Raw genomic sequence first — 288,358 nt, 5'->3', positions numbered from 1 at the left:
GGGTTACTGCTGTGTTATTTATATCGTCCTAAAAAGTCAACAGTTGCTTATAAAATACACACCACTATCTAGAGTCCATCATGTACTGTGTTTGGGCCATTTAGTGCTCCATGCTTCATGTTCAGACTTCTAACAAGCTTCAGTTGAATCATATTAAAGTTTGGAAGGCGTGCTTTCCAAACATTCTTACTTGGTGAGCAAAATTGTTCAAATCGCAGCATTTAAACTTTTGTACATAAACTTCTTACATAACCTCGGTGTTTTACCGTCGCATACCCAGATATTTTCCAACAGTTGATACCATATTTCTTACATTGTAGACATAGATAATGAAATCTCAGTTTCAGTTTGGCTAAACTAAAAATAATCAAGTTGTTTAAATAGCTCTCACACTGAACAGCTCAGGGAGGGGATTTCTGATAAACACATGTACACACACACACATGGATTTCACACAGACACTTTGCACATTTATTTCTGTATCTTCATGCCATTGTTGTGATTTACTCTGGGTAACAACATAGCGGAGGATCCCTCGCTGTGATTGAGATGTCACATTCAACACGTGGCCTAAAAGGAACACGGTTTGGTTTCCTCACCGGTCTAATCCCTACATCAGCTTATTTAAAATCTCCAGAATATTATCACAGTTACATCCATGAAACTGAAGCCCTAATTAATTTGTTTCATCTCGAAAATTCTGAGCAGGAACGCTGATTTCCTGTTGGGAGGGTGAACATGTGCTGGGTCTTGAATGACGTGAGGTGGATTCATTACTCGACACATTACTGATCTGTAGGTCATTGCTGATGCTGAAAATAGTCTATTGCATCGTTTGAATTAAAGCTTTAAAATAGCCGGTAGGTGCAAAATCCTGACTCAAAGTATCATGAGAGGTTTAGTTTCAGTCCCGACACTTCCTTCAGCCATATTTACTTCCATTAAACATCATGCGACCAGAAAAGCAGCCTGCTGTGCTATTTTTAGTTTCCGTTCTTGTTAAGAGCCAGCGACCAGGCAAGGCTTACAACACTCCAACATTAGTATTTATCAGCTATAACGTGATATTGTTCAGAATATATTGTCACGTTTCTGCCAAAGCTGGCACCCTTTTCCTTGCCAAGATTGCATCAGTGGTTAGAAAATGGGAAAACTGGCTTTTCTTTACCTGGTAGGGTTTGGCGATATGCAGGAGAGGTACTCTGGGGTTCAGGTTAGAGTGCAGAAAGATGCTTTCAGTTGCGCTCCTAACAGAGAATTTCCATGAGCTCTGAAGAAGTCAATCAAACCTGCTGCACATTGTCCAGCAAGTCCACAAATCCACAAATCCTGTTTGACGTAGTTTAAGACATTCTTAAAGATCCACAGTAATGCTTTGATAATGTTGGAAATGATGTCCTGGTCCAACTGGGAGTGGACGCAAAGGAAAAAATATGGGAAAGGAATTAATAAGTCACATTATAAATGTAAATAAAGAGTTACATCATCAACAAAGAGTTATATCATCATCAAAAAGTCAGTATGAGAGATGATCTGACACAAACTCAAAGCTATGTGAACAAACAGGATCAGAACAGACTGAGAAAGGATTACAAGACCTTAGAAGGCACACAGCACAGAAAATATAAACACAATCTTCTAATAAAAGGTGTGGACAGCCAGCACAGGAAATGTCTTTTACCCAATAACAACAGCATTTCTGCTGAATGCTGAGGTGATTTGAGTCCTCCTTTAGGGTCAAATACCAAACTTATGTCCAATTTTATGCACACTTGTAAATCAGGCCCGTAATTGGTGTAGTTAAAATGTTGGTGATAACGTCACACGGAGCTCAGAGAGGTGGTGAAGGTGAAAAGACCCTATCGATGGGACTGATAGGAACAGTTCACTCCAGTTGACCCACGCAAATCCAGCCATGAATCAAAACAAAACCACATCCCGCCATTCCACGATGTTAAAGATCATGGTTTCTGGGTTATGATAAAGGGCACAAAGCGCAGATGCAATCCCCACTTCAGGCCTGTGCAGCCACATCAGGGACAGAAGGAGAGACAGACAAATCTTTATTAAAACCATGTGGAGACTTCCACCAACAAGATCTCCAGATCCAGGTGTACTCAGAAGCTCTTCTGTCTGCGTTGTGTACTGTAAACACAGCACACAACCTTGCTGTTGTCAGCTGTTGCATTATGCAAACCGTAGCTGATGTGATCACGTAGCAGAAAGCTCAACCACAGCTTTGACTAAACGAATGAGAGTGACTGAGCCTGCTGTGGCCGCTGCAGCCCAGACACACAGACAGGCCGCGTGCACCTTCATCTCGCCGCTCCTCGGCGCTTCCTATTTGCTAATACCAGGACCCTCACCCCCCTACAGGCCACGGTGAGTCAATCAGCCCCAGGGTTGCGGTGATTGATGACTTTTACCAGGGCCAGGCTGCAACCACAGACACACACAAACACACATTACTCACCCCAAAGATAAGCAAATGGTCTGCAAGCTGCCAATGGCTTTAAGTGCTCCACAAACACAGGTAACACTGGCCTCGTTTCAAGAGTCCGTTGCTTCACCACAAGCCGACCACCTCGACGGAAAATGAAAAGAAAGGTAGACACAGGCCGTAAGTCCTCTCCTGATCCGGCATCGCGAGGTCAGATCACAGAATCCGGATCGCTTCAAACGAATAACAAGACTCAGGTATAAAAATTCTGATTTCTTTCACAAAAAAAAAAATTGACCTAAGTGGATCTATTAAAGACTTGTGCAGGAGTAGGGCCTACGTATGAGCGATGCACTGGAATACAGAACCACTGTTTTGGCAACAGTCGGGGGATGCGGGCGTGATTAGCATATGACAGCGAGAAACCGGTTTGGTTCGACAGACAGAAAAACAAATCCCTGATGATGCAATGCGCCTGACAAGTTCTGTCACAAGACTGAGGCTGTGGCGAGGATAACAAGGCCGGGCAGACCGGGGAGACGCTCCAGAAACACAGAGAGCCCAGAATCGGCTAAAAGTATATTTCAGAATGGTTTTTGGAGAATTGTGTGTGTTTTTTTTTACCTCCCAGAATAGAAACTTCCTATTTCGACCAACCATTTACACAATGCATCCAAGCTTCCATTCAACATTTTGTGGCGGACAAGCTCTTGTTTGAAAGATGGTGAGGATATTTTTGGATGTCCTGACTCTGCGTCTACGTTCAGATTCACTCAGACACACACAACCTGTCAAACAAAAAGAACTCATCCATCGAGACTGAAGGGATGCCAACGTCTGGCGTGTTGGAAAAACTCGTCAAACTGATACAATATAGCCTAACGCCAATTTGCTGGATCCTCTGAACTGCATGGTAGGCCATTTTCTAAAAACTCCGTCTGTAGTTGGCTTGAAAAGTTGCCTCAACAAATATTTATATAAGTTTAGACCATAGATGGAAACCAGTTTTTCTGACAGTTATACAGGCGTGACATGCTTTTGAAAATTAAAATACTTGTAAATAACTGGTCTGGTTATTTGGTCGACCAAATAGCAGAGCATATGTGAAGTCAGAGGAACGGTTGGATGTCATATGTCTTCCGATGTTAAATATACAGATATCTTGTGTTAGTATATAGTCTCAGAAATAACTATCGTGCTCTATATTTTTGAAGCTGAGGAATGTTTTTATTCCATATAGTAGAAAATATATATTGAGTACTGATGTCAAGCTTTGTACATGAGAACAGTGTCGTACTGGCCTGAACTGTTCTCAGCAAAGAAACTCTACAGTGATCCCGACAGACGGTGGCCAGATGTTTAGCATGTTAGTAACTGTTCGTATTGAGCTGAGCAGTTAGCCCTAATCCACCGACCTCAGCTGTGTGATGTCCGTCTTATGTAGAAAAAAGTGGATTATTTGGACTATGGAAAACATTTGTGTCTGTTGTCGTGAGCTCAGATCCACTACTGGGACGATCTCCTCATTGAAGGAGTGCTTCAGTATTCGAGCACTGCTGAAAAAAAAAAAATTGTAAAGCTGATTCATTTCTAGAAATATCTTCTTTTATTTAGAATATTATATTATAATAACACAGAACTGCAAACAGTAGGTACAGATGTTTGTCCTTGTGCTGAAATACCCAATTAAATCATTTAGTGTTTTCTGCTGTAGTGGATTCTTTCACCAGGTAATCATGACTGAGACCATAATGACTATAATTAGGGAGCTAACTAGCGGTTCCTGTTATGTAACTCATCCTTTTTCTGTTTCGGTCGTCGGATGAAAAGAAGTTTTCAATACAACACCAGCCGTCCAACGTCGGCCCGTGTCAGGATGGCGTTCAGCACCCAGGATGCATCCCGTCTCCATCTTTATCTCCGTCCTCTTGGTGCAGCAGGCACATGAAAGACACGTCCCTCAGCAGGCCCCGCCTCCCCCACCCCTCCACCCCCTCTCCCCTCCATCCATCACAATCAACGCCAGCTCTCGGCCCAATTAGGCCCCCGGAACACTCAGGGCCACGGCTTGATTGTTAACGCTGTGAAAACACAGAGAGCGGGCCGGGGCTGGGGGGATGCGGGGCGATGACGGGATGCTGAGAGCTCGGGGGGGAACTTCGGGCGGGGGGGGTTGGGGGGTCAGATAGCTGGCGGCCCCATTTCCTCTCTAATGGCCTCCAAACGAGGGAATATGAGGGAATGTTGCCCTGTAAAGCAGGTGACCCGGGGAGAAGGTGGGGGCCGCCACACCCACCTCTGAACCACCCTCACACACACACACACACACACACACACACACACACACACACACAGACACACATCTGCACACAACCCATTAAGAGAGAGAAATGAATGGTCATGCAAGAGCGTGATTATACATGCAAGGCGTGTAGAAAGCACACTCAGGGGAAAGCCATAAACACAAATTATGAGCGAAAGTATTCCAAGGAGAGCTTGTTCTTGAACATAATCACGTATGTAAGACACACACCAAAGCTTATAGTGTAATTTCCAAGCTATCCCATAACTCCCCCACAACACTAATCACGGAGTTGTCTTAATTCCTGCACTGAAAAACCCATTAAGTGCCGTCGGTTTCTCATCTCCAGTGAAACTCAGAGTTTACAGCAGAAAAGAAACACCTGGGTTGAGTTACAGCATTGTGAGGAGCTCCTTGAGGTCGTGGTCACTTCTAGATAGTTTCCATGATGGATTTGGAGTCGGGTCTGGATGTCGCTCTGGACTTCCCAGAACTGAATTGTCCTGCATGTTTCTCAACCAGCGTGCCAGTGCTAAGTTTAACAGCTGACAGGCTGTGGCCTAATATATTGTAGACTTGTGTAAAAGTGATGGATATATTGCAATTACTGGCTAGAACTCCAATAACAACCTGCTAATTGAAAGCAGCAATGCGTGGCATGGTGGTCAGGAAGTTTCACAAATACCTAATGCGATTGGATTCTCGAGTTCGTTTTAACCAGTGTTTCTCAACGTCTGCCCTGAAACATCACAGTGAAGCCAGTACTGGGACGAACACATGTTGGGTATCGCTGCTTTGAAACGCTTGTGAGCCATTTCTTGTTGTGTGACGGCACACTGAAAGAAACAGCCACCATGAAGGAAAACCGACGATACCAAAGTTGTGTTTGGATTTACTAGTCAAAGTCTTATTATGTCTGATTTAATCAGTGATCAATTTGAGGCCAAATCGTGATGGCCCTTGTCTTTACGGTTGCTTGCATTCCAGTTTCCACCCTCCACTGTTGGTGCCCAAAGCCTTCCTTTCAAATGTTCCATTCCTTTGACTATATTAAAGGATTTACACTTGCGTTCTTATCTTGTGTTATTCTACTCTTCTTAAATTTCTTGGACACCAGTTGTATTCATTCTGTCTCCTCAGCCTAAAGTGAGTCATTGATTATGAGCGATCGTTATATTTTCTCTGCACAGAAACTTTCACTCGGTGGAGAATCGATCTTACCTGAGTCGCAGTATTTCGTATTGCCAAATAACATTATATTGTAATTTACACTTAAAAAGCAGCATCTCTTCGGTCACGGTCTCGATATAAAGTGCGTCAACATTTCCTGTTGAACCAAGATCAGCTTTGTGCGAGAGGCGGCCAGCATCAATCAATACAGGCTTTGCAAACAGTCATTTTTGGTTGAAGACTAACCGAAACCATTAGTTTAGAAAGTATCAGCTCATGAGAAGTTCTTGTTCATCTGGTCTGCGAACACATGAGCTCTGTGTCACTCGTCTTTGTGCGTTTTTCTGCAGCGTTTGGAGGATTCTGATGAAATGTGTTGTATGAGCTGTGACACACTGCTCTCTGGTTAGCTCATTGACTGAGTCAAGGTCTGTTTTGAATGTTTTTCTTTTTTTCTTTTTTTTTTCCAGTGTCCTTGCTGTATGTGCCAAGCTCTAAGCAAAACCTGCTGTTCTTACCATTTCTGGTAATATAATCTCACTTCATTTGGGTTAATAAGTGAAACCAACTGGGCTTTGCCTTTTTTCTGTTTGTGTGCATGTGGGTGGGTGGGAGCTGGCATGTATGCATACAGTATAGTTAAAAGAGGAAAAAAAAAAACTTTTACATACATCCCAGATTTTGTGTGTGAGCTTTGTTTACACATGCGGTTTGGAATATCTTAAAATAATCTTATCGGCCTGGATGTCAGGAGGATATCAGGTGTCTCATGGTGGTCTGAAAGCACTTTTTGGTAGAAACATTGACCTGGATGTGTGTTTTTTATCCCAGCATGTGCGTGAGTGCAGATGTATCCGCGGTTATTAAGCAAAAAATGTCAACCAGATGTTCTATTTTGAGCAGAGCGATGGAAGTGCAGCTTGCGAGGCCGGCGTCCGTCCCACGGCCGGAAGTTTGGTGGCAATGGTCTCTGCTGGTGTGTGTGTGTGTGTGTGTGTGTGTAACCTAAGCCCACTTCTCGCTGTCATCTCCCCTTCATCTCGCCTCTCTTTCTTTCTGGAGATGTTTCTTTTTAAAGGGAGGGGGAGCTCGGAGGTGATGGGATGGGGTGGGGGTGAGTCGGGGGCTTTTTGTTGAGAGAGGGGCAACGTGACGGATGAGAGGACCTGTTTGGTGGGATGGAGGATGGACGTGCGGGTGTAGATCACACCCCCCCCTTATCCTCTACACAAAGCGGTGTAACCAGGCCCCCTGTCCTGCCCGCATCCGTGGACAGCCGTGTCTGACGGGGGCTGACAACAACTGAAAAGCTTTTGGAATCGGGGTATTTTTCCATATCTTCACGCTTTTTTCATGCACAAGGCAGAAACCAGTGTGTGTGTGTGTGTGTGTGTGTGTGTGTGTGTGTGTGTGTGTGTGTGTGTGTGTGTGTGAGAGAGAGAGAGAGAGAGAGAGAGAGAGAGAGAGAGAGAGAGAGAGACAGCTTGTGATTCCCTGAAGCTCTGGAAGAGGACGCTGCTCACAGTGTGTGATTGAGCTCACCGTAGCAGAGCGTACCGTCCAACCACATGCACAGGTCGATTTGGCTGCCTGCCATGCTTTTATGGGGAAACCCCTACACACACACACACACACACACACAGGATGTACTGCGCTGCCCGCAAAGAGGAAGACTGACATGTCACGCTCAGGGGTTAAAGGGGGATAATGATTTGCTATTAGACCCAGAGAAGGGAGCACAAACAGAGTTCCCTGGGAGAGTCTTCTGGGGTTTTTTCCACTACGTGTCTGTGTGTGTGTGTGTGTGTGTGTGTGTGTGTGTGTGTGTGTCTTTGTGAATTCCTTCACATTCCTGGGGATCAGTGTGAGGAAGCTCGGTGTCCTGCCAGCTGTGAGGAGATTTAATGCATCTGCCATTCTCAGTTGCAGCATCTTTTGCACAGAAGCTTTAACATTTTCCGGGAGTCACAGATTTAACCATGTAAAAAAAACTGTTATCGAAATTTTTTTGATGAATATTTTATAACTTCTGTCCCCTCTGCTTCTATGCTGCTCAAAAACATTAATAATTTTAAAAACATAATGGAATTTAAGTATTAAATCTATACATTGTCATTTTGATACTGATATTCAAACACATTTTTATACAGATATAATATTGGTTATGCAGAGTCTTGTCTATGGCAAGACTGCTTTTACTTAATTGAATTTTTTTTTTGCCCTGTTTTACAAAAATGAAAGTAAGCCAAAACAGTTTTTATTATATGTACCGAATGAACTCAATGTAAAATTTACAGTGCAAAACCTTTTAATATGAATGAAAATGAGAATGAAAAAGTTTTGGAGTTGTGGAGTTTGCATGTTCTTCCCATGCACGTGCGGGTACAGAAGATGGATTGATGACTTATGCAGGTGAAACGGCGGCTGGATGAGTGATCAGATGTCCTTCAAATGGTTATAAAGAATCGACTCTTGATCTTCAGTGGTGACCAGAATGCGTATCTCTTGTAAAATCCCAGTGAATTCCTATGAAATAGACAAGACAGCTTCTTACATAGTGCCCGATGGAAGAGTGTGTTTCCTAAAATGTAACTCAAACTGAGGAGGTTCACCAGAAGATAAGACCCCAGACTGGTCAAGCTGCAGACTCCAGCACTCTGCAGGGTGAGAATAGCAGTTTAAGAGTCTGATTCTTCTTTCACTCAGCTTGTGTACTCCCACCAAAGAGAAAAAATGTGTGTGTACGTATTCCACCTCTGTTCAAAACTGTCAACAACCACTTCATGATGAAGAAAGATGGAGGATAGGAAGGACAGAAAAGTGTGAATCTGTTGGTCCCGAGCAAGTAAACAAGTGAGTGTTTCAGTAATTACTGGTTGGGATTGGAGTAATTGAAGTGCAGCGATTTGTGGGAGCGTTTAGGACGATAAAACCTTCAGCAGGCTGATTTCCTCTGGAGGAGAGGGGCTGCAGGAGCGCTCCGACAGGGGAAATCCACCTTATAAAATATGTGCGTGCGTCCCGACATGCTCGCGCTGTTAAATCCAGATGTGCTAGCATGACCAGACCCAGAGTCCTTAAAGGAAGGCGCTGCTCTGGACGGGAACGCGTGTCAAATAAAGAAACTGTTGTTATGAATCATGACAAGTCATAAGGAGAACGCTGGAAGGCTTTTTCCAAGCTGCACCACTTCTTCTGAATGAAAGTTCCATTGTTCAGCTATTATAATGGAATCGATGTAAATGAGGCTCCGCTTCCCGGGAGACGCTTTGGTTTCGGGTTCGGTTTGACCTCCCGGGCTAAACGCTGCTCTCCTCACGGCTGCACAGTTATTGTTGGGACGAGACCGTTTTGGAAGCTTCCGCACCATTCAAAGAAAATTCTGTGAAATCCTGTGCGTGCATGAAAAAAACCTCACAAACGTCCCAGAACAGCTTGGAAACTGCAGCCTGACTGTCTCAATGCGTTTTTCTTAAATGAACGGTTTCAAACAACAAAGTCCGAGCCGGCGGCCCGGCCGCTCTCCGGAACATCTCCATTAATTGTGGGTGTAGACAGAGACTGGAACGTCTCACTCCACAGCACCGGGAGAGGAAGCCGACCTCTGACCTTTGACCTTGGCCGCATGGGTTCAGCTCGTGCAGCCTGGAAGGTCAGCGGTGGGGCGCTTGGCCGGTTCGACTGTTCTCTAAATTAAATCTCATCTGTCCAGACTCAGCGCTGGCGTCATATTTCCCCGCCTGCAACCCCGTAATGACTCAAGTGTGGCGTTTGAAATGCAAAATATAAGATTATCTTCAGCGCAGGAATGTAAAACCTTCCCTTTGTCCTTAATCTGCGTTGCGTGTATCTGCACAGTCTGCACAAGTGAAGCATGTTTTCAGCAGACGTGGCACACATCGTCGAAATTACCGAATAGCTGGAAACAATCAAACGGCGCCTACCGACTTATTCATGTTTCTTTTCGAACGCATGCATGAAAACGGGCTCCTGCCAAGGAAAGCAACTACGAGCATGCAGCAACATGTCGTTAATAAATCATTAACGGGCCGCTTTTGTCCTCCTGAACTTTAGCAAATTGCATAATTTAATAGGAAACCATGCATTAGTGAGGGAAAATTTCATTTGGATCAATGGAAGGTATTGATGCCTGGAACAAAGTTTGCGAGGGAAGCTGGGGGGGGGCATCATGGGCGGGGTGGGTGGGGGTTAGGAGAGGAGTCATCATAGTGTGGAGGCCTTTTGTCTGGGGAAGCAGTGCAGAGATGCGGCGGTCTGGTCTGGTTGTGGGATCTGGAGGTCGGCCAGAGGCTTGAGCAAAGTGTGCAGAAGTGGCCAGTCGGTCCCAGACAGACACAAAGAGAGCGTTCTGTGGGCCGGCGGTCTGCGGCGGTCCCGGACCGGGGACATCAGAGGGCCAGCGGGTGGTTGACACACTGACATGAGGACCGAGAACATCTGCAGACAGAAAGAAACGGGATTCATGTTTGCGCTTCTTAACACATTGAAATGATGTTGAAAAACTGTGTTTTAGCTTCGCTGAACTTCTGGCCTGACGCAGTTTGCACCCAGACGCCACCTATCTGGACAGAAGAGAACACGCATACATATGAAATAGTGTTAATACTGTAAGAGTGTCAATGGCAGTGAATCAGTGGCGCGATGTCTTCTACAAACAGTCCCCCTTTGAATTTTTTTATGTTAGAATCTTAAAAGTAAATGGTAAAATCATGGAAACTTTCATTTACAGTACAGCTTCTCATAATTCATAAGTCTGATAAATAACTGTGCAGTCCAGATTTTACATAAAATAAATAAATAACTTCAGCACAGAGGTTTCACCCAGCGAACAGGGAGGAAAACTTTAGCAGTATTCAATTTGTACTATATTTGGTGAACACCACTTTAACCCTTTAGTTTGAAATGCAGCGAGTACATCTGAGTGTTCGTCCATGAGGCAAGAATATAAGGCAAAATAACCGAAGAAATGTTAGAAGAAACATTCAGTCAATGCACTACTTTCTTAACTTGGCTTTGTTCAGTAAATCCTTTTCATTAATAGACATTGTTACCTCCGCCAAGGAGGTTATGTAATCACATTGGTTGGTTGGTTTGTTGGTTTGTTGGTTGGTTGGTTGGTTTGTTTGCAACATTACGGAAAAACTTATGGACGGATTGCAATGAAACTTTGTGGAAAGGTGGGTCTTGGGCTAACTTAGAATCCATTAAATTTTGGTGATGATCGGGATCACTGTCTGGATCCAGGAATTCTTTAAAGGAATTTTTTATCATTGAGAGATAGGGCAGTCTTTCACATAGTTGGGCATAACTCAACAATAAATGACAATGGGGCTTAGCAAAAAATTACAGTGTTAGTTCTTCAGTGACTCTAAGAGATATCAGCTGCTGATCCAGATCACAGAAGTATTCCGGATACCAGGATCCAGAACAGACAAAAATAGGGGGATTCCGTATAGTGTCAGTTACTGTGAGGAAACACATTGAGATATGAACATGCAACAAACAGCTTTCTCCCAGACACTGTTTGTGTTGGGGAGACATAAAATGTTTTTTAGTATATATGGTGTTCTTATGGTTGTTGATGACTGATTTGAGCTGTGGCGGAGGTCTGCGCTCTCTGAGGGCCAAATTCTAGTTTCATATTAGATGGAATGATTGCGTGACTAAATGCGTATAAACTGTTTTGTCCACAGTGTTGTGAACCTTGGGTCGATCTGGATCACACAGTGATGCATTCTGGAGGAAACCTCTTAATCCTCACCTCTTCAATCCAGCGACACATTCCTGTTGTTCTGTCCCGGGTTCAGCAGCCCGGCCACTTAATGAAGCTTCATTAGCTTGATTAAAGCCTAATTAGGAACTGGAGGTTAGAGGAGAGCAATCCCTGTAAAGATGACCTTTGACCTCTGAGCTTTAGCCTCTTCTCCTTAGATCAGCACGACCTGGGAAGAGTCTCTTAAAGCCAGACGGCTGTGTGTGTGTGTGTGTGTGTGTGTGTGTGTGTGTGTGTGTGTGTGTGTGTTATTCTCCATCTACTTCAACATGTGCAGAAAAACTGCTCTCTTCTGTTTTTCTTCTTTCCTTCAGGCAGTTTTTTTTAATAATTTTTCATTGTTTTAATGGAAAGAGAAATGGATGGTACCTAAATCTCACTGCCACATGACTTTGAGACTCCTGGAGGATCTTATGTTGATATCAAGGCCCTGTTTACACGAAAATGTTTTCAGTGAAACGCATCATTTGGCATTTAGCAATCCAATATGGGATTCTTAACCCTGTTTTTCAGAGCGCAACACTCACTTGGACGATGCTTTAGTTTTATTTTTTAATCTAACAGTTCTCCCTCTCATAAGAGAACGTTTAAAGGATCATTCTCTGAAAGAGGTTCCACATGTTAACAACGCAACACAGAACAATCAGTGTTCAATGTTCAAAATCACAATTATAAAAGCTGCTTTAAAGGCAAACACCTTTTAGATGATTAACTTAAATGATTTCTGTAGGAAAACTGTACATTTTCAGCAGGAAACAGTGAAAGGTGAACGGGGGCCTGAGTCAGCTGTGCTGTATGAAAGCAATCAACTGAGAAACTCTCTGTGAGTATACTCTGCCGCGGACGAGTTACTGTATGGATCACAGCATCAAAAGAAAACAAGTGGAGTTACAAAGAATTCATCATGAATGATGATGAGAGAACTGACAGAACTGGAGCAGAAATATGATGCAAAAGCTCCTGATAGTGAGCACAATAGACGCTCCAGTCAGTGAATGTAAAGGACTCCAACACACACAAACCAGGCTCGTGCATACCAGCTGGCAAACTTCACTTCTTGTGGGTTTTGTTTCTTTTTTTTTCTTGTCTCCCTCCAAAGTCTCCAGATTAAGTACGTCTGTGCTCTTTGTAGAAGAGCCATAGAAAGAGCAGATTAATTATTCCTCTATTTGTTAAGGTTTTGGGTTGCCTTGCAGTTTCATCATGAGAGCTGTATTTATATCAGGGTTTTGTCTTTCCAGCTGTTTTTCCACTGGCACTACTGTTTACCAATGAAGTCCAAATCCCCGAGGAGGCTGAACGTCGAGACGCCAAGTATCAGCTTACTTATGTGGCATTATACAACATACAAATAAAAACCATGCATGTGCACGCGGCCTCAGCCCGTCTCTGTGTTTTTAAATATCCATATGGAGTTTCCATCCAATTAATTTCGACATGTTTGTGACAATTAGCTCACAAGACAAGACGTCTTCTGATCTGCAAGAGATAAGAACCGAAACGTCACACTGAAGAAATGATGACCAACTAGTAATGATGTGCCAACACACACTAATCATACGTGTGAGATCTGTTGCTAAAATGATGCATTTACACAATGTTTCAAGTGAAAGTCCATCGTTTTTGGGTGTTGTTGTTAAAGTATGACATACGTTTTCATGTTGTCATGGAAACGGAGCCCAAGATTCAGTCCAACAGTAACAGTAACAGTAAGATTTGTCTTGTAGGAACACCTAATGAGACGATAAAATGTGGGAAATTTTCAGTCACACAATCTCAGCTCCATCTCGCCTGGGGAGTCTAGAAACACCCACAATGATAATAACACTGAGTTATTTATCTGTTTATTTGTGAACATGTTGAAAATATCCCCGGTCTTCATTCCAACTGTTTGATCGCATCACCTGAAGTCTTCCTCTTACATCACGTTCAGCCAGGCTTCACATGAGACGCTTTCTGTGTACGTGTGTGTGTGTGTCTGTGTGTGTGTGTGTGTGTGTGTGTGTGTGTGTCTGTGTGTGTGTATAGTGAAGATGGGGGCTGCTACGGTGATGCAGAGAGAAGGAGGTGAAGGAATGGGGTCATGAGATAAACAACCCTCAAATACACATTCATACACATTGGTACACACACTCACACACACACACACACACACACACACACACACACACACACACACACACACGGGCTCTCGTGGGCCTGACATAAACGAGTCAGAAGACCCCGGGTCAGAGGTGGTGGCCCCGGCTCATAGGGAACACATGGAAGGGATAAAGAGGCTCTGGATTCCATAAAGCATGAGGAGGGACGGACTTATTTATGGCCGCACGGAAAACATCACAACCCAAACTCCCTCCGCTCTCCTCACATCTCCTGCTCGGCCCTCCGTCTGCTGACAGCACCGCTTACAGAGCCAGGATGATGGAGAGGGCAACAGAAATCAGCGTTTAAAGCTTCTTCTCCAAACAACTGCTGCAAAGATGAGCACTCAGTGTTGCTCTGAAGAGAATGAAAATTAAAAAAAAAAACAACAACAACAGTGTCAGCCACAAACTGAACAGGGAAAAGCAGAAGCGAGCTGAAACAGCGGTGCATTGAGACGAGGCGGTGGTTTGGATTTGGACCACGGAACCTAATGACACGCCGTTTGCTTGCAGGAAGGCACATGGCCGCCTCGCTGTTTGGTTCGCATTAAGCCGCAGTGTATACGCGCCGCTGGCCTCCAGCACAACGCCGTCCGTTTCGCTCTCCGAGATCGTCACACATCTGTGTCTATTTGATATTTTCGACCTGAATCTCCTTCCTGCACCCACTTCTCTCTGCAGTCAGAATTCCTTCTGTGTACAGTGAACGGTCCATCATGTCCAGCTTTACATGCATTTCTACAGAGTTCCCTGTTTTTAAACAAAAAAGAAAGAAATATTCACCAAAATATGGGATTCAGGTTCTAAGAATTCTTTCAGATAATGAAACTCCAACTCAGTGGTCACCAACCAAGCCAAACACAGGCAGACACTCCGATTAACATACCAAAGCAGGAGCCGGACAGGTAAAGTCACCAGGCAGTTTTCAGGTCTGCTTTAGCTTTATTGACAAATGTTGTCATAAGCACAAACTGAATGAAGTCTCGTCGAGACACCACACAGATTTGGGTTTGGTTACACTTTGTGATGCCGTCCTGCTCCATCCTGAGCCGTACCAGTACATAATGCACAGTGGAAACACGGCTGTGAGCAGTTCTGAAAGGTCTCAGAGCCGCTGCTCTGCACCCGGGGGCCCATGAGCCACATGTGGCCCCATTCCCACTGTTCAATCAATGTCTGAAAAGGACATTTATTTCAGAGATTGTTAGAAGAACCACATTCAAACTAACAGACTTTTAATATTCATTTACATATTGAGTGTGATTTTTTTGTTCTATTTATTACTCTTCAATTTCGTTGTTTTGTTAGAATACCATTAAAAACACTTGGAGGATCCTGATGCTGTCCAGCTAAGGCTAACATGAAGAGTTGTGGAGACAGCAGGAGTTTGTCCTCTTTTGCTTGAAGTTAAAAGGGTTTAAAGAGGTGATGGGAACAAATACAGAAGAGATAAAACATTTAAAAAAGATATACAGAGGAGAATAAAGGCCTGACAGTGACCATCTGTCCTCTTCTGGCCCTTCTCTTTTACTGTTGCTCAGTCACATACAAACACGCACAGACTTCTATTCAGTCTTTACTGTGTCCCTTTTGTTTGTGTGTGTGTGTGTGTGTGTGTGTGTGTGTGTGTGTGTGTGTGTGTGTGTGCGTGTGCATGAGAACGTGTGTTGTCGTCAAGGTGGATGCTGATGGAGAACAATGTGATGGCTCTGGCTTCCTTCCTGTCTTACTTTATCAACAGGCAGGAATCCCCCCCCAACACACACACACACACACACACACACACACACACACACACACACACACACAACCCCCTGTTGCACTCCCGAGACAGTATAAAATGATGTAGCTGTCGCACACTGAAGCGTTTCCTCATTTCCTCCTCGTCTCCTCCGTCCGCCGCTCTGTCCTCCCTCCATTTCCTTATCGGCGTGTTTTCATTCTCCAGGGGGAAACGGGAGACCTCTGCAATACGGGAAGCTGCATGCTGTTCGTGAGCCCCCCCCCCCCCCCCCCCCCCCCCCATCCACCCACGTCTTACTCATCCCTTGTTTATCCACGCTCGCCCGCCCTCTCCCATTTCAAAGCGCCCTGAGGTGGGCTGGGACGGGGGAGCAGGGAGGAAGGCCTCGCCGGGGTTACCATAATAACTTGGCTGGCCTTCCAACTCACGAGCTCCACTGCCTGTTTTACCCAGAGCCTCGCTGCGTGTGTGTGTGTGTGTGTGTGTGTGTGCGTACATGATCCTGACCCTGGTTCGTCCCAGTATTACAAAACACAGTCTGATACTTGAAAGAGGATGAGATTGTTGCCCTAGCACCCTCTGGAGATGCCCAGGGTGAAAAGTTGAACCTTTCAGGATGTTGTCTTTGCAGAGGACAAGCAGGACCAACTGGGAGAGAGAAAGTTTTAAATATTGTTTCTGCCTGTGTGATATGCTTCCTCGATTTTCTTTCCTTCGGGGAGTCCTGCTTAAGAAGTTGGAGGAGAAGTTAACACACATTTAACTTGAGCTGAACTTACTACCTGTGCGCAGTCGTTCCTCGTAATCCGTGGCCCTTTATGGTACAAGTGAGACGTACTCACAGCAACCACAGAAAACCTGTAAGAATTTCCTGACAGTGTCAGAAATTCCATTACGCCTGTTTCACGAGGCTGTACAGCGGCCACTTCCTGCTACAACCAATAGAAACGCTGCCGAACGATGCGGCGATCGACATCTGATTGCGGATGAAACATGAACGAAAAGGTTTGCTGGATGGTGTGGCTCCATGAAGTTTTCCCCAAATTATATGTGAAGAGACATTTAACCTATATCTGCTATTTCTAACCACCAGAGTAATTCCCAAAGAGACATGTTGTCCTTTTCCATCGGAAATCCATGAAGAGAAACTTTTGCCTGGTGAACTGTTCATTTTAATGCTAAAGTCACTCATGAGTCGTTTCTGAAAGGACAGTGTCATCAGCAAACAAAAAACAAACCTTTAAATCCACATTTGTTGTTGCTGTTGTTGTTGTATCTCTCTGTGACTTAAAGCTTTGCAAGCACCTTCCCTTGCTCCTCAGCCTGGTCTGTTTTTATATTGCTCTTTCAATTCAAAAAGAGGAACAATAACAGCTGCCAAACCGCTGTGGTCTGTTATCAAGAATATAAAGAGGATTTCTGTTGAAAGGTGAACTCTGCATCCTCCCCCACATCATCAGCACTTGCTTTTATTCTTCCTTTCTACTAACAGTGTACAGCTGAGTCATTCATTGTCTGGATTGTTCGCCTCAAGATAACTTGCTAACCACCACATAATGGACATGTGGACATATGTCTTCGGGACTGGCGAGTGGGGATGGGACTCTAACCACAGATTCTGCTCTATCCACTGAGGCACTCCGGGGCTCAGGATAGATGGATGGGAGGCTGCGCGTCTGTCAGTCACTCATTTAGTAAGTCAGTCAGTTAATGGCGCCTTGTTTTAGGACAAAGACGTGTTCTGAAGACAAAGACATTCTTTCTGTCGGACCCTTTCTTCACTTTCTCTCATTGCAATCTGTTGATTGATAGCAGAAAAAAAAATGATTTGGTTAAAGTTTAAGCTGTCGCGCTGCAACTGCTTCCATCGAGGGCGACACAAATGCACACACTCACATGTACACACAGGCACATAGTGTGCTAATCTCTTTAGCATCTCCATGGAGACTTTAGTGTGAGGGCTCTGTGGGGGTTTAGCAGTGCCCTGTCCTCAAACCACTGAGGCTGGGCCTGTGGGGGAAAGCCAGGCACTGGGCCATGAAAGCACACCACTGTGATAGTGAGTGTGTGCGTTTATACGTGCCTGCCTGCGTGCCCTTTTGCATTTTTATGAAGTTAATCCCAGCTCGGCCAAGCGGGTCTGGCTGTGCATAAATAATCACTTTAGAAGAAGTTCAAACAGCATCAGTATGCATGACCCTCCATCTCCCTGACACTAGCAACCAGGACAACGGGCCTCTGGGCCGCCGTCATCCTCCGGACCCACACATGCTCGCTGGCTGCCACGCCGCTGGTGCTCGTCCTCGTGAGGACAAGAGGGATGACAAAGGAATATGAATGGAAAGATGAGGCAAGGTGGTGAAAGCAGCAGAAACCGAGAGATGCATAACTTGATGAGAAGTAGAAGAGAAAAATATGACAGTTTATTAAAGAGAGAGTAATAAAAGAGGAGTGGGTATTCTGAAAGGAAGGGACAAAGAAAAAAAAAAAAAAGGAGATTTGAGGCACCGCTCTTACTATTGGTCTCCGGTTCGCTCCAGTGATCTAAGCTGGACTCCCCAGCTTGGTCCCAATTGGCCCTCCATGAGTCAAATTAGCTCCAATACCAGGAGCTTAGTTGGGCTTGAAGAAACAGCTGGCTCCATGTGGGGCCTTCCAGATCCAAAATGGCCGACTGGTCAAAAACAGGAACTCACTGCCCGACACATTCCTCTCCCACAGCCTGAGCTCAGTCAGGCCCAAAGTGGGATTTCTGAAACGTAAACACGAACATGTTATTCTGTCCCTAAGTGAGAGAAGCCGTTTCCCATGGCGAAACTCTCGATGGTCAGATGGTGGTTTGGGTTCGGTTTGTAAGAGTCTGGTTTTTCCAAACTTGAGAGAATCCAGTCAGGGCCGGGTGACAATTGCACAAACTCTTATTGTTTTGGAAAACAAAACACCCCAAACCAATAACAACAAGCCTTCAAAATCACCGTGATGAATGGAGGAAATGCTCAGGCTGGTGTTGAAACTCCTTCAACACATTTTGGACCAGATGACTTTATGTCAAGATCTTCAGATACTGAACACACACTCCTGGACCCCAGACGAAGCCTCTCAATGGCTTCATCACCTTTTAATGCTTCTTATTCTGCCAATATTTTCATTTATTTAGAGATTTTCTTAGTGATGAACATCAGTAGCTATCTAATTTTTATCTTGACGGCCTGTTTTGTCAAATTTATTAAACAACTGAAAAATGCTTTAATCTTCATCAAAGTTGGTCTAATTTCTTAGTCCCCTCGGGGAATTTCCTATTTTCCTTACGGACCCATCCTATTGATAGGGTGTGGTGCCACATTGCTGGGCTCCAGGGAGCTCGTGGGGGTCATTGACAGGTGGAATCAAACCCCCAACTGTCTGATTGGGAGACAGTCACTCTACCAAATGAGCTAAAGCTACTCCAGAGACAAACCTCTCCATCAGTAACTCTGTCAAGTACTGTTAGTCTTGCAAGTTCAAGTAGCTTACAACTCAAAGATGATTTAGCGAGCGCCATAAAAAAGCATATCAGATGCTAAAGAGCTACAAAATTGTCTTCCCGGTATGTTTTTAGAAATTAGCATAGTTATGATAGCAATGTCTGTTTCTATAAACCCATGGTAAAGGTCAGAAGTCTTTAAAAACACCTCTAGAAGTTTTCGAAATTAGAAGATTTCAAAAGTTGGTTTGGGTCGGTTTCTCTCTAAATGCAACTAAAACATGACGACAATAATGTGTTTTACGTACAGCAAACTCTACTACACTGTTCCATATGCTGGTTTCTGATGGAGACATTAACATGTGATGTAGTTTTTAGTTCCCAAACAGAGAGACGCGTTGCACCCACAGTTTGCTGAAACATGCCGAGCCAAGGTTTTTCTTGAAAATAGCTTGTATTAGAAGTTAAGCATGCTGCAGTACTGAAGGGCTTCTGGTTGCATGGTTTCAGACTCTTGTTTATGCCGTTAGCGTGCACTTATCATTTTTCCCCTTTGCTGTCCCAGCCAGAGCAGCTCCCAGCTTCCAAAATGACCTAATGTTTGGGCATCCCTGTGGCGCTCTCTAAATATAGGCCCACTTCTGTTACTTCTAACCTCATTTGCAGGGTTTAGTACATCAACACAAATTTATCCCCGCTTCGGTACATTATTTTATTTTCAAATACTTTAGTAACCTCAGATGGACTCGGCGATGCCAAACCCGAGCTCTGCTAAATCCAACAGCGACAACATGCGAGCAGGAACATTGTCCGTGTCTCTGAAGCATTTCTGAGCTTATATTTATGCGGATCAAGTTGTCATTCTCGTCATGCTGTATTTTCCAATGGTTTCGGACTGCCTGTAAGACTCGATGGTTATCTTTACGGGGTCCGATGTGAACTCGCTCGCTCAGCCGCCAGCGGAGTTGGACAAAACAAAGTCGGCCTGCCAGGAGTCGACTCGGTGTCAAGACGGCGGAACAACGGGAGCAATGAAACACAAGACGAGAAAGAGTGGCGAAGGACTGCGGGACAGATGGGGAGATGGTACAGATGAAGAGGAAGGAGACACAGGAAGGGGACGGAGAAGTGGAAGGAGTCGGGGGAACATGTGCTGCTGTCACTCCGTCCTTTAATCCCCTCAGATTTTTTCTGCCTCCCGTTCCCACGTTCTCTGTGTTAATTGATAAACACAGGGAGGGAAAAGGACCCCGTGACTAATCATTCTGGCTGCTGCTGTGTTGCTGCTGCTGCTTCGTGTGTGTGTGTGTGTGTGTGTGTGTGTGTGTGTGTGTGTGTGTTTTTACAGGTCACTGGAGTCTGCCGGCCCCACTGGCCTGGCACTACCCAGAAACTGGCATGCGGGAGCGGTCTGCTGCTGCCTCATGCCAGCACCGTGTTGAGTGATTTTCCTTCAGAACAGAACTACTTTCACTTTAAAAGGCGAGCCAAAACACAGTTTGTTCCATGACTCAGTGAATACTATACGCTGTGAGGCTCGAACTGAGATCAAACAGGCGCACGGATTAAATGAGCATAAGCGCTCGCTTGTATCCGTCTGCATCAGAGAATCGAACCAAAATATTCCCGCTCTGTTTTCTTTCAGGACTGCAGAACACGAACCATAACACACCTTTCTGTTTTCCCTGCTCCTGCCCAAACATATTCCTATTAGGGTTGAAAACAAGGAAATGAGATCATATTTATTCAGAAATTCTCACCGAAATTGAGTTTCTTTTCCCAGAAAAAGTGTCGGTGAGACTTCCGTGCTGGTATGCCGGTACAGTTTGAGACTTACTGGAACAAAAGCGGCATTGCCACATGGCCATTATGAGCACATGTGCTGTTTGTCCGCAAAGAAACATAAAATGCTGCAAATACAATCTTATTTTACATGAGAGGAATAATGCAACAGATTAAAAAGTGGATGGAATTATAAATATTTCGAAAGCTTTTCATGAAAAATGTTTTTTCTTTCTTTTAAGTCATTTTAACTTTAACAGATCTCATGGCTTCACTGCAAAACTGGCAACGCTGGTTGTTAGTGCTCGTGAATGGAGAGGCCATTCATTTGTCTTTTCATCTGCTCATTTTCTCTGAAATGAATTCAATCACGCAGCTGAAAGCGACACCAAACATGTCTGAATCTTGAAGAAGAGATTGTTGAAATCAAATAAATAGTGGACATTTTGATAGATGTGGTTCTCCAGGAAGTTCAACTAAATCTGCTGCAGGACTTCGAGTGAGTCCACTTGGGCAACTCCAGATCCGAGCAGCAAATCCAGAATGACAATGATCTGAGTTATTGGAAATGGCTTGATGCTGATGAAGATTTCCATCAGAAATGTACAAATCTGTAGAATGAAGGCCCGTGAGCCACTAAATGTCTTTTTTCATACTACTGCAAATGTCCACTGACCAAAGTCTGACCAGCAGTCAGAGCTGCAGCTCTTTGAATGTGAGAACTGAAATTCTCTGTCATCTGAAGTAACACTTGTGGCTGAAGGTCTAAAGGTCTAAAATACAGAAGCATGTCCAGAGTGAAAGGAAAAGCTCTAACACTGCCTCCAGTCTTCATCCATCAGTGAGCATCACAAACGGGTGGAAAATGAGTATCTGCAGTAGTTTTTTTTTAACATTTACCAAGCAACCGACTCAACCCTGAAGCAACAGCACTTACTGCCATTAGTTATCTGCAGTTCAGGTTTTTACTCAAAACTTTATTAACTGTAACTGAAGCTGATATCAAAGTTCGCAGATGAAGCCCAAACAGGGAGTTCAGGAACTGCTTTAATAAACCACCAGGCCTGAAATGAAGCGCTGGGTTGTGTTCAAAGGATGCACAAGAAGATTTTCCAGTCGTGCACTGAAGAAAACTATCAGTTCGAGTTGTAAAGATTTTCTTCTTATTAATTCTGAATAAACAGCTGGAACTTACAAAATTAGAAATACTAACAAATGACCAAGAATAAACGCAATCTGTTTAACTCCAAAATGTATGTGTCTGATAAAAGAAGCAGTGTTTCCTGGTCAGAGTCTGGTGGGCTCCATCAAAAAGCCAATTCTAAGATTACAGGAAACCAGTAAGTCTGAATCATGATACATGTAGCCAAAAGCGTTCCCAAAGCTCCTGTCAAACTGTTGCAATGACACATCATATAAAAAGTGGATCGAGTTTCTTTCTTTTTTTTTTTTCCGAGCTCCCTTTTTTGATCGCCATATGAGGTCTTGATGGTAATACTGCTGACAGTATTGTTTCAGCTGGCATTACTGCCTGTAAACAAACAGCCGAAACCCAATGAAAGTTTACCCTTTTCACTTGAAAACGTCACGTAATCTGCTCCTGTCATTGTCATTGTCTTGGATTTCTGGAGTTTGTTTGTTTCAGTAACTCTTGCTTTCGGTCTCTCTGCAGTCCCACTGTTTGTTTGTGTCAGCCCGGAGCTTCAAGTCGCTCCAAACATCTGTGCCGAGCCGATCCTAATGGAGCAGTTTCCATGTCGGTCTCGTTATACAACCGCTCACCGCATCTTGTAACAAAAGACTAAATAACTCGTCCACATTTCACCATAGAACTATTTCAATAAGCAAGAAGAGCCTTGGATTCCTTCTCATTTGGGGGCAGGGCCGGGGGAGGGGGCTGCCTCCTTTTGTTCTCAGTGGTCGGCGGGTGTTTTCTCTTGTGGGAGACACAGGCGGGCTGACCATCAGAGATGCAGAGGGAGGAAAAGAAAAACATTTGGGGAAAGCTTTTTAGAAGTTTCACTGAGTGAAGCATCGTACGGATCCAACTTGTCCACTAATTTCCTGATTATGAGTCAGCAGTGAGTCGATGTGTGTGAGTCAGTGTAGAGGCTGCTGGTGTGTGGGTGTGTGTGAGTGGGCCCGGGATGTGTGGGTGTGAGCTCTGCGGTCCAGAGTATGACTAAGGAGCAACTTATAAATCTTTAAATCTGTGTGTGTGTGTGTGTGTGTGTGTGTGTGTGTATGTGTGCAGAGTGGAAGGGGTGTGTTTGAGACGGTAACCTGTGATTGGCCAGCTCTTAGCCAAAGACTTTGTGCAGGTTTCAACTTCAATGTTAAAAGATTATCACATCGGCAAAGTAACATGTTCTCGGCTTTTACAGTAAAGGTGTTTTTTCGTTGTTTTAATTTTTTTCAAACACTTTATTATCTTGCTGAAAGGCGGAAGATGGATGTAAGGATCATTTCTGCCCATATGCTGGTCTTTTAACAAGATAGCTAAAGCCAACGGACAATTACCGTTACTTAAACTAAATACAGGAAGCAAGGAGAAACAGCTTGCTTGTGTTACATGCTGTTGCACTTCTTGGTTTGGGGACATTGATTACCTCCAGTGAAACCAGCACCACAATCTGAAGCCTTGTATGCATTCAGTTCAGAGAGATTTAACATGTTAATCAGGCAGTTTTGACTGTGTTTATAGACAAACCAGGCTAACATGCCCCCAGAGGCACTGTTTTATGCTAAGCTAGGCTAAATGTTTCCTGGATTTCCCCGGAGGTTTCAGTCCATGGTGTTCCTTCTGTGTTTAACCAGGATGAGCTGGACTGTTGTATCAGAATCCATCTGAAGCAATGCTTTCAAGATGATCTGAAAATCTTTATTGGGATCTATATAGAAACATTTCCTGTAATAAACCACACCTCCTTGATGCTTTATATACATTTTACACTTATTTTAGCCCAATGTTTGAAAACATTCAGAGGTTACGTTCACACACTTTGCTCAGGAAAGACTATTGCCTTAATAACAGATGACTGGATCCCCTCCTGGCAGCTGTTGGAGCATTTAAATCCAAACTTGAACATTTATAGCAATTTGGATGTCACACATTTCAATGTCAATGTGCTTCTAATCTGAAAGAGTCCAAGAGGAAGAAAACATGAAATAAGAACCTACTATCAAAGTCCGTGTTCTGACATGATGGAATTTGTTTCGGAAATAAAGAGAATCACATTCTTGTTGTTGCGTCAAAGTAAAATGCTTTTGATTTCTGTACATATTTTATTGTGAAAATCCTCATTCCCACATTTAAGCACTAAGGATGTTTGGCATGACGGGTTTTCATGCCTTATGGCATTATTAGTAGCTGAAGCTATTAAAGCTGATAGGAATGATGGCAGTTGCTGTTGGACCATCCATATGTGAACCAGAGGAGTATAAGGAGGTGTTTTAGAGGGCTTGACTGGTTGCAGTTACACTTGGGTTTACCTTACACATTCTTCACCAGTAGACTTACTGGCATGATCTTTGCTCATGGTACAGCACAGTTTTGACCTACTTTTTGTTTTTGTCAATAGTCGTCTTTATTAGGCCAAAATGCCATTTCATTTCCTCAGGGTCTATTTACTCCACTTTTACTCTCACTCCTTGTTGTATCCACATTTTGACACAAATAGAGAAGGAAGCATGTAAATAACTACCACGAGTGAGTGGGGATTTTCCACATTGTATACCACTGTGTCATGGATCAGATTTCAACGATGATTGGAAATGCAGCCGCTCTTCCAGAGACAAGGATGTGCCTAAAAATGAGACTGGGACAGACGGACGGACGGACAGACAGGCAGTTAGAGGACTGGTCCTGTGCTGCTTTACAGCTAATTGGAGCAATCACAATAAAAGGCCAGTAAATCCCCACTATTAGCCAGTTAAGGACAGGAAACACAGGCTGGCTTTTTATTGCTGCTTCTCCCCTCTGCTGCCCATACCTGCGGCTATCTCCACACACGCACACACACACACACACACACACACACACACACACACACACACACACACACACACACACACAGAGTTATTTACACCCAGATTTCCTTTCCAAGCTGTTTGGGTCGTATTAACTCCAGCTATTTTTAGGCTCCCATGTGTTTTTTTCATTAGGGCATAGTAAACAGAACCTCTGCTCGTAACTAAGAAGGAAATAAAGATTGCTACTCCCGGACAGGATGGGGAGCACCGGGGGAGTTTTTGCCCCCAGTAAAGGGTCTCTCCCTGGGGGTGTGCGCCATGGACGGCAGCGGCGAACGCAGAGCTCTGTACGGGCTGGTGGAAGGTCGCCGACCTTCAAGTCCACGCTTTCTTTTCCTTGCTTTCAGCCCGTTCTCCCTCTTGTGTTTGCCCTGTCATTCCTATACCTAAAGGGGGAATTCCCCTATTCTGTGACCATGGTTGGTGGCTTTCAATGGCCGCAGTTGGGACAGTAGTGCAGGGTGGAGGTTGTGTGTGTGTGTGTGTGTTAGTGGAAGTGGGGGGGTGCAGTAATGGCCCAGTCAAAGACTCTTTTGTGAAGCCCCTGCTGTTTGACAGTGGGGCTATCCTCCCAGGACTCATCCTCAGCCCCGCCACACCCACCCGGCCTTTCATATGGTAAGGCCTCCTAATGGCTTTAACACTCACCCGATTGCTACGGAACTCCCAAGCAACCAGCGGGCTGCCCCCTGGCAACCACCAGGGGCTATCCAGCCCCGTCTTCCTCCCCCACCGCCACCACCGCCGCCTCCTCCTCCTCCTCCTCCCTGGTAACCAACCACTGTCCCGGCAACTGCTTCTGCCCCACTGAACCTGCCCCGGCAACTTCCTTTGACTCTCAATCAGTTCAGGTTCATTTCTGACTCCCTCTCTGGAGGGGCCGGGAGGTGGGAACAGAGCAAGAAGAATAGTGACGGGCAGGGATGTGCACGCTGTGCGTGCATGTTGGAGGGTACGGCTCCCACACCCCCCGATAAAATGCTCATCACCAAAACAAGGCGCAAACCTGCAAGTTTAGAAATGACAGACCATCACCGCACCGCCACTGTCTGGAACTAACCAGATAACCAACGAGCCGACGAGCGCCGTTCACACACGTCCAGAGACACGGAGTGGAGAATGAGGTGTTTCCTCCCAGCTGGGGGTCGCACTCACACAGGGGTACTTGGGTAAATTGAGGCCAGCCTTTCCACTGGGTGCTCAGTGTGGGATTTGCATGTGAATTCAATTGTGAGTGGCTGGATTTATGCCTGTGTGAGTGGTGCCCAGCAGTGCCTTTTTTCCCCCCTGACTTTCTCTCTCTGCATCCCATTCTCTTCCCCGTCTTCTCCAACTGTGCAGGGCTCCGCGTCGGGCCCCCGTTTTCCTCACCCTTGTCTCGCACGGACACCGTCCTCTTCATCTCTTTTTTGCTGGGGCAGGACCTGCATTTGATTTAAATTTCACGCCCACCAGGGAAGTTCTTGGTCATCACTTTGGGAGAACCTCTGTGGCTGTTTAATGTTTGTCCAAGACGAGGAAAGATGTTGTGCTGACGGAGCGGAGAAATGACAAGTATGTCTGACGGAGCCAAAATGTTCCTCAGCATTCCAGTAAAGGAAGATCCTCGACAAACAAATCAAAATCAAAGCAGGAATCTCTGCTGCATAATGTGTCTATCAATACTGAGAAAAGATAGAATCACTGCTTCATCAAAGCCTCAGATTAGTGAATTATTCAGAGTAGCTCATCGGGAAACTCATCAGCAGGATGTTTGATCAAGCCAACAACAGAGCTGTGAATGCATCTTCTTTTTTTTAAATACTGGATTTCCCTGTCACGATGGGTGTTTTTGTTTTTGCACCAAAGCCCATATTGGGGAAATGCACAAACATTGCATTCAACCTTTGGTTGGTTTGATTGATTTAAGGACTTGCATGAATCTTGTGAAGTTTTTAGTATACTTGATGAGAATATCGTATTAATGCAGAGATGAAAGACGTGAGCGTGAATGCCAGAATAATGTAACGTGGATGTGGTCATAAAGTGTCTTTGTTGTCATGTCAGTCACATTTCAGTGCTGCTGACATGGATATATTTCAACAATAGACTGACTTTCCCATTATATATGGATTGGTCAATGAGAAAGGTCAATAGTGTATATGTGTATATATATATATATTTTTTTTTTTTCTTCTTCTTCTTCTTCTTTTTTTTTCTTTTTAAATGGTAAAATCTGCTGGGAAGATCATTACATTATTAAGGAAATTGAAGCAAGCCTCAGTGATGGAAAAGCTTAAACCTGAATTAACACACATTCCCCGGCACCAGGAACCACTGGAGACGTGAGACCTCCCCCCCTCCTCCCCCCTCCTCCCCCCTCCTCCCCGAGCTCTCCCGGTGACTGATTGACAGGGAGTTCTGGGAGCATGAATATTCATAACTTCAGTCTCACCAAGCTTTCTCACAGCTCGAAGAAAAGTGAAGTTTGCCAGGGGAGAGAAGATCGCTGCTGGCTGCTCACTTCATGTGGAAATGTGGGGCTTCTATTCAGCTCCCGAAAGAATAAGGAAGGGGAGAGCGCTGGGCCGTGGGTGGTGGGCCGGCGGGCGGGTGCTGGTGCCTTGAGTAAAAGTTGACGAGATTTAAGGATTTGCCTGGCTCAAGCCTTTGTCTCTGCTTCCATATCCACATCTCTTATTCATGCAAATTAGCAATCATAAACCCAGGGGCTGCAAGAGAAAGAAATCTGGAATAAGTAGCTTTGCACATGCAAAACAACACAAAACATACAATTACTTGCTCATGATGGAGAAGAAGGGGAAAAAAAAAAAACTGTAAGGAGATTGATGCGTTGGGGCGATGGGTGACAGTTGAAACCCTGGGAATGGATGGGGGAGGGGGGGAGGGGGTGATGAGGAGCTGACAGAGGCCTCTGCACAGTAAAAGACCCCTGTGTGTAATCGCTTTTAATTGGAATGTATGGAAGACAAGGCTCTCTGAAGGGATCAGTTGGCCTTAAACCCGCTTAATTATATGGGATCATGTTAGACGGTTGGGTTCGGGTCAGAAATACAGCCGGCGATACAAGAAGAGGAGGGAGGAGGAAGAGGGATGCTGGCACGACATTGTCCCTATATGGAAAAGTCATTCTAATGTTCCTACCTCCACGTGGATTAAAGTAGTGTTGAGCAGAGCCAATGGTGCCGCCGTCGCCGGCCCCAGCAGCAGCAGCAGACTCACACTGGCAATATTAAAGAGACTCTTATGGTGGATGCAGTTTCTGAGAAACAGTCGGCATATGGTGCTTTATGATCCCCGCCGTCCTCCAGTGGCGTCGCAGCAGCATCGCCGTAACGCTGCGATTTGATGTGTGTGTCAGAGCGAACGCGGCGCTGACTTTACAGTCAACTTTTTGTAATTTACCGTCGATTTTATCTGCCACGGTCTTGCTGCGATAACTCGGCGGGGATTTACAGCACGCCTGTGGCGTCTGGCGCTGAGTTTATTGATGTTTTCTGTGATTTTCATCTTGCTACAACGGCTTCGACTGAATCACAGACATCAACGTATAAAGCTGATGGCAATGACCCAAACATAAGTTTCTGAAAAAGATTACGATACATTACAATTCTCACGTCAGTGTGAAAAATGTTAAACAGTGAAGTTACTTTTGTGTTCGGTTCTCTGCTGATTACAGTTACTAGTTACTTTGTTGAAAGTAGTGTTGTTACAACAGTGGTTAATAAAAATAAAAAAGCAACTCTGGAAAGTTCCTCTTGTGTTGATTGTCTTCTTTGTGTGTGTGTGTGTGTGTGTGTGTGTGTGTGTGCGTCAGTCCAATGCCTCATGACTCTTTGATTAACTCATTAGATCAGACGAAGAGCTTCTGTAGTGCCGACGTTTGACTCAAGACATAGATAAAAATAGAACAGCTAATGAAATAAAAAGTATGCTGATGCAAAAGACTTGAAAGACACATGTTAGATGAGGCTTCAGTGAGGATGTCTTCCAGAATAAATGCATTTTCGATAATGTTTTGCTCTCTGGTTTTGATTTGTGTGTGTGTGCTTCATGCTATGCTAATGCTAACTAACGTTGCCTATTTTAGGTACCAAAAAACTCACCATATCACAAATACCCTGGAAACCTAGTTTTTTTTTCTAATGGCAGACTCTGGTCCTGTTAATCCAATAACTTTTCAAGTGATACCATATCATTTCAGAAAACTAATTAACTAAAAAAAAATAAAAAAAAAAGACTAACTAAAAAGAAAATAATGTAGGCCAGGCCACTCATGGTTGTTGTTGTTGGTTCTCTTTGTACTGAAACCAAAAGCACATGCCTGAAGAGAACACTACGCTGTAAACACTAACGATGACGAGTATAAGAACATTCATACGGGCAGATGAGCAAGTTGAATTGCTAATATGGTGACCGACAACTCTAAAACTACCAAGTCCAGGAGAATACTGACTGGGAGTCTCGACTCTCTGGAGGCAGACGTTGTTATTGTCCAGCTTCTCATGCATGTGCAGAATTATTTACTATGACTGGTAGCACGCATGCACAGTAGTAGTGTTTAAGAAAAGTCTCGTGTGTCGTACCATGACAAGGCTAACCACTCTCGCATTATTCTGCTCTACGGTGTTTACAAAATAAAAGACCCAATACTTATGATCAGAAGGAAACATGTCTTCAAGCTTTGAACTTTTCCTTTAAGATGAAACATGCTCATCAAGACACAATATGATACAGTACTGCAGTCAAACTGGCGCTAACCCCGAGTGTATACATCTACACTGTGATTTGTGTTTGTCAAAGTTGTATACATATGATCTCACAAGCCAGTGCGCTCCCTGGAGTCTGAACTCGGATGATGGGCCGTGTCGCTACACACATGTAAACACACTCTCTTACATAATGCTCTCTGTTGAAGGTTCTGTGTCACTAACACGTTTATACCTAAGATAAGCACTGTCTTCAGATGAGGCATCTACGCAGGCATAAGCATGCGCCCTGCGCGGCGCTGTCAGTGTGGGATTTGTTGGCTATGCGCTGAATGCTTGGTTCAAATGAAGGAATGCCGTGAAATAAGAGCCCGTCCTCCAGGCTGCTGCTCCATTGTCCGTCTCCCATCTCCTCGGTGGATGGCCTGACAGTAGGGATGGATCCTGTGGTGGGAGCCCACTCCCCCTCGTTCCGCCCTCATGTCTTTGTCACGACACTGGCTTGTGGTTCTTTTTCCGTCCGCCTCTGAGTTTCCCTGTGTTGTCTGGATGCTTGGGTCAACCTGATGAGGAGACTGGGGTTGGTGGAGCCTGGCGACTGTGGCGAGAGGCTTTTTCCAGAGGGGCATGCACAGGCGGTCAGCAGATTTGGACTGAAAAAAGGGGGCAGGAGGAAGAGGACCTGAGGGATGGCCGGGGGTGAGGTGGTCAGCCGGGTCTGGCATCTACATCCCCCGACCACCACTACCATAACTTAACCTATAATGATGCTCTGTGGCTGGACGACCCGGTTCTGACTTCAGAGGCTAAGGTCCGATGCTGGGCCACAGCGAGACACATCAACCGCTTTCCCATGGATCCACTGCTTCCAGGCCCATCATTACCATTTAATATCCTATAATATAACCCCCCCTCCCTCGGCCCCCCTGCTTTTGCACACCACTTTTCTCCAAAACAGCCTTCACCAGGGGGATAGAAGGGAGAGTGGGCTGCCCACACCGCAAATAAGCCAAGATACCCAATTCACCCCCCCTCTACATCCCCCCACCTCTTATTTGGATCTAACCAGTGCATAGCTGCACAACGGCTCCCAGTCATTACACACAGGCCACTAAGTAGGGGCTACTGCGAACTGGATAAATAAGCATCAGTGCAGAGAGCGCACTGAGCATGGAGATATCAGACACCAGCGTCTGGCTGGGAAATCACGTTCTGGGCTTCTTGTTTCCCCTGATAAATCCGACCCAGATCAATATTATGACATGGTGGTCGGCGGCGTGACCTCCTAGATTTGTCTCATTGTGCATCTGTCATGAAATGAGCAACATTGATGTTCTGGAAAAAGTTCTGGGAAAGTTGGTTCACTTGAGATTTGAGTGTAAATTAAAAATGCCGTTCGGCAAACCGGTGTGTGGAGGTTCTGTAACGCACATAAACAACAAACGTCTCTGGAAGACTTCCATCTTTGTGAGCAATCGTAACTCGGTAAACATTGAGTTACTCACGCGTTTTTCATAACAAGAAACAAGAAATGGCGCCAGAGGATGCAACAAAAAAGTCACACTTTCCTCTCCTTGTCTGATAGAAAACAGGAGAGCTGCACATCGCAGTGGTGAGTCTGAGTCAGTGTCGAAGAAAGAAGTCACGATAAAGCAAAAGGCTCCGGTAGCTGAAGCTGATGATAGTTATACTTAGTTTTAGCAACTTTTCTAAAACTTTCCTAATAATTATGACAATAATGACAGTTTTTTGTGTGAATTTTTTTCTTTATGTGTCCATAAAGGATGTGGGGCGATGGTGGCCGAGAGGCTACTGAAGCTGACCTGAGATCAGAGCTTTAAAGTTTGAATCCCACAGCCGTCAGCACACCAATGTGAGTCTCTGAGCGTGACCTTTGAACCCCATCAGAATGACCCTGGTTCATCAGTCTGTTCACAACTAAACACAGTCACCTGGAGAGGTTCAAGTTTGCAGCCAACACATTGTTTGCATTCTGGAATATCACAAAATTTACAAAAAGAGTTCAAACTGACTTGTGCAAAAGTTATGAACAAAAAGTCCAGAACTATCCATGTATTCATCTTTAATACCTGCTTTATCCCTCTCATAGCTGGCAGAAGATCCAAGCCATCTTTTACAATAATCAGGTTAACTTCATGCTTGTTTACTTGACTTGTAGTCATGTTGATCCATATCACACAGTGCATGCTTGGAGGGAGAAAAACAATGCTAAACATTGAAAAAGTTGTTGAGACAACTCTTGTTTATTCTTTCAGTCTCTCGCAGAAGCTGTTGGGAAGTTTTTGCACGACTCACAAGATCGCAGATATTGAAATTCGCATTCAACAGGTGGGACATCTGCATTAATGTTGAAAGCAGTAAATGACCAAACGGTATCACCTCCAGGTCGAAGGAGCGGGAATTTGCATCAGGAAATAGATGAAGGCCTTTTTGTTCACAGTTTGTCCAAGTTGCTGTCAGAGCTGCACTTCAATGGATCCGATTGTTTGGTGTGAGGATTTCACTTTGAAAGAGGGCTTTTAATTAACAGACTTATCTGAACCCAACAGTGAAGTAATCATTAGCTACGGCTCGGATGTGCACAGCTGCTTACCTATCGCTGGTTGTGTGTATATAAGGTCCGCATACGTGTACGTGTGCGTGCACATGCAGCGGGGATTCGGAGATAGCTTTGGAGGCGTATTGGGTGTCGAGAGGCGAGGAGCTCCTCTGAAGAGCTTCATTCACAGAGCCGGGGTACTGATAAGAAGCAGAGCCGAGCCTCCATGAATCCAGCCTCTGTTCGGCCTCACTCGCCCCTCTCTCTCGCTCTCTCTCCCTGCTCTGTCTGTCCCCCTCTCTCTGCTCTCCTCCAGCCTCCTTTATCCTCCCTGTGAGAAAGTAGGAGAAGCGAGTAGGGGGTGGGGGGTGGGGGGTGGGGGGGGGTGAAACCCTGAAGGCTCTCAATGTTTAATTAGCAGGATTAGAATGAAGGAGTATGGAGAGGGAAAGAGAAAGAGAGTGGTAAGAGAGGGAAAATCAGAAAAACATGTCTGTGTGCAGCTGTCTGGCATTATCTATTATTGCCTTCAATGCTCCATTCTCATGACACGATATGAAAAAATGCTCACATGAGGAGCTTAATTCTTCCTGGGACACGTTCAGATGTCTTTGCTTTGATTGCCTTTTAAAAAAACGCTCTTCTGATGGACAAATTCTGTCATCGGTCAACTTAAGGTTCCCCAGAGGAGTGAGAGAGTTGCCCCCCACCATTGTCCCATGATTATTTGTCAGGCATAGCATGGGGCAGCCTGTGTGATGTGTATATGGCTGACCTGCCCCAGGGAGGGGCTCTGGGGAAAAAGACGAGAGGGGACTCCCAGTGACCCCGGCTCCCTACATCGGCCCTGACCTCCGACCCCTCACAGTGGATGAACTGCACGTCGATGGACTCCTCGGCAGAGCGACAGGTCGCTTTGTTGGAGCTTCTACTTCTTCAGGAGATCAGCGCAAAGAAACTATGTACAAAACATGCTGTTTCTCACACTGAAGTTATTTTTAAGAAAACTGCCACAGGGAAGTTGTTTCATAATGTTCTTTTAGTGTTAACAAAAACAATCTGCGTTTTGTTCCACCATTGTTCTCTCATTTGAAGGGGTGGGAATGTCAAAATACACTTCTAGTAACAATTCAACAGGCGTGACCGTCAAAGCAAAGCAATAAGTTTGGATTCCTCCTCCTAAATTCAGGCAGGGTGAGAAATTGGTTTTTAGCTTCATGCTTGAAATGTAGTCTGCGGTTTAAAATAAATTCACAGCGGATTAAGTTTCAGATGTGAAAAAGTGTTTATTGATAACATGGTCCTGATTTATGAAACTCTCATGTGAGGAAAGAAGTGGAAACAAGTAATTAAGATACCTTGGATGTCAGATCAAGGAAACGTTTACATGACAACGTTTTTGAGTTAAAACGGGAAACTTTTGTTACGTTTTGGGTCTCTGTTGAATGTTATCTAAAGTTTGAATTTCATCATTCAACAAGCAAAAGACACAAGAGAAAAATTTCATCGAACCTCTTTACTGCCTGTTTCTTTGCTCTTAAAAGTGCATTTCTTTGCCATGCATTTCTACCACTGTGCAGCTGGAAGGCACTGTTTGTAAATCATGATGTACATTAAGACCGAGATGTAAGAATTCAGGTGACAGTGTTTTCTTGGGCTCTTTGCTTTCTAATTTACTGCAGCCGTCTGCATAACCACTGTTTGCCAAACTCAAACCTTAGCGTAGCATAACATGGATTCTTGCTTCCTTTCTAACAAAGATCAAACCACTGATATTGGTATTGAAGGACAGTTCACCCTGCATGTTGCATTCAGAGCTCCAGGACTGAACATATGAAAAATGATGACATGCCTGACAGAGGTTTTACGGTTGTTCCCATTCAAAGTACGATAATCCCTCTTTGCAGTGATACACTGCTCCAGCACGTCGGCCATGCCTGAAGCATCACTGGAAGTCTTTTCTTCCAAGTGTGCCAAACACCATCTGTGATTCCACAGAGGCAAAACAGTGTCGCTACAACTTCAACATCATCTTGGCGAAGAGGAAATGTCATCTGGTGAGTACAGGGAGCTACTATCATGTTGATACGGGCCAAAACCCCCACGGTGTGAGCAGGCTGCATCCTTATCAAAGACTGACGACTTCCCTGATTGTCAGCCAACGATCCTGCTCATCAGGTATGTTTTGTTTGTCTTCACAACTTTTTGATTGTATTTCACACCCCTCCTGTAGATACATGTACCTGTAAAAACTGGTACACACTTGATATTGTGCAAACAAGCACGTGGAACCAGATCTTCTAACAGGATGCACTGAGAATTGCATCTGACAAAATTTAGGATTGATTCTGTGCATTTATTTGTAAATATAGAGTAACAAGAAGGTTTTCTTCTTTTTATCAAACAAACACATCATGAGTGAGATTTGCTAGATCTGAAAATGTTTTCATTTTTATTGATTGTATCTGTCTCAGATGTGTGAGAAAAGGAGATGCTGATTGGTTCATCCATCGTTACTGAGGTGAGAGGCCTTTCTTCAACTGGCTCCACGTGACTTCTATTCACGGACTTCGTTATAAGATATTTTCTGTGTTATAACCCTTCTTAGATCATTCCATTTCCCAAACAAGAGGACAAACGCATCCAAATCTATGGTGTCACATTTAACTTTGTGCTTGCAGTCACCCGTCTAATCGCTCCATGACAAAGCAAACAAACACGTAAACCGTTTCCAGCTGGTCGTCCTGCTGCTAATAAGCCCCAACAAGCCGTCGTTTGAATCCTCCTGCTTGCATGTCAGGTCACTGATCACACTACTGAGTGGATCACAAGCAAAATACATGCAAATCTGAATCTATTTCGATTCGTGGTCTATTTAGCATGTATGTGTGTGTGTGTGTGTGTGTGTGTGTGTGTGTGTGTGTGTGTGTGTGTGTGTGTGTGTGTGTGTGTGTGTGTGTGTGGAGATGTACAGCGGTAAAACTTTGCTGCATCAGATGTTGGCTTGATGTTGACTTCACAGTTCAGGAAAGACTGAGTCCTGAATTCTGAAGCTGTTAAACCATTTACAATCTTTTCAGTATGAACACTTATAGAGATATTTTTGGTTCAGTTTGAGTCTGCAGTGGTACAAATTAGAAGATGGCGGGTGGCCACGGTTGAGGCAGCTCATAGGAAACGCAGCACTCCGACCCAGTCGTGTAATCATCACAATTTAGTCTTTGTCAAAGTCGCTCACATCTTCACTGCTTCCAGCACATCGCGTACAAAACACCGCCTTGCCACCGTAACGAGATAATGAATACGAATTACTGATCACTTTTTCTGAATGTTCTTCACAAACTATATTTCCACAGCCGCTGTGACTTCTTTTAGCAGACCGATGTTTTGAGCACATTTTGACTCTCTTTATAAAAAGAGTTTTTTGTCCTTCAAAGCGTCTGTGCCAAAGGATTCATTGTGTCTCCACATGTGCGAAGCATTCCTCTGGGAGATTGAGTGATGATTAAAGTGTCTGCTGTGGAATAAGTTGACCGATCCTTTGTTTTCTATTATTTTAAATGCACTAGGACGAATTTCAAAATCTCCATCGGGGCTTTTACTACTACAATTCTTTGGTCATGAAACATCTGCTGAAATACTTTGTCATGAATACTCCACTGACAATATTTTGTCATCTGAAGTATCCATGGCAACAGTGTAATCATCATCCCAGCCCTGAAGTCATGGGAATAGTCTGGTCCAAGTCTTGGTTTGGCTTTAAAAAGGGCCCAAGTGACTATGTTGTCTCTGTTATTTGAACTGTGAGAGATCCAGTGTGTGTGTGTGTGTGTGTGTGTGTGTGTGTGTGTGTGTGTGTGTGTGTGTGTGTGTGTGTGTGTGTGGTGACCATTGTCCGGTATATCTTTCCATCCTGCACCTGTACCAAGGACTTCTCATAACCTTGGATTCAGACAATAAAAGCACTAATGCACGGTTCTCCTCACATGTTATACAAAGTCAAACACAAGAAACGTCTAGCAGAGATACGCTCCTGTGTATGACTTCAGTGATGGACATTCGAGGAGCTGGGATCCCCGAGGCTGCGAGGACGAGGTCAGCCTTCGCCATATAGGAGGTCACAGCTGCTAAAACACACAGCAAACAAAATTAGTCCTGTTTGTTTTTGAAGGAAGCCTATATTACCCACAGTCAAATAAACTTCATTCAATCCCCTCAGCCCCCCTGGACTCTCAATCAGCCCACAGTCTTGGTCAGCACATTTCTGCCCCATGCTGAGGCAATCTAGGGCCTGGCCTGTGTCAGTTCTGCTTGGCCTCACTGTTGCCTTACATAAGCCTGGTGACCCCCGCCCCACCCCCCCCCCCCCCCCACCCCCCCCCCCCCCCCTCCCCCGCCCGGCCCGCCGCCTCCCCCATCGCTTTAATCAGCATACGCATGGCTAAACTCAGCTCCTGGTGACTGACAGGCAGGCTGGTTACATGATGAAATGATTGGCTGCCTGTTGCTTCCAGGCTTATTTTTCCATTCAGTAATATGACGAGCTGCTCCAGAGCGACTTATCGAGATTCCTACTCACACACTGAAACACAAGGTGCTCGGATAACTAGGAAACTATTTTTGATGGTTTGAATGCCTCATTAGTCGAAAGACTGAATCATTCATTAGTTAGCTCAGTGACTTTCAATCATTACTGCTATAACTGTACTGATCTTAATGTATATCTAGCTGTCGATCGCTGGTTGTTTGAGTTGTACTGCTTCACAGGCCTTCAGGCAGAGTTACTGGTTGACTAACTAGTTATCAGGTTTATTTATTTATGCTTTGTGTTCTTGATAAGCTGGTTTTGTGACTGAGCCATTATAGATAGGATGATATTTGTTTGTCTGAACACTATCTTTCTGCAGCTTGGTGATTCGTCTGTTCAGTGTGATTCCATACTTTCTGACTGGTTAACTGTGTAGCTTAGTGGGTTATTGATTGATGATCGAACTGAATAGTCGACAGACTGACTGACTGAATGACAATGCGATCGTCTGATTGTTTGAGGCATCTGTTGGCTGCCGAAAAAATACTGAAGGTCATTATTGAAAATGTAAGATAATCTGATAATAAAACTGCTTATTGGTTACCTGAATGACTTACTGGTTACTAAACAAATAGTTTGTAGCCTAATTTGATAAGTTTATAGCTAAATTGCTGAAAGGAGAAAAACATCATATTGAGCAACTTTTTATTATCTATTTGACTGGTTTTCTCTTAGCACTGATATTTAATGCCACCTATATTTTCTCTGATTAATCGATTGTCAGTTTTATGAATCAAGCAGCTGAATGACATCCAATCAAATGATTGCTAAACTATTTTCCTTTTGCTGTTAAACTGAGGAGTTTACTGGTTCACTGGAACTCCACATTGTTTGGCTTCTTGTGACAATAGTTTCTTTACCAGTCACCTAGTTCTTTGATTGGGGTGTGAGCTAGTTCCTATAGTTCCTATACCGGTCCTCTGGTTTGCTTTGCTGCTTGACTGAGCAGCTAACATGTCTAACTGGTAGGGACCTACTCAAACCAATATTGTAACCAGCTGCCTGACTGATTATTTGACAGGCTGTGACCTCTTCACAGAGAGGCTCCAGCCTCATTTAGTCTCATTAGTACCAAGTTTCTGGCTCCCAGACAGGGACAGCACCATGGCTCCCAGGGGAGGGAGTGTGTATCGATGTGTGTGTGTGTGTGTGAGGATGTGGGTTTGAGTCCAAGGACTCCCGGAGCTGGAATACGGCGTGTCTTGTCTGTCACTGAAGCACAGATGTCCAGCGGATTACATCACACTGACCGCACCCTGATCTCCCTCGCATCCACGATCCGCGACCGCTGACCTCCCCCCCCCCACCCTCCCAGTTCCACTCCCACCTCCTTTTCAGAAGTCTCCCCAGCCCTTCACGTCCACTGGGTCACAGCCCCTTCACACACACATTCCCTGACACAGACAATGAGTTCTGATTTACGACTCCCGTTGCGACTTTCCCATCGCCTCCCCTCTCCCAGTGACTTCATCTTCCATCACACCTCACCTCATCTTCATTAAGCCCAACGTGGCCCGTGATGCACTGCGATCTGTGCTGCTGGGGCTGACTTCAGCTGGGTCCAGAGTCTTCAATCCCTATTGAAGAGGGCAGCTTCCCTAACGACACATTCTTGTTCACAGCATTAATTGGTGGGGTGAAGGAAAGTTTAGACCCAGAGGTACAATTTCTTGTGAAAAGCTGGTGACAAAACTGCTTTTAACACCAATAACGCCGATTTGGAATTGTGTTTGGAGAAATTCAGTGACAGATTCAATTATTCTAATCTTACATGAGACGTCTGCTCTTACATAGTCCACTTTCATGGAACTAAGTCAGAGCTGGGAAAAGCGTTATCTTTACTGATCCATCTTTTCCCATCCAGAATGTTGATTTCTCAGGCTCCAGTGACAAATGTGTTGCTGTAACTGTTCAGTCTTTACCTCTTCATCTGTGATTGGAGGTCCCAGGAGAGAAAGAGGAGTAGGTCTTGGAGGAGTTGGGTCAGAATGGGAATGGAGTCAACGGCCTTGCCGATGGTCCCTGAGCAGAAGGGTCATCCGGTTACGTCTTGCTCTGTTTGTTGTTATGTAGCGAGGTGAAGTCATGACTAAAAGTGTCAAGCCGCTGAAACCGATGTTGAGAGAAAGCTTGGGATTCCCCTCTGGGGTTTTAAAAAATACAGCAGGGACGAGGGGGGAAAAGAGCGGGGTGACGTTTCAGTCTTTATGCAGAGTTTCAGTTTTCCACTCCCTGCTGTGCACGACTCGGAATTCTCCAAAGTAATACGCGCATGCATGGAGCAATATATATACACGTTCAAAAAAAGTGAGCAAGAACAAATAAAGTAATGGAATCAACGTACGATTGAGCACACAAACCAGCTGAAATGCTCTCCTTCGAGTTAAAAACATAGTCTTGTCAAGACATGCTGCAAATCACATCTGAAAGGTAGGAGATATTACATTCTAATCTCTATACTAATAAAATACTGAGGTAGGTCCTGTGGGTGAGCGTTCATGAAAGACCTCATGGCACAAGTGCTGTCTTTGTTTTCGCCACTCAGCTCATTGTCAAACAAACCGGTGTTAGATTTAAGACGGTCCATTTTCCCATGACATGGAATGTCAAATCTCCACCAGCTTACAGTGAATGAAAAGTGATGTTGAGCCAGCGAGCCCTTTTGCCTTGAGGGTCTGAACGTCTCCCAACGGCCCGGACGGCCTGAAAATCAGTCAAATGTCGAGCACATTTAGCCCCGTCCTCTCTTCTCGACACTGACCTCCGGACCGCTCTCGGCCTTTCAGTGTCTCTCTTTCTTTTCTCCCTTTCTCGTCCTCGCATTCTAACACAATACGGTCACGTCCGGCCCATGAATCGACGGCTCTGTTTGGGTTATGAATGGACGGCAGCGACAGAGAGTGAATAGAGAGCAAGAAGAGGAGGGAAAAAGAGCAGTTTATGTGCAAGAGAGAGTTGCTGCTGGACGAAATAAATAGATGTAATAGACTGGTGCAGATGGAAGACAGAGGAGGTCAGGGAGAGTTGGTCAGAAAGATGGAGACAATAACTGCACTGCACCCCTCAGGGGGGCTTCTGGGAGGAGGTCAAAGGTTGACGTGCTTGGACGAGATTCATATCCGACGCCCTGTTGGCCCTTAAACTCTGAAGGCTGGTACCAACCTTTATTGCTCCAGACATCCTTTCTCAAAACCCCATGCATTCCCTCGCTCCTAAAAAATCTGACTCCTAGTTGAAAGTGCGCCCCTACGTTAGCTGCTGAAGTAACGTTCCTCCAGGATTACACACACGTTACAAAAATAAAGACGTACCCATTATGTCCTTTGTGTGAGTGTGTGTACAGTAAATGCTTTCTACACATGCTCTGTTCTGTCGAACCATCTGCAGCAGGTTTATGCCGCCGGTGCAACCAGAGCCCGTCAGACAGAGGGCCCATGTCTACGCCATGCCAGTCAGGCGTAACAAGGAAGTAAACTGGAAGCACTGCGGGTAGAAAGGGGGAGAGTCAGTTGTAGGGATTGCCTATATAACTAAGACACGGGGGGTGTGGCGGGGGGGGGGGGCTTTTGAATTACAGCTTTAGGTTTTGGCAAAAGTCTGGATTGGGTTAAATGTCCGTTTGCAGTCTGGTCTGGAAACGACCATAAAATGTGAGGATGGTAACCTAAAAACCCTAAATTTCCCCCCATTTAAAAAAAAAAAGCATAAATAATTTAAATGGTGAGTTTCGCGAAGATGAAATGGAATTTTAATAATCTCACTGGGGGAAAACTGGACCCACGCAGTAAATTTTATAAACACAGAGGAAAAACATCATAAATAAAGAGAAAGCCATGGTGGTGTTTCACAGAACATGGGAAAGCAGCAGAAGTGCAATGTATGTTTTCTTCATTTTGTATTCTACAAAACTTAAAACTGACCATTTTTATACCTGCAATGTGCTTTGGGTTTCAGGAGGTCCATTTATTCAAAAACGCTTTTCCCTAATTTGTGCTTAATTTACGTCCTAAGTGTTATTCTGTTTGGGTTGTGGGAATGGGCAGGCATCGATCGATTCAAGAACCCTTCCTGAGTACTCTTTAGTACTTTGTTGGCAAAACTTTTTTTCAATTCCTGTGTATTTCACAGTAACACACCATAGCTACAATCCAGCATTTTCTGAATAATAAGCCAGTGGATTTCTAACTTTTTTGGCTTCTGATTATATAATTCAAATGTGGCAGTATGCTGCGAGAGTCATTTCTCTCTAAATTCAAACCACTTAGTTAATGTAGGATCTCATTTAGAGAAGCTATTCTAATGGTTTCAAACGAAACATTCATTTTAAAGCAATGCAGTTTGACGTGCACTTCGCCCACAAAGTGTGCATTAATGGGTTGTATGTGAATAGAAGACATATGGAGGGGAGCCAAAATATATGTATGCTGGCATCTTATTGGTGTCATTACAGACAGAATCTATGCAGTGCTGATGGATTCTTAACTCATCTCGAACGTCTACTTAATATCATTTTTGGATTAGGAAAATAACACTTACTAGAAAACGAAAACAACAATTAATTGTGCAAAAATCTACAGCAGTAGATTCTAACTGTGGGAAATGGTTATTTAAGGAGTCCCTTGACTCTTCTGTTGGCTCATGCAAACGGAAAGGGGCATCACTGAATTTCTACGGCTGCCAGTCAACAGGAAGCAATCGAGATATTTTGGCTTCAGTCTTGTCAACTGTCAGTTGCCAGTCTTTTTATACAGAGTGCAGAATACAGCCTCAGTGATTTAATTCAGCAGTAACTGTGATATGATCTGTGGTGCCAGGACCAAATAAATTCAAGTGATGAAATTAGGTTAATTCCCAGACCAGTCTATTTCACACCAGTTTGCTTCTTTAGATAAGGCTGAGATATATATAGATATATATATATATATAAAGTATCTCTGACAAGCCAATGGACCAGACTCCGGATGTCAATCCTACTCTGTTGTCATGCACTTTGTGTATCCTCCCTGCTACATTTCCTCTATGGTACATTTGGGAAAACAAATTATTCACATCTAAATATACTTTCTTCAGTGAAAATCAAAGACCCTTGCAAGAGTATCCGTGCCACATTCCATCCAACAGAATGATCAGATGAAAATATAGCTCCGTGTGAGAAGGGCAGACTGGTGTTAAAGGGCACGGTGAACTCTAGAGCTCTCTGACCCAGACTTGGACCTCTGGGTATTGGCGGTGTTGGTGCGGTGTATCAGTGTTGGTGGTGTTTGCCTGTAACTGAGCCAGACTGACAGCTGCTGTCTGCCTGCTCGCGCTCTGTCATCAGCCCCAGTCAAGGCTGCCTACCGACGACCAAGCACCTGGTGGTGTGCCCGGTATATATATTTAGCCTGGATCAGAGCAAGTTCTGACTAGTGTGTATATGAAAAGGGTGTGAAAATTCCTCCGTCAAAGGAAATCAAGTTAATGCTGGAATTTGGTGACTTGGTATTATTGTTTCAATAAATTACACTACTACAGCCCAGTATCCGGAAGTTATGTTGACAGGTATTATTTAACACAACAATTGAAATGAGTAAAACATTGTTATCTTGGATGCTATATCATCGCTTTGTTTCGTTCTAAAAATACTCAGGGTTTATAAAAACGTGTGTGTGCTCCAGTTGAAAAGACTTTACAACAGTCGGGTCATATACAGCGGTATTAACATGACCATAATCACCAGTAGTGTGTCACACATGCCGAGTCTATATTTAAGCATGCCATGGGTGTTTCGGGTGGTGCAAAGGTCAGCTGATATATGTTCTTGTACATGTGGTCATATGGATGGCTGTACACCCCACTGACTGTCGTGGGACAAGAGCTAATCGGGCCATGCCTACGAGCCGCACTCTCAACCGCACTCTGCTTACTGAAGTTAAGTTGCCAGGGGAGTGAAATACCACGGGAATGAGGTTTGTCACATAACATGGTCGAGCTTGGGCCAAACCCTGACTTCAGTGGAAACCAAAGACTGGACGAAGCAATCACAATATTTTTTTCCAGTAACTTCCAGATTTTACTTTTTGCCTCCGAAAGTGAAATTATACATCTTATAAGTCCGTAGTGCTGGTCAGTGATGAGCGGAGGAGTTACTGAGAAGGGCAAAAAATTAAAGGCTAAAACTGCTTGAGATAAAGGAACGTTTTCAAGAAAAATGAATGAAAGTGATGGTAACTCAAGGTTACCATCTATTTACCAGTACACTGCAGAGTTTCCAGTTCTGTCTCTGCCCTCAATTTTCCCTTTATAAACACAAATGGGACGAACAGTGTCTGTATAATTGAGTTAAGAATTCTGACAGTAAACTACTTAGCTGTCATATAATGTGATCACAGTATTTCCAACTGCAATCAGCGTGACAGTACACGAAATCTCAACAACCACTGAGAACGAGAATGCGATCAGGAACACAAGCAGCTCTTTGTGACACAGTGAACAATGTTGCCATGTGGGAGATGCTGATCGTCTGCTTTGAGAGGAGCCATGTTCATATGATAAGTAAGAACGGAAAACTTTTGCAAGGTCTTGCCTTTTACTTTTTGAGAACCGCTCCAAAGGCAGAACCTTTGGAAAACCATCTGCCTCCATGTTGTGGAAACGGGGAAAATGCGACTTTTCTGTTGCTGCTGTGCATGCACACCATGGTCGTAGTAAATACTTCTACACATGCATGAGTATGTTTTTTTCCTCCAGAGTGTCAGGACTCATGTGATCACACTTGAAGCATTGTCGTGTAAATAGAGCCTCAGTGGTTAGAAGTTGAATCAAGACCCCAATGTTACCTCAGATTCAACAAATGGGGAAACAAATGGTTTTCGTCTTGACCTCGGAACAGTTTTGGGAACATTTTGGGTGAGCTGGGGGAAGTGGAAAGGAATAGGGGACATCTTGAATGTTCTGTTAGCCATCTTCAATTCTGTTCAATTTTCATTTATACAGGACTAAATACAACACAGTGATCTAGAGGCAGTTGAACCCAACAATGGACAGCAACATCTCCATGGTATGGACGAAGCACCAAGGAAACCGTTCTGTGGAATCAGTGGATGGATTTACTGTAGGTCTTTCTGTTGACTGCTGGTCATTGATCTTCGCTGTTTTTAAATTCTTTAGACCCTTTTCAGAAGTACTTCCAGTGCACATTGTCCACATTTTTATAAAAGCCCATTTTTGTTTAAGTCTTACAAGTGACCATGCAGTTATTGGTGGTGCCGCCCTAAGTTCAATCAATTTGAGACGTGACTCTGATCGTTATCTTCTATTTCATTAAGTATGTACTGAAAACACAGAATACATCATCTAAAGCAATGCAAGACTAGAGGTACCAGTAATTAAGTAAGTCACAATTTATGCTGTTGGACAAAAGTAGAATTAATTCCACAAGTGTCTCTCAGAAAATGCCAAAATATCCCATAAACAGTAATTGTTGGTGGTATTACTATTCCATCCCTACACATTACAGATGTTCACGCTGACCAGAGAATTCTACTTTACTAAACTGTGAAATCTCACTGTAGCTTTGGTTGTGGGTTTGTGATGTCTTGGGAGATATCAGTTTCCACACACAAACCACTCTGTCTGGACTAATCCCCATGTCGCCTTTCCCATCAGCAACAACTCCAGCCTCTGTCCGCTGGTTAGGGAGCAGGGCAAGCCACGGTTGGGGCCAAGGGCCAAAGGTCAGGGCCGCTCCTTGAGCCGGACAATAGCCAAAGCGCCACCTGGAGTAAATCAGTGGCCCTCTCGGGTGATTAGCCCTGACAGCCATCATTTCTGAGGCCAAATAAACAGAGAGGAGGGAAAATGTTCGAGGCGATCCACGCACAACGTGGACACACAGAAACACATTCACCGGCTGTGTCTCTGGTGACCGTCCGAAAGGGCCACAACTCACCGTTACCCCGGTGTCACCGCCAGCAGCTCCCCCCGCCTCCCCCCTGCTCAGCCCCAGGTGTGTGATTAACTGCTGGGAGCGGGGAAGGTGAAGGGTCCGGGCAGAGCGAGGGGATCATGGGGGGTTAGACCGCGGCGTGCGTGTGTGTGCTGAGGTTGAGAAGGTTGTGGGGGGGGGGGGGGCGGGGGTTCACTGAAGGGAGAGCTTTGTTTTTGGACTCGTATTTCATGGAGCAGACCTCTTGTTTGTTGGTTCAGACCCACTCCATGTGTTGATGTGAGAGCGATGGAGCCAGCGTTGGAAATAGCCTCTCTGTCCTCTTTGAATGTTTGGACAAACGGATGGATGGATGGGTGGACATGGATGTGTGTACAGTGGACGTCTTCAATCTACAGACAGTAACTTTTCATTATTATTAGTTTATTTTACCTTTTGACCTGAAAGGAAAATAAATCCAGACTCGTCCCAGTCGGAGTGGCTGATGTTCCGTTTTTTTTTTCCTTCCATTTTGAATAAGTGAAATAAATAATGCAGTGAGACATGGGCATGAATCGAGCAGTGTATCTTGCTGTCATACAAACTCCATTTTGCAAACTGACGCAATGATCAATTCAACATGTGCACATCACATGTGGTTGTCCTTAAAGGCTAAATTCTGCTCTTTTTGAAAAGAGGATTTTTTTTTTTTTGGTTTCGTTTTAATCCAAATACAAACTGCTAATTTAAACGTCAGGTGTTTGCCTTTGACCTCTGTGAGAAAAAAAACTGACATAATTGAATTGTAGGCAAGTTTCAGTTTCTGTTGCTTTGACTCGTGTTTCTTTTGTTTGTTGGATTCAAAGCACCACAATAGTCACAAATAATCCACAGCAGGTGAATGTCAACAATTGTATTGCAGGATTTTTGACAATAGGAGCCTATGTTAGGACTTCAATTCCAATAATTAATCACGAGATTAACAAAATGGTAATACTGGAGATATAATTTTGAAAAAAGCTCTTAAACAAAGAACTGAATTTTCGCTTACAGTATTTAAACATTTATACAATGTTGGTCACATTCACCCATTCACTCACATACTAGTGGTATTGATGCAGCTTCCATCGGGGAAAGTTTGGTTTGAGCGTCTTTCTCCATTTCTCTCAACATATTGATAGAGGGTGGATGGGAATCCAACCTGAAACCCTCCGCCCCTCCTGGAGATGCATAAGCCAACACTTACTCAGGGAGACCATGACAAACACACTGGATTAAAACTGTTCAGCTAAGTATTTACATTGATGGTTGGAAAGTTTGGATTGTTAGTACTTGTGAGGGATCTCATCTCAACAAGTACTGACAATGTCTACTGTACGAAGCGACTGTTTGTGATCGCTTATACCTTCCTTCCATTTAATGTTCCCATCAGACCTTGTTTTTGATTTCCATGTCTGCTTGTTTTTGGACTTTCTTAAACTTCTCTGTCTTTGATTTGTGTATTGTTTCTCCTGTAATGACATGTTGGTCCTAAAGAGGGTCTCCACACCCGTGTACGTTGTCAGCAGTCATCTTATTTTGTCATTTCAGCTTGAGAATTTCTTTTCTGGTACTTTATATCTCGCCTGGCTACACTTCACAGCAACATATTGGAAAAAGGTCTGACTCAGCTTGATTTATTTCGCAGCTGTAGTTCATGATTGCTTTGGAGCGTAACCAGGGTGCCATTTGGCAGGGGAGCTTCATCCCTCGGGTCCATGTATCCGACCATCAGTCGAATCATTTTTTATCACTCGAAGAGAAGAAATCTGTCCCATCCGCCTCTGAAAATATAAAACCTTCACTAGATTAATCCATGAATTGGGATATAGATGTTCTCTCTTCAGTCCTGGAGTTCATGTAGCCACAGAAATGGTCCTGGTTCCACTGGATTCATTGTGAAAACAAGACCAAATATTATTATTATCTGTTTCAACTTAAAAGCTGCTGCTCACGGACCAGATGTTGGCCATTTTTCAACCAATGTTAAACAACTTGACAATTGTCAGCATGATGCTCGGGTGCGAGTTTTGCTGATGGTAGTTAGATCGTTGTGTCAAAGTGTGGAGAAGACAGAGAAAGCAATGTGAGGAAACATTTCAATCACTGGAACGAGGATCAACCAAACTCTATCCCCCAGACGACAGCACTCACCCCGACAGCTCAATTTATCAGAGCCTCCAGAACCGGGGTCACTTATTAAAATATTATTTCTTCATTTTTTTAATCATCCAACCTACTAAACTGACTGTTTTTGAAACGGTGCAACCACACACACAACTCTGTTGCTCATCCCACAAATGCATTTTCCTTACAAAAGCGGTACTATTTAGAAGGATAGTAGTCAGACTTTCCATCGGTTTGGGAATATTTGCCAAGACAAATTGCAACAAAGACATAATCTACCAAACACAAATTGTTCTCAGGCTCAGAATACAGCTCCCAATCACTAAGGTAATTAATAAGTGATTTATGATGATGCGGGATGGTCGTTTAGTCTCCTTGCTTTCACCAGTTGAAACCATTAACTGATCCTACTGCCTCCTTTTGTCCAAGTCAGGGAGAAAAAAAAGTGATTTATTGTCTTGTCATTTTTGGCTTTGGGGCAGTAAAAGTAAGTGAATGTGAGTCTGAAGGCGTGTGGAGTTTTGATGTGGGGGGGGCCAACATAACTCTGTTTTGGAAACGAAGACACAGCGATAACCACAGCGGTCTCTCCGGCTCCAGTCGAACCCCGCCGTCGTTGGTCAGCATGGACCACCGCTGGGCTGCAGCTATGCCCCGGCCCCAGCGAGTCCATGATGAGGGGTTTCGTTGCAGTGAGGGCTCAGTCTGCGAGGAGGAAATGAAGGAGGTCAGAGGTGGGGGAGGTGGGGGCCGGTGGTGATTCATAAACAAAAAATATGATATGTGCATGTTGGCTTTTGGGAAATTTTCATAAGTACATGTTGTGAAGCTAAGGCTGTCTGTCGTATTATTACTGCCGCTGGAAAGAAATCGGATGATGTTAAAGATTTTGGGGTTGAGCGCACTTCGGGCAAAACAGTAATCATGTGGACAAAACTCATCTGAGGAACTTGAAATATGTTTGATTATCATTTAGTTTAATGGCACTTTGCCTCCGACTGATGGAATTATATTTTCTCTGTGCGAAAAAGTGCTTCCAGCATGAAAACGTAGCAATAAACCGAAATGCTTGAGTTAAGGTGGTCGGATACGATTACTGACCAAAGAAAATCTCATCAGTTCAGCTTTGATATGACTTATGAAGCATGAAAGCATTCCCAAATAACACAAGACAACACTTCTCATGTCTTTTCTGTCTTTCCTGAAATGTACATCTGATATGAGCTCAACTTATTCGAACTAGTAAAATAGGACACAAAATAAAAAACAAACAATTTCATGGAAGAAGTCCGAGTCTTTGGAATGATTCTGTTGCTTAACCATGAAAGCATGAATAAACAACAAAATCATTTCAAAGAGACTGACCATCCAATTATTGATTAGTGCATTGACACAGCTGCTGCTGCTGCTGCTGCACACCACAGCTGGAGTTAACAGCTTTCTTCCTCTAAATGGGATCAAAATCTCATTATCCATTAGTGTATAAACACATTTAATGCAGCTTTGTTTTTCTCCGTTAGATTGTGTCTCTATTCAAGCATGGTGTTTTTAGCACTTTCTAACCTTCTTTCTGTCTGCTTTGCTTCAGAGACGTGGAAAAAAAAACTGTTCTTTGGTTTGTTTCCTAATGCAAAATGTCAGTGTTTGTTTACACAAATAGGGTCTGTGCTGGTTTTCCTTTCCATCTGTGTGTCTCTGTGGCTTTTCTACACCAAGACGGAGTTTTATTTGTCTCATGAGAGTCCAGAGCTCAAAGAGGGATGGATGGATGGATGGATCGATGGATGGATGGATGGAAGGATGTTAGTGGTGGGGAATCTGCGGAGGCTGTTTAGTGGATGCCGGTTGGAGGTTTTCCCGCAGCCCACCCCCCCACACACTCACACACACACTGCTTTCCCAGCCCTCAGCCACCCTGTCATTAGGGTGACAGTCAGGTCCTGTTTAGCCCCAATTGGCCATGCTAATAACAGTTTTAATAACCCGGGCCCATGTAATATTTCACCGCTGTTTGGACCGCCGTGTCACGCGAAGAGCCCAGCGATGGAAAAACAGGCTCAGCGCCGCGAGGATGGAATGACTGGGTGAACTTGTGTTTGTGTGCATGCGTGTGGTGTATCCATGTTTTTGTATACCACAGACTGACCGTTGGTATAAATCCTGCTCTGCCTCTCTGCTGGGATCTGTTTGTGCATGCATGTACTGTCTCTTTTTTTTTTGTGCGTTTACATGCGTGCACCTTTGCACAAGCGTGCGCCTGTTTCAGCTCCTCGCCGTAGAGCTGCGCGTGTTTGTGTGCACACCTGTTTGTCTGTGTTTGTGCAATAGATTAACTCGGTGACTACATGTTAATCTTTGACTGCGCGTAATAAGTTGTATAAGGCCTGCCCTGTTCGGACGGGGAGGCAGCGAGCAGTCAGAGCAGCTGCCGCCTCAAACACGTATGTTACGGCTCCTACGTGCTGGGACACATTCGATAGTGTCACGGCGGTTTCACCGAGGAAAGGTCAGGTTTACGTATTGACTCCAGGCCGTGTGGCAGAAAGTCAATGTACAAACACGGAACAGGAACATTGTTCCTGAAATACATTGTGTGTATTAAGAGCCATTTGACACCTTTACTCACAATCTTCAACAAATATATCAGATGTTGAATGTCGTTCAAGCGTTTAGCTTCCCTGCACAGCAGTCACTGTGTGGTTCCTTAGCTTCAGATGTCCTGTTGATTTTTACTGACACTGTCTTCATTGTGACTGTTTTCGTTGAACGTTCTGAGAATCCATGCAGCGTTGCAGAGAGGACATCTCCTCCTTTAACCACAGCATTGTTTTTGAATTCCTGACTGAAAACACTCACCAACTCATAGTTCGGTGCTGCCATTTGCTCACTAATGTCACTATTATCTACCAGCGGGAAGCCAATTACTGTCAAGCCACAACTTTTGATGATAGCATTTCTAAGTTATTTCTGTTCTTTTCAGTGGGTTTTCTTTGGCCATGTTTGCACATTTTCAAGAGGAAATTAAACACTTTTGTTATGTTTTTGCTGCTTCCAGACGCTGTTTCTGTCCTCGTCTTACCACATGGAGCCTGCCACAATTGTGATCATTAGCTTTTTCCTGCACAGTTTGATGCATTTCTTACATACAGTAGATACTGAGTAGGTCTGTACAATGACAGCTGAAAGTAGCTTAAAGGGAAACTCCGGTTTTTTGACACCTGGACCTTATTTATAGGTGTGCGCCTGTACCTTATTTATAAGTTAGCGAAAACTGTCAGCTGACCCACCTGAAGACGGTAGACGAGCTGACTTTATGATAACACTGGCGATGAATGAAGAAATATAGCCGAAATTAGCGATTTTGCAGAGATTGTGTCCCGCGCTAAAACTCCATTGCCGTGGCCCCCGCTAAGTGCGGCTAAATCAGTTGGATCTAAATAACTGCTGGAGGACTCCGAGCTGCACGATGTTTGTCTGAGTGAGTATATGAGCATGCACACACCTATAAATAAGGTCCAGGTGTCAAAACACCGGAGTTGCCCTTTAAATGTTAATATGGCTACACTATTCTCTGAGTGTGGTTGCAATACAAACAACAAATGGAGGTTTGACATGCAAATTATGTTGATTTTAACATTTCTCGTGTTTCTTTATGCTTGGTGTCGCACATCACATTATGAAACTTTTCAGAAATTAAAGTTGAAGAAACAGTAAAATTTCATTTCCGAAAGTGTTTCTCTGTGACTATTGCACTAACCTCCTGTTAACATTGTTCAGGAAAGTTACTGTCTGCTGTACTTTAATACATGATACAATCTTTTCATTTATTCATTTATTTGGTGTTTTTTTTTTGTTGTTATCAATCTAACTAATTCTTTACTCTGCAGCAGAAGATTTATTTTCAAGCCCTCATGATGAATAAAATACCATCGTTCATCCTGCTGCAGCTTTACAAAAAAAAGCAAACAAAAACATAGCTATATTAATGGTCCACATCAAAAATGATGCATCCATCAACTGACCTAAATATGACAAAGCCAACATACAAGTAAACCAACAGAGGAAAAAAAACAAATTACCCAGTTTCATCAATTTATGTCTTTCAGCTCAGAAAGCGTTTAAACATAAGCAACATGCTGAACTAACATTTCCACATGATGTCAAGTAGCAGGATTTCAAGTCCTTCTCAATTCGGTACAGTCCGTCCTGATTCGAGCGTGCAGCAGTGGGTCTTTGTAAAAAAATGCTTTTCAGTCCAGCCAAAACAAACGCAGACGACTGAGCCGGCTCAGACCCGTCGCCAGCGCCAGTGGGTTTCTTTAGCTGGCTGTCATGTGACGGGTTTGTTCTTGTGTTGCATCCTGGCAGCAGATCCTGATCAAATCCTGGACCGACTCAACTCAGGCAGACGAGGGAATGTCAACTCTCAAATACTTTTTGAAAAATGCCTTCTTTTTTTTTTGGAAAATTCAGAATACATCATGTTTTGACTTTGGATTAACTTCAATGTAAATAAAAACTAAGGACTGAAACTATTTCCACATATTGAAGAACTTCATTTAAAGTTTCCGAGCAGCTTTATCTGATCTGATTAGAAACTATTAAGATGAAACTACAGACAAACACACTCGACTGTTGAGCCGGTGAAACCTCTCTGGTCTCTGACAAGCCCTCATCTTCAGCCAACGCTGTGAAAGATAAAAACTCAGAGGGAGACCAGGCCTGGGAATCAAGCTAGCGTCTGGTTTTATTGGGCGGCCCAGAGGGGGCCTTGAGCAGGCTTCAGCCCACCGGCGAGGGACTGGAGACGGAGGCCCGTGGAGAGAGCCGGCGGACGGCGGCTGGGGAGCATCGGGGATGAACCGGCAGCTCTTTCATTGTCTGCCAGCCAGCAGATTGCTTCCAACTGGTCCCACATTCAAGGCACAGCTTCATAATAGGAAATACAACCCACAAACTTGGGCATGTTGAGAAACCTGACAACAACTTATACAGAAATAACAAAGATGAGATCTCAATGACCCGTGATCAGAATTTTCAACCTGAACACGGGATTTTATTCTTTAGATCTATAAAAGGAAGAGAAATAACAGACTGATCACCGTGTAAACAGCTCTTGACTGACTTTGCCAAAGTTGATGGAAACTTTTCACATATCATATTTTCCAAATTGCATATTCCTGAAGGCAAGCAAGCTATTGAAGCTTTTGTGTTATCGTTTATGTGCTGAAATCACCATTACGTGACGCCGGATATGTTGCCTTAATGAATGAATTAAAAGGTAATGGAGTTCTCATATGAGATGGTTTTAGTTTTGTCCAGTCTTTATAAATCTGTGTATCAACTGATTCTGCTTCTCAGCAACAACAAAAACAGCCTGTTTTTTCCACTGGAAATCATTCATTGAACACATCATAACAATGTGATAATGACTTCTTTATTTTCACAAAACCTACACTCGATACCTTTCATGGCATTCTTGAACGGTCTTCACTACATATATTAGCTTTGGGTTTGGATGGACATGAAAGTGGAGTTTGACTCCGCTGGTTGGCGAAGGCCCGCAACCACATTCGGTTTTATTATATTGCGACCAAATGAAGATCATAGAAGTCCTGCCACTTCGTTAACAACTGCGGCGTTTGAAACTGCACCAACGTCCTCGCTGAGTCCACACGGCATCGGAAAGCACTGAGAAGATCAGTGGAAGGCTTGTGGAGGTAGAGGGTCAGAGGTCGTGAATCAGCCGCCTCTCTGTAAAGTCCTTTGAAGAGAACATGAGCAGTTTATTGAGGCTTGCATAACAGAACCCAACACTCTGTTAAAAAAGCAGCCTCTTTAAGGATTTGGTGGGGAAGCTGCGTAAGAACCCGAGCTGAATCAATTAGCCCTAGTGTGTGATTTATGGATGAGGTGAGTGACTGAGCCGCGCTCTTTTTTCCTGTGGAAAGGCACACCTGCCACAAACAGAGGAGGGGATGGAAGCCTGAAGCCTGAGCCCTCCAGATTAACCGTGCCATTGCACCCAGACATTAATCAATGCTTGACACACACCGCCTGGAAGCCCAAGAATGCGTGTGAATGTGTCCACGCACACTCAGAATCCGCCGGCTCCTTTTTTTTTTTGTTTGTCGTCATTGTGGAGTGCTCAGCACTTCACCGATTCTTTAGCCGTCTGCAGGGACACTCTGTTCAGTATGCATTATGCAACACAACATCAGCCGTCAAGCATTCACCTTCACCGCGTCCGCAGCTGGCGTTCTCCGGCTCTGATACTAACCAGGAGACGTGGGTGAGAGTTTAGATCCACCCTCTGGTATGCGCCGTGTTTTCCACCCTCCATGTGCTGTAGATTAGTCGCTTTGTTCTTTGCGCTGCTGCCATAACACTCACTCATTAATCACACTCTTACAGTAGTCCGCTCCTCCACGGCTGCCAGCTATTCCCAGGGTGTGAACTCTCGCTGCAGCTAAACCACGGCATTATCCAGCCGGCACACACCGGGGGGAAAGTGGGTCAACTCAAACCACACCGGAGCCACCTGTGAGCAGCGGCTGAAGGACCAAAACTTACTTCTCAGGTGTCGTCATTTTACCAATGAACCTGAAAGAGGCTGGATTTATCAGCTTCTGATATGGAGGAAACCAGTATTTACTCCAGATGTCAGTTTGTTGTCAGTGACCTGCACGATCACCTGAGGGTCTGACAAAAACAAAAAAAAAAAAAAGAAGAAGATCAATATTCAGCATTTGAAATACTGACATCAAAATTGAGCTGTTGCATCGTTGGAATATATTCGTATTGTTGTGCATCTATAAATAATTTTATTGCAATTAGCTCTTGTCCATTTTGAGTTATTGTGTTTCTGGGATGACTTCCACAAAATCAAAGTTCTTAGAAAAACTAATCTCAGGCTCATGTTTTGATCAGATTTTGGATGTGAGGCTCTGGCTGGGCCCGAGAAGATTTTATGATTTACATATGTTCCAAGTGCGCTGGATGGTTCCACAGTTTGGAAATAGCTGCGCGATTGAAAATAGCTGACATGCACGTGTTGTGTTTTTGCAAATCGTTCCTCCCTGTATAAATTCATTCTTGATTGTGTGTGTATTTTCATCAAAATATTCCTCAATTTGCTCATTTTTTTTGTGACTGTCAAATGAAAAAAATGTCTGGATTTTGCTGTAAATAACCAAACTTCCCATGTCCTGAGGGAAGACTTCAGCAGATTACTTGTGCGTGTTTGAACATTTCTCTGTATTAGTCTCTCTGCACACGTAAAACTTTCAACTCTGCCCTCACATCAAGCACTCACCATGATTACAGTCCATGCCGGACGCCTCCCTCCGAATAAATCACTGCTAAAGTGAAGCCAGTCTGTAACATGAGGCCCTGCGCTGCACTTACATATTGGACCTTTTAGAGGCGACTCGGAGCTGTGGGGGTGTTTATGTCACTGTCCAACGGTCTCTGGGTTAAATCCATCATTAAATCAGAGCAGCGTGCAACAGGGGGTTGAGTTTCTCCGTGCAGCGAGGGCCCCGGAGTGCGCGGCTTTGCTCGCCGCCTTTGTTTGCACCTCTTGGCCATGCCCACACTCAAATACACACACACACAAATACACACACACACACACACACTAAGCCCCCTTCCCAAAATATCTCTTGCACGCTACACTCTTGCCTTTCGTTCCACCTCGAGCCCCCCGCCTCCCCGCCGTCACCTCCCCCACCGCCGCCGTCCTCCTTCGCCGAGCCACTGGTGAATTAGCATTTTTCCACAGCTTTACTTTTGTCTTAGATAACCCTCCCCACCAGCGCTCTGCCCTGCCCCCTGCACCCCTCCACCCCCTTTCTGTCCGCTGGTATGTGGCTCATCATTAATGCGCAGCCTGCAATGACCCTCTAAAAAAAACCCAGCAATAGCCCCCATGGGCCACTGCTGGGAAAGGGGGGCCGCTATTGGGGACTGGCCCTTCACTTCTCATTAAGAGCCAATAGATGCCCCCCTCCCCGTCCTCTTCTCCCACATGTCTCTCCTGCTAACTCACTCTGCTGCGCTAATCGCATGCGCTCATTAGCATGGCGCCCCCGTTCGGGTCCTGCTGGGCATTATCGAAGCAGGCAGGGCGACGGACGCCTCCCGTTTTGTCCAAGCCGGCTTTTAGAGATGCAAAATATGATACCCATTCAAGTCTCTTCACCTACCTTCAGCACCTCTTCAACCCCCCCCCCAGTAAACCCCTGCCACCAAACCAAACCACATCCAGACCCTCCCCTCCACCAGCAGCCCTGGCTGAAGGAAGTCCACTCTTCCAGATCCAGTCACCCGTGCCAAGTCTGAGCCAGCCCTGTGCCAGTCTGCGAACCCCCACCCCCCACGACCCCCACCGACCCTTCGCCGCCTCTCGACCAGGCGGGGCTCGACGAGACGCGAAGCGGTCCGAGTCCGGGCACACGGCTCGGAGTCACAAGGCTCTCAGCTGAGTCAGTCTCAGCCACCCAGACTGCGGCCGACTCAGCCTAACACCTCGCAAAGCCAACACGGCTTTACTTCACTGTACTTTTCAGAGGTTTATCCAAACCCATGATGATCAGCAAAGGATGAGGCATGGGAAAAACTAAGCTCAGCGCATGCTGATGCACACGCCCATACGCACATATGATATTTGTGAGCACACACACACACACACATACGCTGTTCTTCCAGAATGAAACATGATGTAATCTAAATATTATTTCGCAATTAAATACAATAGTTTGAGAGTGACGCCCTGGATTAAATAGTAAATCCCCGTCATATCATGGAAAGTGTGGTATGTCGGTTCTGGCTTGTATATTGCAGATGAACACACAGTATTTCAGTATTTCTGCATTTCAGGATAATTACAAACAACACACACTGTGTAGACACACTGATGTTAACAATGAAGTGTTGGGAGTTTAGGATAGTGGCAGAAGAATCATGAGTTATGACACTGATCAAAGAGGAAGTAGTTTCATGGATGTTGTAGTTTCTGAAAAAAAGAAGATAAAACTACTGAACTACTTGGGTCAATATTTAAAGTTTGGCGCTCTGATTGTTCCTATTTTCCGTCACATTTTGCTTTTTTGTCTCAGTAATGACCCACCGTGATTGGTAACTAGACCTCAAGAAGGTCTTGGCAACACAATTTTCCAACCTGTAATGAGTAGATTAAAACTTATCTCCAAAGTCAGACATGTGAGCGAAGCTCAGAAAGCGCAGAGTTGGAAAATGAGCTCTGCCAAAAGGCCAGAAATATGTATTTTGATGTTTGATTGGTTTTAATTAGACTTATAGATGTCATTGGAGCGTTTCAAAGAGGTCTGCATACAACTCAGCTACAGTCTTCCCCACCAACAAAATCTGAATGCAGAATTAATACATTTCTCAAATGTAGAAAGAGCTGGCTCTGAAAGAAAACATACTGGTGAACTTATAAGATGTAACCGCCTTCAAATGTAGAGGCGTTTAAACTCAGAAATTCAAGATCTGAGGAACCTAAATTGCAACGCAGGATAGCTGGTTGGTTTCTAATGCTTGTTGTCCAGAAGGTTACATTAACGGTGCCTTTCTGTGGCCAGTGACAAGTTTTGTCCTTTTTTTGTGTCACATACAAATGTGATGTGACACAGCAATCATAATCCATCCATACATCAGTTTGGATCCAGTTTTGACCAACTGAGGGTTGGACTGATTACAGTTGACCATGGGAGTTGGGATTTAGAGTCAAGGTTTAAAATAACTAGTTTCCTCTTCAGCAGCTGACCACATTTACTATGAATGAAGTCTCCATCAGTGGGAAGAACTTCCAGTTTAAAGGAGTGTGAATGTTTCCATTGGATTGTCCTCTGTATGTGGTAATTTGTAATTAAAAACGGCATTAAGTTGTGGCCTGACATGCAAACTGCAGCGCTTTCAGCATCTCTGGCTTTTCTCTTTGGCGTCATTTTCCGAACATTGCTGAGTAAAGCTGAAATCAGAAAACGCCGCCTATAGTTACAAACTTGAATCTGTAATTACTTTTAGTTTCACGTGAAACTTGAAAACCATTCTCTGTCTTCCTCACAAGATTCTTGGCATTACTGTACTGATTTTTTTTTTTTTTTGTGATGTGCAAATATAAGACCACGGAACTGGCAAAAACTCTCAGCATCATTTTTCCATCCTCCAACCTGCTGGTGAACCAATAAAGTGAAAGATGAGAGAATTTAAGAAATGACCTGAAAGATGCTGAGATGCTTGTTTGACTGGAGTTACTGAAATGTTCCCTGCAGACGTATCGTTCATTCATTTTGTGTCATTTTACAAAACACGGACCCACTCTAGCCGTACTTTACCGCGGATTGTGTGACTCCTCCAGCGCCTCTCCCAGCGCACCGTACCTCAGACCACTTGTACTTGTGGTCCACAATAGGACCCCCTCTGCCCCCCACAGCCTCCCTCTGCAAACAGAAAACACTGGATCTCTGAAAAGTGTGACAAACCGCTCATTCATATCGGGCCTCTGTGCCGTGCATCTTTTCTCTTCAGGTGTCAGGCGGACCTATTGTCCCAAACCCAAACAACCCCGGAGGAGCGCCCAGCCCCCGCCCCGGACCCTCGGGCCCAGATCTGACATGGTTGACCTTGGTGTCAACCCTCTGCACTCCGCTCCGTGACCCCGCCGCTAAAAGCTGTGGGGCGGGGGGGCTTGAGTTTCCATTTTTCTCTGACTGTTGCATTGTGGGAAACACAGTGAGCTGAGCAGGCGAGAGAAAGAAAAACACAGGGTGTGTGTGTGTGTGTGTGTGTGAGAGAGAGAGAGAGAGAGAGAGAGAGAGAGAGAGAGAGAGAGAGAGAGAGAGAGAGGTGGGTCACATCCCCAATCAGTGATGTAAAACAGAACCATTGTGAGGGTGGCAAGGGGGGGAAAACCCTGATTAATGCAATGGGGTGTTTGTTTGAGAGATGAAAGGGGAGAAAAGGGGAGAGGGGTGAGGAGGAGGGAGAGAGGGAGGGGCGAGCAAGAGGGAGAATGTGGAAAGAGAGAGAGAGAGAGAAGTTAGAGAAGAATCAGGGCATGAGAAGGTTCTCGACTCATACAAGAGTCTGTTCAGCGTCGAGTCGAAAAGATCTGGGGGAGAAATATTTCACAGCTGACAAGTGTGTGTGTGTGTGTGGGGGGGGGGGTGTAGATGAGAGGCAGGAACTGATGAAGTGTAGCAGGAGTGTGCATACGTGCATGAATCTGTGTGTGTATATGTGTGTGTGTGTGTTAGTGGTGGAGAAGTGCTGGAAATATGTTATGTAACCCTCCACTCCACTCCGGGGGGAACAGAGAGGTGAGGGTCAGACCGAGGAGGAAGACGAGAGAGGAAGAATGTTAAGAGCGAGGCAGGAGGAGAGAGACGACTTTCCCTCCCTCCGTGTCTGAGGTCTGCAGAAGTTTCAAAGGTCTCCAGGCTTCATGTGTCAACACAGATCCTGCGCTCTCCACACACTCCTTCTATAAACACTCCAACACATCCAGGCCTGTGTGGAAACACGTCTCGAGCCGCTCTGCGTTACACATGTTCCTCTGGCTGTCCTGAAGTGGGCTTCAGTGTCTGTTCTTTAGGTCCTATTTAAAGTCCCCTTCAGTAAATCTAATTTAATATATTCAATTGAATTGCTTGTCCCCAGAACATTTAAAACCCCCTTTGTCCTCGTCATTCCCTCGACTGGTTCCTAAAGTTAATTTAAAAGTGGAAATGTAGTGAATATAATCTTTCATTCCGACAGGATTATATTAAAAAAAAAAAAGTTCCCCACATTACCAATGTAAAAACATGTTTCTACACTCATCCAAAATGTTACATAAGAAATAATAAGGAACTGCTTCTACGTCAGTGTGAAGCTGAAAGGCCTCAAAAAGGTTTTCGTACAGTATTCGGACACTAAAATCGCAACGTTGGAGGCTCGACCCCTCGTGTGTGAAAGTGTGAGCAACTAAAGTCGTCTCTCTGTTGTTAGTGTGTGACTTTGGGCTTGTTTCCTGAGATCCTGTTTGAAGTAAACCAGCGAGCTGTCAGTCTGTGTGTGTCGGCGCTAGAAATTTACCAACACCACTTTTGTGAAGTTCAAGTACTAACCTTTAGCCAGAAATGCCGTCAAGCCTAAATCATACTGCATTAATAGACAAAATGCAAATACTGTGCATCGCTGCAAACTAGACAGTATGCCAGGAATGTCTTGATGACCTTTTTAATTTGGCCTAGATTTTTTACACAATTCTAATTCCATCAATGCATTGTTGGAATTGACTGAACTCAAACATATCCTTATAATAGAGTTTCTCAGAGAATTATTCTCAGACATTCTGGTTAATCAGAGACTGGACCTTTCACAAACAGATGTTTTCAGGTTTGAAGGTGTTTTCCAAACATTTTGAGCTCATTTGGGCCATTTACCTGGAGCTCAGCTGAATAAGGTCAGTCTCTGTCAGTCTGGGGACAATTCAGAATCCTTTTGACCCAGATTCAATTTATAAAAGCAAAAAAATTGAGAACATATTAGTGACTGAATGTTGTTGTTTTTTTGGCACCACCAGTGGAGGAGTCAGTGTTGGCCCAGCAGAGTGATGTTATATGTTTTAGCTCCAGCCCTTTCCATGTGGTGTTACACAATCTGTTTCAACTTAGTCATACATAAATCTGCAACTTCATAAAATAAACAATTGCATATAATTAAGTTAAATTTGAGCTGCAGTAGTCTCCAAGTCCTTAAACGCATCACTTCGGGCATTAAACTCATATCTCCTCTGGAAATAGGACATGACAGCGCTTCAGAGACGAAGCCCGGCTCAGTCTGGGCCTCCTGAATCGTCACACACACTCTGGCGAGCCGCTCTGAAGCCCGTATGGCTGAACGCGATGCACATTTGGCCTTCGGCTCCACGCATCCTGCCGTGCCGACTCACCCCGACGTGCACTCTGGAACGCTTTCTCCGTCTCAGAGCTTCGCTCGCCGCGATCGTCTCCCTCGTGTCTGCCGTTACGCAACTTCAATTATGATGCGACCGTGTACAAAAAGTTTGTAATGAATAAAGAATCGGACTCCGGGGGGGGTTTGACTGTTGGCTACGGTTAGACCGCAGGTTATTGCCCGAATCAGAAAGGCGCTTTCATGTTGAGTAACTGCTCTTGGGTGGCGGCGCGTTACTGAGGGATGTGTAATGCAGTGTGCCGTCCCCCGGGGTCGATCCACCAGCGCACTGCAAGAAGGAAACCAGATGATATCACCCGGGTTTCATGATGCAAAATCTTATTAAATATCATTTGTATCTCAGTCATTAAGTCTTGTGAAATATTTTGGCTTTTATTTTCCCCAAAATTGAGTGTCTTAGCGCTGCGGCGTGTTTTAATATCGCCAGATGAAGTGCATTAGGATTGTTTGCTGTACTGGAGGCACCGTCTCACTCTGTGAGCAGGTCCAGTAAAGTCAACTGTTTGTGGTTTTACATACATGAGTAAATCACTCGATCCTTACGCGCATCTAAGTACATGCAACCTCAAAATGTTGCACGTTGAAAGAGAGAATCAGTTAAGGGCATCATTAACTTCGCTGTGCGTCACGCACACACACTCCAGCCGGCTCTTAATATGCGTGTCAGTCACTCTCTAGCATGTAGCATGTAGCATTTAGCACGGCTCACAGTGAAATCCTCCTGAATCCACTGAGCAGTTAAACTCACGAGCGCCGTTCGCTTCTGCTGGTCCAAATGTCTCCGGTGATTCAGTAGCTGGTGTTTTACGAGCTAACTTCCTCCTTCTCTTAATATTTTTGCATAAAAATTGTTTACAGTCTTTAAGAATCTCTCTCTCTCCTCCACCTGCTGCGAACAAACGACGAGGCGTAACACCGGCCGGGTTGAATCAGGGATACGAGAACGAGTACGAACGAGTTCTCTGTGCAATAATGACCCTGGATACCTGATGCTGGTATCGTCACATCATAGCTTAGCACACATCCATGTTGTTAAACCAACATGTCAAAGATTTACAGGATATTGTTATTGCAAAAAGAACAAATATCTTCAACATTTTTTTCTTTTTTTTTTAAGTCAAATGAAGTTTCTTCATTGAACTGTGTTGATATTAGTGGACACAACTGCTGGTATTTTTACTGTGGTTGAACTTTATCATAAATACTTTATCGGTTATGTAAATTCTGTATTTCAAATACACCATTTCTCTTGCTTCGGTGATTGTAAAGTCTGTATTATACAGTCTGTGATATAAGAGTAATAAACAGTAGAGCAGCACTGTAAACATTGTCTTATATTGTATGAGAGTGTGAGAATGGGGTTCATGAGCAGTAGCAGTAGTGCATCACAGTATTGTATTGTAGAGTACTGTGAAAACAAAGTGCTACTTTTACTGGAAGATGAAGTAAATCTGATTGTTTATTATTATAGCAGACTTTTCTTATTATTATCATTAAACTTTATTATAATTATGTTTTTTTCACTGTAAAACTGCATAACATGACCAATTGTGATGTCTTTTTAGATTGTTACCATATTTATGATGGCAAGTGAAGATGTTATAATATCATTAAACCAGTCAATAGATACAATAGATAGTGATACAATAACAGCCTAAGTTGTTTGTTTTCATCTGGTCTGGAAGGAAGTTCCTCTTTAAGAACCAGTGTATGCCTCTCTTATCACATCCAAACCATGAGCGAGGAAGACGAGGGTGGAGGTGTAAAGAATGAAGACCACCAAGATCTGTGAAGAGAAAATAGAATAAAAACACTTTGGAGTTCCATTTTTCTTCCTGCTTGGTGAAATAAAAAAAAGAGAGATGTGGACAAGCTGCAGTGGTTCTCTGCTCAGCTTGGCTTCATTAAAAGTTCCAGCAGAGACGTGAAGGGATGGAGAGGAGGAGGAGGAGGAGGAGGAGGAGGAGGAGGAGGAGGAGCCCCATCCCGGTGTTTATGCTGTAACAGAGGGATGGAGGAGAGCCGTGTGTGTGTGTGTGTGTGTGTGTGTGTGTGTGTGTGGAGGTTGGACTTTATCTGACTCGGAGCCGTGCTCCGCGGCCCATAATTAATGGTGCCTGATGGAGGTGGAGCTGGACAATAGGAGCCTTTCAGCGGGGCCATGGGGCCCCCCTGTCCCCTCCACCCCCGCCCCCGCCTCTACACACCCACCCACCCCGGTCCCGGACCTGTCCGGGCCCGTCCTGCGGCCACATTGTTGCCCTGCCTGTAACTTCTGCCAGCTGGACCGAGAGGGAAGCTTTGACGTAGCAGGAGCCAGAGACACTACAGCACAGGGCCGTGTGTGTGTGTGTGTGTGTGTGTGTGTGTGTGATGCTTCCTACCAAATTGGATTATATAGTTTAAAACACATGTTGAGCGGAGACAGAGAAAGCAAAAAGTAGGGAAGATTACACACTCACACACACACACACACACACACACACACACACACACACACACCTTTACAGTGTCATACATTATGCCTACACTGCCCAGAAATCCCTTATAAATTGACAGGATTACTTATTGTTTCCAAATTCAGTACGACTGTCATGAGATCTGCGAGAGATTCCAGTGGTGTGATTCGATTACTTGAGGACACCACAATTACATTTTCTGCCGAATTCCCTCCTTTGAAGCGCTGCAGAATAATTGCAAGCATAAGCATCTGCTTGTAAATAGTTTTGCATCTTTCCCTCTCCCCACCGAGAGGAGTTTGCTGCTGACACTAGGGGTCAGTGTTCATGCAAGTAAGAGCAGTTGGAGGCGCCTCCACCACCTCACCTCTCTCTCTGCTCGCCCAGCCTGACTCAGACAGACGGATCCCTCACTGCGCTGACCTGGTGGAGGGACCGGCGTTCACCCCTGCCTTGTCTGCAGTCGGCGGCCTCGTAATGTCCAGTTACATAACATAACTCCGCTCTCTTTCTGTCGGATGAGCTCCTCCTGTCGTCTGCTTTCCGTCCACGTCCGTCTCCGTCTCACCCTGGAAGCGGGTCAGAAACAAGGAAAAATGGCCAAACTGATTGTTTCAGGAGTAATCAAACCCTTGTCATGTGTGGAATCAAACACGGGCCTGTGGGAGTGTGTTTGCACAGATGTGTACATTTAATCCTGTGCAAGCATGTCCGTGCACGCGTGTGTGTGTGTGTGTGTGTGTGTGTGTGTGTGTGTGTAATAATAATAACTGCCACCACAGTGGTGTGAACTAAATTTAGACTGGTCAATTTATGACATCCACACGGGCTTAATCTCACAACACATGCTCTGCTTTCACATGCCGCGGATGCGAGGTGAGGGCCGCCGCGCCGCCGGCGGCCTGCAGCGTTTCTCACATTATGTCACGTTACATGTGGCGTCAATGCGGAAAACGGCGCGTCACATTCGGTCCCGGTACGTCCAGACATGTCCTTTTCTAATGCTGCATAATTTCTGTCTTAGTGTAAAACTGAATTCCATGATGTCCAGTCAGATATGTTGAGAAAGGCTCCAATATGTCACAACATGAAACGATCGAGTCAACTCATGTTTTGTTGCTATGTTGTGTAATGGTGTGTCATGACATCCAGATCATGATATGTCAAAAGTTACCAAAATCATGATAAATAAGTTTCATTACAGGATATTACAACACCAAGTCAATATCAGGTTTGCAAAGTCAATAAAATTTTGCTGTGTTGTACCAAAATGTCATCTCATCTCATCTGATATCATGACATGTTGCACTGCCGGCCATCATGTCAGTTATGTTGCATCATGCTGAGTCACCTGATGTTATATCCCAACACATCATGACACGTCCAGCTATAGCACAGTATATCATGATATTTCATGTCAGTTTAGCTTTGTTGCACTCATAACGTCGTACATGCATTAAGTCAAACATGTCATGTTTGTCACATCATATAAAGTCATGATTAAGTCCAATGTCATGTGACTGATTTCAGCATCGGGTCAAAACTGTGTTAGGGTACCGTAATAACACGTTATTTCACATGACACATTAGTATTACAGTATTTGTGTCATGATATATTGTACGTCAGTAAACTACAATCTATGCCGTGTAACTGTACAGTATGTCATTTAACAATTTTTATCATTTTGACTTTTTGATCCATGTGAATTAAATCATGCTGACAAGTTTTAATATATTACAACATGTCGTGCGATGCTTTAAGTTATGCTCCAGTACAGCGCAGTGCCGTCCACCAGTATATGGTGTCATGTTGTTTATAATCTATAGAATGTAAATCTAATGGTAATCTGGTGTCATGCTGTGTCGAGAGGGGGGATCACATCATGGTAATTTATATCATGTATGGAAGCTTCATGCTCGGCTAAATCCTGCTGTTTGCTTCATGATACAGTCCAACGTATGTTGTGTCATTTACAGTACATACTGTCATGTTATATTGTCCACAATGCTTCATATAATGCAAAACCGTGTAACAGGATGAAATCACGATGTCATGCTGAATCATGTCAGGTCATGGCATTTGACTCAGTGTTATAATGTTTTTATGTTCCAGAGTTTTATGGACGGTTCTGTGAAAGTATGTCAAGTCACGTCACATTACCACACATTGCATCAACACCGGGAGAATTCCCACTCTGCCAGCCCTGATCATTCTGGACTCAACGGAAGGGAATTACCTCAACTGGCAGGGAGAACAAGGTGGGACCTGGAGCCCCTTAATCTGCCCTCTGGAAGCCCTAATCCCATTACTGGTGGAGGGAGCAGGAGCCCCGGGACGCTCCAGCTCACTGCCCACAGCCCGGCGACAAAGCTCTGGCTCGGCCTTTGAAGTGGGCTCTGACCTAAAGGGACCCTGATCCTGGTCTGACGACAGAACCGTTTCCACCTACAGCTCGTTTCTTGGATGCGATCTTCGCAAAATTATACACTGTGAAAATCTAAATTCAGTCAAACATCATCGAGAACAAATAGTGGTTTGTGGCCTGCATGCCTCTAAAAGCCACTTGATGTATTCCGGAACTTTAAAATTGCATAAGAAATTTGGCAGGATAAAGTATTTCCACATTTTCAAACTGAAAGTGGTATTATGTAGAGAAAGCTTTGAGTCATTATCACCATGCTGCAGCCGCATGTCGCCTCACTGGAAGACACAAACTTATTCAGTCAAATCAAGCAAAAGCAGTTAAAACGGCTCCAGTTCATGCTTGGAAATCTACAGTTCTTATTAGACCAAAGATGTTTTTCAGAGCTTTTTTTTTTTTTTTTGTCATTTGTTGCCAAAAATGGTTTTCAGTGAAAACAGTTACTGTTACTATTCCATTAAACTCCTGTTTACTGGAGGAGTCTGTCACACTGTAGCCTTTATCGAGATCCTCAAAAAAACATTAGCGTCCTTTGATTAGATGTTTGTTGCATGTTTGTAGATTTTTTGCATTCAGAAATATTGCCGGGTATCTCAGGCTCCTTGAACGTCTCGCGTATGAAAGCAAAGTTAATAAAGTTTGTTACTTCCGCTGTTCTGCTGAAGGGATTTGATGCAAACTGATACCAAAATGTGGGAGAGAGTCTTAGAAAAATGGTTTCCTGTTCATTTAGCGCGCACTGTTGGAAAATGCCAAATGTTCCATTGCTATGTTTTTGCCAAAATGTGCTAAATTTAAATGAGTGTTGCGGGTTTCGGTATCACTTCCCTCTTTTCTGTGAGTTTTCTGACTTGTGGAGCTTCTTTGTTTTACCAACTCGACTGAGTTTGGTAAAGAGGTGAGAGGCTCTGTCGCCTTGTGATAACCTTTCTGCAGCACAAAAAGTTAAATTTCCATATTAATTGTGATGGAAAGTACAATAGTCTGGTCGCTCAGACCCTGGAGAGGAGTGGCGGTAGCACACGGGGAAGAGGGGAGGAAACCTGCTCTTTTTTTCCCCTTGGATGTGAGTTCTATTGGACCAAAACACAGAGCTGTTTTTATAGGAAATAATAGTCATAACACATCCTGAATCCAGCCCACTGTATTGTTTCTGTTTCCACTTTTGTTCACTCTGTAGCCGCACTGCCATTTGAATTTCCTGTCTCATGGTGGCTGCACTTTTTCAGTCTGTGTTTTCTGAGGGTTTTTTTTTTTTTCCTTTGCCCTCTAATGTGATGAATTGCACAGCAGCAGAGACTTTTTTTTTAAACTCACAGATGCTTCATCGGGGTAAACACGCATCACTGATCACAACAGGTGTATCTCCATCCCCCCTGCGGTGCGGCCCGGCCAGTCTCGCTCTGGGTTCTTGGACGGCTCGGCGTTACCGCGTTACCCGCAGGTGTGCCGGCATGCGGCGGCCTGCTGGGCCTCGCCGCGCCGCGCGGACGTACAGCATGTGTGGCGACATGCCTGCCTTCTAGTATATCCCTGCTGTGTGCCAGCACACTGAGCTGTTTACGTGAGGATGTGTTGGCTGATGGAGCAAAGCGGAGGACGGACCGCCTCCAGGGGCAGCAGGTCCCAGCCTGCCTCTGTGTGAGTGTGTGTGTGTGTGAGCGTGTGTGCGTGTGTGAGGGAAGTGGGTGAAGTGTTGGAGCGAGACTTTGGAACACATGGACGAGAACCACTTGGACTGCTGCGCTGGTTTGACGCAGCTATTAAAAGTGTGAGAGGAGAATGGAGTGAGTTCAGGAAGTGTGTTAAAAGAGCCGGCTCAGATTCAAGAAGCTCTCCACCGCGACTCACCTTGACTTCCACATGTTCATTTAGGTCGAGACAAAGTGAGTGATGACAAAGACGAAGTGATGGATGCAGCATGACGACCGCGGACCAGTCACCAGTCAATCACAGGATCGACAGAAGAGGCTTTAAGGTCAACCAATAACATCAAGAGCAGGTTTTGGGACAGTTTGAGGAAACCAGGGAGCCAAAGACCAACCCGGATTCAAACCGGGGACCTGCTGCAGTGATGCAGCATGAACAAAAGGAAAGAAGATTTATTAAAAAGTGGATCATAGATCAAAATGTGCTTGATATCAACCTCCCAATTTAAATCAGATGTCACGATCTCAACCTGAACGCTCTGTTCAAACCTGTGTTTCCTGGGCTCACTAAGCAGCGAAGACGCACGTTTCAAGCAAAATTCATATTTAGAAAGCAAAAATGTATCCCAAAGTGTTCCTCCCATTGGGTTTGTTTTTTTTTTTTGTTTTTTTTTTTATTCGTTTTGAAGCTGGAAGTTGTGAAATACAATGTCATTCAGGTTACTTTCATCTCCTATAAACACTATTGAGCTGCTGTAGAGAAAAACTCAAATTTGTAAAAATTCAAAGCTGTAAAGGTACTTTTTCTTTCCTGAATACAATAAATGCAATAAATGTCTTCTAAAGGGTAAATCAGTGACTGTAAAGTGGTCATGTCAGAGATGACAGTTTTGAAAACGAATAGATGGATTCACTTAGTTTATGTTCTCTCCAGAGGATCGTGCACAGTAGCCGCGAGTGGCGCTTGTGGTGTGGATCATTGTGTAGGAAGCTCTTGGTTTCATTCTGGATGGAAACCTTGCTGAGCTGGGTCCACTTGGTTTCTCTCCAGCCTCCAGCTTCCTCCCGCAGACATGCTCGGTCGGGGAACTGGTGACTCCAGATCGGCTGTTTGTGATGGTGTGTCTTTCCATGTTGGCTCCGTAACGATCAGGATGTAACCTGGTCCTTCCCCAACGAGGAAACGCTGTTCCTCCCTAAACCCACCGGAGACTGATGGATGTCCAACAATCTTTTTTTTTTTTTTTTTTTTTCATTGAGAGGTTTCAGTGTTTTGAATTTTTACAAGTGGTTGTTTAAAAAGGAACAATTAAAAAAATCACATTTAAGGATTTTCCAGGGAAAATGTGACCTGATCAGTTACAGCCGTACAAATGGCTCGTTTAGTTCAAATGTTATACGGATGTTATAGACATTATCTATGTCTCAGAAAGACTATCTCTCTCTCTCTTCGTCTTTCACTGTTTGATCTATTCTGTCATATTTTGCTCAAAAATACATTAATGTCATCTTTTCAGCACAACTCACAAAGTTTTCTTTTTTCTTTTCTTTTTATTTTTGATGAGTCAGTAAATTTTCCCGCTGGAACTATTCTACTTGATTTGAAGTTCATTAGGGCTCATTATCATGCAGATCAGGAATGAATAGGAGTGTAACGGTATTTGTATTCATCCCGTACCGTCACAGTACAGGGGTCACAGGTCGGTACACACAATCACACGACGAATACACGAGTCAGTGAAAAAAAAAAAAAATCAATTCCTGATTACAACCTTAGGTGGCGGTAATGAGCCTTAAAGCTGCCAGCGACCACCATTACCACAGAAGAAGAACAAGCAGATCCAAACAAGAACAAACGAAGAAGAAAGTACAAGCGGAATGAGAGATGCAGCGTGTGGAGTTGGAAGACCCGCCAGTCTCGTATAAATCTGTCGCGTGGGAAAGCTTGGGAAAGATGTTCTGGCACATTTGTGAGCTTTTGTTACTTTTTCCCCGCTGTACCGAAAAACGTACCGAACCGTGACCCTGACGCCAAGGTATGTACCGTACCGTGGCTTTTGTGTACCGTTACACTCCTAGGAATGAACTTTGAGTTTTGCAGCACAGTTATCGGACAGAAAAAGTGGCTTTGCAATAAATGTGTTTTGTATACTTAGCTATATATCATTTTTTGTTCGAACTAGAGCAAAACCTCGGTTTCTTTGCTTTGCTTCCTCCACAGTCCTCTTCCATCTCTACTAAGACTATAACATCAGCGTTGTGCTCTGTGAGCGTGTGTGTTACTGAACGTCGCTCGGATGGTTTCAGAACTCCAGCACTGCCGGCTAGTTCTCACAGATGCTAACTTTAGCCCTGTGTGTTCATGTGCCGCCGGCTGTCAAACGTATAGGCTCTGGTTCTTTAGTTTCCTCTCTTCGAGTCGAGGCAAGGCCGAGCCTGGAGATGAGCTGCAGAGTATATAATTATGTTCCGTGCATATGATTTTATAGAATGATGTCTGAGTTGTGGTGCAGCGGTTTGTCCATGACACGAGGCCATACATTCTGTTTGCATGAGCATCGCAGGGTTTTTTTCGTTGTTGTTTCTGTGGCCTCCGCTTCCTTCTCATACTATTACATAATCCGCCAAGTAGGTCAGGGCTTTTCAAGTAGCGTGAACCAAAACCAGATATCGGGAACTCCTGAGGCCGTTTCACAGAGGGACACAGCCGTGAGACGATTTAGTTATTTCTGAGCATTTCTTTAAACTACAGGATCATGAAGCCTATTTGTTTTTAAAGTGTGTCTATAAGCAGCACTGATCGGGGTACGGTTCACAAACACCACAATCACTTTGAAGTATCTTTATATGGGTCGTGATCTTGTAGCCATCTTCACATCTTTCTCGAGCGATCACTTTAGAAGCTTTGATGTGGGTTATTAACCCTCATGATATTTCTGCTTTCAGGCTGTAATTTGAAAATGCTTCTCCAACAGTTTTCACCAGATATGACGAGCACTGAATAAACCTCCTCTTGTTGTTCGCTCTCGATGGGCACCCGCTCCTCAGCCCTCTGCGGGGCTCGTGCAGACTCTCATGCAGGATGTGCTTGGTTCTAATTGTCTGCGCTGTCTGTCCACATTAGTAACCGGTTTGTTCCGCCGGCCTGATGTTTGTCCTGGGCCTCAGCGAGGAGAGGCCCGGCTCAAGACGGACGGGGGCGTGGATCTGGGAGGAACGGCGCTGGAGAAAGTGTGTATGTGTGTCCATGATGAAGGGAGTCGGGGGCGGGGGGGGTCTTACCATGGTGCCTGGCCCTTAATGGGATCAGAGGGAAGCGGTGACAGTGGGGGACAAGGTCAAGCTGAGGTGCTGCCAGCTTTGGTTAACCACGAGTGGACCTGATTCCTGCGGGACAGGTGCTCTCACACGCCATCACTCCCACTCTTTCGTTACCCCACTTTGTCTCTCCACGCCAGCCCCCTCTTTGTCTAACTGATTTTCTGTCATTTTGTGGTCCTTGTGGCGCGTCCCCTCCTCCCGATGGCTCCACTCGTGTCCTGTCAGCGCTCCACAAGGGATCCGCAGCCAGCTTCACAGTCTTAAGGGTAAATAGAGGCTGAAGTTGCTGCTATTTTTCACTGGGTTGCAATGTAAAGGAAAAACAAAGTTTGGCTTGACATCGATCATGTGGATGAAGAACATACAGCGTCTGAGAGTAAAGATGTGCAAATTCAGGAAAATTAATAGCTTTTCCCAAAGAGGAACAAAACTCGAAGTCCAGGGATCTTCAAAAGGGCCGGCAGACGACCGACACAAAGAGGAGGAAGAAAACAAGGCCTGACTGACAACGTATGGAGCACAGGAAACATGGAAATGAGCTACAGGACATAAGTGGAAACTGAAAACAGAAAACCAAAACAACGTGAAGCATAAAGAAGCTCAAAACCATCCAGGAATACAGGCACAACAAGATGAAAATAGAAAAATATGAAGGAGAAAACAAGCTGAAAGAAATACAGGACTGTGACAAATGAGATCCAAAAGTTCTCTGATCTGAAACATGAGGTTCTAATATAGTCTCTGTTTTATAAACTGTATTTACTGTAACTCTGTATTACTTGGTGCTGCTACTATTTGGTGAGTTCCTCCAGGTTTCAGACTGGGATCTTCTGTTTTAGTGCACTTTCTCCACCGGTATGATTCCATCCAGATGAGTTTTAAACAAAGGACTTTCAAAAAATCATGTTGAATTAGCAAATTCAAGAAAAAAGTATCTTGTCTGATGTGTGGTTGTTATTGGTTATGTAATATTGGTAACGTGTTACTGAGAATATCAATCTTGTTCTGAAAAAATCAAGTTTGGTTTAAAAAAAATCCCCTAAAGTTGCTTCATTGCTCTCTTTAAGACATCAAATAAACACTTTTCCTTCTTCATGCTTTGTTTCCTGCCTTGCTGCAGCGCATTTATTATACCTTAAATTGCTATTTAGGTTGATTAGGCACTCAGTTATGAAATACCTAATAAAGTACTGCAGGGAACAGTCAATTGAGAGGAAAATATGTGCTTCATTGTGCTGTAATTCCATACTACTTAGGACTGTGTTACACAGTCATTAATGAATTTGTTTTTCAGCACTCTACTTTCAAAAATATGCATTTTCTTAAAAAAAAAAATGCTGCAATTGCTAACTGATAACAGCGAGGGTAATTATCTGGCTTACCAGTGTGGAGAGTGCATTAAAGGTCTATTCTGCCGGCGCGTCTCATGAATGAGGAGCAGCGCATGGGAGGGGATGGATGTCACTCAGCAGGCCGGCCAGAGGCTTTCAGCCTTTCTACTGTAGATTTTCCCATGTCAGACAGCGGAGCGATGCGGGGCCGTTGTGTAAGAGCATTCCTGACACGCAGCGCTCTCTTTGTGCATGCGTGCATGTTTGTTTCTCGCGGTTTCTAAGGACGCTTGTCGGTGCATGCACGCGGCCCGTGTCAGATGCCGGAGTGCGATGGCGCACATCGCGGCGATCGCAAGCATCTTCGGCTTTTCTGTGCGTCAGTTTGCTCTCAGACAGGAAAAGACCGGCAGCACAGCGACACAAGCGCCGTGTCTGTGTGATGAACTACTTAAGAAAAAAAAAACACACACACACACATGAAAAAGAAGGGAAGAGACGGAGTGTGTTTGTGTGCTGGAGAGGAAGCGGCCGTGGTGAGATAAACAGCTCTTATCTGCGGCTGCGAGAGTACTGCAGGGCTGGCTGAGAAACCACAGCGTACGTACGAGAGCAGGCAGGTACACAGGCTGAGTGTGCAGATGTGAAGGAGATGAGAGGCTTCGATAACCGTGCCAGCTGCCTCATGCACACTCTCAAACATGTGAACGCGCACCAGAAAGCAGGAGGATCACACACCTTCGATGTGTTGAGCTGGAAGGAAACACGTGGTTTATGGCACCTTGATGCATCTTCACACCCAAGCATCACTTTTTATACGTATCAGTGTGTCTGTGATAATGCTTTGATGTGATGAAGCGTCTCTGAAAACGCTTCTCTCTGAACGCTGACGGAAGTCTTTTTTGTTTTGATCAGCTAGAAGACCCATCCGATCCACAGCTGCTGGCGGCCCGCAGCTTGAGCTGCATGTTTGTGGGAAACTTTAAAATAAAAAGTCCAGATCCTACTTCCCTAAAAATGAAATCATATCATCGTATCGATTCCCTTGTGGAACTGTAATATGTTGTGAAACCAGATTCTTGCTGATGAGGAGCATTCACAGAAAATAAGAGGAACACTCAAAAGGTCATGACATTCATGAGTTTGTGTACATTTATGCACAATTGTTCGGGAGATATGATGTTGAAAAAGTTGTCATGTCGGTCCTATGTAAACTGTAGCCTCAGTCGAGTGAAAATGTTCAGACATGCTCCTCTGCACACCTTAGTCGTCACCAGAGGTTACTTGAGGTTTTGTCTTTTGTTCTCGAGAACTGCTGCTCATTGGGTTCGTCTTTTTCAGACGGTTCTCTGGAAACCCTAGAGACAGGTGTGTGTGAGAGTCCCAGCAGATCAGCTGCAAACTTTTCCTTTATTTACATGCTACGTTAAGGACTTACCTCCATACATGCTTCTTTCCTGTCCTTTTAGCTGCAGCGAGTCAATAACCTCAGTGTGCCTCGGTGTGAATGCCGCCGACGTCACGGCTTTGTGCTGCTCAGCATCTCATGTGTACACTTTATGAATGACTTATCCCAGATGGGCTCAGATTCAGCACAGTCTGTCCTCATTCGCGTCGATCTCTCACCCGAGTGTTGAACTGAGTGGGTGGGAGGGGGGGGGGACACCGCAAAGGCCCCGGTGAGAGTCCAATAACAGCAGCCAGGACCTCGCCGCTGTGTTTTCCCAGGCTGAAGGTGGGAGGGGGGGGAACACGCAAGTGCCTCACATTCATCTGTCTGCTAGTGTTTGCCCATGTAGAGTCAGCATGCTGGCACGATGATGGTGGGCACACACACACACACACACACACACACACACACTCACACACACACACTCAAGTTGTGTAAAAGTGCGCATCGCACATTCTTAACCACAGACACATCACGTACCCTTAACTGAAACAGAGTGACGCAGAGACATGACACACATTCACAAACAAAAACCCACACCTGGGAACACACACACACACACACACACAGTGTGTATAAACAAACACTTATTTTAAGTGATCTCTGGCCCACATCTGCTGGTGCAGGTACAGGAAGCCAGCCAGCGACTGCTGTGTTTTCAGCTCACTGTGGTTTTGTATGTGGTGTGTTGTCAGTCTCTGCTCAGTGTGTGTGTGTGTGTATGTGTGTGTGTGTCCATGTGTGTGCGTATGCGCGCGTGTGTGATGTGGTTATAACCAAACAGCAGTGCAGAGGCTTCCAGTCGCGTCTCAAACTTACCAAAACATGAAGGAACTTCTTGTTCAGACCCTTGTTTTGTCACTTTCCTTTTCATTTTCTCTCACATAGGAACACACACGCACGCATGCACGCACGCGCACACACACACACACACACACACACACACACACACACACACACTCAACGTCCAATTCATTCACGATAAGGAGAAAAGTAATTTTTCGGTGAACGGTTGTTAGCGGGAGCAGTTTTGAAGTTCAGAGGAAGTGTTTTTGTCGCAGTTCTTTGGTGTAACCTTTTTCTAAAGCAACAAAGCCGCCAACCACCATTTCTGCTGCCGCCGCCGCTGCTGCTGCAGGGAAAACGAACCCTCTCGAGGAGGTTTCCTCCTCCGAAGCGAAGTCAAACACCACAAGCGATTTGCACTAGTTGCAGGGTTGTAGCAGACTGGAGTGCACATGATTTACTGTATTCAACTTCTTCCTTTCCTTCCACCAGGGTTTGTATTTTCAGATTTCACATAAACGCCCCGTGTTACAGTTATTAGAGGCAATGCGACTCGAGTAAAAAGAAACCACTATTTTGAATATCTCCTACACGAGCCGCGCAGACTGCCTCACTTACAGTAATTCATTATTCCAAACGGCCATTTGACTCACTCTGCAGTGGGAATCCATTAGATCTGTTTGTGTCAGAGACGAAAAAGTGCTATTGTTTACTGGGGTTCTTGCTAACAGCTCAGACATGAGCTAATTGTTTCCAGAGCGGTTCTGCTAAACTGATGTACGATGAAGAACACATTTTATCTTCAGGTTTGTGAGCGATTCCTTCCTGCTGTCTCACTGAAATTCTGATCACTTTGGATATTTATCACAAACAAAGCCAACAGACTGAGTCTTGTTTGGCTGAGTCAGAATCAAACAATATCGCCAAGTTAATATGAGCCAGATCCGTTTTTCAATCTGTTTCTTGTGGCTTCGCATCTCGAAAAGCAGCAGGAAAATGACAGCTGCCATTGATAACATTGATTACAGGACAATCACAATCAGCAAACATTTTAAATATAACCCACAACAACAACAGGTGTAAATAATATCATCAACAATGGCTAGTTTTTATTAGCTTTCCAGGTTAACCTGCGGATGGCTCACTGACCTGAAACGAAATCATTAAAGCCAATACAGGTCAGAAAGCATCAGTGTGTATCATCCAACAATAGCTTCTAGACAACGACCTGAAGAAATGGAAATCCTCCATTCAACTGCATTAGATCCCTGTAGTTCTAAAACCAGTTAATAAAAGATTTTGCATCTTCTGAGGACTGTGTTTGAACTGGCTCACTGAGTTTCACACAGCTTCAGATATTCATCACTATTCAGGAAGTCTGAGTTTAGAGAACATGTTATCACAATAAAAACATCTGTTGTGCGTGTCTGTTGTTTGTTTGTTGGTTGGTTGTGTTTGTTTAACAGTGGACACAATTTACTGGAAACTTCAACATATTGTTGGTTATCTTAAAGTATCGTGGCTAAATGAGCTGAACGGCTTGTGTTCTGGCTAACTTTGGTAAAAGCTAGTTTAAAAAAAAAAGTTTTATCCAGTCCACCTGATATATCACCAACCTACGCTGTTTAAAATGTAATTAACACTCATTTGACATGAGACTTTACCAAATGTTCATGCTGTGCTTACAGTTTGGGAAAAACTGTAAATGTCGAATTGTTTGAATTAATTATCTCATGGATGCAGGATGAAGAAAAAACAACAACATGAAAATGAATTTCATTTTGTGGTTAGCTATTATGTTTTGATTTTGTTCAAAGTGTTGATTTCACTGAAATTCAGGTAACCTCTAAACTGGGTTTCCAGGTTTCAGATTTGAGGAATTCCAGTACATTTCATACACACATTTCCCCCATAAAGCTATCATTCCAGTACACTTCCTTTTTCTCCAGTACTACAGTCAGGAAAGCCCCCGCACTGTGCTCTTATTGATTTTTTACCCCCCCTCCGTCGACCACCACAAAGCCCCCCTGGGTAGACCAGAGCGAGGCCTCTTTATGAACTTGGCAATCTTCTTTTCTCTTTCTTTTTACAGTCTTTTTAATGAATGGGATAGGTAGGCGGAGAGAGAGTGAAGGAGGGAGGGCAGGAAAGAAAAAGTGACACAACAAAAGAGGTGAGTGGGGGTCCGGGGAGGGGGGGGGGCTCCTGTTTCTTTCCCTCCCTCAATCACGACGTTTGATGTGTGCCGGCAGATCAGGACACTGTCAAGTGCACTGGTGGGGAAGAGAGAGAGAGAGAGAGAGAGAGAGAGAGAGAGAGAGAGAGAGAGTGTGTGTGTGTGTGTGTGTGTGTGTGTGTGTGTGTGTGTGTGTGTGTGTGTGTGTGTGTGTGTGTGTGTGTGTTGAGAAGAGGAGGCTCTCATCAGTCCAGCTGTGCCTCTTTTTATCCGCACTTCCGAAGCCCATCAAGTTGGCTTTTTCACACCCCCTCGCCAAGTAGACGCACACACACACACACACACACACACACACACACACACACACACACACACACACACACACACTTGATGTTGTCAGTCGCAGTGGGCTCGTAAAAAGCCCCTCTGTTCAGACCCTCCCCTCATTCACCGTTAGTGGTCAGGTGCCTCTGTTCTTACCCACAGAAATCAATCAGCAGTCTGCTAGCTGTCTAGCTAGGACAGTGGTGTGTGTGTGTGTGTGTGTGTGTGTGTGTGTGTGTGTGTGTGTGTGTGTGTGTCTTTCTTTAGAATACATAACCGTCGGTGATTTATGGAGAACCCGACAGCTCTCAGAAAAGAACAAGCGAGATAATCGGTTGGAAATGACTCAGTGTAGCTTAAACAGTTTGACATTCTTCACGTTCTTCACATCTCACCCACAAATCTTTATTTTATCTATCTTTTTCAAGTGAGAGCTGAGAAACACGCCAATTGAAAGAGGTTGTCCTCGACTTTATGCTGCAGTGCAGAGGCAATCATTCCCCAGAAACAGATTACTGAGAAACATTTAAAGCCTGATGACAGAAAAAAAAGAAAAAAACTAAAGAGAATAAACTTGGTGCGAATTCATTTTGACACAAAACTTCAAATCTCATTGTAAAAGTAAAAAACATTTGACTTGCTCTGTCCCATCATTCTATCGTCACAGCTGACGATGCCCATGCCCATGTGATTTGCTTTCATGTGAAAAGCCTCAGCTCTCTTTCTCTTTCTTTTCAATCTTGCGCTTGTTTCTTATCTCGTCGTCTGAGCTGGCAGATACAGTATACTCAACTCTCTCAACTGAAGGACACATTGCATCCTGTCACCAAACAACAACAGCTGCAGGATATGGCTGAAAGTACGTAAACTCTCAGTTTAATGTGAGGCATTGTTTTCCGAGGCATTCACACTGCCCCCAACAGGTCATCAGTGGTATTGCTTTGTATGTTCGGTATCATGAAGCTCCTAAGAAACATACCAAAGTATGCATTAATGAATGCAGAAGATGAACAGAAGGCTCCATCTGTATCGCCTGCATATATTTAGCATCAGTTTTCTCTGGGCCGTAACATTTAAAACTCCACAACAGCTTAAATGGTCACTTACTCACAATTACGAACAACTTTGATCTTCAGTTCTTGTCAAAACTTTCATCACCAATTGGGCACATGTTTGTACGTATGTCATTTTAGTTTATAGGTTGCAACCATGTTGGTTGATTCCCGCATTAGTTTCTACAGTGTTTTCACAACTTGTTAGGATTCTACACTTTGTTGGGTTTTTTTTCGATAGCTCTATCAGGGAAAAGTATTTTGTGGTGATTTTGTGACATAGATACCTCTTGTAATTAGATTACGAAAATCCACAAAGAAAAGTCATGGAGGGCCAGCTGAGAAATGAACCTCTGCTGAAGCAGATTTGAAAATCATTTTCAATCTTAAAAAAAAAACAAAAAACTACTTTTTCTGACTTCATCTGTTGTTCACAACAATTCCAGACACAGTTCCATAGTCATGAAGGAAACGGCCTAAACTGATACTGTGCACAGTATAAAGTTTGCACCAGCTGTTGTATGAAAAAATCTTTGGTTGATGAAACCTGAGAAGTGTCTTATGAATCATAACCTAATGGTATTGCTCTAATTTAGTACAAAATGACTGTACAGACTGATTGTTTTGGCTTTTCTGAAGAAAATAACTGACCACAAATGAGTTTTTATCACTCTCACCTCATAGCGAGAATTCCCCTGCTTATCTCTGTGTTGTTTGCTTGTTTTTCTCTGCGCATTCGTTGGATTTCTTCCACAGTGGCGGCCTGTGTCGCCGTGTCCGTCTGCGTCGGGGAGAACCCACAGTCAGCTGGGATCGGCTCCAGCGACCAGCGAGCCCGACTCGAACAAAGCTGCACAGAGGACGAATGAACAGACAAAATAAAGGGAGGGAAAAAGGTTTTAGAATGTATTTCCAGACAAAACGAGCTGGTCAGATGGGCGCCGTTGGCCTGGTGTCCGAGCTGGCACATGACTTCCACCAGGTGCTCCGTACTGTGGGCCAGACAGCACACTTAAACCCTGCCACCTTTTCAATGGCTTTAATAGGTGGCAGCGTGAAAGCCCGATGGCACCGACACCGGCGCTCGGAGGGCAGCGGGCCTGGACGGACACAGCCTCTTATAAAAGTGGGAGAAAGGACGGAGCGAGTTATAAAATGAAAAGACCGACACCGTAAAACACAGCTCCAACAAGAGCACAGAGGGAAGGCAGAGAATCACCACAACAAGCTGCCCACCCTCTCACACACACACACACACACAGATATACATACGCACACACTAAACCGTCAGCCTGCCAGCCCCCGACATTTACATTAGAAGAGGAAGGACACAGTGGGCCTGTGGAGGAGTGGAGGGATGGGGAGGAGAGGTCGGATACGCTATTGGGAGGTTGTAAACACTGTAAGACAGTATCTCCATGGAAGCCCGCGCGCTGCTCTGAGGCATCCCACCCTCACGCCCCTCCCCAATCTCCATCCAGTCGACGGCCCCCCTGAGTCTTTCCAAAGCCAAGTACCCTGACCACCGGGCCCCTCGCCTCTCCTCGCCTCGCCTCGCCTGCCAGCCTGCCTGTCCAGCACAGCAGATGTGCACAGAGGAGCGTCCTTGGACGCCGGGATCCCCCGGGCTTTGCAGAAAGCGGGAGAGGAGGAAAGGCGATGAGAGTGGCCTTGACAGAAGGCTCGTGTGACCGAGCCGCCGTGTTTGTGAGGAGCTCGTATTTACTGGAGATGTCCCAGCGTGGGTTCACACATGTGACAGTGCTGACGCGCATGCTTGACGGTGTGTTTTCATGTGGCGTCCGTTCCTCACGAGAGGCAGATGGTTTGCATTTACGCCTGCGCGTGTCTCCGGGATGCAAAACAAGACTGTGCTTCGGTTGGATCACAAATATATAGAGAGATAGACAATCACACTTCCATAGGTAATTTAAAGGGACAGTTTTGATCTGCGTGAGGAAGAATACCAAAGTACCCACATATGGGTATATTCATTCAAAGAGGGGATTCATATCACTGCGAGGTGAGAGCACGAACCATTACAGAAGCGTGAAACCACTCATCACATTTCTTCACATAGTTTCTCAGACTGAAGTCTGTTCAACCACCAATCAGTCTCAAAATCATATCTTCTGATTGTACGACAGAGTATCTGAAGAAAACCTCATAACCATGGGGGAAACGTGCAAACCGTCACTTCAACCAGGATAGCTCTTTCTGTAAGGCCACAGCACTGATCCCCATCTCCAGCCTAAACTAACATTATTGTCATAACTTCACTAGTGGAGGCAAAAGATGAGAGTTTTAGATATATCTGTTTGCTAGTGGACCTGCACTCTGTTCATTTGTTTTGTTGTTATCTTGTATTTTGGGCATATTTAATTTCCGTGGCACAATGTTAGCAGTACCTCAGAACCTCTGTGTTTTTTTTTTTAATATCAACCTGAATGACTGCTGCTGCTGCCACTTAACTAAAAATTTCAGCCGATTTTTGGAACGCGACTGACTAAATTCTCCCCAGATTTTCCCGATTTCTCGTTTAAATTTCCCAAGAAGTTTAACTACATCGCAAACATGTTCCCATGTATGCAGTGTGGGCCAGCTTTGATGTTAAATGCTCAGTTTGTGGCTCTCGTGACGTGAGACCAGAGGCCACACAGAAACACAGGCCTGTCAACGGCACACTGCTCTCCTCCAAAAGGACGGATGTGAGGATGGAGAGGAGGAGGAAAACAGGTGGGTTGAGATGGTGCTCTGCCTTGAATGAGCCTCCTTTTGAGCCGGGGGTGCCATTATACAGCCGCTATTATGCGACTCTCAGCGGCCGAGCCGCTCCGTGGAAGTTCCTTTGGACTGACAGGAAGACGGCTAACCGATTCTTCAAGACAGTCGGCGCAGTGAAATTTCCGCGTCATCCCTTCCTCCGTGTCCTCAACTCACATTTATCTCGCAAGAGACGAGGGGCTGTTGGGAGATGGGTGGATCCCCCCATAAAACAGATTTTCTTTCAGCAGCCCTGCATAAAGAGCTTTTTTATCGGGGCTCTGTTTGTTAGCCCTCTCACCTCTCGTGTTTGCCACTTCACTCACGGAGGGAGAGTGGGAAGCAGTTGAAAGATACACATGAGGAGGGAGCGGGAGAGAAGTAAAAAGGTAGTCCAGGGGGAAGAAAACAGGCCTTTGGGGGTTTTCGAGCACAAAAGAGGAGAGTTAAAGGGCGAGTGAGGGAAATTGAATGCTCAGAGAGAGAGCGGGGAGAGTACCAGAGAAAAGCCGAGAAAGCAAGAGAGGGTTTACAAAGCTGGAGCGGGCAGCGGCTGCCAGGCGCTGAGGAATTCATGCTCGATTTATCCTTGTTCGCGGCCGGTTTGCAATAAAAAAAAGGGGGGAGCTGAGGGGGAGAAGGGGCTGGACCGGGCTTGTGAGCAACAGATTGCAGATGCCTCTATTGGAGAGGGCTCCTTGTGAAAAAAGTAGGTCCCCCTTCTCCACCGAGTCCAGAGCCACCCTTTTAGAGAAAAGAGCCCTTCTCTACTGTAAAGGAGTGCTCGGGACATTGTGGGGCTTGTCAATGCCTCTCGGCTGGGGCACCGGGAGAATACAAGGAGGCCCAGTGTTCAGCGCCGCAGCTCCCTTCTATAGAGCCAGAACCGTAATGGGCCCCGGGGGCTCTACAGGGATTTTAGAGGGCCCAGTTTCAATGGAGACCAAGTCTTTTTAACTGGTACATTGTGCGACTCTCTCTCCCTCTGTCCTGGAGATGGGAGAGTGGGGAAATTCCTATGCAGATCAAACAGAATGTCTTCATTTATATTGAACTCGGGGTGGATGAAATTTTGAGGGACACAGTTTAAGACATGACTGGAGGGTGGGCCGGTATTGTTAGCAAAGTGAGGCAGAGGGTTAGGTAGGTGTGTGTTGGTGTGTGCACGTGTATGCATGACTGAATTAGGGTGGGTGTGTGTGTGTGTGTATGTGTGTGTATGTGTGTGTGTGTCAGTTTCTGTTACCACTAACCGCGGCCAGCATGTGGTCCATCTCAGGTGAGATTAGAGCCAATCACGGCATGTTAAGGCACATGTCCATCAACGCAGCGGACCGCCGCTCCCGGGGCAACCTCCAGCTGTTTTTCCAGCGTGTGCACAACTCTTGTGCGCTGATTCTGCGTGACTGTGTTAGGTAAGGTCAGTCATGAGTTCTTACGACTTCGTTCTTTTTTTTTTCATGTGGAAGATTTATTAAAAAGCGTATTTAATTGGTTTAAACAAAGTGTAATTGCTTACAACATTGAGGCAAAGACACACATACGAGCACAGAAAGCTGGCAGGTCACTACTCAGCAACCCACAACTTCAGAAAAGACAAACTTTACACAGTCACCATGACCGCTGCAGAATCTTCCAGAAAATGCAGCCTGATAAACAAAGTGCCGTCCAGTGAAGCAGCCATAGGGTTTCCCCTAAAACATACCCAGCGGTCTGAACACACAATGGGAGCTCAGGCCTTTAAATATCTGTTTTTCTGACTTTTCCATCTGTCTGTATGACAGCCACCCAAAAACATGTTGAAGAGTATTTTTAGTTTTTGTTTGATTTGTAGTTTCATAATTTCCATCGACCCGTTTTGGATTGATTCTTTACTTTTTCCAAAGTGGTAGTCACAGAATTTTGGTGGCATTCAAAATAGAAATCAGTTAAATTTTGTTTATGAATCGCAATATGAGCATTTACATTCATAAATTTATCTTTTGCAAAATCACTTTCCAGTCGATGACTGTAGTAATCACTTAGGGAAGGTCAATAAAATTTAAGTGCATAAATGTGAAAACATATCTTCAGAGGACACTTGTTGGACGAAATAGGGCTGAGAGAAAGCTTTTGGTACTTTATAAAACAAATGTTTTTGAAAATCCTTTACATTACCAGGAAACAGCATCCAAATTGGTGCATGTTTTCTCTTGCCTGACAAGGGATTCCTCCAGATACTCCAGCTTCCTCCAACAACATCCAGAAAAAAATTCCCTTGTCCCAATGTCAACTGGTATCAGCTTCAGTCTTCATTCCTCCAATTTGGGTAAAGCAGGAACGGAGGATGGACTCGATACTGGAAACGTGAGTTTTTATGCTAAGTCATGCCCAACATGCTGCAGAGAGCTTTTTTCCCACGTCTTTGAGTGTGATGGTTCATTTCTGGCAAATTACCAGGTTTTTCTTTCCCACTTTGAAGTTGGAATTTTCCTACTTTACCATCTGTCAGTCTTTGCTTGAATGTTGAGCCTGATGGTGGATGTTTTATGCTTACTCTGAAGCGCAAGTGAAGCTTTTCTAAACCGATTTCACGCGGTCATCATCCATGAACCCCTGAACAGGAAGAGCTTCTTCCTGTAGATTTCCCTCATCTCGCCAGCTGTGCATGTGTTACATGCATGAGTCCTTGTGCGCTGTCCGTGCACGGCGCAGAGATACAGCGGGATGAGAGAGAGCGTGACACCTCTGACTGCCCGGTTCCTCCAATTGTTAGGCAGGAAGCACGCTCGGGCTGGAGATAAAAGAAAACCGGGAGCAAAATAGTGAAGACAGCAAGCGAGGGGGGGGGGGGGAACGAGGAAGAGTCGGGGCGGGTTCAGTGATGCTCATTTGCCTTGGGGAGAAAGTAGTGCAAAGGTGAGGGTCGGAGAACAACAGGGAAGCCCCAGAACAACAACATGACAGCGGGGTGACTCAGGCCTGTGGTTTCGAGGCTGCGTTCAGCTGCTGAGGCTCAGTGACGTACGGTCTCACGGCACCTGCTCACCAAGTCACGTCAGAGAAAAACAAACTTTTCAGACGTACCTTTGTGTTGGAACTCAGTCTTATAGTGTCAGTTCGATTTCGGCTGGGAACCAACTTGTTTGGTTCCACGTCACAGAAACGTTCACCTTATGAAATTAATGAAGCGGTTTATTTGACTGGCAAACTTATCAAATGAGTCACTAAACCAAACAAACATTAAGTACTGAAACTGTGAGCAATAAGGAGCATGTAGCCCCTGCTTCTCAGAATACCCTCATTTGCTGCAAAACGCGGCACATGAAGCATGAAGTGATTAGTAAATGCGCCTACACAGGAATCTCCCATCGAATCTTTAATAACAGTCTGAGTGAGCGTTTGCTTTTACATCTGAATTACAACCCACATTTTAGGGACTTTTGAACAATGCTAATGACAATATTCGGGGAGGAACACCAAATCAAACCATGACGAACAAAACTGCTAAAGTTTGCAGTTCATTCATTGACTGGTGGGTTTTGAAATTTCAGGCCTTCACAAGTGACGAAGAACACTCATATCAGGACCAGACAGCAGATCAAACCTGTTCCCTTTCTGAATGACTATCAAGCACATGATTCTTCAAGAAACTGAAACATAGCGATGCGCTTGTTCCATGAACAGGCCCGTTCAGTAAAAACCACTTCAATCTAAGAACTTAACGCTGCTCTGTTCCTCTGAACACTTGTGGTCGTAGACAACAGAAACCCAAAGTACATTTAAGATGTTATCCTAAGAAAGAGTGACTTGTGAGGTCGGTGGCTTGTAGAAATAACACTTACACAGCTTCCTGTAAAGTCTCAAGGAAGATTTATGCTAAATTCAAAGAATCTTGCAAAACGTTACCAAGAGAAGCTTGTATCGTCCAACTGTCAGCCTTGATGGAGCTGATTGCAGAGATGGGGACTTGAGTCATGTGACCTCGGCTCGAGTCTCTGTTTTAATGACTTTTTCACTTGACTTGAAAAAAAATAAGACGTGAGACTCGACTTGAGACACAATGACTTGAATTACTTGAGTGTTGCTGATTTTGTGTTTTCAGGTTTAATATAATCGTAAAATTAATATGAACTATTACCAGAAAAGTGTGGTTGAGTTTCAATTCAATTCAATTCAATTCAATTTTATTTATATAGCACATTTAGAAAACAACTTCCGCTGACCAAAGTGCTGCACAGAAATAGAAAAGTAAAAAGAAAAAGATTGAATAAATAAATGAAAATAAAAGGCTCACCTAAACATTTAATAAAAACACAGATAAGACAAATAAGACACCAAGAATATACTCCAGCTTAGCTAGTGTTTAAAAAGCCTTCGAGAAGAGGTGTGTTTTCAGTCTGGACTTAAACTGTCCCACAGACTGGGAGGACCTGACATCCAGGGGGAGGCTGTTCCAGAGGGGGGGCGCAGCTACAGAGAAGGCTCTGTCAGCCCTGGTTTTGAGCCTGGCCTTGGGGACAACCAAACGGAGGTGGTCAGCTGACCTCAAGTCTCTGGTCGGCGTGTAGGGCTGAAACATATCAGTCAGGTATGGGGGGCCCAAGGAGTGCAAACACTTAAAAGTGATCAATAAAATTTTAAATTCCACTCGAAATCGGATGGGCAGCCAATGTAAAGTGCACAGCATAGGGGTGATGTGCTCCCGCGTATTTGTTTTAGTCAGAAGACGGGCTGCAGCATTCAGTACGCTTTGCAGGCGCTGCAGGGCGCCCTGGTCCAGCCCTGGTCCAGCCCAACATACAAAGCATTACAGTAATCCAAACGAGAAGTTATAAAAGAATAGATCACTCTTTCAAAATCAGCCAGAGGAAGATAAGATCTGATTTTGTCCAGAGTCCTCAGATGGAAAAAGCTGGTCTTGATGACAGAGCTGATGTGTTTGTCAAATTTAAACAAAGGGTCGACCATCACCCCCAAGTTTCCCACAAAAGGACGGCAGAAGGAGGACAGAGGACCAATAACACTGTCTTGTCCTTGCAGGGGGTTATTGGGACCAAACTCCAAAATCTCAGTTTTATCCTTGTTTAGGTTCAGGAAGTTTGCACTCATCCATGTCTGGACATCACTGAGACAGTCCTGCAGTGTTTTTACTGCAGACTGACAGTCACTGGCCGTAACAGGTAAATAAACCTGGATGTCGTCTGCAAAACAGAGAAAGCCGACTTTATGCTTTTTAAAGATAGAACCCAAAGGGAGCATGTACAGAGCAAACAGGACAGGCGCTAATATTGAACCCTGGGGAACGCCATAATTCAGAGGAGACACAGAGGATGAGTATTGTCCCAGATTTACAGAGAAGCTTCGATCAGAAAGATAGAATCGAAACCAATTTAGTGCTGGACCCTTGATGCCTACATGTGTCTTCATGCGGGACAGAAGGATGCTGTGATCTGCAGTTTCAGTCATTTCCAGCCGTAACACAATAACGTAATCAAACCATGAGATTCATATGCTTTTAAAAGCAGAAGAAGTAGATATTATATAACTCAGAAAAATACATGAAATATTTTTTTTAAACAGTGCATGAAAATAAGGTGACTTGACTTGGACTTGATTTGACATGCATAAGAAATAATGATTTAGAACTGAGACTTTCTTATTTCTGACTTGGTCCCATGTCTGGCAGATGGTCGTCTTCTGTCCACAGATTATTTACTCGCAAGAAAGTGTCAAATACAATTTGAAAATCAAACAATACACTTAACCTAAGAAATGCAGATGTAGGGTTTTTTTTTTCAGAATCAGTGTAATTTTTTCATTGGGATGTTCTCATATATTATGTATTAAATTGTGTTTCATTGTTTTAAAACTATTGGACGTTGTAAAGTCACAATCTTTCTCATCTAAAATACTGTAAATAGTAAAGCATAGAGATTTAATGGATACAGTGATTAGTGGCATTACTTTTCATTTCAGTTTGGGCCACATTTACACATCATTTTGAGACAATGGGACATTCGGATGTAGAGATGATGAAGTTTGATCACTGGTACCGTGACTCTCAACTATAAATCTACCAAGTCCCAGGAGAATCCAGAGATGGACTCAGAGCGAATTCAAAGAAGTTGTGTTTGCAATGGTTTCGAGCACTATGTACAAGTAAACGGACCCCCAGAACACAAAGAAAATGTTCTATTTTCACTTGAAAACATCTTCTATGGAGCCTTAGGGTTAGAGGGTTTCAGCCAATCGGACGTGACTGAGGATGAAGGCAGCATACATTCTGGATAGATCACTGGTCCATTACTGGGCAAACACCCAGAAGCAAAGAGAGAACATGCAAATTCCACACAGAAATGCCTGACCTGGACTTGAGCCAACAACCTTCTGCTGTGAGGCAAAAGTGAAAACCATGAATTCAATGGCACAACAGTCAAAACATGCTGGATTTTGTCCTTATTGCCCCGTCCAGGATGAAGATGTGCAATGCTCGAGCTATTGTTTAAAGTAATGGAGGTCGTGTTTAGTCAGTAAATTATACAATAAAGCCATAATGAAATTTGAGAATCTTCAGTTTTCATTAAATATTGTTATTTTATATGTAATGTTGTTAGTCTAAGCCATTTTTGTGACATGTCCGGACAGTTGGCATAAAGCCGATGGTTGACTTGAATTGAGTTATTGTCATAGCATCTTATAAATGTAAACTCACCACCAAAGATGAATTGGTTCGTGTGAAATTGCTCTAACCTCATGCAGGTGACTGCAGGTTGTTCTGCTTCACATAATCAATACAAAGATATGAAGTAGCATTGATCATCTCATCAAACTCTCGGGAGTGAAACAAAACACTCGATATTAATGGCTTTTAGCAGCGACAGCAGACATTTTTAGCCGCTGGTGTCAGTGGAAACTTTTGAAACAGGATGCTGGAGTTAAGTTTAAAGACGCTAGCAGCTGATCTGTGGAGCCTGGAGTAGCTTCCTGCCTTTGTCTGCTCTCCACTTACAAACAGTCCACAGACACACACACACACACACATCCACACACTCACATGTCATCGAACATACAGTAGAGGCACACGCAGAGGGTACGATCCGCACGTTCCGCACGCTTCTCCTGGCCGTCCATCTGCGCAGCAGGTCGTGGAGGCGTGATCGAAGCCACTTCGGGCGTGCTGAGCGCGCCGCTCTGCCGTCGCCGTGGTTACCCACTGACGGCCGGCCTCTGAGAGGATGGAGCGGGACGTCTCCTCTCTGACGGAGCAGCCGGGTGGAGTCGGCGGCGGCGGCGGCAGGATAATGGAGCTATTGTCAGCGAGGTAGCAAATGAAGGATAAACACAAACAGACAAGCTGTGGTTATCTTAACCTGGTGGCACGGCGAGGTGAAGCCCCACGCATCTGGCTTCCAGGACCGAACACACACTGAATGACTCACCACTGTTTACACATTGTTTGTTCTGTTGTCAAGGCTCAAACAATATCATTTCAAATTATACTGACCTTTGTTGTCCTCTTGCAATACAATAGGCATGACTCTTTTTGAATATATATGTAATTAAAGCTAATAATGGGCTGGTATTAAAGTTTTATTGAGCCACAAACAGGCATGTATGAATGTTGACCTTTCTTAGCTGTTATAATTACAGCCCTGGTTTCTGCTGAAGTGTTGGAGAGACTCTTCATCTTTGTGTGTTTCTTCTCTGGGAAACAGAGTCTAATTTAAGGACAACAAACAACTTTGCCTCTCTGAACAAGAAAACTATTGCAGATGTGGATAGTCTTCCGTGTTCTGTGTTATAAACAGGGCCGAGACAAGTTCAAAAATCAACACATCTAATCATGATTTATTCTTGGATTCAGTCATCTTGCGGATGCAGAAGTCGCATCGCCGTTGAATCAGTAGCATGCTAACGATTGTGATGTAGAAAACAGAGTTTCTCACAGTGATGGATGGGAAAAAGACGGAGAAGAACACGTCTTCGCCTTCAAGTCTGTGGTAATACCTCAATGCCTTGAGTGGACGTTCACCCACTCACTGATCTTAATGTCACTAAGCTTTGTCTTAACTTGCGGATTAAACCGAAGGAGACGAGTAAAAGTAAAGCATTGTGTTGCTTTCAAAAGATTGTTTCATATTTGAGAGTATCGAGTTGCAGTAACCAATGACTAATTCTCCGTCATTTTTTCCCTTGTTGTCCACAACCTCAAAATAAAGCTCCAGTCCATTTCAAGCTTCTTATTCATTGTGTATTAATATTTATTTTCAACAGAAACAGCTGAATTCCAAAATGTTGGACACAGAAAAACAGTTTCGGGACTTTAAAAGATATTTAATTTTCTACCCTCATTGTGTTCAGATAGTTTCTGTGTCTCTGTGACCGTCGAGCTACGTCAGCTGGAGTTTTATACTCCTGGCAGGGTTACCCATGCCAAACAGGTCAAACCGTCGAGACCAGACGACAGCGATCCTCCAGGCTAGCAGCGGGTTGGACAGCAGGCTGTTAACCTGCTCCCATAAAACCTGCATACTTCAGAAACCAAAGCTGGCGACGCCACTGTGTCCTGCTGCGAGAGAGCTGACTTACAAGATCGTAATGTTAACTTTCTAACCTGACGCTGCTGTCTATTTCTGTTCGACATACTGATAATAGTAGGAAAAACCTTTTGTTGCAGTCTAAAATGAATATGCCCTCATATTGCTATGTGATAGAGAAATTACTCACATAGCTATTAACACTGCCATTGTTATAATAAGTGGTTCTGGAGATAACATCAATTCTAACAAAGCAGCAAATTGCAGCCTTCACTCTAATTAGAGAGATGATGAAGCACGTGTGTCTCTGACGAACAGGGAGGTCACCGTCGATCTTGATTCGTATTTAAACACGTACAGCGGTAGTTCATGGAGACACCATGAACTTAGAAATAGGAGTTTATAAATTTCGTTAACAAAAATGACGATTGAAAATTCTTTGAGGGCGTCACTGAACCGATGTCTATAGTATCCAAGAAAGCATCAATTCTAAATCAATGGCAACTGATGGCAATTTGTGGCAATTTTGAGTTAGCGTGTACGATTTTGAAACCTAACTTTCAAATATCTCATCTCTGCAAAAAATGTTATTTAAAAATAATATTAAAAAAAACACAAATATTTTAACTTTTTTTTTTTGTTACATATTTTTATCTCCAAAATGGAACAAATATAATAAATCATATATTCAAATACAAAAAAAATTCTTCAAAATGATCTGCAGATCATTGACAAAACTTCAACCTCTTCACTCAGACGCTTACATGCAAACTAATAAACACGCTTTGTGTTGTTTCTGATGGGACCATCAAATACATGTCTTTGCTAAAATATGTCTATGTGCGTTAACTGCATAAACTTTGCATCCACCTGCAGGGTTTCTGTCCGGGTGTGTTGGGTGCTAACTGCACGCTCGGCCGAGCACACAAAGCCTGGCAGCGAAATCTGTGCATGAAGAATCAAACTAATACAAAAGCAAGTAGTCATGAGGCATTTCAGCAAAGTCTGAACAAGCCACTTGTCTGAAATGAGTCACGTCAGTAAGAGATGGAGCTGAACAATGGAAAGTCTATCTGTGGCCATGAGACCGGTTCCACACCAAGAACTCCGATCAATCCACTCACCTGTTTCACCGCTGGCAGCCATTCATTATCTCTGCAACAGGCTGATCCTCAAACATGACAGCAGAAAATCTCTGCGTGGGCATGCACGAGTGTGTGTGTGTGTGTGTGTGTGTGTGTGTGTGTGTGTGTGTGTGTGTGTGTGTGTGTGTGTGTGTGTGTGTGTGTGTCAGCAGGGGTGGGGGTGACAGACTGACAGCTACCTGCAGGGAAGTGTCTCAGTATGTGGGTCATGTCTGTCAGCCTCTAATCCTCTGTGAAGCCGACCTGTTTGAACAGCCAGCAGGTTCTCACCGACACTGTTATGTAACGGCAGAATGGCGGCCAAGCGAAGACAAACAATGAAACAGACATGGGGGGTGGGGGTGGGTGGCGATTCGCTCTCGTCATACATAATTTTACCTGAGCTTCTCTGTTTGGTTGGAATCTCTCTTCCTCTCTGAGTTTTTGTTGTGTAAAGCTCTGAGCTAAGAATGGCGGAGGGTGTGTGCACGAATGTGTGTGTGTATGTAAGAAGGAGCAAGTGTTTGGTTAAAAGGTCTGACTAAACAGAGCCGGGCAGCTGGAGATTCCCCCATGCGGCTCCTGGACTAACAGACTCGTGCTGCAGCAGAATCAGATGCCGCATGTTGGTAAGGAGATGGAAAATAACCAGTGCAACGCCTCCGAGCGCCGAGTGCATTAAACTCCCTGCAGGCCTCCCGAAAGGCGCTGACTGAAACTCATGATAAGTAATGGCTTGTGCTGATGAACGTCAGTCAGCAGATACATAACTTTTACATTTGCAATTTCAACAATCTATCCATCTTCAACAGGAAATCTTTTTCTCTGCGATGATGGAGCCTATCTTAAGCCTAAATATATTCAGGAAGTCATGTTAAATTTGTAGCACTGACACTTTATTAAGCAAATATTTTCATCCTGGACAGACGTGAATGACTCAAAACAACAAAAAAAAAGAAAAAAGGCAGCGGTGAAGGAGGTAGAGCGATGTTTACACTTTCAATCTCTAGTGCTGAACAATCGTTATGGGCCAGATTGGGGCTTTTTAAGGGTGGAGGAGCCGGTGTGGTCACAACTGTTATATCATCCAGCGCACAGGTGGGGGTTTCTGAAGACAAACAGGCCTGAAATGAAGACCCGACGATTTGATTCAAACTCTCCCACGGAGAAGGTCAACACTTCAGTGTTTACCGTCCTCAGAGGGGTCCAGAATGATTTGCCCGTGTCCATCCATGGAGGCAGTCCAGGGAATAATGTTTCATCTCTTAGCTGAGCAGCTCAGCCGTGTGAAGCAACCAATCTGAACCCAAACAGGAAACCTGAAAGTATAATGCATTCTCTCACTGTGGTGCCCAAAGCAGAGGTTGGTGCCATGCAGGGCAGAGCAGACAAGTGCTCAATAACTGTCTCAATAAACGCTTGGCAGTGGGTGTCAGTGGTGTGATCAGAACTTCATTGGTCTTGGTTTTAGAGATGATATTTGCATTGAAAAAGAGATAAAATGACCAGATTACAGTACTTGAATAGGACGCCCTACTAGCCCCAGATCTAGATGCCATAAACAAACGGATCGCTGGGGTTTTGATTCAGTAGGCAGTAATCAGTAACCCTCCAACAGCAGACGGGCAGGCGTCCTCTCCTCTCAATGGACTGGAGACTTTGAGTCCCTCCACTCCATCTTGAAGAGCGAGGCACTTCACCGTGCACAGAAAGCTCATTTTAGCCCTTTTCATTCTTTCAGTCATGACCCACAGCCACCATAAACTTATTATGAAAGTTTAAAAAAAATTATGCCATGTGAATATTTGTATGTCAGCATTTCAAAAGAAGGTATGTCCAAATAAGAACAGTATATGAAAGGAGATACGATGATCCACTCAGTCAAAAAGGTGTCAAATAAACAATAGAAGGTGTTATAGTCCTGTTGTTCCGTACCCACATTAATCTCTTTCAGACCATGAGTCTCATCTTGATGAGAATCTGAGCAGCGTCAGCTTTTAAATCAACAGAAGTGTTTTCACAATGGTTAAAACGACATTCCTACTCTCCACATTTTTGCAGGTTGAGTGATAAGAGCGTTGATACTGTGAACTTGTCAAGCCATGTTCTCTCTGAGAGTGATTCATCTTCTCCGGAGTCAGGCCGGATAGATAGAAAAGTGATTTACTGATTTTCACACATATTGAATCGGCCGGGTCTTTAAAGAGCCGATTCCACAGGCGTGGTCTCTGCAGCTACGAAATTAGACTCAGCAAACTGCTAGATTGGAGATAAATATCAAATAGTCCCTGATTTTCCTTCCAATCTTGAGTAAACCAGACATTCACAATCCTTAGACTAACACTCCTACACACACACACACACACACACACACACACCTGGGAATGACATCAGTGTGTGCAGAGGCCCGATAAGGTCAACAAAAGTAATGTTGACCTGTTGCATAAAAAAAAAAAAAAAAAAAAAAAAAAAAAAAAAAAAACAGACCCAGAGGGGCCACATGAGGTACAGAGAGAACCGTGCATGCTCAGACTATCAGCGGCAGCCACATGCACACACACACACCCAAAATGAGAGGTTAATGATTACAGCTGTAATGTGGCAGGATTTGCTCTTGCATCTGGTCATATCGAGGGTAGTTCAGCTTCTTTCTCCCATACCGTCTTTGTTTTCATTGATATGCCACACTGGGCACAAAGTGTGTGTGTGGGTGTGTGTGTGTGTTTGTGTGTGTGTGTGTGTGTGTTTATGTGGATGCAGATAGCAGCTGATATGAATCGGTTTATGAGTTCATATTAAGGGGACTTGGCTTCCTTGTAGGGATTAATGTTAAGCATTCATGATATGTTCCGGTGTTTTAGGTGTGTGTTAGATATGGCTGACAACACAAGACTCACAAAGGCATGGAAACACATCATATGTGTGTATGTGAGTATTGCGGTAGGTTCAAGCTTTAAAAAGGCCGCCACGGGGCCTCAGAAACCACAGCGGACTAAATCTTTTCTTTCTATCTTTAGAGGCAGTTTTTAACACGCACCGAGTCATCGAGGTGTATGTGACAGGGACGGTTTTGCAAAGACGTGTACTGACAAAACATTCATGTTTAAGTGCAGCGTGGAGGCTGGTGTTTCGGAAATGTGTTTTATTCTCAGGTGGAAGCAGCAGACGGGGAACGTTGGGCGCCGTTCAGGCACGATACGTATCTCTCAGGTCATCTGCCTGCAGAGCACTGTGACGCGGACTGAAAGCAGAGATCGAGCTTGAGTTGGTGTATTTATAACATTCAAAGAGACTATTTATCTAACGGTGATAAATAGTTTACATGTAGCTATTTTGCGTTTCTTTTTAGTGGCAGTGGCCGTACTTGCAGGCTGCTGTCTCTCAATATAAAATACTGAATGCTGCACTTGGGAACCTTGGGAACACTCATCTGATTGGCTCAGGAACCAGGAAGTAGCTACGGGCTAGCCCCGCCCACAAACGCTGTTCCAGCCCATATCTCTGAGTTTGAAAGGAGAAAAACTTGACCTAGATGTTGCTGATAGAGAAGACAGACTGTTTGAAGGGAATGTTTCTTCTATACCAGCCGACCAATAGGAACATTTCGTATTATTTTGACAGTACATTTCTTACTTTTGTTGCCTTTAACACTGTGTATAGTTAATTTCGAGTTGTGGACCATGTATTTAGTGACCCCTTGGCGAGATAACTGATCACTTGTGATTCTTAAATGTGTGTAGTGGCCTTATGCCCTACAGCAGTGTACCGGATCCCATCTCTCATTTTGTCCTGATTTTTATCATATTTCATTCAGGCCACACATCTGAACTTTTGCACGTCTGGATTTCCCTGGATTCAAGCTGAATACTTCTCATGTCTTTGGGTAATACAGCTACTAGCCTGTTATATTTAGAACCTTTGAAGAAACAGCAGTTTTATTGATTGTCATTTGGAACATTGGCCACAGAAACACCAACAGTGAGATCAAAAGAACAAAAATCTTAGTTCCCTTTCCATGATAGTGGTATAACTGCACTGTGGAAATTCAAATAAAGGGACAGGAGCAACAAAAGGCTTGAACCTAAGCATCTTTTACCCAGCTCGTCTGAGACGGACGACATGAGAACAACAAAAACACCCAAAGCACCACTTTGAAAGCCAAGTGCAAGAAAATGAGATGACCTCCAGTATTGAGATAATAGGGTGTCCTTTTCATTCCTGTTATCAGGCCAACTTAATAACCACGCTGTTCTCCCACACAGGTGAACTTTAATGGGAACATACCTGTAGCTGCTCGTATTTCATCCCTGTGACAATATCCCAGGTCTCTACTTAGCCCAGACCTGGAATCTTACAAGATACGACACGGAGCCCACAGCGGTGTTTTAAGACCAACTGACGCACACAAAACGGGTGTGTGTCGCAACCTTCATGTATGAACATGTGGCTGGCCGCGTCTATTCTTATTGTTGACTTTAATAGCGTACAGTGCTGGTTTCTGTCGTAGCTCGGTAGGTGTAGCAGTGATAAATCAGCGAGGGACTCAGATCTGTGTCCACATGTCGGGACAGAGTGTTTAGAAACAGGCTGATGGGACATCACAGAGGAAAGTGAAGCAATAAGCAGGAGGCAGGCCGGTCATGGTTCCTATAAACTCTTCACAAAAGGAAAAATAAGATCCTCTGATCAGTCACGACTGAAGGGTTAATTAAAGGGGCGGAGCTGAAGGTAACATAACGCCCAGGGAAACGGGTACAGTGACTCGCTTGACTGACACCCGGCCATTTCAGTCATTCCAGGCATAGCAAAGACAACACAGAGCCCCGAGCTCGCCGTGTTTTTCCAGGCGAGCGAAATGTGATGGAGAGAGGTGTAACAGTAGATAGACGGGTGGGAGGGCCGTCTGTACTCTGTCATGTTTTCATTAATTATTGTTCTTTAGAGAGCAGCATTTGGATTCTGAGTAATCATCAACCAGAGGTTTCAGCTGTCGAATGGAATGATGATGTTTTAACGACAAGCTGAAATGCTGCTGTAACCCGAGTGAGAGAACGAGTCTCTGCTGGAGGCCGCAGGCCGCTGAGTGACGCTGCAGTCATTCTGCCACACTCGAAGAAAACCAGATAAAGAAAACTCGAGTCAATGTGAGAGAGAAAGGACTCAGTCAGAGTAAAATCTGGATTAAGGATTTATACAACGTTTTCAAGTGAAAATGGAAAACTTTTATCACATTTCTCTACTGTGAATACAACTTCTTGAAAACGGCTCCCATAACAAGCACCATGGCTCTTCTGCACATGAGAGTATCGTAGTAACAGAGTGTGATGGGTCCCGGTCCATAGTCTTCTGGGATTTGGTAGTTTTAGAGTTGAGATTCACCTGTCAGGGCAACCGAACTCCATCGTCTGTCCATACGAATGTCCACGTTCTCACCACCGTTAATGTTTATAGTGTATCGTTCTCTGCTCTGCAACTGTGTGTGGTTTCATCACAAAAGCAACCAACAGCGCCAACTCGTGGCCTGGCATGCTAACTGCATCACTTTCACCATTTCTGCCATTTTTGGGGAAACAGACATTTTCAAAAACGATGCATTTTGACTCCTCGTGTAGATGAAGCCCATGATAACTTCAGCTCTGTTAGTTTCACACCAGTCATTGAATATAGACTGAAAATGGTGTAAATAGCATAAAAGGTGAGCAAGCATTGGTCTTTGATTGAGAATGGAGGCTCATAAGGAGAGGTGTGGGTCTTCCATTATCAGTTTTTTCTCATTTACAGGTTCTGGAGTTTAATCTTTTTTGGTTAAGTTGTTCTAATACAAAGAAAACTTTCATGTAGAAAAAAAATTACTTTATTGAAGAATCTGCAGAACATTTGAACAAGGAAGTTCACAGTCAGATGTCAACTGCATCACTGTGTTTGAAATTTGAGATGCATCTCTGGGAAATAGAGGAGGTCGTAAACAGCTGCAGACCCACATGGAGCGCCCAGAGAGCTGACAGGCCGTCCATAAACCCCGCAGCGTGTCCGTCCACGGTGGACATGTGGACCTGTTGGAAATAACAGCCAGATATTTGTTTCCCGAGCAAATGAGAGCGTGAAATGCAGGTCAGATGAGTCAGGCTCCCGTCTCTGACAGCGCTGTCTGTCTTTTCACACCTGAATGGAAAAATACACGTGTGTGTGTGTGTGTGTGTGTGTGTGTGTGTGTGTGTGTGTGTGTGTGTGTGTGTGTGTGTGTGAGAGAGAGAGAGAGAGAGAGAGAGAGAGACAGAGAAAGAGAGAGAGAGAAAGAGAGAGTAGCACACAGTTTTTCTTTTTCCCTCCAAAATTTCACACTCACAAAATTCGTAGTACACACAAATACACAACTTCCTTCATTCACCAAGTTGCTAGCTGTAGAACACATACACACAGACACACACACAAACACACACACACACACACACACACACCAGCTGAATTGCTGCTGCTATAAAAAGACAGTGGTGTTTAACCCGTCCTTGAAACTGCACTGACAACCAAAGAGGTTTTCTCTCTCTCTCTCTCTCTCTCTTTCTCGCTCGCTCACACACAGTGTGTATTACATGCTGCACAGTTTATGTTTAGAAATGACGGCTCTGTCCAGCGACAGCGTCCTATATGCATGCAGTTGGGATGCAAAGTGCCAACGTGTCGGTTAAAGACACCACACTCGCACACACGGGGCCTTGCTCATTTTCCCATAATCCTCCTCTTTTCAGTGCCGAGTCCCATGGTGCATCTGGAAAGTCTCGACTCGCTCTGCGTTTCGCCGACCAAGCGAACCCTCACTTCCGTGTTTGTGCATAGAAGAATATGTCCTGGATTTGATCCTCGTCAGTTGGCCATCTGCAAACACACACACGCACACACACACACACACACACACACACACACACACACACACATGCACACCCGTGCACACAAGCCGGTACTGAGCATGTGTGCCTGTATGTAACCATCTGGTTTCTCCACTGTAAGACCATTTGCTATTTGTGGATCAGAGCTGCACTTTTACTCCGAGTTCTCCTTTTGCTGTTGTTTAGTTAGCTGCTTACTCACACACCCACACACACACATACACACACACACACACACACACACTGATCAGTCCACTGATAGCGACGCAGGAGTGCTGCTGGTGTCGTCCTCCGCTGTTTCTCTCGTTTGCCTCCTGGCTGCTCTTCTCATCTCCTCCCTCCTCCTCCACGCCTCCCCCTCAGCGTTGTGGTGACCTTTGACATGCCGTTGACCCTCACTGGCTGCATTCCAGTCGTGGCTGCTCGCAGACGTCTGGATGTGAACGCAGGCCGCCGTGGAAGACGACACATGCACATTGGAGTGGTTTTCAGATATGGGAGAATCGGTGAGAATTTGGCTGTTACTGTTGCTTCTGTCCTGATGTGACGCAGGGATCCTCCCTGCATTGAGGCGAGCCGGTTCAGAGATTAATATGCTGAATGATGCGTGAATTTTCAAGGACAGTTCTGAAAGCAACAGTGTCAACATCTATTGTCACTGCTAAGGCTGATGCTTTTCACACAGAAACTTCCCGTCTGGCTCGGCCTCTTCACCCCAACTTGACTTAACGTCTGTGAAGAGCAGACATATTGTCCCAGGAGAAACACCAGCATTGTCTGGAACGACTGTGAATCACTGTTAAGTCCAACGGTGAGTCACCGAAGCCGCGTCCTTTGTGACTTCACGGTTCACTGCCTGCTTTATGATGAATTTACAATATATTGTGCAGATCGAGTTCTCAGTCATATTATTATGAGAAAAAAAAAACTTTTGGATTAATATTTGCCATCTCTGTTCAGACTTCTGAGAGGGGATGTGTACAAGAGGAGTTCCGCCTCAAGATTTCTCAACATTCTTTTCTACATTTTGCTCGGTTGGAGTTGGTTCTTCATGGCAGGAGTACATTTAACCAGCACCAGTGTGTGTGAGCACTTGTTACAGTCGACTCAGATAAAATACTATTCCTCTTCCAATGGATTATTGTTTCTGTTGACTGATGGACTTGAAGCTAATCAAGTAAATTTCATTGAAACTGATGCGAAATGCTGTGAATTGTGCAGGAAACTTCTTCTGCAGCTGCTGCATTATGCATGTTTTTACAAACTGGCCCTGACTGCATGGCTTCGAGGCTAATGCTAGTTTGCATTTCTGCAGTGGGAGGGCTAGCTCTCATGGCAGCATCACCAATACCTCAGCTCTTGTCAGGTCACGGTGCTGTCTGTTGCCTTGGTGAGCGCATTGTGTACGTGCATGTTACTTAACGTCTGTCTTGTGTTCTTCAGTGCAAGGCTTTATGAGGGACAACTGCAGTGTGTGTGTCTGTGTGTGTCTGTGTGATAGATTCCTGCAGGCTGTAAATCATTTGCAGGTATGACAGGTCAATCTTCAATCCAGATGGCCTCCCAGACTCCCGGGCTGCATTCCAACCAGAAACTATCTTCCCTGCAAAGTCACCTCCCTCGCAGCCTCTCTCCAGTATTAGAGGCGTGCTTAGCGAACGGTTATACTTACTGCAAATGAACTCTCCCGGATGAGGTCAAACCGTGTTAGCCCACCAGGCTATGAAACTCCACAGACGCTCACCAGTGGCAGCAGCCACCTAAGATCCCCATCCAGAAACAGATCCACACACTCACATGGCCGGAGTGGATGAAAGGTAGCGTGTAGTGTCTCTCATAGTCACTATCGCCTCTTTCAGCCGACACCAGCCAGTATCTCTGCTGAGATAACCTCACCAGGGCGGCACAGTTCGTGCGTGTCTGTTGGCGGCCAAGTGTTTATTATGGCAGGCTGTCCTTGGCCACAATGCCCCACTTCTGCTATAATTACCATATTTCTTATCGCACAGTGTGGGTTATGAACTCCAAGGACAGGAGGTGAGGAAGTGACACAGAAATTCTAAATTCTTCAGAGAAGACTTGACCTGTTTCCTTCATTCTCCTCAGCTCTCATCAGATTGTGTGCAGTGCATGATGTAATATCAACAAATATTTAAAAGTCAGTCCTAAATAAATGGAATATAAACCACAGAAACAGGATGTTAAAGTTTGCTATTGAAAGTTTTTTTTTTTTTTTTTTTTAACCTTTATTTAACCAGGAAAGTCTCATTTAGATTAAAAACATCTTTTTCAAAGGATTCCTGGGATATGTGTGTCGTTTATTTATTATACATCAAAAACATTAGCGTGATTTAATCTTAAAAAATATATCTTCTCATGTGATTAAACACCCTTTAATGTCATTTGTGTTCCATAAAATCTGTAGACGAGTATCATTAAAAGGATCAAGCTGACACGATTCACCATTTCAGCATGAAAAATACCCTGAATTAGATACATTTCTTAATGGGACTGCAATATTCAGTCCCACTGTCCCTCTAAGCCATGTATTAGTCACAAAAACATGACACTTAATATTACATCCCTGACTTGATTTGCTTAATTTTTTTTCCCCCGTTATATTTTCAAGTGAAATCCATCATTCATCTTTACTCATTAGTAGGAAGTCACAGTCTGCCAAAGGCAGTGAGGCAAAACAATGCAGCATCTCTGTTATCTTTTGAATAAATGGAAAAAAAAAAAGCGGATATTACCAAAAATATTCACTTGCTCTACGACCTCATGAAATGGATGCTGGTCGGGCACTGGGCAGCAGAAACCACCAGACGTCCACTCACAAATGACTGTAGGCGACGTGATCGACACTTCTGTGCACGACTTCCCTCTCAGGCTCCGTTTACGAGACTTTTCAAGTCAAACCACATCATTTTTGTGTTTTTGTTTCAGAAAAGTCACAGCAACATTTTGAAAATGATGTCCGTTTAAACGGAAACAACAGAAAAATGCTGAAAACGATGTAGTTAGCGTGTAGTTTGGTGAGTCCAGGGGCAGATGACCATGTTTTATTTAATTCCAGGTGACTCTTAACTAAAAAACTTTCAAGTCAAAGGAGAGTATGGACTGGGAGTCAGGACACTCTGGAGGAAAACTGTTTGAACTTTCCATCTGCTCACACATGTGGAGAGCATCCACAAAATACGGATGTGGTGCACATCCACTACAGAAACATTTCATAAAAGCTGTGTTTAAACCCTTTTCAGAGCATTTTCAGAAAGTTGCGCCTTGGAAGCCATTTTCAAAAAGCTGTGTTTTTCAGTGACGGACGCCTAAAACACATCGAAAGCTTTCGTTTTCAGTGAAAACGTGGCCTGTCGGCCCCACAGCGGGGAACAGCTGAGGCTTTAGGCTCTGCAGTAACACGACCCAGTTCTCACATTTCAGTCTGAAGCCTCATAACGTGATGTGATAATGACAGAACACCTTTTTACAATGTTTACAGTTTGCGACAAAGTTTACTGTGGAAGTACGATAATGTAGTTCAGAGTTTTTCACGTCAGAGCAGTAAAAACGTCACAATACGACAATACAGTTTCACCATAAAAGGCGATGATATTATTGTGCCACTTTATCAAAACAGGATATCATGATATAACTCGATAAAACAGTGTGATACCCTGTGATGCAATATACTGTATATATAGTAAAGGTTGTTGATTTCATGTGAATATAGGGCACTGGAACAGCAATAACAACTTCACTGTTTGTCGTAATGTTTTTATGTGTTTCTTCTTATCATAGGATATGACAGATATAAAAAAACACTCTGCCACAGTACAACATACGTGCACACACACAGGTCAGTCAGTCTACCGCCGCGATCAGGTTTCCTTCTCTTCCATGTAAATGTCACTTCGCATCTGCTTATTTTTTATTCCAGGAAAAAAATAACAAGGGGGAAAAAAAAGCCCTCCTGTCCTCAGAGGAGGCAGTCAGTACATCCATTAATAACGTCCTGAGTTCTCATTCATCCCAGTCCAGCCTTCATAGTAAAGGTGGAAAGCACGCTGACATTTACAGCGTCTAACAACCTTCAGAAACATAAACATGTCAGCCGGGACAAAGGCTAATCTACGTGCAGCGGCCACGGCTCCTCGGACAACAATAGCACAAATTCTGAAAGGTGCGCTGATTTATTGGATCACCTATGTATAATATACTGCCTGTGTACATTTAGTTTCATGAAAGGCATTATTTATGGACTCCTCCCCTCTGCTGGTTCTGCTCCTTTAGTTTGATAACGTGCAAAAATGCAAAAACACTTGAAAAACCTGACAGGAGAAAATCCTTTCTAAGGAATCGGGGAGGATTTTATCCATGAAAAGAGCAGTGTAATAAATGGCTCCCAGCTGTGAATATTTATCAGGGGAGTGGGAAACCGTCATGTGAATCTTACCTGGAGGTTTCAGAAGGTTAGGAAACTTATGAAAAATAAAATAAAATGGAAAAAGCATATGTAAAAAGGATTAATGGGAGAGTTCTGGTTCATTTCAGCCCGGCTATGTTTCTATGTAACTGACGTCAGTCTTTAATCCCATACAGGTCAAATATACTGACTCCCAAAAACATACTGCTAAAAACTCCTGATGCAGGTAAAACTTTTCGAAAAAGCTAAAATAGTTTCACAGCTAAAACCAGCTGAAAACGAAAAACAAACAAAAAAAAAAAAGCTGAAAATATTTTTTGTTTAGACTACAACGGCTAAAACAGATAAAAATGGCAAAAGAAGTCAAAATGATTTTGAGCGTAAACCCGACCCGGTCTGAGAAACAGCAGCGGCCTGTCGGCACCTTCAGCCGTCCCCGTCACATCCAGGACACCGCTGTCGACAGGGAGCCACACACTCTCACACACACACACACACACACACACACACACACACACACACACACACACACACACACACACACACACACTGACCCCAGCACACTCACTCTTTAGCCCTGTGTGTTTTGAGCCTGTTTGTGCCGCTCAGTCACTTTTTCCCTGTAAAACACACATGCAGAACGGCGGTGGGCCTTGTTAGCGGCCATGCGGCGTCTCACTGAAGTCACTTCCTTCCATTGTCTCGGTCTTTATCTCTTTCTGTCCTTTTCCACCTGTTACATGATCAGAGGAGCTGACGCGACACTCTGGCCTTTTTCTTTTTTTTTTTTTTTCTTTTTTTTTTTTCCGAGCCACATTATTCCATGGGTGTCCTTCCTGCCCCCTTATCCATTCCCCATGCGAGCATCTTTCCAGCACCTGCATATTCACCGCCGTGAGCTCTGCTTTCAGCCAGCGCCTGCAGACCACAGATGGGGATGAATACTGGATGGACCCCCGGTGCTGCTTCACAGAGCCCGGCTGGCTGAGGTGAGGTCGGGTTAGCCGGAGCTGTCCGTGACCCCGTTCGACATTCTGGCTCAAGTTTCCGTCCCTATAATACAAGCTGTAAAAGTTCACTGATTTATCACAATCGATGACTCAACTAGTGTGGTGTTGTTGTGCTCAAAAAAACCACACAAGAGAAGTGAAGAGCTGAAAACTCTGATGTGAGCATCTTTCAGTCCCTTTGAACATGCATCCCATTAACATCTTTCTGTTAAGGCCTATTAAAGTTGTCCTGCATGTTAGGATGTTGACATTTGATATTCCTCGGTAGAGAATAAAGCAGCTTTATTCCAGGTCTTCATGTGAGCGGCCTGTAGCTGCCAGCCTCTGGACCTCGGTGGCCCCTCGGTGTCTCCTCTCAGCATGCGCCTCTCTCGCCGGTGGAACCGACGGAGCAGCTGACATCGCAAAGATCCCTGGTTAGAATTTAACTGAAATTGCACTTGTGTTCACCCGAGCTTGCTGCGCAGCCCATGACCTTTCCGTCCATGTGACTAGTTGGTTAAATGCTGAGGTAAGTCCTACTACTGTTAAATTTTGAATTTTTAAAGACACTTCTTAAGAAATAGATTAAAAACCAAAACCGGAGCCTCATTTCCTCACATTTCAGACTCTGAACTGCTGCCAACCTTACCGTGGCCGCCGAGCTCTAGATGTGACCACAGGTTCAGAATCAGGTCAGACTCCCTCAGCGCTCTTATATAACTCCCATCATGAGTCGTTGCCGAGCACAACTATAGTGATTGATGATCATAAATTAGCCTCCTTGACACCACTGAACAATATTTGCTTGATAGGAGCTTATCTCGTATCGCAGTCCTTATCGTGTGCCCTACTTACCGAGCTGAAGGTGTGTTTGTGTGTCGTCCTGTCTGGTGGTGAACAACAACCTGACTTTTTTACGATCGCTGTATCTGCAGGAGTTAGCATTGCAGAGCGGCGCACATGTGTTGCGCAGGGTCTCCTCCATGTGTCGAGGACAAATACGAGCAAAAGCATTTTTTTTTCTTCCTATCCCTTATTTATTTATTTATCTACCGGTAACCACAAGAAGCATTCGGCTCGACATTCGCAAACAATTAAGAATTAGGAAAAATGTTCCCAAGGCAAGCATACAAAGCGTGAAAAGTCTGTTTGTCCACAGGGACGCCTCATAAAGTGAGTCAGGCATGAGTGGGAGGCCTGAGACCAGGAAGCAATCACATCAGAGAGGACAGAGTTTCCATAAACAAGCAGCAGATCAGGTATGTGGCCGCAGATTTCATCAAAAAAAAGACGTAATATCAGACGTAGACAGACAGGCAGGCAGGTAGACGTCCAGATAGACAGCTGCTTGTCTGTATTAAATAGCATTAGCGGCAGTATTGTCTCATAACCTTTTGCCCCTGAGGCCAGAGATGTTCCTCACGCTGCATTATGGGTTATGACTGGTCTGAACACAAACAGATAGGACTTTTATTCAGATCCCGCAGGGCTTTCGGTCCCAAATGTGCCTCTGCAGCCACAGACAGCAGCACCGTACGAGGTAGCACAGGAAATATGGACGAAACCTGCACAAGAGAACATATTTCTCCCGTTTTAGACCCTAGAGTATAATACGTGTTACGTAATTGGATGAACAATGTGTTTTTCAAGGAAATGATACAGCTGCTTATTGTATCACCGACCAGAGGCCTTTTTAATTAATGACACCGCGTGTGAGTTGTTTTATGTATTTATTTTAAAAGAGAATTCATCTGTATTAAAGCATTCAAACAACATCCAGATGTACATTTTGATTCAGTCAAAGTTTAGCATGTAGGTTGGACGTTTTATGGTTTCTGTTAGTAATTTCTTGGCAATATTTTGGATCTTTTTTCTTTTTTTTTTGTGAACCATTAAAAAGAGTTTGCCTTTTGATTTGTGATTTTACAATTTGAGGGAAAAAATATCCAGTTTAGTTTGGATTTACACAACTAAATAACTGCTTTTAAAGTTCTATTCATGCTTCCATTGTCTATGTTGTTTAATCTTCTGCGGTAAACTAAATGATATGGATAACTTCACATGAATGTTTCTGGACTGTTGAAGGAAATCCATGCACACATGGGGAGGAACATGCAAACTCCACATTTAAACTTGCAACATCCTCACTGTGAGCCAAGAAAGCTAACCACTGCTCCACAGCGCCATCTCCTCATGAAGTTATGCAGTCAAATGAATAAAGGTTTCAGTGACCATGTTTGAGTCAATCACTGAATTCAATTGAGACGTTAAAGACCAGCGTCGATGAAAGAGTCCTTTAACTCATTTCACACAGTTTCTTACTGCTTAAGCTTCACGGCAACATGTTGCTGTTATACTGAGAAATGAAGCTCGCTTGAACAGCTTTTGTGAGCAGTTGTTTTTCCAGGAGCACCGGATGTTCTGAGGGGTTCCAGGAGAGATGAACCGAGAAGAAGTCATCAGATCAACATGCTGTTTGGTCTTTTTACATCTTTTGCTTTTGCTGATGTGCTGGTTCATTTCAGGTAAAGAGGAAGAAGCTGGTAACATTCAACACTGTTTGTCAGATCTCAGCAACAAAAAAGTGATCTGTGTCAATGTGTCAAATGGTGATCTTATTAGTATTCAAAGCTGTCAGAAACTGAAGTTAGATCATTTGAACTACTGAAGTATAAAAACGTGCTTCCTCCCTCTGACTAGCTGTGAGTGAAAAACACTGAGATGAGTAAAGGTATTGAGTCAAGTCTTGGTTTGACTTCTTTGTTCATTCTTCGTCATCATCCATAGAGTTTGAAGCAAAATAACAGACCACTTCTGACTATTTAAGAAAGTAAAAAGTTTCAGTTTGTACAGAAATGCAGAGAGAACTGGTTTTCTTCCAGTTGTGTCTCTTCAGTCAGTGTGAGGACAAATAAAGATGTTTTCAATTACCACATAAAAAAAAAAAAAAACTTCTGCTGGGACAAAAATAATCCCTATGCATTGTTGCGTGCAGCCATGAATGAGGGACAAGGCAAAGTCTGAGTCAGCCGGGGGGTTCAGGGATGGGGGGTGCAGATTGGAAATTGGTTGACATAACAAGAGTCATTTTCAGTTTCACTGTGATGTGAAGTCATATAAACACATCCACCCCTTCCTGGGAAGTAGGATCGTAATTTCCAGCAGGAGTGGAAAAAAGCAGGACGAAGCTCGCTCCCCACCGCGATACAATGAGTCAGTGCTTTGAAGGCTCAAGGTAAAATCTGTCATTAATCTGGTTATAAAATGTTTAAAGCTATGCAGTGACTCTATAATTGTGTAGCGGAAACGGCGTTTAACGTAGTCGTAGGTCATCCAGTGTTGCAATGCCAGTTTGTACCACAAGGTGGTGTTAAGAGTCAGTGAATTCCTGCAGCTGAATGAAGATGCCATGATCAACTAACTTCAAACTAGTGGTTAAACTGTGATTTTTATTCAGTCACTTCAGTTGGTAGGAACACTGCTTTTATACTTCCTTGAATCTGAAGGTCAGTTTATAGCTCGTCACATTGACACCACTACGACGCGAACCCAGTGATCCACTTGTTCCGATACACAAGTAATAAAAATAATTTTGCTTGAAAACATTTGGATGTTTATTTATGACAGGGACGCATGACTCAGCCAATTGGTTACTCCATTTGACCATCAATCGACCTGCTTTTTTTTTCAACATACTGCATGAATGCTGGGAAGAGGATTAGAGTCTTTTTCAAAAGAATAGAGAAGTCATCAGACTGTAACCCTGCAACCATGATGCTGCTGGCAGCAGGTCAGACTGATGTTGGTCTCTACAAACAAAAGGTGGCAGCCGTCTTTGAAACCATTTAACATTTCATCGCTTTCCCAATTTTTTTAATCTCCACACTGCCCCCTCTGGTTAGTGGTGTTACTGCACCAGTGGTCTGGTCCTGTAAGCTCTCAGGGAATGGACATAATGAAAGTATAGTATGTGTGTATCCTGATGTAACATCGAGTTTAGAGGAGCCAATGGTGCACTTTTAAACTGGCATTTAGAGCTCATGTGGTTGTACACGCATTCACTTTATATAAATGCTACATGTTTAGATGCACTGGGTATGAAAGAAAACTATTTTGTAAGTCGATGTGGAATGAGGTCAGTCTGGAAACAGGCCTGGCGGCCGTCTTAAGCAAATCACGGAAGGTTACGGAAACAGAGAGATAAACACATTAATTCACATGATGCCAAGACGCCTCAAAACATGGTTGTAAGAATCGAACACAGTCACCACTGTGTGTAGTTTATCTGCAGCTATATAGCCAGCAGGTTCAGCAGCAGTGGAGTGTGTTCAGTCTGACTAATTTAATCATATGACACTACTACTACTACTACTACACACACACACACACACACACACACACATACAGAATAGCACACACTACATAATTGACCCCTGAGGTTCAGTCAGTTTTCCAAACGTTGTACACAGAAACGCAGCTTCATTTCCTCTGTGCTTGCAGGGGTCAGCCCAGGTCACGCTGAAGGTCACAGTGCGCGCTGGATCAACAGTCTGGACCGACGATCACACACACACACACACACACACACACACACACACACACACACACACACACACACACACACACACGTCAGATGAGCAGAGGAGCGGTACGTGGCTCCAGCAGTCGTCCATCAGACAGGTTGTGTTAGCTGGGTTTGTTACCACCCTGAGGGTGAACCCCTCCAACCCCGCGAGTTTTCTCATTTTGGTGATTTTCATGTTTGCATTGTGACTTCTTCAAGTGTTTTGTGGCTGTTAATGAGTTGTGACTGTTGTATTAATGCTGCGGCTTTTGTTTTTAGGATGCGGGGTCAATAAATTTGTTGTAGCCTTTTGAATTGTAGTGTCACTTTTTGACCTGCGTTGTAACCTCAGTATGTTTTCAATTCGTATCCATGTTGAGGGTTTTTGTAGTTTTACGTGTGTGTGTGTGTGTGTGTGTGTGTGTGTGTGTGTGTGTGTGTGTGTGTTGTGTGTGTGTGTGTGTGTGTGTGTGTGTGTGTGTTGTGGCTTTTTTTATTTAAGCTGTGGCTTTTTTTTTATTCAGGTTGTGGCTTTTGAAGTTGTGTTGAAGCTTTTTGTATTTGCGCAATGGCTTTTGTAATTTGTATCGTGGCTGTTATATTTGTGCTGCCAGCCTCGTGAGCACAGTGACCCTGCTGGTTCATGGTTTTCTGGAAACATCGGATGTATGAATGAATGAAAAAATGTAAACAGAGATATGAAAACAAATAAGTCCTTTCCTCTTAAAAAAGAAAAAGAAAACATTTCCAGTGGACGTCAACATGTGAAGGGGGAAAAAAAAAATGAAAACCAGCTGCTAAAATGTGCCATCATTTGCATTTTTACACTGACACACTGTGTCTGTTTCTTATACCAAAGATAAACACAACCACATGTAGTGTGTGAACCGAAGCTGATCCTGCGGGAAGGGCTGGCTGACTGTTCAACACACAACGTGGAGCATGTAGAGCAGGTCACAAGGAGATCCCGAGAAGAATCCAATGACCTTGTTTTTCTATCTATTAGCCGTCTTAAAGTCCAAAGAAGCCACAGATATGAAATTAATATTATTGCATTTCACCAAAAATCAGATTTGAGCTCACTTTCGTCACTGCTGCATGAACACGACTGAGCAACTTCCTGAAAGTCTTTGCCGCTGATTGCCTAGAGTTAATCTACAAAAAGAGTGATTCAATAAATCTAACTCAATTCCTTTCCCTTCTCCTTCATGCGTGTCTCCCTGCTGCCCTCCGTCGTGTGTGTTTCCATGGTCTCATGATCAATTAGCACACTCCGAGAGCAGAGGAGGGCGTAGTCAAGGTGGCCGTGACGTCCACGGTTGTCATGGCGACGGCAGGCGCGGCCACGCAGAGTCAAGAGACGGAGAGCGAGAGAGCGAGGTGGTGTGATGTTTCCTCTGTGTGTCATGTGGCTGTGTTTTTATAGTGCAGGGATCCAGTCATATGACGGTCAACACACACATTACGCCGCGCTCGGTACATATGAGCTAATCTCCACAAAAACCGCACATCGACACAGACGGCCATCGCTGAGTCTCAGCATGGGACGCAAAGTGAAAATGGAAACTCTCGGCTGCAGAAATAGAAAGAAAACACATGAAAATTCAATCCAGAAACCCTGATGCAGGAAAGAGGCAGGACATTTTAGATTATCTTTACACTGAAATATCAGAACCCCAAATGAAATCGTCATTCTAAAACCCCTTTTGTACTAAAGCTTTTGGAGTGAAAACATCTTCATAATGAAACGTTAAACATGCATGCAGAGAATATTGTGCAGTAAACATTCTCCGAAAACTGTTTAATACTTTTCTCAAATCCGAGTGGCACAGCCGCCACGTTCAGAATGGATTGTGCACATCTTACCTGTTCAAAGACAAAAAGTTGCTGTGGATGTAAAATCTCAGCTGCATTTAATGGTAAACAAACGCTGCAGAGTTCTGTGTTTTCAAGCGGAAATCCAAAACTGTTGTTGCGTTTCGTTGCCTCCACTCACACGATGATGGTATTCAGAGGCACTGAACACACCACAGAGGCACTGAACACACCGCTTCTTAAAAACAACTTGAGTAAAGAGTTCTTCGTGACTGCAAACAGATGGACAATAACAATGTTTCACAGCTCCCAGTCCGGATTCTCCTGGACTTTAATAATCAAACTTGGTCGTCTAAAAGAATGTCTCCGATCTGTCATTGTTAGCGTGGTGTTTTCTGTGCGTTCTCAGAGTCTTGGCGGCTAAATACAAAACTTCACTGGAAGGAAAAAGTTATCAGAGGCCTGAGAATCAGTTCACAGGAGCTGAGTTACTGTAGTAACAGTATTTTCCTTAACCTAATAAATGTGATGTAAATGAATCTGGATGTAATCTTTTTCATGTGAAATTTCCTGAACACGGCACGGGGGTGAAACTCGGACGCCTCTCTCACGTCGTCGTGTCTGACAGCAGCTCCGTCCTGCCTTCAGGTCTCTCCACCCGTCTGGCCTCCGCGCAGGTTAAAACAAACACTCGCTCCTGCAAACACTGGCTGACCCACTTCCACCCTGTAGTGTCATGTGTGTGTGACAAAGTCTTGTGTCATGCCGCCATAATGCCGCCCCCCCACCCCACCACCACCCCATACCCCCCTCCAGCCCCCACCCCCAACTCCCTGAGACCAATCCATCGCTGACGGGCTTTCAGGAAAATCTATAAATGTTCTGTCTGCTTCTTGCTATGTAAGTGTGCGGTAATGTCCCTGTGTGTGTGTGTGTGTGTGTGTGTGTGTGTGTGTGTACACTGAGGTAAGCTAATTGCCATGCGCTGCGATCAGCTGTGGGCCTTGAGGCCTGGAGGGAGAATTCCTCTGTGGTCAGCCACCCCTGTTTCTCTCTCTCTCTCTCTCTCTCTCTCTCTCTCTCTCTCTCTCACACACACACACACACACACACACACACGCGCGTGCAGTGAACCCGCTCACCCTGCTCATGCCACGGGCTCCGGCTCGTCACGCAGGGCCCCAGTCGGAGAACAACATGCATATGCATTTAAGCTGTCATTAAGTTGTGTGCTGAACAAGCAGAGGAAGACATGAGATCCAGTATTGTGGGCGAAGAGCTGGAATGAATCTCTGCTGCACTGAAGTGACCTATATACAATAGAGTAGAGTTCAGTAGCTGCGTCGATGGGTTTTGATTGGATGCCTGCCAGAGGATTCCTGCTATCTAAGACACGACTGGTGTGTCACCCTAAAGGTTAAAACACTCGCCGTACCCAAAACCGCATAGCATCGACACATACGCCCCGCTTCTTTATGTACAATCAAGATCTTTTATGACTAAACTGCTCTCTTCCCACCGAGCATTTTTCGGTCTAAATGACGTCTAAATGACGTCTAATTGTTCTTCGACGTCTAGTCTAAAATTGGTCTACCAGTGGTCTAAAAATGAAAGTTTTTTAGCGGTCTAAGCTAGACGTCTTTTAGACGTCTAAGCATTAGCCGTCTTTTAGCCGTCTATTAGCCGTCTTTTAGCCGTCTACGTCTGTACGCCTCGTCTCATCTTAGACGTTTAAATAACCACTAATATACGTCTATTTGTAGACGTCTAAACTTAGACGTTTATTAGACGTTCATTTATATACCAAATTCATACACCTCTTCTGATCTTAGACGTTTAAATAACCGCAAATGAACGTCTATTTATAGACGTATAAATTTAGACGTTTGCTAGACATTTACTTTTGTACCAGATCTAAACCCCTTACAAAAACTACTCGTCTTATAGACGTCTATTGAACGTATTAAGATATTCTAATAAAAATGCAGCCATTGCAATTTTTTTATTATTCACCAGAAACCTGTATTTTAACATTTTTTTTAACCATTAGTACTGTAATCAAAACCAACACCTTTTAAATAAAATTCAAAAATATGAATGTCCAAAAAATTTTTAATTTCTTTACACCACTTGAAAAGAGAAGCACAAACTCTAATACAAACTACCGACATAAAATATAAGAAACATTTTTTTTTTTTTTTTTTAAATGTAACCAACTTCAGGGTACATACACGTCACATACTCGGTTCGTAGGAGCCAAGTGAAACAATAACCACTGGACACAGAGGCAGAATGATTTGAAACTCTTTAGTTCCACAAAGATCTTAACAATACTAAACACAATAACATTACAACCTTGGGCCCATAAACTAAGAAATAAAATAAAATAAATAAATGTCCAAATGGGAGTGTTCCTCGGTGGTTTGGATCCAAAAGTCAAAAGTCAAGATTCAAGGATATCCAAGGAAGGCTTTCGTTGCTGCCGGTCAGTTGGACTGACACAAATCCTACCACTTAATCCATTAAGTGGTGTGGCGGAATTAAAAGTTCTGCTTGAAGCACCGAAGGTGGACTGGGAGCTCGCCATCAGTTGGATCGCTCATCAGCTTCGTCAGACATGAAAGCTGAAGCTTCACTCTTTCCAAGCATCACAATAGAACCTGACCTGTATTTAGAAAACAGGTTTACAGTCCAATTCAATGCATAGAACATCTTCAAATGATCACCTAAATGTTCAGTTCAAGGTGGTTGTACAACACTGATAATCTTTATGAAACAGGAATCAAAATACTATGGGTTACATGCTGAAAACCGTAATTAATCTTAACAATTAAGAGTTTATCATGTCAAAATGTATTTTAATCAATTAAAATTCAAAGGAATAATGTTTTAAAGATTTCATTCAACCAAGAAATTTTTACTTCTACATGAAGGCATAACATGTGCTTCCTCATGTGTTTCTCTCATTTTCTAGTTTTTTTTTAACATCAGAGAAGAGATTTTCACTGAAATACATCCGTTCTCATAACCTAACTAACTTAAATTACAGCTTTGCTGCTTCTAAGCAACTTAAATGAACTTAAAATGACTTCTTGTACTCCTGAACACATTTTAACTTCGCATCACATGTGCAAAAGATGAGGCATTTTACACAGTGAAACTCTCATAATGTGCTCATTCCAGTCAAATTTCACCATCAATCCATTAATATAAATGTTTTTAAGTGCAAAACATGAATCAAAAACAACTTAAGATGTACAAAACACCCTTAATTGAAACAGCATGGTCGCCTCACATCTCCACATACACACACATTGCAACACGCAGCGGCAAGCTTACCAATGGTTTTTTCAGGAGAAACGCGGCCGGAAAGTGCTTCAACGACGGTTTTTCCTCTCTGAAACGGAGTTTTCGGAGCATGGTATCAACAACTACTTCATTTCTCAGTTTGACTGCGAAATTGTACAGTTTCCATACCTTTTTTCCCGTTTTTCTCTCTCACGCGGAAGTGAAGTGGCGTGCTCCGTCTGTGCATTAGTGAGGTTAAACTGCTTCACTAGCGCGGCCTACTACTTCCGGTCTTCAAAATAAACTTCAGGTTTTTCAAAGTAAAATACAAAACACTTATAAACATAAGGAAATAATTAAATAATGACTGCAAATTAATTGATTTTATTTATTAACCCTTCTGGAGCTGGGTTACATAAACATTGCACTGAAAAAATAGAACAACTTGTAAATACAAAATTAAAACCATAACAATAACAACAACATTTTTTTATATATATTTTTTTTGTTTGTTTGTTTTATTGCTGCAAACCAAACCTTTAAAATAAAACTACACCACTGGTGTCCTGGGTCTCCTGTACCCCCCTCCACCAGTCCGAGCTGGGGCCTGTTTGAAATAGAATCCCATGGCCAAGCGGATTTGGTCGTCTGTAGCCTCCTTAAAATTCTTCCGAATTGCTTCTGCAAACAAAGCAATAGAACAAATGAAGAAAAACTGCAAATGTGGCTGCCTATTGTATTATGAATTATGGTGAATTATGTGTATTATGGTCAAGTATTGGCATCTGAATATATCTCGTCTTCGAAGTTAAACAGTAAAATGTTTGGAAAATAGCCGAAGCAGAAGCTTTTAACCTCAATTCCTACAGAGAGAGCAGGCCCTTAATTAAAATAAGCAAATGCTAAATTAATGAATGACGGTAAAAGGACCAAACATTGCAAAAATAAAAAAATTTCTGTAGTAGTTGCTGCGACACCCACCTCTGTATGCCTGAAACAGCACTTCTTCGACCAACTTTTCTGCGGTTGTTTCAGTACAGTGGAGCGCATGAGCACAAGGATTTCACAGTTGGAAGTAGCGCAGTCCACAGGCACAAGTTGAAGGCGTTTTCAGGTTATGGTCGTACAATCTCCACAAGACTGTAAAGTAGTTAAGTTTTATCACGGACTACTTCTCTTTGAGCGGAAGAACGTTTCCCAGAAGTGGTTGCAAGGTGCGTCACGTGAGCGTAGTACACCAAAGAGGTTTTTGTCAACAACGAAAGCAACATGGTGGCAGTCAGCGTTACAGAGGCTGAGAAAACACAACCGACATCTAATAATCTAAGGGAATTTCAGCCACAAACTTCGTTGTCGAGTGCTCAGCAGGATCTGGGCTTTCAGATTTACCGAAGGTTTTGTGGAGGTTTCATACGTTTTGATGGAATAACGCGAAAACACCGATCACTCTACTGTGAAAGCTGTGCACTTCAAAGAGTTGGCTCTTCCATCAGATTTTTGTTTTCCTGTATTCTAAAGATGTAAAATAAATTGAATGGTGTAATTATCGACGCTGAAATTAGGGATTTTAGACGTCTACATCTAAACTATACCTTATAACGAGTATGGCTATTAAAATGATCTCAATCCAATATTTAGAGATCAGTTTTGCAACGTGTAGTTATTGTTTAAAGTACTGAATGATGGATTAAATTCAGTTGTCTAGATTCGGTCTATATCTAGACGTTGAAATGCGGTAGAGATTTAGATGTCTAAATCTCGGCTATATTTATACTATACTGTATATCGCTCAACGGCTATTAAAATGATCTCAATCCAATATTTAGAGATCAGTTTTGCAACTTGTAGTTATTGTTTTAAATAAACAACTTTTAAATAATGGATTAAATTCAGTTGTCTAGATTCGGTCTATATCTAGACGTTGAAATGCGGTAGAGATTTAGACGTCTAAATCTCGGCTATATTTATACTATACTGTATATCGCTCAACAGCTTTCATAATTATATTAGTTCAGTATTTGGAGATTAGCTATGCACCTTACAGTTGTTTTTTTTAATAAATAATTATAGAATAATTGATTAAACTGCAACGTCTAAATTCCGTCTAAAAACAGACGGAATCTAGACGGTTGAAATCAGGTCTAAAAAAATACTAGACGTCTACTAGCCGTCTATTGCTCAGTGGGTTAACTCTCTCTTGAATACATTGTGTATACTTTTTTTGTGGGTGTTTAACAGTCCAGTCTTGCTCGTCGTTTAAGCAAGCAGGATCTGCTGGAAACAGTTCAGAAGAATATGAGTGATCAGTTAGTTTGCATGCCGTCCCTCATTGTTTCATTCCACTCAGGATCCGCTGTATGTAGGAAATGTGACTCCACCTATGCAGATGACGGTGTCGTAAAAAGCAGTAATTAAATGTTAAAGAGTGATTACACAAACACTTCTGTATCCTGTTGCTCTGCATATACTGAGAAACTGTAGTAAAACAACCATAATGAGCATGTTTGATTCTTCATCATGGAGCCGGTGATCATTTCTAAAACCTAGAGGCTGTTTTCAAAAAGCACTGGAATAGAACAGCCAAAACTCTGTCAACATTTATTGTTTTCACTTCAAAACACGACGTAAACAGGTCTCCATACCAAGCTCTATCAGGGAATCAGACTCACAGTTATCAGCAAAGTTAGTTAACAACCTTCCTAATTAGTAATAACAGATAAACTTTGTGTAATGAAGATTTGAAATGTCTCAATAACAGATTGAAATAAGGAGATAAACAAACCAAAAGTCCAAAATGAGAAGAATCAAGACGTCTATTGTTGATCCAGTGCTTGCAGCTCCTGAACCTTTCCAATGTTCTCATTTAAATTGATAACAACCAGCATACTTTTCTGATACTTCATTACAATAATTAATGTGTAATATAATTATGCTGTTAACTAGTTGGACATTTTGTGTTTCCGGGTTTTATAAACTTAATGTTTTCATGAAAGATTTTCTGCTATAATCGTTGAAATTCAATTTTCCTCATCCAGACTGAAGTTGAGTGTTTCACTGGGTTGAACATGCGTCGTCCTCCGCAGGTCATCGGACGGCCGCCAGAGAACAAAGACCCGGCTTGTTTCTGGAAACGTTACAACGTGGGAACGTGATTCCGTCTCGGAGCGAGCGTGATGCAAGACGCCTCCATGTGTGTTCATCCTGTTGACTTTAGCTCGCATACGATCATGTGTCTCGTCCTCAGCTGTCCCTCGGGAAAAGCAAATATATGAGAATTGTTTTTTGCCGTGTCAGCTCGTACACAATTCAAGTCGAAGCTCGTATATCTGAGAGACAAAACGTGACACACAAACACACACACACACACACACAAACACACACACACACACACACCCCTGGATTCCCGTCTGTCAGGTTATCGTAGGGCCGCTGGCTCCGGTTCAGAAACAGGGTCTGCAGCACTCAGCGAGGCCAAACGGCAGCATGAAGGAATCCACCTGGCCCCCTCCCCCTCCGCGCCGTCCGGCCGCCCTGACACGCACATGCACAAACACACCAGGCCTCTTTCCCACCTGCTGGGAGCGACTGGCTCACCTCGGTGACCTGCAGCCCGTTTGAAGCTGCCCCGGCTTTCCCTCTCTGCCACATCTCCGACCTCTGACCTTATTAGTGCCGGCTGGAAGCACACATCTGAGGCTGGAACACGCAGCGGGTCATGTGTGCTCCAACACGCTTCCGCACACGGGCACTTTTTACAATTTACAGCCCCAAACGGTTTCCAGATCAATATGAGTGGAGCAGGAAACCAGCGTGAAGAACCTGAATAAAAGCTAAGAAAAAGTGGAACAGAAGGAAATATTTCATTGTCACGTGATCACCTTTCCAGTTTTCTGCCTCTGACTTCTCTTCTGTTGACACTCGGTATTAAATAAAGTGGAATAATGATGAGAAATATGATCTGTTGTCAACAAAATGTAGGGCAGTAGGGCTCAATCTGATTGGTCCGACGTGTAGACGTGTATGGAAACAATCTATTGCAGTTTGAGCTGGACATGTTGATATCATGATCACGGTATCGGCGGCCGTATAACAGAGTGTTTATCTTTGAATGTTGAGAGGTTATTACACTTTACCTCAGTCCGATTTAGATGAGTCACTTCTCCGTTCGTGCTTTCGTAGCACAAAAATATTCACTCATCATTAGACAATGTTTTTGATTTAAAGTAGTTCAATGATGCTGATGAAACAAAACTTTTTTGTAAAAGGCCCCAAATGTCTACACAACACGAGGAATCATATTTGGAGAATTTAAATCCTTTCAGAGAATGAACAAATGTTATGCCAATAGAGTTTATCAGATGGATTCAAGTTTGGGTTTAATTCAAGATTATTAGTCTATTTGTTTTTAAAGTTACTTTACAAACTCAGAAGTGAAAAAAGTTTATTTTCTTATTCCATACTTTCATTTGAATAACAAGAGTTTAATTGTGTCGATTTCTAAACCCTTAATCCATTAGATTGACTTTTTTTGTGTGTGTTGTCTCCCATCACTAATGAGTATGTAAATACGGTTTGGAGGGCATACACACACGCACACACACACACACACACACACGCACATGCTAACAGGAAGGTTTAAGGGGGCTCAGTTAAAGGCATGAATGTAAAAGCCCACAGCGGTTTAGAGGTTTGCACCCTCGCCTCCTGCTGTGAAGCTCTCTGTGACCTGTTTGCATGTTCTTTGAATATGCAGATTCCCACAACTCAAAAACACGAGTTTGAGATTACCTTGCTGACTGCTGAAGCTGATGTGAGTGTGTGTTGGCAGTGTGTTGCTCCGTGACAGGTTATTTACCTGTTTCACCAACAGCAGAGCACAAAAGCGTAGTAAGACGGAAACAGGACGGTTCAGCCAACATGTCTGCCGCAGAGAGTCTTACTTAATTCACTGTTTTTCTCTCTATAAATTGCTCTCTGTGTTTTCCTACTTCCCGGCTGGAGTGATGCTGAAGGAGGCTGAGGCGAGCCCTTCACAGCCGGAGGAAAACCACACAAGGCAAACACAAGTCCTCCCTGTCTCCCACACACACACACACATACACACACACACTCAACCCAAACCAACGAAAACAGTCGTTCCTGAAAAGTACCCGTGCACACATGGCGCGTAAAAAATAATGGGTAACAGTCCGGGCGTCTGCCGTCCGGACTGCCCCGGAGAGGCATGACAGTCGTGAAACCGGAGGAGAAATCAGTCTTCGATTAACCCTTCACCCGTTTCCGCTACAGGCCAGTCATATCATACCAGTCATACCAGGCAGATCCAAACTGGATGTGTGTAATGAAGCGTTTGTCCCTCAGTCAGTGGAATCACACTCGAAACACACAGAGGGGAAAACGACCACGGCGCTGTGAGGAAAGCCATGTGTTTGCCCCGCTGCTGATGTTCTGATAAAGGCTGAATGGACGTGGTGTTGAATGCACGTTGATGTGACGGGAGGGAGGGGGTGGTGGGTGGGTGGGGGGGGGGGTCCAGTGTGAGGAGCAGCATGTGATGGAGATGAGCTTTTTTCCCATCACTGCCCCTGTAAAGAAATCGCCTGGTTGAAATAATCAATTGATTCACAAGTGTCACTTTTCACATTCATGCTCATGTTCACATAAAAGATACTAATAATCAAAAATCTGTCATATGAGATAATACGGCACTTTTACACAACAGTGTTTTCAAGCGAAAAAAGAAACCGTTCATTTTGTTTTAGGGGTCGGTTTACTTGACAGCGGTGCTCAAAGCCACTAAAAATACAGCTTTTTGGAAACTTCATCTTTTCACAGTTGGAGTTGAGAGAAGAAGTTGGAGTCCAGAGAGAAACTCTCAAACCTGTCAGAATGCTTCCACACTGCTTTTTATTTAGACCACAACCTCTGACCTTCATCACAACCTGGAGGCTTGAAGAGGCAGTCCAGATCAGTCTGCTGTTTGCTCATGGGTCATAGAAGCTTGTCAGTAGCTCACACACACTTCAAAACATCAAAAAGGGACACACGAAAGCAAAAAGCAAACAGACTTGACTCCAGTTTTTCATTTCCACATGACTCCAATTGATAATCCTTATTTGGGTCAGGTCTGACAGTGATCACAAACCACTGAGATCAGATTCAAACTCTTTGTACGAGACTGTCACATATTTCTTCAAGTCTGTTTCAGATTCAAAGTTATATTAGAAAAAAGTATTGAATGTATTCTTATTAGTTATCTTGACCAACTTTAGGGTTGATTTTGGGAAAAGAAAACTTCGCCCAGATGTTCTGCACAGGAAGAAGAAAGCCCGGCGACGCCGGACCCAGCTGGTTCTTCCACTGTTTGTTTGATAGATAATTGCTTTCTTTGGTCACGAAACCAATTGAAATGATGTGCTTCGAGTTTTTCAATTGATCTTGAACAAAGCTCCCGATTATTCAAAACGTCAACAAACTGAGCCAGTTGTGTTTTGATGGAAGGAGAACTGAAGAGAGAACATCCGATATTGGACTGATCTTCTCTGTTTGGCTGGAGTTCCTCTGTAAATAATCAGATCAGGATCTTCTCTGATCACTATCATGTCTGGAACTTCCAGGAGCATATTTTTAATCTCAACTGGAACACTGGCAGCTGTAGTCTGACTTCAGGGCTATAAGACAACATCTACACTCAACCATTGAGGAAACGTTTGATTTGTGCTTCAGAGATGTTGGTTTCCTACTTAGTGATCATGCTGCCATGCTGGCGATGTAGTTTTCTTGAAGTTTTTCGATATCTAGGCTTGTTGGCAGATCTTAAATGATTGTGACAAAATGTGAAGTCAATGTTGTTTTGTTCACAAACGTTTTGAGCCACATTTGACATTTGTTGGGTACCGTTTTCTCTACCTTCCGCTCTGCATTTGTAGAGTACAAAAGGTGTGAGAGACTACCATGCCAGCTTCCGGTTTGTGATTCGTGTGTCTGTATTGTCCAGGTTTAACCCCCTGAGGACTGTCCTCTCTGATCGAGGAGGGTGTGTACTCTTTGTGACGTTATGATCAGAGCTCACTAAAGCTGACGCGCTGAACTTTTGAGGGAAACTGCAACTGCCTTTGGGTAAACAGAAGAAAAAGCTCCATCTCTGCCAGTCCGAGCCGCAGTGCAAGAATTCCCTCATCAGGCCTTATTAGGCAATTATTTGATCTCTCTGGATGTGGATATGTTATCGCAGACTCTGTGATATTCATTCCAAACTGCTTCCTTCTGAGTCAAAGCCGCAGCTGCCGGGATCTCGCCCTCGTTCCCAGCAGAACCCAAACACACTGCGGCTGATAGCGGTATCAGGAGCTGAGGGCAAATATGACTTTAACCCTGCCAGACCCCGGGAGGGCCTGCACCAGTCAGGGTGGGGGGTGGGGGAGGGGTCGGGGTTAATACTGCCCTCGTACTGATGGGCATGCAGTCGTACAGTCACACTCACACACACACACACAAACAGACGGTAGAGACAGTAGGAGTGCGTCAGACGCGACTGACAGGTGTTACTCCCAGTTTCCAGCTGTTCCCTACCTTACTCTCAAGGTACAATGATTACACACACACACAAACACAAATATACACACACTCATTTGCGCTGCCCCAGTTGGATCACCATCTTTCTGTGACTCACCAGATTTATGTGCTGTGTACTGACACACACAAACAGCAGTATTTCAGCTCGTTTGTGTGTGTGCGTGCCCGCACACGGGATGGGGATGTGTTTACCATTTGGAGGAATGTACAGTATTTGGTAATGTGAAAAGCAGCCCTCATTGGCCAGCAGCGGGACAAACACACTCTGTTTTATTGGACGGGCCGTAGATTCCTCTGTGTGCACCCAGAGGGCAGGAGTGAGGAATTTAAACGCTCTAACATGCTGTCTCACTGCTGGGGATCTTAAACTGTGCGTGTGTGTGTGTGTGTGTGTGTGTGTGTGTGTGTGTGTGTGTGTGTGTGTGTGTACACTGAATGAAAACGTGCACTTGTCTGTGTTCTTTTGTATAAAACGTGATTTGTCCGACCGGGTCTGTCCTGTAAGAAATGACCTGCTGAAAGTCTTTCTGTTTTGTCATCACAGACAATAACAACTCTTAAAACATATCCCAGGTTTATTTTTCGTATTGGCTTCCAGGTCACATGAGTATTCTGTGTACATTTCATCATGTGTACAGTGAGTGTTTGCAGAGTAAAGGCTTCTGGCATTAGCGAGTCAGTAAATACAGTGCAGTGTGTGTGTGTGTGTGTGTGTGTGTGTGTGTGTGTGTGTGCGCGGCCCAGTCTCTGCTCTGGTGGAAGAGGATGGAGAGCGGCGACGTGGCCACCTGCGTCTCTTATCATGTTTCAGACGTGCATGCGGGCGAAGTCGTCGCCCAGCGAGAATCTGGGTCAGTGTTGCAAAGAGGCGGAGCCACGTGAGGCCGAGATAACGACGCGGCGAGTGAGAGAGCAAGAGGTCGCCAGTAGGTACAACTTCAGCTCCTTTCTTTGAATTCCATTCAAGCAACTTTTAAATAGCTTCCATTCTGGACAGCCCAAGTTATTTACACGCTTTCATGGTTCAGTGCTTCTGTACTGGTCTAAACATTTCGATCTGTTGACTTTCAAAAGTGACGTTTTAGCTCATTCAAGAGTGTTTAATATCCAACTGCAGTAAATCTGTGAAATTGTTGATTACTAACATTTCAAGGTTGAAAATACTGAAAATAGCTGAATTAATTGGTAGTTTTGAGGAACTCTGAAGTTCCTGAAATGATTTATGCGAAAGAAGCTGAAAAGTATTGCTATGTGATGATTTGCCAGCAGTTTTTTAAGCATGCTCATATCTCCCGTGAAGAGGGTTGTGAATTTGAGGAGGGGATTAGGTTACTCAACGAAATTCCCTGTCTAGACAAACTAACTTCATTATCTGAGCAGAAGAAACGAAAATGTGTGTCCTTCTTGAAGATGTCCACGGCTTCACTGGGTTTGCCTCTTTTAAGTTATTCCTGTGATCGGAACTGGCTATTTAAAGATATTTAACAGGCTTCTCCAGCTGATTTAACTCTAGTGGCTTTCACTTCCACTGACTGATAATCGTCACATTTCAAAAATAAACCTACTATTCAGGACGGACGAAGAGCAATTTCATGAAAAAAAGATTGTCACATAAAGAAGAAACTGACCCAAACAGCTTCCTTCCATTGTTCAATCTCACTGTAATGTGTGCAGGTTTTATTGGCAAGGTATTGGTTGTTCCAGCACATTGATAAACACATGGCTATAAACTTACCTTTAAGACTCAGGAAGTAAATTCTCTGATCTGATTGCAGGCAAAAGCTTTGAATGCCTTTTTAACATCTTAAGGCTCTAAAACTCTTCCTGTAAAGTGCAGAACAAGAGGAAAATACTTTTTAATCTGCTGCCTGAAATGCATGTAATGAGATTATGAACGTTATGTCACAGCATTGTTCTACGAATATCCAGAAACTTTCTCATATCACAATATAAGGTGGTTAAAAAAATGTTGCAGAAAAAAGCTGTTTCTGTAAAGGTTTCAGGCAACTGAACTAATTGCTGATTGCAAACAGATTGACTGGTTCTGTGTTGAGCACTGGTGATTATATTGAGCGTTCACCATCAGAGACCATGAACGCTGAGCCACATCAGTGTCACATGCACGTGATTTACTGTTACTGTGGTTTAAAGCAGATTTGATTGCTGGCAGAAAACTACAGCGACTGCTGTGAGATTTTATTCATCTTACTGAAATTTAGGGATTTCTGGGGGCCTCTTGTGGCCGGAATGATTATGACAGAAGCAGTGTAGAGAGGAATTCAGTTAAATCTGAAGAGGCAAACAGTCCAAATCAAAGTAACTAAACCATGACAGTTTTTCATACATCGATCCAAAGAAGGGATTGTTCTGGTGCAGCTTGGCACCCAGTTAACCAACTAGGAAGAAACTTTGCTAAACCATGACAGCATGAGTTCTATTCTTATATCTTTTTTTAATTTACCTTCTTTTTTTAATAACACATTAATCATCTTGTAAAGGGTAGTAAATCAGATTGCATTAAGCCTCACATAAATAATATTTGTTTACGAAACTGGCGGATATTCAGCGTTCATGAAGGCTTGAATGCATCATGTGTCGCGGACTGAAAGCCAATCAGACATGAAACTGTGAAAGCATGAATTACTTTGGCTGCGAGCACAAGCCTCTTCTTCAGCCCCACTTTATTTCGCTCACATAAAGTCTTCACACATTTCGCTTCTTGGCCTCGGCTGCTCGGACAACCTCACCTCTTCTGGAAAAGACTTTTACAAGAGTGTTAAGAAAAAGAAAAAAAAACGAGGCGGGGGGAAACATTAGTAAATTTTGACCTCAGTGCTGGAAACGGCTCCTTGTGAATATGAATCCACACGTCAGGATGTTTGACGCGAAATTAATGCTGAACCCGAAACGGCCGACCGGTAATGAATGACTTCACAGATTTCTCCGGGAACGAGGAATAAAAAAAGGATCTGTTTATGTAGGACTCTTCCAATAAACAGCAGCAGAGGAGGAGGGAGTCGGATTAGAAGCTCTGGAGCCGCAGAGAGCTGCAGAGAGCTGCAGAGAGCTGCAGAGAGCTGCAGAGAGCGTGGCGCTATGTAAACACATTGTGGCAGGTTTGCTGCTTTATCAGCTGAGAAATCTCCAAGCTCTCATTTCCTCCAGGGAGCAGCGGTCCGTGGGGATGCCTGTGCGGATATGAGCCACAGAGGGTCTGATGTTCTCTTTTATCAATATTGAGCCGGTAATAAACGGTTGGCAATGCCTCCAGCTGGAATCTACATTTCACTGCAGCCGACCCAAACAGCAATTGTCCAAACATTGCTTACACTGTGCAACAAAACAAAAAAAAAAAAAGGGGGGTTGCCTAGGACTCTTCTCATCAGGTAGAAGAATAAATCCAAAATGAATAAAGTCTTGCTCTGGAACCACTTTAGGAGACTCCGTGTTGCCAGTGTAACCTCATGTTTCTCCCATTTTTATGTAATATCTTTGGAAAGCTTTCAGGAAATGACTCAAAAACCAGAGCAAATGTTCAGGTGAGCCCCAGGACGCCGTCACATCTGACAAAACAACAGTCGAAGGTTAATTAAGGAGAACTTTCAGGTTTGGCAAAAAGGAGTTGAAGTGGGCAGGATTTGGCAAAGGAAGGGTCAAAGGTCGTACAGTACAGTGGAAAGTTTTTCCTCCCTCTCCTGAGGGGAATATCTCGGGAACGCCTAAAGGGAATCTCTTCATAATTCTTCAAAAATGTAGACTGCATCATGACTCCATTAGGTTTTGGCTGAAGTTTAAGGTCAGACTGACCTAACAAGACTGCATCAGGACATACTTAACATTTTCTAACTGAGCCCAATATCACTCAGATTTGGAGACTTTTTTTTTTTTTTTTTTTTTTTTTTTTACAAATGTATTTCATTTTCTTCTCTCGACATGAAGCAGCAACAAAGACTTCTAAGTGAAAACAGCATGTCTTCTGCTGGGAATCACTGAGCACTGACACCAGGCGACGCTGGGGCACATTTTTATTTAAAACACACATTTAACACCTTTGTTTTTTTGTAACATCCCATCATGACATGTGGACAGGCTGAATCATCACCGGTTGCTGGAAACAAGGCTGCAGTTTAAGAGAGCTGAAAATTCAGATCAGACATTATAAATCCTAATAAATAAGAGAGAAGAGGCGCCATCAGGGTCCTCTCTCTGGTTTGTCTCTGATGAGATGCTCCTGACGCCATCCAGGCCCTCTCGTTCAGTGAACGGGGTTACGGACTTTCCCAAGCAGTTTGTCCTGGTACTGAACGTTGCATAAGGGGCCGGGCCGGGTGAAGCGCCGATATGGTGACACAGGGTTCGGGAATGCAGCAGGCAGATTGCGATTTGGGTCAGTCAGTCCAAACGCTGCCGGCCTAATGACTCACCATCTGTCATTATGCTGATTATTGCTGTCGGACAGCTTTACAACATGACAAAATTTGTCGCAGCACATCTGAACTGGCTAATCAGGCGGCACCGGTTTCCAGTTTAGGTCAGAATTCAATTTATAAAAGTTGTTGTTGTCAGGGACAACTCGTCCTGTTTCAGCCAATCAGTGTCATGTGAAGCAAAAAGTGCAATTCATGATCTCAGTGATATTAAAAAAATAGAAGTCAATTCACTTTTTTGACGACTTTTTTTCTGTGTTGTGTTTGGACTCCGGGTGATTTCAGGTCACTCTGGCTGTGTGTTTATAAGGTGACTCAACGCTTTAAATAAGATTATTTAGGTTACTCCTGTTAGTAAAGTAACAACAGAGCCGTGTGTGTGTGTGTGTGAGTGTGTGAGTGTGTGAGTTAGTGTGTCGCTGTCTGTGTGTATCCAGTACAAATAAATGTCCCAGTGTCAGGTGGTGCTGCAGTGGTTATGACTCAACTCCTCAATACAAGTTTCTGTGTTATTAGAGTGCAATGGAGCGTGCAGGAATCAGGCTATTGCCGGGCGAACCTCAACAGAGAGAGCGAGCCGCGTTTGTTGGTCACCGCCAAGGAACAGCGCCGAGAAGAATAAAAAAAATAAAATAAAATAAAATACATGGCTGCACACAAGCAAGGGTTTGAGATTAATCATTCAAATAAACACGCTTGTTTATAAAAATGAAACCTATCCTTATTTACAGTAAACAGAGGTGTGTGTGTTTGTGTGTGTGCATATGTGCATGGATCCAGATTCAAAACACACACATATGCACATATGCAGAGTGCAAATGAGAGCAGGAGGTGTGTTTTCTCGCTCCCCGGTGGTGTTTGAGTAAGCAAGTACATACACATACAGGCTTTGCTCAGTGTGTGTGTGTCAGTGTGTGTGTGTGTCAGTGTGTGTGTGTGTCTGTGTGTGTTGCCCCTCTCTGCAGTATGAATGAGTGTCCTGAGAGGGGTGGATAAAGGTGGTCTGTGCTGCAGCTCTGCTCCACTGACCCTTAAAGGAGGCATTGATGGGAGGAGCAGGAGGGCGGCCGGCTGCAGCTCCACGACCTGCGTCGTCCTGCGGGCAGACAGACGGACGGACGATCGCCGGGAGGGGGGCGGGGTCTGAGTTTTCCCTCCAGGACTGTCGTCTCTGTGAGACGTGGTGCTTCGGAAGGAGATTAGAGCGGATGGTGAGGAAACAGGACGTATGGAGGACATAGGTGTTCATCATCAGCGTAGAAAGTGACGACAAAACAACTCATGAAAACAACACATTCTAAATATTAACAACGGGAGCACACAGACATTCACATGGGCCAGGCAACCATCACAGGTGACTGGCAAGTCCAGGAGAATGTGGACTGAGAGTCATGATATCCTTATTATCCATCTACTGAGCTGTGGTGCGTATGCACAGCAGCAACATTTCAGAAAAGCTCTGTTTACACGGAGATGAAGTTTAGGTTTTCCCCAAAAAATCCATTTTGGGAGCTGTGTCGATAAAGTTGTTTTTTTTAGAGGCTCTGGGCGCCACTGTCATGTAAACAGACCCCAAAAACACTACTAAGGTTTTTTGTTTTCACTTGAAGACATTGTCGCGTAAACAGGGCCTGAATTGCACGAGAGTGATTGTGTGACGTTTGTCTCTTAGCGTTTGTCTGCATGGTATGACAAAAGTGGGTCTCAAACTGAGGCGCACAAATCCTGTCAGAGTCCATTAAAGATTACAGGAGGGACAAATAAAGACTTCAGAGAAACTATCACAAGACACCTTTTTAGAATCTGGAGCAGACAACTCTTCCCACTTTTGTGTGTGTCAGCTTGTGTGTGATCAGTGTTTTGCTTCACTGAAATGTTTTGACAAATCCCAACAGGCAAAGCTCGACAACCACCAGCAAAGAAAACTGACTGATGGACGCTTTCAGGAAGCCATTAAAAAGCACCAGAGAAGATAAATTGAAAAATAATAAGCACGGAGGAATCTCTGGAAATCAGTTTTTCAGTGTGGGATAACCTCACGAGCGCGGTCCAGCCGATGCCCCTGGATGACCTGATGCCACAATGTACATGAGCGCCGGGGTGGGATGGAAGGAGAACATGTGTGGTCACGCTGAGGAATGAGGCTCGGCGATCTAATGGGCTCAGTGGAAAGAACTGGATCACGTTAGAAAGAGAAACAGAAACATCATTAGTGAGCACACAAACGCTCATTTCCTCTGGCCGGCCGGCAGATTGTATCAACATACGGCTTTTGTTTGAAAGCCGCAGATATGAAATATGGACGTGAGCGAGAGCACTGCAACTGGACCGAGACGCTCGAACCCACGCCCCTCCTCCTCTGTGCACACATACACACACACACACACACACACACACTCTGCCACCACATCCGGACCAGGCGACCCCTGACCCCCGCCGTTACTTTCTTCCAGATGCAGGTCACACCTCAAAGGCACTCTGAACTCTCAGTTTCTTTTCTTTATTATTTCATGGCTGTTTACCTCCGGTAATGTATTCATACAGGCTTATGCAATGTAAATGAGGCGGAACATCTGCGCACAAAAAGACCGTAGAGCAACATGAATGCCTGCAGGAAATGAGGCAGATGACTTCAATAAAGATCCAGAGTTATGATACATGCATAAGACTGTTTGGAATTTAATAAAAGTACAAAGACTTGATGTCAACACAACTGAGGAAACATGAGGCAACTTGTGCGAAATGAGTAGAAAATGACTCAAAGTGTGAACCTTTCATTGTGCCTTAATTGCATTTATTTGGCTTTCAGGACATTAAACAACATCTATATTGGCATTTTAAAAAAGTTTAGCCTGTTTATGTCTTTGTTCCTCTGTCTTTAAATGTTTCCATTTATGCAAATGATTTCTGCGCAATAAGTCTACCTCCTACCTGAGTGGAAATGAAGTTTGTTATGAACTCATGAAGTTAGAAGGAACTGGAGTCACGGACTGTTTTTCTGGTGCACAAAGATGAACTGCTTCAGTTTTAATGGTCAAAAACCACTGTGACAGTCACAGCCATCTTCTTTTCACGAATATTAAACCTCACATCTGAATCCTACTTTGCATTAGAATGAAGAACAGTTTGTTTTTCTTGTTTGTTTGTTTTTTTTTTACATAAAATGACTCACATGAAAAGATCATAAGATTTTGCCAGAACGCACACAATAATTCTTTTTATTTCTTTCCATGTCAGAGATTGGCAGAGGCCCGCAACCGTGAGGAGTTTTATTATAGTGAGCAAATAAAATCGGTTACCTCCGGGCACTTATACAACGATCTGTGATAATCCTTTTTCTGAATGGGCCAGATGTGTTGGATTGATGCGCCGATGCTCCACAACACAGCTCAGACATGTGAATTTGGTCCAAGAGTCATTTGTTTAATCCGAGAACAATGAAACAGCCTCTCATTAAACACAAGCACGGGCAGGAAGTGACACAGCAGGCACTAATTAGCATGGAAATGCCAAAATGAGAGTCATACAGCGACACCAAACACAGCGCGCATTCAAGCATGAGTCAGAAAAAGCATCAGAGAGAATATCAAGAGCTGACCGGAGTAATTAATAACTCCATTACATTTTAAAATGTGACTGTGTCACGTCATGGTAAACTTAGCCTAATGTTGTGGAAAGCCTGACGAACGTGCTCAAAAGGAACAACAAACTGGGCAGAAACTCAACCAACCTGGCAACACTGGTCAGGGAGATCAAGAAGCTTTAGCATATCTTCAAGTTAGCTCTGTTATCTATGCATACATGCAATGAGAGGCATGAAGAGAGACGTGTGGTCGAGGTCAGATTGTGTTTAATCCAAGACGGTCCAGGGTCAAATCCTGTGGGAAACACTGACATAATGACTGTAGCACACTTCCCTGCAGTGGCCTCTGTGCTATATGTGCAGCCCATAAAGCCTGAAGACTGCATCCTACAGCAGGTCTTTATGTTTCTTTACAGTGCGGTGCGGTCACAAAGAGCGATAGCAGGCCTCCTGTCCCGCTGCATGACAATCTGAGCCGCCACGCTCATTCACAGCGTCCCACACAGGCACTCAGTCAGCACAGTTCTGCTATTTGTACAGTATAAACATTGAGGATGATTGTATGTAATTAGCCGGCGCGGCAGCGTGGACGTCCACGGCGGACTCACTCAGGCCCGCTCGCGCCGACCTCAGGGACTCTCTTCCTCCCTGCAAAGTGTTTACTGAGTAATAAGGCAGTAACGAAAGAAGTCAGGGACAAACCCGCTGCCAAGATCCTCTCCAAATAAACACCCCCATCAAATATTTTCATGTCAATCTACCCACTTATTGCCATACGCCATAATTTGACTCCCTTCTCCTGTGAGGAGGGAGACTCAGACCGCGAGGCTTGACCGTTAAGCTTCATTCATCGCAGGCCAGAGCTCATGTGTGGCTCTCTTTCTTCAACGCCATTGGTCAGAAAGGGGGAATACAAGAAACGTAAAAGCACACACACACACACACACACACACACACACACACACACACACACAGATCCCTCAGCTCTCCCATCACATGTCCAGAGCCCACGCCTGCTCTAAGTAAAGCTCCTTACTGAGCTAGCTGGGACATGTTACATTTTACAGCTGCGTCTCTCAAACACTCGGGCCTGAGATTTTGACGCCTGCCCTCCGTCTCTTCCTTTTTCACCTCCGGACTTTCACACAGCCTTAACGTCGGCCTGCTGGAGCCCGGCGAATGACGCCAGCAGCACAGATCCTCCGCCCTCGCCGAGCTCCGCGATGGAAGTTGGTGGTCAAACAGTTTTCAAGCAGAATTATCCATAAATATTCCACATCTAAATGGATTTTTACTTAGAAAACATCAAAGGCCTGCATTCCCTGTCAGTAAGTTTAATCTACAGCTGAAGCATTTTAAAAAATGTATTCTTTTCAGTGACACCTGAGTTACACGTACATGTATAGAGGTCAAAGTTTTCACATGCACGGAGGGTTTTTCTGCCCTGCCAGCAGCTGTCATCTCTGTTGTAGGTTTAACCTGGTTTCTGTCGATGATTAAAGAGCTTCCCTCTGAAGTGCAGCAGCCAAAGACAGAAATAGAGCAAGTCCAGGTTAGTATGTCTGTGAGCCAACAGAGGAACCTTCGCCCACGCAGCGAGGCCGGGCCGCACCGCTCCGGAGACGTCTCCACCCACAACAAAGAACTCCTCTGCAGGGCCTCGACTCGTATTTACACCCTCTGCATTATTTGCATTGGGAACAATAAAGAAGACATGTTTCCCACACTCAAAGAAAGGGGAAGTTTGGCTCTGCAGACCGGTGGGCTGGTGTGTGGTGGCGTCCGAGTTAGCCGGTGTTAGCATGCCGAGGGAAGTAGCTCATCCGACACGCGCAGCAGCTCCAGGGCCAAGAGAAGCAGCTCGGGCGCGTGGAGCCGTGAGCAGTAAACACTCGGGCCTCTCACAGGATGCTGGGTAAATATTTACAGGCCGGCGTGCGATGGAGGGAGAGCGAACACGGGAACGCTAACCCTCTTACAATGTCAGTATTTACATTTTAGTTTCTTTCTTCTTCTGCTTTTTGTTTTGCCAAGCATGAATATTTTCCATCAGAGTCCAAATGTCTGATGCCACTAGATTAGGGAGACTGGTCAGACGATTGACGGCAGTTAAAAAAGTGTGTGTGTGTGTGTGTGTGTGTGTGTGTGTGTGTGTGTGTGTGTGTGCGTGAGCGTGTGCGTGTGTGTGTGCGTGTGCGTGTGCGTGTGCGTGTGCGTGTACGTGTGTGAGTAGGGAGGGGGAGATCGGGTGTCCTCCAAGACACATGACCGAATCAAGTCGACCTCCTTTAAGTGCTGTAAAGATTCCTCCTTCCTGGATTCATATGAACCTGATGCATCCTGTCCGCTATTGCAGGTGTCGTGATGGAGATGTGATCAGTCCGTCACTTCACGTGTGGGTGGTTGTAATCTTACGGCTGATCTGTGTTCAGTATAGAGTTGATTTGATGCCAGTGCGAACACACCTCCCTGAGTTCAGGACACTCGGACTCGGACTGGACGCAGAATAATGGGCGATATCCTCACGCCAAGTGTTCTTGTTGCTTTAATTGCTTCTCGAAAGTCTGACAGCTGTTCTCCGCCTGTTGTGCCAGTCGGGTGGAGCTTCGAGCCGGTTTCACATAAACACACACACACACACACACACACACACACATTGTTTCACTGAGCAGCAGGAACAGGGTCACATAAAGGTGACAAGCACAGGTACACCTACTGAGGGGACTTTCGAGGTTTGATTTATCACCTCAGTGTGAGTCAGAGCGCCGGTGCCTGAAGGGATCATGGCGGTACTCCACCCCCCCCCCCCCCCCTCCCCCCCCGACCCCCCCGCTGCCACCATGATAAATGGTTTACTTTCACTTCAGCTCCAAGCAACAATTACAGCTCATTAAAAATTGTACATTTTTGTTTGATCTCCTGCTTTCGCAACTAAATCAACAGATCTGAGAGGGAGAATGGGAAGAAATGGAAGCGTTATGGGAGTCTAATTGGAGGTTTGTGACAGAGAAGTGATTAACAACCTCCGTAAACGTCCTCCCATCTGGCTCCCATATATTCTCCTGCACAGTCCAAAAAGCCATAAGCTATTCACCACTTGACCCCCGGGTCTGGGCCCAGCACACCAAAACAATACCAGGACAAGCGGCGGGCTTCCCAGAGCGGTGGTAGAACACAAATAGTAACTTCTAGAATCTGTCGGCCGCCACTACAGAGGAGAGAGGAAGCCGGAGGAGGAGGAAAAACAGCAGGACGAAGAAGAGGTGGAAATGGGTGTCGGCCAGGAAGCGGGACTCTTCCTGCCCTAATCACAAGTCAGAGAGCGTTTCCTTTCATTGTAGCGGCTCCCAGACCCCATTAACCGGCAGAGACCCCCTCGGCGTGCTCGCACCCAAACGCCGCGCCGCGCACATCCTCTGAGGAGAGTGCTCATCTCGCTCAGGAACAGCAGATCGCAGTCCGCTCGGGGATTAGAACGCAGGTTTGTTGATTGACACACTTAAGTCTCACACACTGCGTTCCCACACACTGAGTCACAGGTATGCGGATCCTACTTGGCAGCGCCCCGCCGCATTGTGCGGCTCTTTGGCTCTGCTCTGATAAACACTTCATTATGAAATCCTGAGGACACAGTAAATATTTGCAGAGGCCCTTATCGGCGCGCCTTATCTTGGCGTGAACTCCGGGCACCACATGACTCCCGAGGCCTTTTATTTTCTTAATGTCTTTGCTGCCGCCGATAACGCCGCACAAGAATCGTTCCCGCTTTGAAAGGCGGCAGCGAGACACCAGAATGTAGGCCAGGGCGAGTGTGACTGTCAAGAAATAAACCTGGGCTTTAAACTGCCTCACGTCCAATCAAATAAAGAAACGGGTTCTTCAACGGTCAGGCTGGAAAAATAACGCCTGGGCTGAATTCAGCTATTTTTCAGACATTCATTGAAATACTACACCTCATAATGTTATCGACATGTTTAAACACTCTCATTTAAACACACCTAGAAATTAAACATGTTTAAAAGCATCCTAAAAAAACCAAAATCACCAATATTTCACCACTTCTGTTTTAGAAAGTCTCTGTTTTGGAAACATTCTTTAGTGGATTCCTGTAAATCGTGCATTATATGATTTTGTGTTTTGAAGGAAAAGACTATTTAAGGTCACTTGGTCAATAAAGGTTTTGAAACACGTGGATTTAACAAGCGGAACATCTCGTTCGAGAACTGATCTGCTGGATAAAATGGTGCAGAAGGTGGATGAATCTGAGTCACAGCTCCCTCAGAGATAAAGACTGAAACAAAGTGCTGCTGGTCACAAACTTCCTGAATAATTACAGCCACACACTTTACTTTAATTTCAATAAATATTCACAGATGAAGCAGGTCCGGCAGTTTAAATGCCCCTCAGGCTGAGGATGAGATTTTGTCGTTTTCTGTATATGACAGGGGGAAATATATAAACTGACAGCATTAATTCTGATCATCTCTGGCGCTGCGCTTTCTATTCCCAGGAATGGAAATAAAGCTGAACGGCTCTAATTAGCTGTTCCCAATTCAGATTAAAAAGTTTTTAAAACAGTTCGGATCACTTGACACTGTCTGGAGCGAATAGCTCTGATTTATGTCCTGTCATTGAAAAAAAATTAATCAAACAATTCCCTCCAGGCACCAGATTCAGTAACACGTGCAAACAAAGGGTTTGAAATCACTGAGCGTGTAATGATGCATTTACTGTAGATGACCAGAGAATGGAAAAAAAAAAAAAAAAAAAAAAAACCTCTGTTTCGCCCTTCGGTGGTGCGTTTACTCCACCAGCAGCTTGTTGATTGGGACAGGGATGTGTTTCATCTCTATTCAGGCCGGAGAGTGGCTAAACATTCACCGCTGTCCTGGTTTTACCTGCCCAGGTGACTGATAGCAGAGGAGCATTTACAGCTGCGCAGTTAATCAGTTATGAGCTGATTGATGGCTGAAACATCCTCATTCAACCTGCAGGTCACTCCAACGTTTCAGGTCAGTCACATGAAAATGTCACACACTCGCTCAGCGGGCAGCAGTCGCTCCAGGTTCCAGCTGTGAGGACACAGAGTTGATTATTTCCATTTACGACATCGAATCTGAGCACATTTATTCCAGGATTGTCTCTGACTGCTGCAGTAGAGAAGAAATATTTATCTAAAAGGTGCAGGACTTTACTCATCATGGCTATTCTGACAACTGTTCACCACTTGACTGGGCTTGGTTAAGTTTAGAAAAAGATTCTTGTTATGTAAAGACTTTGACCAAACTAAAAGATTCAACGCAATTTTATGAAGTTATTTTCAAGACACAAGAGGAAAATCTCTTCTCTCACCCTTTACCTTACAAACATGAGCTCATCGTCATCTCAGAACATTAAATCAGATAAACTGCACTTGATCATATCTCTTTGTGGATGCTTTTACCTTTATCCACACAGCTTCATCAGGTAGGCTGGATAGTCAAGCATTCATGGAACAAAAGGTCTTCTGAGGCTGAACACCAACTCCAGTTCAACTCCTCATACTGCCTGGAGAAATGAGAACAAGCATCGATCATTTTTGACTTTTATTTTCATCATAAATATTGCACGCACTGGAAAAACGTCTGTGTTTCTGCTCAGATCAATAAAATAACCTTTAAACACTGTCCGGGTTACATCAGTAAGACATACTCAGAGATCTCAGGTGGTTTTGGTTACACCATTAATAGAACAACTTCAAACCTGTTCTACCTTCCATGACACCATCATAATTCCCTCTGAGATAATCACTCCATTTTCTATAGAAACTAAAGAACCGACATTAACTCTGTCTTCAGCAAAACATTCAAGAACTCTGAAGGTAAAACAACATCAGGCAATGTGTGTATTCCTCTGACCATGAGCCAAAGACTTCACATTAAACAGTCCGAGGTACAAATGGACCCTGAGACGACAGAAAGGTTCCGTCAGTCGTGATAAACCGATAAAGAGTCAGCAGTTCCTGTAAAGCAGATGTGTTCAGACGTGGTCCTGGAAGGCCACGGCTGGTTCTCAGCGTTTCCGTCCTATGAGCACACATCGCAACGAGCAGGACCAGGACCAGGATGAGACAACAAGTGGACAGGATCCAGGCTCGGGACAGGTTGACGCTTCTGCACATCTGGGTGCACCTGGCCCGTCCTCCAGGGGAATAAAGCCCCGATTAGTCTCTCCACTGTATTTAAGTCTGTTGTGGGATTGTCTGGTTCTTATTCTGTCTTATCCTGTCTGTTTTTCCCCCTGCCACCCCCGTCTCCAGATAGATTCCCGCCGTCTGAAACTTCCATCTCCTCCTCCAGCTGCAGACACACAGATGCTCCTGATCAACACAACACACTATTTACATTTCGCAGGAGTTCGGAGACGCTCGGGACCGGAGGGCCTCGTCTCCGTGCACGAGGAAGAGATCAGAGTGTAGAAAGAGAAATCCTCCCTGTGTGCCCACAAGCAAGGCAGCTAAACCTGGGCAGCTTTTCGGTATGAGCAAGATGGGTTAAATTCAGAGGAACACTCTCCATCTGGTTTATGATTCAACTGTTTCTGTCTCAGCCTACGAGGCGAGTCGCTGTAAATTAAAATACACATCAGATCCGCAGTCCCTCTGTGCCGGTCGTGTTTGAACTCCTGCTCCGGGATCTGAGTTACCGTTAAAGAGAATTAGGATCTGAGGATGAGGAGCTCGGGCGTGTATCAGAATATAAAACCACCGTAATGCCCAACTTATTAAAAGATTAAAATCTTATCCATGTGGCAAACGTCCAGCCTGTTCCCGTCGCTCCTGAACAGTTTCCCATTTCAGAATTCCAGACTTCATTCCAGAGCGGAGGTAGCGCTCCGGCAGCTTAATGCCCCAAATCAGGCGTTATGTAACGTTACGTGCGGCTTTTTCTTTCAGGCCTGTGGGTTTCTGTGTCGACTCCGACCCCACGCTTCAGAGCAGGAGGCCTTCTTCAGCGGCTTCAACTGTCTCCTGCCAACAAAGCCTCGCCGGCCAAGTGGTGTCAAGGGGCAGTTCGGGCTCTGCTTTACCACCCCCCCCCCCCCCACCCCACCCCCCCCCCCCCCCCTTCCTTCTGCCCTCAGGCTTCATGCTTCCACCACAGCAGAAAAACAAGCCTCACGTTTTTCATTACGTCACGACGGTTTCAAGAAGTCAAAGAGTCTGCAGTCGTTTAGTTTTTTTTCAAAATGACTTTTTCTTTTTTATTGGGAGAACTACAAAAATGTACAGTACAAAGTTAACAGTCTCACACTCAATTTGTAGTGAACTGACTCCCCGAAAAAAAATATTACAACTCTCGTTGTCTTTTTGTCCGTTTTTTTTTTTTGTCTTTTTCTTTTAATCCTCTTTTGTTACATTCAAAAAGCTTTACTTCTGATAAAGTAGTCAAAAGTACATAGTGCGCTTCCCCCTGTACCTACTATGTACAAACCAAACATGTTCATCCACTTCCCTCCAGCAAAAACTCTCAAGACTAGATTTCAATAACCCAAAAAAAAAAAAAATAAAAAGAAAAAAGGAATGGGGATTTAGAGAAAGATTACGGTTGTTTTCTGTTGTCTGAGTGGTAACAACCTTAAAAAAAAAAAAAAAAATCAAACACTACATTCAGTTCAACCTGTATAAAAAGATGCCATGTAGGAAAAATACTTTATTTGGTTAATTTTAAGGCATGTCAAGATGGTGAGCCCCATAGGCACTACACAATAATACTGGGGCACAAGGGATTGCTACATTCTTTAGCACGTGGCTGGAATCACAGTGTGACCTCGTGCAAACAGAGAAAAACAAAAATAAAGAGGAAAAAAAATACTTTTTGGTTAATTTATCGACTTGGGTTCTTTGTCACCGATCTAGATCAACAAAAAGAAGTAAGGTTTGGACGGTCTGTACAACCACATCGTGTATACATTCTACAGAAACATCTAAAAAAAAAAAGAAAAAAGGGATCCTCCAGAGGGGAAAAACCGAAAAAAAAAAAAAAAAAAAAAAAAGCCTTCTACAGCACTGACACACAACCTCAAGAGCAAACAGCAATCACGCAAACTTTTTTTTAATAAACGTAAACAAGGAAACAAAATTAATGAAATAAATATCACATACGTTTCTCTTAAATTAAGATTTTTTTTTACTCATTTACAATAAAAATAACCAAGTGAAGTTACAAAAAAAGGAGAAAAAAAACAAAATATATATATTACTGTGAAAAGAACATACACTCCACTTTATGCAGATTAATAATGGCAATCATAATTTAAACATAAAAGAATATAGATCTATTGCTTCATCATACTTGATAAATACAGTATGGACACAAATTACCAATGTAGCCTATACTTTTTTTTCACAAGATAATAAATAAGTTAAATAGTCCATAGCCAGTTACGCACTGCTATGTGAATCACTCGAGAGAAACAAAAAAAAAAAAAAAAAAACAGCTAAAAAAATATACTCAACCATCAGCAGTGATTTCCCCAAACAAACCAACTCAAGAGTGCTTTTTCTTTAACCAAGCAACAAACTGAACCGAGGCGACCACTGGGTGGCACTAAGGGAGGAGAGGAAGAGAAGAGGAGGGGAGGAGGAGGAGGAGGAGGAGAGTCTGGAATGGAAGTTGAAGAAGAAAAACACTTGGATTTGAAAAAAAAAAAACATGTTACTTTAAGTCAAGGCATATTCTTGGCAGGATGGGAGGAAATCTGACACCGCTTACAGTCTCTTCTTCTTGTCAAGTCATGTTACACAAACATCTAATCCCAGGAAAGAAGTGTGGCAAAAAAGAAGAAAGAAAGAAATGGAGAAGGGGGCTGCCATGAGCCCTTGGGCAAGGCACTGATGGAATGCCTTCTGTTTGCTATCTAAGGTTTAATACAGCTATATTACACAAAAAAAGAAAGAAGAATACTACACTAATGCCAGGTCAAGGACACTTTGACTGATTGATCCCTGTTGGGGGGAGACTCCCCTCTCAGAGGGGGGTCTCGCCCCCTGGAGCTGGTAGGGATTCAAAGTCCTGCTCGAAGGCACTTCAGCAGGAGTGGATGCTGCCGAGATGAAGAGGAGGAGGAAGAGGGGGCTTCGGGAGGAGATCCTCTGCTGGACAGTCTGCCTCGACCTCCCCTCAGCCCCCCCTCAACACCCACCGCCCCCTCCCGCCTGACTCGTCCATAATCCGTATGAAAAATAATAATTATAACAAAAAAAATCAAGAGAAGAAGATTAAAAAAAAAAAACTTAGTCATCTGAAATCGACAGCCTGCTGAAGATTGGCAAACGTCTTCCAGCGTCCAGACTCGGGGACTCGGAGCCGCTGAGGCTCCCGGAAGAGCTGAGGGACCCGCTCGCATAGCTCTCCCGGTCAGAGAGCGAGTCCGGCGGGCTGGGAGGAGGCTCGAACACCGGCGACTCGCTGAGGCGGCGCAGCGCCTGCAGGTGGCTCATGTTGTAGGCGGGGGGGGAGGACGGACACGCGCTGCTCTGCATGTTCCCGTAGAAGGCGCCGGCGGAGTGGCTGCCGGCGTAGCCGCTGGGGGTGTGCACGGCCAGGGGCGCCAGCAGGGCTTTCAGGTCCTGCCCGGGGAAGGAGAAGGCACTGTGGATGCTGGGGGACAGCACGTCGTCGTAGAAGCCGGAGGAGGCGGAGGCGCTGGTGGGGGGCGGCGGGGTCCGGGACGTGGGGCTGTCCAGCAGGGGGGACTCCAGGCCGTGGTGGGTGGAGAAGCCGGAGAAGCTGAGGCTGTGGTGGAGCTTTGGTCTGTCCCGCTGGGTGTAGCCGAGCTGCTGCGGCGGCAGGACGTCCCTCTGGCCGTAGCCGCACAGCTCCCGGGCCGACCGCGGCTCGCCCGCCTGCACGTTGGCGTTGGCCGGCGGGGCGGGCCGCCGCTCGTCGGCGTTGTGGATAAAGTGACAGCGGGGGCCGTAGGGGCAGAAGCCGATGGTGTGGAAGGTGCGGCACGGCTCCGTCTTGTACTTGGGGTGGCGGGACAAGCTCCGCAGCTCGTGGTAGCCGTGGGCGAACTGACACTTCTCCCCGTACTTGCAGGAGCCGTTCTCCTCGAAGGGCCGGCACAGCTCCGTCTTGTAGCGGGTGGAGTTGATCTGCGAGCCGGGCTTCTGCTGCAGCACGCCCCGCTCGCCGCTCTCGCTGTACGCGCGGTCGCGGAACTTGTTCTCCTTGTTCATGAGGGCCGTGGCGGCCGCGCTGCCGCCGCCGCCCGGCGTGCTCTCCTTCAGGCCGCCGTACGAGCTCAGCGAGTACTTGTTGCCGTTGTTCATGGCCTCCACGTTGCTGGTGGAGTTCCTGCGGAAAAATCCCGGCGTGAAGGAGCCGCCGGAGCCCGGGGTCGTGACCGGAGCGCCCACCGCCTTCTTATCCAGCATGCTGTTGATGTGGAGGGCGTTGATGTTCATGCTTTTATCCTGCTGGAGGGAAAAGAAAAGGAAAAAACACTCAGATTAGATATGCAACTCAAAAAAAAAAAAAAAAAAGTTGAATTCGTGCAACTTGTTGCAGCGTCCGCAGGAGTTACTGCAGCTCCACAACAAAATGCAGAACACGAAGTGAAGGAAAAACGTGATATTCACCTTATAAAGCATGTCCATGTCGTAGAGCGCGGACAAGACGGTGGCTGACATCTCTTTTCCCCAAGTTTGCTGCCGCACTCCCTCTTTCATGGAGGACCGAGCCGGATCCCTGCAGGCGACGAGTCTGTGCCACGACTGGTTTTGGTTGTGGAAAAAGTTTCCCAAAAAGTTCCTTCAAAGAGTTTTTAAGTCCGCGAAAAGAAAAAGGGAAAAAAGAGGAGGAGGGGGTGATAGGTTTGTGCTGCTGGTATTTTTTGTGTATTTCCTCCCCTCTTGAAGCGCTGAGCCTGAGAGCTTCACTGTGAGCTCCGGCGGCTCTCCGTGGGTATAAATGCCGCGCCGTGGCCGGGGAGGGGCGAGCTCAAGCCGGTGCAAAGTTTTGCGAGGAGCCGCCGCCTCCTCCCCTCCTCTCCGTGAAAAAAAAAGAAAAAACTTCCATTCACCGGTTGGCCGCCTATTCTTCGACACCACGCCTTGAAACCCAACCCGGGCCTCCCCTTCACCGCCACCCCTTCTTTTCTCTCTCCTTTTAATCACACAAACATAATTTAGTGGAAGTTGTTTTCTTTTCTTTCTTTCTCTTTTCTGGCTTTCTTCCCTCAGAATATCTGGAGTTTGAAGGTACTGAAACTTATCACGGAGCGGATTCGAACCAGCGCCCCGCAGCGCCGCCGCCGCCGTTCCGGGAGTTTGTAATGGAACAAAGTGCGCCTCTCCTCGCCTCTGTGGACGGACTGAGACCGCAGGTATGAGCGGAGAGCGGCCCGGACAGGGCGCACATGGACAGCTTTTTAGACGCCGCTGGTTGCATAATCCACATGGAAAAACCAGGCGCTGCTCGCGGCTCACATGACCCACTTTTACAACGACCACCGAGAGGAAGATCACAACGCGAGCACAGCCATTATAACCCCAAACCCACTGTTTTTCTTTCTTAAACTGAGTTATAACGTGTTCACCCCCCCCCCAACACACACACACTCGCACATGCACACAGTCGGTTTGACTGCAGGAATGTGGTTTCAAGTGGAAAAGCGGGACAACACTGACCCCTTGAGAGCAAAACGGGAACTGCATGCATGAGAACAATGAAGCGCCCCCTGGCGACAGCAAGGGACGCCTTCAGGAGGTGGACTCAGGACAACCAGGCTCAAGTTTTAACCTTTTCTCAGTATGTCTGAGTAAAAACCAGCTGTACTCACAGAAAAACAAACATTCAAAGGATGTTTTCTTTATTAGTTTGCCTTTAAGGAAGCTCAAAATAGTGATATCCCTTCTGTCACAGAGTTATCTCATCTTTCTTTCAGATGATGACATGAACATAAACTCCTCAGACCAGAGAGAATGAAGAAGAGACACATCACCATAAAATTCTGGGAAAGCAAATCTGCTCAGTGTTTATTAGTTTGCTGGAGTCTAAAATTCTGAATGGGGTTTGGTTAGAGGAAAGAGAGAACTGAACGAGGGATGAAAATGAAGGGAAAATAGCAACAAGCGGGGAAAAACAAGTGACATAAGAAGCTGGAATCTACTACTACCAACCCTAAAATTAGTTTGAGGGCTGCCCCAGGACTATTTTGCAGAGTTGTGATAAATAGTTTGAATGTGAAGGACAGACAGGAGTGAGAGAGGATCCTGAGAAATCCCTCGAACACGTCCTTGTCCGCAGAAACCGCTCGACCCATCATCACACGGCTGTTTTTATTGAGAAGGAGAAAGTGGGGGGAAGATGTAGTCAAGCTGTTCCAAAACATTACGTCAGGTTTACTGTAACAGGGAACATGGCTACCAGGGAAGAGAGAGAGAGAGAGTGAGAGGTCCAGCTGTACGAGTGGGCAGCGTGGAAACAGAGAGAGAGAGAGAGGACAGTGGTCCATTGTGCCTTCCTGCTAATTGCATAACCGGGAAAAACTAAATGGGAGCATAAAAACTCTCTCCAGTGGGAAGAATCCAAGCAGTTATTTAAATATCACAGGGAAATAACACCTTCTGTCAACGGCACACGTCACAGCTTTCTCAGACGCGTCGTTTTCATGGCCTTTGAACTCGCAAGGCTGCCCTCAAATCGGCGTCGGAAACTCTCGAGGGGTTCAAGCCGCCTCCTCCTCTTCCTCCTCCTCCTCTTCCTCTTGGATGGATGTGGCCAAGTGGCAACGCTCCTCAATGCGAACACTGTTTTGGTCTCGTCGTGTGACAAGTCCAGCACCGATAAGAGAACAGAGTGGCAAGTGTTGCGCCGCTCAGCCTGAATTATTGTTGTACTCCCCATACGGCGCTGATACCGATCGTGTCCACGGGGCGTTCTGCTCGGGATTTTTCCTGCTTCTTTTTATGGAATTGAAGACATTAAAAGGAAACAAACCGTTTAATCCGATGGCTTTCATTTCTGGGTAAAAATAAAAAGTCAGTAATTAAAAAGCAGCGGTCTCAAACACGTGTAAGACTTCAGTACAAAAGACACCCACGAGTGTTCTCTGCGAGAGTGAATGTCGCCCCCTGGTGGCTGACAGTTCAGTTTTTCAGTTTTTTTTGAGGGATTAAAAACAATGTAGAAATCGTCTTCTGAGTCTCAGGAAATTAAGAAAGACCGGAGTTAAAAAAAAAAAAAAAGGCTAAAACATTCCCAAAACATGGTGTAGAACAACCAATAATGTCACAATAGTCCATAATGTATGCCTGCAAATTCTATAATCTATTGAATTAAAAAAAAGGTCCAATTTTGTTGATGATCTAAGAAGTTGTTAGATTAAGGAGTAACATTAGAAAAAAATCCTTTCTTGAGGTAATAACAGTCGCTAATATTGTAAAAATACATAAATATGTTAGCATTTTTTGGACAAATGCTTATTTCGGAGGTTTGTAGCGGATTCCTGATAAAAGCAGGCATAGTGGGTGAAATAATGGACATTATCAATAATTTAGGATAGAAACTATTCAGCACCATCAAAAACTATTTCAGAATTGTTAGACATTATTGATTGCTGCCCGTCTGCAGTCTCCTCTCCAGCAGCCTGTCCATCAGGTCCAGAGCCAGCTCGGCCCTGTGGCGCCGCAGCGTGAGCCGGGCGTGATCCACGGTGGACGAGAACTGCGGCAGGGCCGGCAGAGCGTCCAGGGCCTGCTGGGAAATCAGGGCTTCAGCCTGGGCCCGGGCCCGGATCTGCTGGGCCTGGTCCATGTCGGCGGCTCCCGGGTCGGCCGTCTGCACGAGGGGGGTCAGCTGGGCGTGCAGCAGGTTCACCCACTGCCCAGGCTCCGCCCACAGGTTCAGATCCCCCTTCTCAAAGAGGAAGTCCTCCTCATCCTGGACACAAAAGACGAGAGTCAGCAGACCTTCACGAGAAAGACCCATTTTTCATAATTCACACTGAGCTTAAAAGTTTTCTTCTGTAAAAGTAGAGATGTTTAACATCCCGTTAACAGTCTTTTCCATCAATTTAAATTGCATTTGATTTTCTATAAAAGCCTAAATATTTCAGGTCATCTCATCCTGTAAGCTACAAGGTTCCAGTGTGCTGAAAAGAAATTATATTGTGATTTTTTTTTTTTTTTTGTTTTCACAAAACAACAACGTCTGAAACAGACATGACCAATACCCACACCTCACATCAAATTGAGTTTAGTTGACAGTCTCGTCATCCCAGATCGAACCAAAGTGATTTCGTGACTGTATAAAAACTGAATTTGCAGCAGCAGATTCACACAGCTGAAATTTTTACAATAACAAAACTCGCTGCTGCCACAAAGAGGCCAAAGAGGGTACTGCATACATTTTATAAACTGCATCTGAAAGAAAATTCTGTATTCTCACGACTCTTGCTTTTGTATGTACGTGAGTTCGAGTCTGTGAAGATCAGCGTGTTTTTCAGCTTAAAAGATGACTGAATTTTTGCAGCATTTGCATTTTTGATTGTGGTGAGGATTTGTGTTCTGTTTCTGCTCAGGATGTTCTGTGAGAGAGATTCACCAGGTCAGGAGCTGCTTCTGCAGACACGTCGCGGTCGTCGCCGTCCTCCCCCAGCAGCCACTCCGTGAGAGCCAGGACCCCCGCCGCCGGCTGCCCCCACAGCCCCAGCAGCCGGCACAGCAGCTCTACGCCCGAGAGCAGGGCGGCTGGAGGACACACCGAGGCGCCGGCCACACCTGAGGAGGCAACACAAGGAAGGAGCCTGGAGATTCGACAGCGGACGAGGGAAAACGTAGAGCCGGCGGGCGACAGCTCACGAGGCGAATCATCCACAGATCTGTGACATTACTGCGTGTAAAAAGAGTTCAAACGCTCAACGTATCGTTTCCTCATATAAACCTGAGTAGATCATTTATGGGACAAAGACGATTAACAGAAATCGAACCGGAGATCGGCAGTAGCATCAGAGCTGCTCTATTCCTCGAGCAACAGGTGGTTGATGGCCGATCAGGACAGAGTCGTTCTACAGTCACTTCCAGTGTAAAACTATTCCCACAATGCAACAGTCTTCAGGTAAGCAGAGAAAACTAAAGTTTTCAGAGCGGCGGTGTCACTCGGGTGTCAACAGTTCTTCTGCCAGGAAAGTGGCAGAGCCCGCGTTAAACTGTGCAAGAGCGACTCTTATTTAACGGGCCAAACTGTGGTTCCCCAAGCAAGAGATTCCTCCCAACGAAATGCACCACAGAGCCACAAATCATCACTTCATTGTTCACTGTCTCTTCGTCCTTCTTACTAAACATGTTACAATATTTCCTCGACTCTGATTCTGTGTGAACGATGCACTCTGGAACAACACTGATTAAAAAAACTAGGATTAAGTATAAAGTACTTGTATTATTCTAAATGCAATGACAGGTTTCTTATTAAGCATTTGTTTTTAAACTTAGTGATTATATAATCACTAGATGCAGGCAGATATCTCAAATATGCTCACCAGAACCACAATTGTACATCAACGGCTTTGAAACTTTGGTCTAAAGAGCAACTTTTTTTAAATTTGAAGGAAGAAAAACTGCCCATTCTGTTAGAGGATTGAAGGTCGGTGGATTTATTTAAAATGTGTTTGTAAAGCTGGGGAAAAATACACTTTGATATGTCAAACAACCCACGTGCAAAACTGTGTACCGAACCTATAGAAAAAAGCCGATGAGAGGAGATGTAGCTGGGGTGGGGTGAGGGATTAAAACATGGTAAAAAGAGATTCCTGCAGAGAAAAGTGGATCTTTTAGCCACGTACAGCTTCCGCAGCACTGGGAGTGCCGCGAGGAAAAACCATTACTGGTGACGGTGAGGCTCTCAATAGAAAATAATTTCATCAAAAGCCAGACTAAACTCAAGCTGAAATGAATAATTATAAATAAATCACTTTCCACAGCGCAACACAAGCCTGTTTATAAAATTTGTACGCTCTCGAAGGAAAAAGTGTCTCTGCAAGTCCAAAGTCAGGGGAAAATAAACCCTTTGAAAGCTGCAGGATTATCAGATCAGATGTGAAATAAAATACTGAAGCAGGGCAGAGGTTCTCATGGGTTCTTCTAGAAACTGGTGACACTTCTGGAGTGGCAGAGTGTGTGAGTGTGTGTATGTGTGTCAGATGTGTGAAAGGATCAGTGAAAACACAAGGAAAAATATACTTTTTTTGCACATTTGCCAAAAATTGTCGCTATAATCGTTCATTTAGTTATATATATTCTACAACAAACTGTGTTCCACCCTGATCCCACGCTGTTCTGCACACGAGCGTTCAGTCACTCTCACAGACGCACGAAGGAGTAAATCTTATTGCCTCGGCACATGAGAGAAATTAATGTTGTGGCATCCTCACTGAAAACAACAGTCCAAAGCCAATCAGTTCAGCACTGAAGCCCCCCTGTGTGCTTTCTGCACTATTAGTCAAAAAAAGACAAAGTGGCCTATTCTTGAACGAGGGACATGTCCTGATTTGGCTGGGATTGGAAACCAGAGGCTTCCTCCTCAGGGCCGAAACGTCCATGTGGTGCGCGCCCGGCAACCTCAGTCACCCGTTTCCTGATAACTGGATGTGACACAGGTCTCATTATGGTCACACTCATCTGCATGTGGAGCCAACTGGAAAACCAGAGAGTGACGTTTTGAGATTTATAATGTCTTCCAGTTATTGGAAAATACAAATTCTGAATGGGAGCTGAAGAAAACACTTTCTTTAATGTTCTGGTCTCGATGGTTTATGCTAATAAATGGAGATCCGGTGACTGTGGAGGACATCTGAGAACAGCGTACAAACTATATAGTAGAGGGTGAACTGAGGTTTATGAGAGTTTAGTGTAAGATGGATGAATGGATGGATGGGTAACAGTTTTCTTGATCAATGCTCTTCCCTTTCAAAACACAGACTATTGGTGTTTCTATATTTAAACTAAAAATCTTTAACATAAATGAATTTAGAAAATGACTGACTTCATCTATAAATTATTAAATTGCACCATGACTTCAGTTTTTTCAACCAACATCCCTTTAACCGTGTGTCGGTAAAGGGGCAGCTTTGTCTCACTTGCTGTATTTTGGTTTGAAATCAGACGAGCGTTCGAGTGGCGACGGGGACGTTTTACTGCCGTGTGTACGAAGGACGAGGCCTTCCACCAGCTCATCCTCTCACAGTGTTAGAAAGGAAGTGTGAGTGCAAGGAAACACACTTCAAACACAGGGAAAACACAACGTATGCTTCCTTTAACGACTCCAGTTGTCCTTGCAGCAACTACCTGACAGGGTTTGTGTGTGTGAATGCGTGTGTGTGTGTGTGTGTGTGTGTCGTTCTCCCACCTTGACCGTCCTGACTGTAGCTGACACCCTGATAACACCAGAGACTTCAAAAGGCTTTGAGAACCACTAGCCAAAACACAACCACTATGGGAAGAGGGGCTGGAGGGGGGGCGGAGGTACGGAGACCCTCATCAGCACGCATGCAGTCACAAACACACACACATGCAGGGGGTTGGGAGCGGGGATTGTTTTTCATCTTCAGAGAGGAGGCGTAAAATCGGAGCAGAGCCTGAAGTCTGAGCGGAGAGGGAGACCCGCTCTGCGAACACCGGAGCCTGCTGATTGTACTGTATTAGAGGAGATTTAAGCGTTTAAGAGCTTGAGTGACAAATTCCTTTCTTTGACCAAGAAGCCGCCTCTCTCTGGGACGGCCCCCCGCCTCTGAAGTCCAGGCCTTTTACAGTGCGCCGACCCCACCTGCTCCAACATTAAGAGACATAATAGGAAATTTTAGCTGCGTTCGGTTTATCTGCTTTTCTGCGGCGAGTTTCACACGTTGCTTAACCTGATTTCCCTACGAGAGCTTTTGGCGCAAAATTGGCCCGTTTCTCAAGGGGATTGTCTTTCATGCTGCTGTTGGCGAGTTTTAAATGTTTTTTTTTGTTTTGTTTTTTTGCCTTTTACATGGCCTAATCAGGTTCTGTGTTGTCCTGAAAGTCTGTGGAGCGTTTTTCCTCTCTGCAAGTGGCATTATGGGTTTGGGGTTTTCGGCAGGAGGCGGACAGGCGCCTGGGTGAGACTCAGCGAGTGAGCGAACGCTCCGTCGCCGGCATCCGCTGGCACACACCCGACCCGCTGGCACTCACACGGTACATTTGAGCTGGGCAGGGCAGGAGAGTGACGGGGAGAACTTAACCTTGTGCCACTTGTGGAAACAGTAGGCCGGACGCACCAATTGGACATTTCTGTGTGTGCAGTACTTCATCTTTATACTTTAACGTCTTTACTTATTTAATGAGAAACTGAACTGAAGACTGAGTGGCTTTTGATCCCCACTGTCTCATCAAATTTACTTTTTTTTTTCTAATCTAAAGATATTTTCTGGAAACGCTCTTGCATTGGAAATCAAGTAATGATGGAAAAATATGAGGCGATGGTGACCTTTGACCACCACGATCGGAACCGTTCATCTTTAGGAGCAAATATTGTTGTAAAATATGACATTTATTATGGGCACTCTATGAAGTTATTAGATTTATCAAAACAAACAGAGATCATTTGGCCTGCACTGATTCTAGATGGAACATGATGGATTGTAAGTTGGGCTTATTGGGTCAAATTGTTCCGGATGCTAAAAAAATAAAAATCAAGGAGGCACTAAATGCCAAACCTCTTTAAATACTAAATTTACACAAATTGAGACAAGGTTCTAGCCACTAAAAGCTGAGCAGTTTTCCTTTGAAAGCAGGTGGACATATGGATTAAATCTGAATAATCTCCTATGAGACACAATGAAACCAAGCTACTGGGATGAAACACTACATTACCCGTGCTAAACTGCCACAGAGTCGTGTTAATATCTGTATGGCCTGGCATGGTGCGACAGGCTAAAATCCACAAATGTGTTTTCACACTCAATTTATCTGTTTGTACTACTGTTCAGAAAAAAATCCTGAGCAAATACTCTTCGTGTGATCTGAATCGTGACCCGACACCCTCCTGATACGGATTATAAACACAATAATGACATTTCCTCTGCCTCAGTGGGACAAGTTAATGTTAAAAACAAAACTCAAGGAATTGGTTACGGTATCAGTTAATTTCGCTGCTTTGAACTCAAACAGATGTTCTCTTTTTTTGTACTTGGTTAGCAGAGATTGGCTTCAGCATCCTGCGATGCGACCCTGGAGCATATAAAGAGGTAACAAAGGATGGATGCATGGCAAGCATAATGTTCTCCTTCACTTCAGATTCTGTTTTCCAGCATCAAACAGCGGCGAATGCCTCAATCTTCCAGATATCATCCAGACGTTTTCTTGGGTCTGATGGCTCAGTGCTGAGTCGGTGGTATTATGAGAGTGTCTGTGGACTTCTGGAGCCTTGTTGTGTCTGTGTTCTGGGTCACGTTGGATGCGAGTTTTCCAGCAGTGAAGAGACCTTCTCTCTCTCCAGTAAAACCAATCTGAGCCTCTGCAGCTGAGGGGGGTGTCAGGTGTCCTATGGACGGCAGGGTTATGGGGGAGTGGGTGGAATGGTGGAAGGGGGGGGGGGTTATCGGTTGGCAGACAGGATAGTGAAATCCCAAATGCTTCCACTCTCCAATGTCCCTGTGGGACTTCATTCCTTTGGGATTGGGGTTGGACGCCCCTATGGGCTCCACCTGGGGGTTGGGAGAGCCATGAGGGTCTCTCTGCTACACCTGCCACAGGTGCCTCTTGATTCCACAACAAATGGCCACTTGTCCAAAGAGTCCGGGACTGCCATCAGCCCGATTGGGCTCAAAATCCCGAAGGCGAGACTTTTTGTTTGTCTTCACCCAAGGACGGCAAAACACTCAAACCGCCTCCCCGAGCCGCGGTTGAAAGGATCTCCGCTTCCTCTTCGGACACGCTGCACCCCGCAGACGCTGCAGTGGAGCCGAGACTTCAGGAAGCATTAGGTGCGAGATGGGGAGCGAGGTGCCAAATCAAAACACACTTTTACGGCCCCCGACCAGACTTCCTCTGCTGACTGACGAGAAGCAGGGAGGCAGAGAGCAGAACGGCGACGACGAGCACGACGACGGCAGCAGGAAACACCACTACAAAAGTACCAGCATGCATTTGCATAAAAATGGCGGTCTGGCAGCGTCGCTGGCAGCCCGGGCCCGGCTAAAGAGCAGCATTTGTCTTGAAGCCCGGCCAGCGGTTAGAGCTGTTAAAGATCAAACACACAGTCAGTGTTTATACTCAACAGGGGGTCTGACAGAGGCCTCCTGCCTGCCTGTCAATGAAACACCACACACTGACCAGACCAGCTAATCAGTCTGGAGGCTCAGAGCTGATGGCTTGATTCCTTCTGACTGCTGAGATTACTCCAAGAGGCTCGAAAATCCAGTACAGCCGGACGGCGCAACGACCGCAAGCACATCTCACAATAAAGGATGAAACGAAACAACTGATATCCAGTAATCTGTGGCTCTTTGTCAAACATTTGTTTTCCTTCGGACTGATGGGTGGGTGGGAGGAGTTTCTAGTCTATTTTCTCAGGAAAGAATAAACAATGCAAGTGATGTGACCACAGCAACTGAGTACTTACCGCATTTCAAAGAACTCACCGGTGACAACAAAGTCTGACTTCTTCCGAGTCCCAAACAAGACATGATGCAAATAACTTGAACGGCATTTTCATCTTTACTTTCTCATTATATTCTTATATTACATTTAATTGAGCTCTTCATGACATTTTCAGTGTGAAAAAAGGTGAGTTTGTTTTGATTAGCGAGTTTTCTTTGAGACAAAACAAAGCACAACAGACCAACATATGTGAATTCTGGTCTTTAAAAAACGGTGAATCTTAATAGTGGTTTTATGCAAGAAGCTGGATTCAAGTTTCTTTACAACTTCAGGCAAAAGGCTGCAACTCGTATCAAGGAACACAGACCTTTTGCATACAAAAAGAAGTGTGAAAGCTCTGGAAAATAATATGCAACTGTGATGGATGACAGCGGTGTTTGGCATTGTTAGGAAGTTGGAGGAGCCTTGAAAAAACTTCAGTTTTTGTCCACAGAAAAGCTCCAAACATAAATCACTTTCACTAAATCCTTGTGTGAGGTGCAGATTTAATCCGAATGTATCAACCTGTCACAACAACGGTGCAGCTGTTCGTTTGTCTTCAAGCACGAGCCTCCATGAAGGGGCCTTACAGACATCATGAAGTATGCGCTCAGCTTCACACTCCTGAAGTCCCTCCTTTTTTGGTAAGCAAGGAGACAGGATCATCAAGACTGAATGATCATTTATTTGGAAAAATGTACTGAATCTGAAAAATTGAATAGCAACTGTGGCTGCGATTATTCAGCATCCATCCATCAGCATCAGTACACAGTTCATGCAGAGCCAGTCCTGCAGTGAAAACCTTCCAACGTACGATTCAGGATTTGTGTTCCAAAAAAAAAGTTAAGAAATTCACTCTCTCAAACTCTTTCAAGGCAACTATGCTTCTACTGCAGCCGGGGTGCCAAACATATGACCCGTGGGCTAAAACCCCGGTGTTTGTCCCCCCTGGATAGGGACGGGAATTGATTAGATTTTTCTGATTTCGATATTCAACTCTGCCTAACGAATCAGCGGTTTAATCGATTCTCATTCGGCCTCCAACAGTAGGCATTTATTTAACATTAGCACTTTCACAATGAGGCAAACGGTGCTAACATGATAGGCGTATTAAAAGCAGAGGACGTGCTAATGTTGCCGCTGCTCCTGGGATGAGAGAAAATGTGACATTTATTCAAAGCTATCACATGCTGTGTGCGCAAACGTTCCTGCCTATTGGCAGAATTTCCTCCCTTTGATGAAATACCCCCTTTGCAAGTCGCCCTGTTGTCGTTCTTTCATCTTCAAATCAAACCTTGGAGCGTTTGGGAGGCTTGGGCATCGTATTTCCTGCTGGCGGCGCTGGTGAAAGACGTCACCACGGACATTACGTGAACATTTCATCTAGCAAACTTAGGAATTTTGTCCATCAACTTCCGTGTCTCGTGGTTATATTGTAAAAAGACAAACTTCAAACCTCATGGTCACTTAAATGCAGACAATTTCTAATCTCTGCACCTGGGTTTACTGAGATGAACGAATGCATCAGAAAAGCAGCACTGCTGTCGGTGTCGCTCCCACTGAACGGTGACAAATTGGGTTATTTACTCCAGCTTTTTGTTCCTGGTTTCTCACATGAGCGGCACAAAGCCAGGTTTAATGGCTGAGTGAGTGACGTGCTGAAATAGGCCGTCGGGTTCTGTTTAATGAGTGTCCATCGGCGGTGGCTGGCAGGTGGCTGCTGTCCAATCATCTGCTGTAAATGAATGAACCGTGGGGGGAAAAGGGACACATGAATGGCTTTATTCTGCTAGTTTCACTGTAAGGAAAGTAGGTTACTGGTGAGTAGCTGTCTGACCACGGTTCACAGCCTGGGAAACTCAGGTGCGTCAGCAGACTGCGTGAGGACACAGGAAGCATCAGGCTGGTTGGACAGCTTCGAATGGATGTTTGTTGACCAAAATTTTTGAAAGGGGAAGAAAAAACTAAAAAAATTAAGTAGCAATTAGGTTACATGGTAGCTGGTCAGAAACAGTATGGAAAGAGCGTTTTGAGGATGGATAGGCTCCAGATCATTTTCAGTGGATTTTTTTATTCCTTCCTGCCAATAATTAGTACGAAGTAGCATCTCGTAACTCTTCTTCCCCACAATTTAAAGAAGCTACATGAGCTTCCCGTCATGTTCCTAATCAGAATCTAAATCGATGCCCACCTACGCACATCCAAATCCCTCTGTGCTCTAAATATAAAGCCTTAGCCGCCGTCCCACCAACCCCGAGTCTGCCGCAGCGCTGGGGGTCCGGCGAGGGAGAGCGGGGTTTGATTTCAGACTCAATTAGTCAGGAGGTATTTGGGTTGTGGTTGTGGTGACGGTGGAGCGGGTTTGCAGGGAGTCTGAGGGGAGATGGGGGGTAAATTAGATTTGCTCTTCCTGTCCAGGACAATGGCTTCACTGTGGGACACAGATTTGATGTGATCTGCATAGATTTCTCTCCCACAGGTTTTTTTTTTTTTTATTCCTTTAAAGTTTAGGGACCATTAACAAAATAAAGAGAGGGGAGAAAAAGTGGAGAAGAGATCCAGCTGTTTATCAAAGGAAAGCACTTAGAGAGAATCAACGATCACCCGTTATGAAAGCAGACTTCTGGCAGCTTTCAGGGAATTTATTCACATTCCCAAAACTACACTGACAGCTTTCTAAAGGGACTCATGATTGAGATGCTACATATCACACATAGCAAGCATGTTTGTTTTTACTCCCTGGTAAAGTCCTGAAGGCCCAACTTTAAAATTCAAATTGCTTCCTTAGCGTTCTGTGTTTGCGTGAGTGTTGTTAAACCCGTCTCTGTTCCCACATTTCTGCCTGCGCTCCATATCAAAGGGCCGGGAGTCGGCGCCTCCGTCCCAAGCAGCTCGCACCTCGGATACTTGACTCTGTGACGGCAGGTCATAAAACAAGCACACACACACACAGACACACACACACTGTACAATCACACCGTGACACACAGACACACACACACACTGATGTTGTTTTTTCCACTGCGCTGCTGCACTATTTCATCTCTCTGGCTCTCTGACAACAGGAGGGAACCGTGGCCTGACCCGACCTCAGATATGCTGCAGACCACCGAGCCAAACGAATCCACACCACAGCAGAGGAGCGGTCAGCCACTTTCACCACAGTGCATGTAGAAGAACGTCACAGTTACCAAGAAATCGAACCAAAGACACAGTAGGGTCAACATAAAGGTGTGTTAAATATGTGCTTAGAGTTTGTCACAAGACAAAAGATTTCTATTAAGCACTGAGATACCAGTGAATAATCCAAAACCTTTCGAGGATTGAAAACTGGATGCTAGATATCAGTTGAAATGAATTATTAAAAATTTAAAAACATGACGTTACTTTGCGTTTTGGGATTTGCTCTTTCTCCGATTGGGTCCAACTTTTACCAGATGTTGTGCAGCTCCTACCAGCAGTATTTCAGAAGCAAAGCAGTTGAACTTAAACCTATTTTTCCCTTGATTTTAAGCTTCTGACATGTTGCGAAAGGAGGAATAACAGGGAATCAATATGGTGAAGTTAAACATAATATTTTTCAACACAATCTAGTTCTGTAGGGCTCCATCTGATTGGCCAAATGCACAGTCCGTTCTTCAAAATCACAGTGTGCTTTCTCTCGCCTCTATAGCAACTGTGATTGGCCCCTGCTAATTCTGAATGCACAATGCATGGAAATAATTCTATTACAGCTCAGTCAGTTTTTGTGGAGATTCATATTGCCTAAGTTATTTATCTCAGTGATAAATCGGCAAAATACTGTACTGTGCAGCTTTATTTCTCTCACACCAATTGATGGTGCAGTAATTTTTCATATGCAGTATTAAAGTCCATTAGTATACATTTTGAAAGTTATTTGTAGATGCTGTGCAAACTGATGCAACTCAAGGTATCTACTATCCCTGTATGTAAACGCTTTGAGGTGAAAGGTTTCTTTGGTGTCTGCTTCCAAGAATCACCCCTCAATCGTTGCTCTATTTAATGTGACCGGTACATTAACCTCAAGGCACAGCAGCAATTACACAGTCTGCACACAAACCCTAAACGTCCTCCAGCAGCAGGAGAATCTTACGATCACAGTGACTTCATTAAACCTCGTCCACAGAGCCAACACGGCCTCCCAGCAATGAGAGCTGTGTGCAGTTTTAGACGCCTACAAAACCTTATAAGTAGAAACATGACATCTTTTCTTGAGTATTGTTTTGTTTTTGTTTTTGTTTTTTTTTGTCTTTTTTTACAGTGGGATAAAAAATCTTCTTGGTTTTTCTGTTGTTTTTCATTTACACAGAAGGAATTCAGCTCTCTGCGCCAACTTCGCCCGATCGTTTCATACATCACCAATTTACAGTCCCGTCTCGTTGCCCTGCGCTCGTGTGTGCCGCATTCCTGCGGCGTGTACGACATGCTTCTGAATAACGCCGGAGGAGTCTGATGTAGAAACGCTGGGCTGGGGGGAGGAAGCGGGACGCGCGGCCGGCTTTACGGTGAGTCGCGCACGTGTAAAAACTCTCATCTCCAAATGAGCGGACGAACAAAGGAGGATGTCCCACTCTCTTCTCTCTGTAATTACTCCTATTGTGTTCTGCTTCCTGCTGCGGAGAAAGGAAAGCGCTCCGTCTCAGCCGTGCCGTTTGACCTCAGATCTGATTCTTCAGCTTATCTGACCCCGTCTGGCCTTACATACATAAACACGTATAGAACGCACACATGCTCCCTCTGGATAAATACTGGCATCACAGCACTGCCGAGAATTTAAGGTGCATTTACAGACCTCACATCACAGACTCTGTCCGTCAAAGAAAAGATTTTTGTCTCAACTCTCTCAATTAAAAAAAAAAAAAAAAAAAAAAAAACACATGCTAAATGAACCCCAGCTTGAGTTGAGTCTTCCCCCATCCACAAACAGCGTTGCCAAGGGGAGGCTGTTTTCCCCTCCTCTTTTCTTTCGGGAGATGTTTTCGCAATCTCGTGTTATGTTATGAGATCCTATCGGCGGCGGCAGACACAATAAGGGCGGCTCCTGCAGGGGAAGGTGGGAACGTATCGGAAGTGAGCGCTGTGAGCGGAGGAAGTGGCGCTGAGACTGTTCGAGAGGCGGCAGCTGTCAGTCGCTCCTCAGCTGAGAGGCTGAACGGCGCCTTCAGTGAGCCAGTGTGTGTGTGTGTGTGTGTGTGTGTGTGTGTGTGTGTGTGTGTGTGTGTGTGTGTGTGTTATTCTACAGTCCCTCGGAACACAGACCTCAGGCATTTCTGTAACAATGACACATCACCACACGTTTTACATCCCAACAACCAGACTAGAATTATTTATTCCAGGAACGATCCCCGTCCCTGAACATGAACCCATGTCATTGTCCGTTTTTCACCAGAACCATGTTTGAGGTGTTTCTCTGTGAGCTTGTCTCTTAAGGGAAAGTTCAGACGTACGTTTTAAGGAGTCAGGCAAAAGGTGAGGACGTCAACACTGCGCCTGGTAATCGAGGCCTGTGCCTGAAGCAGCTCTGCCGTCAGGGCTGTAGGCTGCTAGCGTCAGTGTGCGTTTACATGTGTGTGTCAGTGATTGTACCTGCACTGAGCAGATGAGCCGGCACCTCGGAGATGAAGTCAGAAGCAGCGTCTCGGACTTCCTGGTCTTCATCCTGCAGCAACATGAGCAGACTCCTCCACAGTGACACCGTCATGGAAAGACCTGGCGCCGGGACAAACCCAACATTCTTCAGGCAAGCACATTTTAAGACCTCCAACAGAAAAATCTTCCTCCTTCCCATCACAGATGCATGCTGGGTCGCTGTTGCACTGACTTGAGACTCACCCAGTGGCAGATGAGGGCTGAGCAGCAGGGCGGGCGTGCAGTGGACCAGCACCTCGGCGGCCATCATCTTCACCTCCGCCGGCTGCTCTTCACAGCAGCAGGAGCAAACCAGCGCCGCCCACTGGGCCGAGCAACACACTGCAGCTGCAGCCCCCTGGAGAACAGTTTATGGAGATTTTAGCACTATGGGGGTACCGGCAGACGACAATTCTGTACCAGCTTTATGTTACATAAGTCTTTCGTCGGTTGCATGTTTTAATTTTAGTGTACTACACTTTTCACAAGTTTTCTTTGAAATATCATGTCAGTCAAAAAAAAAAAAAAAGATTTTTCCTCTGTAGAGAAACTCGTACACAGAACAATATGTTAAGCTGAGAGGAACAGCGGCGCTTGGCCGAGGGCTGGCGGTAACCGCACGCACCTCTTTTATTTTAATATCTGTGAAATTCCTCTCCACGTGGTCCCAGCCCATAACCGCAGCGTGGGATGACCGAGATAGATCCCTCCTTACCTGAGGGTCAGAGTTCACCAGCTGAACCACCAGTTGGGAGAGCAGCGTCAGGGCGGCACAGTGGAGCTCCACACTGAAACACAGAAACATGGGCTGAAGCTTGCTGAGGTCCCGTTTGCACTATGAGGCTATTTGCAGGCAGCTCTTCAAACTGCTGGCACTATGGGGGACATCTGCTGGACGGATTGTTCCAAGTATATTTTTAATTTTACAATGGTTACATTAGCATCAGCGCTTGTTTTTTTATTTGCATGGTTTCTATTGTTTGAGTCTGGTTTTCGGTGAACTTGTTGAAAGTTCAGCTTGCACCGTGGGGGGGGGGGGGGGGGCTGCTGAAGGGACGGTCTGTTCGTTCAATGCTAAACTGACACTTTGTTGCTACTTTGCTTGGATGTGATGCACTTCTTGATATAATGTTTGCACATTCAGGAGACCACACAGGCATCTACATCGGCACTCTCTGGTTTTCATCCCGCCTCCCTGATAATCCATTATGTTTTACCAAAAAGGTTGACAATGTTCCTCTGACTTTTATGGCAGGTTTCTTTTATCGTTTGAGGCGTTGGAGCCTCTAATCGGACATATTTGTGCAATGAGGGGATCTGATAATGCGCTCCTCGGGTGGTTGTGTGGAAAGCATTACGCACACCTCCGGCGCCGTCAGCGACGCGCACATCACTCACTTGTATTGACTTACAATCCACAAAAGAAGTGTGCTGGTACTCACCACGACATTATGGATCACAATAGCCGGAGCGCCATTCAATCACGCTGGCAGACAAGGGCGGCCAGCAACCCAATCCCGTCCCCTCCCCGGCTCTAATCATAACCCCGGGGCCGCTCCGGAGGGAAAGTGGATCCCCGAGTCCAGAGATTGTGGCCAGGAAAAGGCTTTACGGGCCTGAAAGCCTTTGTAATCCAATCCTTATTCAGGCCTTGTATTCTCTTGTCAAGGGGTGAGAAAAGTACTGCAGAGGTTTGTCAAGGAAGGTGTGTGTGTCTGCCAATGCCTGTCAAAGGGCTTATAGAATGAGTACAGGCGGACACACACGCACACACACACACACGTACACAGGAACAGCATGTGCCAAATCAGTTTGTGGTAAAAGAGAAAGGCCTTGTGACTCACGGGTTTCTCATAAACCCTGACAAAAATAATGCTTTTGGCCTGACAGGTGTGAATGATCCAATGTCGGGATAATGGTGCGGCGGAGACCTCAGAGGGCGCAAATATCAGCTTTCAGCCACTTTCCATGATTATAATACACAAGCAGAAGAAAGAAGACGGCGCTGGTGCACTTCAGGTGTGCCCAGGTGCAGGGTGAAGGTGCAGCCAGTGAACCCGTGTGAGCCTCCTGCACGGTCTGTAGCTGTGAATGAAGAGCTGACAGCCAGCTGGAAACAGCAGGGGGTGGAAGCCCGGAGAAATGAAAGAGGAGGTGCGTGGCAGCATCTACATGCACGTCTCGTCCATCCATCATGACCGAGCGCCGCTCTGGGACCGCTGTGAGAATGTTTTGACAGCAGGTTTTCAGATGGGGAGCCGCACAGCGGCCTCCCTGTTCATGCATTTACCTTGAACTGGGTGGAAGTTGCTGGAAAAACACGTCTCTGCTGAGACAACGTGCAAACATCAGCGTTTATGTGCGCACGGCTAAACCTGGAGGACTGTCTTCTTGAAACAAGCTCAGGCGTAAACACAGAGTGAGCGTGGACAAACGACGAAGCGGGGAAAACGCAGCTTCCAACTGAGAAAGTGGGAGTACGAGGACGCTAATGTGACTCGGCATGGTTATTCCAGCTGCAGTAAAAAAAACAAATCTAACCTGGAACAAACAAATGTTATTGAATCTGCAGATGCTGGAAGCTGCCTTGTTGGAGCCATTAGGGACATATTTGAGCAGGTAAACATCATCTTACCTCCAGATAAATGTGATTTACCAGATCATCATCAGCACAGCTGTTTGCTCTGTCAGGCTAATTTCCTTCAGCTAAACCATGTTTCACAGTATTTACTTCATGTGCTGCCTCACAGCATCTCAGCAGCAGACAGATTAAACCATGTGAAGAGCCTTGCTGTCTTCTTTTTGACTCATAACTCGGGGGATTTGTTAGGATTCCTCAGATCAGTGTCATCAACCTTTATTTGCTGCGCTGTGGAATTCAGACTTGCTTGGGATCACGTCCACGTGGGGATGGAAAAGTGTTCATTTATATAAAAAAAAGAAAAGTTTTCTATACAAACAAACAGCATCACGAGATGCATCTTTCCACAGGAAACCGCAGGAGTATTTAAAGCAGGTGTTCAGTGCCTTCGAAAAACCGAGAGAAACATGAAACTGAAAACTCAGGACGGAGGAGCATGTGGTGTACGCTATCCGCAGTTTCCTCCTGGGTCTCATCATGACTGAGCACAAGATTTTACATAAAGGTTTTACATAAAACAAGCTCAGAAGCCTCTGTAACATAAACACGATCCTGTGCTGTGATATGGACAGACAACCAAGCATGAGTGCTACTTCGAGTCACTCTCAACGAGAAAAGAACCAAGTCCCCGGAATAGATGGAAGTCACTGAGATTTGTTCCTCACAACTGATTTCAAATTATTTGGAGACTTGTTTGAATTCCTCAACACCCACAACGTTTCTTCCGAAGGCTGCAGAGGGGTTTTAAAACCCTCGCTGAACATCATTGTTTGGGCGTAGCATAAGTTTCACACCGATGGTTGCATCATTTCCTGGCGAGCTGCACCGAGACAGACATCCTTGAATTTCTCAGGTTATCTTTGGATCCTCTGAGGCCAGTTTCTAAACAACAGGAAATGATCTCTGTGTTTGCTCATCTTTCATGTGTGACAGAAAAACTCCCACAGAGTGGACCCGCCTTCACAAAATTAACAGCATGTCAGGGTTAAGCAGGAGGGTGTGAAGGTTTCTGTGTATTTAAATAGTCGAGATTAGTACAAAGTGACTCAACGTATCCTCCACTTACCCAGAAATCCCTTTTTCAAACGAGATCAACTGTTTAATGACTGAATTTTGGAGAAACACCAAGAATCGGCGTGCGTGCGTGCGTGCGTGCGCGTTAGTTGTGAGACTTCACGTGTTTTTACTGACCTATAAGTGGAGTTCTGGGCCAGCGTGAGGAGGTGCTGCAGGACCTCCTGCTGGGACCAAACCTGGACTCCGTCTCTCCACAGCAGCTCGCCGCCGGAGCTCAGCAGGCGGAGCGCCTTCAGGACCTGAGAGGATGGAGGAGATGTTTAATGTCTCCGTCTCTGCCCGTCATGCACACACCGGCTGAGGGGAACATGTCTTGGTGATCCATCAGCTCAGCTCTGGTGTCCTGGCTCGTCGCCCCCGGGGTATTTTTACCCCACTGGTCAGATACTCCACCCTGACGGCGGGCACACAGCTGCCTCCACCTCCTGCTCTCTCACACACTCACACACACACACACACATATCTCCAAGCGCTTTGTGTTGGTTCAGATCTCTTCATCTTAACCTCCTGAACTCCACTTTCTGCCTCCTCCATCCTTCCTCACACTGTTTTTCTTGCTCCATCGCTCCTCCAGCGATGGAGGCGGCGCTCCAAACGTGAGGAAAAGACCTGTCGCCCCCCCCCCCCACCCCCCACCCCCTCCCCCGCCGCCCCCACATCCCCGTTAAAAACACACGTCCCAGCCGAGAACACGTGTTGACATTCCTGCCCGCATATCTCGCTGATTATTATTTCTTTCGAGGCCTTGACCTGTTATTAGAGATTTAAAATAAAGCTGGCTTTCTAGGCTGCGTGAGGGTGGAGGGCAGGCGGGGGCATGTCTGTGTGTGGCTGTTTATTTGTGTGTGTGAGCGGTAAAACGGCGGGATGAAGCTCGGCGCTGCCCGGCTGCTCTCAAATGTGGTCTGGCTTTGTGCTGGTGGCCATTTTAACACAACGTATTCAAGCTACACAGCGTTTTAGGAATTACGGCCATTAGCTTTTCTTTTTGCTCTGTGGCTGATTTCGATTTCTTGCCACCGACTTTGTTCTCACTACGAATAATAAAACAACTTGAAGAATGAATGAAGGATGCAGGCAGCAGTGGACAAACATAGAAACATCAGACTTAAAATAATATACAAAGAAGTGTAAATGTTGGACTTTCACCAACAAAACCATCACAGTATTTCTAAAAAAAAAAAATTGTACATACCTCATTGTTTCCTGGCTAAAAATTGCATCTATTTTCTCATTTTTAGTTTAAAATCTGCTGTGTGGAGTTTTCTTTTTCTTGATCACTCAAAAACAGCAGCAACGGAGACTTGTTTTTTTTCCCTGTGTGGTGCTATAGCAGCTTTCAGTCGTCATACAGACCATACAATATATGGTCAGAGATCATATATTTTGATATATATATAATATATAAGTCCTATTACCAGTCAAGCTACAAAAAACAAAAAAAACAAAACTTGCAGTCATCCCCTATTGCACAAAAAAAAAAACGATGCTTTTCCATACTTTCTGCAGTCCTTAGCAGATTATTTGAAGTTAAATATCAGCTTATATATTGGCCTGTTCGCTCCTTCCGACCCAGCTGGTCTGACTGTCTGCCTTCTGCTGCCTCTGGTTTTTTTACGAGCTGCTTTTAATGAGCTCCCGGTCTCGCAACACACTCCACTGCCCCGCGTATTCAAATATACACAGTCACAGGAAAACATGCCAACTCAGGCACACCGGCTTTCATGGCTGTAACATGCAAATAAACAGTGACGCCCACCCTGCGTGAAAGCGCGCGCGCGCGCGCGCACACACACACACGGGCGCGCACAAACAAATATAAAAAGTTACACTCGGCCCTAACTGCGCTTCCTCCAGCCTCAGCAGGATTTACAGTCCCGCGTTCAGCCTGCTGCGAGGCTTCTGCAAATACACCGAGGCTGACGTGGAGGTTAAGTCAAACCACGAGAGACACTGACCGCAGTGTATCACTACCAGCCCTCTGTGGCTGAAACGCTGACGCAACACACATTTCTTCTTGTATTATTTGATTAAAAAACAAACAAAGTTTTAAAAGATTGGGGAGGTTACTGTGCATTGGCGACGATGGCAGTGCTGGAGAACTCTTCCATGTGACAAAAGCTTTTAACTTGCTGGGATTGGTTTTAGCAGGAGAATTAAAAAAAACAGCACCAAACAAGATCTTCTTAAAAGTATATTAACAAACATATTTTCCTTGAAAAAAAACTAGTAATATTCAGAACGAAAATGATGTAATCTTATATTAGCGGCTGTTTACTCATGTGGATTAGACTGAAGTATTTTCTCTTTCATTTGGAAATCCTTCTCAATTCAGAAGTGTGAAACATAAGGCCCACGGGCCAAACCTGGCTCACAAAAGGACCCAATCCGTCCCGCCAAACCACCAAGTAAATTATAAAAATCGAAAAAAAAGTTGTTTTTTAAACAATTTCTTTATAGCGGACACAACGGAGCACTGAGACCTGAGCTGAGGAATCAGCGACGCCATGAAAACCAGCGAATGAGTCTCAACGCCAGGCTGTCAGGGTGAGTGTATCAAAACATGCGCGCACAAGGATGCAAAATGCAACAGTTAGGGATGTTTGCTGGACTCAGAGTGTTTTGCATCATTAAAATCGACTGAATGTAGAGGCCGCAGTAATTTTTCAGATTTGGGAAAATTTTCATTGTGTGTACTCTTCACCACAACAAATAAAATGTCGAAAGTTTAAATTTAAAGATTATTATGCTGCTATTTTACTGCTCTAGTCCACCTAAGCTGGAATTGTGCTTTACGTGACCCTTGCAATAAAATGTGTTTTGCACCCTTGTTCCAAATAATAACCAGAGATTGAAGCTCTGTCTTTTCTCACTGGTGTGAAAACGACACCATTTTGTGGCAGAAACTGTTAGAACAAAACTGGATGAGGCTTGTTTAATGGTGAGAACAGCTGGAAATATTATTTTGTCACATTTTGCTGATTGGGATCAATCAAGCAGCGGTCCCTGGGCCAGGATCCATTCAGAAATCTGCCTTATTGCAGAGAACGAATCATCAATGCTGCAGCCAAACAGTGACGGTCAATGCATGAAAACACAATAAGGATATTAGTTTTTGGGGTATTTCTCTGTATTTTACTCCAAACAGCGAAGTTAAAACTGGCTCCATGTTGAGCAACCTAAAGATTTGGATTTCAGAGTCACTATGGCACAATTTTAAAGGTCAAGTCTAATCAAGATAAAATTCAGCTGCATGCGACTCCTGAACCAAAATGAGTCTGACGCTCCTGCTTTAAAGGATTACTCACAGCTTCATACACAGCCAAATGTAAACTTTGACCTCAGACTAAAGCCTGAAAGTAGCCACTTCTATGTAATATTGTCAGAACCAAATAACTCATCTGATCATTATATTTCTTTTTAAATTATTTAAATGACAGTTTAGTTTCCTTCACGCACTGGACAGAGAAGTCCTTGGCCTGAAACCTTCTCCCAGAATGCTTCAGCAGAGGCCAAAGCGTGCTATGGCAACTGGCCCGCTGGGTTGGCGTGTCCTTGGCGCAATGCGGGCTCCACTTAACGGGGCCGACACATTAAACATTAACGGCTAGCCTGTAAAGCCGAGCCTGGCGAGGAATTTGTGACCAAACACACACACGTACTGAGAAAAAAAAAAAGAAAGAAAAAGAAGACAAGTCATATAAAACACACAGCAGTCTGCAGCGAACAGAGAAACACATCCAGCCGGACTGGTGTCAGCTCTGGAGGAGTGTTAACGACGGGAGTAACGGAGCAGGTCTGCTGGCAGCCCGTCCTCGCCTCAACGACTCGCTGAAATACGACCTGTTGTCCCCAAACAGGAAATCTGCTGCTTTTTCCCACTCCGGGCCTTATAGGAGCGGGAGCTTACCGGGAACCTCTAACCAGAGAGTGGAAGCGGAGTGTGAGCGCGTCAGCGAGCTGCCAGCGCTCTTTTGGCATTTCCCCACGAGGCCGATTAGCCTCTCACGCAAGCCTCTGCGAGATGAGGTCTGGACATTTAACCGGTTCGCGGCAAAAAGTCGCTGCGGTTCAGTGAAACGGTGTCAAACAGGGAAAACATACTTTTTGCTCATTTACTGTGTTGACAGAACTGATGACTGTGGCGCTTTTGGGGGATCAGCTGAGGATTATGGACACATTTGTGTTCACATCTATAACAGGGATGTCTTCTGCGAGTGTGTGTGTGTGTGTGTGTGTGTGCTCACCTTGGCCAGACACTGGGGTTGTGTCTCGTGAATCGCCAGGCCGATCAGGTGAGACAGGGTGGTGTCGTCCAGCCACTGGGGCCACTTCCTCCTCTTGTCCTCCCCCTCCTCCTCCTCCTGCAGCCTCCTCAGGACCCCCTCCTCCTCCTGCAGCCTCCTCAGGACCCCCTCCGCCGCCAGCTCCCTCACTTCGTACTGCGGGCAGCGAAGCAGAGCCTCCAGCAGCTGGGCCGTCAGCTCGGCGCCCCCCCACACCTCGGGGAGCTCCACGCTGGCGCCGAGGGCCACCGAGGCCAGGCTGAGCAGGTACTGCGTGCTGCCGGGGGCAGAGGTGGCGGGGGAGGGGTCGGAGGTCACCAGCTCCGAGGCCATCAGGACGGACAGGGTGCTCCGGCGCAGCGAGCGCACCTCTGAACCTGGAAAAGAAGAAACCCATGATGCAACTGTTTCCACAGCCAAACACAAAGCTGTGGGGTCAACCGGTGCACCAAAGGCTGCTTTCACACCAGGACAGTCCAGGACTCGGTTCACTTTGTAGGCGTGGGTGGGGGGCAGAGTTTCACACCTTCATTTGGTTTAGTTTCCACACTGCACTTCTGACAGTGGACCAAAATGCCTGGACAACATCGTGCAATTACAACTAGGGCTGGGTACCGTTTAACGGTACCTCAGTGGTACCGACCGAAAAACTTCGGTATATACTGGTACCGATCAAGAGACGTACGTACGGGTATCAGTTTCGGTTCTTAAAGTGGCTGCGCGGTAACAATCATTCAGTTCTTTTCTTTTACTGAAAAAACGGTGCATCGCATCTTTGAACATATTACCACTTCTTGCCGGTGTTCTGTCAGATTTTGCTACCCATCGAAAATGGCTACTTTGCGGCTACGCGCATGCGTTCCACGTCATTAAAATCACGCCCATAATTATTTGCTCCTTGTCCGAGTTCGTGCCCTGTGAGAGAGAGCATCGTGAGTAGGACAGGAGAGCTCTCAAACTGGTAAGTACTTTGTGTTGTAAAGTACATATAAAACACATATAAAACACATCAAAACGAGCTGGGGTTAATGGCACAAGGCTATTGGGATGAATACCATAGATTTATTCATGCACTGAGTTCTGGGAGCATTATTTGATGGGGGGATAATTGTATTATCAAAATATGCTCCCCTACAATTTTGGTAAAAACAAAAAACAAAAAAAAAAATACAGGAAGATGCAGGAAGATTCGTTTTTTTTTTTTTTTTTTAACATGTAACGTCATTGTAATTAGATAACCAACTGCAATGGACAAAGCTATTGGGAAAAGGTAGAAAAAACTTATAGACACGTCTATCAGAAAATGCAACGGTAGCAAAATCTGACAGAACACCGGCTCACACTCTTTGTCTAACAAACGTGCAGAGAGAGCCTGCAGCGCCCTTCTTTCTCTGTGGTGTCTGTGTAAAATAAGGCTGAACATGGAAACAGCACACCTAGAGGCAGGAAGTGCAAATGCAGTCATGGCTTCGTCTGTGTGTAATGAAGGCAGGTACCGAAAAAAGTACCATTCAGGAACCGGTACCGTAGTGTGGTATCGAAAAAGTACTTGTACCCGAGAAATATCTAATGGTACCTAGCCCTAATTACAACAGCTGCTCGACTGCAACACTGAGAGGAAAAAAAAACAAGACAAAGTAGAAACCGAGCTCATTGATTGGTCTGGACTGAAAGTGGAAGGCCCGCCCCTTTAGCCAGCTAGCTAGCTAGTCTTCTGACCATCTATCAATGAACGCCTGCACTTCCTCACCGTCTGACCACGAGACATTCTCCAACTATTTCTTTCTGCGTCTGCTTCTTCTGATTCACGCCGTTGGCTTTGTTTACTACCCAAGATGCACTGCACTCCATTTCACGTCCTCTTGCTACATCCACTCCAGAGTCCACTTGCAGATGAAGCACTTGTTCAGGAAGACTCTGGTCCGGATCACACAGTGCTGATGAGACAGCCAACTCAATTGATTATTGAAACGACTGTAATATCTTTTTAAAAATATCACCTCTAAGATATAGTTCAATATAATTGACAGGTAGACGATTATTTTTCGATTTTGCGGTTACCATGAACCACAGAACTCCACCATCTGCATCAATGGGCTTACTCCATGTTTAGACGTGACGACACGTAAGAGCCGTCGACTGTACAGACTGGAGCGCTGTCCTGGATTCACCCTGCTCCACCGGGTGAAAAACAAGGAACGGATGGATTAACTCCATCCTTCTCCTCGCTCTTAATGGTTAGCCGAGTCAAAGCTGCCTCTCACACGACAGGTGGCACATATTGCATGAGCAGCAGCTCAGTTCCAGGCAGTTCGTTTTGCCTGAATGAACCCACAAGAACATTTTCAGTGAGTCGTAGAGAAAAACGGGCCGAGAGTCTGGACTCCCCTCCACCCAGTATCCTTCGTTCATTAAGCCTTATATTTAAAATCAGGAAGGCTTAGATATTCCTGTTAGTTTTATTTAGTCGTAACTTTCCAAACAAGCCACACAGGCACACACACACAGACACACACACGGCCTTTTGTGAGGTGAACAGATGCAGACAACAGGCCAGAGTGAAGCAGCATGCGTCTTCTGTTCCTTTCTATTTTCACTTTTTATAAGAAGGGCTGCGTCAGGCTGTGTTTGGAAATGCCCGCGGTCATGCCAGCCCGGCCACCTGTGGACGCACGCCCTCGGGTTGAAGTGATGGAGGCAAAATAAATACGGGCGTGCACGCCGGGCCGTGCGCGCGCGCGCTTCCTGTGAAATATAAGTATAATCCAGAGGCAGGGCCGCGACGAAGAAACCCGACGCCGCTCCTCCCGACAGCGCCGGCCCGAGACTCTGCACAGACCCGGCTCTGACAGCCAACTCAATTAGTTTAACACGCACACATGCGCGCACAAACACACACGCGCGCACAAAAAAAAAGCTTATAAAACCCGCTGCAACTCAATCCGGCCCCGCAGCGCCACTCAAAACGTGGCCTGACAAAAGAGCGGGAAATGCCGCATTCCTCCAGAGATGGGCCGGGTTACTATGGAACCTGATCCTCAAAGGGGGGGGGGGGGGGGGCAGAAGGGCTAATGGTTATACAGGGTGAGGGCACAGTAATGACACAGATGATGAAGAACGGGGGGGAATGGGAGCATGTCAAAGAGAAAACAGCTGTCTGTCACGGCACAAACACGCCGGTGTGTGTTTGTGTGTCAGGGAGGTTACAGAAACAACATGTCGTCTGTGGAAACTGTTGACTGTAATGCTTTGACTTTTACAGAACCACAACAAAGGCCGGCAACAAAGACTTCCGATCCACTCCACCTGCTCTGAAAAGAGAGTGAAAGAACAAGAGAGAACAAAACTGAAAGGTGGAAGGAGCTCAAGAGGGAGAGAGAGAGAAAAGAGGAAAAACATCATCATGGTGGTACTTATTAGAGTGTAGTGGTGGAGGAGGCAGGAGCGCCCTCACCGACTGGCTGTCTGATCAGAACCAGCCATTGTTCTCCCGAGCAGCTGTGTTTATTTTAATCCGCGACGCTTGTATGTCTTTATGCGAGCTCGTGTGCAAACCTGCAAAACCCGGCGCGCGGCCAGACTCTATTAAGTTGCAATTACCGCTCGATATATTTGGGATGCGTCGGGATGAGGTCCGGCTTTAGTGGAGCACGACGCGAGCAACGCTGCGGAATGGTGTTAATGAATCGCGTGCAGGCGCAGGTTTGAAGAGCTCTCACTGTACCGTGACACTTTGTTTCGACTGCTCCTTCTGGATCTTTAATTGCAACCACGAGATGGATCTGAACATCCGGCTTCTTCAGAGGAAAAGTGAAAAAGCTCAGGATGCATGAACCAATACGAGTTCTTATTAAATTATATTAAATCTAACTGACATTAAACAACACGTGAAGATTCCAGTATACTACTGCGTCCATCTACGATACACGTACTGTAGACTGGAGAGCGAGGGACCGAGCTCGCTGTGTACCGCCACACACACTAACACCAGCTCGCTGTTGAGGTCAGTTATCTGGATTTCTCTTTCCAGGGCACTCAATTACCCAGTCCGCAAAGCTGGTTGTCAAAGCAAAACTGCCCCAAACTTCTGTGACGTTTTTTAAGGCACGACGCTCGCGAATGATGCTGGACTTTGTTGGAAAATCAAACAGCCCATCACCTTCGGGGTTGCCATTTAATGGAGGAGTCGTGGTGCCGCTGTCGTGTCGCTGGCGTCACTGCGGCCTGCTGTGTTTTCATGTCACCTTCCAGCGCCTGGCAGCGCATGGAAGCCTAATGAACGCCGCTCTAAAAGAGGGCAGCTGGTAGCTCCTTTCTGGCAAAGGAGACGCAGAGAAAGCGCTTTTTTGGTTATTATAAGCACTGAGGTAACAAAAAGTGTTAGCAAGTGTTTTCTTAACAACGGCTGCACGAATACGAGATCTCAGTGGTTGAGATGCGAATTAACGCCAAGAATTACACTAACTACGCTTTTTTCTGTCATTTCTTTTCTCGGAGCACCGTTGCGGTTTAATCAGACCCCCAAAAATGCAATGAAAGTTTTTTGTTTTCACTTGAAAATGCCATGTAAACGGGGCCTCGGTCTTTCAATCAGGAAATTACAAGATATTAATTAACATGCTATCATAATACAGACGTCCCGCTGAACATGATCATCATTCGCAGTCAGCCTAAGGTATGATTGTATACACGAGTGCTAGCAGGATTATGGACTCTTAAATATCATTAAAATACATTTTATACTTGAAAAACAGTTGAGAGCAGCATCCTGCTGGCCACTTTTTTTTTTTTTTTAAGCTCCATAAAGGAGATCAATGAGGAACCCAGTGATTATTATTTAGGTTAGCCTCTCCGTCTCACATCCCCTCAGCACAAACATCCAACCAGTTTCGGTACCTTTCAGAAATCCGACCACAAAAAGAAGAATTTGTGCCACAGTAAAGTCCAAACATGCACCAAGGTTTGCAGTCTTGCTGATTTCCCCTGTGTATCCATCATGTTTTACTAAACGAAACTTAAAACTTGAAAGCGGCCCAGCCTTCACCTGGTGGTATTAGCATTCCGGCGCAGACGCCCAAAATGAAAACAGCACGACCGCGGGCAGCACCGGTGCCGTCCAAACCTTTTGGCAGCCTCCAAAAACGACAAACATGCAAATTCACACATGTAGAAAAGTGAAAATATTCCCCATAGAGGGATGCTTTTGGAGACCCAGATTCCTAACATGTGTGGGTGAGGCTGTGCTGACCCAGTGGAAAAGGTTTGCGTGTGTGTGTGTGTGTGTGTGAGAGACGAGGAACACACCGAGTGCTGCATGTGTGATGGCCTGTTTTACAGCAAAGGTCAAATATTTAAACGAAAAGTAACCGCAACATCTGGTTTAAATAAACTTAGAAGATGGCAAGAGTTTGGGCTGAGGGTAGAAGGTCAGGGAATATCAAGATACATCCAATCGAATACCGCTGCCATGCATTCACAGTTGAATTTTCAACGTTGCATTGAGGAAAAACGCAGCAACCGGGCTTGCTGCGCAACGCCTGAGCGCATGTGACGGAGGAATCTGACTGTACATTACGAGCCGGACCGCAGAAACGAACAGACAGTGTGCTGCTTGTCCATTAACGCCGCCTATAACCCGCTGAAAGCTGCCAGTAAAGACACTTTTGCTGTGTCGAGCGAGAGTTCTGGCAAAACGCTCGCACGTGCTCTCACACGCAAGCACACAGCTGGATTTCACATCAGCTTCCACCGTCATTACCCAAACTGTGAAAAACAAACCCCAGACGCTACGTGTGCGTGTGTGTGTGTGTGTCTGACAAGTGAGAGTCGACCTTCTCGTGCTGACAGAGCTTACACTTCCACACAGGGTCCGTCTCTCTGATTAGCCGAAAGTCCCTGTCCCTGCGTATGCATGCATCCAGAAATGTGTTACAACGAATGACGGCTCGATAATCTGACAGTTAAGCTTCACTTTTCAAGCACTGCGTGTTTCAGCTCAGATTTCGACGGGACTTAGTCTGGCAACAGTTCAACAAGGTGTTGTGGGGGAGTTTGTCTTCAAGTGAATTAACGTCCACTGAGGGTTAACTAAAAGGAGCGAGGTGAGCTTATACATATTTGTCATTTCTCTGTCACATCTGCTTGGCCTAAGCCTAAAATGACTCCTAAGTCTCTTAAACATTGAGCCATCCAGTGGTCTTAATCTCATTAGAAAAGTAAGAAAGTGAGAAAAGACCCTCTTCAAAAGGTAAGTTTGAAGGAACATTGAGGAGATTTGAATCTTAATGTTTTCCTAGCAAGTAGTACATTTTCCACTTGCTACAATAGCCATGTACATAGAGGGTGTCAAACATAGAGCGCATGGGCCAAAACAGGCCCGCAACAGGCTCCAGTCTCGCCAAGGACATAACCAAGCAAATCGGAAAAAAATTGCAAAGAAACCATCGACTTTTAAACATTTTCCCAAAGAGTGGCGAACAAAAATGTTAAGAAATTCAGATTCTTCAGTAGAGGAGAAAACAATGCAAAGCTGCTCAGCAGTCTCTGCATTGAGGCCATTGGCGCATATTTTCATTCTAATTCATGCATCCAAATGTGGAACTCCATGGCTAACCAAGCTGTCACACATCAACATCAATCCACGTACTAAAGTAGCTGGAAGCGCAATTATGGCAAGACATTTGTTTTGTTTTGTGCGTGCACGAAAACAGAATGAAGTTCAGGAATGTGTTCAAATACACAACTTTCGCATCACTCATACACAGTTAATGTGCTCTGGATGTTTTCGGATATTTAGGGTAAGGGCTACATTTGCAGGCTTCGGCTGTCTGGTTGAGAAAAATGGAGTGAGTGTGTGTGAAAGGCTGTCTCTTGGTAGTAAGAAATTCCTTTTAAGTTTACCCGGATTTTTGTGGGTTTTCCAACACAAGCGCTCTTCCATTGAGTACAACCGACACATGAACTGGTTAAAAATACGACTCTACAGCCACACTAGCGGCCAAAACTTTATGAGGTCTCTTCAATCTCCTCCTAGAAGTACATTTTTGTACAAGAACTGGTTATTGTGTCGCCTCTTTTGTCCGATCGCTGTTTTGCAGCCCTGCTTCTCTGTGACTTGCGTGGTTTAGCTGTTCCACTGCTCCAACATACCTGGTTCAAATAAGTTTGCTATTGGGTTGACAGAAGCCTGATTCATTTTATTCAGGTGTGCTGAGACAGGCGGGGCGGCACACCTGTCCAAAGGTGACATCTGACTTCTAAACATCAGGGTTTTATACAGGGCATAGATGACCTGTCTCCAAGCATTCAGAGCTTTTTGACCCTTCCATGTCGGCTCTTCCTGTCACTGTGAAGCAGAATTAACCAAGCCAGAGTCATCAGCACGGAAGACGACCAGCAAAGCGTTGGCTGATGGAGGGAATAGAATAAGTAAGATTGAAGGATGATGACCAGGCAGGAAGTATACATGCCGTGCCACATCTGGAGCAGCGCTCTGATGGATCGGACTGACAGCAGGGGGCGTGACCAATCCGTCAACAGCGACAGGTCGGTCACGCCTCAGTAAGAAAAGCTAATAAAGCACACGCCATACAACACCAGCAGATGACGTTTCAGATGAAGACAGGAGAATGCCATCGAAACATGACGAAGGTATGTTTAAAAATCTACTTGCCTGAAAAGACACATTGAATCAAAACTAAAGACATAAAGGGCTTAAATGAACCAGCACTGAGGCAGGGAGATGTCTGCAGATCCCCTGAAGGGAACAACAGGAGATCCAAGCTACACAATGCAGGGATGACATGGCAGCCATAACAGGTTGCCTGACTTCTGTTGGTGAATATTTAAGATGGGATGCTTTTGAAAACCTGAAACCGATCAAGAAAAACAACATTCAATCACGTACTTGTTGCAAGATAATCAATTCAGCTGGTATATATATTATTATATACAATATAATATTCTAGATGCATCATAATATGACATGTGTTTTTTACCTCTCCATGTGTTTAAAGACTGAGTGGCGCTGAGAGCTGACCTGTCACACAGTGTTACTGCCAAATGTCACCTACTAGTGTTTCCCAAAGCAGTTGAATCATGTTGATTGGACTTTGTCATAAGTCCAGTTGACGATCACTTTGCGATGCCCCCACATGGACCAATGGGAACATACAAAGACGTACAAATGTCATGCTGAAAATCGCCCCAAAGTGTATAAAACATGAAAAATATCGGTTTAAGATAAACCAAAAACATACACATTAATGCCAAAAACATTGATTTATATGTTTCAGCTTGGAGCCCGTCAATTTGACTTATGACTCTGTTTCTAAGAAACAGTGAGTGTTTCAGCATCACTTTTAAACACGACCTACTGCTCACACACCCGTGGAAAGACATTAAAGTGCGTCCGTGAAGTTCAATGCAACTATTCCCCCTCTCAGTTCTATTTTTTTCCCCCCACTTCCCCCTTTCTCTCAAACCAGAACCTTTCAGCTTTTTTTTTTTTACTGGCATGACTAGAAAGCAAAGAAACAGAAGGCTGGCAGAGGCACGGATGAAGCAATGGACGCAGGGGTCTTTTTTATGAGACCACATGGATCAAAGGGCCAGAGGTAGAGCAATGTGTGCGAGCTCACACACACAAAGACCTGTGTTCAGAAAGGGGAAGAACTGGCTGGTAAATGAAAAGTTCCTACTTAACGCAGGGTGCCAGTTAAAAGGAGGGAAGGAAAACAGAAGTAATATTGAAAAAGAGGATTGTTCACCTCCTTTAGCCCTGGTGCCAGGCACATTCGGCTGCCTGCTGCTTTCATATGTGCTTCAACAACCTGTGGCTTTTTAACTTCTGATTCGTCTGAGTGGTGCAATTACACAAGAGGAAAAAAGCGAGGGATTAGAAGTGAGGAGGGAGGGAAAAAAAAGACAGATGGACACAGGGGTCTGACTTCACCAGAGAGAGGGGGTTGATGCATGGAGCCAAAGACAGACTTATGATAATAATAGCAGCATTAGAGGTGTGGAAGCTAGAGGGTGCTTATTTAGTTATGTAAGGAGCTGAGCCAAGTCAGGCCGGGCCTGTTCCTCAATCTACAGGCTTGTTTGGAGAAATCCTCGGTATTTCCACTGTCAGGACCAACATGTGTTCAGCACATGGCCCGGGCAAAAACATGAGCGCCCGCCTCCCTCCCTCCCTCCCTCCCTCTCTCCCACCCCTTCTTTCCTCTCTGTGCAGCACTCCTCCATAAAGTGGGTCACAGGCACAATCCCACCATCTGTCAGAGATCGCTCGCCTTCGGTTTCACATTCCTCCACCGCCGAGACCCCGCAGGTTCGAGCACATGTGCACAGGACCGCACACACACGGCAGGGGGGCTCCTCTGAACTCCACCAAACACGAGGCCGACTGCTGTCAACAGTCGGTCTAAATGGAGAGCGCAGCGGTCGCACAGCCTAGCCGGCAAACGTCGGCGCGGTTGTTTGCTGGGATGCGGGATTCAGAGTCGAGTTCAGAGCGAGTGGATGGAGCGCAATTGCTGCTCCGCTGAGCTGATGAGCTGCTGGCAACTGTCCGACAGGAGCAGGAGGCCCAAGACAAGATGGGAAACAAGGGCACAACTAGAAAAGAACACGTCTGAAGCCGGAATGTACAAAATCCCAAACACAGACGAAGTATTCTTAGAACAGACCCCTTAAGCAGCTACTTTCATCCCACAAAACTCCACAAACGTAGTTTGTTTAAACTTCAAGTGTGAAAAATCAACACATCTCCAGGGTTCGAAACAATCTGTTAGCTTTTGTGTTTGAGTCCCCTCTGTGAGAGCAAAATCAAAGAGGTCTTTCAACACGCTCGGCCTACTGACAGCAATTAGTGCTTGTAATTTGACACCAGCCTCAGTGTCTTGAGACATTCCTGGTCTCTGATATGTCATCTATCTTAAACACCTCTTTGTCTTGGGGGGAAAAAAAAATATCCTCAAATACAATGACCTTCCACCGTGATATGTTTGGTATGTTTAAAGCTTCACAGCTTCCTCGTTAGAAAAATACTTGTGCCGCCGTCATGAAGCGTCCTGTTTTCGGAGCAGGAAACATGCTGAGACACGAGTCTGGACACCCTTCAGGAAACGGCTTGAGGAACCTCTCAGGCCATCCACCTGGTGAGTGGAAGGTTTCCCACTGAAATTAAGGGCTAAGAGAGTGAAAAGCTGTTGAGATATTGATTTCAAGACACTATAAAGTTGCTTCAGGCGAGGCTGTTGTATCGGAACAGCTTTATGAGCACCCATGCAGAATGTCGGGCTGAATGATGTGGCTGTGATATGTGTGCGTGTTAAAATACAACTTTTTGAAAAGGGCTCCGTCTCCATGGAAACGGGTGGAAACAATTTCCCGGAATGCTGACACGACGTCACCTGTGATTGGAATCCAACCTGGCCGTCTGCTCATACAAATGTCTGTGTGCTCGCCGTTGTTAATGTTTACGTGTAGTGGTGGTTTAATTTCATTTTCACAAAAACAACAGCACCTACTCGTGGCCCAATGTGCTAACTACATGTTTTTCTGAATTTCTGCAATTTCCAAGTAAACAGATATCGTTTTCAAAATGTTGCCATGTAAACACGAAACCTTTCAGAGACAAAAACAATGTGTTTCACTCAAAACTTGTAAACGGGGATCTAAATGCACCTAAATGCAATGTCCTACTAATAACTATCTAATTGTTGTGATTAAAAAAAAATGAATTAATTAGAAAGAAATAAAGAAGGAAATAAAGAAAGAAAGAAAGAAAGAAAGAAGGAAAGAAATTGTTAGCATCATCTGACGAGAACAGGACAGCATCACTACACTGCTGTTCAGTGAAATCCCCCCAAAAAAGAGCAGCAACGATGTTAAATTCCCTTGTCTTTAGATCATAGAGTGCATATTTAACTATACTGAAAGGCATCTGCTGGTTGTAAATCGTCAAACTAAACAATGTTGTGCCAACATCTGGTACCCATGCCAGTGTGTGTGTGTGTGTGTGTGTGTGTGTGTGTGTGTGTGTGTGTGTGTGTGTGTGTGTGTGTGTGTGTGTGTGTGTGTGTGTGTGTGTGTAGTGGATGTTCACTTTCTGTTTCAGTTTGATGGAAGGGAAGCGCTCACCGTCCAGTAGGCTGATCTTCGGCCTGCACAGACACAGCAGCACATCCAGAAAGGCTCCTCTTGTCACCACGCAGCTGTTCTGTCTGAAAGGACAGAAACACAACCTGATCAGGATCGAAATAACCTCTTTGAGGCCGAGCAAACTTAGTACTAAAGTACCAAGTTTGAGAACTCTTCACAAAGAAGGATCTCTTTTATTAAGAGGCTGTTATGATGTTTCTGACGTGCTTATTGATTTAAAGAGATAAGAGTGCAGCCTGCAGTCATTGATCATCTGGTTCCCATTAAGATCACAGACCGAGATTTTCTTTTTGCCGAGAAGGGCTCACGTCTCACCGCAAAACTACTGAATTAGGTCAATGGACATTCAGAGCTCAATGAATCTCTTGGTTGTGTGGATGATAGGAATCTGAGGGTGGTCCCAGAGGCTGATGGCACTTTAATCTACTTTTATGAATGGGGAAACGTTACATGGGATCTTCTAAACAGAAGCTAAATGAAATTACGTTAACTAAAGGTCGTCTTTCTCCTGCTTGTTTCTCTTGTGACGGTCTTCCCCAAACCTTGATGCAGGCAATTCAAAGTGTGTTTACGTTCAATCAGCAGTGCGTCTGGAGCTTACGTCTTCATTTCAGAGACCGACTTGATCTGAGGCCCTTGTACTAATAAAACCCAGAACATAAATAAACAGAATACCAACAACAGATAACAACAGATAAGCTACAAGTCAAATATGCCACACAGTCCCCAGAATCTACGGCTCAACAGTCAAATAACCCAAACATATAAAAATACACAGAGAACCAAAATAATTGCAAAGAAAACGATGAGCGGGGAGCTTGTGTTTGCACTCAGTTAATGGTTATTTAGGCACACCCAGCTGAGAGCAATAACTATCAGCTGAAGTGGTTTCAGATAAAATGACGCTGAACTGTTCAGGAATCCACCGACACTGAAATAAATGAGTTGGACAGATTATTAGATCTGTTTAATGAGAAAGGTCAGCTGGGTGACAGGAGAGCTGCAGCAACGTATCAATAGTGGGAGAAGTGAGGTTGAGACGGTTGAAAGGTCAAGGTGGGGTCAACAGTGGGGGTGTGATAACTCAAGCACTCATGTCACTTTTTTTAAACCACAAGAACTAACCTTTTGTGACTTAGTGTAACCGAGTACTGATACATTAAGTTACTTGTATTGTTCAAACCACCCGTCGCCTCCTCGTTATATCTTCTTCAGAGCATGATTTAAATCTGTCTTACTTCTGTAATTCTCAATGACATTAAAGAATATCCAGTCACTCATAAAAACTCCCACTTTTTATTGTTTTCTCCATCTCTCTCGTCAAAGTCTGCCAGGCTTTCTCAGAATTCCTCCACCTCTAGACAGTGAAGATTGAGAAGAAGCTGGAGGACATTAGCCAGCTTTCTGAGATCTTCTCTGCTGGATTCGGCTCTGTGCTCTTCTTGGGTCACGCCAATTTAAATTCTCTCTGAAACCTTAGAAGATTTACTTCCACGATTAGGCTTATCATCCTCCTACATCAGCTCACTTCTACTGAGCTTCACACTAGCACAGTAACATTTAATCATGATGATGCCTCCACCATACTTTTTTCTGTCCACTGACAATTTTGGGTGCAAGATGATGAAAAAATTCTGTTCATTTTGCTTTTTCAGAAATGATACGTGCATCACGACATTCTGATTTTAGTTGCACAAAACACAATATTCTATTTTTTTTTTTTTTTTTTTTCTTTCTGGAAGACAAAACTCTGCGGGGCATCCCATCGGTTCAGGACTGTTCTTCACTTCAGTGAGCTAATTTCAGTGTGACGACTCAAAACAAAAACGCTACTGTTCCTTCTGGGTCAGACGCTGGAGGAGACGGCGGCGTGTTTTTGTACTTGTGGTGAATCTTCCGAGCCACAAATGTGCAAGCATCATATGAAAGGCCTCCAGCCGCATGATCCCAAATTTGAGTGATTCATATAACTGTAAACGCACGTTCACACACAATCAGTGAAGTGATTTTTTTACTAGAACAAAAAAGTAAGCGAAGCCCTCATTTTCAGGATACGTGAGGACCGAGTGATGTGCGTCGTTTGATTTTAACTTAACTTCATCCTGCTCGTATGCGTGTGTGAAGCAGCATGTGTGGTCATTGTGAAGTGTGTATATGTGTGTATGTGAGAGAGGACAATGGAGACAGTGTGTGAGCTTGACATCATGTTTTCATCACTCGGATATTATTAACACACACACACTACACGTGACGGAGCGCTGGGACGGTGTGTATTGAGAGGTTGCATTAGGTGAGAGCAGAGCTGGGCAGGGATGACCTCTGTGTAGCCGGCCGTTAATGCGGAGTTGAAGAAGCTGAATCATTACACCGCAGTCCAAACGATACACAGGAGGGTTTGTAATCGGGCGCCGTTGGACCCGGAGCGCCGCGACCGAGCCAAAGTCAACTGCGACTCAGCTACACAAGCGTCTGCGTTACGGCTCCGACACCCTCCGCCAGCCAGAGGAAAGTCCAGAGCGCCAGAAGCCTGATAATGACTCAGAGCGGCCCGGCGACGCTTCTCCGGAGGGCGGCCGCATCAAATTAGTGGCGCTCCGGACGAGTTAGGATAGGGCTCGTCTTATCCTGAAAGCACAGAGCCTGTGACCTGTGACGTCCCGGGATCTGCGGCGCTGTGTGATCAAACGAGTGGGCGGCGGGGCCGCGCTCCACCGAGCAGGAATTCACCTCGTCATCTTAATAAAGGCTCATCAGTGTAACCAAGCGGAGCTCGCCACTAACCGAGCCGCAGTGTTATCTGCTGCGGGCCGGACCGCCGCCGCCACCGCCGCGGGGGGAGGCTGGGACCCGAGGGTGACCTCGGCTCGGCCGAGAGGAGGAGGGGAGGAGACGGGATGAACCCGCGTCCCAACCTGAAGCCGGGATCTCTGGTGAGAAGGAGGGGTGTCGGCGGACGGGTCAGCGGGCGGCCCCTTTGAAATGGAAGCCCGGGCAGGACATGAAGCGGACGCGGCCGGGGAGGGACGCTCGGCCAGACAAGGCGCTATTCTTCTGGTGAGGGCGCTTGAAAGGAGGGATGGATGCTTATCTGTGCATGTGTGTGTCTAGAGTTACCGAGAAGCGAGCCACATGCGCTGACCGAGGGCCTCGCCAACGCCACTTCCTGCTGGCAGGGGTCTGTGCGAGTCGGCCTGGTAGGAGCGCAGCAGAAACAGCACCTGCAAACACACACACACACACATTTGAATTTGCATTAGCAGAACTATCATTTACCAGGATCAAAAGAGAAGTGTCGTGGACTCAAGCTACAGAAACACAAAAAATAAAGACGACCTTTGACACACATTGGTATTTTAAGAATCCACGAATTTTCCTTCCCACACTGCTTTTGATCTGGCCCATGTCTCCCATCTCTTTAGCAACCTTCCATAAATCCTGTTTCCACGATAATCTTTATTTTTCACGTAGATATTATCGTATTAATTTCATATCGTCTGTATTTTGAGTATGGTTATGTAGTTTCACATGGACTTTTCTGGCAATTTCAAATTATGCTAGTTTGAGATTGGGTGAAAGAGACGTGTGTTTTAACAGTGTTACTGAGCTTTGTTAATGCTCGAGATCTGGCAATCTGCATTTTGCAATAAAAACAACATGAAAAAACTCAGTGGAACACAAGATAAAGATACAACATTCACGAATTATTCTTTCAGGTAAAAACATTAAAATTCTATGACTTAATGGAACTTGAAAAATTGAAATTACTGGGCTCATAAACCATCAGCAAATAGTCAAAAAAAGAAAACCAAAGTCACAATAACGCTGGTCAAGGATGAAATGAGACAAATTCATCTAAAAATGTTACAATAACATATCACTGTACGTCACTTTATAGTATGTTAACTTATCGTTGGGCTGAAAATAATGGAGAGGAAATATTAAGATTATAATTGCGCCTTTATGTTGAGGTTAATCTGTAATATTGCTCAAGGTTTTAAATTCGTGAATGTCTTTCTTCACGGCTGCTTTCAGACTGACATGATGGCAGGTGTAAAGACTGTGAAATTTTAATGTTCACCGAAGGATGAAATGAAATATCTGAGGATGAAAGCTTCTTTATAATAGTACTGAACCTGCCAGCATACAGGGACGAGTGTTGGTAATTTCACACCAGCCTCACTGTTGTGACAGATGAGTCAAGAGTCACTTCAACACAACATCAGCAGAAAACACTGAATCCGACCTCCGCTGCAGGATCTAACATTATTGAACCACGTCGCTCATTCCAAAGACCCGCAGGTGTGAACGTGTCCGCCCGTCTACATGTCTTTCCTGCGGTGCCCCGCTGCCGACTCGACAGATTCTACGAAAGGCTCCGGCTTCCTTTGACCTTAAACAAGATCGGTGTACTAAGTATACACCCATCATGTGTAGGTCTTCACATACTGTACATATCATGAGCAGGCCCACCCTGTTGTTTAGCTTTTGATCCAAACATCCAATCCAGACCAAGCAAAGCTTGAACAAAAGCAGATAAGTGTTGATGAATAACAGACAGTGAATAAATTACTGTTCTACAAAAATACCAAATGTAAAGATATACAATGATTCTCACACTAACATTTTCAAAACTGTCACACGATTTTATCCCATTTCAATAAGTACTTTAAAATCATCTGGACTTCTGATTAACTGCTATGAAATATCTGGTCGGACCGGGCCGATGTTTGTTATGGAGATACTTGTTGGCAGGTTAAAAGACAGCGAGGCTGGTGTGAAATTACAGATCTTTAGGTTCCTGGTTGTGGACACATTATCCTCCACTGGTCCGATTCGTGAGACCTCTTTCAAACCTCACTGCTGTTTATCGGCAGGACGAATGGAAGAAAGAACAGGTTTGGTGAAGGAGTAAAGCACGTGCGCTCAAGTAAAACAAACGGTGATGACAGGGATGAAAAATATTTTTTCACAATCATCTTGTAATCAAATTATTTAAAGCAATGAGATTGTAAAGTTTCAGAGAGGTTTAAAAAATAAAATCTCCTGAAATTGGACACTAAGCAAATTTTGACATGCTGAGTGTGTGTATTTATTGTTGAAAGAAGTTTCTGTATTTTAATCCATTGTTCAGCAAATTTCTTAAAAGCAACGGACACAACATCAGTGAAACCTGCGCTGAGATCTTGGCGCCGCCGCCATGAAGGCCTGCTCCGTCCTCACCAGCAGACTATTCTCCAAGCCTTGCTGTCAGGGTGAGTTCATAAAAACAGGCAGAATGGAACATCTTTTGTTGACAATTCACTGCATTTTGCACCAGAAGGCTTCATTAACAGTGGATTTAAATTGAGATTCTAGTTGTTTTTTGGTCGTGTTTAGTTTTTGTGAAAATATTGGCATTTTCATCACATGGACTCTGCGCCTCACCAGAGAAAAACTTTCAAGCTTAAACTCAAAAGTTATTAAGGCATTATTTTATCAGTCCAGATCACTCAATTTGAAATGGACTGCATGAGGCCACTAAATTGAAATGTTTCTGACAGCCCCGGGTTCATAGTACAACAGGCGATTCGCTCAATGACAGCCCAGGTCGGCTGCAGACACGGTGACCCTGACTTGGTTGAAGCAGGTAGAAACGACGGACGGCGGGTAAAATACGGGAAGGTGTGATTTCTGGCGGCTGTTTCTGCATGTTGACTCTCACAGCTGGGACTGAGAGTATCTGAACCTCACCAACTGCTCAGCCCTAAACCTTAATGAGCCCTTTGAAGAAGGCTGTCCGCGTCCTCCCTTCGCTGCAGTCATTCCTCCGGAGGATCCTCCCTCGGGCCAAAGTGTCCTTCGGGCCGACTACGTGCAACCCGCTTTGGAGAACCGTCCTCCCTGACACCTGATCTCTGAACAGGAAAGGAAACAAACACCTGCTGCTGGAAAACAAAATTGTTTCCAACTGAGGAGCAAATTATCCTTTTTAAGTGTGACAGCGACAGCCTGAGCCAGTCTGCAGCAGGTGGACTGGTGGTTGGGAGTGTACAGAGGCCAGGACTCGGGCCGGCCGGCTGGCTGGCTGGCTGGGGTGTGTATTCTGGGCCTCGGTAAGTATACTCTTTAAGCAGGGGCCACGGCCACAGACCAGTAGGAAGCCATTCATTACGCTGCGCAGGGAAGGCAACGTGGGGAAAAACCAGGCCGACCACGTAGCACCGAGCCCGGCCGCTGGGTTCTGGCCGTCCCCGTCTCTGCTCCTGCAGTCTCCACGCCCGGCCAACACCCAGCGCCCGGCTCGCACCGGCAGCTGCCGCCGCCGCCGGGCCCATCTCCTCCGTCCACGGCCGACAGTGACACTTAAGGCATTCGTCGAGTTTCCTATTTATTTCCTGGAAACTTGTGTCAAGGAGTCATCCAAAAATAAGCCTCGGGTTTCAGTGGGGGCTGGAACCGGGTTTGCTGGATTCCCAGGTCATGGCTCACCTGTTTGACCTGTGTGTGACTCTCAACAATCTCTTATTGTAGCGTGTGTGTGGTAACACCTAGTAAATCATTCCTGTAGGGTTCAGACACCACGTGCACTCAACACCAAGCCGAAAGGATCTGGGCTGCCTGCACTGTTTCCCAAACTCTGTTGCACATGCAAATATGACATAAATGTCAAAAACTGTTGTACGAAGACGGAAGGTCAATGGCCTGACCTGGTCGTAAAGAAGCTTCTTCTTCAAAAGTAGCATCAGTGGTACGGACTCGGTTGTGTAATACTGCATCACTCATGCTGCCACTTTTTCCAAATCTTCACTCTCACTCTCTTTTCCTCATTCACCGGGTTGGGAAGTCCCTGCCTGGTAGGCTGAACCGGCTCAATCCAGCCCGGCACTCAGAAAAACCAAAATATTTATAGAAAAAAAAAAAAAAGCTTCCTCCCTGTTCCTCCTCCCAAAGAGTGAGGACAGAGCTACACCCCGTGTGGGAGGGGATGCTGGGATTGGACCAAGCTCAAATGAATGAGACACGATAAGACGGCTGCTCACAGTCCAGGTCAGATTTTATGGTCCAAATCCTAATGGCTTTCCCTTCGACGGTCCCAAAATATGACTTTTATTTTAAAACCTTTCAATATAATTACATGCAGAAAAAAAAAAAATCACTTTAAATACTTTATAGTCCAATGAAACGTCTGATATCAGTTCCAATGCAAATGAGTTCTGAGCTTTAATAGGTTCTTTGAAAGAATGAAAGGTGAAAAGAAACATCAAGAAACACATTTCCTAATCCTTGTGCTTAAGACCTTTGAAGGCCTGGACGTTTGCAGATGCTTCACATAATTTCTAATACATTAAAATGTTAATTATTTTTTTTTAAAAATCCTCCTTGATAAGAATTAACACTTGTATTTTCCACATTGTCACAATAATTTTGACCTTTAGATATTAAAATTTTATGTGTATTATTTTCTAAAGGTGGTGAACGTCGTGAATTTTGAAGCATCTAAAGTGTTTCTGGGAACTGGGTTTAACACATGAAGACAAAACTTTAAAAAAATAACTTTAAACAGTTGATTCATAATGAATGAGGCAAAACAGCCAAACTGATTACATGTTTAAACCATCGAATACACAACTTAAAATAAAAGTTTTCTTGGTGTGCTCATCTGCTGCAGTAACATCAGCTAAAAGGCAAATGATGCTGGTGTCAAACTACATCGGCGAGGGAAAACAACATTATAAGACAAAAAAAATTCCAACATACAACTAAAAAGAAAAAAAAAAGTACAATGTGAGCTAAAACAAACTGTTGACCTGAAAAATAAAAGATTTAAGTGTTATTACGTAGTATGATCTAAAGTATTAGCATGGAGAGTCAGATATTGTAACCAGGAATGTTTTCAAATGTGATCTCTCCTATAACTTTAAAAACATGATTTGATTGAACTAATTGTTGCACAGCAACAGTCAAAAAGATGATGAGGCAAGTGTCCGAGTATAGACATATGGAGGAAAAGGGGAAATGAACCAGTGAATTCTTCAGACCTGCTGCTCATTCCGTCACTCATCTGTTGAACATTAACCTTTACCAAAAGAGTTAAAAACAAAATACGATAATATAAAAACTTAACAAGCAGCACTTTTTTATTTTGTGTTGTAATTTCTGAATTGATTTGGGTGTCGATTGTAGATAGGTGAATATGTAGAGGAAAAAAAAAAAATCCATCTGTGATGAATGGAATCCGATGCGTCCAGGGAGTGATAATCCCATTTAACTATAAAAACATAACACATCCCAGGAGTGCATTCCACCATATGTGGTACAAAAATACACCACCATAATTCAACATATACTTTAAGACTCAATCTAAACATTTACCCTGAGAGCCATAAATCCAAAACACTGAGTTTTTTTGAGGTTTTACAGATGGACGATAATGCTGCGAGTTGTCTTCAGTATGTGGGACAATATTCACAGGAGGGGATTCAACTTGTCCCGTAACAAAGGAAATACATGGCGTACAGTTTAGGCGCTGTAGTTCACACGATCAACCGCCGCTGCTCAGAATACAGGAATATCAAACCTTATTTGTATGCCTTGTTTTAGAGTAAGACGTACGTGTGTGTGTGTGTGTGTGTGTGTGTGTGTGTGTGTGTTAAAACTAGCCTTACTCTACTTTTGGGCCCGGTAAAAATAGTGGTGGTGGATGTGAGGTCCCTTCAGACTCTGTTATCAGCCTGCGCTGCTGTCCCTCCCACTGCCGCAACCACAGACTGACCACACGAGTGAGCAGACACACACACACACACACACACACATACAGACACAGCAAGTGCAAGAGCAAATAATTGCACGGCAATCCAGGGCTGTGTCCAGTAAAACCCGAGCACAAAGGAGCATATAAATTGAAGTTCACATAAAAGTAGATAGAGGGGAAGGCGCAGTGCGGACGCGCCCAATTAGGCAAAAAGAGATCCCAATAAAGACGGCTAAATATAAAAGGGAAATAAACATTCTGCCGCTCCATATAGCTCCGCTGCTGCACAAACAACGCGAGCGTATGCGCCCTAGACACCATGTCATACTTTTTCACACATGCATATGCGAGCGGGGCGTGACCGCCTCGCAATTTTGTGGTGTGTGTGTGTCTGTGCACAGGCAGCATAACTACATCTCTGTCAGAAAGTTACGACAGAGCATCGCAACTACTCCCCGGGGAGCTTTCTGTTGCTACCATCATGTCTGCGGACGACCGTATATTTTCAGTACGGGCAGCACATGGAGGTGGGGGTGGGGGTGGGGGTGGGGTGACATTCAGCTGCCCCTTGTCATCACTCCTGCTTGTGTCTTCCAGAGCAGTAAAATCTGAGCTACCTCACAAACGGCACTGAAAGGCCAAGGTCAAGTCACTTTCTTCCTCCGGACCTCAAAACCTGGAAACGGCCTGCTATCTGCACGTTCAAAAAAAAGTAAGAAATATATATTTCAAATCAAAGCAGAGCAAATATGCTACACACTGATCAGGAGGAAGCCAAGGACACATCAGTGAAGCTCCACTTACTAGATAAACGCCTCATTTACATGACAATGTTTTCAAGGGAAAATGTAAAACTTTTGAAGTATTTCGGATTGTTTGTTCACGTGACACAAGTATGGCTTCAATACAAAAACAGCAGCACCCACTAGTGATCCTACAATTAAAATTTTTTTTTTAGCAACGAATAAAATAAGTTTAAATTCCTCAGGAGCTAACTGAAATCACGTTATCTTTCATACTTCCTCCTGGGCAGTGTGAATGTTTGTGCATTCGTATACAAGTGTGGTTAAATGCTAATGTCACCTCTCCAACTGCAACTGCTGTGGCGTGACGTCTGTAGCTTAAGAAAACTGCAATACTTCTGAAGCAGATATTCCGATTAATGAAAAATCTTCAAGTTTTTCCTCATTTTCACACTTTGTGAAGTAGAACTGGACTCTGACGGGTCACATGTCTGACATCCTTGGTCCAGTGATTCATGATCTGGCTGAAACAGATGCATTCTGAGGGAAAAAAAAAAAAAAAAAATTAACTCACGCTGGCTCTGTTTCTAGGCCCACACATTCTTTCACTGGAATCGAAGGGTTTTCGGAGAAAGGCCGGGCAGACCACTGGCCAAAGGCAGCATACTCAACCGGCCGAGACAGAACTTATTCGAAAGCAGCTGAACGGAATATATTCCGCAAAGCAACGCCAACGCCGCTGCCACCAGGGAACAGGAGGTCCTCCCAGCTCCAGAGCTGCTCTGTCTAGTTCTCATTTCCCTTCTGTTGTGGAAATACACAAAGGATTACATCCGTCAAGCGAGCCCTCCTCGAACCACCACAGGCCGCAGCTTTAATACGCCTGGCTCGCACCCGGCACTGTGGGCCAAGGCTGCTGCTGCCGCTGCTGCTGCTGGCGTGTGTCGAGAGCGGAGTCCGGTGTCGGCTCGGGTTAGTGACGGTCCGTCTGACCAGCTTGTTAACTCTGATTGTATCAACAAAGATTTGTGGTGAACTGGATTGACCAGAGATCAGATTTTTGTTAAATCTGTATTTTAACAGAGAAAAGCCTTACTGAGGTCCTTCAGAGCATCGAGTTCAAGGTCAAGTTATCAGATCATGTGAACCAAATCTAAGTCTGACAACAACCATAAAACTTTGTCTCTCCTGTACTCACCTGTGTTAATTTCATTGTAAAGGTCAGATACCCTTTACAAGACAACAACTCAAGTGATCGACCCGATAGACAGTGACGTTGGATTGACTTTACAGGCAACTCAACAACTCTAAATAACGGAGGGGTGGCTTGGGAAGAACTCAGTTTTTGAATGGTACAGGCAGAGCACCGACTTAAAAACAATAGAGAATCTCTGGAGAGAAGCTCCAAAACCCAGACGTGAAACACTTGTTGAATCAATCCCAAGAAGACTCTCAGCTGTATTAGCTCAAGCGATGTTTACACTCAGTACTGAGCAAAGGATCTGGAAACTTGTGACAATGTGAATTATCAGGTTTTGTTTTGTAAGAAATCTACAAATGTGTCTCCAATTCTGTCAATATAATAGGTGGAAATTAACGAAGGGGAAAAAAGAATGAAATGATTTTAGCAAATGGCTGCAATATAACAGTGAAAGATTCCAGGGGTTTCTCAAAACTCCACATCCATCGTTAATGCTACAAGATCATCATTCAACATTCAAAATCTTATAAGACCCCCAAAAAAAAAAAGAGTCTGTAGTAGTTAAACAGTCAAATCATTTTTTTTGCCTTCAGGTTGAAAGAAATAATTAATATCAATTTCATCTTTATAGCTCCACATACAGTGGTTATCAGAACACCGGCGGTACACTGTTCCTTCTGGTTTGATGCACTTCATGCTCACAGTCGCAGTTCAGTCATCGAACCGATATGTGAACAGAACGAGACGACAGCTGCTGTGACATATATTCTGCAACATTATTTCCACAACAGCGGTTCGTGCTCAACTGAACGTTGCATGATGCGTATTGCGTAAGACCTCCCAAACAGTTTATAGAGTACAATACTCCGTCACATTCTCCCACGTCTATTTCACAAACTGCTGATCTACTGGGATTTCCACACACAACAGTCCCTACAGTTTACAGAGGATGGCCCGAAAAAGAGAAAACATCCAATAAGCTGTAGTTCTCCAAGCCAAAATGACTTTTAAATGACAGATCAGAGAAAAATGGACACACTGATTCCAGATAAACACTTTTTACAAAGATCTGCAGAGGAGCACCACTGAGCTTCGACATGTTGAGCCTTGAAGCTGATGATCTACAGGAACAGAAAACCAGATCAGCTTCACTGCTGTCAGCTGGGAAAGGATTTCACCGATATCGTGTTTTTCGACTGTTTAGGCTGCCCGCTACACACCTACACATGTAATCCACACCCCTTCACACTCAATTCACACCAGTGGAGGCGGCTGCCGAGCGAGGCGCTCAATCCATCCACTGGGAGCAATTTAGGTTCAGTGTCTTGCTCTAGAGCTTGAGGCACAGCCAAAACTCACAGGCCACATTAAAGTGGACTTAGAGTTTTATCTCAGTCAACTACAATGACTGAACATTTTTTTCAGTGATTCAATTCAAAAAAGGGAAACGTGCCATATAGTATTAATTCTACACGGAGTAACAAATTTCAGGCTTTTATTTTTTTAAGTCTTGATTATTGCATACAGAAAATAAAAATCAAAAATTTTCTCAGATAATTGGAATATTGCATGAGACAGATTAAAAAAAGGGGGATTTCAACATAAAAGTGTTGGAAAAGGCACTCAGTACTCGGTCGGGGATCCTTTTGAATTACTGTTTCAATGCAGCGGGGCGTGAAGGCACCAGCAGAGTGACGCATGACCTGCTGTAAAACTTCCTGCTAGACATTTCACTGACTTTCATGAACAAAAAATAAAGCGAACCGACTGCAGCAGATGACGTGGCTCCTCAAACCTTCAAGTGTGGGAAGTTCACACTGGAAATCACACAGATTTTATTCTGAACCTCACCACTCTTCCGTCACACTCTGGGGACCTGGACTTGCAAATTAATAAGCAGTTTTCCTCCATGACTGAGTCACTTGTTGAACCGGACTGAGACACAGGTTTTTATTTATCTGTTTTGCCTTTATTTACCATGTAAGTTAGTTGAGAACGGTATGGTGTCAAAACTTTCTGGCTGTTCGCAGAGAGTGGTTGAACTGTGCACGATTACGTTTGTTATGCGCGCTGAATTTTGGCACTAAATTGATGCCATAGAACCGGTTCTCATATTCAATAATGACCTGGTGAAGAGGTGGCATAGAGCAAGATTTCAAAGCTGACGAAACTATGGATGAGCCTGAGAGGATTTGAGAGGATTTGATGGTGGTACACTAACCAGCTGTCTACAATGTTGGACTTAGTATTCAAATTCTTTGATTGCCTCCATCAGATACATCAGATAACTCAAATCCGTCAACCTGTGTTTAATTAATCTATATGATGTATGAAGTTTTCCTTTTTGAAATGCATCACTGTAAAAATCAATTTTCCAGTGAAATAATAATCTTCTGAGATGCACCTGAGAGACCACAACGATAGCGACCATGATTTTACCCAATCTATGACTTTGTGCATTAAACACAACAGTCCATTAAGTTGATTTTACCTCCTAAACATCCACTCATTCACTACTGTCTCTCACACTCTGTGGCGGGACAACAAACCCATCCCATAGTATCATGACTAGTCATCACCTGAGTCATCTGTAGGGAACAATTGCGCAAAAACAAAATCTCTTTGGATGGAGACATATTTTATGTATCTTTAACTCTGAGTCAGCGCGGCGGCGGCGCTGCTCTCGGTAGCCGTGACGGTTCCCAGCTCCGCACTTGGCCGGCTCACAGTTGTTTCTTTGACAATAACAAAGGAAGTCGTTGCTCCCTCGAGCACAAACATCTGCTACCTGTTACACAAAAACACACACAGTGAAGCATATTAACATACATTAGGACAGTCCTGAGGCCGAGCACAACGTCCTCGTCATCCGAGCGTAAACACAATGCCAGTATGCTGCGTACATGAGCGCACACACGTACGGCGGGCGCACGCAGTAGTCCAAACACCCATTCCTTCTCTCTGCGGCTGAAGTCTAAACATCTTGACTCCTCGTGGAGTGCAGGACATTTCTCACACACACACACACACACACACACACACACACCAAATCTCAGCCACCATCAGTGACTGTGCGCGATGCTCTCCACACATAGGGGAGAGACTTCTATCTTTGTCTTCCTAAGTTTAGAGCACTTCACCTGCATGTAGTTCAGCAAGGACACTCCTACAGTCTTCCCACAGCTAAATACCTCTCTGGCATATCGGCTTCTATCATCTCCCCAGTGCTCTCACCCGCCTACCTACACAGCTGCTATCTATAGACTGGATATCTATAGACTGGATCCAACAGATACTCATATTAGGAGAGCGTCGGCTCACTAACCCGCCATTCGGTTCTCAAAAAACTACAAAAGAATCATTTGAAAAACTTCTGAAAATAGAATTGTATGATAGAACATGAATATCACTCATTGTTAAGAGAAGTATTACACTTCTCTTACCTGAAATGTCTAAATGGATGTTGATTATTTTTGACCGTCGCCACAAGAAGTCATTGTAGACTTGTTTTAAAAGTAGTTTTCTTGATGCAGCTGGTTCATATCAAGGCCCCAAAACACTCAATGCCAAGATTTAATTTGATGCTTTATCAAGACGATGTTAAACAGCTTGTTACAGTCTGTATTATCATAGAATTGTTTTTTTTTTTTTTTTTTAATCTTTAAGGACTTATAGGAGCCTTTGCTAACATCTTGAATATAGAGACCACAACAGATGGCAGGGCTGCAACAAAAGGTGGATCCAAACTATATTAAGCAGGTGCTCAACTGCTGCCAATCCATGTACAAGGGTGACTGAGATGTCATTTGACGGTCCCACAAGATCTGTAATTAAAAACCGAACACGCTGGTAATGGTTTCCATCAAATGCAAAAGGAGAAGAAACGCAAACTGCGCTGAGATGTTCGGTGTGCCTTTCAGGGTGTGATTGATGCTACTGCAGTTCATTTCAGTCCACGAACCTCAGCATCAGCCACTGCAAGAAAAGCATGCGGGTGGTTTGAATGGAGAGGCTGATTACTGCACGGTCGTCGAAGCTGCAAGGTTCACCCTTGAAGTGGTCACAAGACTTTAATGTGTTTTTGTTCTTGAGCAGGACACTTCATCACACTCGGCACTTGCACAGACAAGAGGCGTAGCTCCTTAAAATACTGCTGTTCAGAGAGAGGAAGGAAACCGTGGAGGAGTCTGGTCTGTCAGCAGGTATGGTGCAGGTTGGCTGACATGGTCATTCCTGGCTGTATATTTACCCCAAAATTTCAGTCAAAATAATAAAAATTTATCAAGTACTTTCATCATTTTTCCCAAAAAATATTGTTTATATTAAATGTCATTTCAAGCCTTAAATCACAGCTGAAACACATTTTAATGTTGTCATAATACAAAGCACTCAGTGGGAGCATTATGTGAACCAGACTCGGCCATTTCTGTTAACTTAATGAAATCTTTCTTTTCAACCGAGACTCTGTTTATGGGATGTTTTCAAGTGAAATCCAGTCTCCTAAGGGGGAACTTTTTGAAAATGCTGCTTCTATTGCTGTACAAATGTGAAAAACTGCAGCTACAGTGATTACGCACCACGACCACAGCAAACACTTCTTCTGCACATGCACAAGCAGAACACACATTCCACAGTCCATATTCTTCTGGGACTTGCTTTATAGTTAAATGTCAACGTGGTTGTGATTCCATTTGAATGTCCAAGTATTCGTAATCGTTCATGTTGGTCAAATATTGTTCTCTGCATGTATATGTGTGGTTTCCAGACGAAAATGAGCAACAGCCCACCTCGTGATCTGGAATCAGTTTTTCTGCCTTTCCTGTGTTAACATACAGTCTGTAAACGTAAAAATGATGTTTCCACTTGAATTGTGAAGTAAACCTGACTAGAATTAGTTGGATTTTTTGAGGTGATTGTCTTGATGAGCTGCATTCTTTTATCAGACTGGGCGAGAAAACATCTTTAAGGTCTGAACCTCATCAGTTAGCAGCAAGAGGAGCTGCAGGTTTCATTACAAAGACTTGGGTTAATATGGTAATGCATTCATACAGTGATTATATTCCATTATATTTCAGTTTTTTTTTTTTTGCAGACAAAAATTACAGGCCAGCTTGTTTTTCTTCTACGGCTGAACATTCTCATGAATCACACTGCTTTACTGAGACAAAGTCTCTTGGATTTTCTAGATATTTTTCTGCTGCATTGAGCCGGACTACTGGCTCACGGCGTTGTAGCTCCTACTACTGGCTGGCAGGCACACGACAGCTGAGCAGCACCTTGTAAATGGATATTTCTGTTAACGACTAGTAAGAGGTGGGGGTGTTTAACCTTTTACCAGATAATTCCCACACATTCCCAAATCATACTGTAAATCTGTAAATAACAGGAAACTGTTTAATGAAATCTTCTTGAACTTGAGAAAGACGGGAACACAGAGGAGACAAGACAAGTCAAAAAGGAGACACTGAGAGCAAAGAAACACCTGGAAATGTGGGGAAGATCAGGAGATATCTGGTGAACCTCCGCACATGGCGAGTATGACAGGGAATCAAAACCCCGTCTCCTCCTGAAATCTCCTCCAAGCCTTTAAGAGGCCCACCTCCCCTCCTCCCCTCCTGCCCACACCGGACCTCCCTGCAGCTCAGACCACTATCAGACCACAAGCTCTCCATCTCGCTCCGAGGAGGGTTTCTTCTTTGTTTCGAGCCCCCCCTCCCTCCTGCTTCGGGGTTCCTGACTCTCCGCCTGCGCTGCCTCACCGACCCTCATCGGTGGCCTTCAATAAAAAGGGCAGGGGGAACTCCCATTCTCGCTGTTCCGCTGCATGTGTTGATATTACCGGCAGACTGTTTGGTTGTGTTTGTCAGAGTGTGATGACAGAACTAAACATTGGTATTTACCCTGCGATAACCGCCTTGTCTGGACAGGCTCTGTGTGGAAGCCCAGTCTGAGGAGGCTGACGGAGAACCTGTGTGTGCGTGGAGCCGTTTCCTCTTTGACCCTAACTTTGACCATAACCTTAAATCTGACCGGTAACTTACCTCAGGAACCGCTTTCTGTGTTTTGCTTTCCACAGTAAAAACATCAAAATCCCAACTTCAGGAGTCTGCCTATAAAATACTGCGGCATGCAAAACATAAACCAATACTAAACACACCATGTGCACGTGGAATTTCTACCTTATTAAAGGCTGCAATACTGAGTTATGTTGCAAACAAATGACATGTTTATTCACATCCATTCACAAAATCGCAGCATCCTTGAGGCCGCGTTTACTTTCCAGCAGTCTTTTCTAACACACTGTAAACACCAATATTCCTGCTCAGATGTTTATTCTGCATTTTATTGCAGGAAGTTTTTGCCTCACGCTTCTTATCTCCTTGCTGTTTTTATCTCTCGTTTCTTAATCAGGCATCTTTGTATCTTAGTGTTGTTTAGTGTGTGTACTGCCGCTGCATACCGAACCACATTCCTCCAGCGGGATAACAAATATACTCAATAAACCGTCAGCTAATTCACAGCCTGGGAGCACGCACTGCCCCCTGCTGGCCAGCGGACTGGGAGTCAAACCGGGGTCACGTTGGCTTCGACTCGATTTGAAACATGCTTTCACGAATGTCAGCACTGAACTCTGAAGAGTTTTCATGGAGGTTTAACACAGATAGAAACTTGTTTCTTCAGAGTGTTTTCATTATGGCTGAGCACCGGCATGACGATGGCCAAATGTGATCAGTTTGGCTTTATATTGAAATTACTGTCATTTTCTGTACTAATTATTTAATTTGGGAAATAAAAAGCTGTGTTACTATTTTCCTATCCTGGCCAGTTTGAGATGAAATTGGGCTGTATGGAAAAACAACTGTGTCGACGGCACAGTTAATGTGCAACAGAAACAACAACCCAGCTAAAATGTAGATAATTATGGCAGGTTACACCAAATAAACACTTAAACGTGTGTCTATGGGTGACGGCAGGGGCAGCAGGCAGTAGCCAGTTCTGTCACACACAGGACTCTGGAAACAAAATTAAACCACAGACCTGCAGTTTTACCCTGTGTGTGATCAAAGAGGCCAACATGGAAGGATCTCTATGCAAATGTAAAAACACCGTAGACTCTATTTTGCACATGCCGTATGAGTTTTGTGAACCTGTGAGTGATCAGACCTGCAGCAGCGTCCCGTGGATGTGGTTCTGCTGGACTTTGGTTCCTGGCTGTGGAGGGAGTTCCTGCAGTAAGGAGTGGACTGTGGACGGGACCTGGGTGAGCAGCACGAAGGGGACGAGGGCCCGGGCGGCCATCTCTCTGGTCCGGTACACCGCCGAACGGCCACATCTGAAGAGACACACACACACACACACACACACAGAAGCAAAAAGTGATGGAGGAGAGTGTGTGCTGTTATGAAAACCTTTCAGGTTATGTAACATTGGATGTTTTTGCTAATGGAGGAAGTTGTCGGTTTTCCCATTATCACAGGTCACGCGTTGTTATTCTAACTACTGCGTTTAATTTATTATCCAGCTGCAACGACACTAGAAAAATTATGTAATTATAGTGCATGTTATCACTATTAATGGTCATTATTTTGTTCTCTGCGCAGACTGCGTGAAAGAATCCAACACTTGGGGATGATGACGCAAGACTTATTTGATTTGGACAGTTTGTGGTTATTTTTCTGTATTGTCTCCATCTTTTATTCCCCCATTTTGGTTCCAGTCTGCCTCTTCCCGCTTTGCAGTAAATGAACATAAACAGCTCGCAGGCCAGGAGATGACTGATAAACCTTAAACTTTTTTTTTTTTTAAATCATTACTTAACCAATCGGCTTCATTTTGTTTTGGCCCACACGCAGATGCCTTTGTCCCACGGTCTTCCAACAATGTTTGACGATGATACAGAATGTGGCGAGTCACCCTGAGTGAACGCTAAAATTAACCTTGTTTACAAGCTGATAGTCTTTCATTCTCCAGTGTCATAACACAGCCAGGGCAGACATGAGAGAAGGACACGACCAAGATGTGAATGAGATAAGAGGAGGAGGGGTGAGACGGTCTGAGGGCGGCAGAGTGGAGCGTCCCTGCTACGGAGGGAACGGCTTGAGCTCTGCAGGGAGTTTTGGTTATAAAATGATAGCTTAAGTTTATGTTTTCTCAAACTACAATTTCACAGAGCATCAATTTTGTGTTGTCTATTCAAACAATATACTTTTTTTTTTTTGAGGATCGAGACCATTCACATGGCATGTCTGCCTACTAAATATAGAGCCAGACGCCAAACATGGTTCAATGTAGCCAAACTGCTACATCAAAAATGGTTTCCGGGTACTTCTCAGTCAAAATGTTCAAAAGTCTTCTATTTGGTTTGACACAGCGAGCCGACAACACAGAAACTGACCGTCACAGAGAAGATAAGAAGCACAATCACCCCTCTGCAATGTGTATGTACAGCAGGGGTGTCAAAAATAAGGCCCGTGGGCCAAAACCAACCTGCTCGAGGCTCCAATCTGGCCTACTAACAATACTATACCTTTCAACAAAAACACTGATTTTATTTATTTATTTATTTTTCAAATTTCTTAAGAGTAGTAGACCCAAACTGAGTGAGTTTATAAAACTTGCATATTTCAGCAGCAGTAGGTGTATTTGAGATCTACTGAGGTGCTTTGAGGTCAGCTGCTGAACTGTCCTCACTGGATTTCTTTCTTAAAGAAACACCAAACTAAATTGAGACTTTGGAGCTAGCTGAGAAAAGAGTGCCAAGAAAAGAAAAATCCTGACAGTCTTAAGGATAATGTGGGTCATGTGTCCGTGACCAACATGTTTCCTGGTTGGTATGAGCCAACATACGCACAGATGCTTCTACATACTTCCATCCAGAGAGTCTCATTTTAGGAAAAGTATGGACCGTCCACATGAACTGTATGGTGAGGACACACTGGACATGTAAATACAGCCACAGACAAGTCTGGCCAAGAGAGTACATTTTTATCCATGAGGCACAAAAGTCAAAAGAGGACAATAGCTGTGTGTACACAATGAGATGCTTACAGGGCCCGTCGCTGTATTGACATCTGCAAGCAAAAATACAGTAAAGGTTCCAGAGAACCGCTGCACGTCTATCCGTCACCGTGGTGGTATGAGGAGATGAAACGGAAGCTGGGCCATACTGTGAGTGAGGGTCAGATACAACTGTAGACACAAACAGGAGCAATGGCCTAAAAGTCATGAAGTGAATGAGGAGAGGGCTGTCTGGAGCTACACATCAACTGTCTGCAAATGCTGCTCCACCTGTTGTGCAAATGCCTCGGTCTTTCCCGCACACCTATGGACAGACAGACAGCCATAGTATCACACACACACACAGACAACAGTTTGCATTCCTGATCTCTACATGCCTGTACATGTGAATTTATGTGCACAAATGTCACACAAGCACACCTAATGACTGCAAAGCCATGCGCAGTGCTCACTTTCCTCCCCTCCTCCCAGCCTCCCATTCTGGGCCCATATGTTAACTATCTGTGCTAATTTGTCCCATTGAAAGTCTTTTGCGAAAGGAAATGACAGTTTGGAAGGGTGTAATTTTAGAAACATGGGGGCGTCCCCTGTGGGGGTCACTTGGCAGACTTGCTGACTGGCGTGGACGGCGCTCATCTGGGCTTCATTTCACAGAGCTTGGGAGATGTGTTTCCTCCACAGAGACAGGACCGTGTTGGTTCCAACAAGGCAGAGTACCAAAGTCCGTCACAGAAAAACGCTGCGTGGGAGAGTTCGGAGATGACGTGGGGTAAAGATATCGCCGGACGAACACTGCCGCTCTGTTGCTTGAGCACCAAATCGTTTTGTTGCAAGTTGTTTAATTTGCATTCATCGTGTGTGTGTGTGTGTGTGTGTGTGTGTGTGTGTGTGTGTGTGTGTGTAAGCTAGAAATCCCTGGAATGAAGGCAGCGACTGCACAAATTTGCTTGTCTGCTCGGGCGGACAGCCAGCGAAATGTAAACACAATCACGTCCACACTGCTGTTTATGTTCTGTGTCAGTTCGGAGTATATCTGGGCCTTCGGATGAAGAGAAATGAATATGTTCATCACCACGTTGTTTTTGTTTTACTGAGTAGATAGTGAAACGCCTGAAAATGAGTCCAAATACCAAGCAGACCCACAGCACAGCAGACACGGCATGTTTCAAAGTGTCAACGGCGCAAAACTCCAAAACAGTTAATGCATTCCAATTTCTGGAGAAGTCAGGGTTCTTTGTGTCTTTAAGACATTATTCACTTTCAAGCAGGGCCCAGTTTGTGTCCAAGTTGCTCAACCCAACCCCAAGGATCTCCTCTACTGATATATAACCACCATCATGACAATTTCCGTCATTCTGATGCCCAGCGTGTTGAAGGCCCTGCACAGGAACTGACCTGCCAACCCTCTGCAACCCAGCTCAATGGGCTCACATCTTGCTTGCCACCCACTGCACCAACACTCCTCCATCGGTTTGGAGTATTTACCCTGATTCCACTTCTGATATGTTATTATGAAAAAAAGATATTTTAATGCAAAGAAATGTTGAGTCCCGAAGGCCAATGCAGTTGAAGAATGGAACCATTAGCATTGTGTCAAGTGACTTAAAAACAGAATACTCCGTCTACACGACCACCTGGGGAAAAAAAAACACCTTATTTGATAGCAGGAAGAGAAAAAACTTCAGTCTAATGCAAAATAAAAAGTACCTCTATCATTTATCCCAACAGATTAAGAGCACCAAGAAAAGGTTGGCCAATTTAACCTCTCTCGGATGGACCACTTTTGAAGTTGTGACTTAGTTTACAGGCATTACTGTGCCCTTTTAAAAGAAATGAGATACAACACAGAGAAGCCTGGAAAGGAGAGGAAGGGAGTGAGGCAGGCAGGGGAAGGAGAAATGCCTGGACTGGATATCATGGGATATAAATCAAGACCACAACACTGAAGATTCAGCTTTTAGGCAAGGAAAGAGGAACGGGAAAAGAGGAGACCTGGAAAGAAAAACGCCTGAGTAGACAAGACATACTGGGTATATATAAAGACATCAAGGGCCGGAATGAAGCAGCTATTAATTATTACAATAAATCTGTCAGCCCCCTCCATTTTGTTGTCATCATTATCGCTCTTCTCGTCATCATCCGTGCAGGTGTGACGCATGCGGAGGCCAGGCAACAGGGGAATGCCAAACGTCCAGAGGGTGGGTGGGAGGGTATAAAGATAAAAATGTTACGTGGTGTGATGGCGGGCATGATGCTCAGTCCTGCCAACACGATGGCCGAAGCAACATTTAATCCCCGGCGGGTTCAGATCATCCGAGAACGGGAAGAAGTGGCGGAGGCTGACGGGGTGGGAGGTGGGGACAGAGTCTCTGACCTAACCAGACACGTCCACACAAGCTCGGGGAAGATCGGGGCATATGGATGGGGGGAAGGGGAACGTGTTGAGAAACACGGCTGTAGCCAAAGAAGTTCAAGCTGGGCTATATTTAACCAGCATGTGGGCTACATTTGGGTGGATGCATGCGCCGCATACCTTCTCCGACAGTCACAGACTTGGCTAAACCCCCCATTTACTGCAGCAACGGGAGAGTGGGCCTGAAAGGAAATACTCCAAGAGTTCACAAAATAACTCATTTGTTAAATCACAAAGCCCAGGAAATCAGCCCATAACCATTAACTCGCTGTCGCTGACTGGGAGGAATTCAGGAAAACAGACATGCCTTATCTGCCAAAACAATAATGAAGTTTGTACTTCAGATAGAAATAAAACAAATAAATGTCTTGAGCCATAAGTCACACATGGAGGACTCCAGTGACTATGTGGCTTTCTTGAGCATAATGCATTGAAGAAGTGTCATAAATGAGGGATTTCTGTTGATTAAAGGTGACTGTTTCCACACAAAGTGCCTGAGTTTTGGGAGAAAATTGGGTCATCAAACATTCCTACCTCAAAGTCATCAGAACTCTGATCAGCTGTCGACACACTTTATTGTTTCGAGAAGAAATACAAGTGTGAGAGCTACATTGGAGCTAAGCTAACATGTGGGCTTGCTTCTCTACATCCACTAGTGTGGACAGTTATGCAGTGCAGGAGGATCGTTACAGTCATGCTATTAACTTCACTGATCTTTCAACTTTTTGACCCAATGTTGTTTTTAAGTGGTGTCATGGAGATTTGGAACGAATTGCACCGAGGGACGAAACAGCAATTGACTTTTGACTTCAAATCACAAAGGTGAATCTCAAATCCTTGAATACAAGCAGCTCTCAAAGAGCACTGCAGCACTTATCCGGCACCCACAGTTTCATTAGCCAAACCATCAGTACAGCTTTCTGGGTTCAAGGTCAAAGCCGAACCCCATGTATCCTTTCAAACTTTCCTGCTCCCATCATAATAAAGACAAATTAGGCCTCCAATAAATCAAATTAAGATGGACCTCCTTTTGAACATAGCATGTAACATGTGAAGACGACCATGTCTCCTCCAGATATCCCACTTAGCCAGTGTTTCCATCCCCAAAACATCACCAGCTGTGTTTGCTGGCATTCCAAGCTTTGCTGGAAGAAACGTCTCCAAAATGGAGCTTCGCTCTGTGCAGCAGTAGGCAGAGATTCACTGCTTGCACCAAAAAGCCACCTCTGGTTTTATTTTGTGCACTTTACAACGGTTACGAAAGAAGAAAGCTGAACTGCTCTAAAGCCACCCTAGGTTTAACTTTTATGAGTTAAGATTGAGAGTAAATTGAGAAATGAGGCGTTTGGTCTTGAGTTCAAGATTGGAGTTTGCGGATTGCTTTCTACAGCGTGCGTGCAGAATGTACGTTCTGGGTTTCGCAGGTGCGCTAGAGGCACATCAGCCTTTTCCGATAACATTTGTAGACACTTCCATCTCAGGAATGTAAGAAATGAAGTTTTCGCCCAAAGTTTCCCATTCGCCTGAGAAGGTTTCCTCCCCAGTAAACAGCAAGCTGCTTCAGATAAACCCACTCGAAAAACCTAAAACAAGAGCTGCGACACGAGACAACACAAGCGGGGACGCTCACTGCGCAGAACCGAATCCGGCTGGGAGGGTGTTTTGTCTCAGCGTGCAGAAACACCAAGTCAAATGGACACGCACACAAACTTAGCTCTATCTCGCTCGCACCCATGGCCAAACACTGCGAACATGTCACGAGGAACCCGGAGCGGGAAAAACAGTCAAACTGATAAAAGATGCCTGCACATTCGGGTAAACGCTGCAGATGCACCTGCAAAAACAATGCGGCAGAAAAGTACACACTCCATGTTTAGACTGGCCGTGTTTTGTCTCGGCAAAATGGATTTGTTCTATAGTTAGAAGGAGCTATAGCTTTCGAACAGATTGGAGAGGTTTATCTGAGAGAGCAGCTGTGTGACCCTGCTTGTTTTTCATAGAACATTCCCTTTGCTAATGTCTCCTTAACCTTTATAAACTGGGAAAGAAGTTCAAACGTTTGAAACAGTGAAATAGTATAAATGATGACGATGCATCACGTCTGCAAAACATTGTATTGATTTTTTTTTTTTTGGATGGTTGGATTAATCCCCATTCCTTTTTTTTTCTTTTCTTTTTTTTTTTTTTTTACATAGTTGCTTGTTGGTTGGATGTGCTCGCACTGGGTGCAAAGCTCGGCTTGACTTCCTGTCTCATGGACTCTGGAAAACATGGCTGAAGAGAGACTACAATACTGCCACCTAGCAGCCAGATGAAGTACTTTCCTCTTTCATTCTTTCTTTCTTTTCTTTTTTTGATCTGTTGCACGATTTGCACAAAACGTGGCAGTGTTGGATGTCTGACGGAGACTGAAATCTGGATGCGATTACTTTGGACTGGTGGTGACTGAGCTTTTCATTGCTACTTCAGCTTTTTCATTAGTTAACATATACACGACTGTTAATCTGGACCTAAGCAACTACTACAAAACGGATATAACAGATTAATACTGGTTCTTTTCCAATCAAATTTCAAACTTACCTCCATCATTCATGGCACAGACTTAATGAAGATATAGATTTAAATATTAGGTAGAGATTGTAGGGGATTGTAAGTTGAAGCATCTCTGCTCCTCTCCAGGATCTTATTCCTCAGGGGGGCATCTTGGATTGACAGACTGTTGCTGAGACAGCACTGTGGAAACTGGGTCTGTTGTATCCAAAAGCTCCTCCAGGCAGAACAGAAGTGAACAAATTGCCAAAAGATCATCAAATTCTCTGAGAATCCAAACTAAAGCTGACAAGAAGTCATGCTGTTTAGTCTCTGAAATTGATTAGACCCTCTAAACTACTTCCCAGAAGGGGAAACGAGGACACAGACTTTAAGGTGGGCCATACTGACAAGTCACAGTGAAAGATGATTTAAATAAACATTACTTTTATGGCAATAAGAAGATTTTATGTAAGGTTAACAACCATCACTGTAGAGAAACTAAAGTGAAATGTGGTGTGAACATGAACCATTCTAAGAAGGCCATCCGACCTGAGTGTAAGACGTCAACATCTAAGACATCATCAAGCTGTAACTCAGAAAATATGCAAATATAAGGAAAGTATTTCTGTTAATAAAGACATCAGATGTTGTTGAATGAGTTTAGAGTGTTTCAGTCTATGCACTGTTTTTTACAAACACACTTCAATAATCATTCAGTGCACTGATTTTATTTGTATAAAATGTGCTAATCCAGAAAGTCACCAATGGAAATGTATGAAGCTTTCCGATTTGAAATAAAATAACTTGCCCCTAATGCGTGGGACAGAGAGACCTTTACCGCATCAATTAAACATGCACCGCCCTCTGCTGTGTGCAGGACTCATACTGCAGATTTTCCTCAGAAGTGGTGTCTGGCATGGACTCATTTCCCAGACTTACACCTACCTCATAATGAAGGGCATGAAAGGTGCGAGCCCCAGAGGCGAGGAGGAGCCGTCCATGGGTGACGGGTAGAGTCGACTGAGCACCAGCAGCAGCAGGAACAGGCTGGGGTGGAGCTTCACCTGACCGCTGTCACTAAACACACAGAAAACCAGGCAGTCAGATTCCGCCAATGCATCATTAAAACAACCTGAAATGTGCAGTTTTCGAGGGTGTGTGACGAATAAAGCAGCCTTTCAACGAAAGTGCTTGATGATGTTCCCAGGTTCCTGCTGGAGCAGGTTTTCTGGGACAGGCAGAGGTGTTTATGACTGTTTGCAAAGGCCACACTTACAGGAGAGACAAGACGCCCAATGTTATAGGAGGTGGCAAGGTGTCATAATCATAGCGTGGCGCACAAGCAGAGCACGAAGGCGACTGAGTGATCAACAAAGCCGGCCATACAGAGGAGAGGGCATAGGGGACAAACCTGCAGGCCATGCCCATTGAAAAAAAAAAAAGTGGTGCCATTTTTGTCATTTGTACCCTTTTAATTGATTTCCATGAAAATATACATCTGTGGAGTTTTAACAACTGCCTGTTTTGTGTTATTTGTCAAACACACGTCAATATGAACAATTCTCTCTTTTGATTGGCTAAAGTCTCAGCCCCATGTCCCCCACTAGTTTAACCGCTCAGTGGATTCAGGAGGATTTCACTACGAGCCGTATTCCATGCAGAGCAGCGATGCTACATGTGAAGCACTATTAAAGTACGACTGATATAAGAGTGAGCTGGAGTGTGTGAGAGGCACACGGCAAGCTCGTTTCTTCACTCTACAGTCCAAAGTATGCACGGGGCAGTCTGTAGATAAAACCCACACACTGTGCTACGCGTACTTTAAAACTGTGGTAAGTGCAGCGTTCATGGTTCAGTATTATGACTTGCCATTTAAGTTTGTTATTGTTTTGACCAAACAAGATTTTCCATATTCAAGCAAATACATCAAATCCCCACTGAAAACACTCACCCTAAGTTTTTATCACAAATTGCACACTCTGCGGTCACACACACACACACCTCAGCATACGTTTTAAATTACTAGCAAGAACTCAAATGAATGTATATCCCACAAAAATATGTATTTTAATGGCATTTAATTTCATGGTAGATGAGTGAGACACAATGTTGAGGGAAGAGTGTCCACCAGCCTGGTCATTGGTGGTTTAACTGTTCCGCCTCAGCTCCCAGCTGTGGTAGGTAGTATTGCAGGGTAAGTGTGTTTGTCTCCGTTACCTGTCTGAACACCCTGGAAGAACAATAGTGTGGTTGTAGTTCAGGTCTGGGACGACAGGACGAAACCGCAGCTAATTGGGGCAACAAAGCCAAACAGAACTGGCCTAGATTCCTTTTTGCGGTCAGAAACCCACCCACGCTCCGATATACAGTCATCTCCTCATCCGCCCTTCAACTGCAGCTTTCGGCCTCCCTCTTTTACCTCCATCCAGCTGAGTCAGAGTGGAAACTGCCCATCTCTGCCAGCAGTTTCACAATTTCACTCTGACACACACTTCAAGTGAAAGAAACGCTGAAAAAGGAATCGGAATAAAAAACGGGTTGGTCCTCCAACTGCGAATTAGGGCCAGTGATTCACTGCAGGGATATTTGTTATCTCATAAAATTGAGCCGCAGCTTTATCCCTTCCTGTCCTGCTGTCATTCTGCAGAATGGGATTGTTGTGGGAAAAAATATGGTTTACAAGGCCGAGAGCGCCTGCGGTGGAGCGTTGTGAAAGTCTGTACGGCCTCCTGAGAAGCGCGTCCTCCGGGCCCTGTCATTAGTCCGGAGGATCTCTCAGAGCGGCGGCGGAACAACAGAACCTCGGCGAAAACAACGTGTGCTTTTCATTACTCCGTCCTGCACGCGGAGAGCGGCGTCCGCCGGGACTCGCCGCAGATCGGCGAGATGGGAAACGTAATAGCGCGCCAATTAGTGAGCGGTCTAATGTGTTTAATGTCACGGTTCAGCCGAGCAGAGCGAGACGGGATGTGATGTCACACTCAGACATGGGGGGGGGGGGGGGGGGGGGGGGGGGCAGGTCGACGGGGGCGGGGTCACGCATTCGGCCTTGCTGGGACACAGCTGGAGGCAGAGATCATTTGACAGGATGAAAAATCCTCTCTGGCATTTAACGGCGCTTTAAACTTCCACGTCGAGGTCCTCCATAAACGTGTCTCTCACCTCCTCGGTCATCTTTGGCAGCCCGGAATCAGACGAAAGGGTTGTTTTTGTTTGGTCTTCTTTATGAGAGAGCTGGAAACGGCACATCAAACTTTTAGCGTCTCGGATCTTTTGTTCAAAGGCAGCAAAAGCCGAGAAGCTCTAAAGTAAACTGCAGCTTTAACTGACCTTTTATTTCCCTCCCAGACAAATAAATCACTGGCTGTGTTTAGAAAATTACTTGAAATATGATACAAAAACTGTTTTCTTTGGAAGGGAAGGCAGGGGCAGATAAGGCAGAGAGCGGCGGCAAATCGCAGCAGCTTGAAATGAAGCGGGCGCTGACCTGAAATAGTTCCACAGATAAACCTGGTCGAGCTTTGGCACAGCCAGATAAAAACGTGAGGAATCTGAGGCAGCAGGCACTTAGACCCCAATCATATTATTTTAAAGAACAAATTGAGTGTGTCAGGCCAACGTGCACATGAGAGCGAGGCTGGAGGACTTTATGTCCATGTCAGGAAACCAAAAACAAACTGTGCCAAATGTTCTAAATTAACAATACACAGAGGGGAACAATAACAATTAGGATAAAGGCGCGAGTACAAAATGTATCGGCAGGAAGTATGTTTACAAACAACAGGAGGAAAAAGCAGGTAGTGACTGACAAACTGAAACGTTTTATCATGGCTGGTCAGCAAACTGCTGCTGAGGACAACGTAGGTAATTACGCTTTTAAATAATCAAAATATCAACCTGAAATAATGCCCCGTACTGAACGAAACAAGCATATTATCTGTGTCTGAATCACAATGCATAGCTGGAGCAGCTCAAAAGGGCAAAACAGAATCATGAAAATATAGAAACACATGAGATTATCGAGGTCCAGGTATCATTTTCATCATAATGCACGAATTTGGCGTAATGTGGGATCTTCAGTAATCTTTAGCATCACAGCAAGACATTAATGAGGTAAAACTGACAATATGTGGTGTTTATCGGTGTCTATTTCCAGCTGAATGTGGAAGTGAGAAAGCTCTAACGGCAGGCTGATGCGGCATTATAAAACGGCTCAAGCCATCAAAGGACGGCGTTATCTCGCATGTCTCGCATGAACTTCACCACAGCTTCAAATCTTGTCTCATCTTTAAACAGTAAACAGCCATTGCAGGTGATCCGACTTAAAAATGTGTTTGTGCAGCTAATTACTAACAGCAATGAACCAAAATACACCAAGTGCTATGAAAGACAACACCGGCAGCCAAAACACACAGAGGCATTATGGGATCAGACTTCATATACTTTAAACCAAACGTTATCCCAGTCCGCACTGTCACTGAGACCAGAGTTACACTTCAGACTCTACTACCGCACATGCACTCAGATATTATCTGGTGTCAAGCAAATGGAGCATCTGTGAGAGTGATGGGTAAAGAACCTGACCTTTGACCCGAGCTGCTGCGGCTGAAAGTGTGCGAATACATGTGCAGAGGGTTCACATTGTGCATCATGTATACGCACAGCGTCATGTATGTAACGGTATACACTCATCTCAACAATATCACGTGGATTTCTTCTTCTTTCACTCTCTCCAGTGTGTATTTTGTTACATTTGTGTTGAAGCGCTGGACGGTGGATCCTGTATGGATGTTATACATGTTTGTGTATCTTGTTACTAAATCAATGAACAGAGACAACAATGTAATTCTTAGCAGCTGTAATCAATATTAACGCAACATAACACAAAGAAAGTTAACAGCTTTTCGTTGTGCGTTTGGCTCTCTGACTTCAGGACTGTTTTTTAGCTGTTGATCTACTCCAGCCGTGATGAGTGTCTTTTAAAATCCTGACTTTGAAGACAAGAACCGAACCCTCATTTGATTTCCTTTTAAAACATTTTTTTTACTTGCTGTATGTTTATACAAATTACAGCATAAATGTCTTGATCAGCAACGAACTAAATTTGGCCTTTCTGAATGTAATAAAGCCATTGATGTAAGGTAATTTAATATTAAAAATTATTTTTATAACCACGAAAGTGCTGAACAGTATGTATTTTCACTAAAACTGCCAAAAAAAGCTTCTATTTCAAAGAAATGTGGCCTTATTCTTATTTACATTATCGGCTGCAGCAAATGCTATTTTAATGCTACATTAATAATCTAATTAAGCATTGCTTGATTGAAAATTCACCATAGTGCAGGTTTTATTACACTGAAAAAGTTCAAGCGATTTCCAACACATACACTGAAATTGCAATTTCCTGTAAGTTGTAGCTCTTCAGATTGACAATTTATTTCAAAATCTTTTCATTCGCTCTGTGGAAACATTTAGGCCTAATTCAACAAAATTTAAGTGAAAACGGAAAACTTTCGTTGCATTTTGGGTGTTTGTTTACACGACGACGGCGCTCAAAGCCACTGAAAGTTCAACGTTTTGAAAATGCTCCAGCTCTGCCTCGGGGGGGAAAACACCACTTTTCTGAAATGCCGCTACTGTGCGTGCTCATCTTGGCCATGGTCTTTTGTATTCTACTCATATGGACACTAACCAAGAAAAACAGGCATAATAAAATGTTCAAAACAGTTTCCAAACATTCTAAAATTTCTTTTTTCTTTTTTAAAGTTCATGTATTTTAAACATCGTCCTTCAGTAAGAGAGGAAAATTACAGTGCAGTAAGGCCTTTATAGCCGGGGATCATCTTAAATGTGTAGCTGTAACATATCATGCAGATAGGCAGCAGATTTTATGCTTCTCTAGATGAGACCATAATCATGGCAAAAAGAAAAAGAAAAAAAGAAAAAGAAAAAGAAACCGGCTCAAACTCTGCTTCCTCCTCTCGCTGCAGCTGCAAACCAGCTCGTCAATCACTGCGTCGACTCCGGGCACGCGGCAGGTTTCCCTGCTTTATGTCAGGGAAGAATTACATAATGCATACAGTGTATAAGTGGATTCAAAAATACGACTTTACGTAGCTCCATATCTGATTTCTGCAGCTTTTCCTACAGCGGGGCCTATTTTGGAGCACTCGCTCTGTAAGCTGTGCCTGTCTGCTGGAAACCACTAACAGCAGCTGTCCTGCTCTGCGCGACTACACTATAGTGCGGTTGGTCTGTTTGGGTGGCGAGATACTCTGAAAAGATGTGTGTGGAGGGAGGCGGTGGGGGGGGGGGGGGGGGGGGGGATCAGACGGCCAGAGATCTGGTTCCGTGGGAAATCTGCGAATGTTTTAACAAGGGTCGAAGGGAGTGCGGGGAATTGTGAAAGAGCTGGTTTTGAAAAAGCTTTCAATTAATTGGATCCATATTAAGATAAGCCGGCCCGGGGAGCTGCCGGACCACTCAGACGCTTCAGAAGAAAAATAAAGGGAGTTTAGGCTGAGCTGACGGAGTTAAGGCCAATGAACCTCAGTGGACTCAACTCTCAACTCAAAAAAACCAAACTAATTCTCTACGAGACGTTCACTTTATTAGCTTGTAAAGGTTTGAGCAAACAGGCTGTCAGATGAGCCAGAGATAAGGGGGGGGGGAAGAAAGGGCTCACTTTAGAGTTGAGGCCGGATCGCTGGTAGTGCAGATTCAAAAAGTTACACCTCTTCAACTTGAAAACACTGTCGTGTAAAACGTACGGTCTTACCTTTCCACGGTGGCGGCGGCCGCCTCCAGCTGCGTCAGGAGGAACGGGTAGAGAGCCGGAAACCGGGTGAAAAACTCCCGACCTGTCATCCTGCAGACGGAAAGATGGAGAGTTTTAATAAAAGACCACCAACATCCTCAGACAGGAAGTAAAGCCGGTTTACAAACATGTAAAACGTATTCAGAAGCAAACATCAGATCTTGACACAGTGGTGTAGCGGTTTGCACTGTGGCCTCGGAGAAAGGAATGCCTCTGACTTAGCTGTTTTCTGTTTAGTTTGCATGTTCTCCACATGCATGCAGGTTGCATCGCTGACAAAACCAAAGCTTCATGTGACTGTGAGACTGTCTGCCTCTCTGTGTTTGTCCAGTGAAGAACTGATTGACTGTCCACAGTGTGAGACACCTTGACACCAATCAGTCTGGGAGACGGACATACCCCGGACGGATAACACATTGCAACCCTGAAGGTCGGCTGCAGAACAGAAGAACGTTGTCTATTCCCAGAGCCCACTGATGTTTCACATTTTCACAAGATACTTAATATTCGACGTTACAAACGACGCTCACAGACTGTGAGAGTTTATTGTGCTCATTTTTTCGAACGCAAATTGTATTTAATGCTACAATGACAAACAAATCCACAGCACAGCGGCTCTCACACCACTCCCTCCTACCCAATACACCGACTGACAAGAGAAATATGTGAAGCTCTCCTTCACAGCACCGCTGAACGTCAAATATTCGCAGAACTGAGGTGAAGCTGAAGCATTCTAAGGAAGGTTTTGGATGAAGTTTGACCCTGTGGTGAAAGCAAGGTGCCAGTTAGTGAAAGTAACGGAAAGTTGTCTAAAAACAGTAACTCATGCATGACTTTTAAACCTCTCTTGACTCGCACGGAGCCGTATCAGTGCTGCTTTGACACAGATTCTCACATTAAGTTCAGCTGAAGCTTCATTCGGAGGAAGATTCCCTGTAATTTGGATGTGAGCTCTTCTTCAAAGGAAACAAAGATTTATGAACCAAGGCAAATGAGAAGCAGCGGCAGAAATGAAGCGCCAACATGCAGCCGGCAGCAGACAAGAGAGAGAAGCTGATGTTAATACCAACCACCGTGGATACAGGCTAACGCTAACGTGATACACAGCTGGACATGGTTAGGGTTAGTGAGGCCCACCTGGTTGAGAAAACAACAGTTTAGAGAAATAGACAAGACAGCTTTGGATTAAGAGCAAGGCTTGAAATTGCAGCACTTGTAACTGCGGTACTGCTGAGGCCCCGTTCACACATTTTCAAGTACAAAAGGTAAACTTTCGTTTCGTTTGGGAGTCTGTTTACACGATGACGGCGCTAAGGGCCAGTGCAAATGCAACAGCCCCGAGGGCGGAAATTCTTTTAAAAACCCTAAGACGCCATCCACGTTTGAATGTGGAAAAACAAGTTTCTGAAAACACTTGGGTGGACATGCTGCGGCAGCTGCTGTGCATGGAACAAACATCGTTTTCAAAAAACGTAAACAATTTCGTAAATGTGAGCTAAGTGATGTTAGTTACATTAATTTTTTTTTTTTTTTGTAGAGCACTTTATATGTCACAGTCTCAAAGTGCTACGGAGCTCATGTTCCTTTATAGCAGGTTATCCCCCTCACCGGCTGCAACGCATCAACCACCTGAAGAGAACAACGCTGCTGCAGAGCCAAAGGGGGAAGGCCGGTGCTTCTGCTGGGATCCAGCTTGTATTTCACCTAATTGAATGAGTTTACAGTGAGTCCTGATTCAAATCACATGGTGCGAGCGCTCCGCGGCCATAAAAGTGACATAACAAGAAGCAGGAGGGAAAGTGAAAGAGGAGCTGATAAAATGCCCTTCCTGTGCCAAACTTAAACAAATCAAGCCTTTATGTTTGCTTAGCACGCTCCGGCTGCAAATAGACTGTCCCATTAATGTGTACGCACACACTGAACCATGTGCTCGGTCACGTGCGCTTATGCTTATGCATTCACTCGCTCACACACTACTGTCAATAAAATGCCAAACTTTATATTTAACTCTGGCAGTCTCTGTCGCACTGACCGCCATTCAGCCTCAGGGCCAATAAAAGGTTTTTATTTAACTCCAGTCATCTAAATCAAGTCGCTCCTGAAGGGAAGAGGTCCGCCCGGCCAAGCACTCGATCACAAGACTGGAGGAGATCGCACCCGAGCACGTCTGACTCCCACACACACACACACTCTCCTCTCCTCTCCTCTCCGGGAGGAAAAGTGAGCCGAGTGCGTGGGTTTGAACCGGAGTGTGACACGCTGCTCACCTCCTGTGACCTGGCACGTACGCACAGGTGGGGAATGGGGGTAAATGCACAAGAACATAAACACGCAGCAGGGTGGCTTATATAACAAACAGTCAAGTGCGTGTGTGTGTGTGTGTGTGTGTGTGTGCATGTGTGTCATCCTCCTCTGCTCCACTTAATGAGAGGCTCTCGGTGCGACCCGGCGGTGCTGCCTGCAGCGGGGGTCGGAGGCTGCGTCGCAGCAGATTAGATGGGGTAAAAGGGTTGAGGGTCGCAGCGGAGGGGAGGAGGTGTGACTGAGACGGTCGACTCGTGTTTGCGGGCGCGCCACATGCCAAACACCATCCACCAAAACGGAAGAAAACACACGATGGGCATCTGTTGTTTAACAAGATGACGGCATATCTGGAACATACGCCGTGTCTTCACGTAAAATCTACAAACATTCAACGTTTCTGCAACAACTAGAATGGAATGTCTCCATTTTATTTATTAAGTTGGCGAGAATAGTTAAAAGTGGTTGATAAACTACAACAGGTGCCAACTGAATGCCAAGTTTCTATTGTTGTGATGCAGGAGGAATTTAAGTCCTTAAGTCAGTATTGGAGTTGACGTCTGGTCAGTTTCTAATGGAGCTGCAGAAAGTCTTCACAGCAGGTGGACGTTTAACAAAGCGCTTCGGGTGACCAAAACCAGAAGAAAAAACAAAAAGAGAGAAGACTAGTGAGCAGACCTGATGCTCATGACTGTTCTGTATGTGAAAAGTGTTTGGATGCCCACAAATGTCAAAAGCTGAGAAGCCACTGTGACAAACAGTTTCTAACTGAACTTTTAGAACAATGCATTTTTTTTTTGGAGATGATTCAAACCAGCAAAGAACTCACTGAGAGTGTATGAACTGAAGGAGTTGAGAGTTCGGTGTACTCAGACCTCTCCATGTTTAATCGGACTTCTTGGAGACCAAACGGGCCTCACCACCGCAGCACAGAGGCAGCGGTTTGTTTTAACACAGCCTCTAACTTACCAGGAAGTGGACAATCAATGGTTTGGTTGGACTGATTCTTATCTTGTTATACTGTTAGTTCCAGTTTTCTCAGAGCTCCTCAGCGCCGATGTTGTTTAGGTTTTTAAGCAGGCGAGGGGTCCGGCGTGAAGAGCCGACTGATTTGAGATAAAGCTGCTGGGCCTTCGGCAGGAATGCGGAGCGAGTTCTTCGCTCCGTCTGCTTTGTTTACAGCTGTGTGTATCTCGACGGCGATATCTGGTCAACAAACGAGCGGGACGGAGAATCCTGCGGCTCCAGAGCTGCATCTGGACACAGGCAGCCTTCAGAAAACACTGGTTCTTCGTTTGGACTCTTCACAAAGTCGTGTGATAAAACAGGTTTGTGTGAGGAGGTGCGGGGGTTTGGGTGTTTATGGTCCAGCTTAAATCAACCGAGAGAACTCCCCGCTGCTAAATATTAGAGTGGACAAGCTGTCACAATACATTTTGTGCTGCCAGAGATCACAACTGTAAAAATCACAGTAATAACAGAGACCAGACGGAGGGGAACTCTCGCACACGCAATTAGAGATGAGACGCTGCGCCGCGGCTCCGAAATCTGCAGTTCTGAAACAATGTCGGGTCAATATGTTTGCGAGTCGCCGCCGTGATGACTGACGTGTTACAGGAACGGAGAAATAATGACCACATCGCTCGCAGAGCTGCGGGGGAACCATATCCGAGCCGGCGAAACGCCCGCTCCAGAACACGCCGGAGTTCAGCGGCTCATTTTCTTAGCCGTCATTTATTGTTATTTCTCATTAATCACGGCGCACGCTCGCTCCCACGGGCGCTCAACGGCAACCGCAACACACTAATAATAAGAACGCAAGCTGCAGACAAGTGGAGGGGGAGATAAGTGAGAGCTGTACAAAAGGGCTGGAAGTGCAGACTAAAAACACAAGCGAAAACAGACAAGATAAACAGGAGCAGCCTTGGCTGGGCCAAAAGAGCCAAAAGGAAAAAAAGAAAAAAGAAAAGAAAACGTGAGGAACCAGACTGGAGCAGGACCCTAAAGCCCTGGGAAACTTCATCCTGGACTGTCTGTGGGTTAACAAATCATCTGAGCTCAATTTAGACCTCATTTGGGCCGTCGTCCAGGTCCAGGTGGTTCATCGCTGCCGTTTTTATTCTCCTGTAACGATGAAATCTGAGGAGCGAGCTGTCAGTCAGCTTCATTCAACAAATGAAAATCTAGAAAATTCAAGTTTGTAGAAGGAGAAAAATGACATTCAGGCACCGTTTACTTGACGTTTCTATTGAAAAAAACAGTTTAAAAGCTTTGGTTTCGGTTTCGCCTCTACACGGCAACGTTTTTCCAATGATGTCTGTTCCCATGGAAACCGCAGAAACGCTGAAAACAATGTAGGTACTGCAGTGGTCCACCAGCTGGTGCTGTTGCATGCACACTGAGGCTGAAGTTCATGACTCCCAACCCAACATGCAACTCTGCCATTTCCATGGAAACAGAGGTCATGTTCAAAACACTGTGTGAACGTAAACTTCAGAAACGCTGCCATGTAAACGGGGTCCTAGACTGTCATGGTGGAAGATCTCCGTTTTTTTCACTGCACTCTGATGAGAACGCCGAAAAACTGAATGATTAGAGTAAAGCCAGACGCTCTCACACACGCACTGTAACATATGAAAGCAGAAGCTGATGTTCACTTTGCCAACATCTGCTCTTGATTCAATAAAGTTCCTTAATACGTGCAAATCTATCCACATTTTTCACTCTCCAACTTCATACAGATACTATCAGTTATTCATACTTTTCTTCAAACATGTTAAAGTGTGTGTGTGTGTGTGTGTGTGTGTGTGTGTGTGTGTGTGTGTGTGTGTGTGTGTGTGTGTGTTTCAGAGCACGCTCAGTAAAGCTGAGATTCCTTCACTACCGGTCGAGGTAAATTACCATTTTGTGCATCTGGAGCGTGTTTTTTAATGTGAAGCTTCCCTTTTCCTTGAGCCGACTGTGTCATTTCCTTATTGCTGGTGCAGAAGCAGTGAAAACCTGCTTCCCTGGAAGGAAATAATAAGCAGGCAGGAGGTTTGAAGAAACTGCTGCTCTGCTGAGGAGGTGTTACAACAGTGCCCCCCTGTGGTGAACCGTGACCACTTTTAACCTGCCTCCCTGGGAATGTATCAAACACACACGCTTGTTTTCTTCTGCCTTCAGTCAGTTTAACCGACGGTCTAGTCTGTGCTACACTGACTGAATCAGGTGTAACGCCAGCAACTCAATCGCCTGGTTATTGAACACTTTATGCACTGGGTGGAGGGGTGTGAGACCTGTTCTTCTTGGAGTGCTCGTCCTTCCCTTTCTTCACTCCGAAGATCCTGGTGATCAGAGTGCTGAAGAGGAGAGTGGAGGAGTTCCTCACCTGTGGGGAAACCAGGGATGTGAAAATGGTGGAAGACGGAGGGAGAAGACGTTCGGCCTTCAGTTTGTGTTAACGCTCACAGCCCAGACGGGGGAGGTGAAGCCCAGAACGGCGGCCTGCATCCCGTCAGAGACGAAGGGGATGATGTTCTCCCCGAGCCGGGTGTCCCTGTAGAGAGCCCGGAGGATGTTCAGAGCGTGGACCTGCGTGAGGGACAGACGTCGACCAGTCAGAGACTTCAGACGACTGTCAGAGACTTCAGACGACTGTCAGAGACGCCTACGGGATAAAAGCCAGAAAATAACCTGCGGCACGGTGGAGCTGTCGCTGGTCCTCTCGGTGGAGGGCGTGGCCAAACCGATCAGCGTCCGCATGGTCATTTTCAACAGGCTGCAGCTGGAAGACTTGGGCTCAGAGGAGAGCAGAGCCTGTGACAGAGAAGCAACACAGGCAACGGGACTTTGACTTCATGATCTCTTTTTTTTTTTTTTTTTTTGAAAAATCAGGGAACTGACCTCTTTAGTCCAAAAAGTCTGATGCAAACGACTGTTTACTCAATAAAAATCTGACAAAAAGCTCCAAAAGAGTCTAGTAAAGAGTTTAAAACCACAGCTGAAAGATCAGATACTGTATTTATCTTCGTTTTTCACGCTCAAGGCCTGATCAAAGGTTTGTGATTGCATCTTCCTCATCACCAATCCGATCATCTTTAGTATTGCTCAGTTTTCAGGAGACAATGAGGAAAAAAAAAACACACCCTACACCTCCAGATCTCATCAAACTCCCTGAATCTCCACCATCACAAGGGTTAAAATGAGCAAAGGCCTCTAAACTGAACCACAGCGATGTTTACGCACATGATTGCAGCTATAACATTTCATAACTTCGCCTGGACCGACGGCTCGCTGGATGACGCCATTCGTATGTAAAAGTAGTGGGAGCTGGAAAGGTTACAGTGGGAGCTGATGGGAGCCAGCTGTGCGTCGGGAGTGATGGGAGGATGGGAGGATGGAGGCCGGGCGAACAGACAAGGAGGCGGCACAGTCTGCCTCCTCTTAACTTCTGTAGGGTAAAAGTGGGGGAAGGTACGAGAGATGGAGGAGTCCGATTCCTCAACTTCCACTTTTTCACCGCCGTCTCCCAAAGTTTCAATAAATTTGGCTCCATTCTGTTAGCCCCCTTCAACCTGAGGGTGCCGGTGGGGACCGTAGACGACCTACAGCTTAAATTACTGTCAAGCTTTGCTTTGTGACGTAAACCAGGTAAACACTGACTCAGGCCAGGCCACTGCTGCTCAGAGAACATGAGCCGGGTCACGTCAGTGAAGAGGGACGATCCGAGGCCGAAAGACAGTCCAGTCAGAGATTACGACACACTTCACAGAGTGTGTGTGTGTGCGTGTGTGTGTACTCATTAAGAACAGGCATGTCTGTTGGTAATGGGGGAGAAGATGAAAAAAAGTCCTTCCTCCAACACAAGTCTACACTGAAGAATGCTGATTCTTCACTTTCTAACAACTCTTACCGTTAATGCACAATGCATTAAAAACTATAATGTTTTTTTATCTGAAATATAAACCAAAAAAAAAAAAGAGCTTTTGAATGCAAGAGGAGCAAAACCTGCTTTTCAATCTGGTTTTAATTCCAATCAAAATGAATGTGGAGTAACTTCAGTTACAGTGCTGAACTGTAATTGTGTTTTAGAAAATTAATCGTGAATACTTGACAAAAGTTTTGTTGCTTAAAGATTTCAGTCATTCCATATGCTGTATTTCTGAAGTGGTGCCCGTGGGGTATAAGTCTAAAGTGAAAAAACAAAAAAAAAACAAAAACAAAGGAAAAACGATACATAAAGTCCAACTGCTCTAATGAAAAACTGCTGGTGGTGAAAAATTGCACAGGCACAAAAAGTAATATAGGGGTAATATGAAACTCTGTTTAAAAAAACAAAAAATCTCAAAGCACAAAGGCAGAATCACTGGCTTTGTGTTTGCATCCAACATTTATCATAATATCACAAGACAAGAATACATATTGAACTAATATCGTACAACCCTACACTACAATATCTCACATTTTGCTGAACTGTGGCTTTTTAACCAGCTAAACTCTGTGGTGGGGAAACATTCCATAAGTTGTGTTACAACTGATGTTTGTCAATGCCATAGACAAAAACCTGCAACTGGATAAATTATGCTGGTTAAACAGAGGTTCAGAATGCAACGCACGCACGCACGCACGCACGCACGCACGCACGCACGCACGCACGCACGCACGCACGCACGCACGCACGCACGCACGCACGCACGCACGCACGCACGCACGCACGCACGCACGCACGCAGGTTTTCAATTCGGAAGGTCATAAAACCATGTGACCATGCAGGTCTTTGCACCGAAGCATGTAAGCTGCTTAAACCACATCAAAAAAACTGCCTGGAGAAAGTGTGACAAAACACGACCTCTGACCTGATTCAGAAAGAGTGAAAACACAAGATAATGTTTTAGCATTGATTCTCCTCATAGACGACCGAGGTGGATTAGTCTGGGTGATTTGATCTTTACATGAAGTTCACCAGAATGTGTTCTCTTCAGAGCTTCTGCTGTAAACTCCTGGATCTTGTTTGAGCTTTGAAAAATGCAGTGAATGCAGCGGAGGGTCAGTGTGTCCGGAGCAGCTGAACCGAGGTGACCGCCTCTCCACCACACTCCGACTGGGAGGAATGTGCCGTTCACTCATCCTCTGCCTTCTGAAGGACTTTACATTCAAACAGCAGACGACGCTTTACTGGCGTGAATTAGAGAAACTCATGCGTACAAACCTGAATGTAGAACGGTATCCCGGCGCTGCGGCGGGTGGCGCACAGCTTGGACGACGGATCGCTGGACTTCACCTCCTCCAGAACCTCGGACAGCCAGCGGGCGGGAAGCTGCTGCAGGGTTCGACTCCCACTCCTGAGACGCAAAGCAATGCGACACAATCACACGCGGCGAGGGAAGAAGCCGAACAAAGAACAACAGCCTGGAAACATCACGCATCTCGATGCACCGCGGTTGTAACTGGCGCTCATTACTTTTTGTTTTCAAGCCAAATGTCGCAATTATTCACATAAAACTCTGTCATACACTTGATCCAAAGGGTTTGTATAGTTTAAGAAAAGACAGCATGTGAGCGGGACTCCTCGAATTTAGAAATACAGCTTAAAAAGTTCATATATTACCAAACCACAAACAGCTTAATCTCACCTCGAGTCGACCGGACTGATAAAATATTGCCGAATAATCTTTCGATTTAAACTTTAAAGTTTTTCTTTATTGTGATGTTGAGTATAAGTTTTGAGAAAGTCTGTTTTTCATAATGTTTTGCAGTTAGAAGCCAAAATGACTATAATCTACACTGGTTAGTCTGAAATAATGGCTCAGAATTGATGGTGGAATCAACTGAAAACATCTGCAATGTATACATAATGTGCAACGTAAATATCTTACTTACATGCACATTATTATCTACTGAAAACTGAGTGTATTTACTATTTTCAGGATTTATGCAGTTTTCTTTGCAAAATATTGCAGGAACTAATGCAAATCAAGCTTCTTCTTTTTTTTTTGCTAAAAACATATAAAGCATTCTGTCCAGAGTCAACTTATGCTTGCAATTCACCACAATAATGAAATTGCTTCCTTTCACTTGGTACAAAACACTGTAGTGGTGGGATCACAATGGGAAACGTTGCAAGGACACTGTGGAGATGCTGAAATATCGCAAGTCAAAATAAAGACATAATGAGCAGAAACATTTTATTAATACTCAATAAGCATTGTGAAGCTCTAATAACGACCAACACACAAAGAGGGAAATTTGTATTTAGAACAAATCTACCATGGATAAATTATCTGTTTATTTATTGTATCTTTTTCTAAAATGTAAAGAACATGCATCTGTGGGATGAGCAGAATATTTGTGTGCATCCTTTCAACGTGGTTTGAATCTCAATCCGACACGCCGAACCAGTTCAGACAGAAGCCACAAATCATATTTTCTCCTGAATCCACTTTGACAGCCAGATGGATTATGAATGAAATGACGGTTCAAACACGGCTCTGTGACTTACGAGCCACCACGCAACGCACCGGCTCGGTTTTATAGACTGGTTTCAAGGATAATGCCAGTAAGCTTCCAGTAAACTGAAAATATCTCATCCCTCACCTCATCCACTGTACAGCATGACTCCTGAGTGTTCACATTCCCGTGTGGAGCCTCGACTTAGTCTGTAGCCACGTATGGACATCATGGAAGGTCGTCGGGACAATGGGAGTTCACACTTTGACCTTTCTGACACATTTACAATGTGAAACGAGTCCCGGGAATGAGATTTGACCGGCTTGGTCCTGTTCTGGAAGGACCAGCTGCTCCGTGAACGGGGAAAATCGCGACAATGCAACGAGGTCAAAGAGCGACAGCGCATCAGACACAATTATATACAATCACACTGACCAGAGAAAATCAAGAAACCTTACTGAATCGGCAGAGATAAAAACTGAAATTATGTCTTTAAACATGAGTGGTGGTTAAAGGTGCAAAAAGCAAGAAATTTAATATAAAAATAATTTTACAAATTCCCTTGAAACAATCTGTCTTCTCCATCTACAATCGCACTGAGAAGTACGGGCTAGAACAGCTTCGGTGGGTGGAGCTAGATCGCCACTACTTCCTGGTTCCAGAGCCAATCATATGTGAGTTTCTGAGGTTGACAAAGAAGCATTCTGTATTGTATGTCTGTGCCGCTGGTGCTGGGCTGCAAAGAGAGAATAAAAAGTTACAATTTTCAAAGTGTACGCTGAGTTTTAATTTGAAAAAATGCTTCAGGTTCGTCAGCGCATCTATCCTGAACCATGGCAGTTTTTTGTTGTTGTTTTTTTTCCAATGTTCAGCCCATGCTATGTTTTTATACACCGCCCTACCAGTCTGCAGACAAATAATGTTTAAAACCTGCCCACGGTGCAAAAAAAGGTTGAGGAGCACTGCTTTAAATGACATGTGGTTGAAAACCTTTAAGCGGGTACTGAATGGGGGTGCACGGTCCATCCTAATGCAGTGTGAGGGGGCCCTGTTCACCATGGGAACACTGCGGGGGGGACTGTAGGGACACCAGGGAGCACTAAGGGAACATTGTAGAAACACTGTGGGGGGAACTGTGAATGCACCACGGGAAGACTTCGGGGGGGATTTTGGAGAAACTGCAGAAGGTCAAAAAAAAATCCCCAAAAGAGAAAGGGTTTGAAATATTAAAAAAAGAAAGAAAAATGAAGTGAGAGGATTAAAACAAAACGGGAAACAGACAAGAATGAATGCAGGGCGAGGAAGAGACGCAGTGAGAGAGTGCAAACACAGTGCAGCACACCAAAGCCAATTCCCCCCAGGCAGGGCATCAAACGGCTGCGGTTACACACCCCACAATCAACACCCCATAACACAGCGCACGGCCTGCATACCATCCACACTCTGCTCTTCCCCTCCTGGAAACACACTCAGACACTCACAACCACCAGAATGTCGCTCGCCTAACAGCCACTGCGTCTCTGCGCAAGAACAAAACAGGCCACTTTGGTTTTAACTGCTCGGCCCTGGGAGGTTCAAAGTCAACGCGGCTGCGACGCTGCTGCGGTTCTTCACCTGCTGCGGGGAACGAGACGTTTCCCCGGATCACGTCGAGGAAAACCCAGAGGTGCAACAAAGTCGTTTGGAATATTAACATTGTTCTCTCGCTCTGTTCCCTCCGGAGTGAAACAGGCGGATTATTTCTATGAATAGCCGAGGCGATGAGCAGTGGAGTCATGTGTCGCTCCTGGAGCAGAGGAGCTGTCTACATGTGCAAAGTAACACGGTTTAATGAGGAGCAACGCAGACTGTTTCTGTCTTGCCTTTTTTCATAAATACAGAAAAGAAAAAATGTGGTCGAAATTTCACGAATGAAGAAAGCAGTGATCAGAGGCACTGAAAATGAACAGAAACAAGGAAAAGCAGCTTTTCTGAAACTGAAATAGCTCCTCTGCATAAGCACAAGTCGGTGGACAATAATAACAATGGCGGCTTGTTGGTGAACTTGCCATCGTTTACAGTGTGTGTGTGTGTGTGTGTGGTTTCACACAGCAAACAAAAACTTGGATATTTAAATGTATCACTCCGGCGCACTCAGGATGAAACTGTACTGTATCGTGTCTATGAACCAAAATGTACATTGCACCCATGAGTTAGACAAAGCTCGTGGAAATTATAGAGTAAAATATATCATATTAACCTAAAATGAACATAAAACATCACAATAATCAATATATCAAAAAATCATACACTGAGTTCTATCAGCTGTGTTTTTGAGCTCTGGGTTATTAAATCAGATTTTTGGGCCTCGATGTAATTAGGGAGTATTATATCTGAGGAATGGCACTGATCACACACTGTGTGTGTGTGGTTTTACCTTTCAGCTCACACACACACACGCACCTGCACAGCATGTCGGTGAGACGCACGAATCCCACGTAGGCCAGCTCAAAGGCGCCGCGGTGACGGGACTGCAGGAGCTGCTGACGGAAGTACAGGCCCACCCCCTCCACCTGCGACACACACATACGCAAAAAAGCACATTTCTCACCAATTGTGTATTGACTGCTCAGTCTCCTGCTTTACCCCAGAGCAGAAATCCACAAATTAAAAAGAAACAAAAATCATTTCTTTTATCTTCGTTTTCAGACATACGGATCATGAAATTCTTCCACGGCTGCAAAAATGCATCAGATTTCAAACACTTTCTTCCAGGGTTTTCTTTTTTTTGTCAGTGTTTAACCTCAAGTACAATGCACGATGTGCTGTTAGGGGCCATGACTTGAGGATTACATGTGCTTAAACAGGTTCGCAGCTCAGATTTCTCCCTCAAAAATGACAGGAAAATAGTCTAAACTTACATTTTACAATCTGAAAATACAAATATTGCAGGGAATTTATCCATTACTACATAGTTACTGCTGATTAAAAACAAAGAAATTATTAAAATGTCATATCTCTGAAGGCATAGATAGATATCTAAATAGACTCAGAACTGATAGTTTCAATACTTTGTGCAGTAAATTCACATTTCATATAAGACTGCAGCTGCCAGGCCAGACTCGTCAGGATGCTTCCTGCGGTAGAGTTCTCCTTAGTACATATTAGTCTCCAAGTAACTAATTACTATTTATTGCAATGCTGGATGAAATACCTGTTTTCCCACTTTGAGTGCTAGGTGGCAGTGTTTTAACCAAACCTTAGAGAAATCAGAGCAAGAAGAAATAAAGCACCATGACTAACCAGAAAGTCTTGGTCTGTTACGTTGTAATTATTCGGCGTTTCAGTCGAGGTTGCTGTAACCTCACAGAGAACCTTTCCAACGTGGGGATTCACACGCAGCATTATTTACTACGGCCTCCTGGTAATTGGTTTTGGACATAAATGCAAATCTTCAGGTGCCAAGTCGGTGACTCCACGAGCGTTGGTGAGAATCCCTCCACGAGCACGACGAGGGGCGCACCAGGGAGCCGTCGACGGCCAACTTTCTCCTGCATTTTAGTGGATGAATCATTTTCAAGTCAAGCAATTACATCTAAATACGTGCAATAAACTCACAACACGGCCAGAACAATCAGCCCCTCAAAGCCAACTCCACCCTTGGCAGTGACATGACTGCGCTCACGGCCCATTAAACGCTCACAACGGCGAAATTAACAACCTCCTGAACGCCGTTTGAACATGGAACTATTGATTGTGTCCTAAATAAAACACGGGGACGGCGAACGGCATTACCTAATCCCCCTTCAGCCTTAGCTGAAGCTTAGCCAGCAGCGGCGGAGCAGCGCCACAAGCCACACTCTTGTTTTAGAGCCGACCGCTTCGTCTCGGCCCGAGGAGCGGCGAGCATGTCGAGCGTGAGAGCGGCGTGTCAGTAGCGTGACAACTGTGTTCAAATCAGGATGCTGAGACATCCGCATAATGGCCACCGTCAGTAAAACCATCCGGTTAGTAATAGTGTTAGCAACATTATTCTAACTATACACACACACACACACACACACACACACACAGGAGGCAGTGCGTAAACGGGTGAGTGTGTTGCAGGTGAGGCGGCAGGGCGAGGCAGCAGCGCCCTGTCATTACGGCTGCGGTGCCATCGCCACCGCAGAGGCAGCCAGGCCCGACTTAGTCAGGGGTGGCTCGGAGGGCACAGGGAGGGGTGGCACAGGCCCCGGGGGCAGATCGCTCCAAAAACCCAACTGTGTGAAAAAGGAAGGAGAGAAAAAAAAAAAAAAAATGGCGACGTGGGGGAAGACGCAACGAAGAAACACTGTGGCGTCACCGATCTGTGAGAGAAGACGGCAGTCCGAACGTACGGATGAAGAATCGGATTCAGACGCTCAGAGGGCTTAGGCAGCCCGTTTGTGGTCGCCACAAACCCGGCTGACCCCGCGGACCTAAAGTGAACCAACCAAAAAAAAAAACGCCAAAAAAGTGGAGTCCGGAGCCGACCGCGGCCGTCCCGAGACCCGTGACTTATCGCAGACTCCCAGGACGGGGCCTGACCTCATCGCGGAGTAAAAATGGCAGCGCCGGTCGCCCGTGTGGACGGTGCCCGCGGCTCGCCGGGGCCCAGACCGCTGCGGTGCTGAGCTGGCCCTGAGCAGGGGCCGGCCCTCCGGCTGGCTATTTAAAACGCCTTCACCTCCCCGTTTTTCTCCTTCCTCGTCTGTGCAAGTGTTTGAAGAGAAAAAAAAGGAGGCGAGAGGGATGGGGGGGCGCTTTATTTAGACGTCAACTTCCTGTTTGCAAACGCACCCGTTTCCCAGAAAAAAGAAAAACTTGTGTGGAGAGAGGGAAGTTTCCCAAGTGTAATTACATGTGTGGCTCGTGGGCCGTGACTGTAACCCAAATAGCCAGTTCCTCTGCCCCCCCCATGTCCCGGAGGTTACACTCCACTCTGCCGATGTTTGTTGTTGCTGCAGCAGGAATCCTGAATGTCTGCAAAATACAGCGCCGGCATAAAAAAAAAACCCATCATCAATCCTTTGTTGCTTCATCGCCTTAACACAACCGCAGCTAAGTAAAAAGTGTCGTGTCAGACTGTAAATACAGAACACAATCTGTGTCTAAATACTAGACTGAATTCATCATACTGAATAGAGAGCGTGAATTTAATGCTACCTGTTTTAAAAAGCACAAACTACTCTAAATGAAATGTAACAGTTGGATATTTTGATTCACACATTTAGCTCCAAACAGAGAAGTTAATGCCATACAGAGTACATTGTTGTATTTCACTCTCCTGACCCTTGTGGGCTTTGTCATTTATTTTTAGGGTTCTTGCTCTCAAATGAAATGGTGAGTAAATGCTATAGAGAGAAACTATAAAGCAAAGACAGACAAAGCCTTGGTATTGTGTTAAGAGTGTGTCTGTGGGTATGGTTCCCTCTTCGCTGCAGAGCAGGTCAAACAAATGTCTGTCTCCTCTGTGTAACCAAAGGCTGCGACCAATCCCAGCCGAGCCGGGCCAAGATCAACACCGGAGCTGTCAAACTGCAGCTGACCAGCCACCACGGTGGTCTGACTGACACACACACACACACACAGTCACTCCGCAATCAATTCAAACCCTTCCATTTACTGCATATAGAATTTGTCTTGCAAATTTAAAGTGTGTAACCTTTGCCAAGGGGCGTCAAACACAGTATAAACCTGACAGACGTCCACCAGTAGCAAAGCAAACGGGACATTCAGAGCTTCTGTAATACTGACTGCATATCGAGGGATCAGAATTGAAGTTCAATCAGTACCCGAGGCATCCAGTGAAGAAAAACACCACCTGATTGAATTGGTTAAACTTATCACTTTCTTTTTTTAATGATAGCTGCTGGGCACCGCCAGCAACACGCCATCTAACAACCACACTGTAGCCGAAGCAGCATCATGCTGGTTAAAATGTCAGCAGTGTGGAAAAATTTCAAAGAAAGAAACGATCCAACGGCAATTTACAGCATCTGCAACACCAGCGTTTGGAGAGCTGGAAGCTTTTGTGCAATACAGCTAATTTGACACGACATCTAAAAAGTAAACTTGGAGCGGAGCGCAGAGGATTCACTGAAGCGACAGAGGAGAGGGCTGCCAGACTGAAGTAACAACCTCAGAGCTTTTAAAAAGAAGGATGAATACCCTCCACAGAGTGAAATGGCACCAAGCGATAGCAGTTCCAGTAAGGCAGAAACACCAACTTACTGGAACTGTAAAAGTACTTGCAAGATCAGTGAAAAGTGTTGTGAGGTTATACCATACAAACCACACCGCAGTTAAGAAGACCAAGAAAATGTCAGTATCGGATGGATAAATTATCAGGATTTGAACAAAAATAAAGGAGATCCAGAACCAAGATCATTATGATCACTACATCCCTACTTTTTAAAGAACAAGTGGAATTATTTGGACTCCACTGTTGCATTTTTCAACAGCAGAAACACCAAAAAATGATGCAGTTAACAAACAGTACATGGATGCAAGAACTATGGCAACTACGGCAGCCGTGGTGTGCGCACGTAGCTGCAGCCTTCCCAACATTTCCACGGGGAGCCATTTGCAAAAGTCCAAAATAAAATTTGCTTCGAGATGTCCAAAAGCCTCAGGGCATGGAGAAAAAAAAAAAAACGGATGATAAAACTTTAAAGGAGCTTCCAAAATAATTTTCAGGAAACAAGAGAACCTGATGATCAAAAAAATCACGGTGAAGCACGTTGGCGGCATCATCATGCAGCGGGTGTGGCTGGAGCTGCAGGAGAGGAAGGTTCTCTCACCTGAATTAGTAAAAAAAATAAAAACAGACTTAAACCCACACAGCTCAATGTGTCAAAGTCATTTTAGTTCTGATGCTTTAAAAGGTCCAATTTGATCCTAATGAGGTTGGACTGCTCGAAAGGAATAACCCACAAAGACATCAAACACATTTTCTTTACAGAAAGTGTCAAATGTTTGGTTGTTTTTGCCTCTCTTTCACAAATTTGAATATTTTTCAGCAAAAGTAAAGTTGAAAATTCCTCTTCAGAAGAATGTGAGTTCAAAACCTGTTGTTTCCCAGAAAACAGGACTTCTGCTTCACACATTTTCAACAGCATCCACTACTTTTAGGAAATTTGTTAAAAAAAAAAAAAAAAAAATCTGTTTTCTTGGAAATTTTTACAATTTGCTTGGTGGTTTGGCGGGCCGGACTGGAGCCACTTGCGGTCTGGTTTTGGCCGACTTGCCTTATGTTTGACACCTCTGGTCTACATCCCTCTGGGAATAATAAAGAGCTTCTCCTCTCCATCCAGCGGCATCGCCATGGCAGCGTGAAGGAGGCACGAACCAGCAGACCCAGCAGCCAGGACGTGACACAACGCTCCGGGAGGCGCTCGGCTCCCACACGTCTTGGAAGGAGACACGTCTGAGTCCCACAAACACTCGACACATGTTTGGCCGTGCGCGCCCCTGCTGCGGCGGGGCAGAGTGGCTGCGTCCGCGCCGGTCGAGCCAGACCGGGCCGAACGCAGGACTCGCACCAGCAACGCACTGGCCGAGCGAGGAAGATGAAAAAGAGAAACAGGGAAGGGAAAAAAAGAAGAAGAGGGCGGGAGTTGAGATTTCCCTTCTGTCCGTCTGCTCCTCAGTTTGACTCCGTTACATCACACCGGTTATGCAATGAGTCCGTTTCCATAGTTACCACAGACAACATGATATCACCGGGCATTAGCTCTGCTGTGCTCTGCGGTCGTGGCATCGTCACAACGCCGAGGCTTCGAACTGGCTGCTTCACGCTGATCCCGATTGGAAGATTGAATAACCGCTTTAAAGCCTGAATCAATCATCGAACCACTTCTAAGTGACTGTAATGAGCCCAACTCGGCTCCGTGCTCGGTTTTTCCAACGCTGAAGACTCTGACTGATCGTTAAGTCCCAAAAAACCCCAAGGCTGTGCAATTTAATGCAATAATATCACTGGAACGCATCAATGTGATCATTCGGAACAGGCCGAACTTTTTCAACAGAGCAGTTCAACCGCAACTTGAAGCAGCGCTGACAGCAAAGCGAGGAACGGTTTCCAGTCCTGTAATGTTTGCATTCTTGTTTACCTCTTGTGAGGTTGATGAAACCAAAGTCATTTAAAACCACTCCTTTATTTATTTATTTTTTTTTTTTTTTACCACAAGCATCCAGAGAAGATACCTGTGCAGGTGAGAACATATAGAAGAGGGAGGAAAGGGTCCCGATCAGACGAAGCTGGAGCTTCACTCAGAGCTGTGAAACTGCTCACTGGAGCCTGTTTACACTCCTCAAGTTCAGGTATTTCCAGTATCAGATTTTAGTAAAGTCCTGTTGAAGTCCACTGACAATCACATTCAACTCGAAATTTCTGATTTTAAAATGTGGGATTCAGACAAACACACCATGATCACATAAGTGCACCAACACTTCTGCCAGTGAAAACAACCTGAGAGCTCATTTACCAACTTATTCCACGCATTTTGTTGAATTTATTGCTCGTGTCCAAAACAACAAAACAAGCCGTTTGTTTTTCTGATTCTTGCCATACCTTCCACATTTCAATACAATAAATTCTTCTCACAGCTTTAACAATCAACACATTGCAGGTGAAGAACCAGGAGAGGAAAAACTGCAGCCTTCTAACCCACACACACACACACTTATCAGCATGTTCCACACACTGCAACAGGCTGGTTTCTCTCTCAGTGTAAATACACAGTCAACACACACACACACCCTTCACCCCCTACGCAGACAAACACAGCCCATGTCTGGGACCCTTGTTATTATGGACGTACACATGTTGAACCACTCAGACAACTATTCCTGAGTGTGTCTGTGTGTTTGTGTGTGTTTTCCTGCTGCTGGTGGAAGTGATTTGGAAAGAATGCGGTGGAGCTGGGAGGGGCGGCGCGGCCGTTAAACCAGCGGGGTCGGGCCTCAAATGAAAGCGCGGCGCTAACGAGGGCAGATGCTAATTGAAGAGCCTCCCCAGCGTGGGGTCTCGCACGCATTCTCATCATTCCCCGTTAAAAGGCCGGCAGACGGCGAGGAGAGCTTCTGCACAGAAAACGTGCGCAAACGGCTGACTCAGCATCGGCGGCCGCACGGGGCTCAGACGGTTCGGGACGGTCGGTGAACGCACGGTACCACTCATTTCGCCACGTTCAGGAAACCACGACAGAGACGCATCTCAGCAGCACTCAAACATCTCCATCAGTGGGATTCAGAACTGAGTCAGTGATCTGAACTTTCGTGTTAACAACGCTGACAAATGTCTTGTTTTCTTTAATCTAAACCTCTAAAAGACACATCAGGTTCACGTGTCATCAGTTTCACATTATATTACGGTATCATGAAGCTCAATTCATCCTATTACCTGTAACTTCTTTATCTTTGAAGCGAGTGATGATGGAAAATCAAAGCTAATTCTGTTTTTATGTTCATGTGGAAAGCGGTAATATGATTAGTGTTACAATGTAAAACATCTCACTGAAAAGTTCCAGAAAAATTGACTTGTTCAGATTATAATTGAACACAAAGTAAACAGTGATTTTAAAAGCTTAGCTCAGCTCAGCTCTGATGCCAAACTCGAACGTCTTTGGGCTCAAAAGTTGAGAGAATCACAGATATTGTGAAAACAGTGAACTGGAACGCAGCGAGTACCCACACACATCGGCGCGGACGGGAGTCCTGAAGGTGACAGCGGAGACTCTCACGCTGGACGCGGCCCTGCTGCGACAGGGTGAACGCTGTGTGTATGGGTGTGTTGGGCGTGTGTGTGCTCACCTGCTCCTCGGTGATGAGCCCCGGCTGTGTGCAGCGCAGAGGCAGAGTCTGACACAGCTGTCCCAGCAGCATGGCCACCTCCTTCATGCTCCGCCAGCAGCACACCAGCACCATCTGTGCCGTCACCCTGTAGCCCTCGCCGCCCGCTGCCAACACACACACACACACACACACACACGGTAACACATAACACAAAAAACCCTGGACCAGTCTTTGGCTGATGAACTGAAGGTTCTTTCGGTTTTTTTTTGGTTTTTTTTAATGTCATTGTGTGATGTTCAGAGCTGAAGCTGTGAAGTGTTCCATGTTTGATTTCAGTCGTTACACAAAACTCACAAAATTATCCTGAAGATTTCCAGTAATGATGAGCATCGAGTGGAAACGGCATCACACAGACAGGAGCAACACTCCCATCTTCAGGACATCTCAAGAACTGCAGCGACTGTTTGAATGGAGGTTTCCTCTCCCCGTTCAAAAAACATGTTTCGGGTCATTTTAAACTGAAGGTGTGATGATATACTCAAGTAGCAAATCAGCTTGAATCCCCAATCTGAAGAAAATGAGACTGAAGTCAAAATGTAGATTTTTTTTTTTCTTTCAAATTCTTTCAGTAAGAAAAAAAAACCCTCCTATTTTGATGTCTTTCTACAAAGTACTCCTGTACATTTTTTTCAATTATTTCCTTGATGTATTGATTCATAACCGACTCAGGATATGTCCTTACATCCCACCTTTTGCCCATACACACTGATTGTGTGTGTGTGTGTGTGTGCGTGCGTCCGGCCTTCAGCTACACTCAGCTGGGATCAGCTCCAGCACGACGCTGGATAAAGTAGAGCAGAAGAGTAGTTCACCTGCTTGGAGGGACGGTGTGTGTGAGTTTTGAGGGTCTCCCTGGTGAGTTTCCAGCTGTCTGGCGCTGGTGAAGAAGTCATTGGTGTCCCGGGGCTGAATCTCCTGCAGGATCCTCTGCAGACCGGCTGACGTCTCTGCACAGACACACAATGGTGGGGACGGCACTTGTTTTTTTTATTCTGACTGTTTTCATTGAGACGAGTGAACTAGCCTTCATTAAATGCTTTTTGTAATTTCTATCACTAAACAGCCGCTGGTTACCTGAGTCTGTGTCCATGGGGATGAGTCCCTCTGGGGAGGAGCTCTGGACCACAGGTGAGACCACGTCGGACATCCTGTAGCACACGGCGATGAGCTCGGTCACCAGAGACCTCCACTGCTCCGTGTGAGTCAGACTCCTGCAAACACACCGACAATGGCAGCTCTGAACACTTTGCAGAGACAAGGCAAGAGGAGGCAGGTGGGTGTGTGTTCTCACCGTGTGTCGAGGTTCTGCAGGACGGCGGTGATGCAGTGCGCTCGGCCATACAGCGGACGGGAGGAAGCCGCCTGCAGCAGAGACGACTCGGCCTTCTGGACTTCTGACTGCAGGCAGCCCAGCAACAGCTGCACCACTGAGGACGGCAAGACAGGCAGTTATCTCACCCATACCTTACCAGGTAGGCCAAATGAAAACCAGTTCTCACTTACAATGAAGACATGCACTTCTACAAAACACGTTTTGAGTTATTTCACACCTTTCAGCCTACTACATAATTCCATGTGTGCACAGCTGACAGCCCTATCTGAGAAGTAAATTCATATTATAGCAAGAAACAATCAGCTAAGAAAAGAGAAACAACAATTCCTAATGTTCATTCACAGTTTGATGCTTTCAGTGAGAATTTACAACGTAAACAGTCAAGAAAAGGAAGTAAAAACATGGAATGAGAAGGTGTGTCTCGACTAAAATTCCAATCTGGGCCTGGATAAATCCGTTATAGGACCCCAGTGCAGATAAAGTGTTGGTTCTGCTTCTGCATGTGACGGACCGGCCAGGGTGTTGAGCTCCAGGAGGAGTGTGTGAGAGGCCTGGGCGGGCGCAGAGGGGGGCTGGAGGCGGACGCCCTGCCGCTGGGCGCAGAGCAGCAGGGCGCGGCTCAGCTCCGGCTGGTGGAGCAGCAGGTTGAGGAGGTGGGCTGCCGTCACGCTGTCGAACGGTTTGGTGCTGGTGCTGAGGTCCAGCGCGGCCTGCAGGACCCCCAGCATCCTGTCCGGCTCCTGAAAACAAAAGGATATCAGCGAAATATCTTCAACTTCTTCTTCCATGTTGAGAAAACACGCCTGCCTTCCCAGACCTGGAGACCGACGGTCGATGGAGGGAGTTGCCGTAGCAACGCGGAGGCCAGCTGTTTGACTTCCAGGAAGTTGCTGGCGACGCAGTAGAGGACGTTCTGAGCGTGTGTGGAGGTCACGACCTCTCCCAGGGCGAACACGTCGGGTCCTGAGAGGAGAATAGAGAAAATGACAGGACGAGGAGCGTCACATCGGAACTTTTCAGCAGATTCTTTCAGATTGACGACTTTATTCAGAGCTCATGTTGTCAACAATCTGAACATCATCCTATTCACTCAGTGGATCAATCCCATGACGCTTTTTACTTGTTGGCATGTGCACACGATCACATTTCCAGCTTTATGCAGAGGCCTGCCAATACTGAAGACAAATTAGTAAACTGAATTCATCAACCTTGTTGAGTTTCTATTTCTATTAAAACACTAAACAAACATTTTACTTAGTTTGATGCTCAGGAAGAGACGACGTGTTCATGAGGAGCACCGTTTCCACTTGTGCACGATAAATTATACAAGACGTGCAAAAAAGCTCTGATCAGATCATGAACAGTTTCACCGACAGGTACAAACAGTAAAATGATCAAATAAGTAAGTTCAGTCATTTATTATTTTTGATATTATTGTCCTGATAAAGGAAACAGCTTGAATGGCGACACTGTGGAAGTAGTTTTTGACATCTCACAAAAAGTTATTTCAAGTTTTTCGATCCAAACTTCTCACAAAGTTTGATATGTTTGTTGAAATTCTGCATAAAAATGAGAATTCTTTGTTCCAATGCTTCTGATGCCACCAGAACGTCTCATCGTTTTCCTTTTAAATGGTGCCACAATTCATGACACTGATTTATCTGCGCTTCCTGAAAGCCATTCAAAGCATTAAACTAGATCACACATACAGCTGCCTCAGTGGGAAGAAAAAAAAATCATGTGTTACCAATCAGAACGAAAACTCCAGACTCAAAAATCAGTTTTAATACTGTCTTCAGTGCGGTGGATTCTCATGCAACCGAGCATTTTAATGACCGCATATCTCCTGATTTCAAAGTAAATCTCATAGAAGACATCTTACACGAACCTAGAACCGACTAAATGTGAATCAAAAAAAACAAACGGAAGATATTAGAGGCCATTTGATGGTGAAAGGTAATAAAAACAGCAAACCGCAGGCTGCAAACCAGACAGATGACGTCTGTTTCAAAGACAAAAACACCAAATTTGATCTTTCTGAGATGCAAATCCTCACATTAACAAGCACACACTTGAAAAGGCATGAACAGTGTTCATCACATTTATCACAATATTTTAAGTTAATTCAGCAGCTAATCTGACTAAATGAGCTATAATAATGTAAAAAAAAAAAAAAAACAGTCACAGAAAGGAGACATTTAAATGTGGGGAAATGTTCTCGTCTCTGCGATGATCCTACCGGTGCTGAAGGAGAAGAGCTGAGCCAGCAGGCCCAGCAGGTGGAGCGACATGAGGCATTTGGAGAAAGAAGCAGCAGGCAGCAGCACGTCGAGCAGCGTCACGCTCAGCCAGCGCAGGAAGTCCTGCATCAAACCGGAGCAGTCTTTAACCCACCGGACAGAAACCAAGCATCACTTCCTCTCATGGATCGCCGGACCCTGGTACCTTGTACAGGTGAAGTGTGTGTTGGTCCCTCTGGCTCTGCTCGGGGTCTCTCTCCTGGATCAGCCTCTTCTGCAGCAGCTGAGTGCTGTCCTTCACTCTGCACAGCAGCTGGAGGAGAGTCAAAGCTTCATTCAATCATTTGACCACAAGTTTTTCAACCACATCCGGGCTCTTTGGAAAAAAAGACCTTAAACACGACTTTCAGTCTTTCAACACTGCCCGGTTTTATCCAGACTCTTTAAGAGAGACCGGAACATCTTTACACTCCACCTGGATTCTCTAAAACAGAGAAAGTAGATCAAAGTTGCAAAAAAATCCTCCCAGAAAAATGAAATCAAGCAGGCACGACTTTGGGAATTATCATGGATTTCCAACCCAGTGATTTCCTACTTGAAAAAAGATGTAAGACAATGTCAAGCAGATTTTAGCAGGTCGGGCGGGATGGGGAGGAAGTTATGTTTTACTTTATGTTTCTTTTTCTCCCCAGTTTTTTGTTTTGAGTTCTTTTGTTTTTTAATTCAATTTAAAACCGTTACTATTGATTGATAATTGAAATGAGTCAATGTATGTAGAAAACACTGGATCATCACTGACTTACTGTATGCTTCACAATGAAAATATCTGAAATCATAAACTTTTTTACTTTACATCGATATTTTTTTGATCTTCTTTAAAACACAACCAGTATTTACTTCAAACAATGAAATAATGCCAAATTATTTGAACCTGAAAAACACCTCACTGACTGTCCAACGAGGTTTCTGACCACTGCATCCCACCACAACGAGATGTGTTCATCACTAACACGGCGCGAGGAGGAGAGCTCACCTTCTTCAGCAGGCTGACCGTCTGCTGCCGGATCCCCGGCGACTGGCTGTTCAGGTTCGGAGGGAGGAAGTAGCGGATGAGCTCCATTTCCTCTGAGGTCAGGACCTCGGTGCTGCGATGGCTCTCACACACCAAGCCCAGAGCGTCCATCCTCACCTGGGGGGGAGGGGGAGGCAGCACGCGCACACACACACACACACACACACACACAAATAGGAAAACAGTCAGAACACATCTAAAGGAAGAAACGCTGATTCGGGTTTATAACTAAGCTCACACTGTTTCTGCCAAACAGATTTTTTTCTAATAGCTTTCAGAAATTCATATTAAAAGCTTTTAGAAGATGCATATTAGAAACAGGTAAGCCACTCACTGCCCTGCAGAAGGGAAGGTTCCACAACCTCAAACACGCAGGATTCTCTGTCTGTGTCACCTGTTACTAACGTTCTCACAACGGACCTCACCTGGTCGTGTTTGTGGATCAAAGCTTGCTGCAGCAGAGCGAGGGGCACCAGTCCTCCCCAGAGCCCGCCCTCTGAGGACGGGATGACTCCCTGCGCCCGGGCTGCCCGGAGGCACGTCATCAGGGCCCCCAGGGCCCCCCTGCTGCCTGAAGGGCCTGAAGAGAGAAGAGACCAGTTTCTAATGAAGGCGTCCAGTGTGTGAGTGTGTGTGTGTGTGTGTGTGTGTGTGTGTTTTCTCTTACTGGCACTGCAGGACGATCCCGGATCCTGCAAGGCCTTCACCATGTGAGCCAGGCTGGAGGGGCTGCAGCGCAGCAGCTTGGGTAGGAAGTAGTCCAGGATATAGGTGGTCTGGTCCGGCCTGGCCCGGCACAGCATGTGCAGAAGAGGCCCCACCCACGTCTGGTGCCAAAGCTCCATCCAGTCCTCGCTCCCCGGCTTCGCCGCGGCGCTCGCCAGCTGCGCCTTGTGGCTGACGAACAGCCGCTCCAGCAGGTCGCTGGCGTACGGCGCCAGGGTCTGGTCCCCCATCAGGCCCAGGAGGCGGGAGGGCAGGCGGGGCTGGAGCTCCAGCAGGTGCCCCGCCCCATACAGCTCCACCAGGCAGCCCAGGGAGCCGTACTTCCCCCTCATGTGCCACTCCAGCCCCAGCAGGCTCAGGGTGAGCTCGGAGACGTACGCGTCCTTGGTGGGGTCGGGGCCGGCGCCGGCGGCGTGCTGATGGAGGAGGAGCAGGTTGCGGAACAGCGACCGGGTCTGGTGGCGGACTCCGTCCAGCGGATGCTCCCAGTGGGAGTAGATGTGCTCCAGCAGGCGGCGCTGCAGCTCCGAGCCTCCGCTGAGGGCCTGCTGCAGGGCGGGGGGACAGGCTGCAGGCTCCCCCTGCAGGCAGTCCAGGGCGGCGCCGCTCCACAGGGTCAGGACCCGAGCCACCACCATGGCCGTGCTGGACTCCTTAATGCTGCAGACAGAAACAACCTCATTACGACCCCGCAGCAGAGCTGGACTCTCTGGAGGGACCGGCGGGTTCACCTGACGTCCAGGTCCAGCAGCGTGTTCGGCACCAGCAGCAGCAGCTGCTCCCAGCGCGGCCCGGGGAGGGCGCCCTTCCAGCTCAGCATGGCCAGAGCGCCGTGACACAGATACAGAGACACGCCGGCGGGGCGGCGGCTGGAGCACAGGCCTTCACACCTCCGCCTGAGCCACGGGGGGCTGGACTCCAGACCCTGACCAGAGCTCTGCAGCAGACCGCACACCTGAGACAGAGGATAACAGCACCCGCTGCAATAACTGACTGCTGAAATGATTCCAACACAGACACTGTACTGATCTGCTCTGTAAATATTAGAACCCATCCTGCTCAGATTTAATCATAACTACAGATGCTCGGAACAGGAAGCGGCTCTGTTGGGAGCTTCTGGAGGGAAAACACACCTTTAGATCATTAAATATATAAAGCAGAAATGTGGAACTAAACAAACATGAATCTGCAGAAATCACATCTCCAGTTACAAAACTGTAAAGAAATGTGGAGGTTTGTCATCTCACAAAGAAAAAAAACTGTATGTCTGCAGGTTTATATACATGATGTAAAGAAACGGCTCAACATTAATACATATAAATCAAACAAAGACTTAGATCAGTTGAAATTTAAGTGTTGATATTTAAATTAGCACTTTGTACTATGAAAACTGGACCCAGAGGTCAACCAGACTGACACAATCCCTGCTGTTGAGTTTGTTGCATGTGTCACTCACCACGGAGGCGATGTCGTCTCCAGAGCCCAGGACAGACCTGATCAATAACACCAGAGCCATGCCAGCTGTACTCTGCACGGACTGGATGAACTCCTCTGGAGGCAGAAAAGAGAAGAACAGCTGTGAGAAAATTTCTATCTTTTATATCATCATTTATCACTAACACTGGTATTTTATTGATACTTTTCCTCTATTACCTAAGAGTAGCAGCATAATACATGTAGACAGCAGTGAGGGACAGGCACGCACAAAACTTCCTCTGAACGTTTTCATAATATCATGATATCGTCAAAAAATAAAGAAAAAAAGCTAGATCTAATGTTTTTCAAGCAATCAGTTTTTCTCCAGTCTTCCCGTTATCCTTTATGTTTAAGAAGCGCCGACAGAGGAATAATGAGTTCAGACCTTAAAGGATCTGATCAGATGTGAAACCTTCTCACCGTCAGTGAGGATGTGTGTGTAGCAGCCGAGCAGGCCCCCCAACGTTTCCTCCAGCTCGCTCTGATCCTGCAGAGCGGCAGCGAGGGATTCCTGACACCGCTGAACCACCAGCATGGAGGTCTTCACTGCAGCCAGGCAGGACTGCATCAGCTGTGCCTGGGCAATGTGGCGGCCCGTCAGACCTCTGTGACACCAGACGAGGGCGACAGAGACACACATATGAGAAACAGAGATGAAGTAGTATGGTGAATGATGGAACAGAGGAAGGAACCAAACATTTTCTCATATTCATACACATTATGCTTTAAATGCCAACATAAAAACATAGAATACCACCTCCTTACCTGTTCTGGTGAAGATATTCACTCAACACTTTGTGGAAAAACTGTAAAACTACAAAGGAGAGGACAGCTAGTTGAGAACAAGGCAGAAATACATTGTCTAGATCAGGGCTACTCAACCCTGGTCCTCGTGGGCCACAATCCAGCATGTTTTAGATGTTTCCCTCTTCCAACACAGCTGATTCAAATGATCAGGCAGATAACGATCCTGATCATTTGAATCAGCTGTGTTGGAAGAGGGAAACATCTAAAACATGCTGGATTGCGGCCCACGAGGACCAGGGTTGAGTAGCCCTGGTCTAGATTATCATCACTTAAAGTAAAACTGATACAAACCTTCAACCAGTAGTTTTTTGATGCATCTCTCACCTGGAAATGAATACAAACTTTTCACAAACTTGTTCAACCAATAACACCAGGTAAGACTTGTGTTCTCAGCACAGACCGAGAGGGAAGCCATCCAGGCAGGCCCCGATGGTGTCCACAGTATGTGGGTGCTTCTCTGCAGACGGACAGGATGTACAATCCAACAAGCAGGCGGACAAACTGTTTACGGTGCGCTCCTGAAGCCACAGTGGTACAGAAGCTAAAGCACTGAGGAGAGAAACACAGGCATGGTGTTCATCACTTAAAATACATAAAAGAGCATCCCAGATTCAACTTTTTTTATTTAAATAAGAAGACAAACAGGAAGTGATGACACGAGGATAGAATACACAGACACAGTCACATCTACAGACAATTTATCGTCAGAAATTAAGACTTGCTGAAAAGAAGATAAAAACCACCTGGGGAAAACACAACTACAATATTTAAACATGCAAAACCAGAAATGTCCTGCAAGTGGAACCAAGTCTACCTGGCAACAGCTCGTCGTAGGGGGTTCTTGGCCTGCAGGGACGTGTAGAGCAGAGTCAGGGTGTGTACACAGGAGTCCAGAAGCTCTCCATCACACTGCTCTCCACTCAGTGCCTCCAGCTGGGACCCTGCCTGATGCAGAACAGACACACAAACTGTATCACGTGTCACAATTTCATGACTGTCCAGTTATATTTATTGCTGGGACTGAAAAGAGACATCCATCAGACTGACATCAAACTGGTCTTTTTGTGCCACCGTGTGGAAGTTTTGTGTATCTATGTGGAAGCATTATGTCCCTGTGGCTGTTATTTCTTTTCAAGGTAGGTTGTCGTGTTGTTTGGTAGCTTTGGCTCATGGAAAGTAATAGGTGCGTTCGACATGAGAAAGCCAGAGGCAGACTTTTAAGACTTTTGAGCCGCCCCGCCCAGATTTGGCCCGGCGTCACTGATACGTAGGACCTACGTAGGGCATCAAAAACTCGCGAGACGCAAACGAGATCGGTCACAGAGGTAGCCGCGTGAGCTGCTGGAGAGCAACTCACCGCGGCTACCTGGCCCTCCCCTCTGTTTCATACGGGCAGGGGATTGGACCCGAGCCCACTCCTCATCAGTTTGATGACAACACGCTTTATTTGCATAAATAAACACCCAGTCCCGACAGAGGCCTGTTCTACCATGTCCAACAATGATCATTAATCACATTGCTAAAAAGCACAAATAGTGAAAAAAACAAATGATAAAATAAGCAGCTCTCACCTTCAGCAGAGCTGGAGTCTCCTCTTTTTTTTGAATTTTGAATAGCACAACACTTCATATTGATTTGACCCAGCCAGCCAAGTTTGCTGTTGTTTTTTAAGGACATAATAGACTGAAAACTTAATTTTTTTAAATGAAATACTATATTTTGACTGAGGGGGCGAGGCAGTCTGCCCCCCCTTGATGCCGGGTCTGCACTTGCAGCAGCACGCACGCCTCACATGACAGAAGCCAAAACATAACTTAAAATTATTTTGTTTTTTACATTTTATTTATTTCAGTTAACTGAATATGAATTAACACAATGTGACACACGAAAGAAATTATGAATTCTTTTGTTTTTAATAAGAAAAAATAAATTACCCTCTGACAGCCAGGGGGGGCAAGGAGGCACAGGCGGGGGGGCATTGCCCCCCTAATTGACACCCCGGACACCCCCCACTGTAGGAGTCATGAGAAACACGAACATGGAGAACATAGCTTTGTCCGAGTTGGAGGCAGACTTATAACTCCGCCCCACGGCTGCGCCGTCTGCTTCGTCTAGCTCCGTCTACCTCTGGCTTTGCCATCGTGAACGCACCTAATTCTATCAGTGGTCTTGCCTGCTGCATGAGCTCACTACAAAAATCCCACATTTCCACTTGGACGCACCTTTTTAACCAGCTGGATCTGCTGCACTGGCTCCGCCAGCTCCAGACATGACTGCAGGGTTTCAGCCAGCTGTTTGACTCCATCCTCCCCTCCATCAACAGAGAGGGATGCTAGAATGGATTCAGAACAGCACAGTGTGATGCATCACGCATGCTATTCCTGTGGAATCTGGAGCCACATTCAACATTACTGACACACATTTTCTCTGATCATTTCCAGATCAGTGGTTCTCATCACTTACCTATCAGCTCATGCAGCTTCTTCTCCTCCAACACCACAGCCTCCACCCTGGCTGTCTTCTTCTTCACCACCATGACTCTCTGTGAGGACTGAGGAGAACCAAACCATCAAGTCACAGCTGGAACTGCGCTGGATGGACCAATGACCTAAACCTGTGTGAGCTCGACTACTGTAAGTTAAACATTAACAGTGGGAACTCGGTTTCCACTTCAAACAAACATAAAAGCAGGGAGACAAGAGAAAAGTCGCAGTGATACATGAATGTTTCTCCACCCTTGTTGCAATTTTCTTCTCACCTCTGCTTCAAGTCCTGCAGCCCCGGGTTGACGTTAGCAAACTACCGCTGCTAGCTGTCCGGCACAGGCTGTGATTAAAAGTGAGTACACGGATACAGAATACGTTTGGATGAAATAAAACTCACATAACATCGCAAAAGCTCCAAAGATAGATGAAGTTTAGGAAAGGAAACGCTGACTTACAGTCAACATGTGGTTTTCTCTCCAGGAGCAGATTCAGCTCCACAAGCTGCAGCACAACAACTGATTTCCCAGATTGTTTCGTCAGTATAAAAGAAAAAGTTTATAAAAATAACCAAAACATGAGATATTTGTATCAATAATTCGTGATTAATTTCACATAATTATATTTAATAAAATAGAAAGCAATATTTTTTTGCCCAAAAATGTGGAAAAAACGTTTCTGTTTATATTTTTATGCGATACGATTTTTATTTTGAAGGCAAACGTCTTTAGCATTACGAACAGCTTCCGGCAGCGTGTTCCCCGCGCAGTCCTTTTTACGTCACACTGGCCGCTCTGGCCGAAAACGTCAATACGTCAACGCTTTCGCCATGTTGGTCCGGGCAAAAGTTTTTTTTGAAATTGTAAAAAAAAAAAATGAAATTCATTAACACACTAAAAAAAACATAAATTGCATTCTTCACAAAGGTTTTCTTTTAATGGACAGGTGCTGACAGTCCAGGAAAGTAAAATATAACTACCGTACTAGAAAAGGCAGTTCTTGAAAATTATATGAATTGCAATCTGAACAAAACAAAGGAAAGGGAAGAGAAAGAGAGAGAGAAAGAAACAAACACACAAACAAACAAACATGAAATAAGGTTTTCTTTGCTTTGTATCTCTTCTCAGTCAGATTGGATGGTTTAATTGCTTGTTTATTCTTCATTTTATTCACTATAGAACAATATAAGATGAATATTTATTTCACTTTATACCATTGATTATTTTTCTACCCTCTCAATTTCTATTCTATACTTATTCTATACTTAAACTGTTTTTTTAATATATATCAAAACCAATTCATTTTCAAAGTTTCAATTATGAAATCAAAGTCTATTGGTTTGTAAACCTCGTTTTCATATTCTTGAGTCATTTCATTTAATTCATTAAGTCATTTCATTTGATCATTTACGGGTAAATTAGCCACAAAATAACCAGCTGAGCTCAGACACCTGGAAGAAACCTTTTACAAGCACAGTGATAACATGCAGACTCCTACATCTCTCTGTGTTAGAACAGTGGGAATTGTATTTTATTTTTGACTTTATGTTGTAGGTCTTCAGTGTGGAGGACGTGGTTTCAAAATGTGATCACGTTCTGCATAAAAGGGTCACATAAAAAGCTGCACGTTGCAATGACTTTCCATGACCACACTTTTTGAAAGGTCGCAGCCACATAGCCACTTCCATTTTCTACATATATGAAATATATTTAGATTATATGTACATACATTTTGCCACAGTTACCTTCTTTGCACATTCAAGACTTGAAGCAATTGAAGCATTTACTAATGGTTTCTTTCTTTCTTATGTCTGTATTCTTGCTTGTGTTGTACATCGCTTTGGACAAAAGCGTCTGCTAAATGAAATTGTAGAATTGTAGAAGATTTCTCTGGTAGTGATTTTCATTTACCATCATGAAAAAAAAACTTAGGAAGCAATTTGTATTTTAACAGCTTGACATAAGAAAGATTAGATAGATTAATTTGGGGGGATAGTGAGGGATGAATGAACTTCATCCTGGTGCTCATTGTGATGTGGTTTGTTTGAATATAAGAGAACAACAACATCCAGCGTGTGTTTACTTGAACAGCAGTGGAGTGTCTCCAATTTCTGGGAAACTAACATTACCGACACAGCAGAGACAGCTCGGGAATATCAACGCACAGGCTGAGCTCCATGGAAAGCATACTGATGCTCCGGAGAGTTTGGATCTGAGAAGTCTGAGAGTGGAAGAACCTGAGGAAATTACAATCCCAGCAGCACAACGTGATATTGAATTATTCATCAGTGAATAAAAATATTAAATTATTTGTGTTTGTGGGGGTTACTATGAGCTAGTTGATATTTGGAACGGTGAACTTAGTTGGAAATTTTGAATTAGGAACTCAAATAGTTCATTTTTAAATTTGTGAACTGAACTTTGAACAAGTTTATGTACAAATTCCCCAATACCACCCTTCGATCTGTCTTCTCTGTGATAAAGGGGTGATCTGTCCAGTGTGTGTGTCAGGACGTCGGCTGGGATTAGCTTCAGTCCTGACGACCAAAGTTGAATGAAGCAGTATTGAAGACTGATATACTGATGGAACATAAATGACTTCTTAATTCTTCATATTTTGTTGAAGTTTTATCCATGGCGGCTGATTTGACCTCCACAGTTCAAATACCTTGAAAAGGGCTTTGTTTACCAGTCAAGATAAGAATTGATGTTGACTTTCGATTGTATTAAGCAAAAGAGGGTGTGTCAAATCTCATATCAGAGAGCTAACGCATAACCTTTCGGAGAGGAAATCCTGTGGGTCTGCAACAGAGCAGAGAATGCTGAGAACCACTCATTTATTATAAACCAAGCTCTCTGCATGTCAGAGTCGTGTTTGAGCTGAACCATAAACATCCTGTTCTTCAGGACTATTTTTCAGGGGCAATGACAAATAAGGAGACTCCTACTCCTCCACAACAGGCAGGAGATAACAAGATCAACTCAGAGAGTGGAATGAAATTCACATTTACATTCAAATCACTTGTGTCGAGTTGCTAGTTAGCGAATATAAACTTGCATTCGTTGAGTTAACAGAAAACTCGAAAAACTTAACCACCTGGGAACAATTGTGGCCTCATGTCCGTTAATAAAGTAAACGTGCGTGTTCAGCTTTAAGGCAAGAGGCGTGCTGCGTTCACGTGCCCTCGGAGCTCCTACACTCCGCCCCCCACCTGGTCTCCTTCACTCCTCTCTGATCGAGCACAGCGGCGGAAGTTCACCTCCAGCTCTCGGTAAGGAAAACGGAATTTTCTTCTTTCCTCAGATTTTACTTTTGCAACTGAAAAAAAAAATAAACTAAAACGTATTTCGCAGCTGGGCGAGGGCGTGTGGCAATTCAGCGAGTTGTTTTTGAGCGCTGCAGCCTGAGCGGTGTGTAGACGTGATGGTCGTTCCTGTTTTTATATGAAATTCACAGATCGACTTTAAATCTACATTTGCAATAAAGCGACACAGACTTTATCATTCATGCATAAACGGTTGATACTGCATCGTCATTGTTACGAATTGTAGTCTGTGTGTTTACAATGTAATGGCAGTCTGATTGCATTTTGGTGTCAAAGGTGAAAGTGACAACCATATTGCTGTATTTTGAGGAGAGGGAGTTTTTCCTCAATATTTTACCCTTTAAAACGCTTTTTAATTTGTATTTATTCGTTTATTTAGCTGCTTGTTATTTGTGTTTCCATTAAAGTCTAAGTGTCAAACATATTTTAGCTCTTGGACCAATACAGCCTAGTAGTTTCATCTGGAGTGGTCTGGACTGGTGAAACAGTGCCAATGCAATATAACCATTAATTTAAAACTTTAATGTTCTTTTTTTTTAATGCAAATTGTATATAATAAAAATGTATGTATTTTTACAAAATCACCCCCAAAACTACCAGGAATAATTACAGTCCCAACATACTATACACAATTTAACGCTTTGGTTCAAAATACAATGAATTGAAGAAAAAATAAAGGAAAAGGTAGCTGCCTTTCTTGGCAGCCTCTATCTCAGATCAGTGTTATGTGGTGTTCACAAATTTGTTTAAAAATCCGTGTTTTCTTGACTTTCTTGTTTTCTTGGTGGAGTCGAAGTCTAATGGATAAGAAGTCTGGGGCTCTTTTGGATCGACCAGGTCTGATTTTAGGAATTCCAAACTGACTGAATCTGTAAACAGTCTGTCAGGGTCTGGGGAATCCATGTGAAGTTTTAAGACTGCAAGTAAAGTTTGATTTGGTTCTATTTTAAAGAGTTAAAATCATTCCTCATGATTATCAGTCAGGCTTTAAAAATAATGACCTCAGGTGTAAGAGGTTGGTTCTGCTTTCAGAAATCCTTTTCTCTTCAGGAAGATATTAGAATAAAGTAGAAGTTACACTTCTACTTCTCTATGCTTAAAGTCTTGTTGCCACCAAGTATTTTAAATAATGTGCAGATCTTCTGATCTGTATGTTTGACTTATATATTGAAACATTTTTAAGTAATCAGGGCATGAGTCAAAAACCATGGCATCCACCTGGAATATTTTAACATTACTCGTATTGTTTAGCATAATCGGAGAAGATTTACAACATTTCTACAACTCACATCTTCAACTTTTGTTGGTCATCCCCAAAATGCATGATCAAAAGTTTCACTGAAAGAAAAATTAAGACTTTTCCAAATTTGCATGATTTTCCCGGAGCATTGTTACAAGTAAATGATCTACTAATCCTTGATCTAATCCTTTTTATGGATGCTGTAATGATTTATTGTTATTTGGGAGGTCCCATGAGGAGAGTTTCAAGTTCATTCAGTCTCACTCTATGAACAGAATGTCTAAAAGTCATTTCAAATACTGTTAAACAAACATGAAGACAAACTGGGAGCTTTAACAAAACGACTTAAAGACGTCTCAAACAACAAAAGGTTTTTGAATGGCGAAACTTTACCCTTCACTGACCGACAGGCGGCATGACTCAGCAAACCTTCTCTGCACACAGACTGGTGGTGAAACGGACTCTGTCCTGACAGGAGAGTCTGTGTCGGACTTTTTAATGTCACTTTCCTTCTGTCTGTGCAGACATGTCTTCCAGGGTTGCAGTGGTAACAGGCGGCAACAAGGGTGTTGGCTTGGCCATCGTTCAAGCACTCTGCAAACAATTCCAGGGAGACGTCTACCTCACTGCCCGAGATGTGTAGGTATATTTCATTAAAACAAGAAAACATGTTGTAAAAAAATCCATGTACATGTGCAAATAAGCCTTCATTTAATCAGAACAGAGAAAAGAAATAGTTTATATTAACAGTTTAGAACTGAGATGTGGTTAACACAACAGTAAAATGAAAATTCAGCCACTCAAAAGACATCACTGAGTTACTTTGTGCTCCTCTCGCAGAGGTCGTGGTCAGGCAGCCGTGGAGTCTCTGAGCTCACAGGGCCTAAATGCAAAGTTTCGCCAGCTCGACATCGACAACTTGAACAGCATCACCGCCGCCGCTGCTTTCTTCAAGGAGAACTATGGAGGAGTGGACGTCCTCGTCAATAATGCTGCTATATTGCTGAAAGGTAAGATTGAAATTAGTATATTTTGCAATCAAAGGTGCTCCGGTCATGACTGCATTCATATGTTTGTCTTTTAACTGTGCCAGAAGTTTAACAAATAGTCCTTCATCGTTGGTAAGTTTGACAGATTTGATGATGAATCACTGGAGATTTTTTTTTATTACTCCCCTACATTGTGATCTTAATCAAACTAGAAGAAGCCAAAGATTAATTAAAGCAGCTACATTGAACATTAACAGAGCAAGTTTGTTCAAGCAAATAATAATGTGATAAAGTTGACTATCTGTACAATTTCTCTGAAACTGTCTGAAGAGGCTTACGTCATTAAAAAAAAATGTAGTGACTTGACAGTTGTGGCTTTGAGTGAAAAGATGAGATGCTTCCTCTACTTTCAGCTGGTGATCCGAATCCCTACAGCGTCCAGCTAGATGTGACTTTCAAGACAAACTTCTACGCCACCAGAGACATGTTGACTCACTTCATGCCGCTCGTCAAAGCTGGAGGTAAAGACAGCGAAATGAATGCAGTCTCCCACGTCTGTCTTTTCTGCTTGGTCCTCTTTAATCACAACTCAGCAGAGTTTCAGTTTGAGAATAAAGCACAACACTGTTTTTCCATCTTTTACTGTGAGATGGACTGTTTTAATCTGATTTATTTGTGGAGAATATTTACAGATCGTAGAATTAGGGTGGAAAGCACAGATCAGAATCCCCCTGTTTCAACGGAAATCCTGCAGGAAGGCACAAAGAGGACAGGAACACAAAGGTAACGCTACTCAACGATGACTGAACGTCTTCTCTGTCTGCTTGAGGTCGTGTGGTGAATGTCTCCAGTGGTCTCAGCATTACTGGTTTGAAGCAGTGCGAGCCGGCTCTGCAGCAGCGTTTCCGCAGCGAGGACATCACCGAGGACGAGCTGGTGGGCCTGATGCAGCAGTTTGTGGACAACGCCAAGAAGGGACAGCCAAAGGAAGAAGATACTCCTCTGAAGGCGTACAACTTGTCCAAAACTGGAGTGACGGTGGGTCCAACCAGTTTTGTTATGTTGTGGCTCCTAAAATGTGGGGGGAAAAAAAAGAAAAATGTGATAATAAAGTGATATAAACCACTGCTTTAAACTGATTTCTGTTGTTTGTTTAGGTCCTGTCCATGATCTTGGCTCGTCGCTTGTCCAAGGAGCGACCGAATGACGGGGTAACTGAAACTCATCCAGATACCGTCAAACTGTTTTCTAATGTTGTGATCAAACAAAGTAACCAACAGTTTCACGTAAGCAGCACAGGGAATGGTTTAACAGGGAGAAACTTACAAGGGGAGCCTGAAAACACTATATTTTGATCTTATGATCATTTTTATGCATATTTTCCAACTTCAATCTGTAAAAATCAGAAAGCCTGTTGGATTAAAGCATACCAGGTAATGAGAGGGTGTGGCTTCAGGAGATCAACACCCTGTGTCAGGGCCAATGGGCTCGCATCCATTTAACACAGTGTATCGGGAACCACATTCTTCTCTCGTGCTGTCATTAGTGCTGTCGGTTTTAATCGCATTGATCACAATTAATCGTGATTAATTCATGGAGAACTGTCAACAATTAACTTTTTTAAAGTTGAGATTAATTGCAATGAAGAATCTAATCCTCATAAATCAGTCCCAATGTCAGGAAAAAACACTATTATCCTCTAGTTCTTTTCTTTGACCCAATTGGCAGACCTCAATGGATTAATCGCGATTAAAATTGACAGCACTAGCTGTCATATCTCAGAACTGACACCGAGCCAGAGAGTCCAGAATTCAAAGACGTTCAAGGTGTTGGAAACTCGGTGCATAAAAAAATGTTTTCCAGAAATCTAAGGCTGCATAACCAAGAAAATGGTTCAGGGTAACTTGAAACTTAGAGCTCGAAAGATACTTTCTACTTCCAGTAATAATTTTTCTTTTTTTCTTTTAAAATGCTGTTGTTCCAATGTCAACAGCTTCATACTAAACCTTGATTTTTGCGTTTTCTTATTTTCCAGATCTTGCTCAATGCCTGCTGTCCAGGATGGGTACGCACAGACATGACCGGACCAGAAGCCACCAAGTCGCCAGAAGAAGGCGCCATCACTCCGGTTTATCTGGCCCTGCTCCCTCCCGGAGCCACAGAGCCTCATGGGAAGCTTGTATCTGACAAAGCAGTTCGAGAGTGGTAAAAAAAAAAAAAAAAATACATGTTGAAGACACCTATGAATGATTACAATCATTGATTATAAAACATAAAACATTTCACTGCTAATAGTCACACATGTTTTTGTCAGAATAACCAAAAATGACTCAGACCATTTGAGAAAACACTGATGTGCATCTACGCTATCATATACAACAATAATCATGCTTGTTTCACTAAAACGCTTCTACTACTGCACTTTCCATGTTTCATATGAAATAATAAACCGGATGAATCTTCACTGTTTTTATATGAAAGAAAATAAAATTTATTTTGTCTGCTACGTGGTCCTTGTTGTTGTTGTTGATAGAAAATACAGGAGGAGAAAACAAAGTTTTCAAGTTTTTTTAGGTTTGCTGATGATCTCAATGGGAAACTAATTCAAAAAATGTATTTTTTTAAGCATTGCAGATAAGAGTGTTGCTTATACAACCAGCTAATCCTCATTTTATAAGTGAAACACAGTTTGTAAATTGAAAATTGACAAAAAAAAAATCCCCTTTGAAATGACAAATAAGGCATATTGTGAAATAAGTAAAGTTATCAGGATTTTATTTCAGGAAAATGCAGAAATTTGGGAAATCACCCTTATATATGAGCCTACCTATTATTAATTCTAAAGAGTTATGTAGTTGAATGAAGGCTTGAAAGTCATGATTACACTTAAAAATGTCACTTCATACGTGTGCCCATGCAATAAACATTAGGTAATTTTATTAGTTGATTGATACATCGTTGATAATAAGAACTTTTGTCAGCTGATCTTACAGCAGTAAAATAAGGCCTATTTACAGATATAAACCACTTATTGGGGATGGACCAGAAGAGACCTTTCCACTTTATTCTCGACTTTTTTTTTTTCTTCGAAGTGGACATTTGTTTTTCTTTTTACCCCTGTATACATTTTTTCCCCCTTTTTTTCTGAAGTCGCCCTAATATCTTTCCTTATAAAAGAGCCAGCCAACATCTTGGAGGTAAGTTAAAAAGTGACTAAAAGAATAAAGTTTTACTACAGATATACAGTATGCCAGGTGACTCTGCGCATGCGCACTGAAGCGGCACAGATTTATGGTGATCGATGGTGATTTTCCATCTGCTGCGTTTCTTTCACTGGACTCTGCGATTCAGATCTCCAATTCAGCACCACCGTTTAGTGAGTATCCCTGGTTCTGATATTGTATTTTTGCGATTTGTATTAAAACTTGAAGTTTTATAATGAAGGAGATGCTTTAGAGTAACCGGTATTAATTCAAGAAGTCTATTATGTAATGAACTGTGGGATGTGAAGCGTCCGAGTGAAATGAAAGTAAAACTTTCCATCTGTTTAAAACACATTTAATCGTGGATATGATTTAAATCACTCTGTATGCCATTAGCACCTTGCAAAAACTCCAGTTTGGCATTAAAAGTTTGTATCAAGTTAACTAAATTGCTGTATAAGCGCGATAATTATTTAATTCAAACTTCAATGAAATCACTCAAGATACATTTTAAATTAAAAAATGTTAACAAATTATCTACCAATTTATCTCTCTATCTATCTGTCCATCTGTCTGTCTGTCTACTGAATGGAATGAAAATGTGGGCAAAACACTTTATTGTACAATTAATTGTTTTTGCCTCATGTATTCATACTGTGCAAATTCAATATGACTTTTTTTTTTTTGGGGGGGGGCGTAATTGCGATTAAGTATTAAAAAGGATAATTATTTGCAGTCACAATTAACGAATGAAATGTTTTAGTAGCTATTTTAAAACTTTGTAGCCACAGGGCAGAAATGAAATGCACAGAAATCATGGAAAACGTACAAATAACAAAATCAGTAAAGCACAAAAACATTAGCATCATTGTTATGACCAGTCTCAACACCACTATCTTATCTTGCAGCTGAAGTCCAGACAGAAGCCATAAAGTGGCGTAAAACATGAATGAATGGTTTCTGATTCTGATATTGAAGACTTTAGCTTTTGGTGCAAAAAAAAAAAAAAGTAATTGGGTCCCATTGGGCACAGTATACACATTCAGAAATTCATATTAAAAGCTTTTAAAAAGTAAACATTACAAACAGGTGAACCACCCAGTACCCTGCTTAATGGGAAGACCACACACTGACCAGGAATTTATTTAGATTCTACTTTTAAACTTGATTTTTAATGAGAATTTCTAAAATTCCATCCAAAAAACAACAGTACAAAAGTTTTGAACTAACATCATTCATCGTTATGGCAATTCTCAACACCATTATCTTATCTTGCAGCTGAAGTCCAGACGGAAGTCATAAAGTGGTATAAAAGATGAATGAATGGATTATGATTGTGATATTGAAGACTGAAAGTCAGAATGACAAAATGCAACACGACTGTTTGCCCTGTGATAGACTGAAGAACCTGTTCAGGATGTACTAAGAAATACGAAATCAACATGTGTTTGAAGATTAATTTATTATTTTTGGAAGGTTCATTCACTGATCTCTCGTCTCTCTGTGGAAAGACATGTCCGTCAGGGTTGCCGTGGTGACAGGCAGCAACGACGGAATTGGTCTGGCCATCGTCCGAGCGCTGTGTTCTCAGTTCGAGGGAGATGTTTACCTGACGGCCAGAAACGTGTAGGTATCTCACCTGCTCACCTCTGCACCAGGAGGACGTGTGCAGCTCAAATGAGTAGATTCCAAAACACAGAACTAGAACTACAATAGTCTCAGACTATTAAGGCCTCACAGGTATTCAGTGCTAAATGCAACAGTTTGTAGCCTTTTTTAACCATTTTAACCAGAAGAGTCTTTTAAAAATTAGGCCAGATATGCAAATATATTTTTTAAAAAGATAATAGCAGGATGAAAATGGTTCTACATGTAGCTTTCAGAAAGCTTCAGAGAGCCAATACAGAGGAACTGGAGACTCCTGGTTTAAACTTATCTTCTCTTTTCACAGAGGTCGTGGTCAGAAAGCCGTGGAGTCTCTGATCTCGGAGGGTCTGAAGCCAAAGTTCCTCCAGCTGGACATCAATGACCTGAACAGCATCACCGCCGCTGCTGCTTTCTTCAAGGAGAGCTACGGAGGAGTGGACGTCCTCGTCAATAACGCTGCCATAGCGTTCAAAGGTAAGGCCGCTGCCCAGACACGCCGTTCACAGCGGTAAGAAGAGAATTCATCCTCGATCGCCCGCCTGAGCTGGTATCTCTGTCTACAGTGAACGACACGGTTCCCTTCGACGTGCAGGCCGAGGTCACCCTCAGGACCAACTTCTTTTCCACCAGAGACATGTTGACTCACTTCATGCCGCTCATCAGAGCTGGAGGTACGAACACGGAGCTGAATCTGGCTCGGCTCACCTCAACTCGGATTCTCTCAGTGAGTCACAAACGATTCATGTCTCGGTGCAGAGGAGGACGAGCCTCACACAGCTTTGTGTCTCAGGCCGTGTGGTGAACGTCTCCAGCTTCGCCGCCTTGTACACCCTGAGGCAGTGCAGCCCGGCTCTGCAGCAGCGTTTCCGCAGCACGGACATTACCGAGGACGAGCTGGTGGGGCTGATGCAGCAGTTTGTGGATGAAACCAAGACCAACAAGCACCAGCAGGCCGGCTGGCCCCAGACGGCATACGGAGTGTCTAAAATCGGACTGACGGTATGAAGTAATTCAAGTATCCTAACATGATGAACCTCACTGCACTTTCTGATTCTTCCTGATACACAGATTTGAGAATCTTCGGTTGTACGAGTATTATGTGTCGTATTATGTGTTCAGACTTAGCGTTTTTGAAATCAGTTTAATTTTCTTCTTTGTGTTTTGCTTCTGGCTGTCATCCCTTCTTTCTTTTCTTAAACTTCCTCTGTATTTCAAATAACACAGTTTCCTCCCTGTCCTGTGTGCCTCAGCCTTTCAGACTCTATAAACTCCTCCTGAAATAGATTTCAATCACTGCGTTTATAATAAGTGGATGGTGAACGAACGTATTTGCTTCTGTTTGTCCTCTGTAGACTCTGTCCATGATCCTGGCTCGTCGTCTGTCCAAGGAGCGGCCGAATGACGGGGTAACTGAAATACCACTACCATCTGTCTGTCTCTCAGCTTCCTCCACACTTTAATCCAACAACGTAAATGAATATTGAAATAAACTGGACTTTACATCATGTGATATGTTTTCACATAGTGGGAAAATTAAACTGGTGAAGAAAAACTTTATCTCTTTTTTTTCAATTACAATTCAGATTCCTGAACCAATCTGCCTCAATAAAATTACTTTGACTCTGTTCTCAGATCTTGTTGAACTCCTGCTGTCCGGGGTGGGTGCGTACAAACATGGCCGGTCCAAAAGCCCCCAAGTCACCTGAGGAGGGCGCTGACACGCCGGTCTATCTCGCACTGCTGCCGCCCGGAGCCACAGAGCCTCATGGGAAATTCATCTCTGCAAGAAAAGTTCGCGAGTGGTGAAAATCTTCAAGGAAGCTGAGCGTGTCACGGTTCCTCCAATGAAATGTCTGTTTAGCTTCTCCTTTGTTACAGAAATCAACGCAATAAAGCTTTGATGCAAGTGGAGTCATGATCTGTATGATTGCTCCATCCACACCTACAAACAGTGTTAAAATAGCAAATACAGTTTTCACTGCACAGGATGCTGCAGATTTATCACCATCATAATGCCAATGTTGGCATTATGCATAATGCTAAAGATTAGACTGTCTTCTGCATCATCTGATGAATGTTTCCTACTGTCTCATAGAACAGAATTCGTCTTTTTGTTACATTGAGTTACAGTCCTCAAAGACAATATATCCTAAGGTCTGTTTGACACAAAACTGGAAAACCTTGGTGTCAGTTCATGCATGTTGAGAGACAACCTCCATCCATCCATCCATTTTCTACCGCTTATCCGGGGCCGGGTCGCGGGGGCAGCAGTCTCAGCAGGGATGCCCAGACTTCCCCGTCCCCAGACACTTCCTTCAGCTCCTCTGGGAGGATCCCAAGGCGTTCCCAGGCCAGCCGAGAGACATAGTCTCTCCAGCGTGTCCTAGGTCTTCCCCGGGGTCTCCTCCCAGTGGGACATGCCCGGAACACCTCCCTAGGGAGGCGTCCAGGAGGCATCCTAAACAGATGTCCGAGCCACCTCAGCTGGTTCCTCTCGATGTGGAGGAGTAGCGGCTCTACTCCGAGCTCCTCCCTGGTGACTGAGCTCCTCACCCTATCTCTAAGGGAGCGCCCAGCCACCCTACGGAGGAAGCTCATTTCGGCCGCTTGTATCCGGGATCTTGTCCTTTCGGTCATGACCCAAAGCTCATGACCATAGGTGAGGGTGGGAACGTAGATTGACCGGTAAATCGAGAGCTTCGCCTTTCGGCTCAGCTCCTTCTTCACCACGACGGACCGATACAACGACTGCATCACTGCAGCCGCTGCACCGATCCGCCTGTCAATCTCACGCTCCATCCGTCCCCCACTCGTGAACAAGACCCCAAGATACTTGAACTCCTCCACTTGGGCTAGGGTCTCTCCACCAACCTGGAGGGGGCAAGCCACCTTCCTCCGGTCGAGGACCATGGCCTCGGATTTGGAGGTGCTGATCCTCATCCCTGCCGCTTCACACTCGGCTGCGAACCGCCCCAGTGCATGCTGTAGGTCCGGGTTCGATGAAGCCAACAGGACAACATCATCTGCAAAAAGCAGAGATGAAATCCTGTGGTTCCCGAACCGGACCCCCTCCGGCCCCTGGCTGCACCTAGAAATTCTGTCCATGAAGATTATGAACAGAACCGGTGACAAAGGGCAGCCCTGCCGGAGTCCAACATGCACCGGGAACAGGTCCGACTTACTGCCGGCAATGCGGACCAGACTCCTACTCCGGTCATACAAAGACCGGACGGCCCTTAACAAGGGGCCCCGGACTCCGTATTCCCGGAGCACCCCCCACAAGACACCACGAGGGACACGGTCGAATGCCTTCTCCAAATCCACAAAACACATGTGGAATGGTTGGGCAAACTCCCACGAACCCTCGAGCACCCTATGGAGGGTATAGAGCTGGTCCACTGTTCCACGACCAGGACGAAAACCGCATTGTTCCTCCTGGATCCGAGGTTCGACTATCAGTCGGATCCTCCTCTCCAGTACCCTGGAATAGACTTTCCCGGGGAGGCTGAGGAGTGTAATCCCCCTATAGTTGGAGCACACCCTCCGGTCCCCCTTTTTAAACAGGGGGACCACCACCCCGGTCTGCCAATCCAGAGGCACCGTCCCCGACCGCCACGCGATGTTGCAGAGACGTGTCAACCAAGACAGTCCCTGCACATCCAGAGACTTAAGGTACTCAGGCCGAATCTCGTCCACCCCCAGTGCCTTGCCACCGAGGAGCTAAGAGCGACAACCTGCAGGGATTTATTCTTCGACAGTTTATTACCGATGGTCATGTGAGCTTTTGGGGTGTGGCCTCATTTTACACCTCCATATTAAAACAAAGTGAAAAGTAATTCAGATCCTGAGCAAATGTCTTTGTTTCCTCAACGGTTCAGTGAGTCACATCATCATATTGTTACACAACGATTTAGCAAACTTTACTCCACTAATCCAAACCCAACACACCCTGAGGAATTAGACAGGTGGTGTACAAACTGCAGCCTGGTCACTCTTTGCCGATGTATCACAGACATGGCTGGAGCTGAAATATTTTTCCGTAGTTCCTGTGTCTCATCTGCAGGTTTTACTGTAATTCTGCAGTCTTTTATGAAGCATTGGCTGCCATCTATGTAAAGTGCTCTGTACTGGTTTACCATTGCAAATGAATCTATCAGTCATACAGGTTTATATAGTACCGTACACTATCAATCTTGCACATTTTGATAATTCTGCAGAGACATAATGTTTGTTTCACTTAATGTGTTGAAATGTTACAAAAGGTCACTTGCCTCCAGCCTGCTTTGAGGATATTGAAGGTGATCTGTTGAACTTAAGGATCCATTATTTCATCCCCTAAAAGCACCCGACATACACAGCCTACTACTCCAGCTTAATTCAAGTTCTCTTAAGTTTTGCACCTCTTTTTTGTATATTTTTTTCATTTGAAGTACGTCAATGTTTTTTTGTCGGATAACGTATCAGTAATTGAAAAATCCAGTGCACAACATAAACAATTTGGTGACATTTCCTCACTGTGTGAACCTGGAGGGACATAGAAACATGAAATCCAGCTTACTGCTCAATGGGGAACAAGGAAGGAGAAAACGCCACATTGGTTACATCTGGATTATTTTGTTTTTATTTAATTCTGGTGTTTTGAAGACGTAGTGCATCACTGACTTAATGTAACAATCATCCATTCACTGACCCTCAGAGAGAAATGACTGAAACTTGGCTGTGAACCGTGTTGGTGAACTTTCGGCATGTACTCATACTGACGGAGGTATACTTGTGCGTCGCCGGTGATTCGGTCAAACAGGGAACAAACCTTCCAACAAAACATTCCCGTCGTTTTTCCTTCAACGTGGCGTCGATCCCCAACACAAATATACCTCCTGCCTTACACTCATAAACACTGACTCTCTCTTTCTCGCACAGTTAATGCAGAGCTGGTGGAGTGCTTCATCACAGCCGTGAGTCTGGAGGGGTGGGGCTGTGGTGTGGGTGAGGGGTCCCAGCAGGGTGCAGTCACACTGCCAGGTAAGACACGGCGGTGTCCCTCTCCTCTATCAGCTCTGCTGCGGTGGCGTCCATCTTTTCTTGGGAGAACTTGTTGATGGTCAGACCGTCCACGATCTTCCAGGTTTTGTTCTGAGGGCAGATTTCACACAGTTTTCTATTTTGCCACTGTATTAAAATTATTTTAATAAAACGTGATTGATATTTCACATGAAGATGAGGATTTGATTTGCCCCGTTTGTGCAGATTTTACATCACTGAAGCAGATAAGCTTTATTTCCATTACCTTGATCTCCACGGGGAATGAGTAGATGAGGTCCTCTGCAACTCCGTACGAGTTTCCAGTGGAGTAAACACCCATAGAAATAAACTCACCCTAGACAAAAAAAAAAAAAAAAACTCATTAAATCCTTCACCTGAAAACACTGACTGATGTAAGCCTTTCACGATCATTTCTATGTAAACTATATAAACGCATATCGACTACTTCCTGTTATCAGTACATCAAGCAAGCGTTGTTGTGGAGCTCATGGAGCTCATACCTCTGCAGTTCCTGACCAGATGTCCCTCATGTGGTCGCAGATGGCCTTGGCAGCAGACATGGCGCTCGACAGCTTCCTGGCCTTGATGACTGCAGCGCCTCTCTGCTGCACTGTCTGCAAAGCAAGAACACACCGCCGAGGGGCCAACATGAGCGGTGTGGCTCAACATATGGGCCACTACTGCTGATTATAGTCCATTATCACGGTATGGAATAATAGACCGTTTATTTACACTGCCCCAATGCGGGATTTCTTTCTGTTCTTTTGGGACATTTCTTGTGAGGCCTGACACCAGAGTTTGATAAGAGGGCTTCATGAGCCATGTCTGTAGAACAGTTAAAGTCTGAGTTGACAGAAGAGGTTTTATAAGAAGGACTTTTCCATTACTGATCTGACCTGAACAGTATAATAATTCAGCTGTGGTGTGGTGATTTTCCACTTACAGAAATGAATTCGCCTGTGAGCCACTTGTCATCCTTGACGGCGTCGAAGCAGGCCAGCTCACTGCCGGACATGTTGACCTTGCAGTGGTGCACGTCTGGATACTGGGTGGACGAGTGATTTCCCCAGATGATCACGTTCTTCACATGGGAAGCGGGGACGCCGCAGCGCATCGCCACCTACAGGATGAAGAAGGGAGCAGAGTTAGGATCCGTTCAGGTGACACTGAGAGACGGGAGTCGGACTCCACACACACACCTGAGAGCGGGCCCTGTTGTGGTCCAGACGGGTGAGGCAGGAGAAGTTCTCTTTGGGGATGGAAGGAGCAGACTTGGCCGCAATCAGACAGTTTGTGTTGGCAGGGTTTCCAACAACCAGCACCTGAAACACACCATTTCAACATCAGCACACAATTAGACCGACTGTACAAACCTGTATGTTGACAGCACGTTCCCACAAGCGCTGTAAACAATGAGCTGAACCAGAGTCAGGACAACGAGTCTGCAGAACTGGTCCCTTCAACAGGTAAGAAGAACTCTGCATTATCACCTTGACAGTCTTCTTGGCGTACTTATCCAGGGCGGCTCCCTGGCTCTTGAAGATCGCTACGTTCGCTTTGAGCAGGTCTTTCCTCTCCATACCGTCCCTCCTGGGCATGGAGCCCACCAGGATGGCCACATCCAGGTCCTTGAAGGCCACCTCCTCCTTGTCAGTGGGGATGACCTCTGCAAGAGTATGAACATGAAGCACAAATCTGTTTTAATACCAACTTCTTTAAGTATCGTCAAGATTTATAGCTTGAGGTTAAACCTAAGTATTTGTTTTATTAGTCAGCTAATCCAACTTTCTCATCTTACATTGATTTTTTCCCCCCCGTTTATAAATCTGCCAAAGCAGTTTGAGAAATCTATTTTGAACGTCTCTCCTGCAACACCAGCACACCAGGCGTTGTCTTTGCGCCACAGTGGGTTAATACAGGGGCCTCTCACAGCCCCCGTCCACACAAAGCAAAGGACAGCATCTTTTCAAAGGAAAAATTCCAGGTCACAATGGAGATGGCCCATAATGGCGCCTCACGACTGCTGTCGTGATGGCAGCGATCATGACAGGAAAAGTCTGCATTTTTTAAAGTGACTGAAAAGACAACTAATCACAATGCCAAAAGGTGACGCTGTTCGTTTGGTTCTTCAATTTGAGACGTTTCAAAATGAAAGATCGAGTTTTGAAACCTGCTTCTTTGCTTTTTCACTGCTGACACGATTTGGTATGTGCTCTTCTAGTAACTCCTATATCTGATATACCTAAAACAGGCGTGCAAAACACGTTTGAGTTCAGGGGTCACATACAGCGCGATTTCATCTCGAGTGGGCTGGACCTTTAAAATAGCGTCTTTAATATAAACTTAAGGTTTGTCTTTGTTGTGGTGCAGAGCATACATGATGAAAATGTCTATATTTTCACAAAACAATTGGTCAAACAAGTCAATTTTAATGACCCGGTGCAGACTACTGTGAAACGTTCCAAAAACCCTCTCCTACAGCTGTTGGATTCTGCATGTTTTGATCAGCTCACCCTCACATCATGACCTGGAGGTTTCTTTGCTTTCATATCCGCATCAGCTCAGGTCCCAGTGTTACGTTCACAACTCTTAAGAGATTTGTTTGGTTTGGCAGGTAAGACTGGAGCCTCATGCAGGTCAATTTTGGCCCATGGGCCTTATGTTTGACATCCCTGGTCTACAACATGAGATTTCAGAATGATCCAAAGAAATACTTACAGTTGCCTGATGAAGCTGAAGCACTGATTTCATTCATCTAGCATTAAAGCTTTATATTTTTTTTAGCAGTTACCAGTAACAAAGATGCTTCTTGAGAGTTCACTACTAACCGAAATGATTCTGCAGCCAAACTGAACCCACTGCCATTTCAAGCACATCACGAATGGTTTACATATTCAATTCAAAGCTCCAAATATTGCTGCAGATTAATAATTTAACATGTCTGTTTGGTTCAGGTGACAAAGATCAGAGCACATCAAGTAAAGTTGGAGAGAGTTGTTGTACTAAAGATAATAATAATTAATCACCAAGTGTTCCCAGAGTCAGAAGAAACAAGGTGAAGCAGCTTTCAGTTCCTACACTCCTCGCCTGTAGAACACACTTCCTGCTGACACATTCACTTCTTTTAAATCAGGAATAAAAACACTGTCTGCTCTCATTTTACTGGTTTTCTATTGTAAAGCTTTTACACCTTTATTAACTGACTTCTTTTAATGAATCTCCTTTATTTCCTTGTAAAACACTGAATTGCAATGTGTCTGAATGGTGCTATGGAAATAAATTTGCCTTGCAGGCAATCTCACAGGCACCAGTTAATCTCAAACATAGGGAGGAAGCCATCACATGCACACAAAGACACCATTCAAATAGCAGGGAAGGGGCTCAAATAATCCCAGAGCTTGACCTCCTTGCTAGGAGTCCAGAGCAGCAACCACTGGTGACCTGCTTTACTTTTCTATGCTAAATGCTTCCTGACACTCATTTTGTTTCGTTATGGAAACTGACCAGCAGGAGTAAAATAGAGTCTAGCACGTAGGCAGCTTACAAAATGCCTACTGGGAAAAGTGCCAATATTTGACATGTCAACTTTTAATTTCAAGTTGGTCATTTCAACCACACCCTCTTGAACAACAACTACCTTTCAGAAGTGGAAGGGCACAGTCCTGCAGCTCCATGACAACACCGTCCAGGACCGTCATCATGGGAGGGATATCCAGAAGGACCAAGATGATTGGCTGGCGAAATAAAGTGGCGAGGCATATGATATTTTGAGATGAGCGATGTTTTAATCATTTCCATTTCAACGTCACAGTAATAGGACACCCGAGTGTCCCTGGAACAGAGCAGGGAGGTCCAAGCTATGCAGCTCACTGACTACGGCATGTGCCAAAAGGATCAAGTGGATCAGGTTTTAAAGTTGGCCTAAGACTCTTGGCACAGGATCAGTTTCATTGACTTCAAGGGCAAATCCAAGGCCACACCAATGAAAGTAGTGCAATCTGCTCAATTCCAAAGCAAAGTCTGTTTAGGGCTGGATCCCATATGTGACCCAGTAATATCTGGCTAATGGCTGCTGCTGCTGCTGCTGCTCAGGGGTATGGGTCTTGTGACAGCACCTTAGGAGATGAGAGATTAGAACACAAAGTCTTTCTGTACCTGATCTTTGCCAAAGACATCTCCCTTGGCGATGCTGAACAACAGAGAATAGGCAATCTGCCCAGCAGCTCCAGTCACCAGCACTTTAACAGGCTCAGACTGTGAGACAAACGAGGGAGAAAGACAGAGGGAGAGAGCGGTGTTACAGGAGGACAAGCAGGAAAAGTGACAGTCACAATTTCCAACACGTGGACTGCATGCCTTTTTCTGTCCACCAGATTTACAAAAGCAACGGGGTCGGGATATAAATAAACCAGCTCAGATCTCAGGGTTACATAACACAAGCCGGATGCACTCAGGTTATCAAGTTCATCGCCATCGTTTCCATTCATTCAGAGCTAGAAACAGAAACTCGTTACTTTAAATTTATTTTCTTAAAACTGACGTTTGTTCCGTGATGTATAATAGAAACCTTTATTTCAATCTGTAGATAAAACTCCTAAACAACCATTGTTACACGTACAGCTGTTACAGGTTTTCAATGTCGCACAGAAGTAAAAAGAACTACTTTGATGACAGAATACACTCACCATGTTGCCACAGCAGACAGGACTGCTCCCCCACTTCGATCTGGAGCTGCGGATCACTTCTATTTATACCCGCCCTCCTCCTTCTTCATGCTCTATTCATAGAGGCTGGAAAGCAGCGTGAAGGCGCATTACCGCCATCTAATGTACAATATGATTGAGATTGAAAACTCTCTCCATCTCTCCCTAATTGAATAAGATGATAAGATAATTAAATAAGATGCATTTTATTGTGTTTTGTAAAGAAACAAAAGCCCAGTGTTGTTTTAAAATCGATACATTGTTGCCAAAGTTCGAAATGATGTCATCATCTAATTTGCATAGCGACTCATTTGTATCAAATTAGATCATTTAAAACTGATACATTGTTGTCAGCTCCTCGGTCAGGAAGGTTCTGAATGACATTATCATACAAAAAGAAGGAACTGTATTGGTGCAAAGTGCATCACGTCAGTGACCTGCAGCCACAGAGAACCCTGGTCATTAAGAGGCAGCTTATAAATAGAATTACAGACATCTATTGACACAAATTACTGTGTTTTATTATTATTTTTCAAATGAAGAAATGTTATCTACATTGGCAACTCAAATTTGATTTGTAACTTGTCTCATATTTTCACACAGCAACATTTCAAATGACTTAGATTAATGCGGCATTTAATGTTTTTAATTTATTCCGTTAAGAATCCATCCACTTCTTTAATCATATATTCAAGTTTATAAAAAAAATAGTTGAACATACATATCAAAGTTCCTTTTAGAAGATATCCAAATTCTATGACATATTTAAACACTTTTGTTTAAAGTAATGCAATAGCTATTTCCTAGCACTTAGTTACTTTTAAAATATTCTAACTCAGTTACTAACTCAGTTATTTTCTGAAGAAGTATCTAGTAACTATAACTAATTACTTTGTTATTGTTATTTCAAATAACAGACATATATTTGATTATATATTCATTTTCTTACATTTTTCTGTCTTTAGAGTGATGATTGTTGTTTTATCTCCTTGAGAAATAAATTTTTCATCTGTTGCGCTGCTCAGTGGATCACGACACTTGCAGCGAACACACGGCATAAACACCACGCATGCAGGTAATTGTAGTTTTAATCATTTTGTAGTCCTTTAAATGAAGGACTGTGGTAAACGCTACAATTTCAGTTACAGAGTCTTTTTGTGTCAGCAGCGTGTCACCACAATGAGGTGTACAAATGTTACGACACGTTTTCTTTCTTTGGGAGAAATACAAGGTCCAACAGCATTGCGAATGAGCTAGCTGGCTAGCGTTAGCCTGTAAGGTACCGCTTATGGTTGCCTAGTGACCAACAAGCTAGTTAGCAAACAGCAGCTGGTTTACACAAGTTAGCTTTACTTTAGCTTCGCTGCTTAATGCAGAGGCACTGACGTCTCCTGGCTTTGTGTAGTTATGGCGTGAGGTTTCTCAAATGCGGTACTTTTCATTCATAAGGTGTTGTTTAAAGAAACGCAACGCTAGCGAGCAGACGCGGCTACTCGTAGCGTGTTTAGGATTAAGTGGTGTCCGTGTTAACTGGTGACTGGCTTCCTGTGTTTTCTCTAGTAATGGTAGATGTCATAACCCCAACAGAACCCCTCCCCATATTATGTGGAGTACCGTTTAACCATTGAACTACATTTAGAATAAAGGTTCGAAGTATATTACCTTTTGTGAGTCTTGTGTCGATATTTGCTGTAACTAGTACCAACGACGGACTCTGAAGGAAGTCGATCAACAGTTAACAAGGAAACCACTTAATCCGAAACATCTGTACTTGCGTGCCCACTCTGACAAGTTCAGGATGTTTAGCTGTGTAAAACGAGTGTAAAGTTTTGAAGACGCTTTTGAAAAGTAGCACACGAAGCTGAACAGCTCCAAAAGAAACACGGAAACTCCTGAAACCTTTGTCTGATCAGTAAGTAAGGTGAGTTTGTGTTTAAACCTTCATGCGAGTGTGAATGCTACACTGTACAAGTCAGTTATTAAGTCATATTGACGCTCAGCAAATTAACACTGTAGACTAATGTTTTAAGGTGTGCCTTTATTTTACTTTCGTTCATGCATGCATGGTGTTGATGTGAAATCAGCCTCCCTCCTTCAACTTAAAATGTTTTGTTTTGTCTTGGATTCAGAAATAATAATAATAATAATAATAAAAAAAAGCAGATGAGGTGTCATTTCACCTAGTAATTGCACCAGATTTTCATCCAGGTATGGAATCATGTAAACTTGACTTCTTACTTGGTCACTTTATTCCTCGTCAATATTTATTTTTGTTTCTCTACTTTTTATTTATTGAACAAAATGTATATGGTACAGCAAAATTCTTTTTCATTTTCTGCTACCCTGCAGACACGCCTCATATAATACATACAGAACAACAACTAAAAGACAAAAAGATAGAAATGGAAGAGACTTGAATAAACAAATACAAGATTAGAAGATTAAGTGAACACGAGATGTGGGGATTCTCTGTAAGGTTAAGGTCCTCTACTACAGTGGAGTGTTTTGCCACATTTGTTTTTCCAAACATTTCCAAGAAGGGAAAAAAATGCAACATAGTTGGTCATGAAAAGTGTAAAATTTGGTTTTGTTTTTAAAATTTCTGTTGTTTTGTATATAGGATAAATTGTTAATTGTCAAATCATGGATGGATTTTTTTTTATTAGGTTATACCCAAAAAATCTTTTTCTTTTCTTTTTTTTTCTTTCGACAAAGTAACAAGTCAAGATTCCATGCTTCAGAATTTAACCAGGTTGCAGGTTGTCAGGTTGAATTGACTTTGTGTCTGCACAGTTAGAGGACAACATGTTGTTATGGTTTAACAAGGATTCTCTGGAGAATATTTGAGCTCCTTGTATTGTCTTAAATGTTTGATCTACTGGTGCAGGATTAATGTTTCCTGTCATCATGGCTTTATTAAAGATTGCCGGAGTGGCGAGGTGGAACCATGGAGTCACTTCACACCAAAAAGACCTGGGTTTGATTCTGACTGGCTTCTTTCTCCCTCTGTCTGGGTTTTCTGGATGTAGTCCAACTGCCTCGAACAATTCAAGGTAGGATTGGTTTAATTATTTACAGTAGTATATTTGTTCATTTTTTTGATGGATTCACAGTCTTGATGTACCCTTCCGACATGAACCTCAAAGCTTAACTTGAATAAGGTCTGTATGGAACAGAGGTTTCAAATATATTAACCTTGCAAACTGTAATGATCATGAATTCATCAATCATATTAATCTTTCAGTTCAGTTCAGTTTATTTTGGACAAAGAAAACAATTGAAAAAATAAAATAAAAAACAGTCAATTTAAGGATACATAATACCACAATTGTTCATGAGTACTAAATAAATAAATCATAATATGTCCAAAAAGGAGTTACTTTCATTTAAAATAGCTGATGTTTCTGATTTCTTCAATGAAATCTAAAATATGTGATTAGTGGAGCAACCAAAACAGTAGCTATGTTTACATCACCTTATTGTTGACTGAATTCTTGCCAACTGAGGGATCAGATTGTCCCCTTTGACACAAACACTGATTAAAGTGATCACAGTGATGGATTTATAATATGTACCAAAAATATCATCTTATTCAATCTGTGGATTAATCCCATTTTTTTTGTACTGTAAAGTAACTGTTGCCTTGAGGTTTACATAAAAAACCCACCACTCTAGAAGGAGTTGTCAGTGAAGAAACTAATCAGGCCTGTGGCATTTGATCATGACAAGAGTATCATTTTCTTCTGAATTGAGCATTTGTACTTTATGAACGTTTTTCCCACATGTACGTGAAGCATCTCATGTAGAAATATGGTCATGTAGATGTATGTGCAGGGAGGATAATGTGACCTTAAATACTTTTTAAGTAATTTTTTTCTGTATGAACCATTCTGGATCACAGTCTTCCTAGGTGTGCTTACATAAAATACTTTCTTTCCAATCATTTTAATCCATATAAACACATCTACTGTTTCAAGAGATGAATTCAAATTCAATTAGTATAGGAAATAATATAGAATAGAAATTGTTTTTCTGTTCGATTGTATTCACATTGCATTCATACAGTGAGGGTGAAATTTTAATTACATTTTTGAAGTCATAATCTGCTGCAAACGTTAGTCTGATGACAAACATTGTGACAGACAGGATTTACCTTTTCCTTTAATCAGCTTTGTTTTGTTGTTTTGGTTGGTTCAATACAGTGCTGCCACTCATGTACCATTAGAATGTTAACATTTGTTTTGAGCTTATTAAAAATACGCCATAGTTTGAACAGCAATAGATGCTTTCTTTATTATTTCAAGACTCATACATCAATAGTACCACACTATCTGTAAATCAATGTTTTTATTGGAGTTTTGTTTTCAGTTTTGCTGAAAAAGGGAATACTTGTAATTGTATTTTCAAGTATCAACCAAAAGTTCAAGTCACTCCAAAGACAAGTGAAACTATGATCCTCGAGTTTCTAACACGAGCGAAAGAGCAGTGCTATCAAACTGGATGAAAACACACGCCAAACAGTGTCATTTTTAAAAAAAAACAAAATGTAATTATTGTTAGTTTTGAAGCATCTTCTTGAAAGACTGTCAGACAGAAAAACCGAATTGTATTCTTTCTCATGCCATGATGAGTCGTTGATGACTGCTCTTTTAATCGTAAGGATCCAGATTTACAATCTTACCCTTTTCAGAAACTTGTTATACATTTATTGTCCGCATTTGTTCTAGTTTAATAAAACTCCCTTTACCGTTTTTTTTTATTTTAAACTAAGTTTTGCCTTTGCTGCCAGCGGCCACACACCAGTGGTGCGACTCTCATCACTTTCCTCTTCTTTTGTCTGTGAAGCTAAAAACATGAAACAAAACCTGAACCTACAGACCGCTCCTCCACCCAGATCCCCGAGCTGGTTTTTGTGTCTCCATCTGGCCGTGACAGGCCCTGCGCCTGATTCAGAGCTGTTTGAAGCAGCTGCTGCGAGCTGGCACCGCTTCTCCCAGCTTCAGTTACAGTTTCACCCCTCTGTGGCTCGAACGCTCGTGTCTGTGGTGGGTGTTGGTATGGGACCATCAGGTGCTCAAAGCTTTCTGTGGGAATATCAGTACAAGAGAGCAGTCTGTGACCTTTCCCATCAAAAAAAGGTGTTTTTGTCAGTTTCCACCCAAGAAGAATAGTTAATAAATGTATTTATATAGTTTTGCTAATCGTACATTCATGATGTTTCATGACAATTTAGAATTAATTTAGCTTTTTTAGCTTTTTTAGTCATTTTTATTAGTTTTAGCTTCATGAGCCGCACGGTGGTGCAGTGAAGCAAGAAGTTCCAGGGTTGAAATACCAGCTGGGGCCCGGGGCCTTTCTGTGTGGAGTTTGCATGTTCTCCCCCCCATATGTATGTGGGTTCCCTCAAGGTACTCCGGCTTCCTCCAAAAGCATGCATGGGAGGTGATTGTTGCTCCGATGTGTGAATGTGAGTGTGTCTGGCCCTGTGTTGGGCCTGCGATGTGGACTGGAGAACTGTCCAGGGTGGACCCTGCCCCCACACCGCAGTAGCTGGGATTGGCTCCAGCCCCCACAACCCTCAGCAGGATAAGCAGCTCAGAAAATAAAGGAATGAACTTCATTAGCGTACTTTAACTGACTTGTTTGTTTCAGCCATTTGACTTTTTTAATAGTCATGTTAGCCATTTTAGCAATTTTTAATTTTTTTTTTTTTTCTCTTTTTCTCTGAGGATAAACTCTTCACGTTTACACTGTCTCAGTGTGTTTGGTGGACTGGTGCAACATCAGCTTAGATGATTTCAAACTTTCATTTGGCACTTTTTAATCACATATATTGCATTCTGCTCTGATGTTGATTATTTCAATAAAGCCATATTCTATGAAACTCTTGCTGACATGAAGATATCCTCAATACTTAAACACTTTGGATATATTTTTTTAAATGAATGACACACTTTCATGTAAAGCAGTAGTTCAATTAAATTTAGTTTCTCCTGTTGAAACCTAACATTTGTTGTACCCCTTACTCCTAAGTTAACTCGTGCAGCTATTTGTTGATGCATGTATTTATTTCATTACTTGTTACTGATAGGGTAATTTTTTCCTCTTCAATTTTAAAATGGATCGCCTTTACGCTCAGGAACTGAACCTTAGCATTTCTGAAGGCATTTTGTATGTTTAGGAGCAGGAATATAGCAGCAGGAAGGAGACAGGGAAAGGAGAGGATGGCACAGGGCTTGAGGCGAATTAGTGAAAACCTTTACTGTCAGGGTTAAGTTGTGCTGTAAACAGTGTTAACAGTGTATGAACCTCTCTACATTTGTAAATCAGTTCCTAAAAGTCTTCATTCTGTACGACAAAGACCTGAACAGATGCTTTTTTAGCTTTTATCAGTGGAATGCTGATCCTGTACGGTACCATATGTAATGCTATCTGTTGTAATAACAGTCATGCTGCAGAGACATCAAGGGTTTTGAGAACAGGAGTCGGGGAGTGACAGGAGCAGACCAGCAGGTAAGAGACTGCATCTTACCGCAGAAGATATTTTACGAGGTCACTGGAAAAAAGTGGGAAAATTTGAATTGCTTGGTGGTAGTAATTTCAGTCTGTTGGAATTGTGTGATATAGTGATTTCTCTGGGTGGTTTGCCATCCTCAAACATATAAATGTTATATAAGCATTAATATAGGTGTATATAGCACTATTTTCTCAAGAAACAGCAGAGATGCTTACTCTCCTGATTTTAATTGTGACATTTTGCAACAAATGCAACGGCATTAAGTGTGTGTCTGCGTTCATCACTACACACCCAGACAGACAGTATGACTGCTGATAAGGTGGGTGTAAAGCTTCTGCTGCATCTCTGTGCCAGTATAAAACTGCAATATATAGTAAATGCACCCGACAGACGATTCTGCGATCTCTGTGATTGCCAACACATTCTTATCATTCACATACGAATATACATTTTGGCTAAATCCATGAGTAAATTCACTTCATATTGTTCTTTTGTTAGGATGGGAGCTTCTTGGTCTCTGATTTGTTCCCCTTTTAATTTGGGGTCAGCTGTGCTGAGAAAGCCCTCTCTTTCAGAGTCTGATGGGTTTATCTATCGGGAGGACAGTTTTTTTTTTTTTAATACCTTTCTCTGAATGTATTGTTGATTTCTAGGGGTTTTTGAGGGATTTTTGCCATTTGAAGTTTTAACTGAAGTGAATGTACCTTTGTCTTCATTTAAGCTGATTAGATAGGACTTTGACAGAAGCCCCAACAGATCCACGTGAGAAAGCATAAGTGACTGCAAAGGAAGAAAAAAACCCCTCCCTTTTAACAGGAAGAAACCTTTGCAGAACCAGGCTCAGAGGTGGCGGCTTTCTGCTGTTCCAGTTGGGGTGAGAAGATAGGAGAGGAAAGGAAAGGAGAGGACAGGCAGACAGATTCTATGAATCAAAGGTGAGCAGGAGGCTTCATTCCGCTGCCGGGGAACCGAGAGAAAGAGAAGGAGAGAGCTCGTATAAGCTATTGTATTTAATAGATAAAATGTAATTTTTTATCCATCTTTTTTAGTGTTTTTTCATAAGTTCACCATGGCTGTTCTGTTGCAATTGCTCTGTATAATTTAATGACATCTCATCTATGTATGTTATCCAGTTTAAGTGATTTTTTTTTTTCACCTAACCTGAATAAATAGGTTGTTTTATGTATGTGAGATTATCCAAGTTATAACTCTTCATGAAACTTTTTCTTTTTTTAACCCTCAGTAAGCCTTTCAGGAAACATGAGCACCCACCGCAGTCACCTGAAAAAGCCCAAATAAAAAAACAAACAAACAAAAATACACACGTGACAGGAATGACTATGCATATTTGTGAGACTCTGTTGTGGCTGTCTCTGGTTTTTAACAAGTCAGGCATCTGCTTGCATTTTCTTCCCAGTCAGGTTGACATGAGGGGATTAGGCATACTTTGTCTTTGTAAATAGGAAAACGGAATACAACGAGAAACGGCAGCACACCTGATAATATCTGGTGCCAGTACGCACGCTGGCCTGATAATGTGTGTGTGTGTGTTTGTGTGTGTGCTGTGAAAACAATCTGCATTGTGGGTGTTTTGTCCCGCCCATCAGCCCAAACCTGCAGCACCCACAGAAGCCAAAAGAGCAGGCAAAGTTCACACGCGCACAAATCACTCCTCAGCCACGTGCACACATCCGTGGGCTCAGCAGTTTCACGCACATACCTGCATGCACACGCGCTCGTTCTATAAGCTGTGAAAATCTTGATAAGTGCGTGACAGCATGTCTTTGTCCACCCCGTCTCCCCGTCGCCTTTTTGTTCCCCGGCTTTTATAGCCTCCCTCATCTCCGCCCTCTCTGTCCTCTCCCACTTTATCTCCTCTCGGGGCTCCTCCACTCGTCCGCGCACGGTGCACCTGAGTGACCCCGCGACGTCGGAGGCCGGGAGGCAGATAGCCCAGCACGCCCACCGGCCTCAGTATCGAGCTCTTATCTACCCTTTGCTAGACCAAATAGCCCTCACAGTGCACCGGCAGACACCTGCAAGATAGCAGGCTGCATTCACACAACTGCACACATAGGCGAGGCACAAATGCAGCAGATAATTATATCATCGTCACTGCTATCTCCCATCACATTCAAACTTCTGTATCCCGGTGCCATCACCTTGTTTACTCGCTGTCATATCTGTGTCTTAGCTGTGTCATGTTCCTGTCTCAGATTAGCCGATCCGGCTTTAGATCACATGCTTTTTGTTCCTTTTTATAATCTCCACCGTGATGCAGACAGTCGCTGTGTTGTTTAAATGAACCTTCTGGGCCTCGTCCTCTGACTTTTGCCTGCAGTGACCACAGCATTGCACTAGATGTCAGTACATAGCCACAGTTGGCCAGTCGGTGCCGCACTCCGCTTGGCAAAGCGCTTTCAAAGGGGTGTTGATGGATTTGTATTGAAGACGCTCCAGAAGCACTTGTTGCTGCCGCAGTAGTCTTCCCTTTTAAGAAGGGGGATTAAGGCTGGACATTTCTCAGTTCAAAGACACACACTGAAATTTGATAACAGAGCAAAACGGAGGGATTATGACACCTTTTTGGTTTTAGCTAACTGAAAATGTTAATGGTACAGTACACTAATCTGCTCTCTGATTGTCTTAAATCCTGAAGCACCTTTCCTTCACATCCAGTCTCGTCCTGTATTTATACCTGTGCTGTTTGCAGGCACATTTAAAGAGCAACACTCTTCCTGCTAACTAATAATGAGTCTCCATTGCTATCAGTTTTTCTATTTTTCTTTCCACCTCTGTTTGTTATTGTCTGACTTGATTTTTGGTGTTTTCCATTGTACAATCGGAGGATTCCTCTTCCCTTATTTTAGACTTCTTACGATCAAGAGCAAGGGTGTATAACATAAGGCCCACAGGCCAAAGTGTGGCCCCCAAGAGGCTCCAAGGTGCCTTGCCAAAACACCAAGCAAATTTTAAAAAGTTTAAGAAAACATTGAATTGTTTTTTGCAAATTTGTTAAGACTAGCAGACACAACACAACACTGAGATCTGAGCTGAGGTATTGGTGATACTTACGAGCATACTATCGTACATCGTACATGGAAGCTAGCTACGTTACTGCCAAATTAGCCTCAAAGCCATGCTGTCAGTGTGAGTGTGTAAAAACATGCATAATGCCATAATGCAACAGCTGTAGGAGAAGGTTTTTTTTTTTTTTTTTTGACATTTCAGTGTGTTTTCATTATGTGTTTAATTTGGTACCTTTTTCTTACTCTTAAGCACTGCTTCCCATTGTATGACGGACTGAAAGTAGAAAAGCAGATAAGTGGGTAGGAGTATCCTAACTTGGAATCCTTTTGGATAAATTTAGTTTTTGTATTCTTAAAAAAAGTACTTTGTGACAATTCTGAAATATCTTTGTGGTCAGCATCACCGTCCATAGGTCTGTACCCATACCATTTCAACTTCAGGAAATTATTTGAGCCTCACATTCTGTCAACATTTTTAGTACATTTTACTTACTTTTACAGGTGTCTGAATTTTTTATAAGAGTTTTATATACTGAGATTTATATATTGCAATATGTTTTAGAAATACTCTGTATGTATAATTTACTTCCAGAAATTGTCCATATAACACTTCACCCACCATTTATTAAGCACTATGGTCCTCTGAGCAATATGTTAATGTGTTTGACAATGTGCAGACAAGGCAGATTAACAGACTTCACCACCAAAAAAGATCTTAGTCATGCAGGATAACATTTCTGCAAAAAAAAAAAAAAAAAAAATGAAATAATGTTGGTTAGTGGTTTATAATGTCTGTATTTTTTACTATATGACTGAAGTTTAACCTTCACAGTTCAGCTTTTATTTCTTATTAGTTTCATTTTTGTGTTTTGCTGAGCACAAGTCATCATCCTAATAAAGCTTTGCTGCAGTGAGATGCTTCCAGAAATAGCCCGCGGCTTCATTTGAGCTGTCATTATTATTGTATTGCTCTGGCACTTTTAGGACACGGCCTGGAGGCGTGCGAATGTTTCCAATCTGCCTTGATGTTCGTACGGCTTCTGTGACCGTCTGCGATTGAAACCTGAGACCGAGTTTGTTTCCAGCCAAGTGTTGGCTTGCTGTGGTGAGAAGGAAAAAAAAAAAAAAAGAACGAGCTCTCAATCAGAAAGAACACAGACCTCTGCAAACACACTAACTAACTTCTTGGCACTGATGCAGAACTATTCAATTAAATCTCATGATGTACACACACTGTGAGCCGTCCGCCGAGGTGTGTGTGTTTTTCTTTCTGAGCGAGCCTCAACCGCAGCCTGCGGCTCTCTCCCTCTGTCATCCTGAGGTGTTTGCATAGGGAAATGGTCCGTGAAATAGGTTTGATGGAATCAAACTCCATATTAAGACAAATACATATTTGGTAGCAGTTGATGGACTGATTGATGAGCATGTGTCTTCATTTCTTCTGTGCGTCGCTGCTCAAAAGATCTTTATCAGAAACGGTGATATGAAGGGTCATGGCTCGGCTTGATGCCAAGAGGAGCTGAGCTGGTTTCTTGAGGTGTTGTGAATTTGAATGATTCTAAGAGGCAGCGGGTGTCCTCAGGTGGGCTTCTGCAGCGCTTTCTTTCAAAGACATGACCACAAGGGGTCACCCAACTGCCGTATGTGGGCAATCTCGTCTGTATGGAACCAAATGCACCCTTCTGTGTTCCCTCTGCTGTGGACAGGGTGCCTCTCTTCCTCTTCTCCACTTGCTTCATCCTGTATCAATACGTAGGAAATGAAATCGGTCCCTGTTGATATTTTACAAGGAGACATCCTGGAAAAGCCACCCTCCATAATAAAGACTTGACAACACCCGTGATCAGATTCCCCAATTTGGACGTTTTACAGTCACCACTTTGCTCTTTAAATTGTTCCTGAATTACCTGGAGAGAAATAAACAACAAAAGAGCACATGAAGCCACAGGAAGAACATGCAAATGCTAAACTGCCCTTGATGGCATCCATCCATCTATGCTGTGCCTGCTTTTTGCAGGTTAAGGTCACAGAGGACTGCAGCTGACTTGCGGTGAAGAGTGGTGAATCCTCCATGTAGGTAGAGAGACAATCCTCCACAGTCAGGAACATGAGCAGGAACATTAGCAAATGGCAAATGGACAACACTTGCATGACATGTTTTTGTAAAGCCCATTTAAGCAGTTTGCACCATCTACCAACTGTGCTTTGCAAATAATGGATCTGTTATTTGCCTAAAGATCCGTCAATCGTGCTGTGCATTTTACAAATACAAATTAGCATGTAGTGGTCGCGATCTATTGATCACACAGGTTTATACTGGCACAATCTAACGATCTTGCCTATTTTGTTAATTTGACATGGATGACCTAACCCTAACCTTAATTAAGAATTTAATATGTGCATAGTGCAATCAGTAGATCGCATCCATCACTCAAAAGTGCCACACATTTTCACCACTTCAGCAGTTTCAAGCTCATGCCCAATGTTATTCACATCCACCCATTCATGTCTTTCGTCATACTATTGGCACTGGCTGCCATGCAGGGTGTCTCAGTACCCAGACACATGTTCATGCAAAGCTGGGTACTGATCTGCTCATGTGGAATTTTGAGGAATTCCACCTCGACTACCTGATCCACACAGTTAGTTTGTCCCACCAGTTAACCTAACCAGCATGTATACTTGTGTGGTGGGAGGAACCTGGAGAACCCAGAGGAAAGTGAAGCAGGCTCAGGGAGAAGAAAAATTGCGCCCTGGGCTGCAATATAACCCAGGTTATAATACAATCTGACAAGCCACTTTAAGTGTAGAGGTGACGGTAAATGCCGAATTTCATGAGTAAAATAAATATAATATGAAAATGATATAAAGTAGACCTCACGCCACCGTTTCAGAATATAGAAGAGGCCAAAATTGCACATATTGAGCATCACATGGGTCAGGTTTACACAGGTGTGGCTCGTTCAGATATCTAACATACCTGGATTGTAAAATTTAAAGAACATGCAAACTTCATGTAGAATTGTTCCTGCTTATTCCTGCTGTGAGTTTCCAGTGCTAACCACGCTACCGCTGTGCTCTCCGCAAAGGCAACTGGTGCACCAGAAATCACTGAAGAATGACCAGAAATGTGACAGCCGCAGCGTCCAGGTTGTGGAGAGTGGCTCATGCTTTTTCAAATCAACGCAGTGCAACTATTGTTTTGATTTTTTTTTTTTTTTTTTTTTTCCATTTGCTGGCCGACAAACTCACACCAACCCACTCCAGTTAGCCCTCTCACACCACCTTTCATTAACTTCAAAACCCAAATCCATCCAACTGGACCGGTGACGGCACCTCGCTGCCGATGCTGGCGGTCACACCCCTCTGCACAGCCATAATGGGCCGCTGCACAATCGGGGGCCACCTAACTGGTCCTTCCAAGAGGCCGGTCGCCCGCAGGTTACCAGCAACACCGCTCGTCCCTGTTTGTCTGCGCTCTCTAAAAGGAAAGAATGTTTTCCCCCCACAACACGGCTGTGTGGGGATTAGGGCCCATTCGGAGCGCCCGGGGTCGTGCAGCAGATGTTAGCCAGGATAGTGCTCGTTGCCGTGCCGACAGTGAGCCGGCGGGATCGGCCCGCCCTGACGACGTTAAGCCTATGTATATGTATGGAAGAGAAGAGGCGGGGGAAATTTGTGAAGGCAAATGAAGGGACCATCACACACTCAAAAAAGAATGGTGGTGGGGAATTTGTCTCAGTGGTCACACGCTAATCCATCTCCACTGACTCCGATTGTCATCACACAGGCAATACAACTCTCAATACCAGCCCAGGATTTGCTTCAGTTACTGAGTCCAACTGCAGTTTACTTCGCGTTACGTCCTGCACAGAAAAGACGGGCTGTGTTAAAACGACTTGTATATTATTGTTATCAGACTTCAAAATAACTTATGTATAATTTATTGATCTGATTAATTTTCACAGCAGAAGTGTGCATCAGGATCAGCAGTCAACTCCCCTGCTTTCATGCTTGAAACGCACTAAATTCATCTGTGAATTAGGACTGAGTGCACACACGGTCAATAAAAAATTATGCAAATGTTCCTCTTGGCTCTTATGCAGTATAAGGGACAAAGTCCCATTGTCCTTTCACAGCACAGGATGATCGAACTCCACCACCTCAGTCTCAGCCTGTTTAAAAAGTTACAGTTTTGAGACTAATCCCCTGAAATGACTTAAATACAATAAAAATTGTTTTTGTTAAATGAGATAATCATTAAAAATGCTAGAGATATATTATGTTTGTTCTTGAACCCTACAGTAAATATATTTTTCTCATAAGGGAGTACTCATTCATAAATATTTAGGTACTTGAACATTTCTTTTGTTTTTGTGGTTACATTTAGTTTATTTCCTTTTATTTATCAATGTGTATAGTAGAAGGCAGTGGTCTTCCTGGGACAGCAACAAAGAGTTGCAGAGTATTTGAATCAGCAAGAAAAAGCTGCGGTTCAAGGGAATCCTAGTAATTTTTTTCTTTAAATTCTTTAGAAGAAAGAAGTGAAACCAAGATTTTATTAAATCATAGTAAAACAGATAGTTAGAACTGAATTGATTGAGTGTCCAATAAAACAACAGAGCAAAGCCATACAATATACAGTTTGTATGCTACAGGCTATATATGAAGACGTACCAGATATTTCATATTAAAAACCTCTAACTCAAGCCCAGTTTACAGTGAAAACGCATAGTTTTTTTGTTTTCATTCAGAAGGGTTTCGCGATTCATGGCATTTCATGTTGGGCCACTAGTGAGTTGGTTGGCGACTGTTGGTTGTTTTTGTAATGAAACCACTTCCCAAGCCTGTGGCGTGCATGCACAGTAGTGGTGTTTTACACAGATGTGTAAAAGAATAAAAAAATATTGAATTAATTGACATAAAATTGAAGTCATGGTTAAATTTTTGATGAGGGCACACTAGATCCAGTAAAACCACTGCATCCCGTTGTCACTTTCTTGACTTCACTGTGTGAGCCATGTCTTTTAAAGGTGTTTTAATCCTTGTTTTACCTGCTAATCTCTCAACTATTTGTCACACAGCACCTGTAATGAAGACGACTACATGTACAGATGGCTTACGGGACAAGGGCTCAGGCAAAATCTTCCCATCGTATGGCTTTGAATTGAATTTTCAAGCTGTTGCTGTTATTTCTGAAGCTCTGCTGCCGCTGTTTAGATAAACGGTGTGGACTTTATTTGAGCTGTAGGTGCTGGGGGAGTCGGGTGGGCTGTTTGATGTGAAAGACGAGCCTGTTTTCTTGATGTCAGACAGGTCTAACTGCAGGGCGAATGTGTTTAACATGGGGGCCCCGCGAAGGCCCCTGTGGTACTCATAACCGTCAGGCTGAATGGAAAGAGGATACACAGTCTGACAAGACATGACTTGACCCAGCAGTGCAGGCAGAGTCCCGCCATTGTCCTGCACACACAACACAAATCAGTGTAGTAGAATTACCTCACTTTTTCTTTTTTATCAAAAAGAAGCTGCAAAACTGTATTTGTGTACGATAGCGAAGTGAGGAAGAAACTTCTCGGAGGCATGCACTCGCAGTGTGAGTGTGTTGAAGTTGTTTGTATGTGTGGCGAGAGCTGCACCATCCAGCGCCATAATGACTGGACTCTCTAAGGATGAGTGTTGGGCCGAGCAGGGCTGTTTTCACGCACGGCTGAATGTTTGGGCTCTTTGACAGATGGAGAATAGCCAGATGTGTGTGTGTTTGTGCACGTGTGTACATACCGCACACAACAGTTGTCTCATTTTGTGTTTCCCTTCTGTCGATTTCAAACCTCAGCGGCAGTCGGACCAACCTGCTTCCTGCAGGTGACACATTATCAGACTCCGGACAGTATTTTACCCAAAACGTCACCACAAACTGTGAATATACAGAAGCTAAACCTAACTTTACATATACAAAAATCTACTTGTAACCAAAGAGCAGACATATGTCTTATATGTCACATTCTTATTGTGATGAGCTTCACAGCTTGGAATTAGAATGTAGAGAAAAAACTTGACAATAGGTAATTTAAAGTTGGATGGTTGAGAATGATATGAAAACATTATCATATATTTTAGACCTTGTTTAAATGACAGCAGTGCTCTGAGTCACTAAAATGCAGTTTTATGGCGATTCTCCAACTACATCTCCATGGAAACGGAGGAAATGCAGCTTTTCTGAAATGCTGCTACTGAACATGCGTGAACAGATGGACATTAACAATGACGGCCTCCACGGTTTCATGACATGAAAACACAAAAGCAATGTGCTTTTACTTGATATGTCATGTAATTTTTTTATAACAGCTACAACAATTTTGTGTGGTTACGAAAATATGATTATTACAGTTCCAGTGGGAGATCGCATTACTTGCAATCTCAAAGACAGGAGTAAAATAAACGCATAACACCGTGGGGTGTGGTGATCACTCTCAGATTGCCTTCAACTCTCCCTTGATAAAGTATGACGGACAACTGCCAGGTGAAGGGAACCAGAGCCGAGACGAGATGCTTGAAAGGATTTTATTTCACCTTATAGATAGTGGCATACCGCAGGAGGGGGAGGACGGAGATATGACACCGGCGTCCGTCTTCGGGGTCACAGCCAAGAGAGCAAGCCTCTCGGTCCGAGTGGCATCGACGTCCGACCACTCTGTGCCACGTCAACCTGTCAGAGAGGCAGATAGGCAGAGGGAGGCACTGCCCGCAGAGAGGCGTCCGAGGTGTCATGGCCTCGTCTGGGAGGTGACAGACAGGACGTGTGTGAGTGTGTGACGGGGAAATAACACCTCTGAGAAGTTTAGGGGACGTTCGCTGCGACCTTTCGCTAGCCGGGGTCCGTCTCACTCACAACTTTAAAGGGACGCATCCTCCTGAGGCTTTGACAGGTGTGTTTCTGTGCGTCTGCGAGTGCACACAGAGTTGTGTAGCTCTGAAAAGCTTTGGCTAAACTCCGTAGTTCTGCAAGTGTGTATGCACAACGAAACACTGGAAATACTATATTTGCCTGTCAGGCCAGGTCATGTATATTTTGTTTGAGAATTGATGTAGAATTCAAAAGAGTGATCAGCGCAGTCAGCAGTTTGGGATCAACCATTGCCAGTTCAATCGCACATGTTCAGTAAAGCTATTGATGACAGCTGCAGTGCACCTTTACACAACTCCAGAGTTCAGAGAGGAACCTGATGCATTTTGAAAATATCAAGATCCATTGTTTTCAAAAAGTGACGTTTTCAGAGAATCCAAGCCGATACATGATGAAAGTTTACCTTTATGACTCAAATATGTATTTTATTACTGATCATTTTATTGATTTTAACCAACTATCTGTATACCATAAAACTAATGGCTGGAGTGATAAGAATAGAAGACATGATGTGGCAAGTTGTCCAAAGCTTAAAGGTGCTGTAGGCAGGATTTTGCTAGTCAATGCTAATTTTTCTGTGTTTTCTTTGGATTAAATGTCAGAGTATCCATTGATAATCCTTTAGGGGTGTAGCATAATTGCACTACTGCGAGGGTGCAGCGTTTCCATCTGTCTCTGTTCTGAGCTGAAAAGGAATCTCGACAGCTCCAGGTATCTTTGACCAATCAGAAGAGCCCATGAGGCTCTAACCGTGATTGGTCGAGGGGCGTTCGTCGCACGCTCTTGTGGGAGGGGCTTAACTTGCATAAGGGCGTGATGTCAGAGAAAACAGGACAGGATTGGCTGTGCTGGGTTTCAAATGGCCATCTTAGATGGGTCAAATCGCCATCTTTCTTAGGTAACCCTAAGCAAGATGGCGGAGATGCGGAATCCTGCCTACAGCACCTTTAAGAGTGTCCATGTTGGAGGAGAATGATGATTAATGGATGAACTGAACACTGGACTTTTATTTAAGGCAGGGGTGTCAAACATAAGGCCCATTGCCCAAAACCAACCTGCAAGCAGCTCCAATCCGGTCCCACTAAACCACCAAGCAAATTGTTAAAATTTCAAAGAGAACTGTGAACTGTATAATTTGTTTGACACCCCTGATTTAAGAAAAATGGCATTCAGTCAGGACATAAAAGCCAGTAGTGATTAAACCTACTCCACCAATAGACTGGACAAAACATGTCAGATAAATGTAAAAATCCACACCGCAGGAGCCATGTGTTACTGTGTGCCGTGCATATAGAACCGGTGTCATCACTCGTGGTTGTGTGTGAGGGACTTTGTGTTTAGTGTTTACATGTGTGCTGGTGGTCAGGAGGTGAGGGGCAAACAACGGGGCACCAAACAGCTTTAAGAGAAGAAAATCCAACAACATAAACAAAACCACGGCCACTGTGACACGTGTCACCTTCGCTGTGACTCGGAGACACCGGAGCGACACGCACAGTCCCACCGAAGCTCTTTGAAGTCGGACAGCATTTGTGCCGCTGGTTTGGAAGTATTGTCTTTCCTGGCCTTGGGCGTTGCCTCGGGGCAGATGCACCCGGCTTTTAGAGAAACACTTGGCCGGATTAGGCCTATTAGTTGAACAGGAGTGAAAGACAATCATCGCTGGTTTAAAGGAATCTTGTCTGAATGTGGAAGTCATTGATCGTTAAAACACTCTTGAAATGCTCGATCAAGTCTCTGTTTTTTGTGTTTTGTTTTCCAACTTAATCAAAACATGATTGCACATTTTCCACCAAACATTTTGTTTTCCGTCTGTGCGGCTCTATCTCAGTCATTACCGGGGCTGTGTTTGTGTTTCTGCTCCAGGCCTTAAGTAAATACCTCTGCTGGAGCAGGTTTCCCCACCACACAGCCCACCTTCTTCCCTCCATTACCTCCTCTAATGACGTTTACACATCTGCTTAGAAAACCCTCCACTCATCTTCGTGTGTCCCCGGCATGCACACACAAGCACAGGGACACCTAAACGCTTCTGGATTTGGTTTAACACACTATAATTTTCCCACTGACTTTATGTCCTAATTTCAATAATTTCTATGGGTTTGTTCTTTTAGGAAATACTTGTGCCAAAAACAGCACATTTAAAATGTTCTAAAGAAAAGACAAACAGATTCAAGCTGCTCTTGAAAACTGATATTCATGAGAACTGATTTTTTTTGTGGTCACATGCAGTAAAGTGTAATATGGAAGACTAAAGTTTATGTTTGATTAAAACACTGTCAGGATGGTGGATGCACGAGCACAAATTTCAATACAACCCAATCCATTGGTCATTCAATGATTAAAAAAAAAACTACCATTAATATCTATATATACTGACAAACCAGGCATAATTCCTTTATAAATTAAAACTGATTGCAAATAAACAGAGCTGGAATAATAACAAATACTACAACTTTTAACTTTTAATAAAAAAAAATGGGTTCAGTAGTCCAAGGTCTTTATTATTCTTGTTCCATTTATTTTCCTCTTTAACCTGTCAGATTTGAATTTTCTGACAAAAAGTCTGTTTTTTTCAATAACAAGCATCAACCACTGACGCAGTTGGAAGTTGTGATGGAAACCAGTAAATGTGAAACACCTATCTGTCATAAACACTTTTGCACTTATTAACAAAGTATGTGTGACACTGCCTGCCCCACCAGGCAGCTACATCTGTACTCAAAACAATTGTAATACAATATTTGTCAACAACCAATGATGCACCAAAACAACAGTTTGCAGATTCCCAAGAAACAAATGTCCATGTACTCCCATTGTTAAGATTTCACATTTAATGTTCTCTGCACGTGTGTGTGGATTCATTTGAAAAAAAATAACCAGCACCCACCAGTGACTCGACTTGAAAAACCTACATTGTTCTCAGCATTTCTGCCATTTCTGTGTAAACAGACAAATGTTGGCTTCGAAATGCAAAACCTTTATGAAAGGAAAAAGCAAATAACCGGCACGTATTCACTTGAAACTTGCTGCAGTAACACATGTTGATGAAGTCCACATCGCCCAGTGAAGCAGCCAGTAAACCTGGAAAGCTGCTAACTGTGACACTGTGAATCGAACAATCAATTCAAATTATTTTCTGGATAGGGTGAGTGTTGAAAAACTCACTCAGTAGGTTTTTTTTTTTCAAGCAAGAACTTTATTTTGGTTTGTTAATATTTGTCTTTTGTGTTTTTCGTTTGCTTTTCTTTCTTTTTTTGTTTTTTGTTTGTGGCATTAAAGCTCCTCCTACCAGGCTTTTCTTAACTCTTGAACTTTTCACCTCTTCGCCTCCTCATGACCTGAACCGGTGCTTCAGGTGATCTTCTGGTTTATTCCACACACACACACACACACACACACACACTCAACAATGAGATTGCCCAGCGGTCATGTCACTCCATAGTCATTTTCCCTGTTGATTGACACATCCTGTAAAGCACGCAGACACACACACACACACACACACACACACACACACACACACACACGCACGCATACAGAGTGACTGTACCTGTCACCCGTCTTGAATAGTATTACCTTTACCTCATTTTGTTCTGCCTCTCCGTCACCTCTATTCTTCCCCTGCTGACAGCTCAATGGGCTCCTCTGGGACTTTGTATGTGTGAGTGAATGAAAGGTTTTCGGCCTGCCGCCTGGCGCCACTTTGCCCGCCCTCCGCTCCTCCCTCCTCCGGACTCTCTTTTCTTGTGGCGGGACAGTTGAGAAGAGACACTGTACTTGCCTGTGTTAAAGGTAAGTGCATACGCTGCCGCAAGGCCTCGCAGCGCTTCCCACTCAGAAGAACCCGGCCGTCACTCTGTCCCGTCTTTTCACTGTCAGCGGGTCAAGTTCAGTGACGCCTCAGGTGGAGCGACCGCTGAGGTCTTGACGGGAACTTAATGATGACCCCCCCATTAGTGACACCCACAGGTTAGAATAGTTATCACACCTTATGTTACAGCTAAAAACGTGTTTTCGACCTGGTTTTGTTGACGTGCCTCTCAGCCTTCATCTTAATTGTGTCAGTGAAAAAGCCTGGGACATTCTTACAGCTGCAGTCAAAATTACCAATTTGCACAATCCAAAGTTAATATTTGTAGTTAAATGCAGTCAGAATCTCACAACAGACACAGATATCTCTATTTATTTCTACGTTTAATCAACCCATATACTGCTGCTGGATGTTAAAGGTATAATGGACGATGTTTTAGCCAATGAATGGCGTGATGACAGCGTCAACTATTGGTCCTCCGACATGTCAATCACGCTGAAGAAATGCTTGCGTCATGCACGTCAAGCGCGCTCGTAGGAGCAGCAGAGCAGGTAGGATGGTCTGGCGCATGCGCGTTTTCAAAAAGCGAGTAGCAGACGTTTGGCTTCGACTTTTTCAAGGAAATCATCCATTATACCTTTAAGATAGTCTTCTTTGATGTCCAAATATCATATACAAGTGTCTCAAGGCTATTGTATTTAATTAAATGTGTTGTCTTTTTATAATTTTTGGATGTTTTGTTTGAGATTTTTTTCTTCGATTCCCTTTGTACAAATTATTTCTTGTTATTTATCCCATCATGTGATATAAATATGATGCACTGGTGAATATTGTCCATATTTAAATGGTTGTACTGAGGGAGTCCTGAGAATCTGAATTTGAAAAGTACGAAGAAACATAATGGGTCAATGGAAAGAAAATTATTTTAAAGTAGAGTAGTTGAGATACAGAGATAATGGGATTGGAAGGCTGTCCACTCCTGGTTAACTGGAAATTTTACAATGATTCAACAATAACGGATTACACTCCTGTGCATGCATGCCAGAGCGAATAGTCTGATAGAGCTCAGTGTTGCTGCAGCCATAGCTCGACTCGGCCGGACAGACCGGATCAGGTCTTTCCCTGACTGAGCCACTTCCCTTTCCACCATTCAGACCTTATCTGTTCTTTCAGCCTGCTCATGACATATATTAGACCTCTTTCAGTACGCGTGTTCTTTGTTTTGTCACATTTTAGCCTCTTTGCTGTCCGCCTGCATGTTTAAGGATTTCTACACTTTATTTGCTCTGATTTGACACTGGCAGTGTGAGGACTTGTCCCTCAAGGATATCCAGAAGATAAGAGCCGGTGAGAGTCCGTGCACATGGATATCATATGTATGTAAATGTGAGCATGTGTACATTTCCCGAGGTATCAGAAGATAGCAGAGCCTCCTCCATGCTGTATTCGTTTGTCCATGCATACGTTTGTGCATGCTGCAGGAGTTCACATATCAGAAATTTGAGAGATTGGAGTGTGTGCGACGTCGGACTGATCTGCGAGCCGAAGTGTGTTTACTGAATACACGAGCGCGTGTCTTCGTGCAGTCTGTGATGGAGACCTGGCAGAAAACTCGGTCACCTCAGATTGGAAAATATGCTCCCATACATTCACAATTATACTCCGTTACTCTGCCTATCTCCCTCAGTGGGGGATGGACCTTCTGGTCTGTCTTTGTATGTTCCTCATGTTTGCCAACTTTCTCTCCAAGAGCCAAAACAAGAGCAGGCGGTAGCTCGAGTGTCTGAGCGAGATAAAAACCTGCAGGTTGAAAAAAAGTGAGAAAATTAGAAACGGGTTCCTTTGCGAAAGATGAGAGAGCCAGGAGTCGTGTAGAAAAGCGTAAGAGAGAAAATCAGACTCTCAAATAGTTCCCTTTCAGACATACAAGACAAAGAGTGAGAGGAGCAAAAATTGCCCAAGAGAGAGAGAAATCAAAAGCTCGCAGACTGGGTCAGAGGGCTTAATGCACTCCTAGGAGGTCCCTCAGAGAAACATGTGAGACAAGGAGAAGGGGGAGAAGATAAAGGTGTGGGACAAGTAGGCAAAATAAGTGAGGGTACACAAGGAAAAGAGGGGTGATGAGAAAGGGAGAGGTAAAGCTGACAAATTTACCCACAGTCATGGAGGTGAGAGTGGAAGCAATGGTATGTGTCTGATGTCTGCAGCGGGTTTGTGTGTGTTTGTGGGGGGAGGACTGAGACGAGGCTGTGATGGCCTCGTGTCAGTCACCCTGTGGCAGCTCTTTAACCCTGTAATTTATCACATCACTCCTCTCGCGGTGATGGGACCACTGCCCCAGCTGACAGCACTGCCTCTGGCATCAGAGTGTGTGTGAGAAAAAGAGAAGGAAACACGGTGAGAAAGGGAGAGCACACCTGTGAGAAAGGATTGTTCAGATGTCAGACAAAATGTCTGGAAGCTTTCCTTCGATTTTCAGTAGCCTCAGTCTTACTCTTGCCTAAAGTTTAACCCCGCACACCGTCGGAGATGCTGTATTTGACCACAGATTTGGCTATAATCTCACCTCTGTTACAAAATACCTCATGTATCTTTGAGTTTCTCTTAGTAACTCATCACTGAAATTACCTTTTGAATCAGTTAACAGTTTCTTTTTTCCCTCATTTTTCAAATTCTTTAATACATAAGTAGATTTTCATGATTCGTAGCTCCAGAAAAATCCAAAACATGCTGATTTGTCATGTTGCCCTTCATAAAGCATCTCAGGTCATCCTCTGTCTGAAGCAAGCCACTTCACCTTTGACCCATTAACCCCTTAATACCCTCTAACACATACGCATTCCTGCCTTCAGATCTGGATTTAATGGATTGTCTTGGTCTATGGTAATCCACAATAATAAACAAAGGTAAAGGTTAAAATGTGTCCATCTGGCTCTAAATGGAGACGTAAATGTTGTCAGCCATCACAGAAATACAGACCCAATTCTTGATATTGATAATAATGCATTTTATTTCTGGTTGCCTTCCATGATATTCAAGGACACTTGGAAGAAAGAAAAGCTCAATTACAATCTAATCCTTGTCATAAAACAGCACATACCTTCTTGTTTGTTTTTGTAATAGTCTGAAGAGATACTTATATTTTGAGCTGGAATTTAAAGTAAGGGGTTAATTCAAAGAGATCTCGGAGTGTGAATTCTGGAGTTGGAGCCACAAATGTCTATATCACACTTGATAACTTTCCCATATCTCCCTGCATTCACTCCTATTTTGCCCGTCTTTCTCCCTGATATCATTTTGTTTTGGCTGCTTGACTCTGAGAATGCCACTGTGGATCATGTGATCTATTATATGTTTGATTTGGACAGAGATGCTACGGTGTCCCAGAAAGGTCAACATTAACCGCAGAAGCCAAAATGCAACATCAAAAGCCAGAACGGAAGGAAATATTTTCTGATGGACTATTTTTATTACAAGAAATTTTAATGAAACACTGCTGCTCGTTGATTGTGATTAAAATCTATGTGTTTTCACAACCACTTCTGTTAAGCAGCAGTAGCAGCAAGTAGCACAGCAACATCCTGTGAATTAATTAGTCCATCAGAAAATATTGCCCCCCAGAAACAAAGCCGTTTCTTCCCACTAATGAGTGCTTCTGGTGTGGATTAACACCTGTTGTTGCCTTTACATTTGCCCTGAGCTTACATTTTCTTTTGTGAGTTTTTCAGTGGAGAAAATCAGAGATTACAAGTGACAAATCAAGCAGCTACTTTTTGTTGAACTTATTTGGTTATAGCATTATTTTAATACTTACTGAAACCCAAGACAAGGATTAAAATGAAAAGAAATCGTTTAAGTCCTCATTTTGTAGATTTGTTTAAAATGTTTGCTTTTTGACAACATCCACATTGGTTTGCAGATTTTTTTTTTTTTTAGGCAAGCACAAACCTACTCCAGTTCAATCATCATTAGTTTGATTCCTGGTGGTTCTTGACATGAATTAAGGGAGACTGTGGCTCGTCTTTTCAATCTGCATATTGGCGCCTCAATCCCCCAATTTGCTCCGTCAGTGTATTGGAGTGTTTTTGAGAAATGGCAGCCAGCATCACTCTTGTGTGAATGAGTTGATGAGCCTGATTAATGAGCACAATATTGGCCTTTCAAGCTTTATCATGGACCCTGTGTCTGTATGTGAGTGGTGTAGAGATTGATTCATATAAGCAGGTAAGTCACAACATGTGGAGATCTGTGTGACCTTACAGAGCGGATGTACACAATAGAAAGGAGTCAGACGACAAACACTGAGCTATAGTTCTGTATTGTAGATACACTTCCGCAGCCGGACTCGACCTGTGCACGTATACACTCAGAGAACACAAAGACCAAAAGTTTTGTGTTGGCTTCTGTTAGCTTGAATGCATATCTGTGTTTGCAGTGATGAGAGCAACAAAGAATGAACTGTAATACCTCAGAAAGGCCTTCTTTGTTTCTCTCTCTGAGAAGACCACCCTCCAGTAAATATTGACTGAAAGTTCTGCCTTTTACTTTCTCTGTGTCTCTCTCATGTACACAGATACATCCAAGCGCAGTCCTGCAAAGACTCCTTCTGTTGCTCTTTGCACACATGGCCTCGCTCTCGGTAAGCAGCACCCAGAGGGGACAGTGAAAGAAGAGCACAGAAAGAGATGCAGAGAGCAGACAAGGTCGTACTTCCCGTGGACTGCCTTTGAAAGGAGAGTCCTCTGTTTTCCCTCCTGTCCTTTGATGTTAAAGCAGTGTCTTTACCAGTGTAAAGACAGGATACAATAACCTCGACCCCCTCCCACCCCACACCAAGCCCTCTGTACACTGACTGTACTCCCCCACCAAGCTCTGCAGGGGCACAGGTAGCCCACAGCAACCCCGGCCAGAAGGCACAATGAGTGTGGCAGCTGTCCAGGACCTGTATGGCACACTGCGTGTGTGTGTGTTTGTTTGCACACACCACTATGCCTAACTGTGTCTCTAGGAAATTTTCTGACAGAAAATATTTAACATTAAATCAGAAAATTTACAGCATTCCCCTGACACGCCTTTGGGAATTGTCTCATATTTCATTGCACCTAACTACTTGTGTCCAAAATTTCAGGATATGATTTATTTATTATATAAAATAGGAAATACGGAGATTTTTAACTTGCGCCATCTTGAAACATTTGCCACAGTTCAGTTTGTGGGAAATTCTAGGATGCAAATATATTGTATCTCATCTCTGCACTTTGGGAACTTGTTCCTACAAGATGCATCTCTTCGGACTTCATTGGCATCTCCCAGTTAAGTCTACATGTCTTCAAAGAAAAATGGTGTTTTCCAATATCAGTATTTGTGGAGAGTCAAGTTCATTTTTCATTCTGTCCATGTAGCTTATGTTTGCTGTGCACCTTCAGTGAGCAAAAATTCTTTGAGCATTTAAGATACTTAAAGATTATTTTTTGAAAAAGATTAATGAAAAAGAATGAGGATCCACCTGGACTCTACGTCACACTGTCTATGAACTATAGCTGTAATCTTAGCAGCGAGATTTAAGTTTACTCTTCATTGAAGATCCAACTTCTAAACCCAAACCCTTGAGTAATCTTTATATTTCTACATAACATGACTGAAAGACAATAGAGTAATGCACAGTCTCTAATGTGGTAATATATATTAGGCAGAATGTAGATGAAATTGTTAGAGAAGTTCTAATTTTTTGAAGGTGCGGTAAATAAGACATGCACAGAAGAAGATGCTGACACAGTTAAGGTATTTATTCTATAATGTACAAATAGTATATTACAAATGCTTTTGTAGTTAAAAAGAGGGATGCATGTGAACATTTTATATTGAGGGATAAGTTCAAGTACCTGAGTCAACCGTCCAGAGCGGTGAACAGTGTGAAGACAACAGATGTGAAGACAAGCAGGGTGGAGTCGTAACGCTGACACATGACAGAAGGATAACAGCAGGAGTGGAATGGGAGGCTGAACAGAAAGCACACGACCTGCTGCGATGTTTGCTTTGGAGACAGTGACACTGACTGCGAGGTAGAAGTGACATAAATGAAGACGCTCCAGATCTTTGTTGGATGTGACTTTAAGATTGGACAGCTCAGAGAGAACGCTAAGCTGAAGCCGTTTGGAAATGAAGCTAAAGAGGAGAAACAGTTGGAGATAGAGAGCAGGAGGATCTCCAAGAAGATTCATGGATGTGGTTGAAGGAGGACATGGAAACAGCTAGTGATGTTAGCTTGAGAGAGGGTTAGATGATCCACTGTCTTCAGTCCTGCAGGGAGCAGCCAAAAAATGAAGTAAACATACACGTGATGAGACAGACTATTGACTCATCTTCAGTTACTGTTTCTTTAGTACACACACAGCTGTCACCCCCTGAACAAATCCTGATTATATAGCTCAGATACATACAGTATGTGGCCACAGGCCTCGTAGACGGACACATCTTTCTTTTCCAACCCCTATTTTCTGTATCTCCAGCAGCCTGCTTGTTTCCTCTGTTCTGCCACATATTCCCCGAGACCTCGACAGCCCCTCAGAACAAGGTCTCAGGAACCGCTGGGCTTCCCAGACCACCAATAACTGAATGAAAGCTGGCTGAAATGAGGTTTTCATCTCAAAAAGGCTGACGGCTTCTAAAAAAGAGAGAGAGAGAGAGAGAGAGAGAGAGCAGGTTCGGAGGATGAAAGAATCCTCTTATGTCAGTAAACTCGTTACGCTGTGGCTGCTGTGCCATGCTAGCCCCAGCGTTTCCATGGCACCCAGTGTTATCATTGTGTATTTTTGTCGGGACTTGTAGTTTTGGGGGTTGAGTGGCAAAATAAGATTTTTTTTTCCCGTCCCTATACCAAGAGGAGCAAGAGGTTGAAGATAAGAGAGAGTTCCCTCTCAGCGTTAATGAGAGAAAATAGCAGAAAGGCAGGATGGGAAACATTTACTGCACTGATGGGAAAATTACATCCAGCACAGCGGTCCTGCTACACCTCTGCCACGCTGTGGAGAATCCTAATCTGGTCTTCATCCCCAGTGTAATGTCAGTCTGCACCACATCTGTTTAACTCCACACTCATGGGCCAATTTATTAGAAACATGTAATGTGATCCTGTAAAGCAGTGCTGACATAAAGTCTGCCTGCACAAAGGTAATAGTGTTTAATGTTGTTTTCGTTTTCAGTCGTGTGAAGCTGTGTCATATGGTGACCAAAAAACAAAAACAAAAAACCTCTCACATGCCCAGGGATGTTAAACATAAGGTCTGTGGGCAAAAACTGGCCTGCAAGAGGCTCCAGTTCGGACCGCCAAACCACCAAGCCGAATTTGTAAAAATTTCAAAGAAACCAATGATTTTTTAAAAAAACATTTTATTATTTATTCCTGCAGAGAAGCAGAAAAAAACAACCCTGGTGATGCTGCCATGAAGGCTAACCTCATCACTGGAAGACCAGCATTAACCTCAAAGCACGGTGGATGAGTGGTTGGCGCTCTTACCTCACAGCAAGAATGTCACGGGTTTGATCCCCAGACCATGTGGGCCTTTCTGTGTGGAGTTTGCATGTTCCTCCCCGTGTCTGGATGGGTTTCCTCCGGGATCTCCGGTTTCCCCCATCAACCGATAATAATAATAATAATAATAATGCATTGGTTTTATATAGCGCTTTTCAGGACACTCAAAGACGCTTTACATAGCATTATTCATTCACACCATACTGGGTGGTGGTAAGCTACTGCTGTAGCCACAGCTGCCCTGGGGTAGACTGACGGAAGAGAGGCTGCCAATCTGCGCCATCGGCCCCTCCGACCACCACCAACCATTCACTCTCACAACTTTCATACTAGGCAACGTGGGTGAAGTGTCTTGCCCAAGGACACAACGACAGTTTTACGCCTGCGGGAGCGGGGATCGAACCGCCAACCTTCCGGTTATAAGACGACCTGCTCTACCATCTGAGCTACTGTCGCCCCGATAACCGATAACGTGCATGATAGGTCAATCTTCCAGTCAGGTGATTCTGACCTTTAGCCTGGCTCTACATCTGAAGATGGGTCCCCGGGCGCTCTCCGCAGCTACCCACTGCTCCTACGGGATGCTTCAGCAGCATCGAAGGATGGGTTAAATCAGAGGACAAATTTCGTTGTACATTCACTGTATCATGACAAATAAAGCACCTTACCTTACCTTAAAGCCTTGTTGTCAGCATGAGTTTGTAAGAACATACATAATGCAACAGCTGTCAGAGGTTGTATTTTTGATTTAATTTTGATTTCACTTTATTTTGAGAATCATTTCAAAAGTTTTTGTGAACATTTCGTGAACAGTTCCAGCATGTATGCACTGCTCTAGTTCAAAGTTTATTTATGGAGGTTATTATGGCACTATTTTACTGGCCTACTCAAGATGAAATTGAGCTGCATGTTTATAGATTTAGATAACAAAATTCAGGGAATCCAAAATATTGTAGAGAAAAAAATGTTTTTTTCCATATTTAAAAAAAAATCAGATGTCATAATTCTAGTAGCTACGTGATTTTTTTAAAAGTGTTTTGAACTTTTTTTATGTACAGGTGACACAGAAATCAATGACATTTGGTGTATTTATGAAAGCTGCTCATGTTATTGGTGCTGATGTTCTTCTCTTATTAGCAGTCATGCTAACTGCTGGTAGCTGCTGCTCTCACAGTCGGAGTTGTGGTGGTCGTGGTAAAACTTTCCATATTTTATTGATTCCGCAGTTGGAAATTCTTTTATCACAGAAACATCAATACACAGCCCAACAAAGCACAGTCAGGACACTGCTCTCTCACACACAGAATAAAGTACATCAGCCGGCATACAGTACAATACCGGCCCGTCGGTGCTACAGGGCAGACCCCTGCAGAGTGCACTAGAAAGAAAGCAGCAGCTTAACCCTCCAGGAGGAGAAGTTAACAGGCCGGAGAATAAAGTCTGCCGTGGTAAAGAAGGAGCGGCGGCTGTCACACACTCTGCTCTGTGTTCATTAGCTGATATAAGGAATGCTGCCCGCTTTGTCTGAGCTGTCAGCCTCGAAGTGTGTGTCCGTCACTGCTCGCCTGAGAAGTGTGAATGCACGCGCTCTAACCCATGACCTCCAACCAGTGTCAGTCTGAGTTCACGTCAGAGTCCGACGGGCTTTTTGTCACTTTGGCATTAATCGGTTTTTTGGTTGAAACGTGACTTTAAAAGGAAAGTATTACTGTTTTGACTCATTTGTTACTTTAAATTGTTCTTGTCATGCTTTGAAGGTCACACTCTTGAATGATATTGCTAGAAATATAACATCTTCTACCTACAGGGCGACGTGTGTTGGAATCGTTCATGTGTTTCAGTTTGGAGTTCTGTGCTTGGACTTTGCATGTTCTCCCCGTACGTTGGTATTCCTCTGAGTAAAGTGAATCGCTCACAGTCCAAATATGCCCTAATTAGGCCCGTAGATGAAAGTGTGAGTGTGTGACTGTGTCGTTTTGCCCTGTGATGGACTGGCGAACTAAATTAATTTCTTGTATGTTTTCTTTTTTTTCCGTTTCTATTTCCGACTTGGTTTTGGAGCTTTTTGCTACCTCAGGCTGCCCATGGTCCTTACAGTCAAAATTAGAATGTTTTTGTGTGTGAAGTGAGAGAGGAGTGCTCAGGTCGTCTGCCTGACAGTGTCACCCGGCTCTCCACGCGGCCTTGTGCGTCTGCATGTTGGCTGTGCTTCGCTTGACCCTTCCGACATAAACTGGCCTGTCTGTTATCTGCTGTGTCGCCTGGTGAAGATATTCATCTGAAGCCATGTTTGGTCTGCCCCGTGTCTCTTTCTCAATCCTTCACTCATTCGTTCCCTTGTCCTCGTCTCTCTCGGCAGACTCGGGTTACGCGCCGCCGTCAGATGGCGTTCTGCCTGGCTGAGCTGCACTTGTGGTCCACCAAGAGCTCACTCCAAGTTAAAGGTACCACTTATCACCCAGTTCAATCTCCCTCCCTGCCTCCTCTCGCTTCTGGCACTTTCTGTCATCGCTCACTCTGTTTTTACACCTTCTCCCCACCTCACCTGTATCTGCTTCAACAATCAGACTCAGTCAACATCAATTTTCACCTCATCTGTTCTCACTTTCTCGGGCTTTCTCTTTATTGTGTTGTTGCTCACATTCCTTTTATTGTTTTCACCATGTTAAACTGTCCTGGTACTTTGTTTAAAGTGCAGCAAAGCATGTTACACACACATTCTGAGACCACACACGTTCAGACTTCTCTGATCCACATTTCTGGGCAACCAATTAAATACTTTTTTTTTTTTTTTTATGACCACAGTGAGCTTGCCTTGTTATTGGGCCGAATACCGAATGATTGCTCTGGTGGGTGTACTCTGAATTGACAACCACAGACAGGCAAAGCCTCGGTGGCCCCGCCTCTTGATGTTTGGAAGCCTCCTCACCTGGAGGGAATCTGGTCTCTGTGTAGACCGGAGGAATGCTGCTACTGCTGCTGAGAACCATGGCTATAGTAAATAGTTCTTAGTAGATGGACAGTAACAGCTGGAACGGCAGCCTAGAGAGCGTGATCGAGTAACTACCGCACGTAAAGTTTCACTCACTTATGCATCCATATCATACTGTGATTGGCTGGATTATGTTAACGGTACTTGGCTGAAATATTGCTGCCTATACTTTCATATTTTTTACAAGAACAGAGAAAAAAGGATACTGGCCAAGAGCAGCTTACTTCAGTAAAAGTCTTTAAAAAATGCTGACCAGATATTTTGTGTTAAGAGGGACTTTGTACCCTCAACTTTAACTTCAGAGGGACAGAAGACCTTGTAACCACCACACACACACACACACACACACACACACACACACACACACACTTTTGTCGCGCTGATCATCGTCCAAGTTCGACTTTTCTGGCGCTTTCTTTGTGGTTCCCCTTGCTCGCCATGCACCTATCAGTCCATCTCCTCTGTCAGACGGAAATGCTCTGTTTCTCCATTTTCTTGTTTTCTCCTCCTTTCCATCCTGTCTTGTCTTTCACAGTCTGCTGAGCTCCAGACGGAGATAGCGTCTCCCAGAGTGAGTCTGTGTGTGAATGTGTGTGTACGTACACAAAGGTACCAGAAGGTGTATATCCAAGGTGACGGTGACATATCCTTATTTGTTTGTTGTTTTTCTTTCCCCCTGCTGTGTGTGCTTTTTGCTATCTCGGAACAACCTGGACGGATACATCTGCAGGAAGAAACCTGGTCGCTGAGGTGTGACGTGTGCTATCACAGCCCCTCCTTACATCACATGCGACCACAAAAACAAAAAAATAGACTTAATCGAAAGTCTTCCTGTTGCACAAGGGGAGCCCATTGCAGCAGTCATTTGTTACACAGATTTTAAATTAAGATGCTGATTTACCAGTTCGTCTAGTTTGAGCTTTACACCTGTACTTGGTGGTTTTATCGTTGTGAGTCATCCCTAATGGCAGTCCAACTTCGTCGTCGGTCCGTGCCAATATTTGTGTAGTTGCCGTTGTAACAGGTCTCAGGTTGAGTACCCATAAACAGATAAGAAGTCCTGTAAAACAGGAAGAAAAGATGAAACGGACGACCGATGCTTCTGGTGCAGTCTGGCTTCCTCAGCAGAATTTATTCACAATTCCCATAGTATGTTCTTTCTTTTCCCATATTTTCTTAAACATATTAGAAACAAAATCACAACTGATCACAGACAGTAACAATTCAATCCTATTTTCCTCAATGAAACAACAAAATATCATTTTACCACAAAATATGATCTTACATCAGTATAGTACTGCATTAAAACGCTCCCTTTCAGTCAAATCAACTGTTTATCACTCAGATCAAATCTAAATCAATGAAATGTAACTTATTTAACCTTTCTTTAAGTTGAAATTGCAGACACGAGTGTATTACTCTTAAATTATGGGATTAATGTATGCGCTGAAGACAAAGTTGATCCATTTTCACCATTTTCAAACAATCACATGAAGATATCCCTGTAACTCATAACTTATTTACACAATCAACAACATACAAGTCCATAAGAATGATATTTAACCTCAAACAAAATGTGCAGGAGCCATGAATTAATACAGAGTTTTGGTCACAAAGGAAAAAACTACACCACTGCTGTGCCATCTTATGCCACATGTGACACACGGAGGAAACACGTTTCCCATTCATTCAAAAAAAACACGGTCAAATCTACTCAAAACATGAACAAACTCAAATGATCATCTTCTCCAAACATTTAATCACCAGTTTGAGTAACTTTTATGAATATATTCACAGTCCACTAACCTGTAAAACAGGAAGAAAAGATGAAACGGACGACCGATGCTTCTGGTGCAGTCTGGCTTCCTCAGCAGAATGAGGAAGTTGATACTTCCGTTTGCACAGAGAAGCAAGGCGCCACTGCCTCCTACTGGTGGCACTGAATAAGTGTCTCAGAAGAAAATAATTTTCTTTGCTCTTAGGATAAGCAATAATTAATCACTTTGGATTATATTCACAAATCTACAGAAATAATATACTCAAAATAAACAAAACTTCATAAAATGTGACCGACATTTAATGAGTGTCACACGCTCCCTGACAAAATGAAAATGGCTCCAGACATTTAAATACTCACAAACCTCAAACTTTTTCAATATTTGTATTTACAGTTCAACATTCTGGAACAGTTCCAATATCCAAAGGTATGTATGTGTGAGTCTGTCAGTACACCCATAGTGGTGCAACAAATGGTGTGGTTGACGTGTATGGTAAGACTTGGTAGGATGGGGGGTATGGCAGCACCTTGAAAGGTGTGTGGTAGGTCATTGGGTATGTTTGCATTTCCCCAGTTGGTACTGCTGACAGTCCATGGGCCCCCACTGTCTGGCAAAAAGTCTGTTGTTGGTATGAAGGTCGGCCTAATGTGTCGTATGTGAGCATCTGAGTGGGTTTTCTCTCACGGGTGGACCTCCGGGTTTGTGGCTGGCGAGCCTGATCATTATTGGGCAGTTCACTTGCTGTCTGAGGGGTTACTAGTTCTGTGGCTTCTTGCTCAGCAGGTACTGGATCAACAGGTAAGTACTCCTCTTCTGCCCATTCCTCGTCATGTGTCCCTTGTCCCATTCCTCTGCTCTCTACGTCAGGCAGACTCTCTCTCCCTCCACTGACTTGGAGTTTTTCTCTAGCTTCTCTTTCAGATACAGGTGGTTGTGTTTGGTCAGATCTCTCAGTAGTTGTTACGTGGTTAGAATGTCTCTGAGGCTCACATAGTGGCTCTGGTGTGTTCTCAATTCTTGTCTTCACAGGTATTCTCAGCCAGTACTGGGGTCCATCATCATCAGAGGAGTCACTGCTTGGGTTCCACTCACTCTGTCTCTTTGTGTTTGGATGTCTGACCCTTGATCTTTGTTGGAGTGGGTCAGTTGATGGAGCAGGTAAGTGTTTTGGTGTTTTCGTCTTTTGTCCAACTGGTGATCTCTGTGATGGTTGAGGGAAGTCTATTGGTAGGTCATTAACTAAGTGAAGTAGATTGCGGTGTAAGGTACGCACTCTATTTCCACCAGTTTCCGGTACCACTTTGTAGACTGGCCCATCTGCAACTCTCTCCTTCACAACATGGATCGCATCTTCCCAGTACGCTCTTAGCTTCCCTGGGCCACCTCTCTCACCCAGGTTACGCACCAGGACGCGATCACCTGGTTCAAGGACAACACCTTTCATGTGGCGGTCATAGTACCTCTTTTGTCGAGAACTTGACTGTTGGCTGTTTTCAGAGGCAAGTCTGTACGCTTCCTTCATTCTAGAGGCCCACTTCTCTGCATAACCTTTCGGAGAAGTAGCTTCTTCATCAGTGTCCAGGCCAAATATCATGTCCACAGGCAGACGTGGGTGACGACCGTACATCAGATAGAAGGGGGAAAACCCAGTCGCTTCATGCCTGGTACAATTGTATGCGTGGATGACTTTTGACAGATGCTCTTTCCACCGTTCTTTTTCTTTTTCTGTCAGGGTCCTGAGCATCTGTAGCAGGGTACGGTTGAATCTCTCTGCAGGATTCCCTTGAGGATGGTACGGGGTGGTCCTTGAGTGACCCACACCACTGAGCTGCTGCAAGGTTTTAAACAGCTCGTTCTCAAATTCTCTCCCTTGGTCATGATGTAATTTCCATGGATACCCGAAACGTGGGATAAAATCATCGAAGAGTTTCTCTGCAGCCGTTTTGCCAGATTTATTTCGAGTTGCATAGGCTTGTGCAAATCTGGTAAAGTGATCGACGATGACCAGAATGTACTCAAAGCCTCCCTTACTGGACTCTAGGTGGAGGTAGTCAATCGACACAAGTTCGAGGGGTGAGCTGGTGGTAATACTCCCCATAGGCGCTCTGACATGTGAGACAGGCTTTTTCTGCTTGATACAGGGGCATTTTCTTGTCACGTAAGCTTCAACATCCTGCTTCATGTATGGCCAATAAAATCGATCCCTCGCCAGGCCCAGAACCCTCTCGGTTCCCATATGACCCATGTCATCATGGAGGTATTTCAGAACCATAACACGGTACT

At 44.3% G+C, this 288,358-nt stretch overlaps 6 protein-coding genes and 1 long non-coding RNA gene across 11 annotated transcripts in view; 3 read left to right on the top strand and 4 right to left on the bottom strand.

Moving 5' to 3' along the window:
* Window positions 1-110,132: 110,132 nt before the first annotated feature.
* LOC115399529 (uncharacterized) lies at window positions 110,133-113,293 on the bottom strand. Of its 2 annotated transcripts, XR_003932655.1 has the most exons (3): window positions 111,320-113,293; window positions 111,182-111,239; window positions 110,133-110,507 (listed from the first exon to the last, which is right to left on the bottom strand). It is a non-coding gene; the product is annotated as an uncharacterized LOC115399529 (long non-coding RNA). The 2 variants fall into 2 exon arrangements; XR_003932654.1 differs by having other exon boundaries at window positions 111,182-113,293.
* A 20,733-nt stretch (window positions 113,294-134,026) lies between these two features.
* Window positions 134,027-137,475, bottom strand: zfp36l2 (zinc finger protein 36, C3H type-like 2). 2 transcript variants are annotated; one of them, XM_030106147.1, is made up of 2 exons: window positions 137,340-137,475; window positions 134,027-137,174 (listed from the first exon to the last, which is right to left on the bottom strand). In XM_030106147.1, the coding sequence occupies exons 1-2, from the start codon at window positions 137,427-137,429 to the stop codon at window positions 135,990-135,992; spliced, it is 1,275 nt and encodes a 424-aa protein (XP_029962007.1). In that variant the 5' UTR covers window positions 137,430-137,475; the 3' UTR covers window positions 134,027-135,989. The 2 variants fall into 2 exon arrangements, with proteins under 2 accessions (XP_029962007.1, XP_029962006.1); XM_030106146.1 differs by having other exon boundaries at window positions 134,027-137,177; window positions 137,340-137,474.
* A 1,016-nt stretch (window positions 137,476-138,491) lies between these two features.
* thada (THADA armadillo repeat containing) lies at window positions 138,492-233,853 on the bottom strand. The gene is made up of 39 exons (XM_030106145.1): window positions 233,816-233,853; window positions 233,633-233,700; window positions 233,338-233,425; window positions 233,097-233,206; window positions 231,689-231,819; window positions 231,275-231,423; window positions 231,166-231,198; window positions 230,833-230,881; window positions 230,488-230,672; window positions 230,048-230,142; window positions 229,323-229,546; window positions 228,533-229,251; window positions 228,291-228,445; window positions 227,827-227,982; window positions 226,999-227,106; window positions 226,793-226,916; window positions 225,371-225,516; window positions 225,065-225,293; window positions 224,512-224,647; window positions 224,295-224,431; window positions 224,033-224,167; window positions 223,179-223,324; window positions 215,805-215,914; window positions 212,125-212,257; window positions 209,610-209,732; window positions 209,385-209,507; window positions 209,213-209,304; window positions 203,595-203,684; window positions 197,762-197,893; window positions 190,018-190,186; window positions 175,293-175,396; window positions 172,158-172,240; window positions 160,974-161,389; window positions 156,841-156,965; window positions 153,724-153,796; window positions 153,213-153,366; window positions 152,967-153,089; window positions 141,307-141,482; window positions 138,492-140,643 (listed from the first exon to the last, which is right to left on the bottom strand). Exons 3-39 carry the CDS (start codon window positions 233,408-233,410, stop codon window positions 140,311-140,313), a joined length of 5,799 nt encoding a protein of 1,932 aa, XP_029962005.1. The 5' UTR covers window positions 233,411-233,425; window positions 233,633-233,700; window positions 233,816-233,853; the 3' UTR covers window positions 138,492-140,310.
* A 2,715-nt stretch (window positions 233,854-236,568) lies between these two features.
* On the top strand, window positions 236,569-241,222 carry LOC115399701 (carbonyl reductase [NADPH] 1-like). Of its 2 annotated transcripts, XM_030107226.1 has the most exons (7): window positions 236,569-236,628; window positions 238,447-238,561; window positions 238,763-238,932; window positions 239,325-239,432; window positions 239,741-239,949; window positions 240,069-240,122; window positions 240,947-241,222. In XM_030107226.1, the coding sequence occupies exons 2-7, from the start codon at window positions 238,449-238,451 to the stop codon at window positions 241,118-241,120; spliced, it is 828 nt and encodes a 275-aa protein (XP_029963086.1). In that variant the 5' UTR covers window positions 236,569-236,628; window positions 238,447-238,448; the 3' UTR covers window positions 241,121-241,222. The 2 variants fall into 2 exon arrangements, with proteins under 2 accessions (XP_029963086.1, XP_029963087.1); XM_030107227.1 differs by lacking the exon at window positions 236,569-236,628 and having other exon boundaries at window positions 238,447-238,565.
* Window positions 241,223-243,627: 2,405 nt separating this feature from the next.
* LOC115399702 (carbonyl reductase [NADPH] 1-like) lies at window positions 243,628-245,567 on the top strand. The gene is made up of 6 exons (XM_030107228.1): window positions 243,628-243,740; window positions 244,066-244,235; window positions 244,325-244,432; window positions 244,552-244,760; window positions 245,114-245,167; window positions 245,394-245,567. The coding sequence occupies exons 1-6, from the start codon at window positions 243,628-243,630 to the stop codon at window positions 245,565-245,567; spliced, it is 828 nt and encodes a 275-aa protein (XP_029963088.1).
* Window positions 245,568-248,350: 2,783 nt separating this feature from the next.
* Window positions 248,351-253,534, bottom strand: mdh1ab (malate dehydrogenase 1Ab, NAD (soluble)). The gene is made up of 9 exons (XM_030107293.1): window positions 253,490-253,534; window positions 252,960-253,058; window positions 252,442-252,538; window positions 250,295-250,470; window positions 250,004-250,126; window positions 249,748-249,924; window positions 249,305-249,418; window positions 249,049-249,138; window positions 248,351-248,894 (listed from the first exon to the last, which is right to left on the bottom strand). Exons 1-9 carry the CDS (start codon window positions 253,490-253,492, stop codon window positions 248,772-248,774), a joined length of 1,002 nt encoding a protein of 333 aa, XP_029963153.1. The 5' UTR covers window positions 253,493-253,534; the 3' UTR covers window positions 248,351-248,771.
* Window positions 253,535-255,293: 1,759 nt separating this feature from the next.
* The window catches only part of wdpcp (WD repeat containing planar cell polarity effector), a 111,569-nt gene continuing 78,504 nt past the window's right edge, over window positions 255,294-288,358 (top strand). The window contains exons 1-3 of one of the 2 annotated variants that reach the window (XM_030106989.1): window positions 255,294-255,419; window positions 256,430-256,560; window positions 283,665-283,749. In XM_030106989.1, the coding sequence (XP_029962849.1) occupies window positions 283,689-283,749 (61 nt within the window). In that variant the 5' untranslated portion in view covers window positions 255,294-255,419; window positions 256,430-256,560; window positions 283,665-283,688. Of the gene's footprint in view, window positions 255,429-256,429; window positions 256,561-283,664; window positions 283,750-288,358 lie in introns of both variants that reach the window. The other variant, XM_030106988.1, reaches the window with a different exon arrangement.

Source organism: Salarias fasciatus, chromosome 13 (genome assembly GCF_902148845.1).
Source record: "Salarias fasciatus chromosome 13, fSalaFa1.1, whole genome shotgun sequence".
NCBI lineage: Eukaryota > Metazoa > Chordata > Actinopteri > Blenniiformes > Blenniidae > Salarias > Salarias fasciatus.
This window is presented reverse-complemented; position numbering and strand designations above follow the sequence as displayed.

Bases quoted from the DNA above. Each gene is read 5' to 3' on its own strand.
- zfp36l2 (XM_030106146.1), bottom strand. From the start codon at position 137,429: ATGAAAGAGGGAGTGCGGCAGCAAACTTGGGGAAAAGAGATGTCAGCC. The intron at 137,178-137,339 runs GTGAATATCACG...TTTTCCCTCCAG, and splicing joins ACATGGACATGCTTTATAAG to CAGGATAAAAGCATGAACAT.
- thada (XM_030106145.1), bottom strand. From the start codon at position 233,410: ATGGTGGTGAAGAAGAAGACAGCCAGGGTGGAGGCTGTGGTGTTGGAG. The intron at 209,508-209,609 runs GTTATTTTCTGG...TCCCTCACGCAG, and splicing joins ACAGCTCCACCGTGCCGCAG to GTCCACGCTCTGAACATCCT. The intron at 209,305-209,384 runs GTGAGCGTTAAC...GTTTCCCCACAG, and splicing joins TCACCTCCCCCGTCTGGGCT to GTGAGGAACTCCTCCACTCT.
- LOC115399701 (XM_030107226.1), top strand. From the start codon at position 238,449: ATGTCTTCCAGGGTTGCAGTGGTAACAGGCGGCAACAAGGGTGTTGGC. The intron at 239,433-239,740 runs GTAAAGACAGCG...TGTCTGCTTGAG, and splicing joins GCCGCTCGTCAAAGCTGGAG to GTCGTGTGGTGAATGTCTCC. The intron at 239,950-240,068 runs GTGGGTCCAACC...TTGTTTGTTTAG, and splicing joins TGTCCAAAACTGGAGTGACG to GTCCTGTCCATGATCTTGGC.
- LOC115399702 (XM_030107228.1), top strand. From the start codon at position 243,628: ATGTCCGTCAGGGTTGCCGTGGTGACAGGCAGCAACGACGGAATTGGT. The intron at 243,741-244,065 runs GTAGGTATCTCA...CTCTTTTCACAG, and splicing joins TACCTGACGGCCAGAAACGT to AGGTCGTGGTCAGAAAGCCG. The intron at 244,236-244,324 runs GTAAGGCCGCTG...CTCTGTCTACAG, and splicing joins CGCTGCCATAGCGTTCAAAG to TGAACGACACGGTTCCCTTC.
- mdh1ab (XM_030107293.1), bottom strand. The intron at 249,419-249,747 runs GTAAGTGGAAAA...CTTGCTTTGCAG, and splicing joins TCACAGGCGAATTCATTTCT to ACAGTGCAGCAGAGAGGCGC. The intron at 248,895-249,048 runs GTAATGGAAATA...ATCTGCCCTCAG, and splicing joins CATTCCCCGTGGAGATCAAG to AACAAAACCTGGAAGATCGT.